The sequence below is a fragment of the Hyla sarda genome, chromosome 4 (assembly GCF_029499605.1).
Source record: "Hyla sarda isolate aHylSar1 chromosome 4, aHylSar1.hap1, whole genome shotgun sequence".
NCBI classification, from domain to species: Eukaryota; Metazoa; Chordata; class Amphibia; order Anura; family Hylidae; genus Hyla; species Hyla sarda.
Genome location: NC_079192.1, coordinates 18,272,604 through 18,554,705, shown reverse-complemented (window position 1 = coordinate 18,554,705; position 282,102 = coordinate 18,272,604). Strand labels below are relative to the sequence as shown.

At 44.6% G+C, this 282,102-nt stretch overlaps 4 protein-coding genes across 5 annotated transcripts; 2 read left to right on the top strand and 2 right to left on the bottom strand.

Moving 5' to 3' along the window:
- Positions 1 to 11,780: 11,780 nt before the first annotated feature.
- LOC130367592 (uncharacterized) lies at positions 11,781 to 73,163 on the bottom strand. Of its 2 annotated transcripts, XM_056570105.1 has the most exons (10): positions 73,113 to 73,163; positions 65,585 to 65,971; positions 61,399 to 61,737; positions 49,943 to 50,311; positions 48,830 to 48,937; positions 41,712 to 41,736; positions 21,059 to 21,096; positions 19,810 to 19,859; positions 16,394 to 16,474; positions 11,781 to 12,211 (listed from the first exon to the last, which is right to left on the bottom strand). In XM_056570105.1, exons 1-10 carry the CDS (start codon positions 73,147 to 73,149, stop codon positions 12,098 to 12,100), a joined length of 1,548 nt encoding a protein of 515 aa, XP_056426080.1. In that variant the 5' UTR covers positions 73,150 to 73,163; the 3' UTR covers positions 11,781 to 12,097. The 2 variants fall into 2 exon arrangements, with proteins under 2 accessions (XP_056426080.1, XP_056426081.1); XM_056570106.1 differs by lacking the exon at positions 61,399 to 61,737.
- Positions 73,164 to 113,266: 40,103 nt separating this feature from the next.
- On the top strand, positions 113,267 to 139,797 carry LOC130367590 (uncharacterized). Its single transcript, XM_056570100.1, has 5 exons — positions 113,267 to 113,309; positions 118,741 to 119,127; positions 122,998 to 123,336; positions 130,123 to 130,497; positions 139,431 to 139,797. Exons 1-5 carry the CDS (start codon positions 113,273 to 113,275, stop codon positions 139,550 to 139,552), a joined length of 1,260 nt encoding a protein of 419 aa, XP_056426075.1. The 5' UTR covers positions 113,267 to 113,272; the 3' UTR covers positions 139,553 to 139,797.
- A 6,359-nt stretch (positions 139,798 to 146,156) lies between these two features.
- On the bottom strand, positions 146,157 to 241,337 carry LOC130367587 (uncharacterized). The gene is made up of 11 exons (XM_056570097.1): positions 240,877 to 241,337; positions 233,866 to 234,056; positions 221,103 to 221,492; positions 184,217 to 184,561; positions 169,047 to 169,409; positions 165,369 to 165,458; positions 162,050 to 162,074; positions 159,022 to 159,059; positions 157,418 to 157,464; positions 155,855 to 155,941; positions 146,157 to 146,584 (listed from the first exon to the last, which is right to left on the bottom strand). The coding sequence occupies exons 2-11, from the start codon at positions 233,900 to 233,902 to the stop codon at positions 146,468 to 146,470; spliced, it is 1,539 nt and encodes a 512-aa protein (XP_056426072.1). The 5' UTR covers positions 233,903 to 234,056; positions 240,877 to 241,337; the 3' UTR covers positions 146,157 to 146,467.
- LOC130367312 (uncharacterized) lies at positions 241,281 to 255,300 on the top strand. The gene is made up of 5 exons (XM_056569720.1): positions 241,281 to 241,354; positions 244,469 to 244,508; positions 254,317 to 254,458; positions 254,547 to 254,649; positions 254,748 to 255,300. Exons 4-5 carry the CDS (start codon positions 254,579 to 254,581, stop codon positions 255,298 to 255,300), a joined length of 624 nt encoding a protein of 207 aa, XP_056425695.1. The 5' UTR covers positions 241,281 to 241,354; positions 244,469 to 244,508; positions 254,317 to 254,458; positions 254,547 to 254,578.
- Positions 255,301 to 282,102: the final 26,802 nt, after the last annotated feature.

Here is a 282,102-nt window from a genome sequence, read left to right as displayed (position 1 = left end):
GATTACCCCCAGGTTTACATTTTGCTGGTTTATGTGTCAATCAGCTCCCAGGTCAGGAGACAGCAAAGGGAGTAGGGACTTTTACACAGTTAAAGGCACGGCGTGCATCACTGCCAGCATTCTAGATAGACAAACAGTGTGTTAACAAGGAGCCAAAGATCCGTCAGAATCCCAAAAGCCTTCTTATATCACAATAACTTCCACAGCTGGCTGAGCACAAACCCTAGTCTATACAATTCCACAGCAAAGTGAGCACAGCCTTGATCAATCTACAAGTATCTATACAACTAAGCAAAGCTGTGGGCTGACCTGTATGACATACTGTAATACATATTAAAATATGGCAGCACAGCCATCTAAAGGGCCTTACATTTACAGGGTTTAAGCACACAAACAGTATATCTATCGGTTGTAAGTTATAAACGCAAATAAACATGCATTAGCCCTCTAAAAAAATGTAAGTTATCTGATAAGTGAAAAATCACCCCAAAAAGATAAAAAAAAAAAAAAAAAAATATATATATATATATATATATATATATATATATATATGCAAAAGAAGACCGCAGCACTCCAAGTAGTAGTGAAGAAACGTGAGTAGCGTTTATTCCATCAAGTTCAAAAGGGCAACGTTTCAGCTGCGTACATGCAGCCTTTTTCAAGCTTGAAAAAGGCTGCATGTACGCAGCTGAAACGTTGCCCTTTTGAACTTGATGGAATAAACGCTACTCATGTTTCTTCACTACTACTTAGAGTGCTGCGGTCTTCTTTTGCATCTATCTACCCCACATCCCGTGACTGGGGATCTGCACCGATAGCACCCACATCTTCAGGTGTGCTGCTCCTTTCTTCGCATATATATGGTAAAGGAATTGTTGGATAGGGTAGAGGACAGAAAACGTCTGCATGTCCTCTGCCAGTAAAAATGTAGGTGGCAGTACCAGCACCAGTACAGGTAGCAACATCATCCATGTGCCTGGTGGTAGTGATAGGGATGACCCTTATGTTTCTGATGACTGATCAATATATTAATACTAATATGCCAATATGCCATTGCTGATGCTCGAGAAAGATATTTGTTAAGCTACCCTTAACCCATAAACCAGCTTTCTATTTTCTTGCAACTAAGTAACCATGGAATGACGCCAAGAGGCCCAAGACATCAGAAGACACAATATTTGAAGCAGAAACGGATTGTAAGGAAGGACAAAGATACGGGTTTTTCCAGTCTCATAGGGAAAAGAGCCGCATGAGTGAACTTTGGCCAAGAAAGAAATAGATGCCTAAAATATGCTAATATATATATAGATAAAGCTCAAATAACCAATCAAAATGTAACATGCTGATTTTGACGTCATAACTACACCTCCTCTTTTGTCAAATGCAAAAACTAAATGTACTTCCTGAATTAAACAGAACTCCTTGGGCAGTTCTTTAGGCAGTATGTTGAGAAGGAGATTTATACCAACATTCTGTCTGGTATGAATTCCTTGTGCCGGCCCTCAGCCATATGCAGCAGCGGTTTATATGCACTCACATTTTAATGCCTCACCTCAGGCCATCCTTGACAGTAGTAGCAGCAGCCACTTCAGTGGTCCAGAGTTCTCACTGTCTGCCAGGAGTTGTGTGGTTTCACAGGATAATACAGCCCTTGTGGGCTTCTTCACTCATTTCAGGTTTTCTCAGGAGGAGGCAGAAGAGTCTGTCAATATGACGATGAGCCAGCTTTCAGTGGACTCCTCATCATCTACAATGACATGGTGTGGTGGAAATGTCCGTCTTAGATGCTCTGTTTCCTCATCTCTCTTTTTGCTTCCCCCTCCTATTGCTACCCAGAAGGATAATACTAGCGACTTGGAGAAGTTATGTGATGGTTAACCTCTGGAGCGTGCACTAGTATAGCACTATACTGGTGCACTATACTAGGGTATAGCATTAGTGGGAGTGGTGGTGGTAGGCATCGTGGGGATACTGTAAGGCATTATGGTGGATATGCTGAGGCGGAGCAAGGATGTCATGATTACACATCAGGCTCAGTTTGACGCGAACCAGCAATAAAATAAGCCCCCAACACATTTATAACACTGCCTAACAACTCTAAATACTTGTACAACACTGCTGGGAATGTATTCAATTAGTTTTATAGTGTTTTTAAGGCTAAGTTATGGCGACATGCGGTAACTCACAGTAGCTAACAGCTTCATGAATATTCTGGCGGATTTTTGAGGCTCATTTACACTATAATAAAGTGACATCAAGTATCCCTGTGTCAGGATCTGGACTGGTATGCAGAGAGGACACTGGAGGTGGATCCTCTGTGTCAGTGAGGTGATGGCGTGGGCCGTACCAGGGGAACGGAATCTAAGGGGTTACCGGTTTTCACCAGAGCCCGCCGCAAAGTGGGATGGACTTGCAGCGGCAGGTAACCCCCAGGTCGTTCCACCCGATAGCGACTCAACCCCACTGACAGCTGAGACAGGCGCGGTACACAGGGACAAGGCAAGAGCAAGGTCGGACGTAGCAGAAGGTCAGGGAAGGCAGCAATGGTTCGTAGTCAGGGGCAACAGCAGAAGATCTGGGTACACAGGCTTGGGAACACACTATAACGCTTTCACAGGGCACAAGGCAACAAGATCCGGCAAGGACAGGAAGGGGAAGTGGGTTTTTATAAGGAATGGGTGTGATACAACTGATGGGGCCGCGCGCGCCTGGACGTGACAGCCGGGGAACAGGACAGGTGAGACGATTGGGATGCGACCCGCGGGCGGGCGCGTCACGCTACGCGGATAGCATCCCCGCCGGCAATAACAGTGCAGCGCTCCTGGTCAGCAAGTCTGACCGGGGCACTGCAGACAGAAGAACACCGCGAGCGCTCCGGGGAGGAGCAGTGACCCGGAGCGCTCGGCGTAACAGTACCCCCCACTTAGGTCTCCCCCTCTTTTTGGAACCCAGGAATCTGCGGACAAGCTCCTTGTCAAAAATGTTGGCCTCAGGTTCCCAGGACCTCTCTTCAGGGTCACAATTCTCCCAATCAATTTAAAAAAAATCTTTTACCTTGGACGATCTTGGAGGCAAGGATCTCTTTGACAGCGAAGACATCAGAGGAGCCAGAAACAGGAGCGGGAACAGTAACCTTGGGAGAAAAGCGGTTAAGCACAAGAGGTTTGAGAAGAGACACATGGAAAGAGTTAGGAATGCGAAGAGAAGAAGGAAGATGAAGTTTGTAAGAGACAGAATTAATTTGATTCTTGATTTTAAAAGGACCGAGGTAGCGAGGACCCAACTTGTAGCTAGGGACACGAAAGCGTATGTATTTGGCAGAGAGCCACACTTTGTCCCCAGGGAGAAAGACAGGAGGAGTTCTTCTCTTGTTATCTGCATGCCTCTTCATTCGAGACGAGGCCAGTAGTAGCGACTTTTGAGTCTCCTTCCAGATAGCGGAGAAGTCCCGGGTTACTTCATCCACGGCAGGAACTCCAGAAGAAGTGGGAATGGGGAGGGGGGGCAGAGGGTGACGGCCGTACACCACAAAGAATGGGGATTTGGTGGAGGATTCAGAATCTTTGAAATTGTACAAGAATTCAGCCCAGGGCAGAAGGTCGACCCAATCATCTTGGCGGGAGGAGACAAAATGTTGCAAGTAGTCACCAAGAATCTGGTTCACTCTTTCCACTTGTCCGTTGGATTGGGGGTGATAGGAGGATGAGAAATGTAATTTGATCTTTAATTGATTACAGTGAGCTCTCCAAAATTTTGACACAAATTGAACACCTCTATCCGAGATGATATGCATGGAAAGACCGTGAAGACGAAAAATCTGCAGAAAAAATTGCTTCGCCAACTGTGGCACAGAAGGAAGGCCAGGAAGCGGAATGAAGTGAGCCATTTTGGAAAAACGATCAACAACCACCCAGATGACAGTGTTGCCATGGGATACGGGAAGATCTGTAATGAAATCCATGGCAATTTGGGACAATGGTTGCTCAGGGACAGGCAAAGGATGGAGGAGCCCAGCAGGCTTCTGGCGAGGAGTTTTATCCCGGGCACAAACAGTACAAGCCCGAACAAAATCAGTGACGTCACCCTCCAGTGTAGGCCACCAATACAGACGGGAGATTAGCTGAATGGACTTTTTAATGCCAGCATGACCAGCCAGGTGAGAAGAATTCCCCCATTTGAGGATCCTGAGGCAAAGGCATGGAGGAACAAAAGTCTTTCCAGGGGCGGTTTGCCCCAGTGAGGCTGGAGCAGAGGAGACCAGGCACTCAGGTGATATAATATGCTGCAGAGGGGCTTCAGACTCGGAGGCATCAGAGGAACGAGAAAGGGCGTCAGCTCTGACATTCTTGTCAGCGGGACGGAAGTGTGTCTCGAAATTGAAGCAGGCAAAAAACAACGACCATCTAGCCTGGCGAGGATTCAGACGCTGAGCGGACTGGAGGTAAGACAAATTCTTGTTGTCAGTGTAAATGACATTGGGGTGTTTGGAACCCTCCAAAAGATGTCTCCACTCCTCGAGTGCTAACTTGATGGCCAGGAGTTCACGATCTCACGTTCTTTTCTGCCGGAGGGAAAGTCTTTGAGAAAAAAACGCAAGTACTGTTACATCTGGTAGCATTTTTTTGCAGAAGTATGGCTCCGACTGAGGAAGCATCTAATTCCAGGAAGAATGGTTTCAACGGATCAGGTCTGGACAAAACTGGTGCAGAGGCGAAGGCCACTTTGAGACATTTGAAGGCCTCATCCGCTTGTGGAGGCCACGACTTTGGATTAGCATTTTTCCTAGTCAGAGCCACAATAGGGGCTACAATGGTGGAGAAGTGGGGAATAAACTGTCGATAATAGTTGGCGAATCCCAGGAAGAGTTGGATAGCACGGAGTCCAGAAGGGCGTGGCCAATCCAAAACCGCCGACAGTTTATCTGGATCCATTTGAAGCCCTTGGCCAGAGACTAGGTAACCTATGAAAGGAAGACTGTTGCATTCAAAGAGACATTTTTCAAATTTAGCGTACAGGTGGTTTTCACGGAGTCTTTGGAGCACTTGACGGACATGATGACGGTGTTCCTCTAAGTTAGAGGAAAAAATCAAGATGTCATCCAAGTAGACCACAACACAGGTATACAATAAGTCCCAAAAGATCTCATTAACAAAGTCCTGGAAGACTGCAGGGGCGTTGCAGAGCCCAAAGGGCATAACTAGATATTCAAAATGTCCATCTCTGGTATTGAAAGCGGTTTTCCACTCATCACCTTTATGGATGCGAATAAGATTATACTCGCCCCTTAAGTCCAGTTTGGTGAAGATACTTGCTCGGCGTAGATGGTCAAAGAGTTTGGAGATCAAAGGCAGGGGATAGCGTTTTTTGATGGTAATCTTGTTTAAACCGCGGTAGTCAATACATGGGCGTAAGGATCCATCCTTTTTAGAAACAAAGAAGAACCCCGCTCCAGCAGGGGATGAGGATTTCCGAATAAAACCTCTCTTTAGGTTCTCCTGGATATACTCTGTTATGGCTTGAGTCTCTGGGGCTGACAGAGGGTAAATCCTGCCACGGGGCGGAGTGGTACCAGGAAGAAGGTCAATGGGACAATCATAAGGTCTATGTGGAGCTAAGACCTCTGCTTTTTTTTTGCAGAATACATCTGAAAAGTCCTGGTAAGCCTTGGGAAGGCCTGGTAAAGAAGAAGCATCAGGGGTTTGACTAGTGGAAGCAGATGTGAGACATCGCTTGTGACAAGAAGGACCCCAACTTTTGATCTCCCCAGTGGTCCAGTCGAGGGTAGGAGCATGACGCTGGAGCCACGGCAAGCCGAGAAGAACTTCAGAGGTGCAGTTAGGCAGAATGAAAAATTCAATTTTTTCATGGTGAAGTCCAATGCTCATGGGCAGGGGTTCAGTGCGGTAGCGCACAGTGCAGTTCAATTTCTCTCCGTTTACTGAAGAGATAAAGAGCGGCTTGGCGAGACGGGTTACTGGAATACTGAACCTATTAACGAAAGAGGCCAAGATAAAGTTTCCTGCAGAACCTGAGTCCAAGAAGGCCACTGCTGAGAAGGAGGAGTTGGCGGAGCAGTCAGACGTGGAGAGGCAGAATTCACACCAAGTGTCGTTTCACCCTTGTGAACTAGGTGCGTGCGTTTCTCCTGACGCGGAGGGCGGACAGGACAGTCTTTTAGGAAATGTTCGGTACTAGCACAGTACAGGCACAAATTCTCGTTTTGGCGGCGAGTCCTCTCTTGTAGGGTCAGGCGAGACCGATCCACTTGCATAGCCTCCTCGGTGGAAGGCACAGGAACAGATTGCAAAGGACGTTGGAAGAGAGGAGCCTGGGAGAAAGACCGCCTGGTGCGAACAAGATCCTTTTCCTGACAAAGTTCCTGGCGTCTTTCCGAGAAACGCATGTCGATGCGGGTGGCCAAATGGATGAGTTCTGACAGATTAGCAGGAATTTCTTGTGCGGTGAGGACATCTTTGATGTTACTGGATAAGCCTTTCTTGAAGGTCGCGCAGAGGGCCTCATTATTCCAGGATAGCTCTGAGGTGAGGGTGCGGAACAGGATGGCGTATTCACCCACAGAAGAACTCCCTTGGACAAGGTTCAGCAAAGCCGTCTCGGCTGAGGAAGCCCGGGCTTGCTCCTCAAAAACACTACGTACTTCAGAGAAGAAGGACTGGATAGTAGCGGTGGCGGGATCGTTGCGGTCCCAAAGCGGTGTGGCCTATGACAAGGCCTTTCCAGACAGGAGACTGACCACGAAAGCCACCTTAGACCGTTCAGTAGGAAATTGGTCCGACATCATCTTCAGATGTAGGGAACACTGGGACAAGAATCCACGGCACAGTTTAGATTCCCCATCAAACTTGTCTGGAAGAGACAGGCGGAAACTAGGAGCAGCCACTCACTGCGGAGGAGATGCAGGAGCTGGCGGAGGAGATGGTTGCTGTAGTTGCGGCAGAAGCTGTTGCAGCATAACCGTCAGTTGAGTCAGCTGCTGTCCTTGTTGCGCGATCTGCTGTGATTGCTGGGCGACCACGGAGATTAGGTCAGCGACACTAGGCAGCGGGACCTCAGCGGGATCCATGGCCGGATCTACTGTCAGGATCTGGACTGGTATGCAGAGAGGACACTGGAGGTGGATCCTCTGTGTCAGTGAGGTGATGGCATGGGCCGTACCAGGGGAACGGAATCTAAGGGGTTACTGGTTTTCACCAGAGCCCGCCGCAAAGCGGGATGGACTTGCAGCGGCAGGTAACCCCCAGGTCATTCCACCTGATAGCGACTCAACCCCACTGACAGCTGAGACAGGCACTGTACACAGGGACAAGGCAAGAGCAAGGTCGGAAGAAGCAGAAGGCCAGGGCAGGCAGCAATGGTTCGTAGTCAGGGGCAACAGCAAAGGTCTGGGTACACAGGCTTGGGAACACACTATAACGCTTTCACAGGGCACAAGGAAACAAGATCCGGCAAGGACAGGAAGGGGAAGTGGGTTTTTATAAGGAATGGGAGTGATACAACTGATTGGGCCAGGCACCAATTAGTGGTGCACTGGCCCTTCAAATTTCAGAGAGCCGGACGTGACAGCCGGGGAACGGGACAGGTGAGACGATTGGGATGCGTCCCGCTACGCGGATCGCATCCCCGCCAGCAGTAACAGTGCAGCGCTCCCGGTCAGCGGGTCTGACCTTGGCGCTGCAGACAGAAGAAGGCCGCGAGCGCTCCGGGGAGGAGCAGGGACCCGGAGCGCTCGGTGTAACACCCTGGTTTTAGGTAGATTCCTGCCAGTGTTAAAATGCACACAGGGGTATTTTAAGCTGCAGTGGCTCTTTTCCAAGAGTAGCAACAGCTTTTTAGTCTGCTAAGGCAAAAAAGATGGCATGGATTTTTCCAGGCATTCCCAAAATTATCCCTTTTTGAGAGTAGCAATAGAATTGGGGGACTAGCATTATCCATCATACAGCAGGAGGTGGAGGACTGGCATTATCCAATATACAGCAGGAGACAACATGAGGTGGTGGACAGGCATTAGCAAGTATACAGCAGGAGATGGCGGACTGGCATTAGACAGTGTACAACAGGAGGTGGGAGACTGGCATTACCTATCGTACAGCAGGAGATTTCGGACTGATGTTTCTAATAGTAGGAAGTGTACAGCAGGGGTGGTAGAAGTAGTGTCTAATAAGTGGCATCTGGCACAAAGTCCTCACTGATCCATGCATGATTAGTTTTGTTGAATGCCAGTTTTTCCATGTTGCTGGCCTACCACCACCAGTCCCACACCAGTCCCACAAGTGCTGTGCTCGGCCACTTTATCCCCCTCCACCACCTCAGCAATATGGATCAAAGGCTGTCCATTGCAGAACTCCTCCTCATGGCTTCTACTCATCTGCATAACAGTGGGGGAGGGGGGGGCAAAGACATATATGAGGAAACAGAGCATCTAGGACCAGCAATTCCTTGACCAGACATATTTTGTTATGGTATTGTTAAAGTTTTATTTTTTTATAAAACCAAAAATATTTACTAATACTCTGTTTATAGAGCAGATGTGTGTCAATTGCAGGCAGTTTTTACTTTGCTGCTATGTTTTATTTGTGTTTAAAACAGCTGCCACTCGGTGCCTCCCTACTTGTCCAGAGCAAATTTCCCCCCATCTCTTGCACAGACTTTGGACTCCTGCTGGCCTGGCAGAAGTCAAAAATCAGGAAATGCTAAGGGCAGTGTGTGCAGCTTTATCCAATCACAGCTCATCTCACACACTGAACTGCTCTGGGCTGTGTGTAGCAGAGTGAGGGAGGAAGTTCCCCTGTATGGCTTCAAATGATGTAATGCCTGCTGGGGAACGCCCCTTCCCAGTCTGTGAATCTGACTGAGATTGAGCAAAAAATACAGAGCAATATCAAGGTAGAAAACTAAAAAATAATAAAAATAAAGGCAGGGAAGGGTTTATCATGATGGGGGCAGTGACCTGGGAGGATTATAAAATGTAACAAGATCCTGACAGGTATTATTTAACCAGGAAGATAAAGGTACAGTGTCCTCATCAGGCTGATGCCTTTTACTAGCACATACTTTTTAGTCTGCTTCTATGCAATCAGACAAGTCAGTCACAGCACAGCTTTTTTTCTATGAGCCTTGACAAAGGCTTGCTGTGCTTTGTAGTTAGTAATTAGGCTTGTGCACAGGAGGTCCCCCTATGATCAGCCCACACTGAGGCTGGGGATGATCACTTCTTTGCTGTGGATTCTTGTACAGCTCCTATAGGATTTCAGAACTGAGGATGTTAGGATCAGGCTTCTGGCTGAGGGATTGTGGCTTACGGATTGTGACTCCTGAACCCAAACTGTACATGTTCTAGCTCTATTTCACGCTCTTTCTTTCTTTCTTTCTTTCTCTGTCTGTGTAATGCGACATTCTCTCTCTCTCTGCTCACACTGAACGATCCAAATGGCTTTTTACGGCTATAGTGTAAAACTTCTCTCCCCCTTGCTGTCTCCTATTGGACTTTGAGCTGATTGACAGTAAAAACAGCAAATCATATGATAACCTGGGGTTATCATGTGATATGCTGGTCATCCTGACATCATGCCAATGCCCCCTGCTCCTCCCACTTCCTCTGGTCACCCTGACATCATGCCAATGCCCCCTGCTCCTCCCACTTCCTCTGGTCACCCTGACATCATGCCAATGCCCCCTGCTCCTCCCACTTCCTCTGGTCACCCTGACATCATGCCAATGCCCCCTGCTCCTCCCACTTCCTCTGGTCACCCTGACATCATGCCAATACCCCCTGCTCCTCCCACTTCCTCTGGTCACCCTAACATCATGCCAATGCCCCCTGCTCCTCCCACTTCCTCTGGTCACCCTGACATCATGCCAATGCCCCCTGCTCCTCCCACTTCCTCTGGTCACCCTGACATCATGCCAATGCCCCCTGCTCCTCCCACTTCCTCTGGGTGCCAAAATATCATGCTGTTTATGTGGTTTTGCGCTTTTAACAGTTTGTGCCAACAGAACCAGTAAAAGTTCTAAGGCAAAACCAAAAGTTGGGGTTTAATCCGGGTTCACCAAGCTCAGCTGGCTCAACATTAGTCTTGGCAATACCTTGGATTCTAAATTTGCCAGTAAAGATTTGTATTAATAATGAGAGAGACAGACTAAAGAAATATCCATTCTACTAATTGGCTTTTTTTTTATGCACCGTATTGTTTCAATAACATCCAACGATCAAAGATCAGGACAGACATCACTATATGTAAATGTTTATTACAAATGCTAAAATTAAATACACCTTAATAATTGTCATATTATACATACGTATTGTCACAAAATTTAGGAATTAAATTCTTATTAAATGTTTTATTTTTTCAAGTTTTATAAACTTACAATTATAAAAAAAATTCAAGAAAATATATACATTGACAATAACCCCCAAATCCCCCCCCCCCACCAAGATCGAAAAGGAAAGAAAAAAAACTTATAATATAACTATTTATATATAAACACATAAATGTATACATATTTATAAACACATATATATGCATGTATGGAAATACTCCTCCGCTAGACATCTTATCCCCTATCCAAAGGACATTTGTTGGTCTTCCATAGACATGCATGAAGGGGTGATGCGTGAAGTCATGACCACTCTGCAAATACTCCGCCACTAGACAACTTATTCCCTATCCAAAGGATAGGGAATGAGATGTCTGATCGTGGGGGCCCCAATCTCCACGATCAGACATCTTATACCCTATCCTTTGGATAGGGAATACGTTGTCTAGCGGCGGAGTATTTGCAGAGTGGTCATGACTTCAAGACTTTAAATTACTGTTCCGATCTCTTTCATTCAAGACTTTTACAAGCAAAGTTCGGGGGAGGGCTCAAGAACAGTTTTTTTTTTCATAGGAACCCGGTGGCCCTGTCTATTGCAAAAAATTATATTAAAAATTATATATATTAATAGTTTCCTGAAGCCAAATGTGGCAAAATGAAACTGGATCATATTTTTCTGTTCCATCGGGAAAGCAAATAATACCTGCATTCGACCGTCTTAGGCTGGGTTCACACTACGTTTTTCAACTACGGTTCCCGCATACGTTTTCTATCAAAAACCGTATGGGAAAAAAACGGATGGAACAGTATGGGAAAAAGTAAACCGTTTGCGTTTTTAAACAGTATACTGTTTTTATAAGTGCATACAGTTCCGTCAGTTTTTATAGAAAAAAAAAAACATACGTTTTTGAAAATTTTGTCCATTTTTAATGGGAGGGGTCTTGGGTGGGGACCTTAGGATTCAAATGCGCATGTGCAAAGTAAAAACGTATACGTTTTTCCCATATGGAACCGTATACATGTGCGTTTCCCATTGACGTCCATGTTAAAAAAAACGTATGCGGTTGCAGTACGTTTTTTAAACCGGAGACAAAATCGTGGTCAACCACAGTTTTGACTCCGGTTTAAAAACCGTACTGCAACCGCATACGTTTTTTTAAAACATGGACGTCAATGGGAAACGCACATGTATACGGTTCCATAGGGGAAAAACGTATACGTTTTTACTTTGCACATGCGCATTTGAATCCTAAAGTCCCCACCCAAGACCCCTCCCATTAAAAATGGACAAAATTTTCAAAAACTTATGTTTTTTTTTTCTATAAAAACTGACGGAACTGTATGCACTTATAAAAACAGTATACTGTTTAAAAACGCATACGGTTTACTTTTTCCCATACTGTTACATCCGTTTTTTTCCCATATAGTTTTTGATAGAAAACGTATGCGGGAACCGTAGTTGAAAAACGTAGTGTGAACCCAGCCTTCCTGTCCATCAGGTCAAAAAAAAAATTCTTATTAAACGTTTAGTTTTTTAAAAAAACTTTTTGTAGTATGAATTTATTCTGAATCCCTCGCTATAGAAATGCATTTATGCCAACAAAAGTTTAAAGTTCAAATTATATTAAGTCTCATGGATGGTAGATTTTTCTTTCGTAGCATCGTAGCACTTTATTCTGTGCTATTTGTGTCCCTTGTGATAAAAAATACATTTATACTAAAATTTCACATCCTATTTTGTGTATTCTGGTGATCTGCTGTATCACACATGTCTGACGGCGCTGTAGACAGTTTCTTCTTCTTCCGGTCTTTGGTTCGGAGATGGATTTCTATTATGCAGTTTGGTTTGGTTTATCTCAGAGTAGAGAACGTTCTCCTAGAAAGATAAATATAATGTCTATTCATGATAGAAAAGATATTAATAACAGAAATGTATTATTATACACACATACCGTATATACTCGAGTATAAGCCGAGTTTTTCAGCCCGATCTTTCGTGCTGAAAATGCCCCCCTCGGCTTATACTCGAGTGAACTCTCCGCCTGTCAATCCCTTCTCAGTGGTCTTCAACCTGCGGACCTCCAGATGTTTCAAAACTACAACTCCCAGTATGCCCGGACAGCCATCGGCTGTCCGGGGATGCTGGGAGTTGTAGTTTTGAAACACCTGGAGGGCCGCAGGTTGAAGACCACTGCGGCCTTCGTCATCATCCAGACCCCCGCTTTAGTTTTCTACTCACCTCCCCTCGGTGGGAAGGAAGGGTGAGCTGGTCCGGGCCATCTATGCTGCAGGGACCGTCCGGTGGGGAGGGTTAGTCGTTCCGGGCTGTCCATCTTCACCGGGAGGCCCTCTCGCATGAACGTCCCCGTGAGTTGTCATCAAGGCAACGTCACTAGTCCGGGGCCGGGCCTGGAGCGGAGAAGAGGGCCTCCAGGTGAAAATGGACAGCCCGGAGCAACTAACCCTCCCCACGGTCCCTGCAGCATAGATGGCCCCGACCAGCTCACCCTTCCTTCCCACCAAGAGGAGGTGAGTAGAAAACTTAAAGGGGGTTCTGGATGATGACGAAGGCTGCAGTGGTCTTCAACCTGCAGACCTCCAGGTGTTTCAAAACTACAACTCCCAGCATGCCTGGATAGCCGATTGCAACATCTGGAGGTCTGCAGGTTGAAGACCACTGATGAAGGGATTGACAGGCGGTGATTATGAAGGGGGGGGGGGGAGTGATTACAGTGGTCTGGATGATGACAAGGGGGGATGATGACAGGGGGTGATGATGACAAGCGGTGATGATGAAGGGGGGGATGATGAAGGGGGGGATGATGACAGGCGGTGATGATGACGGGGGTGTTAATGACGGGGGTCTGGATGATGACAGGGGGGGATGATGACATGGGGGATGATGTATTTCCCACCTTAGGCTTATAGTCAAGTCAATAACTTTTCCTGGGTTTTTGGGGTGAAATTAGGGGCCTCGGCTTATATTCGGGTCGGCTTATACTTAAGTATATACGGTATATGTATTTTGATCGTCTTTCAGGTTTAAAAAGGAAAAATATATTATTAAAAACAGGGGCATATAAAACAACGTGAATAGCAAGGAAGCAGCACTTCACACATCTAAATAAGGAAAAAAAAAATGCTTTTATTTACCCATCTGCAATTTAGATATTTAAATATTGAAAATAGGTATATATTTTGAATTTAGATATTAAAAATTATAATTATATATTTAATTTTGAAAATTTTTAACGTTAAAATACATAATTAAATTTAAATATTTAAAATAAAAATATATATCTAAATTCAATATTTAAATATGAAATTAAGTGAGATCCCTTTTTCAAGTTGGAGTTTTTGGCACCAGAATCAGAAACACATTTTGGACTGGTTGTGCTTCTTTTCTACATTTATATATTAAATAAAAAAAATAAAAAATAATAATAATAATAATTATATATATATATATATATATATATATATATATATATATATAAAACTCAACGTGTGTGTATGTATGTATGTATGTATGTGTGTATGTTCCAGCATCACGTCCAAACGGCTAAAGATATTAACATGAAACTTGGCCACATGTTACTTATATGTCAGCAACAAACATAGGATAGGTGATTTAACCCTTACTCACCCCCATTTGCCAGGGGCGGGGTTTGTGTTTAAAGTCCCATACAAGTCTTGGGGAAATATATGTTACTGCATAACTTCCAAACGGCTGGAGATATTTTGATCACATGTTACTTGGTCACATGTTACTTATATGTCCACTTAAAATATAGGATAGTTAATTTAACCCTTAACCACCCCCATTTGTGAGGGTCGGGGTTTTTGTTTAAAGTCCCATGCAAATCAATGGGAAATGTATGTTCCCACATAACTTCGGTACGGCTGGAGATATTTCAATAACTGGTACACATATTACGGGTCTGGATAGGAGGTCGACATAGGAGGTCTGCATAGGAGGACGGGATAGGAGGACGGGATAGGAGGTCGGGATAGGAGGACGGGATAGGAGGACGGGATAGGAGGACGGGATAGGAGGACGGGATAGGAGGACGGGATAGGAGGACGGGAAAGGAGGACGGGATAGGAGGATGGGAAAGGAGGACGGGAAAGGAGGACGGGATAGGAGGACAGGATAGATGGATGGGATAGGAGGACGGGATAGGAGGACTGGAAAGGAGGACGGGAAAGGAGGTCGAGATAGGAGGACGGGAAAGGAGGACGGGAAAGGATGATGGGATAGGAGGACAGGAAAGGAGGACGGGAAAGGAGGACGGGATAGGAGGATGGGAAAGGAGGACGGGAAAGGAGGACGGGATAGGAGGACAGGATAGATGGATGGGATAGGAGGACGGGAAAGGAGGTCGAGATAGGAGGACGGGAAAGGAGGTCGAGATAGGAGGATGGGAAAGGAAGTCGAGATAGGAGGACGGGAAAGGAGGTCGAGATATGAGGACGGGAAAGGAGGACGGGATAGGAGGACGTGATAGGAGGACGTGATAGGAGGACAGGATAGGAGGACGGGATAGGAGGACAGTATAGGAGGACAAGATAGGAGGTCAGGATAGGAGGTCGGGATAGGAGGCCGGGATATGATGACGGGATATGATGACGGGATATGACAACAATATATGAGGACGGGATATGAAGTCAAAAGCTTCCTCCTTTGTTTATTTTCCTCCCCAACAAGGATTAGGAAGGAAAAACTCAGCTAGTATTTATATATACTTTTTGTTATTGATAATTATTAGCTATACATGAAGAGAGGGTAGAAATAAATTAATTCACAAGTTTTAAATACAACAAAATGGGGCCAATTTTCTTTTACATTTCTTTTAACATTGAACATTTCAAATTCATCATAAACAATACAGACCTCATATTAATCGTCATCCTGGCCTAATTTATTGCCTTATTGTACTGTAACATTTTACTACATTTATTTTATTTTATATTTTTTTTTATTTTGCTTTGACAGAAAACATAAGATATTTTTTGCTAGGCATTACATTTCTTATCTGTTACATCTTGTAGTACAGACACTTCCCCAAAATATCAGAAACAAACATAGGTTGTGAAAATTCACATTCTGTTTTTAGAACTTTACATTCTGTTTTCGAAGAAAAATATCGCTCATCTAGATCCCTGTTCTCTTACATAGACCTGATCACTGGTACCTGCTGCCTTTGTGACTGGGAGATAAGAAAATAGTCACTTCTTAGATTTATTAAGGTCCCTAAACAGTATAATGCTATGTATGGAAAGAAAACAGAGGATAGGACCTGCAGGATGGAAAAAGAGGAGACAAACTGCAGGATGAAAAAAGTGGAGAGGATCTGCTGGATGGAAAGGAGAGGGCCTTCTGGATGAAAACAGAAGAGAAAACCTGCTGAATGCAGACAGAAGAGAGGAACTGCTGGATGGAAACAGAGAAGAGGACCTACTGCATGGAAACAGAAAAGAGGACCTGCTGGATGAAAACAAAGGAGAGGATCTGCTGGATGGAAAGAGAGAAGAGGACCTGCGGGATGGAAACAGAGGAAAGGACCTGCCAGATGGAAACAGAGAAGAGAACATGCCGGATGGAAATAGAAGAGAGGACCTGCTGGATGGAAACAGAGGAGAGGACCTGCCAGATGGAAACAGAGGAGAGAACATGCCGGATGGAAATAGAAGAGAGGACCTGCTGGATGGAAACAGAAGAGAGGACCTGCTGGATGGAAACAGAAGAGAGGACCTGCTGGATGGAAACAGAAGAGAGGACCTGCTGGATGGAAACAGAAGAGAGAACCTGCTGGATGGAAACAGAAGAGAGGACCTGCTGGATGGAAACAGAGGAGAGGACATGCTAGATGGAAATAGTGAAGAGGACCTGCAGGATGGAAACAGAGGAGATGACCTGCTATATGGAAATAGAGAAGAGGACCTGCTGGATAAAAAACCGAGGAGATGATCTGCTGGGTGGAAAAAGAGGAGAGGAGCAGCCGGATGGAAACAGAGGAGAGGACCTGCTGGATGGAGTAGATCTACTGTTACTTACATTTTCTTCATCTTTTTGACTCTTTATCCCCTTGTCTGTTGCTCCTTCCTTACTTGTTGCGCCTTCATCATGTTCTAAGCTCTGAAAGGTGATGATATCTAAATTACAATTTTCTCTATCATTATATATATATATATATATATATATATATATATATATATATATATATTTTGGTGATAAAAGGTCTGTTCCTAAACTGGTCTACAATTCATCATCTTCCAAAAAGTAATATAACTTATTTATTGGGGCTGACACAGTTTAAAGGGAACCTGTTACCTGTTCTGTGCTGCCCAAGCCAGAAAAATCAGGGTTAAAAAGCTAATAAAAAGGACACCAGGACACAAGTAGGAAGTTATTGGGGTGGTTCCTAGGGTCTTCTCCCCACCCCAGAAGGCCCTGAGTGACACTTCTCTCCATTACAGTGTTTAGAGCGAGACGTATCACTCAGTGCCAGTGATGTGGGAAGAAGCTACTAATCCAATTCCCGATGGCTTTCTAAAACTATAATTTACTCTGGAATACATGAGTATTCCTGAGTAAATAACAGTGTCAGCAGCCTGTTACCTGTATGTAACATAGTAACATAGTTCATAAGGTTGAAAAAAGACCAGAGTCCATCAAGTTCGACCTATAACCCTAATAAGTCCCTATTGAGTTGAGTTGATCCAGAGGAAGGCAAAAAACCCTCATACTAGAGGTAAAAATTCCTTCCCGACTCCAAATATGGCATCAGAATAAATCCCTTGATCAATGTTCTGTCCCTATAAATCTAGTATATATAACCTGTAATGTTATTACTCTCCAAAAATGCATCCAGCCCCTTTTTGAACTCTATTACAGAGTTCACCATGACCACCTCCTCCGGGAGAGAATTCCACAGTCTCACTGCTCTTACAGTAAAGAACCCCCATCTGTGCTGGTGTAGAAACCTTCTTTCCTCTAGACGCAGAGGATGCCCCTTTGTTATTGATACAGTCCTGGGTATAAATAGATCATGGGAAAGATCTCTGTGTTCTATGCTGTCCGTGGTTTAGGCAGCATGAAACAGTGGCAGGTTCTCTTTAACCCCTTAAGGACGCAGGATGTAAATGTACGTCCTGGTGAGGTGGTACTTAACGCACCAGGACGTACATTTACGTCCTAAGCATAACCGCGGGCATCGGAGCAATGCCCGTGTCATGCGCGGCTGATCCCGGCTGCTGATCGCAGCCAGGGACCCGCCGGCAATGGCCGACGCCCGCGATCTCGCGGGCGCCCGCCATTAACCCCTCAGGTGCCGGGATCAATACAGATCCCGGCATCTGCGGCAGTTCGCGATTTAAATGAACGATCGGATCGCCCGCAGCGCTGCTGCGGGGATCCGATCATTCAGAACGCCGGACGGAGGTCCCCTCTCCTTCCTCCGTGCGGCTCCCGGCATCTCCTGCTATACATAGAACAGATCAGTATTAGCAATCATGGTATTGCTATGAATAGTCCCCTATGGGGACTATTCAAGTGTAAAAAAAAATGTAAAAAAATGTAAAAGTAAAAGTAAAAAAAAAGTGAAAAATCCCCTCCCCCAATAAAAAAGTAAAACGTCTGTTTTTTCCTATTTTACCCGCAAAAAGCGTAAAAAACATTTTTTATAGACATATTTGGTATCGCCGCGTGCGTAAATGTCCGAACTATTAAAATAAAATGTTAATGATCCCGTACGGTGAACGGCGTGAACGAAAAAAAAAAAAAAGTCCGAAATTCCTACTTTTTTAATACATTTTATTAAAAAAAATTATAAATAATGTATTAAAAGTTTTTTATATGCAAATGTGGTATCAAAAAAAAGTACAGATCATGGCGCAAAAAATGAGCCCCCATACCACCACTTATACGGAAAAATAAAAAAGTTAGAGGTCATCAAAATAAAGGGATTATAAACGTACTACTTTGGTTAAAAAGTTTGTGATTTTTTTTTAAGCGCAACAATAATATAAAAGTATATAATAATGGGTATCATTTTAATCGTATTGACTCTCAGAATAAAGAACACATGTAATTTTTACCATAAATTGTACGGCGTGAAAACGAAACCTTCCAAAATTAGCAAAATTGCGTTTTTCGTTTTAATTTCCCCACAAAAATAGTGTTTTTTGGTTGCACCATACATTTTATGATATAATGAGTTATGTCATTACAAAGGACAACTGGTCGCGCAAAAAACAAGCCCTCATACTAGTCTGTGGATGAAAATATAAAAGAGTTATGATTTTTAGAAGGCGAGGAGGAAAAAATGAAAATGTAAAAATTAAATTGTCTGAGTCCTTAAGGCAAAAATGGGCTGAGTCCTTAAGGGGTTAAAAGGGGTATTCCAGGCAGAACCTTTTTTTTATATATATCAACTGGCTCTGGAAAGTTAAACAGGTTTGTAAATTATTATTATTTTTTTTAAATCTTAATCCTTCCAATAGTTATTAGCTTCTGAAGTTTTCTGTCAAAATGCTCAATGATGATGTCACGTCCCGGAAGCTGTGCATGATGGGAGAATATCCCCATAGGTACTGCACAGCTCCTGGGACGTGAGTCATCAGAGAGCAGTTAGACAGAAAACAACAACTCAACTTCAGAAGCTAATAACTATTGGAAGGATTACGATTTTTAATAGAAGTAATTTACAAATCTGTTTAACTTTCCAGAGCCAGTTGATATATAAAAAAAAGTTTTGGCCTGGAATACCCCTTTAAGGTCGAGTGTCCAGACACCTAATATTGAATGTTATTTTCCAGCACTTTTACCTGAACCTGAAGCCTGTTAGGCTCCTTTACTTAAATCTGGTCCTCAATCTTTTCCTTTCAACACGGTACAAAAAAAAAGCAGGGGGGACATGTATGACAAAATCGATCCTATTATTTCTTATGGGCTCAGTTTTTTGTCAGGTGGCATTCTGTGCATGGCTATTAGGTGCCAAAAACAAAAGCAAAAAAACAGCTGACTAGACATATCTGTCATTAATAAATCCTACATAGTCTCAAAGTACAAATACAAAATGGAGGCTTTTGGGCTAAAATTATTGATGGCCTATCCATAGTAGTGACGGTACTGGGTAATTGTAGTGCAGCTCCTATGAAAGTAAATGGCAGCTCAGTAACACGGTGTCACCACTAGAAACAATGTATAGAGCCGAGGCTTTTGGCTTCTGGTACCACGGCTCTGCTGATTCCCTATACTGGGTTGGTGCTGGGTTTCGACACCCAACTAATCAGATATTCATGGTGTATCCTTTGGAGAGGCTGTCAGTAATTTTTCCAGAAAAATACATTTAATTCTGGTAAATAATTTCTGAAATAATCTAGATACAAAGAATCATAAACACATACATTCTGTCTCTACAAATGCCCATTACAGTTTTATTACAGTTTTATGATATTCCATATTCTGACCTTTGTCGAGATCTCACAATATGGTTGTTTTTCTTCTGAGGTAAATGTTGCTGGAAAGCAAAGGTGAAATAAAGTTAAGATCAAATCACTTCAAGGTAAATGCAGGTATAAGAGGAAGCTTGAGGCTTTAACAGTAAAATAAGTCTAAGTTGCCACTCCATGCTACAGCAGTTCTCTATAGGCTGGTGAGATAATGGGAGGATCATGGGTAGTTGTACAGCCAATCAGAATGTAGTAAACTGTATTTATTTCTATTTGTAGGTTGTCAGTGGTCATGATAATTATTTATATTGGTCTGGGAAGTCCCTGACACAGACAGAGGGGTCAGCAGAGATCATTGTGGTCAGACTGGAAAGAACTACACAACTTCCTCTGGCGCATACAAAAGTTGATACGTACTAGAAGGATTAATATTTTTAATTAGACCCAATTTACAAATCTGTATAATTTTCTTCCTCTTGAGTACTCCTTTAAGACCTCAAAGCTGACAACATATATTAGACAAAGAAGCAAGCCATGAGAGGGAAAGAACTGCTGGTAAGGTTCAAAGAGAGGATTGTGTGGAGGCACCATGGCCTCCAGAATTCTTACATGGATGAAGTATGGAACAAACAGGGCCCTACCTAGAGCTGCTGCCCCACCAAACTAAGTAATCAGGGGAGAAGGTCCCTTTAAAAAAAGAAAAAAACAAGAACCCAATAGACATTATGGATGAGTTCAAAGGATCCTGTGTGCAGATGGGAGAAACCTCCAAATGGTCAACCATGTTTATGCCCACCTTTCATTTATTATAATCTTAGAGGTTATCATTGAATACACTGGATAGATCATCCATAAAATATAATAAATTATTCATAAATGAACCCATGGAAATTAGAACCCGGGGACAATTGTCTAGAATGGATAACAATCTAGGAAATTCACAGTTATGAACTTTAATAAACAAAGTATTGTAGAAGCCTCAGGAACTTGATGTGTTGACGTGTTTATTAGGATCATCCACTTAAATTCTCCTCAAACCAAAAGCTAGAAAGATACATTCCTATGGAAGAAAGCCTTTACCCCAGAACCGGAAGACAATAACAGCTCAAGGAAACATTTTTAACTATTATTTCCTTTCGTAAAAATGAAGAAACAGTATAAATTGTGAATAAAGTTTTTGATTTAAATAAATACATATTTCACCTTTTTCATGAAGAAAAGAAGTTTAATATCAAAAGACACCAGTGAATTTCACAGTTATATTTACCCGTGTCAGGGCTATCAGAGGTTTTCATTTCAGCAGAGCTATGAAAAAAAAAGTCATTAATACAGTAGGGACAAGTGTATGAAGAACAGTAAGTAAATGTTATAAGTAACATATAAATAGAGATATACATTAAAGATTGTGTGCATTAGTCACTAAATGATATTCAGTAAAATAAGAGTCAAAAGATGTCATGAAAGAGGGGCAAGAAACAGGGAAATAGTGAGCCCTAACTGTCCCTAAAACCACTGACCCTTCCTATTGCTCATCCGTCCTGAGCGAAAGATTGACAACCACAAAGACAGTCCCTATACTGCACTAAAGTGTATGGGCATCAAGTCAAACAAAACAAACATATCAGTATATGTCGGGGAACGAGTCAGAAACACATAAAGTTAACACAATAACCAACTAACAGGACTAAGGTCAAAATACATAACAGGAAAACTAGAAAGCAACAAACAGACACATACAAGGCAGTATACTAAAACAGGACAGGATAACAAACACATACTCCTGGATAGACGTGTGGTAGCCCTTGGGGGTGTATGGTAGTGGTGGTATGGTACTGGTATATGAGGGGTTAATGTTAACCCTAGAGTTCATGACGCCAGGCTGAGGGCTATGATGCTGAGGCTATGCTCCGGCCTATTGCCGCCCTTCCCAGAAACGACAGGTGCATGAAATAACTGAAGGTCCACAAGTGGGTTAAACTTGAACTTGAACTTCTTTTACTCAAAGTACTTGTTACACATCCAAGGCACAGTAACAGTCTCATATAACAGTCCTGAATATGCGTAGTGACTGACAGTTGTAGCGGACCCAGTTATAAATATAGTCTTTGTAGTATGAGGAAAAGATTTGCAGATTCGTCCAGATTTAGGGGAATTATTAGATCCGGTGGTGCTGCGGAGTGTTTGGGAATTGATACACTCTATGCTTTAAATGATCCGGCTGTTGCCGCAAGGCTCAGGCCTAACTCACTGCGACAGCTGCGATACAGATGCTTCTTCCTCAGAGGCGCAGGAACAAGAGAGCGAAAAGATGGCCATCGCTCCCTTATATGGGCAGGGAGCGGGGCGAATCTGATTGGTCCGAACATCTGCCATTCACCATTACAGCTTAACAGCTCTTCTTTCTGGTCTCTTAAACAAAATACAAGCACAATACTCACACCATTGTTGCTTTTAGTATTTTAATTATAGAAACAAAAGTTATATTTTAGGCACCTCTTTTCACTGGTGTTGGTCAGCTGGTGATTTATATTGCAGTCCAATTTAACACTAAAACTCGTAAGGTTATGACCCTACTCATTGTTGGAAGGCCACCTAAGACCATGCAGCCCATCACCACTGATGAATCATCACCCAGTAACCCCTTAAGGACTCAAAAAAATACTATTTGTATGGGGAAATCCGCAATTTTGCAAATTGTGTAAGGTTTTAATTTCATGCTGCACACTTTACGGTAAAATTGACATGTTTTCTTTATTCTGTGGGTCAATACGATTAAAATTGGACCCATACGTTTATACTTTTTTTCTGGTACCACATTTGCATTATTAAATTTTCACTACATTTTTTATCCATTTTTTTGAGGGAATAAAATGTTATTTAAAAAAAAAAGCAGCAATTTAGCACTTTTTTTTTTTTTTACGTTCATGCCTTTCAACGTACGGGATGATTAACATTTTATTTTAATAGTTTGGATATTTACGCATGCGGCAATACCAAATATATTTATTTTTATACTTTTTGGGGGTAAAATGGGGACAAAGGGACAATTTACCTTTTTACTGGTGAAGGGGAGTTTTCAAATTTTTTTTACTTTTATTTTTTACTTTTTTTACTCTTATTTTAACACTTTAATAGTCCCCATAGGGCACTATTTATAGCAATCATTTGATTGCTAATACTGTTCAGGGCTATGCATAGGGCATAGCACTGATCAGTGTTATCGGCTATCTTCTGCTCTGGTCTGCTCTATCTCAGACCAGAGCAGAAAATGCCGGGAGATGGACGGAGGCAGGTGAGGGGACCTCCATCCGCCATCATGGATGATCGGATCCCCCCGGCAGAGCTGCCGGCGATCCAATCATGCATTTTTCTGACCGCTCTACTGCAGATGCCATGATCTGTATTGATCACGGCATCTGAGGGGTTAATGGTGATTGCGGATGTCAGCCATTACCAGCGGGTCCCTGGCTGCTGTTAGCAGCCGGGAACTGCCGCACATGATCCGAGCATCACTCCGATGCTCGCGGTCATGTACAGGTGTAATGGACGTTTATATGTGTGAATAGATTTACACCGAAGAAAAAATAGAGGTACAAAACTCCAGATAAACAACAACACACCAATATAAAACTCTAGATTCTAGACCAAATGAGTACAATATGCTATCATGCATGAAATATAGTGCACAGGATTGGATGCAACACCAGCTAATGAGTATCAGAAAGTCATGTATCTGATGGATAACCCATATCCTATCTATTAGCCATAGACTGTCTCATATTATGCCTGTAACTGGTATGCACGCCTGTTTACACCCTCTCAGTAGTCTGGGGTCCTATATGCACTCACCCATAGTAACTGTCAGTATGTCGCGGAACCCCTACAGCCACTGTTTTGTTCCTTCTTCAGGGGGCTATGTGCGAATATATGTATGCAACATAAAATGGCCATTTTGGGACAAAAGTTTTCATTCTCCTTGTGCTACTCTGCTCCTCCCTGTTTCGCCCCCACCATAGAGTAGAGGAAGTCCTGAACAACGCCCGAAAAACTTTTGAGCCTGCCGAAAGTTAACAAAGGACTATATCTTATATGGTATGCATATGGTATGATAGGGCTAACAACACCCCCCTAGTGAGGGTGTGAACTTATGTTAAATGCCATGGTGATATAAGCTTGAACGTTTTGCAATAAATGTCAGAAGCTCAGAAGAAGCAGAATTTTGAAGCACTTAAAGGGGTACTACTGTGGAAAACTTTAAAAGAAAAAAAAAAAAATCAACTGGTGCCAGAAAGTTAAACAGATTTGTAAATTGCTTCTATTAAAAAATCTTAATCCTTCCAGTACTTTTTAGGGGCTGTATACTAAAGAGAAATCCAAAAAAGAAATGCATTTCCTCTGATGTCATGACCACAGTGCTCTCTGCTGACCTCTGCTGTTCATTTCGGGAACTGTGCTGAACAGGAGAAAATCCCCATAGCAAACATATGCTGCTCTGGACAGTTCCTAAAATGGACAGCAGAGGTGAGTAGAGAGCACTGTGGTCCTGACATCAGAGAAATCTTAAAAGATAAGCATTTACTCTGTAGTATATAGCCCCTAAAAAGTACTGGAAGGATTAAGATTTTCTTATAGAAGTAATTTGTAAATCTGTTTAACTTTCTGCCACCAGTTGATTTAAAAAAAAAGTTTCCACGGGATGGGCAATGTGTTAGATTTTTAATTGTCTCACACTTGTAGATTGTGGACTGCAGCCACAATCTATTTTTTCAATTCAATTAGATAGAATGCAGTGTCATGCCAATCAGTGAGGCCATTTTAATCTTGGCTCAATAAACGTTAAGTTTTATATTGGGTGGGAAATATAGGGTCTTAGTGATCGCTTAGCGGTCAAATGTAAATAATATTGGATTAACCCTCCACTCATAGGTCCTTTTTGTTGTATTACCCCTTTAAACATGGCTCCATTTGATTTACTTCTACCATGGTACACTTCGGTATATACATTCTGTATACGGATTTGGCCGGAAGTAAGATAGTTGTTACAGGGTAACTGATAAAATCCATATCAGTTTTGGCGCCCGAACAGGGACTTGGGTTTTCGTTCATAAACCAGTCGCACCGATCGGGCATAATTTTGAATCAAAAGAGATGGAACAGATGAACAGCGGGCAGAGGATCATCTCTGAAAGTACGGTAGGATACCTTTTTGTACCTAGCCACAGTGCCACTGTCTCCCCTTTTGGTTTATCTTGGTGCCTTAAATCGATTGGCCCGTGACAAACTAGAAACAGGTAATTCTTGCCCAGCGTCAGTTACCCTGTACCTGTCATAAAGTAACTATCTACTACCCGAGTGTGTATGAGATGTGAGTGAGTGAATACACAGGATTTTGGTGGGAGAGACTGGGTCATAATCGGGGAATTGAATTGCAAAGGAAATTGTCATACGTAGCCATCTAGGACAGAGATTGTAATAAATAAACATTGAGTGTCTAGGACAAGGTGTATACAGAGGTTGTCATAAGGAGCCCTTGTGTGTCTAGGACAGAGTGGTGCAGGACGCCGGTTATACTGTTATAAGTAGACATTGCGTGTCTAGGACAAGGTGTATACACGGTACTTTCTGCAATATTCCTGGGACCTGTCCCATTGTAACAGATTGTATATGTGGTATATGTGTCATGTCATGTCTTCATGTGTCCATGGATTAATGTTAAGCTAGTTAATTTAGATGAAGAGAGGGAGTAGATCTTCCCTTTCTAATACTAGACCTAGTTAAAAAGGAAGAACTGCATGTAAATGTGTGTATTAATTGAACTCTAATGGTTTAGAGAGATCTTCTTAGAAAAGGAGAGGTTGAGAAGGGATTCTCAGCAGCTGCAGGACCCACACATAGGTACCACCTTGTAGAGCAAGGGGGAGGGGGCTCTGGGCTAGATATAGACAGGGAGAGGCAGGGGATCATACAGCTATAGTTTTAGCTAGTAATGTCCGCACATTGGGTGGCCTCAGGATTCAACAATGCAGAAAGAAGGTTTGTACAGACGTCATTATTTACATCTGACATATGACCTAGGTAAATCAATAAAGGTACCTGACCAACACGCTCCAAAACAATCTTACCTGTTTCAGTGACTATGAGTAGACTTCATCTAACTGCCTAGGGTGGAATAATATAAGTATGTCCTTGTCACGATGCCGGCTGGCAGGAGGTGGATCCTCTGTGCCAGAGAGGGATTGGCGTGGACCGTGCTAGTGGACCGGTTCTAAGTCACTACTGGTTTTCACCAGAGCCCGCCGCAAAGCGGGATGGTCTTGCTGCGGCGGTAGTGACCAGGTCGTATCCACTAGCAACGGCTCAACCTCTCTGACTGCTGAAGATAGGCGCGGTACAAGGGAGTAGACAGAAGCAAGGTCGGACGTAGCAGAAGGTCGGGGCAGGCAGCAAGGATCGTAGTCAGGGGCAACGGCAGGAGGTCTGGAACACAGGCTAGGAACACACAAGGAAACGCTTTCACTGGCACAATGGCAACAAGATCCGGCGAGGGAGTGCAGGGGAAGTGAGGTATACATAGGGAGTGCACAGGTGAACACACTAATTAGAACCACTTGTGCCAATCAGCGGCGCAGTGGCCCTTTAAATCGCAGAGACCCGGCGCGCGCGCACCCTAGGGAGCGGGGCCGCGCGCGCCGGGACAGGACCGACGGAGAGCGAGTCAGGTACGGGAGCCGGGGTGCGCATCGCGAGCGGGCGCCACCCGCATCGCGAATCGCATCCCGGCTGGAGGCGGTATCGCAGCGCACCCGGTCAGTGGATCTGACCGGGGCGCTGCGGGAGCGAGAGTGTAGCGAGCGCTCCGGGGAGGAGCGGGGACCCGAAGCGCTCGGCGTAACAGTACCCCCCCCCCTTGGGTCTCCCCCTCTTCTTGGAGCCTGAGAACCTGAGGACCAGACTTTTATCTAGGATATTGTCCTCAGGTTCCCAGGATCTCTCTTCAGGACCACAGCCCTCCCAGTCAACCAAAAAGAAGGTTTTTCCTCTGACCTTTTTGGAGGCCAGTATCTCCTTTACAGGAAAGATGTCTGAAGAACCGGAGACAGGAGTGGGAGAGATAAGTTTAGGAGAGAAACGGTTGATGATGAGTGGTTTAAGAAGAGAAACGTGAAAGGCATTAGGAATACGAAGAGAAGGAGGGAGAAGAAGTTTATAAGAGACAGGATTAATCTGGCACAAAATTTTGAAAGGACCAAGATAGCGTGGTCCCAATTTGTAGCTGGGAACACGGAAGCGGACATATTTAGCGGAGAGCCATACCTTGTCTCCAGGAGAAAAAATGGGGGGAGCTCTTCTTTTCTTATCAGCAAACTTCTTCATGCGTGATGAAGCCTGTAAGAGAGAATATTGGGTCTCTTTCCATATGGTGGAAAGATCACGAGTAATTTCATCAACAGCGGGCAAACCAGAGGGCAAGGGAGTAGGGAGGGGGGGAAGAGGGTGACGGCCATACACCACGAAAAATGGGGATTTGGAAGAAGATTCAGAAACTCTGAAGTTATACGAGAATTTGGCCCATGGTAGAAGATCTGCCCAGTCATCCTGGCGGGAGGAAACAAAATGCCGTAAATAATCACCCAGGACCTGGTTAATTCTTTCTACTTGCCCATTGGATTGAGGATGATAAGCAGAAGAAAAGTTTAATTTAATCTTGAGTTGTTTACAGAGAGCCCTCCAGAATTTTGACACGAATTGAACGCCTCTATCCGAGACGATCTGCGTGGGCAACCCGTGAAGACGAAAAATGTGTACAAAAAATTGTTTTGCCAACTGAGGCGCAGAAGGAAGACCAGGAAGAGGGATGAAATGTGCCATCTTGGAGAATCGATCAACGACCACCCAAACAACAGTGTTGCCACGGGATGGGGGTAAGTCTGTAATAAAGTCCATACCAATCAGAGACCAAGGCTGTTCGGGAACAGGCAGAGGATGAAGAAGACCAGCGGGCTTCTGGCGAGGAGTCTTATCCCGGGCACAGACAGTGCAGGCCCGCACAAAATCAACAACATCCGTCTCCAGAGTCGGCCACCAATAGAAACGAGAGATGAGTTGCACGGATTTCTTGATGCCCGCATGGCCTGCGAGATGGGAGGAGTGACCCCATTTGAGGATTCCGAGGCGTTGGCGTGGAGTGACGAAGGTCTTCCCTGGAGGAGTTTGCCTGATGGAGGCTGGAGAAGTGGAGATCAGGCAGTCAGGAGGAATGATGTGTTGCGGAGAGAGCTCTACTTCCGAGGCATCCGAGGAACGAGAGAGAGCATCGGCCCTGATGTTCTTATCGGCAGGCCGAAAGTGAATTTCAAAATTAAATCGGGCAAAGAACAGAGACCACCTGGCCTGGCGAGGATTCAGCCGTTGGGCAGACTGGAGATAGGAGAGATTTTTGTGATCGGTGTAAATAATAACTGGAAATCTTGATCCCTCCAGCAGATGCCTCCATTCCTCAAGTGCTAATTTAATGGCTAGTAGCTCTCGATCCCCGATGGAGTAGTTCCTCTCCGCCGGAGAGAAGGTCCTAGAAAAAAAACCACAAGTAACAGCATGCCCGGAAGAATTTTTTTGTAGAAGGACCGCTCCCGCTCCTACTGAGGAGGCATCTACCTCCAATAGGAAGGGTTTAGATGGGTCAGGTCTGGAGAGCACGGGAGCAGAAGAAAAGGCAGACTTGAGCTGTTTAAAGGAGTCTTCCGCTTGAGGAGGCCATGACTTAGGATTGGCATTCTTTTTGGTTAAAGCCACGATAGGAGCCACAATGGTGGAAAAATGTGGAATAAATTGTCTGTAATAATTGGCGAACCCCAAAAAACGTTGGATAGCACGGAGTCCGGAGGGGCGTGGCCAATCTAAGACGGCAGAGAGTTTGTCTGGATCCATTTTTAGTCCCTGGCCAGAGACCAAGTATCCTAGGAAAGGAAGAGATTGACATTCAAACAGACATTTCTCCATCTTGGCATAAAGTTGATTGTCACGAAGTCTCTGAAGAACCATGCGGACATGCTGGCGGTGTTCTTCTAGGTTGGCAGAAAAAATCAGGATATCGTCCAGATACACAACAACACAGGAATATAAGAGATCACGAAAAATTTCATTAACAAAGTCTTGGAAGACGGCAGGGGCGTTGCACAGGCCAAAGGGCATGACCAGATACTCAAAGTGTCCATCTCTAGTGTTAAATGCCGTTTTCCATTCATCCCCCTCTCTGATGCGGATGAGATTATAAGCACCTCTTAAGTCCAGTTTGGTAAAGATGTGGGCACCTTGGAGGCGATCAAAGAGTTCAGAGATAAGAGGTAGAGGGTAGCGGTTCTTTACCGTGATTTTGTTAAGACCGCGGTAGTCAATGCAAGGACGTAGGGAGCCATCTTTTTTGGACACAAAGAAAAATCCGGCTCCGGCAGGAGTGGAGGATTTGCGGATAAAGCCCTTTTTTAAATTTTCCTGGATGTACTCAGACATAGCAAGAGTCTCTGGGGCGGACAGAGGATAAATTCTGCCCCGGGGTGGAGTAGTGCCCGGGAGGAGGTCAATAGGACAGTCATAAGGCCTGTGAGGAGGAAGAGTCTCAGCTTGTTTTTTGCAAAACACATCAGCAAAGTCCATATAGGCCTTAGGGAGACCGGTTACAGGGGGAACCACAGGGTCACGGCAGGGAGTACTGGTAACCGGTTTAAGGCAGTCCTTGAAACAAGAGGTACCCCAACTCTTGATCTCCCCTGTGGACCAATCCAGGGTTGGGGAATGGTGTTGAAGCCAGGGTAGTCCAAGGAGAATTTCGGAAGTGCAATTGGAGAGGACCAAAAACTCAATTTTTTCGTGATGAGGTCCGATGCACATTAGGAGGGGTTCCGTGCGGTAACGCACGGCACAGTCCAATCTTTCATTGTTAACGCAATTGATGTAGAGAGGTCTGGCGAGACTGGTCACTGGGATGTTGAACCTGTTGATGAGAGAGGCCAAAATAAAGTTTCCTGCAGATCCGGAATCCAAGAAGGCCTTAGTGGAGAAGGAGAAGGTAGAGGCAGATATTCGCACAGGCACAGTAAGACGTGGAGAAGCAGAGTTGACATCAAGGACTGTTTCACCTTTGTGCGGAGTCAGCGTACGTCTTTCCAGGCGGGGAGGACGGATAGGACAATCCTTCAGGAAGTGTTCGGTACCGGCACAGTACAGGCAGAGATTCTCCATGCGGCGTCGTGTCCTCTCTTGAGGTGTCAGGCGAGACCGGTCAACTTGCATAGCCTCCACGGCGGGAGGCACAGGAACGGATTGCAGAGGACCAGAGGAGAGAGGAGCCGGGGAGAAAAAACGCCTCGTGCGAACAAAGTCCATATCCTGGCGGAGCTCCTGACGCCTTTCGGAAAAACGCATGTCAATGCGAGTGGCTAGATCAATGAGCTCATGTAGGTTAGCAGGAATTTCTCGTGCGGCCAGAACATTTTTAATGTTGCTGGATAGGCCTTTTTTAAAGGTCGCGCAGAGGGCCTCATTATTCCAGGAAAGTTCTGAAGCAAGAGTACGGAATTGCACGGCGTACTCGCCAACGGAAGAATTACCCTGGACCAGGTTCAGCAGGGCAGTCTCAGCAGAAGAGGCTCGGGCAGGTTCCTCAAAGACACTTCGAATTTCCGAGAAGAAGGAGTGTACAGAGGCAGTGACGGGGTCATTGCGGTCCCAGAGCGGTGTGGCCCATGACAGAGCTTTTCCAGACAGAAGGCTGACTACGAAAGCCACCTTAGACCTTTCAGTAGGAAACTGGTCCGACATCATCTCCAAGTGCAGGGAACATTGTGAAAGAAAGCCACGGCAAAACTTAGAGTCCCCATCAAATTTATCCGGCAAGGATAGTCGTAGGCCTGAGGCGGCCACTCGCTGCGGAGGAGGTGCAGGAGCTGGCGGAGGAGATGATTGCTGAAGCTGAGGTAGTAGCTGCTGTAGCATCACGGTCAGTTGAGACAGCTGGTGGCCTTGTTGCGCTATCTGTTGTTACGCCTAGCGCTCCGGGTCCCCGCTCCTCCCCGGAGCGCTCACGGCGTCTCTCTCCCCGCAGCGCCCCGGTCAGTCCCGCTGACCGGGAGCGCTGCACTGTCATGGCCGTCGGGGATGCGATTCACACAGCGGGACGCGCCCGCTCGCGAATCGCATCCCAGGTCACTTACCCGTCCCCTGCTGTCATGTGCTGGCGCGCGCGGCTCCGCTCTCTAGGGCGCGCGCGTGCCAGCTCTCTGAGACTTAAAGGGCCAGTGCACCAATGATTGGTGCCTGGCCCAATTAGCTTAATTGGCTTCCACCTGCTCCCTGGCTATATCTGATCTCCTCCCCTGCACTCCCTTGCCGGATCTTGTTGTCTTGTGCCAGTGAAAGCGTTTAGTGTGTCCAAAGCCTGTGTACCTGAACTTCTGCTATCCATCCTGACTACGAACCTTGCCGCCTGCCCCCGACCTTCTGCTACGTCTGACCTTGCCTCTGCCTTGTCCTTCTGTCCCACGCCTTCTCAGCAGTCAGCGAGGTTGAGCCGTTGCTAGTGGATACGACCTGGTTGCTACTGCCGCAGCAAGACCATCCCGCTTTGCGGCGGGCTCTGGTGAAAACCAGTAGCCTCTTAGAACCGGTCCACTAGCACGGTCCACGCCAATCCCTCGCTGACACAGCGGATCCACAACCCGTAAGCCGAATCGTGACAGTAGATCCGGCCATGGATCCCGCTGAGGTGCCGCTGCCTAGTCTCGCTGACCTTACCACGGTGGTCGCTCAGCAATCGCAGCAAATTGCCCAACAAGGACAGCAGCTGTCGCAGTTGACCGCCACGTTACAGCAACTTCTGCCTCTGCTACAGCAACAACCATCTCCTCCGCCAGCTCCTGCACCTCCTCCGCAGCGAGTGGCCGCTCCTAGCCTCCGCTTGTCCCTGCCGGACAAATTTGATGGGGACTCCAGACTCTGCCGTGGATTTTTGTCTCAGTGTTCCCTGCATATGGAGATGTTGTCGGACTTGTTTCCTACAGAACGGTCTAAGGTGGCGTTCGTAGTAAGCCTTCTTTCAGGAAAGGCCTTGTCTTGGGCCACACCGCTCTGGGACCGCAATGATCCTGCCACAGCCACAGTCCAGTCCTTCTTTGCTGAAGTCCGAAGTGTCTTTGAGGAACCTGCCCGAGCTTCTTCTGCTGAGACTGCCTTGCTGAACCTGGTCCAGGGTAATTCTTCCGTTGGCGAGTACGCCATACAATTCCGTATTATTGCTTCTGAACTATCCTGGAATAACGAGGCTCTCTGCGCGACCTTTAAAAAAGGCCTATCCAGTCGCATCAAGGATGTGCTGGCCGCACGAGAGATTCCTGCCAACCTCCAAGAACTCATCCATTTGGCTACCCGCATTGACATGCGTTTTTCTGAGCGACACCAAGAGCTCCGCCAGGAAAAAGACTTAGATCTCTGGGCACCTCTCCCACAGCATCCTTTGCAGTCTACGCCTGGGCCTCCCGCCGAGGAGGCCATGCAAGTGGATCGGTCTCGCCTGACCCTGGAAGAGAGGAATCGCTGTAGAGAAGAAAATATCTGTCTGTACTGTGCCAGTACCGAGCATTTCTTGGTGGATTGCCCTATCCGTCCTCCACGCCTGGGAAACGCACGCACGCACCCAGCTCACGTGGGTGTGGCGTCTCTTGGTTCTAAGTCTGCTTCTCCACGTCTCACGGTGCCCGTGCGGATTTCTCCTTCAGCCAACTCCTCCCTCTCAGCCGTGGCCTGCTTGGACTCTGGTGCCTCTGGAAATTTTATATTGGAGTCCTTTGTGAATAAATTCAGCATCCCGGTGACCCGTCTCGTCAAGCCGCTCTACATTTCCGCGGTCAACGGAGCCAGATTGGACTGCACCGTGCGTTTCCGCACAGAACCCCTCCTGATGTCTATTGGACCCCACCTTGAGAGGATTGAGCTCTTCGTTCTCCCCGGCTGTACCTCTGAGGTCCTCCTCGGTCTGCCATGGCTCCGGCTTCATTCCCCCACCCTTGATTGGACCACCGGGGAGATCAAGAACTGGGACTCTGCCTGCCATGGGAAGTGCCTCTCCCCCCCTCCCAGTCCCGTCAGGCAAGCCTCTGTGCCTCCTCATGGCCCCCGTCCTGGTGTCACACTGCCCCGTGCCAGGCTTCGCCCTCTGCCCTCCCTCCCCATTCCCGCTCCTGCTGTGCTGCCTCCCGTTGAGGAAACCCTCCATTCTTTCCCGGTGTCCTCATCCCAGGGGAGGCAGTTACCGGACAAAGAAAAGGGGAGACCTAAGGGGGGGGGGTACTGTTACGCCTAGCGCTCCGGGTCCCCGCTCCTCCCCGGAGCGCTCACGGCGTCTCTCTCCCCGCAGCGCCCTGGTCAGTCGCGCTGACCGGGAGCGCTGCACTGTCATGGCCGTCGGGGATGCGATTCGCACAGCGGGACGCGCCCGCTCGCGAATCGCATCCCAGGTCACTTACCCGTCCCGGTCCCCTGCTGTCATGTGCTGGCGCGCGCGGCTCCGCTCTCTAGGGCGCGCGCGCGCCAGCTCTCTGAGACTTAAAGGGCCAGTGCACCAATGATTGGTGCCTGGCCCAATTAGCTTAATTGGCTTCCACCTGCTCCCTGGCTATATCTGATCTCCTCCCCTGCACTCCCTTGCCGGATCTTGTTGCCTTGTGCCAGTGAAAGCGTTTAGTGTGTCCAAAGCCTGTGTACCTGAACTTCTGCTATCCATCCTGACTACGAACCTTGCCGCCTGCCCCCGACCTTCTGCTACGTCTGACCTTGCCTCTGCCTTGTCCTTCTGTCCCACGCCTTCTCAGCAGTCAGCGAGGTTGAGCCGTTGCTAGTGGATACGACCTGGTTGCTACTGCCGCAGCAAGACCATCCCGCTTTGCGGCGGGCTCTGGTGAAAACCAGTAGCCTCTTAGAACCGGTCCACTAGCACGGTCCACGGCAATCCCTCGCTGACACAGCGGATCCACAACCCGTAAGCCGAATCGTGACATCTGTTGTGACTGCTGGGCGACCACCGTGGTGAGGTCGGCGACAACTGGCAGAGGAACTTCAGCGGGATCCATGGCCGGATCTACTGTCACGATGCCGGCTGGCAGGAGGTGGATCCTCTGTGCCAGAGAGGGATTGGCGTGGACCGAGCTAGTGGACCGGTTCTAAGTCACTACTGGTTTTCACCAGAGCCCGCCGCAAAGCGGGATGGTCTTGCTGCGGCGGTAGTGACCAGGTCGTATCCACTAGCAATGGCTCAACCTCTCTGACTGCTGAAGATAGGCGCGGTACAAGGGAGTAGACAGAAGCAAGGTCGGACGTAGCAGAAGGTCGGGGCAGGCAGCAAGGATCATAGTCAGGGGCAACGGCAGGAGGTCTGGAACACAGGCTAGGAACACACAAGGAAACGCTTTCACTGGCACAATGGCAACAAGATCCGGCGAGGGAGTGCAGGGGAAGTGAGGTATACATAGGGAGTGCACAGGTGAACACACTAATTAGAACCACTTGCGCCAATCAGCGGCCCAGTGGCCCTTTAAATCGCAGAGACCCGGCACGCGCGCGCCCTAGGGAGCGGGGCCGCGCGCGCCGGGACAGGACCGACGGAGAGCGAGTCAGGTACGGGAGCCGGGGTGCGCATCGCGAGCGGGCGCCACCCGCATCGCGAATCGCATCCCGGCTGGAGGCGGTATCGCAGCGCACCCGGTCAGTGGATCTGACCGGGGCGCTGCGGGAGCGAGAGTGTAGCGAGCGCTCCGGGGAGGAGCGGGGACCCGGAGCGCTCGGCGTAACAGTCCTTGTCTGATTGTACTGATTCCTTAACCATAGATACAGTAAATAATACAACTACAGAACCTTTTGTAGAGTTGTGCCTAGTTCAGATTCTGTAATTATTACCCAGTTCCTCAAACCTATGAGTGAGTGTCAAGAAATAAGTGAGAAAAGAGACGCTTACATATCATGATAAAGTATAGATGTATCTAAGATATATTCTCTGATAACTGTTAAATATATGTATGTACCTAACCATGGTTGTTCCAGAGGGAAAGATAATCACAACTGATTGTTAGGATGTGACATTGTATGAGGAGAATCAGTGGGTGAACATATACAAATAGCACGATGAAGTAAGCATTTTAGTGGTTGATAATGTTATAAAGAAAAGGTATACTTGGGGTAAGATTATAGAAAGGATAGGCCTAGCTAGTGGGATGAGTAAATGGTAACTACAGTAAGGTGTGGGATACATGGGGATGTGAAGCTTAAAATCCGATTAGAAGGGAATTGAATTGGAGAATACACATTAGCAAAGACCCTACTGCCCATACACATTCTCCCTACCGAACCAACAAAGGAACCCAAACCACACTTTAGAAGTAAACATGCAGCAGCTGCTGGGATCCTTGACCCCTATGTGTATATTGATGTTATTGGAGTCCCAAGGGGGGTCCCAGATGAGTTTAAAGCTATAGGTTAAGTAAAAGCCAGATTTGAGTCTGTAATACCCCAGATTTCCATAAACATCTAATATAACCAGCAAACATTCGTACATTTCTCAATAATCTGAAAGGTCAGGCCGAGCAACTAAGAGCCACATCCACTATGACATTCCAAAATGGTATGGCATTAGATATGGTGTATGATGTATCTCAGCCAATACAGGACCCAAATGGTAAACTAACCATACTTATAATTATGATAATCTTGCTTTGTTGTGTGTTGTGTTTTGCCTTGCCTAAAGAAGAAGTGTGAGACGACTATTGAGAATGCCACGCCAGTAAGGATGAAAGTGGACGAGATTACAGATGAAGCCTATACCCCTGGAGCTTAAACACCAGTGATCTATAGGGACAGCATCTGACTCCATATGTGTAAAGTCTGAGGCTAAGGGGGTCCATTGACAAGCCATGGGTCATCTAAAGTACAGTGAAATGTTTGAGAAAACACATTGGGGCAGAAGAGTTAGGATGATGGAAGTTAGGAAAAGGTAAAATAGTAATTTTAAGGGGGGATTGTAATGGACGTGTATAGGTATGAATATATGTATGCAACATAAAATGGCCTTTTTGGGACAAAAGCTTCCATTCTCCACGTGCTACTCTGCTCCTTCCTGTTTGCCCCCACCATTGAGTAGAGGAAGTACTGAACAACGCCCAAAAGACTTTTGAGCCCGCTGAAAGTTAACAAAGGACTATACCTTCTATGATATGCATATGGTATGATAGGGCTAAGAACACCCCCCTAGTGAGGGTGGGAACTTATGTTAATTGCAATGGTGATATAAGCTTGAATATTTTGCAATAAAGGCCAGTGGCTCAGAAGCAGCAGAAATTTGAAGTACTTAAACAGACATGGCTCCGTTTGATTTACTTCTACTTTGGTATACTTCGATATATACATCCTGTTTACGGATTTGATAAGTAAGATAGTTACAAGGTAACTGATAAAATCCATATCACAGGACGTAAATGTACGTTCTGTTGCGTTAAGTACCACCGCATCAGAACGTACATTTACGTCCTGTGTCATTAAGGGTTAAACCCCTTGGGGACGGAGCCCATTATGACCCTAAGGACGGGAGCATTTTTTGCAAAGCTGACCACTGTCACTTTAAGCATTAATAACTCTGGGATGCTTTTACTTATACATTTGATTACGAGATAGTTTTTTCGTGACATATTCTACTTTATGGTAGTGGTAAATTTTCGTCGATACTTGCATCATTTCTTGGTGAAAAATTCAAAAAATTTATGAAACTTTTTAACATTTTGCATTTTTCTAACTTTGAAGCTCTCTGCTTGTAAGGAAAATAGACATTCCAAATAATTGATATATTGATTCACATATAGAATATGTCTACTTTATATTTGCATTATAAAGTTGACATGTTTTTACTTTTGGAAGACATCAGAGGGCTTCAAAGTTCAGCAGCAATTTTCCAATTTTTTAAAAAAATTTCTAAATCGAAATTTTTCAGGGACCAGTTCAGTTTTGAAGTGGATTTGAAGGGCCTTCATATTAGAAATACCCCATAAATGACCCAATTATAAAAACTGCACCCCTCAAAGTATCCAAAATGACATTCAGTAAGTGTGTTAACCCTTTTGGTGTTTCACAGGAATAGCAGCAAAGTGAAGGAGAAAATTCAAAATCTTAATTTTTTACACTCGCATGTTCTTGTAGACTCAGTTTTTTAATTTTTACAAGGGGTAATAGGAGAAAAAGCCCCCCAAAATGTGTAACCCAATTTCTCTCGAGTAAGGAAATCCCTCATATGTGTATGTCAAGTGTTCGGCGGGCGCAGTAGAGGGCTCAGAAGGGAAGGAGCGACAATGGGATTTTGGAAAGTGAATTTTGCTGGAATGGTTTTTGGGGGGCATGTCACATTTAGGAAGCCCCTATGGTGCCAGAACAGCAGAAAACCCCACATGGCATACCATTTTGGAAACTACACCCCTCAAGGCACGTAACAAGGGGTCCATTTAGCCTTAACACCCCACAGGTGTCTGACGATTTTTCATTAAAATCGGATGTGAAAATGAAAAAAAAATTTTTTTCACTAAAGGGCAGTTTTTTCCCCAAATTTACAATTTTTACAAAGGGTAATGGGAGAAAATGCCCCCCAAAATTTTTAATCCCATCTCTTCTGAGTATGGAAATACCCCATGTTAGGACGCAAAATGCTCTGCGGGCGAACTACAATACTCAGAAGAGAAGGAGCGCCATTGAGCTTTTGGAAAGAGAATTTGTTTGGAATGGTAGTCAGAGGCCATGTGCATTTACAAAGCCCCTCGTGGTGCCAGAAGAGTGGACCCCCCCGCCACATGTGACCCCATTTTGGAAACTACACCCCTCACAGAATTTAATAAGGGGTGCAGTGAGTATTTACACCCTACTGGCGTTTGACAGATCTTTGGAACAGTGGGCTGTGCAAATGAAAAATAAAATTTTTCGTTTTCACGGACCACTATTCCAAAAATCTGTCAGACACCTGTGGGGCGTAAATGCTCACTGCACCCCTTATTACATTATGTGGTCACATGTGGGGGGTCTATTGTTCTGGCACTATGGGGGCTTTGTAAACACACGTGGCCTTCAATTCCGGACAAATTTTCTCTTCAAAATCCCAATGGCGCTCCTTCTCTTCTGAGCATTGTAGTGCGCCAGCAGAGCACTTTACATCCACATATGGGGTATGTTCTTACTCAGAAGATATGGGGTTACAAATTTTGGGGGGCTTATTTTCTATTTTCCCTTGTGAACATGAAAAATTTAGGGTAACACCAGCATTTTAGTGACATTTTTTTTTTCCATTTTCCCATCCAATTTTAATGAAAATTTGTCAAACACCTGTGGGGTGTTAAGGCTCACTATACCCCTTATCACGTTCCATGAGGGGTGTAGTTTCCAAAATGGGGTCACATGTGGGTATTTATTTTTTTGCATTTATGTCAGAACCGCTGTAAAATCAGCCACCCCTGTGCAAATCACCAATTTATGCCTCAAATATACAGGGTGTGCGCTCAATCCTGAGCCTTGTTGTGCATCCGCAGAGCATTTTACGCCCACATATGGGGTATTTCCGTACTCAGGAGAAATTGCGTTACCAATTTTGGGGTCTTTTTTCCTTTTACTGCTTGTGAAAATAAAAAGTATGGGGCAACACCAGCATGTTACTGTACATTTTTTTTATTTTTTTTACACTAACAGGCTGGTGTAACCCCCAACTTTTCCTTTTCATAAGGAGTAAAAGGAGAAAAAGCCCCCCAAAATGTGTAGTGCAATTTCTCCCAAGTACGGAAATACCCCATATGTGGCCCTAAACTGTTTCCTTGAAATACGACAGGGCTCCAAAATGAGAGAGCGCCATGCGCATTTGAGGATTAAATTAGGGATTGCATAGGGTGGACATAGGGGTATTCTATGCCAGTGATTCCCAAACAGGGTGCCTCCACCTGTTGCTAAACTCCCAACCCTGTACGTTCACATGGGGGGGCAAACCTCCAGCTGTTTCAAAACTACAACTCCCAGCATGTACTGACAGACCGTGCATGCTGGGAGTTGTACTTTTGCAACAGCTGGAGGCACACTGATTGGGAAACCTTCAGTCGGGTTCTGTTACCTAACTCAGTATTTTCCAACTATTGTGCCTCCAACTGTTGCTAAACTACAACACCCAGCATGTACTGACAGACCGTGCATGCTGGGAGTTGTACTTTTGCAACAGCTGGAGACACACTGGTTGGAAAACCTTCAGTTAGGTTCTGTTTCCTAACTCAGTATTTTCCAACCAGTGTGCCTCCAGCTGTTGCAAAACTACAACTCCCAGCATGTAATGATCGCCGAAGGGCATGCTGGGAGATGTAGTTATGCAACAGCTGGAGGTACTTAACTACAACTCCCAGCATGCCGAGACAGCTGTTTGCGGTTTGGGCATGCTGTGATTTGCAGTTTTGCAACATCTGGAGGGCTACAGTTTATAGACCACTGCTCCAAACTGTGACCAGATGTTGCAAAACTACAAATCCCAGCATGCCCAGACAGCAAACAGCTGTTTGGGCATGCTAGGAGTTGTAGTTTTGCAACCACTGTATAATGGTCTCAAACTGTAGCCCTCCAGCTGTTGCAAAACTACATATTCCAGCATGCCCAAACAGCTGTCTGGGCATGCTGGGAGTTGTAGTTTTGCAACATCTGGAGGGCTACAGGTTAGAGACCACTGTATAATGGTCTCAGACTGCAGCCCTCCAGATGTTGCTAGGCAACTTACGGGCTTCCGTAGGCTCCAGGGAGCCGTCCTCTTCTGCCGCACATCATCGCTGCACGCCGATCACCGTCGCCCGCTGCCTCCGGATCGGTAAGTGGATCTTTGGCGCCGGTCCCCGCCGGTTTCCCCGTCCTACCCCGCCTTTTGTGGGTGGACAGGACGGGGAAAACGAAAGTTACCCCCCCCCCACCCCCGATCTGCTATTGGTCGTCGCTTCTGACGATCAATAGCAGACCAGTAGCAGGGATAGAAGGGGTGGCACCCCTGCCACCTCACTCCTATCCCTTCAGGGGGATCGTGGGTGTCTTAGACAACCGCGATCCCCCTTATATTCCGGGTCACCATAGACCCGTATGACCCGGAATCGGCGCAAATCGCAAGTGTGAATTCACTTGCGATTTGCGCCGATCGCCGACATGGGGGGGTCTAATGACCCTCCCTAGGCATTTGCACGGGGTGCCTGCTGATTGATATCAGCAGTCACCCCAGTCCGGTCCCAGCCCGGCGGGGACCAAAATTCCCAGGGGCGTCTGGATATACCCTTCGTCCTTAAATACCAGGACGCAAGGGCGTATGCATACGCCATTCGTCCCCAACAGGTTAAGGGACAGCTTTAGGTTAGTCTACATGAGTGATATATTTGTGTTTTATATGTTAGTACATATGTGTCCAATCATAACCTGCCCACAAATAGTTTTAAGGAAATATTTGTCACAATGCAAATCTAATTTAAAATCAAGTAAGAGCGGGCACCATTTAAAAAGAAGAAAGGGAGAGTTAGTTCACATGAAACATATATATCCAACCAAACAAGACAACAAATAATCAAACAAAAAGAACACATATCCATGGATGAGTGTTTAAAATAACCATGTCAAAGTCTTCATGAAATAGCGCATGTGTAAAAACACAACTACCTATCTCCTCCAAGAAGGACAAAAAGTATCCAAGCAGACAGATAAATAAAATATTAATGCAACAAACAATATAAAAACATTTGAAAACCTCTAAACCATCAGCTCAGGTCCCAGGCGTGGGATCGAATCCCCATCCTATGGGCAATTGTCTTATAACAAAGTGCAGTACAATAAGGTGTAAAGCCAGCAAATGTTATTCAATAAAAATGAGTGAAGCGCCCAGTCTTATGCTTCACCCAATTATATCTACCAATTATATCTAAGCACTGAGTTTCAGAACCCGTAGGGTTAAATGGTTCTGACAGTTCTCTCTATATTGTTTTTGTTCTCGGGCTACGCCCAGATGCCAGGACTGGTCAGCTGCCCTTAATGAGAGCACATTGTCTGGCTACTATTTAAGAGCTAGCGTTTGTATTGTATCTTGAATTTCTAGCAAATTTGACCTATTGGCTCCGCTCTCTGACTCTTCTCCTGTTTCTGTCATTTGGCATTTCTGTAATCTCATGGTATTGACTCGGCTTGTGGACTGTGATTTATTGTGTGTGTATGTTTAGTTATTATTTCTGTTAGTGTGTGTGATTCTATACAGTGTCCCGACCTCCGTTTGTATTATAGTTTATTTTATTGACTTTTGACTCCCTGCACGTATTCAGGCAGGGACTGTAACCATGGTTGTGGACCTGTCACCTAGGGTGGGTACGCAAATAGGCAAGACAAGTCAGAGTGGGTGAGTTTAGGGCTTCACTCTTCCCTGCCCATACATGACACTAAGACCATGAAAGATCAACAATTTTACAATATCAAAAGTTTATTTAGATGGCAGTAATTCTTTAGGTCACATTCATATGGATTCTTTATGTCTGAAGGCATCTAGAGGTACAGTAGGACATCACAGAGGTATAATAAGGGGCATTACACTCATAGGTTATGTGTATGAGGCCTTCAACTAAAAGAAATAAAGAGTCCATAAACATTTTTTCTATATTATATTTTTCTATTTTCTATTGTATTTTCAATTTTTAGTACATTTTTTTGAAAATGTAATGAATTAGGCTATAAGTAATATGAGATTTATTTGTGTTTTTTGCAATTTAATCATGTATTGGACGTGTCTTTCACTAATGTTATTATACATATAGAAATAAAAATAAACTGCTAGGAATAGTTATTACAAGGAAAATGATACTTACATATTTTTCTTTTTACACATGACACCTAAGAAAATATAAGAGAAAATCACATTATAGGGGTTGTCCAGGACTTCTCAGTAGATTAGAATTGAAGGGACTTTTGAAGTGTTGTATGTTCTATATATACTCTTTTATATATACCGTATTTTTCGCCGTATAAGACGCACTTTTTCTTCCCCAAAACTGGGGGGGGGGGGGGGGGGAAGTTGGTGCGTCTTGTACGGCGAATACCTGCGGCCATCAACAGCCGGGACCCACGGCTAATACAGGACATCACCGATCGCGGTGATGCCCTGTATTAACCCTTCAGACGGCGATCAAAGCTGACTGCCGCGTCTGAAGCGAAAATAACACTAACCCGGCTGTTCAGTCGGGCTGTTTGGGACACCACGGGGACGCGGCAACATCGATGGAGCGACATCCAGGGCAGCGGTGACGGGTCCGGAGCGGCGGGGACAGGTGAGTACTACCTCCTATCCAGTGGTCTTCAACCTGCGGACCTCCAGATGTTGCAAAACTACAACTCCCAGCATTCCCGGACAGACAACGGCTGGCCGGGCATGCTGGGAGTTGTAGTTTGGCTGTCCGGGCATGCTGGGAGTTGTAGTTTTGCAACATCTGGAAGTCCGCAGGTTGAAGATCACTGTTTGGTGCAGAATCTTTTTTTTCTAGATTTTGCACCTCTAAAATAGGGTGCATCTTATTTGCCGGTGCTTCCTATAGGGTGAAAAATAAGGTACGTGTTTCTTTCCAGCGCTTCTTTCTTGTTGTCATGACCGGGGGTGGACAGGGAGAGTGAGCCCTTAGCTGCCCCTAGAAACACTCTCTCTGCCTAATTTCCCATCCGCCCTAAACAGTGGATCGACAACCACGGTGGCTGTACATAGTTGGGAACAGATCAAAAAACGTAACAGGAATAACCAACAACAAGATAAACCAGGCAGGAAATAAATTTACAAACAGGGCGGAATATAGTGTACTAATATACAGTTCAGAATCAGGAAAAAAGATAAATGGCACACATGAATAAATGAACAAGACTAGATATAGAATAAGTATAAAGCAGAAACCTTGAGATGCAGGGGGATAAACAGATAAACTGAATGTAAAACACTAAACAGGTAAGAAAACATAGAACACTGGACACTGAACAAAGAATCTAGACTCCCCACTCCAAACATGGAGGGACATCAATACAAACACCAAATAGACTTCTAACCAGCGGGCACACTCCACCATGTGATCAGGATACTGGCTTAGAGGGAAACAGAAATATAATACACAGAACACTAGACTGAGAACTAGATCTGTCTGAACTCCAAAACACTCCAAAAGCTAAACTCCAAAACATGGAGGAATACAGGTAAGGATACCAAACATGAATATTACAAAACCAAACTCCATAATACGGTTCAGAATACTAAATACATAGCATGGGTACAAGCAAGACTCACAGTGTGAACTCAGACTAAGATAACAAGGTTAAAGCAGAACGGACATACATAGTCCTAAAAACCGACAGATGTACTAAAAACCAAGCAGACTAAAATCTATTTCATTACAGGAATCAACCATGGCTGAAACTCAGAAAAACAAACATAGCAAAGGTAAAACTAATAACCAGCTCAGAGTTCCAACAAAGCTCGTGTTTTAAAGCCACACCCGAGCTGCAATAGGGTGAGACCATTAACTCTTCCAACCCTGGGAAGAATCAACACAGAAACTGCCCAGACACATAAACTAGTGTCTGAACAGACCCAAAAACAGAAAAGCACAAAAACAGACATTACACTTGTGTTCTCAGTTTTGGTCACACGATTTCACGGCCTGTGATTTCCATTTTCCTGTGATGTCACTTCCTGTTCCTTCAAGTGATGTAATGTCACAGGAGTCATCGGGAGGGTGGAGCAGGCATCTCTCCCATGTGCTGGTTAGGGTTTTACAAGTATATTAGCCCTGCCCCTAAAGACAGAGAAAATATAGGAGTCCAGTGAAAGCTGCAGCAATAAGGATGAAGTAGAGGAGACAAGGGGGGGAACTTCACATTGCGGGCAGCATGGTGGCTCAGTGATTAGCACTGTGGTCTTCCAGTGCTGGAGTCCTGGGAACAAACCCCGACCAAAGACAACATCTGCAAGGAGTTTGTATGTTCCTCTGTTTACGCCACCTCCCATAGGCTTGCATTGAGGGGCGGAGAATGACGTCACACGGGGGTGGATGCTTGACGTCACAAGCCGCCTGCCCCGTGGTCGCCGGTAATCAGACCCGGAGTGAACATGCTCTGGGGACTGATTTTAACTGGGGTGCTGCGTGCAAGATCACGGGCGTCCCCAGCGGCGGGGGCCTTTGGATAGGGGATAAGATGTCTAAGCACCTGAGTACCCCTTTAAGAACACTGCTTATTTTTACCTTAACGACAAATCCCAATTTTTCATTGGTAAGTGGTAATACCTCTGACATGCTTTTACTTAGCAACACACTTCTGAGATGGTTTTTTCATATTGTACTTTATATTAATGGTACATTTTTGTTGATTTATGCAGCATCATTTTGTGAGAAACTGCAAAATATTGTGAAAAAATTCTGGTGTTTTTATGGAATATTTTATGGAATTCAATGTATGGTAAAAATTATGTTATTTCTATTCTGTGGGTCAGTACAATTATCATGATACCCAAGTCATGTAGCTTTTTTATGTTCTTTTTCCCTTTTCTCAACAAAACCCTTTTTTTTCCCCTTTTGTTGTTTTGTCATGTTCTGACAGCCATAACTTTTTTTTTTTCGGCCAACATCATTGTGTGAGGGCTTATTTTTAGCGGGACAAGCTGTACTTTTTATTGGTACTTTTTTCTGCGATTCATGCTCATCCCCTGTCAACCCCATAGATCACGCCCCCTCCCGTAGGCTTGCATTGAGGGGCGGAGCGTGATGTCACACGGGGGCGGAGGCGTGAAGTCACACGCCGCCCGCCCTGTAGTCGCCGGTAATCAGACTACAGACTACAGATTACAGATTACAAATGGGGTGCCGCGTGCAAGATCACGGGGGTCCCCAGCGGCGGGACTCCTGCGATCAGGCATCTTATCCTCTATCCTTTGGATAGGGGATAAGATGTCTAAGCACCGGAGTACCCCTTTAATGCTGCCGAGACCGGCGCAATCCAGGTCTCGGCAGCTTAAGCAAAACTGCGGCTGGGATTGACAGCTGGGTCCCGTTAGCGATCTTCGGGAGCGCATCGTGCTGAGCAGGAGATCGGTAGGACGTATGCATACATCCAGTTGCGCTAGCTAACTAGCAACTTAGACGTATGCATATGCCCTGGAGCGTGAAGGGGTTAAGGACAGGGACCGATATGTGAGTGATGACAATCTCTGTATATTGCTGAAGAATAATAATTGGAAGAAAATGTGATATAAGTTTTTGATACAGTTTTCTGAGCCAAAGTCAAAATTGGATCCTGCAGGAAGAAGTAACAGTCCCTTCTTTATATTTCCGACTAAAGTTGAATCCACTTCTGACTTTTGCTTGAAAAGTAAAGGAAAACCTGTCACAAAAATGTCAGCCTTTTTTTTTTTTAGTAAATGCTGTGTGTGACACCAGTTCACACACTGTAAAACATATGGCTATATTTTTTTACAGTGAAATTCTCAGCCGATTGTGTTATGGACTTTTTTTTTCCAATTAGCTAAAAGAAAAACATCTGACAATATGAGTGTAAATAACACATGCCCATAAATAAAATACGACCATATTTTATATGGTATGTGAATATACGCTAAGACTGGAAAAAAAACACCCAAAAAAAGCCATAATTATAATATGGCATCTTTCGGAGGTTTTTTTCTCCCCTTAGTGATGTTTTTAGGCTCAGTGACATTTTTTTTAAATTGCAGAATGTTCTAGGCATGGCATTTCCTGCCCTAATAATTGTGTGCATGTGTGGCGTTTCCCCCCCCCCCCCAATTTCCCAATAGAAATCCTTGAGTCATATGACAAAAGTATCACATGACTTAAAATCACGTGACTTAAAAAAACGCAGGGGATGAAATGCTAAATAATAAAGAGCTATGTGCTACACATTATTCTCAAGAAAATAAAAATGCCACAAAATCTGCATCTTGGAGGAGAAAACGGAGGAAGCCATTTCACTTTCTTACTACGTTTTTTTTTAGGCCAAAAAAGGCCAATCAAAAGTTGTGTCTGTTAGTAACCTTACGGGTGAAACTTAACCCCTTCCCGACCCATGACATACATGTACGTCATTACCCGGACGGTTTTCCCGACCTATGACGTAGTGTATATGTACATCATGCAGATACTGGCCGCTACTCGCGGCATCCCGCCGCACCCAGTAAGGTGGTGGCTATCACTTATAGCCAGCCATCTTGCCTCGGGACCTAGGGGGGGTTTGTTGCCCCCCCACCGTGATCGCTCCTATCAGCTATTCAAATCTGACTGGCTGATGGCAGCTTTTCGCAGAGGAAAATCCTGAGCAGAGCGGTGTGTGTCCCGATCACAGGGATTGGGACACACTCACTGCTCTGCTAAGTGTCCCCAGTGTCCCTACCTGTCCTGAGCTCCGGCCTCTGTGCCCTATGGCATGCTTCACTTCCGGGGTGCAGATATGTGTGTGTGTGTGTGTGTGTGTTTGTGTGTGTGTGGTCCCTAAAAAAATTTAATTTTGAACTTTCGTAGAAAATTAAAAAAAAATGCTCATCATTTTATGTCTTCTAATGTCCTAAAAAAGTAAAATAAGTAGACATGTTGTGGATGTGAATCAATAACTACATTTATTTGGCATGTCTATTTCTCTTACAAGTAGAGAATTTCACATATAGAAAAATGCTAATTTTTCCAATTTTTCACATTATTTTTTTACAAAAATCACTGCATGCATCCTAAAAAATTTACCACTAATATAAAGTACAAGTTGTCTCGAAAAAAAACTATCTCTGAATCACCAGGTAAAAGCAGACCAAAGTTATTACTGTAAGAACTTGAAGGGTTAACCTTCCCTGAGCTTTGGCTTTGGCCTGGTTGATTGGCTACATCTTAGCCAATCTGGGCCGGAGTCTGCCCCTGTGGGCCTGGCTACTTTAGTTCAGCTCACTCTGTTCTTGTTTGCCAGTGAAAGAACTTAGTTTGAGTAACCAGCGTTTAGGGTTATCTGAATATTGATCTTGGTTCGGCTTTTGACTCCCTAATTTCTCTCTGTTATTGTACTCCATTACCTCTTTGTTTGGACGCGGCTTTTTTTGACTGTTTGTTTTTCTAGTTTATTTCTGTTAGTTTTGTGTGCCTCCAGCTCCACTTCTGAGAAGAAGTGGATAGAAGCGTGGATTCCCCGGCCGGGGTTTGTGGCTGTAGCGCTTCACCGATATATAGATGAAAAGTGTAAAGGTTTATATGTAATTCTTTATTGAAATAAAAGGTTTATAAAGATATATACAGAAGTGTAGTGGACAACGCGTTTCTAAGGACATCCCCTCCTTCATCAGGTCCAGCTGTTTTCCCAACACCTACCGTATTGTATTTTATTGTTTTGACTTTTACTGTCCCCTGCACTTATTATAGGAAGGGACCTGGTTGGGGACCCGTTATTTAGGATGGGTATGCAAGTAGGCTGGGACAGAGAGTGTGGGCAAGTTTAGGACTGCACTCTATCCCTGCCAAAGGTGACAATTACCATTTAAACATGTCAGATTTGAAAAAATGGCAAAAAACTTTATAAAGGCCAAAACTAGCTGGGTCATGAAGGGGTTAAAGGGATACTCTGGTAGAAAAAAAAATCAACCAAGAAAGTTAAACAGATTTGTTAATTATTTCTATTTAAAAATCTTAATCCTTACAGTACTTATCAGCTGCTGTATGCTCCAAGGAAGTTCTTTTCCTTTTGAATTTACTTTCTGTCTGACCACAGTGCTCTCTGCTGACAACGCTGTCCATTTTAGGAACTGTCCAGAGTAGGCGCAAATCCCCATAGCAAACCTCTTCTGCTCTGGACAGTTTCTGACATGGACAGAGGTGTCAGCAGTGAGCACTGTGGTCGGACAGAAAATAAATTCAAGAAGAAAAGACCCTCCTCTGTAGTATACTGCAGCTTTTTTTTTCCACCAGTGTACCCCTTAAACTCAGGGATCTTGAGATATTTTCATGAAATAATACATTTAACACATGTCCCAAAATCAATGTAACGGTCAACGCCCAGACCACTACTAATAAGAAACTTACAAAACAAGGCGTATGATGACCAGATAAAGATACAAAAATCAGTTTTATTGAACATATATGCGCAAAAATACAGACATTTAAAAACACCTAAAAAGGACAAGATATAACCGGTAGCAAAGTGCAGGAGGACCGACTAAGAGGAGGCTACACGCATAGCAAGGTACAGCTAAGTAGCTGAGGTAAGTAAAAATCAGGGTATTTCATAAAACATAAGACAGATGTAACATTAAAGTGCAAATAATACAGTACACACAAGGGGTCAATGGTTGCCATCCATGGTGCATGAGTAAAGTGCAAAATACAGAGGTAGAAATACAAGAGATACACTGAATAAATAGCAAAGTCCACCACCCGACGTTTCGCTGAGGAGCTTCTTCCGGGGTGTCTTCAGCGAAACGTCAGGTGGTGGAGGCACACGCTCAGACCTAGTCCCACTGTGGTAATTTATCTTTCATTTATTCAGTGTATCTCTTGTATTTCTACCTCTGTATTTTGCACTTTACTCATGCACCATGAATGGCAACCATTGACCCCTTGTGTGTACTGTATTATTTGCACTTTAATGTTACATCTATCTTATGTTTTATGAATTACCCTGAATTTTACTTACCTCAGCTACTTAGCTGTACCTTGCTATGCGTGTAGCCTCCTCTTAGTCGGTCCTCCTGCACTTTGCTACCGGTTATATCTTGTCCTTTTTAGGTGTTTTTACAAGTATGTATTTTTGCGCATATATGTTCAATAAAATAGAGTTTTGTATCTTTATCTGGTCGTCATATGCCTTGTTTTGTAAGTTTATTTCTGAAATAATACATTATGGATCTGACATGGATAAGTATGAACATATATAGAAGGTCTTCTTGTAATAAACAAAATAATTGTCCTACCTGTTGTCTTCAGGATAATGAAGATCACACAGAGGAGAACCAACAGGACCGCACCAGATATGGAACCAATCATCAAAATTCTTTGATTTTCAAAAACATCAGAAGGTTCTATAGATGGATAATTCACAAACACAATGGCTTTTAGGTGATTGAAGAAAGTCATATTCTACTTACTACCAAGTAGTCATTGGGGCCGACTCAAATCTCCAACATTTGCCTGTGATCCCACCTCAGCAGGTGTGAATGACAAGCAAGGGGCTTTCTATGTCACTACCTATAGCTAGTCAGCTTCAGGGCGTCACTGTGCCTGCGTGTGTTAGCCTCAAACACAGTGTGACCAAGAGGATCACCTTGGGGACACCTTCCAGGACTTTTATGCTGCTGTCCAGGTATACATAATGGGGGAATTTATCATTGGTTTTACCCTGGTTTTGTGGTGTACAATTGTCTCACAGTTTGTCTTAGTTGCTGTTTTGAGACTTTTCATTGCGACTTTTGCTTTAGAAGGTTTTTCAAAAGGAACCTACCAAGTCATGATTTCAGTTGATATCATGCAGTGGTAAAGAATTCATCATATGCGACTTTTCAGTTTGTCGCATCTTTTGTCGTAACTGCGCTAACTTAGGTACAAATCTATACCAGCCCTGACTTGACTTATAGAACTGACAGTGGACAGCATTTGTAAAAAGTCGCACATTTTGTCGCACGGAATAAAAAGTCTCACAAAAAGTCACAAAGGAATCACCATACAAAGTGGTGTACTGAAGTGAGAAATGTGATCAGCACCAGATTTATCACTTGCTCTGCACCATGCAATAAATCTGGTGCAGGAACACAGTTTCCACCACATGAATTAATGGGTAAAAAGACGTTCACCTACACCACACATTTCCCCCAATATCTATTCTGGCCAAAAGGGTGAAATGCTGCCCGGCCAGGGTGATGCCTGGCTCCTGGAAGGTGTCCCGATGTGATCTTTTTCACACTGTATTTGAGACTATCACACACAGGCGCAGTGATGTCCTAAAGCTGACTGCAGGCAGTGATGTAGAAAGCCAATTGTTTTGATTGTGTTATTTAGAAGCTATAAATGGTTTCCCATTGTTATTTTACCTGTCACAATGAGTCGGGTCCCTTCTCCATACTGGATTAGTTTCTGATATTTGCCATTCCCTGTACACAATCTGACCATCACGAAGCAGTAATACATGGAGTCATCTGACATCTTCACCCCCTGTATGTGGAGATCTGCTGCTCCTTGTGTTCCCGTTCTTCCTCTATAACCGGAATTAACCATCTCTTTGTAGGGGTGGTAGACATAAGGTCCGCTTAGGTTGCCCAATCTCCAGTAAATAGTGACCTTCAGGACATCACTCTCCATATATGATGTGTAGGAGCAGCTTAGTGTCACAGACTCTCCTCTATGTCCTGTGATGTTGTATGGCTGGGTAACACTGAAGGGCGAGGAGAAGGATGGGGGACCTGGAAAGGTACAAGAAATACATTTTATTTATCAAGGTGGTGTAGGTGAATGGTTTTTATTAACTTTTATTTGTTTGGTGGTAATGTGTATGTGCGCAAAATGTATTAAATGGTCACATGTAATTAATATGGGGCTAGTACACTTTTTTTTAATTACACTTCAGTGCAATACTGTGTATGGCTTCTCCTTTACAACTTTTTCTGCGTCTTTTTAACCTGTTGCGTCAAAATGTGCTACTTTTTACAAATGCCGTCCACAGCCAGTTTTGTAGGCCAGGCAGTGTGAGCAGGGGCCAGAGCAGAGCGATCCTGCACAATCCAAAAAAGCAAAAAAAATTAAATAAAAAAATAAAAAAAAGCTTTCTCATATCACAATAACCTCCACAGCTGACTAAGCACAAACTCCAGAAACAATTCCACAGCAAAGTGAGCACAGCCTTGATATGTAGGCTGATCACCTGTCCATTCCTGCAGAAGCCTCATTGTGCACTACAAATCCCAGCCGGCATTGTTCCCGACACATACAAATATCTATACAACTAAGAAATGCTGTCAGCTTTCCTGTATGATAGCAATGCATATTTATGTCACCATGAACAAAGCATAGCCATCTACTTACCTTACCTTACTTACCTTACTTACATTGACGGTACTTAATCAAGCACACAGTATATCTCCCAGTTGTAAGATAACAGCACAATATAAAGTGTGTACATTTATCATGCATCATCCTTCTAAAGTGATATATATATATATATATATATGTCTTAATTAGAGATGAGCGACTTTTCAAAAATTCGATTCAGCCGATTCGCCGAATTTTCCGAAAAAGTTTGTTTCGATCAGAATTTGTTCGCGGCGAATCGATATTAAAAAAGGCTATTTCTAGCCTACATACAGCCTCTACAGGGGTATAGAGCACTTTGTTGTGTCCTAAAACGCATACGGAGTGTGCTGGGGTAGTGAAATAATACTGTAAGGTTATTACAGTTACACTGGGATGAACCAGGTTTTCAGTATACGGTTCGCGTATACGGCTGGGGAGAGGGGGGCGGTGCTTAATCGCGGCGCCCGCACTGAGCCGTCTCTGGCTGACCGGAGTGAACCGCAGCCTCCGGTCGGCTGAGTTTTCGGCCGTATGCGGTTGGCCGACCTATAGACTTGCATTGAATGCGGTTCCCGTATACGGCTGAGTGCGGGCGCCACGATTAAGCCCCGCCCCCTCCCCCCAGTCGTATACGGGAACCGTATACTGAAAAACGTGGTTCACCGCAGTGTGAACCTAGATCAGTGTTTCCCAACCAGTGTGTCTCCAGCTGTTGTAAAACTACAGCACCCAGCATGCCTGGACAGCCTAAGGCTGTCCAGGCATGCTGGGAGTTGTAGTTTTGCAACATCTGGAGGCACACTGGTTGGGAAACACTGACCTAGATATTGCCTGAATGACACAACCTGGAGTTGGCTGATGCACGAGCACACAGCGTACTTACACCCGCCGGGTGCTACCTATGAGAAATCTTAGGTACTTTAATTTTCCAAAATAGTTTTTTTTTTGGAGGGGGGGGGGGGGATTGTGAAGCCCTGGAGGCACCTGCTATCCACAAATTTGAAATTCCCAGGCCCCACCTCTGCGGCATCAGTAACCCATATATTGCCTAAAGGACACAGACTGGAGTTGACTGATGCACGAGTACACACCCATCACCAGGGCTTCACAATCCATCCCCGCCCCAAAATCAACAAAATTGAATACATTTTTTTAAAGAATGTAAACCTTTGTGTAAAAACAAGCGCGTATACAAAAGTTCAGAAAACTCTTTAATTCAGGACAGTGGACCACCCAAAGACATTCTTCTCAAAAATAATAAACAACACAATTTGTTAATTTTTTTTTTTTAAATTTAAGTTCCAAGACCCAGGCCCCACCTCTGCTGCATCAGTAACCCATATATTGCCTAAAGGACACAGACTGGAGATGACTGATGCACGAGAACACACCCGTCACCCGGGCTTCACAATCCACCACCCCCCCCCCCCCCCCCCAAAATCAGCAAAATTGTATAATTTTTTTTTTTTTAAATGTATACCTTTGTGTAAAAAAAAGCGCATATCCAACAGTTCAGAAGACTCTATAATGCAGAACGGTGGACCATCCAAAGACTTTCTTCTCAAAAATAATAAACCACACAATGTTTGAAATAAAAAAAAATAAAAAATTATGACGTGTGTAAGCGCATCTGTCTCCAAAAGATCAGATCACTAAAGGAGTTTGTTTGCCAAAAATGATTAAGCAGAGTTAATCCCTCTCCGTATTTTTATTTTATTTTTTATTTTCATAAAAAAATCACACGCAACAAGCGTTCTGCACAATTCAATTTTATTACTGATAAAATTATCAGTAAATTTAATAACTAACACTACCCAAGAGTGTTTGATTACCCCATACATTGCACCAGGAGCAGTCAGGAGTAGACCTCAGCAGTACCCAAGAGGCTTTAATAACCCCTTACCCGATCAATTGTGAGATCGAGCAATACCAGGTGTGTTATGGCCTCAGATGTTTGGGCCGCACTAGCGCTCTACTGAATGGATTAGCGTCTCTCTATCTTTCACCGACAGGAGCGGGTAACCCACTACCTCTCTGAAAGGTAAGCTGCCTCGAAGCAGGTGGTCTCCTGAATTTCCACTACTGCCACACCACGCTGACTGCCAACCGTGCTACTGCCTTGCTGACTCAAGGGCAACCTGCAACTCTCTTCTCCTGATGATGATTAAGCCCCTTCTGCACCTGGCTCCCGTTGGCGATAGGGATCATTTTTGCCAGGAAAGAAGAATCACAACTAAGTGCGGGTCATAAGCTAGGGTTCATTAAGTCCCTGCCCCTTGTACACACTGCATGTCTCTACAAATAATTGGATGGTTTAGTGAGGTCCTCGGATCGGCCCTGGCGGGGTAGGAGAAGGCCCTGGCAGAGCGCCGAGAATTTAACGATCATTGTTGAAATTTGCATTAAGCATGTACTTAGCTACTGCTAAACTTCTAAAAATTATAGGCCCAAGGCCTGAGGCACCAGGGAGGCAAATAGTTCATGAAAGACACAGAATGATTCTGGAGCAGTCATTCGCAGTGCCCAAGAGGGTTTCATAACCCCTTACATTTAAAGATCAATGTTGACATTTGCATTAAGCATGTATTTAGCTACTGCTAAACTTCAAAAAATTATAGGCCCAAGGCCTGAGGCACCAGGGAGGCAAGTAGTTCCTGAAAGACACAGAATGATTCTGGAGCAGTCATTTGCAGTACAAAAGAGGGTTTCATAACCCCTTACATTTAAAGATCAATGTTGACATTTACATTAAGCATGTATTTAGCTACTGCTAAACTTCAAAAAATTATAGGCCCAAGGCCAGAAGCATCAGTTTCCCCCATATTAGGAGCATAGTTGTCCCCCAGATTAGGAGCATAGCTGTCCCCCAGATTAGGAGCATAGTTGTCCCCAGATTAGGAGCATGCTTGTCCCCCAGATTAGGCAGCATAGTTGTCCCCCAGATTAGGAGCATAGCTGTCCCCCAGATTAGGAGCATAGTTGTCCCCCAGATTAGGCAGCATAGATGTCCCCCAGATTAGGCAGCATAGATGTCCCCCAGATTAGGAGCAAATTTATCTCCCAGATTAGGCAACATAGATGTCCCCCAGATTAGGAGCATAGTTGTCCCCCAGATTAGGAGCATAGTTGTCCCCCAGATTAGGAGCATAGTTGTCCCCCAGATTAGGCAGCATAGATGTCCCCCAGATTAGGCAGCATAGTTGTCCCCTAGTCAGCGCGGGCCGGTCAACGGGCCGTATATGGCAAGCGGGCCAAACAATGCCCAGGTCTGCCCCAGAGGGTTTCATAACCAACCATAATTGAGAAAATTTTGTTGTAGGAGCATGGTCAATCTACTCCGAGCCATCTGGCATTGGTGGCTGGAAATCCTATCTGATCCATTCCTGATTCATCATGACAAACGTCAGTCTCTCCACATTTTTAGTGGACAGACGAGTTCGCCTTGGGGTGACTATGGCCCCGGCCGCACTAAACACCCGCTCTGATGGCACACTACTGGTCGGGCAGAACAGCTTTTCCAGGGCAAACTCTGCTAGTTGTGGCCATAAATCAAGTTTGGCTGCCCAGAAGTCCAGCAGATCTTCAATGGTTGTTGGCATGGCCATGTCAAGGTATGCCATCACCTGCTGGTTCAGGTCCTGCTCCATGTCTACCTGCTGCTGATGAGTTGCTTCACTATGAAGAAAGCTACTCATCAGCGACTGTAGACTTAGGCTGCTGCTAATTGAGCTGGTACTGCTCCTCCCACCCCTCACCAGCAGCCATGGCAGTGGAAGGTGAGCGCAGAGGGCCCCCCGAGTCAGAGTGGATGGTCCATGTGGCCGATAGGTATCAGCCAACTGACTCCGTAGAATGTCTCTGTAGTAGGTCAGTTTGTCCTCCCTCTCAGTGGGTGTAAAAAGGCCCCCATTTTGGGACGGTAGCGAGGGTCTAATAAGATGGAGATCCAGAAGTCATCCCGCTGACGAATTTTGACAATTCGGGGGTCACTACGCAAGCAACTGAGCATGCATTGTGACATTTGCACCAGTGACTCGGAGGGACTACCTGCTTCCATCTCCACTGCATACTGCCAAGGTGTGTCTGGGTCCTCTGTCTCGCCTTCCTCATAACCCTCCAGCTCCTCTGGCTGCTCCTGCTCCTCCTCTCCTGTCTGAAGACTAGAAACACCGGCCATCTCATCCAACCTAAACTGTGCTCCGCTCTGCCCCTCATCATCCTCCTCCTCCAGTTCAGCCCCCACAGGGCTCATGTAGCCTTGAGATGTAGGCGCAGTGTCTCCATTGCCCTGACCAGCCATGGTTTCAATCTTTTGTTGTAGGAAATGTAGGAGTGGAATTACGTCGTTCATGGCGTAATCCTGGCAACACACAAATAATGTGGCTTCCTCAAAGGGCCTCAGCAAACGGCAGGTGTCACGTATGAGCTGCCACTGGTTCACATTAAAATTACACAGGGGAGTACTCCTATCTGCTTGGATCATCAAGAAATCGGTGATGGCTTTTCTTTGTTTGTATAGTCTGTCCAACATATGGATAGTGGTTATATTGTGTATTACGGCCCTATCACAGTAGCCATGAGTGAATCATATGTCAAAAATCGGCTAAGTGCCGGCGCATATGCCTGTCGCGCAGCTCCCAGCAGTGCCTGTATATGACTAAGTATTCGCGCACGTTTTTCTGCGCATCCGTACTGCGCATGCGCCTATATCGGAGGTTCGGGAAGCTATTAGTTAGCGCAGGACCGATGGCGCACATACGTACACAGCTTCCGGCACCAATGAGGAGTTTAGAAGCTTGTTTGTTCTCAGCTGGTTGGTCAAGGATGCTGTCAATCAAACGAATACAGCAAGATGCATCCTGGTCTAAAATTCATTGGCCAGGAAGCGGTCAATCACTAGTCTGCATATGATTGTAACCAATGAGATGTCATGTTAATACAGGAAGTGACATGTTCTAATGACGTTAGAGACAGGAGGTTATTTAAACCCCTGCAAGGCTTGTTTGCACGCCATTTGCCTCTTAGCCCTTGATAAAGCCACAGCCTGTGGCGAAACGTCGGGCGGGCGGGCAATGTGTTAGATTTTTAATTGTCTCACACTATAGACTGCGGACTGCAGCCACAGTCTATTTTTTCAATTCACTTCTATAGCATGCAGTGTCATGCCAATCAATGCACCATGGATCAATATGTGTGAGGTTATTTTAATCTCGGCTCATTAAACGTTAAGTTTTATATTGGGTGGGAAATTTAGGGTCTTAGTGACCGCTTAGCGGTCAAATGTTAATAATATTGGATTTACCCTCCACTCATAGGTCCCTCCTATTGCCTTGAGATGTAGGCGCAGTGTCTCCATTGCCGTGACCAGCCATGGTTTCAATCTTTTGTTGTAGGAAATGTAGGAGTGGAATTACGTCGTTCATGGCGTAATCCTGGCAACACACAAATAATGTGGCTTCCTCAAAGGGCCTCAGCAAACGGCAGGTGTCACGTATGAGCTGCCACTGGTTCACATTAAAATTACACAGGGGAGTACTCCTATCTGCTTGGATCATCAAGAAATCGGTGATGGCTTTTCTTTGTTTGTATAGTCTGTCCAACATATGGATGGTGGAATTCCAACGTGTGGCAACGTCACAAATAAGACTATGTTGTGGGATACCATTCTGACGCTGCAGCTCAAGAAAGGTGTGATTGGCGGTGTACGAGTGGCTGAAGTGCATGCACAGTTTTCTTGCCATTTTCAGGATGTTTTGCAAATGGGGTGAAGACTTGAGGAAATGCTTGACAACCAGATTCAACACGTGTGCCATGCAGGGCACATGTTTCACACTTCCTTGTCGTAGCGCGGACACGATGTTCTTCCCGTTGTCGGTCACCATGGTTCCCATTTCCAGATTTCGTGGAGTAAGCCATACTCGGATTTCTTTACGAATTAACTTTAGCAGTTCCTCCCCTGTGTGACTCCGTTCGCCAAGGCAAACCATGTGAAGAACAGTTTGACACCGCCGTGCCCTACACACATGGTACGATGAAGGGCCACCGAGATTTGGACCTGCAATGGAGGCCGAGGACACAGTGGTGGATGAGGAGGCGGCGTCGCACACTGTAACAGGACCAACTGCCTGGGAGCGAGAGCGTGGAGGAGGAAGCAGTGTGACCTGTCCAAGTTGCTGTTGTGCCTGTGCAGGAAACACATTTACCCAGCGAGCCGTAAAAGACAAGTATTGTGCCTGCCCGTAGTTACAGCTCCACACGTCGGCGCTGGCGTGCACTTTTGAACACACCAACAGGCTCAAGGACTGGCCCACCTTCTCTTGTACAAACTTATGCAGGGCTGGTACTGCCTTCTTCGCAAAGAAATGACGGCTTGGGACTCTCCACCTCGGCTCGGCACAAGCCATCAATTCTCTGAAAGGTGCAGAGTCCACCACTTGAAAAGGGAGGGACTGCAACACCAGCAACTTGGACAGGAGCACATTAAACTTCTGCGCCGTTGGATGAGTGGGCGCATACTGTTGTCTCTTGGACATGGCTCCGCCGATGGATTGTTGGCGGAATGGCTGACTAGAAGCAGGAGAAGCAGGAGCGACAGAAGGAGGGTTTGACACACAGCTCCCTTCGGCTGAGGTGGTGGAGCCTTGGCTGAATGAAGGAGGGAGCAGATGGCCACTGGGTGATGCAGCAGGCTGGACCACTACATCGGAGCCACGGTTCTCCCAGGCCGCTTTATGGTGGCGAAGCATGTATTGACGCAGGGCCGTGGTGCAGACATTGGGACCCTGGCCACGCTTCACCTTCTGCCAACAGATCTTGCATGTGGCTACGTGAACCTCCTCCGGATGCCTTATGAAAAATTTCCACACCGCCGAGTAGCTGATTTTCCCACCCGCAGTCCGCACTAATTGACTGCTACTGGCGCCGTCTCCAGGAACCCCTGTTCCACTACCTCCCGGAAAGGTAGGCTGCCGCGAATCAGGTGGTCTCCCCCCGGCACATTTGGCTCCTGAATTTCCACTACTGCCACCGCGCTGACTGCCAACCATGCTACCGCCTTGCTGCCTCAAGGGCAACCTGCAACTCTCTTCTCCTGATGATGATGAAGCCCCTTCTGCACCGGCTCCCAATTGCGATCGGCTTCATCATCATCAACAGTTGTGTGCACGTCACTGATGTCCTCCTCAGGTTCCCCAACAGTGTCTGCTTCAGGACCCTGAACACTTGCAACACCACCTCGCTGACTGCTGAGAAGGCCTAGGCAGAGGCAAGGTCAGACGTAGCAGAAGGTCGGGGCAGGCGGCAAGGTTCGTAGTTAATGTGGATAGCAGAAGATCTGGAACACAGACTTTGGACAACACTAAACGCTTTCACTGGCACAAGGCAACAAGATCCGGCAAGGGAGTGCAGGGGAAGTGAGGTATAAGTAGGGAAGTGCACAGGTGAAGGTAATTAGGCTAATTGGGCCAGGCACCAATCATTGGTGCACTGGCCCTTTAAATCTTAGAGAGCTGGTGCGCGCGCGCCCTAAGGAGCGGAGCCGCGCGCGCCAGGACATGACAGCCGGGGGCCGGGACCGGTAAGTGACTTGGGATGTGATTCGCGAGCGGGCGCGTCCCGCTATGCGAATCGCATCCCCGCCGGCAATGTCAGTGCAGCGCTCCTGGTCAGCGGGTCTGACCGGGGCGCTGCAGAGAGAGGAACACCGCGAGCGCTCCGGGGAGGAGCAGGGACCCGGAGCGCTCGGCGTAACATTTATATTTCTGGCAATTAATCGGATCACATATTTTTGGAGACCATAAGGTCATCATGACTTCATGAGTGACAAACACCAGAAAAGGTAGCAGCAGCCAGGTGCTTGGTAGAAGTAGTAGCAGACTCATCAGTCTACAGTTCTCACTGTTTGCCAGGAGCTATATGGTTTTATAGGATAGTATGTCACTTCTAGACTGGTAGACTCATGGGAGGTCTTCTCAAAAGGAGAAAGAAGAGTCTGACAATGTGATGGTGAGTCAGCTGTCAGTGGACTCCTTATCGTCTACAGTTACATGGCACAGTAGAAATGTTGATCCTGGATGGTCTGTTAAGTAATCTTTGTCTTTGTTCTCCCCTTACTGCTTAGGAGAAAGGTAGCACTAGCCAGGAGAAGAAGTTGTGTCACAGACAGCCTTTACAACACATTGCTGAGTTGGTGGAGGTAGATGCAGTGGCCGAGCATAGCACTAGTGGGAATGGTGGTAATAGGTGTGGTGGGAATACTGTAGGGCATTGTGGTGGATACGCTGAGAGGGAACGAGGAGACCACAGTCAGATATCAAAGGTTCTTAGTTAGTGATGAGCGGAAGGGGCCATATTCGAATTTACAATATTTTGCCAACACATGGACGAATATTCGTCCTATGTTCGTGAAATTCGCATATTTGCTATGAAATTCAAGATGAAATTCGCATAGTGCGCATGCGCAATTATATCTCACCTAAAATAAGGGAGGGATCAGTGTCCAGTCTTGAAGTGCCGATATTCGCATAAATATTTGCATAAATTCGCATAAAAAAACGAACATTCGTCATTACGAATATATATCCCTATTTCTAATATTTGCAAAATCGTAAAGTGACGAGATTTGCGGTAAAAATTTGCATTTCGAATATTCGAGCTCAACACTAGTTCTTAGAAGAGTGTAGGGATAATGAAAAGGAGTTTGAGGAGGAGGATGTCAGCAGGTCTGTTGGTCTAAGCAGCTCTGGAACAAGTGACAGTGACACTGGTGCTGTACCTGAAGGCTTTGGGGGGAAAAAAAAAAAAAACTTCTAGAAGAGGACCATAGTTGTGTGGTACCTAGCTATTTACAGTATCCTGCCTAAATTCTCTGATATGTTACCAGATACAGGAAAGCAGGCACAGTGCCGTATCTGCAGAAAGAAAGTAAGGCACAGACAGGGTACAAATTTAGGAATAAGGCCTCTACATCAGTACATGGAGAGGTATCAAAAAGCCTGGCTAGAAGTATACCTAGTCCACCAATGCTTGCTGTCTGGTGGCTACAGCTAACACTATCTCACCACTGCCTGCTGTCTGCTGGCTACAGTTACCATTAGTCCCTGCTGTGCATAATCATGTAGCAAAGAGGGTAGACCACTCCATGCAGTTGTTAGGAGTGCATCACAGTGCAAACAGTGCAAATATTAAAAATCCTTAATTTTTTTAACCTCCTGCTGTGCACTAGCTCATACTTGTCTAGCTCCTCCTGCTGTTTTCTGGAAACTACAAGTCCCTCAAGTCCACCATTACCCTTGCTGCCACTACCTTTAGTCAGGCCTTAATGAATAAAAAAATAAATAAAATAAAAACAATCAGTTTTTAAACCTCCTGTTGTACTCTGGCTTCTACAATTCCTGCCAGTCTGACACCTCCTGCTATATGCAGACTTGTTGAGTAACTTTAGGGGATAACTAATTACTGCAAAAGAGAACGGAGTCAATTATATTTTATTGATATACATTAAAATCGCATGAGAAGCATACAAAAGGGAGAAATTCCTCTAGATGAGAAAATCAGAGTCGCTCCGGCTAATGTATGTAAACAATATATCACTGTAAACATTATAACATGTTCCCATATTGTGCCAATGTCTGGGTTGAGACTCTCATACCCCTCAGTATACTGTGCAACAAATAAAGAACATATACATATCAAACACCAAAGTATAGTACGGATTAAGATACACAGCCAGAGTGATGCCACCCCAACGCACGTTTCGGGTTGTCCTTCCTCCTGGGGGTGGCATCATCCCAGCAGGGAGCTAGCCGTGACATCACTAAGGGGGCGGAGCCGCGATTTCACAGTGCTCCGGCCCCTGCATCGCCCGACATTACACACAGAGTGAGTTTGCTCTGTGCAGTGATGACAGCCGGGTGCTGCAGCCAAGATCGCAGGGTCCCCAGCAGCGGGACCCCCGCGATCAGACATCTTATTCCCTATCCTTTGGATAGAGGATAAGATGTCTAGGGGCGGAGTGCCCCTTTAAGGTGTAAGTACATATCAGAGAAAGAGGGGCTCAAATCTACAACACTTCCACAAAATTAGAATAACATTTATTCATCTATATGTACACTGATCTCCTCTTGGGATGACTGATGACTGCTAAAATGTTTCTTTGTGTAAAAAAGGAATAAGATTAAGATTTTTTTTATACATATATTTATATTAGAATGTATAATTCTATTATTTTGTATAATTCTATTATTTAAAAAATTGAAAGTCTAAGTCTAACTTTATAGTTATGGACTATATCTAAATCTTCAGCATTAGATATATTTGTAGATTTGTGGTCATTGCTGCTCCTGGCATAGATTATAGGTTACACTATCCTCATATAATGGTCTCATATTCTTCATGTTTCTGATGATCTCATTTATCACAACAGATAAAAAAAGCAAAAAATGATCTTAATATTATTTTACATCAGTTAATATTCCTTTACCTGTGATGGTCAGTTCTGTGCTGGATCTGCTTTGTGTTGTTCCATTACTGGTGGTCACATGACAACAATAATGGCGGTATTCATCCCCCTGTACCCTGTGTATACGCAGAGAGACGTCTTCAGGGGGGTTCACCAGTGAATATGGATATACATCTCCTGGGTGTGTGGGGTCCCAGCTGTAAAACCTATTGTTATTAGGGTCACATTGTTTATCATTTCCACTATACCATGTGACTTTTTTGGCTTCCCCCAGGGTCTCCTGTGAGTAGTGACAGGGGATGACCATCTCTTCTCCCGGGACGGCCATCAACTCCTCCACCTGAGACACCAATCTACCATCTAGAAACAGAAGACATGGGATAGAGATGTATAACACACAGATAATAAAATCTTGAAAGCTCTGATAGATAACCACCTTCCTGGATGAACACAAGTGAAGGCTCGATCAGTCAATCACTGGCTGGTGATTGGCCAAGTGCACCGTCACTTGTATTCGCCCAGGAAGGTGAAGGCCTCTCTTCTCCAAGGATGTGTAAGTAGCTGGACCCCCCTACAGGCAATCTGGGGTCACAGCAGTCGGACCCCCCCCCCCCCTCCAATTATACACTTATCCCCTATCCTGTGAATAGGAAAGAAGTAACTAAAAAGTTCAGTTGTTTGAGACAACCTTTATAAGTAGCTGTAATAGAAAACTGTGGGGCCATATACAAATTCTAGAACTATATATGCAATTTTCATGGAGGTTTTTTTTATTTATTTATACTAGTTCCTGTTGGATTCACTTCTGGTGGCTTTGGCTCACAAACTACACAAAAAACTACAAGTTTGTTTCCAGCCTTAACCTGTTATGGACCAAGGACGTACCGGTAAGTCCTGAGTCCTTTCCCTTTCTATAACGCGGGGCCGCGTCATAGCAGGTCGGGCCTGGCCTCTAACAATGGCCGGGACCCGTGGCTAATAGCGAGCGGCAGTGATCGCAGTGCCGCACACTATTAACCCATTAGATGCGGCGTTCGAAGTTGAACGCCGCGTCTAAAGTGAAAGTGAAACCATGCCAGTTAGCTCAGGGAGCTGTTCGGGATCGCTGTAGGACACGAGGAGGGTCTCCTACCTTGCCTCCTGTACCTTGCCTCCTGGTGTCCGATGGCCGAATGACTGCTCAGTGCCTGAGATCCAGGCATGAGCAGTCAAGCGGCAAAATCATCGATCACTGGTTTCCTATGAGAAACCAGTGATCAATGATAAAGATCAGTGTGTGCAGTGTTTTAGGTCCCTATGGGATAACAATGATCAGTATAAGAGATCAGTGTGTGCAGTGTTATAGGTCCCTATGGGACCTATAACACTGCAAAAAAAAAAGTGAAAAAAAGTGAATAAAGATCATTTAACACCTCCCCTCATAAAAGTTTGAATCACCCCCCTTTTCCCATTTAAAAAAAAAAAACGATGTAAATAAAAATAAACATGTGGTATGCGGAAATGTCGGAATTATAAAAATATATCGTTAATTAAACCGCAAGGTCAATGGCGTACGGGCAAAAAAGTCCAAAATAGTGTATTTTTGGTCACTTTTTATATCATGAAAAAATGACTAAAAAGTGATCAACAAGTCCGATCAATACAAAAAGGGTACCTCTAAAAACTTCAGATCACGGCGCAAAAAATGAGCCCTCATACCGCCCCACACACGGAAAAATAAAAAAGTTATAGGGATCAGAATATGACAATTTTAAACATATAAATTTTCCTGCATGAAGTTATGATTTTTTTCAGAAGTCCGACAAAATCAAACCGATATAAGTAGGGGATCATTTTAATCGTATGGACCTACATTATAATGAAGGGGGCGGGGCTGATGGGGGAACATGGAGGAGACATGGGAGCTCGGCAAGCTGACTCCTCGCTTCCAATGAGCGCTGGGGTGCATTAGAAATAAAACTATTTACAAACATAACGCAGCACCTAACCAACGGATTTCAGTGAGTAACCCCTCATTTTACAGCTCTTCTCCTGCATTGTAACACAATATACTTGGTTATACTATGTACACAATAGACTTGTATTGAGGGGGTGGGCCGTGACGTCACGAGGGGGTGGAGCCATGACGTCATGATGTTCCGGCCCCTGTATCGTCCGTCATTGCGCACAGAGCGAGTATGCTCTGTGAAGTGATGACAGCAGGGGGACACAGTCGAGATCCCGGGGGGTCCCAAGCGACGGGACCCCCGCGATCAGACATCTTATCCCCTAGCTTTTGGATAGGGGATAAGATGTCTAGGGGTGGAGTATCACTTTAACCCCTTAACGACGAAGGACGTACATTTACGTCCTCCGCCGACTCCCGTAATATGCAGCGGGGTCAAGCAGTGACGGGTCGGTCCCGGAGGCCATACATGGCCGGGACCCGCGGCTAATACCGATCGCGGTGATGCCCTGTATTAACCCTTCAGACGCGGCGATCAAAGCTGACCGCCGCGTCTGAAGCGAAAGTGAAAGTATCCCGGCTCAGTCGGGCTGTTCGGGACAGCCGTGGTGAAATTGCGGCGTCCCGAACAGCTTACAGGACACCGGGAGGGCCCTTACCTGCATCCTCGGTGTCCGATCGGCGAATGACTGCTCCGTGCCTGAGATCCAGGCAGGAGCAGTCAAGCGTGGATAACACTGATCACAGGCGTGTTAATACACGCCAGTGATCAGCATAGGAGATCAGTGTGTGCAGTGTTATAGGTCCCTATGGGACCTATAACACTGCAAAAAAAAGTTAAAAAAAAAGAGTTAATTAAGGCCATTTAACCCCTTCCCAAATAAAAGTTTGAATCACCCCCCTTTTTCCATAAAAAAATTAAACAGTGTAAATAAAAATAAACATATGTGGTATCGTTGCATACATAAATGTCCGAACTATTAAAATATATCATTAATTAAACCGCACGGTCAAAAAAAATTCCAAAGTCCAAAAAAGCGTATTTTTGGTCACTTTTTATACCATTAAAAAATGAGTAAAAAGTGATCAATAAGTCTGATCAAAACAATCATGGTACCGATAAAAACTTCAGATCACGGTGCAAAAAAATGAGCCCTCATACCGCCCTGTATGTTCATAAAAAGTTATAGGGGTCAGAAGATGACATTTTTAAACGTATACATTTTCCTGCATGTAGTTATGATTTTTTCCAGAAGTGCGACAAAATGAAACCTATATAAGTAGGGTATCATTTTAACCATATGGACCTACAGAATAATGATAAGGTGTCATTTTTACCAAAAAATGCACTGCGTAGAAACGGAAACGCCCCCCAAAATTACAAAATGGCGTTCTTTCTTCGATTTTGTCGCACAACGATTTTTTTTCCCATTTCGCCGTGGATTTTTGGGTAAAACGACTAATGTGACTGCAAAGTAGAATTGGTGACGCAAAATCTAAGCCAAAATATGGATTTTTTGGTGGAAAATTGAAAGGGTTATGATTTTTAAAAGGTAAGGAGGAAAATCGAAAATGCAAAAACTGAAAAACCCTGCGTCCTTAAGGGGTTAAAAAGAAAATAGCCATCACAATACACTCTCAGTTGAGGGAGGGAGGGAGGGTGGGGGTGGGGGGGGGGCATAATTACTGTTTTTCTTTTTACCCAATCCTCAATGAAAACATCATCATAATGACCAGTGAATGGCGCCATAAAAAATATGTGTTAAAAATTGGGTTTGAATTGTGTCATGTATAACGATTGTTTCTGATTTCAGAAAGCAGAAGGATTACAGTGTTATAAGTTCCATACATATATATATATATATATATATATATATATATATATATATATATATATATATATATGCAGGTAATGCTGACATGAGATATAAAATCACACTGCTTTTTGGAGTGCTGCGCCTGTTTTTGGTTTCTGTCTATGGAGGACTTTGATCGAGTCTTTTTTTTTTGGACGCTGGCACCACCATTGTTTGCTGGACTGGATAAGTAGTGCTGCATTAATTTGGGACTATATATATATATATATATATATATATATATATATATATATATATATTTTTTTTTTTTTTTTTTTTTTTAATTCTTTTTATTCACCCAAAAATATCTTATTGATCATAAAAAAAATCCATAAACTCTCAGCTTTTGTCTTAACTTTTCATTTTACATTCTCTTCATTTAGCACTGTACAGTATATATCTTTACCTTCAAAAGTGAGAAATGTCCCATAGTCAGACCATTGGTATGAATCATCTCTAGTTGTATGTATAGTCGCTCTACAGCAGAACGTGTCTCCATCTGTATATTTCAGTCCTCGGATTATGAGAGACTCTGTCTGGTGATCAGGATGGGTTACTCTAGAGATCCGCTCTTTATACTCATCTACAACATTCCCAGAATTATCTGTGATGTATTTTCTGATTTTAGAGCAGTAAGGTCCATCACTCTCTCCCCAATGTATAATAATCCGTGAATTCCCTCTGTTGTACTCAGGATAGGTGTATGTACACGGGATGGTGACTGAATCTCCTTCCTTCACATGGACGGTTCTTGGTTGGTGAAGACAGAAATAATCTGATGTCCAACAGGTTCCTATAATAAATCACATAGAGAAATGAGAGAAAAGAAAACTAAACTGTAAATAAATAATTTAAGAAGAATAACAATGATTTTTGACTCTGTGACAAGTCATGAAGTATAATAGAGATCTTCTCAGTTACATTATATTGTATTATATTGATGTGAAACCCAAAAACCCTACAATGTGTACAGCCGAGGATGAACTGTCCCCCAAAAAAGTACAGAGGTTCCTCTGATGGTCCTAGGGTTGGACATAAGAAAGGATCCCTTCAGGGTTCAAGTCCTGCAGGAACTCATGGGATATCTGCCCCTAGATATATTATCCTCTATCCAAAGCATAGGGGATAAGATGTCAGGTCACGGGGGTCCCGCTGCTGGGGATCCCCGCGATCTCAGCTGCGGCACCCCAGACATCTGGTGCCAGATGCCGGATGACTGGTGATACGGGGAAGAGGCTCGCGACATCACAGTAATGCCCCCTCAATGCAAGTCTATGGGAGGGGGCGTGACGGCCGTCACGCCCCCTCCCATAGACTTGTATTGAGGGGCCGTGACAGTGACATCACGAGCCTCCGGCGCTGCACCCAAAACTCTAAACAAACACCCAGTGCTGCACGGAGAACGCAGGGGGTCCTTTGGATAGGGTATAAGATGTCTAGTACCCCTTTAAAGGGGTTCTCCCTTGTTTATACTGTTTTTTGTTATTATGTTTGTGTGTTATGTGTGTATAAGTATGTGTTTTTTTATGTGTGTTGTGATTATGTATATATGTGTTTTCTTACCTTTTGTGAAGATCCGGAAGCTGGCCCCTTTTTCTTCCAGTGGCTCGCTGTGTAACCTCGGCCTCCGCCATGTTGTGTTCGGTAAGTGTGATGTCGGGGTGTGTGTTCTTGCTTCTGTCCTTACTATCTTCTGACGTCCGAGGCGAATGTTTTCTTCCTGTTTCTTCCGTGGCTCAGCGATGAATCTGCGGCCTCTTCCGGCGCATGCGCAGGTAGTTGTTTTTTTTTTTACCAATAAAGTATTTTTTGTCTAATTGACAAACTGTCTGCGCTTGCGCGAAACTACGCTATTAGCATAGACCTAACGTATGCTACGCTGTTAGCATAGCACTTGCGTACTCGCGCATGTGCAGACAGTTTGTCAATTAGATAAATAAAAACCTTTATTGGTTAAAAAAAAAAAAAAAAAACTGCGCATGCGCCGGAAGAGGCCACAGATTCGTCGCTGAGCCACGGGAGAAACAGGAAGAAAAGATTTGCCTTGGACGTCAGAAGATAGGAAGGACAGAGGCAAGAACACATCCCCCGACATCCCACTTACCGAACACAACATGGCGGAGGCTGAGGTTACACAGCGAGCCGCTGGAAGAAAAAGGGGCCAGCTTCCGGATCTTCACAAAAGGTAAGAAAATACATATATACATAATTACAACACACATAAAAAAAACACATACTTATACACACATAACACACAAACATAATAACAAAAAACAGTATAAACAAGGGAGAACCCCTTTAAGTGGAAATCTTGGGTGAGTTCCCACACTTTTTTTCCCCAGGACTTGACCCCTGGATTCCTTTTACAACAAGCCTCCAGGGATCAAGACAACCAGGGGTAAAGTCCTGGGGGGAAAAAGTGTGAGAACTCAAGTTTTTCTAGTCAAGGGATGGTCCTGCAGGACTCCTGCTAATGGGAATGGTGTTCCTTCTGTGGAAAGAACTCAGTTCCCATGAGTTCCTGCAGGACCTGAGCCCAGTAGACAACACCATATGGAGGTGACCTTGGAGACAATGACTTATTTTTAGGGTCTCTTCTTACAAGTGACCTATAATATCTTATTGATGACTGATCGGTCCTGTGTGTACGATGATGTCAACAAACTTCACATCAGTGGTCACAAAGAGGGGGAGGAGTCTGACTCTGGATCTCCACCCCCTGCAGATACTCTGAAGATATTATTATCATGGCCACTATTCACAGTTTAGTATAGACGTATTTGCTCTTGTTGCAGAAAGAAAGTTCAAATTGACCAGAAAGTCCAGTCTGAATAAGCTGCATCACACCGGACCCCTGACAGCCAAAGAACAGGACTCTCCGGGCGGAGATGGGGCAAACTCAGCTCAGGTCTTTTAAACAGGGCACCAGGGCATTAAAGGAGTACTCCACCGGAAAAGATATATATATTTTTTAAATCAACTGGTGCCAGAAAGTTAAAAATTTCTGTTAAAATATTAATCCTTCCAGTACTTATCAGCTGCTAAATGCTCCACAGGAAGTTCTTTTTTTTTTAAATTTCCTTTCTTCCTGATCACAGTGCTCTCTGCTGACACCTCTGTACATTTTAGGAACTGTCTAGAGTAGAAGCAAATCCACATATAAAACCTATCCTGCTCCGGACAGTTCCAAAAATGGACAGAGATGTCAGCAGAGAGCACTGTGGTCAGGCAAAAGGAAATTCAAAAAGAAAAGAACTTCCTGTGCATCATAACAGCAGCTGATAAGTACTGGAAGGATTGATATTTTTTAATAGAAGTAATTTACAAATCTGTTTAACTTTCTGGCACCAGTTGATTTAAAAAAAAATGTTTTTCAGTGGAGTACCCCTTTAATTGAGGACAGAAAAGAGTGATTCCACTGTTCCCTCTACACATGTATTGAGTTGAAAGTGTGGCCAGTGGAGACAGTAGAGCAGGAGGAAAGACATCACAAGGGGGCGCCATCAGAGGAAGTGATTATCACAATGAGCGACATGAAGGAATCCGGTGACTGTGGAAGTGAGGCAGATTATGACCGGTGAATGCCGGCGGCCAGAAATATATGTAACATGTAACTCTATATCTACGTGGGGGGGGGGGGGGAATACATTTTAATCTTTATAAGGACAATATGACATTAGTCAACATATAATATTGATCTTTGAAACAAAAAAGTACAGTGGTCCCTCAAGTTACAATATTAATCGATTCCAGGACGACCATTGTATGTTGAATCCATTGTATGTTGAGAGCATATCTCTATAGAAACCTGGTAATTGGTTCTGAAGCCACCAAAATGTCATCCAAAAATAGGAAAAAGTGAGGATTAAAGAAAAATAAGTAGATAACTAATATAGATAAAGCAAATCCTTATATATAAAAGTAATAAAGATCTGCTGGGAGCTGTAATCACTTTCTATGTAGAGGATCGGAGCTTCTTCTAGGGTAATGTACAGTACACAATGGGGAGATTAATCAAAACTTGTCTAAAGGAAACATTGCTGAGTTGCCCATAGCAACCAATCAGATTGCTTCTTTCATTTTTCAGAAGCCTTTTCAGATCTGATTGGTTGCTATGGGCAATTCAGTACCTTTTCCTCTAGACAGGTTTTGAGAAATCTCCCCCAATGTCCTAAAAAAATGTCCTAAAGTAGTGGTGTCCAAAGGAGCAGCTAACCCTGGCACAGGTAAAGAGTACAGAACATGTAATACCTCCCTGTACTGTAGGGGGCGCTACCAGACACAAGTCAGTGCATACACTTCAGTAATACAGGTAAAGTGTACAGAACATGTAATACCACCCTGTACTGTAGGGGGCGCTACCAGACACCAGTCCGTGCATACACTTCAGTAATACAGGTAAAGAGTACAGAACATGTAATACCTCCCTGTACTGTAGGGGGCGCTACCAGACATCAGTCAGTGCATACACTTCAGTAATACAGGTAAAGAGTACAGAACATGTAATACCTCCCTGTACTGTAGGGGGCACTACCAGACACCAGTCAGTGCATACACTTCAGTAATACAGGTAAAGAGTACAGAACATATAATACCTCCCTGTACTGTAGGGGGCGCTACCAGACATCAGTCAGTGCATACACTTCAGTAATACAGGTAAAGAGTACAGATCATGTAATACCTCCCTGTACTGTAGGGGGCGCTACCAAACAGAAATTCAGTGCATACACTTCAGTAATACAGGAGTTTTACCAGTTAATGGCCATTCTGATTGGTCGGTTCTTTCAGCCATTGACATGTTTCACGTATATGGACTGTCCGTACATTGTATGTTGAGTCTGGTTTCAAGTTACAATGGTCCAGAAAAGACCAGGAAAGACCATTGTATGGTGAAACTATTGTATGTTGAAACCATTGTAAACTGAGGGATCACTGTATTAAAGGGTAAAATAGTCACATGAAGGAAATGATAATAGTCTCACATCTTTATACTGTGGTGTCTATAATCTTCTACAACACACAACCAATAATATAATAATAGTAACATAATCCTCATCGTAATAAAGTGAGACAAGTAGGAAATATATTGTGATGGATTATCAGATTCTCTAAATTACTGGATATTATAGATAATAATATGAACAATAATAATAATAATTCTATCACAATTCTTCTCACTGTAAACTCTTCACCATCACTATCTATTGTACATATATATATATATATATATATATATATATATATATATATATATATACACACCATATCTACACCAGATTTGCCATCAGTTTCCTCTGTTATTCAGGTTCTCTTTCTTGTCATCATCATGAAATAATATATGAACAACGAACAATACAAATCTCATTACAAGGGATTCTAATGTATCTAACACAACGTCTACAGGATCCCGGCAGTGGACGTATAGGAGATAAAGTCATCATCTAGGGGACAAAGATTCTTCTGGAATGGAGAAAAGTCTATAGACAGACGTCATCTCTTATAACCCCATATAAAGACTATAGACAGACGTCATCTCTTATAACCCCATATAAAGACTATAGACAGACGTCATCTCTTATAACCCCATATAAAGTCTATAGACAGACGTCATCTTTTATAACCCCATATAAAGACTATAGACAGACGTCATCTCTTATAACCCCATATAAAGACTATAGACAGACGTCATCTCTTATAACCCCATATAAAGTCTATAGACAGACGTCATCTCTTATAGCCCATATAAAGACTATAGACAGACGTCATCTCTTATAACCCATATAAAGACTATAGACAGACGTCATCTCTTATACCTCATATAAAGACTATAGACAGACGTCATCTCTTATAACCCATATAAAGACTATAGACAGACGTCATCACTTATAACCCATATAAAGACTATAGACAGACGTCATCTCTTATAACCCATATAAAGACTATAGACAGACGTCATCTCTTATAACCCCATATAAAGACCATAGACAGACGTCATCTTTATAACCCCATATAAAGACTATAGACAGACGTCATCTCTTATAACCCCATATAAAGACTATAGACAGACGTCATCTCTTATAACCCCATATAAAGACTATAGACAGACGTCATCTCTTATACCCCATATAAAGACTATAGACAGACGTCATCTCTTACAACCCCATATAAAGACTATAGACAGACGTCATCTCTTATAACCCCATATAAAGACTATAGACAGACGTCATCTCTTATAACCCCATATAAAGACTATAGACAGACGTCATCTCTTATACCCCCATATAAAGACTATAGACAGATGTCATCTCTTATAACCCCATATAAAGACTATAGACAGACGTCATCTCTTATAACCCCATATAAAGACTATAGACAGACGTCATCACTTATAACCCATATAAAGACTATAGACAGACGTCATCACTTATAACCCCATATAAAGACTATAGACAGACGTCATCTCTTATAACCCCATATAAAGACCATAGACAGACGTCATCTTTATAACCCCATATAAAGACTATAGACAGACGTCATCTCTTATAACCCCATATAAAGACTATAGACAGACGTCATCTCTTATAACCCCATATAAAGACTATAGACAGACGTCATCTCTTATACCCCATATAAAGACTATAGACAGACGTCATCTCTTACAACCCCATATAAAGACTATAGACAGACGTCATCTCTTATAACCCATATAAAGACTATAGACAGACGTCATCTCTTATAATCCCATATAAAGACTATAGACAGACGTCATCTCTTATAACCCCATATAAAGACTATAGACAGACGTCATCTCTTATAACCCCATATAAAGACTATAGACAGACGTCATCTCTTATAACCCCATATAAAGACTATAGACAGATGTCATCTCTTATAACCCCATATAAAGACTATAGACAGACATCATCTCTTATAACCCCATATAAAGACTATAGGCAGACGTCATCTCTTATAACCCCATATAAAGACTATAGACAGACGTCATCTTTATAACCCCATATAAAGACTATAGACAGACGTCATCTCTTATAACCCCATATAAAGACTATAGACAGACGTCATCTCTTATAACCCCATATAAAGACTATAGACAGACGTCATCTCTTATAACCCATATAAAGACTATAGACAGACGTCATCTCTTATAACCCCATATAAAGACTATAGACAGACGTCATCCCTTACAACCCATATAAAGTCTATAGACAGACGTCATCTCTTATAACCCATATAAAGACTATAGGCAGACGTCATCTCTTATAACCCCATATAAAGACTATAGACAGACGTCATCTCTTATAACCCCATATAAAGACTATAGACAGACGTCATCTCTTATAATCCCATATAAAGACTATAGACAGACGTCATCTCTTATAACCCCATATAAAGACTATAGACAGACATCATCTCTTATAACCCCATATAAAATCTATAGACAGACGTCATCTCTTATAACCCCATATAAAGTCTATAGACAGACGTCATCTCTTATAACCCCATATAAAATCTATAGACAGACGTCATCTCTTATAACCCCATATAAAGACTATAGACAGACGTCATCTCTTATAACCCATATAAAGACTATAGACAGACGTCATCTCTTATAACTCCATATTAAGTCTATAGACAGACGTCATCTTTTATAACCCCATATAAAGTCTATAGACAGACGTCATCTTTTATAACCCCATATAAAGACCATAGACAGACGTCATCTCTTATAACCCCATATAAAGACTATAGACAGACATTATCTCTTATAACCCCATATAAAGACTATAGACAGACGTCATCTCTTATAACTCCATATAAAGACTATAGACAGACGTCATCTCTTACAACCCCATATAAAGTCCAGGTCACTATCCCCCTGATGTATATAATAGGATATTCCCCGCTGCTCATCTTACCATGGAAGAGAAAGAAGATCAGGATGGAAAGTCTCATTGTAGATGCTGGAGGACGATTGCCGATATATGAGACTGATCAGAATCTGCAGGAAGCTTCTTCTTTGTGTGTTAGAATTTCTATTTTTTTACTTACATGATGCAAGAGGAAGAGACTAAAAGGGGAAGTCACATATCTGGCTTAGGAGGTTACTGTACTGACACTTAAAGGGGTATTCCCACCCTAGACATCTTATCCCCTATCCAAAGGATAGGGGATAAGATGTCTGATCGCGGGGGTCCCGCCGCTGGGGACCCCTGCAATATTGCACGCGGCGCCCACCTCTTATTACGCCGGAACCGCTGGAGGCTCTGAGTCGCGAGTCTGGGACGGAAGTAAAGTCACATGGGGGCGGAGTCCTGACGTCACAGACTTCCGTCCCGGACTCGCGACTTAGAGCCCCCAGCGGTTCCGGCGTAATATTCTTTGGATAGGGGATAAGATGTTTAGGGTGGGAGTACCCCTTTAAAGTGTACCAAAGTATAACAAACTTTTGATATGTCATAGAGAGTTATCCAATGTGTTTATCGGTCAGGGTCAGTGAGTGTTCAGACCCCAACCAATAACTAAAATGAGCCAGAAGAAGTGCATTTTATATTGGCTCTGTCGTGTGATATGGATTATCACCATACATATTACCATCATACTGTTACTGACCAAATCCTGTATAGTGAGACCAATATTACCAACAATAGCAGTATACAAGGAGAGCTATCACTATACATTTTACTATCTTACTGTTACTGACCGAATCCTGTACACTGAGATCAATATTACCAATAAAACCAGTGTATAAGGAGGAATATTATCACTATACATATTACCATCATACTGTTACTGACTGAATCCTGTATACTATGATCAATATTACCAATAATACCAGTGTATACGGAGGAATATTATCACTATACATATTACCATCATATTGTTACTGACCAAATCCTTTATAATGACCAATATTACCAATAATACCAGTATACAGGGAGGAATATTATCACCATACATATTACCATCATACTGTTACTGTAAGTATTAGCCCTCCTGTAGGTAATAGCACCCTGTAAGTATAAGCCCTCCTGTAGGTAATAGCACCCTGTAAGTATTAGCCCTCCTGTAGGTAATAGCACCCTGTAAGTATTAGCCCTCCTGTAGGTAATAGCACCCTGTAAGTATTAGCCCTCCTGTAGGTAACAGCACCCTGTAAGTATTAGCCCTCCTGTAGGTAATAGCACCCTGTAAGTATTAGCCCTCCTGTAGGTAATATCACCCTGTAAGTATTAGGCTTCCTGTAGGTAATAGCACCCTGTAAGTATTAGCCCTCCTGTAGGTAATATCACCCTGTAAGTATTAGGCTTCCTGTAGGTAATACACCCTGTAAGTATTAGCCCTCCTGTAGGTAATAGCACCCTGTAAGTATTAGCCCTCCTGTAGGTAATAGCACCCTGTAAGTATTAGCCCTCCTGTAGGTAATAGCACCCTGTAAGTATTAGCCCTCCTGTAGGTAATATCACCCTGTAAGTATTAGGCTTCCTGTAGGTAATACCCCCTGTAAGTAATAGCCCTCCTGTAGGTAATAGCACCCTGTAAGTATTAGCCCTCCTGTAGGTAATACCCCTGTAAGTAATAGCCCTCCTGTAGGTAATAGCACCCTGTAAGTATTAGCCCTCCTGTAGGTAATAGCACCCTGTAAGTAATAGCCCTCCTGTAGGTAATAGCACCCTGTAAGTATTAGCCCTCCTGTAGGTAATAGCACCCTGTAAGTATTAGCCCTCCTGTAGGTAATAGCACCCTGTAAGTATTAGCCCTCCTAGTGCTACCAGCAACCAGCAAGTATAATGTGCGCTGCATATATTGTGTGTTTGTCACTATTAGGCTTTTTCTGCCATTGTTTTTCTTTTCATCCCTTTTGTCATTCTTGAAGGGGTACTCCATCCCTAGACATCTTATCACCTATCCAAAGTATAGGGGATAAGATGTCTGATCGCGTCCCGGCATCCCGTAATCCACATGCACGGATTATCCGTGCCGAATTACGAGTGGCGACAGCCATCAGGCACTCCTCCATAGACATTAATTGAGGGGCCGTGTCAACCACTGCTGCCCGCAGACAAGCAGCAGGGCCGCAGATCTCAGGGTGTCCCAGCGGTTGGACCACCTTCGACCAGACATCTTATCCTCTATCCTTTGGATAGGGGATAAGATGTCTAGATGCAGAGTGCTACTTTAAAGGTGAAAATTTCAATCCTCCAGACTACGCCATAGGTTTATCCCTAAGCCAATTCTAATAGTGACATAGTGGGTCCCACTTTGAGCCAGAGCCTCGATCAGGCTGATTTCTCTAAGTGGCTGGTCGACACCATCTAGCACCCAAGAGTCTACACCTAAGCCTTCTCCATTGTAAGAAGTGTTCTCCATAATGACGACTAGATTACTGGGTCAGGTGTATTCCTAATGATTATTACTACAACCCATCTGACGCAAACATTTTAGCACTAAAGGCAAAGTGAATATTTTCTAGGACAGACCCAGCTCCAGTTGTTTAAGCACCATGAGGTGACAGAATCTGAGTGCACCCTTATCTACTCTTATCTATGGTTGGCTTGACATGTACAGAACATGGCTGCCAGGATTGCCCAACTCACCCCCACCCCTTCCCACAACCAGTAGGCTCCGGCATCTGACAAAATTCCCCAGGTTTTTACACTGCTCCTGTATGATATAGAGAAATAAATATTGCACCCAAAAATCCATATGATGGCTTATTTTTTGCACCACCAATTCTACTTTGTAATGACATTTTACCCAAAAATCTACGGCGAAACAAAAAAAATAAAAATTGTGCGACAAAATTGAAGAAAAAAAGCAATTTTGTATACAGGACATTTTTCAGTAAAAATGACACCTTCTCTTTATTCTGTAGGTCCATACTGTTAAAATGATCTCCTACTTATATAGGTTGGATTTTGTCGTACTTCTGGAAAAAATCATAACTACATGCAGGAAAATTAATACGTTTAAAATTGTCCTCTTCTGTCCCCTATAACTTTTTTATTGTGCCGCATATGGGGCGGTATGAGGGCTAATTTTTTGCGTTGTGATCTGAAGTTTTTATTGGTACCATTTTTGTTTTGATTGGCCTTTTTGATCGCTTTTTATTAATTTTTTTTTTCATAATAGAAATTTTATTACAATTTTGACATACAAAGAAATATAACCGTAAGAAAATATACTTCTCCTTCCACAACTTGTAACAGTAATATGGGAATGGTGTGTTAGGCCTGGAAAAACCCTGGCTGGGGCGGTAGAACGTAATCACGCTAACAACTTGCTACATCACACATGAGAGCCCCTCAAAATCCTGCCATTCGGGCTGAAGACAAAGTATCGTAGATCACAAGAAAGTCAGCCTTGCGGGGGCGCAGTGGTGAGCAGAGAAGGGGGCACGAGTAAGGCTACGCTAATCCACATATACATTCCCTAGGACTACGTTCAAGAAAATACTTTCTAATCGGCTAGGCAGAATAATGTTGAGGAAGGAGTGCAAGTGAAGTAGACAGGCGGAAAGAGTGACCGCAAGGAGAAAAGGCAAAGTAGGAAAGCAGGAGTGAAAGTGAGGGTGGGGAAGAAAATGGATCATGCCTAGAGGAGAGAGAAGGGCTTACCTCGCGAGCTGAGCTGGTCCCGGCCCCCCACGACAATCAGACGGTCCACGGCAGGGGTAGTATGCAGGGACTTACAAGTAAACATGTAAAGCTATGCGTGAGCCTAATAGATAAGGACGAAGAGGTAAGTGCAACCATGGAGGTGATTCATCCTGATAGGTGAAGTGTGGAGAACTCCTGAGAGGACAAAAACTCTGACCACGGATGCCAAGTGGCCATATATTTCGATAATTGGTTATGTGAGTCTGCAGTGAGCTCTTCCATTCTATGAATGTGGGAGACTTCCTGGAGCCAGTGCGAAATCGTGGGGGCCGTTGTGGATTTCCACAGCCTTGGTATGACTGTCCTAGCGGCCAACGGTAAAAAGGCAATTAATTTGGAGGAGCATTTCGGGGTGTCGGAGGGAAGTATCAACAACAGCACAATTTCTGGGGTAAGGGTTAGACGAGTCGAGGTGATAAGGGCTATGGTGTCGGCCACTTCCGTCCAAAAACCAGTGAGCGAGGGACACGTTAACCAGATGTGTATCATGTCACCTTTTCCCGAGGCACAGCGCCAGCACACATCCGGAGTTCCCGGGTAAAAGGAGGCCAGAAGGGTGGGGACCCTGTACCAACGGGTGAGAATTTTAAAATTAGTCTCTTGCGCCTTACAAGATATTGACATTTTGTGGCAGTTGACAATGGCTCTACTCCACTCTCCCTCCGGAATAACATGACCCAGCTCCCTCTCCCAACCCAGTTTATATGGGAGAGGCGAGGTAGATGAGGCCTCTAGCAAGTATGAGTAGAGCAGGCTGACCGCATGTTCCACAGGTCTGGGTGACACACATAGCATTTCAAATTTGGTAAGGGGGCGGTGCAGGTGTAATTTGTCCTTCATGTGATGGTAGTAATGTGTCAGCTGAGAGTATTGAAATACATGGGGGGTCGTGGGAGTCGTGTCCGGGAGCAAGTCCGTGAGATGTTTAAGGTTGGAGTTGGACATGATATCGTAAAACGTGATTCCTTGGAATAGGGGGGTCAGGGGGCCCTCAAATGAGAAAAGGCCAAGTTTGGCTAGGTTTAATTTCCTGGACCGGGTTATTGATCGGAGTACTGGGGGGAGGGAGGCGACGGGCGATTGAGGCTGCCCCAGTTTCGGTTGCCATAGAAATGCCTTCAGGTTGCAGGCAATGAGCGAGCTCTCCATTCTCACCCATAGTTTGTCCCTCCCATGATGACAACAGTCCAGTACTCTGGTCAAAATGAAAGAGAGACAGTAGGACGAGTAATCTGGATGAGCCAGGCCCCCAGCACATTTTCTACGGATCAGTGCCTGTCTGGCTAATCTGGGTGTTTGTTGGCCCAGACAAAAGAAGATTGTAACAATGAGATTTCCCTGAAGAAGGTTCAAGGGAGATGAATAGGTATGTCACGATGCCGGCTGGCAGGTAGTGGACCCTCTGTGCCAGAGAGGGATTGGCGTGGACCGTGCTAGTGGACCGGTTCTAAGCCACTACTGGTTTTCACCAGAGCCCGCCGCAAAGCGGGATGGTCTTGCTGCGGCGGTAGTGACCAGGTCGTATCCACTAGCAACGGCTCACCTCTCTGGCTGCTGAAGATAGGCGCGGTACAAGGGAGTAGGCAGAAGCAAGGTCGGACGTAGCAGAAGGTCGGGGCAGGCAGCAAGGATCGTAGTCAGGGGCAACGGCAGAAGGTCTGGAAACACTGGCAAGGGACACACAAGGAACGCTTTCACTGGCACTAAGGCAACAAGATCCGGCAAGGGAGTGCAAGGGAAGTGAGGTAATATAGGGAGTGCACAGGTGATAACCCTAATTGGAACCACTGCGCCAATCAGCGGCGCAGTGGCCCTTTAAATCGCAGAGACCCGGCGCGCGCGCGCCCTAGGGAGCGGGGCCGCGCGCGCCGGGACAGAACAGACGGGGAGCGGGTCAGGTAGGGGAGCCGGGGTGCGCATCGCGAGCGGGCGCTACCCGCATCGCGAATCGCATCCCGGCTGGCAGCAGGATCGCAGCGCCCCGGGTCAGAGGACGTGACCGGAGCGCTGCAGCGAAGGGGGTGAAGCGAGCGCTCCGGGGAGGAGCGGGGACCCGGAGCGCTCGGCGTAACAGTACCCCCCCCCTTGGGTCTCCCCCTCTTCTTGGAGCCTGAGAACCTGAGGAGCAGACTTTTGTCAAGGATGTTGTCCTCAGGTTCCCAGGATCTCTCTTCAGGACCACAACCCTCCCAGTCCACTAAAAAAAAATTCTTTCCTCTGACCTTTTTGGCAGCCAAAATTTCCTTGACCGAGAAGACGTCCGAGGAGCCGGAAACAGGAGTGGGAGGAACAGATTTGGGAGAAAAACGGTTGAGGATGAGTGGTTTGAGAAGAGAGACGTGAAAGGCATTAGGGATACGAAGAGAAGGAGGAAGAAGAAGTTTATAAGAGACAGGATTAATTTGACACAAAATTTTGAAAGGACCAAGATAGCGTGGTCCCAACTTGTAGCTAGGGACACGGAAGCGGACATATTTAGCGGAGAGCCATACCTTGTCTCCAGGGGAAAAAACGGGAGGAGCTCTTCTTTTCTTATCTGCGAACCTCTTCATGCGTGAAGAAGCCTGTAAGAGAGAATTTTGGGTCTCTCTCCATATAATGGAAAGGTCACGAGAAATTTCATCCACAGCGGGCAGACCAGAGGGCAAGGGGGTAGGGAGGGGGGGAAGAGGGTGACGGCCGTACACCACGAAAAATGGGGATTTGGAGGAAGATTCAGAGACCCTGAAGTTATACGAAAATTCGGCCCATGGAAGGAGATCTGCCCAGTCATCCTGGCGGGAGGAAACAAAATGTCGCAAATAATCACCCAGGATCTGGTTAATTCTTTCTACTTGTCCATTGGACTGGGGATGATATGCAGAGGAAAAATTTAATTTAATCTGGAGTTGTTTACAGAGAGCCCTCCAGAATTTAGACACGAATTGGACCCCTCTATCCGAGACAATCTGCGTAGGCAACCCGTGAAGACGAAAAATGTGTAGAAAAAATTGTTTAGCCAACTGAGGCGCAGAAGGAAGACCAGGAAGAGGGATGAAATGTGCCATTTTGGAGAATCGATCAACGACCACCCAAATAACGGTGTTGCCACGGGAAGGGGGTAAATCAGTAATAAAATCCATACCAATCAGGGACCAAGGCTGTTCGGGGACAGGCAGAGGATGAAGAAAACCAGCGGGCTTCTGGCGAGGAGTCTTATCCCGGGCACAGATAGTGCAGGCTCGCACAAAGTCCCCAACATCCGTCTCCAGAGTCGGCCACCAATAGAAGCGGGAGATGAGTTGCACAGATTTCTTGATGCCGGCATGACCTGCGAGATGGGAGGAGTGACCCCATTTGAGGATTCCGAGGCGTTGGCGTGGAGAAACAAAGGTCTTTCCTGGAGGAGTCTGCCTGATGGAGGCAGGAGAAGTGGAGATCAGGCAGTCAGGTGGAATGATGTGTTGCGGAGGGAGATCAACTTCTGAGGCATCCGAGGAACGAGAGAGAGCATCGGCCCTAATGTTCTTATCGGCAGGACGAAAGTGAATCTCAAAATTAAATCGGGCAAAGAACAGAGACCACCGGGCCTGGCGAGGATTCAGCCGTTGGGCCGACTGGAGGTAGGAGAGGTTCTTGTGGTCGGTGTAGATAATAACAGGAAATCTTGATCCCTCCAGCAGATGCCTCCATTCCTCAAGTGCTAATTTAATGGCTAGAAGCTCTCGATCCCCGATGGAGTAGTTCCTCTCCGCTGGAGAGAAGGTCCTAGAGAAAAAACCACAAGTGACAGCATGCCCGGAAGGATTTTTTTGTAGAAGGACAGCTCCAGCTCCTACTGAGGAGGCATCAACCTCCAATAGGAAGGGTTTGGAAGGGTCAGGTCTGGAGAGCACGGGAGCCGAAGAAAAGGCAGACTTGAGTCGTTTAAAGGAGTCTTCTGCTTGAGGAGGCCAGGACTTGGGATCAGCATTTTTCTTGGTTAAAGCCACGATAGGAGCCACAATGGTAGAAAAATGTGGAATAAATTGCCTGTAATAATTGGCGAACCCCAAAAAGCGTTGGATAGCACGGAGTCCGGAGGGGCGTGGCCAATTTAAGACGGCAGAGAGTTTGTCTGGATCCATCTGTAGTCCCTGGCCAGAGACCAAATATCCTAGAAAAGGAAGAGATTGGCATTCAAACAGACATTTCTCAATTTTGGCATAGAGTTGGTTGTCACGAAGTCTCTGAAGAACCATACGGACATGCTGGCGGTGTTCTTCTAGATTGGCAGAAAAAATTAGGATATCGTCCAGATATACCACAACACAGGAGTATAATAGATCACGAAAAATTTCATTGACAAAGTCTTGGAAGACGGCAGGGGCATTACACAGTCCAAAGGGCATGACCAGATACTCAAAGTGTCCATCTCTGGTGTTAAATGCCGTTTTCCACTCGTCCCCCTCTCTGATGCGGATGAGGTTATAGGCGCCTCTTAAGTCCAATTTAGTGAAGATGTGGGCACCTTGGAGGCGATCAAAGAGTTCAGAGATGAGGGGTAAGGGGTAGCGGTTCTTAACCGTGATTTTATTAAGACCGCGGTAGTCAATGCAAGGACGTAGGGAGCCATCTTTTTTGGACACAAAGAAAAATCCGGCTCCGGCAGGAGAGGAGGATTTACGGATAAAGCCCTTTTTTAGATTCTCCTGGACGTATTCGGACATGGCAAGAGTCTCTGGGGCAGAGAGAGGATAAATTCTGCCCCGGGGTGGAGTAGTACCCGGGAGGAGGTCGATAGGGCAATCATAAGGCCTGTGAGGAGGTAGAGTCTCAGCTTGTTTTTTGCAGAAGACATCCGCGAAGTCCATATAGGCCTTAGGGAGACCGGTTACTGGAGGAACCACAGAGTTACGGCAAGGGTTACTGGGAACCGGTTTTTGACAGTTCTTGGAACAAGAGGACCCCCAACTCTTGATCTCCCCAGTGGACCAATCCAGGGTTGGGGAATGAAGTTGAAGCCAGGGAAGTCCAAGGAGAATCTCCGAGGTGCAATTGGGGAGGACCAAAAGTTCAATCCTCTCATGATGAGATCCGATGCTCATAAGAAGGGGCTCCGTGCGGAAACGTATGGTACAGTCCAATCTTTCATTATTTACACAATTGATGTAGAGGGGTCTGGCGAGACCGGTCACTGGGATGTTGAACCTGTTGACGAGAGAGGCCAAAATAAAATTTCCTGCAGATCCAGAGTCCAAGAAAGCCACTGTAGAGAAGGAGAAGGCAGAGGCAGACAACCGCACAGGCACAGTAAGACGTGGAGAAGCAGAGTAGACGTCAAGGACTGTCTCACCTTTGTGCGGAGTCAGCGTACGTCTTTCCAGGCGGGGAGGACGGATAGGACAATCCCTCAGGAAGTGTTCGGTACTAGCACAGTACAGGCAGAGGTTCTCCATACGGCGTCGTGTCCTCTCTTGGGGTGTCAGGCGAGACCGGTCGACCTGCATAGCCTCCACGGCGGGGGGCACAGGAACAGATTGCAGGGGACCAGAGGAGAGAGGAGCCGAGGAGACGAAACGCCTTGTGCGAACAGAGTCCATATCTTGGCGGAGTTCCTGACGCCTTTCAGAAAAACGCATGTCAATGCGAGTGGCTAGGTGAATAAGTTCATGTAGATTAGCAGGAATTTCTCGTGCGGCCAGAACATCTTTGATGTTGCTGGATAGGCCTTTTTTGAAGGTCGCGCAGAGGGCCTCATTATTCCAGGACAATTCTGAAGCAAGTGTACGGAATTGTACGGCATACTCGCCAACGGAAGAATTACCCTGGACCAGGTTCAACAGGGCAGTCTCAGCAGAAGAGGCTCGGGCAGGTTCCTCAAAGACACTTCGGATTTCCGAGAAGAAGGAGTGTACAGAGGCAGTGACGGGGTCATTGCGGTCCCAGAGCGGTGTGGCCCATGACAGGGCTTTTCCGGACAGAAGACTGACTACGAAAGCCACCTTAGACCTTTCAGTGGGAAACAGGTCCGACATCATCTCCAGATGCAGGGAACATTGGGAGAGAAAGCCACGGCAAAACTTAGAGTCCCCATCAAATTTATCTGGCAAGGATAAGCGTATCCCAGGAGCGGCCACTCGCTGCGGAGGAGGTGCAGGAGCTGGCGGAGGAGATGACTGCTGAAGCTGTGGTAGCAACTGTTGTAGCATAACGGTCAGTTGAGACAGCTGTTGGCCTTGTTGCGCTATCTGTTGTGACTGCTGGGCGACCACCGTGGTGAGGTCAGCGACAACTGGCAGAGGAACTTCAGCGGGATCCATGGCCGGATCTACTGTCACGATGCCGGCTGGCAGGTAGTGGACCCTCTGTGCCAGAGAGGGATTGGCGTGGACCGTGCTAGTGGACCGGTTCTAAGCCACTACTGGTTTTCACCAGAGCCCGCCGCAAAGCGGGATGGTCTTGCTGCGGCGGTAGTGACCAGGTCGTATCCACTAGCAACGGCTCACCTCTCTGGCTGCTGAAGATAGGCGCGGTACAAGGGAGTAGGCAGAAGCAAGGTCGGACGTAGCAGAAGGTCGGGGCAGGCAGCAAGGATCGTAGTCAGGGGCAACGGCAGAAGGTCTGGAAACACTGGCAAGGGACACACAAGGAACGCTTTCACTGGCACTAAGGCAACAAGATCCGGCAAGGGAGTGCAAGGGAAGTGAGGTAATATAGGGAGTGCACAGGTGATAACCCTAATTGGAACCACTGCGCCAATCAGCGGCGCAGTGGCCCTTTAAATCGCAGAGACCCGGCGCGCGCGCGCCCTAGGGAGCGGGGCCGCGCGCGCCGGGACAGAACAGACGGGGAGCGGGTCAGGTAGGGGAGCCGGGGTGCGCATCGCGAGCGGGCGCTACCCGCATCGCGAATCGCATCCCGGCTGGCAGCAGGATCGCAGCGCCCCGGGTCAGAGGACGTGACCGGAGCGCTGCAGCGAAGGGGGTGAAGCGAGCGCTCCGGGGAGGAGCGGGGACCCGGAGCGCTCGGCGTAACAAGGTATACATGAGAACAGATACAGAAGCCTGGGAAGGATGTTCATTTTCATGACATTCACCCTGCCCAGCCAGGAAAAGTACTTCTTTTCCCATCTCGTCAGGTCCCTCCCCAGGGAGCTCAAAAGTGGAGTGAAGTTGAGTTTGTATGTGTTCGACAGGTCAGATGGAACTTGAATGCCCAAGTAGGTGAGAGAGTATGGTTGCCATTTAAAGGGGTAGGTTGAGCGCAGGTGTTGAACCAGCGACCCGGGAAGAGTGAGGTTTGTAATTTGTAATTGCTAAAGTATGAGAAGAGTTTTATGGTAGCCAAAAGCGAAGGGAGGGAGATTTGTGGGGATGAGAGGTATATCAACAGATCGTCCGCATATGCCGAGCAACTGTAGTGATCATGGGCCAATTTGAGTCCATTAATATCAGGGTTTTGTCTAAAGTCTATTAGGAGGTGTTCCATACACAGCACATATAAGAGAGGGGACAGGGGGCATCCTTGGCGTGTACCGTTGTGTATGTCGAAGGGATGAGACAGCCGACCGTTTATCCTAATTTGGGCCTGGGGGTGAGAATAGAGGGCCATTATACGAGATAACATATGTTCGCCAATACCGATTTGTGACAACGTGGCAGACATGAAGTCCCAGTCCACCCGGTCAAACGCTTTCTCTGCGTCAAGGGACAAGAGGAAAAGGGGGAGATTGGAGCGCCTTGCGTAGTGGATCGCAGAAAACGCCCTCAAGGTGTTGTCCCTCGCCTCTCGTCCCCTGATAAAACCAACCTGATCCGGGTGGACCAGGGAGCCCATGTGCGCAGACAATCGATTGGCTATCAGTCTGGCGAACAATTTAGTGTCAGTATTGATGAGTGATATCGGGCGGTAGCTTGGACATAGCGTCGGGTCTTTGCCTTCCTTGGGCAATACTGTGATAAACGCCCGCAGAAAAGAGGGAGGGGGAGGGGAATTCACGGATTTGTCATTGAAAGCCGCCAGCATGGTAGAGGACAGAGACGGATGCAGCAATTTGTAAAATTTTGCCATATAGCTATCTGGCCCAGGACTCTTTCCTGACGGTAGAGAGAATATGGCAGCTTCCAATTCCATAGGCGTGAAGGGCATTTCCAATTCCTGTATATCTAATGGATTAAGGGTAGGGAGTGCCGTTTTAGTAATGTATTGGGATAAGGAGAGGGGATCGGGAGCTGTCGCACTAGAGTGGGAAGGCGGTGGTAGATTGTATGGGGAGGTGTAGTACTGGCGAAATGCCTCAAGGATGTCTGGGGTCAGTGAGCATGTCGAACCTGAGGCATTCTTGATCGCCGAAACAAATAGGGAAGATTTTTTCTCCTTCAGGGCGTTGGCTAGTGTTCTGCCGGCTTTATTACCCCATTCGTAATATAGGCGGCCTGTCAGTTGCTTGTACTGAGCATGTTTGGATGTGAGAGCTTTAAGCAGTGCACTTCTAACTTGGATGAGTTCTCTCAGGACATTATCCTGCTGAGATTGCTTGTGCTGTGTTTCTAAAGAATGTAGGGTGGAGTGCAGGTTAGATAAGTTCGCTGCCGCCTCCCTCTTCAGCCGGGAGCCGTGCTCTATCAGTATGCCCCTAAGGATGCATTTTAGAGTTTCCCACTTGATTATGGGTGAAGAGTCGTCCGCCACATGGTCGGAGAGAAAATTTGTAACTGAGTCTTTCAGGTCACTTAGGCATACCGAATCACGCAGCAACGACTCATTCAGTCTCCATGAGGATTGTGGTTTTGACAGAGAAGGAAGCGTCAGCGAGCAGTGTACAGGGGCATGGTCAGATAGCAACCGTAGGCCGATATGGGTCCTAGTTACAGAAGAGAGTAAAAAATGTGGACAAACAATATAGTCAATGCGGCTGTATGAGTTTCTGGGTGAGGAATAATGGATGTAATCTTTGTCCTGTGGATGGAATATCCTCCACGTGTCACTTAATTGCATCGAGTGCAATCGTTTTCTAAGAGCTCTTAATTTGCTGTGAGAGATACTTGAGGTGCCATGGGACGTGTAGGCATGTGGGAACAAGGGCAAGTTAAAGTCTCCACTTAGGAGAAAGGGACCAGTGGCAAAGTCCCTTAACGTTGTGAGGGCCTTCAATATGAATCTCACCTGGTCTCTATTTGGGGCATAGATTGAGACTATAGTGAACGGTTGATTGGCAATTTCACAATTGACAAATAAATATCTGGCCTGAGGGTCCGGGAGGGAGGACAGAATTTTAAGTGGAAGCGATTTATGGAAGGCGATTGACACACCCTTAGATTTAGACTCCGGGTTGGTACTATGGAGCCAGGTCGAATAGTATTTTGTGGACAGTGCCGGTATATGATTGGACTTAAAGTGTGTTTCCTGCAGTGTTAGTATATGCGTCCTCTGTTTGTGAAATGTGTATAGCAACTGAGCACGCTTTTCAGGTGTATGAAACCCCTGAACATTCAGGGAGGTGAGTGTGATGTCAGCTGCCATAATAGGGCTTATGCCATGGAGTCCACTCACCAGTTATGCCGTGGGGGGTCAGGCCGATCAGTCCGCGAGGTGTAAAGATGTTGCACTATGCGATCCTAAGGCAAAAAGAGAAGATAGAGGAGATAGTTAGTGAGAAGGCAAAAGGAAGGAACAGAAAGAGGAGCAACCCTAGAGAGCGGGGTGCACGGGTTCTAAAGAGACTAGCCATAAGGGCTAATGCTGGGATAGGTACCAGCACCATCATGTCACTAGTGGGGGTGCCCGTGGAAGGCGCACTTCGCGTAAGGCACAACACTATATAGGTAAATATCAGTAGAACAAAGTAAACCGTAGCAATACAGGGCAGTAAACGGTAGAAAAAACAGATGAGGCTCCCTTTGCACAATCATGACAATAGAGACAGGCAGAAAGGGAGCACCATGTATGTGAGGCATATAATGAAATCTGAGCTGCAGGATGTCGAGCACCCTGAAGAATAGAGACAAGAGAGAGGCATTATGAACTCATAACAGTAAGAGAAAACTTCTGGACGGGGGAATCAACTCCAGTCACATCGCCAGGTATATAAAAAGTCCGACAAGTTCCAATTCACAGTAGACATATGAAGATAGACATGAGGTATCACTCCGGAACCCTGCAGGAAACAAAGGGCAGGGACTCAGGTGTTGAGGTTCTGCTGCAGGATATGCTGAGCCTTCTTTAGGTAATCCGATCTATCTTGTTGTTGCTGGAGACGATCCGGAGGTTTAACTCTCGGCCACATCATGGGCTGAAACATTCCCTCCCAGTCAGGCAAAGCAATTGGAGGCAGTTTAAAGGTATCCATAAAGGCGGGTAAGTCCTCTGGTTTGCGCAGCGTCACAGAAACACGTCCATGTCTTGCTGTCATGGAGAAGGGGAAACCCCATTTATAAGTGATTTGGGCATTAGTTAAAACTTGAAGTAGTGGCTTTAGGGTAGCCCTCAACTTGAGAGTGCGCAATGATAAGTCCGGGTACAGGGAGATTCTGGATCTGTTATATGAGATTTGTTTCAGATCCCTTGCCTTGCGCATTATATCTTCTTTCAGCACATAGTGATGAACCCTGCATATAACATCTCGAGGTCTTGAGGGATCTGGGCTTTTCGCTTTAAGTGCGCGATGGACTCTATCCAATTCCAGGGGCGTTTCCAAAGGTCTTTTTAGTATTTCATTAAAGATTTTCTGCACCGTTTTATCAAGATCCTGTGGGAGTACAGCTTCAGTGAGTCCCCTTAATACGGATATTGTTCCGTCTATTCCTGTTGTCCATATTATCTATTTGATCTGTCATCATGGACTGCCTCATGGTAACGGATTTCACTGTATCACTCAGGGAGTGGAGGAAATAGACGAACGGAAGTCTTCCAGTTTTTTTACTTTAGTGGTAAGCTTTGACACATCATCTTTCACTGGTTTCAAGTCCCTGCGCCAGGCCGTTTTTAGGTCATTAGCAAGGGTATGCATATCATTTTTGGTAGGTAGTAGCGCCAGGAGAGCTTGGAGTTCAGGGAAGCGTTTAAGAGTGTGCACAGCCGCTTCAGGAGTAGGTAGCGTATTCTGCACAGGAGAGATGTCTCGTGGCTGAGCGCGGTCTGGGGTAAAATGGCGTCTCAGGGGGCGCCTGCGGTCTATCACAGTATCATCAGATGAGGAGTTTCCTGACGTAACAGGACCTGGATAGGTTTTTTTGACTGGCGTTTTGAATAGCGTTTTTTTGGCAGGGGGGCTCGCACCCCAATATTCTGGCGTATCGCTATCACTTGCAGAGTCCTGAGAATCAGCAATACCATCAGACTCCATATCATCTGCCCAGTCAGTGACATCTTGTGCAGGAGGGCCAGGGGTTTTCTGAAGGGTATCAGAGGTAGCAATAGGATCTGATGTAGATAATGGAGATTTGTCAGTAGCAGTTGTGTGGGTGTTGTGGGGATCAGGGTCTCTTCTCCTCTTCTCAGGTTGGGTAGCTGCTGCTTCTACATATGTGGGTGAACTAGGAGAATGAGCAGAGTGCCCTGTTAATGAGTTGTGAGGAGCGGATACCTTCGGTGTAGCTGGGGAGGCATGCTGGGGTGGAAGTAGTAATGAAGTGTCTGCCTTATCAGCTCTGGGTGGCAGGCTGCAGTCCAGTGTGGCAGTGGTCATTGGTGGTGGATGTGGCGTAGTCAGGGACAGAGGGGAGTCCATATCTTTCATAGCCGAGTCAGAGGGACCTCTACCCTCATGCTGGGCACAGAGTGGAGGGGAGGTAACGCTCTGTACAGCGGCACCATGTACTTGTGCTGCAGCGTTGTGTGAAGTCGTTGGCAGGGGTGAGCTGCGCCGAGTCCTCTGCTGTGGAACACCCCCGGGCATATCAGGTACGTAAGGTGGTTGTTCCCCGCGGCGCTCCGAGTACTGAGGAGGACGCCCGGTCATGTTTGTGAATCTTTTCCCTGTCTTCTCCATGACCGGAATTGAAGGCGCAGGTAATGGGGGCCGCGGTTGTGAGGCTGCAGGCCGTGCCGCTCCGTCTGACTTGCGCTGCGCCGCAAAGTAGTCTGTGATGGAGCCGGGTCGATCCTTGAGTGTCAGGGTGCGTTTCTGGCCCTTTCTCCCCCTATGCATGCCTCTCATGACCAGGGAAAATGCCTTTGAGCTGGTCGCCCTGCAGGAGCTCTCACATGTTGCATCTCATCACTGGTGCGGCAAGCCACGCCCCCTTTTCATTTTTTATGGTATGAAAAGTGACCAAAAATACGCAATTTTGTACTTTGGAATTTTTTTTGTGCATACACCATTGACCGTGCAGTTTAATTAATTATATATTTTAATAGTTTGGACATTTACGCATGTGGCGATACCATACATGTTTATTTTTATTTACACAGTTTTTTTTTTTATTGGAAAAGGGGGGTGATTCAAACTTTTATTAGGGAAGGGGTTAAAGGACAACTGCAGCGGAAAACACTTATCCCCTATACACAGGATAGGGGATAAGTGTTTGATTGTGGGGCCCACGGTGATCTCCTAAATGGGGCCCCGGCATAATGCACGTAGAGTCAACCTGAGAGGTCGACGATTACACCCCTCCTCGCCCCGTCCCCATACAGTTCTATGGGAGAGGCGGGGAGGCACGAACGCTGCCTCCTCACCTCTCCCATAGTTACATGGAGGAGGCGTTTTGACCACAATGTCATACTGCGGCCGGCACCCCACCTGCACAGGAGAGCTGCAGCAGAGCCGTGGCCCCGTGAAGGAGATTGCAGGGGGTCCCAGTGTTTGGACCCCCCGCAAATAAACACTTATTCCCTATCCTGTGGATAGGGGATAAGTGCCTCCACTGCAGATGTCCTTTAAATCATCTTTATTAACTATGTTTTTCACTTATTTTTTTTTGCAATGTTATAGCCCTATAGGGGACTATAACATGCAGTACATTAATTCAATACACTGATCAATGCCATTGCATTGCAATGCAGAGCAATAAAATGGAGGAAAAAAGCAGAGGTAGCGCCGGGTGCAGTGTAGGTCTTTATCCGGTATAGGTCGGTACCCAGGTGGGGGTAGCGTGTTCCTTGCCGGTGATGGTAGCTTGGTGTGCAGGCCAGCAGCGGGAGGATGGAGCCCAGAGGAGAGTCTGTAGAGTAATGCAGAAGTATTGGAGGAAAAAAGCTGCATTTTGCTGTAAGAATAAATTATTTTACATCAATACCCACGACTTGGGTTACTTCCTTGGGAGCGCCAATGCAGCTTTTTTCCTCCAATACTTCTGCATTGCATTGCAATGGCAGGGATCAGTGTTATCGGAGGTCGAACATTATACTAGCCTAGGAGGAAACAAAATCCAATATACAAGCAAATACGGGCACAGACACAATACTCACACACTCCTAGATAGACGGATTAGCACAAGGGTCAGAACAGGATTTTATACTAGGAAATCCAGGATTAAACAAGGTAAAAATAGGACTGACAAACGCACAGTGTGAACACGGACTTAGGCAACACAAAGCAGAACTAGCAATACAAGAATTCTAAAACCTGACAAAGGTACTAAAATAAGGAAAGCTAAAATCTATATATCTAACAGGACAGATAACCATGGTCTAAACTCAGGATATGTTCTCAGACAGACATAGTGAACATAATGCAAACATGGTCAGAGTAACAGATGTAATTACCAGCCCAGAACAGCACCTGAAGCGGCCTTATTTATCCTGCCAGTGCTGGAGGCTGGAAGCATTAACTCTTCTTAAACCAGGGAGAATAAACACAGAAACATGACCCAAAGCAGAAAAATGCAAAATACAAATAAATTGACATCATATTTTTACTGTTGATGTCTATTTAACTCAATAATAAAAAGGCTGTTTGTGTATACTGTGGCATTGAGGCAGGTTTGAGGGCAATGAAAGGGTGCTTTTTCAAGACCTTTTTCCTTGGTGAGCTAGCAGAGACTCTCATCAGGTGCATAATTAATGAGGCCAGCAGAAGTGTGGGAAGTCTGTATATAAGGGAAACAGAATAGTCTGGGCTCTCCCCAGAAGACAGCAAGGAGGCTGTGGGGGGAGGTAGGGTCCTTGTGAGGAGCACACAGCCAGGCGCTGTGAGTGACCCCCAACAGTGAAGTGGAGAGACAAGGAGTCTTAGCACACACAGCAAGAGGCTGCAAACACTGTGTGTGAACAGTGAGTAAAGGTTGTTTGCCTGCTGAATGAAGTAGAAATGTGTCCTGTTGCTGTGTCAAGGATGATCCCAGAGCTAACCCCAGAGTGAAATCCCTATAATTGGTGGAGGATGCGGGCAACACGTTGCTAGAAGCAACCAGCGGTTGAGTTGCAGTGAAGTTGCCGAGAGCAACCAACCCTGCTTGTTGCAAGTGGGACAAGCACAGCTGTGGAGTACAAGAGCAGGACTGAGCCTTTGGTCAAGGCGTTGCTAGGTGCAACGGATCACAACAAGAGAGTGAGCGCTCTTTCAGGTGAGGGACCATCCACCTGTGCAGTTCAACAGCAGTAAGCCTTGTAGGATTAGTGGGATTTTTTTTTTTGCAAATGTAGTGTCCCGGCACCGGATTGCCTCCGTTGCCTTGTGGTGAGGTCCCCAAAGTCAGAGTCCCTAGGTGTAGGTGGGGTCCTCATCCTTAGTTAGCCCCTTGTCACCCCTTTTTGTAATTAAAATGATTAAAATTTAATGTATATATTTATATAGTAAGTGTACTTATCTAGTTAGCGTCGTAGGACCTGCGGGTCACGTGATGCGTTCCAAATACTCTATGATTTGTAGTTCAAGGACCTTTGGGAGGAAATCAAGTGTTTACCCATCAGGCTATGTAACGGTGAGTGACAGCTGACTTGGACCAATCCCCATATAAGGGCACAGTGGCCAATACTCACTCTCTTGTTCCTGGGCTGTTGACAGGGAAGGATCTGCGCTGCTGTCATCAGTGAGTTTAGGCCCAAGCCTTGTGGCGACGGCTGATTTTTACTAAACTTTGAGTGTAATCAATCCATAAGCACTCAGCAAGATCACCTGACCATATCTAACCCATAAATCCGGACAGATCTTCGCAAATTACCCGAAATTCAGAGACTTATATCAAAAGTCAAGGTTCGCAACAACTGTCAGTCACTGAAGTGTATGGAGACTGTATTAATGAGACTGTTACTGTTCATTGGATGTACCGCAAGTCTTTAAGTAAAGTTTATCCAAGTTCAAGTTCAACTACCTTCTGGACCTTCAGTCATTTTATGCATGCACCTATCGTTACTGGGGAGCGGCGATAGGCCGGAGAATTTCCTCAGCATACTAGCCCTCAGACTGGTGTCACGAAAAATAGGGTTAACCTTAACCCCTGATATACTGAAGCAAGACCCTGACTACACTACCCCTACCCCAGAGGCCTACCACAAAGCCTTTTTGGCATTGCACGAACAGGATTCGGGTGTGTGCCTACTACAGTCGCCACTATTGAAAGTGTACTCCCCCCCAGAAAACGAACTTTATTTATGTACTGTGACTAATACTCCAGAGTAAGGGGTTGCGCGCACGGTGCTGTGTGGAGGAAGTGCACATGTAAAGTAAGGGGGGAGGCAAATAGCACAGCGCAGTTACAAGCTGTGGAAGGAAGAACTGAAGTTAGCGCGGGGCCTTCCTGCGCACATGATCCAGAGACCCCGCCCACCGAAGCTCTCGGTGCCGCGGTGGCCATTTTGTTGGAGTCTAGTGCTGAAAACCAAAAAAGAGAGAGAGTTCAGCACAGGAAAAGGCACAGAGTTTGACAGCGGGTTGGAAGCTGTAAGGAGCCGGAACAGTACGGGACTCTGAGACACCAGAATGTCGAATTGAAATCCTATATAGAGTCACTCCAGCTGCCGATCAATGCACTCAAATTTCAATTAAAAGCTATTGAGTTTCAAGTCACTGCTCTCAAATTTGAAATCTACGCTCTCAAGTTCCAGATTAGAGAACAACTGCGTATCTCCTCGGGACCTAGCAATTCAAGATCTATGTAAAGGGCCAGCATACCAAACACAAAGATGTCGGAACCTGAAGCGCCACAGTCCCGATCTGAATAGCAAGGGGGCGATGCTCCAGTGACCCCATCAATGGGGTCTCCACCCCAAGTCAGAAGGGTGTTGCCACCTTCACCAACACTTTCTACCACACAAAGACGTGCTCTACCTGTGGTTCCAGCAAGACCTCCATCACAGGAGGAGCAGGACCCAGCAAGTCCACCTCCAGTCTCTCCCTATGTGTTGGGAGCCCCTGTTGCTGCACCTGTCTTCTTGGGGAATCCTGTGCTTCCCACCTACAATGGTTACCCTTTTACATTGAGAGACTTTTGTCAGGATCCGGGTTGGCGGAGGGTGAGGACACTGGAAGTGGATCCTCTGTACCAGAGAGGTGATGGCGTGGGCCGTACCAGGGGAACGGAGTCTAAGGGGTTACTGGTATTCACCAGAGCCCGCCGCAAAGCGGGATAGACTTGCTGCGGCAGGTAACCCCCAGGTTGTTCCTCCCAGTAGCGACTCAACCTCTCTGGCGGCTGAGATGGCGCGGTACAAAAGGACAAGGCAAGGCAAGGTCAGACGTAGCAGAAAGGTCAGGGCAGGCGGCAAGGTTCGTAGTCAGGGCAACAGCAGAGATTCTGGAAACACAGGCAAGGACACACTGGAACGCTTTCACTAGGCACTAGGCAACAAGATTCGGCAAGGACAGGAAGGGGAAGTGATGTTTTATAGAGGAAACAGTGATTGGACTAGATTGGGCCAGGCACCAATTAGTGGTGCACTGGCCCTTTAAATTTCAAAGAGCCGGCGCGCGCGCGCCCTAGAGAGCGGGGCCGCGCGTGACTGGCAGGGACAGAGGAAGGACGGAGCGGGTGAGAAGGGACATGGGATGCGATCCGTGAACGGGCACGTCCCGTCCCGCGGATCGCATCCCCTCCGGTGACAGGGTAGCAGCGCCCTCGGTCAGCAGCGCCGACCGGAGCGCTGCAAGCAGAGTAACGCCGCGAGCGCTCCGGGGAAGCAGCGGGACCCGGAGCGCTCGGCGTTACAGTACCCCCCCCCCTTGGTTCTCCCCCTCTTTTTGGAACCCAGAAATCTACGAATGAGTTCCTTGTCAAGGATATTGACTTCGGGTTCCCAGGACCTCTCTTCGGGGCCACAATTCTCCCAATCAACAAGAAAAAATCTTTTACCTCGGACAACCCTGGAGGCGAGGATCTCTTTCACAGAGAAGATATCAGAGGATCCAGAGACAGGAGCAGGAAGAATGACTTTGGGAGAATAGCGGTTAAGAACAACAGGTTTGAGTAGAGAGACATGGAAGGAGTTAGGAATATGGAGAGAGGGGGGCAGATGAAGTTGGTAAGAGACAGGGTTGATTTGTTTTTGGACTTTGAAAGGCCCTAAAAATCGGGGGCCGACCTTGTAACTGGGTACACGGAAACGAATATACTTAGCAGAAAGCCATACCTTGTCACCAGGGGAAAATACCGGAGGAACCCTTCTCTTTATATCAGCATACGCCTTCATTCTAGATGAGGCCAGTAGAAGCGACTTTTGATTCTCACGCCAAATGGAAGAAAAATCTTGCGTCAATTCATCAACGGCAGGAACCCCAGAGGAAGTGGGGATAGGGAGGGGGGGAAGCGGGTGACGGCCGTACACCACAAAAAATGGGGATTTGGAAGAAGACTCAGAGTTTTTAAAATTGTACGAAAATTCAGCCCAGGGCAAGAGGTCCACCCAATCGTCTTGGCAAGAGGAGACAAAATGTCGCAGGTAGTCACCAAGTATCTGATTTACTCTTTCAACTTGACCGTTGGATTGAGGGTGGTAAGCAGAAGAGAAATTTAGTTTGATTGACTGCAGAGTGCCCTCCAAAATTTAGAAACAAACTGGACGCCTCTGTCTGAGACGATGTGCGTGGGAAGCCCGTGGAAGCGAAAAATATGAAGAAAAAATTGTTTCGCCAATTGAGGAGAAGAAGGAAGACCCGGCAGAGGAACAAAATGAGCCATTTTCGAAAAACGATCAACGACCACCCAGATGACTGTATTATTGCGGGAGGGTGGCAGATCGGTGATGAAGTCCATACCAATATGGGACCATGGCTGTTCAGGTACAGGTAAAGGAAGGAGGAGACGCTTCTGGCGTGGAGTCTTGTCACAGGCACAGGTAGTACAAGCCCGAACAAAATCAGTCAAATCCTTCTGCAAGGTGGGCCACCAATAGTGTCTGGAAATCAACTGCTCCGAATTCTTGACACCAGCATGTCCGGCCAAAAGAGAAGAGTGACCCCATTTAAGAATCTTGAGGCGAAGGCGTAGAGGTACAAAAGTCTTCCCTGGAGGAACTTGCACAAGAGTGGTAGGAGTGGAGGAGATGAGACACTCAGGAGGTATGAAGTGCTGTGGAGGGGCTTCAGATTTGGAAACATCGGTGGAACGTGATAGTGCGTCAGCTCTAACGTTCTTGTCAGCTGGACGAAAATGAATTTCAAAATTGAAGCGGGCAAAAAACAATGTCCATCTAGCTTGGCGAGGATTTAATCGCTGGGCAGTCTGGAGATAAGATAAATTTTTATGGTCCGTGTAAATGATGGTGGGATGCAGGGACCCTTCTAAAAGATGTCTCCACTCCTCGAGTGCCAATTTAATAGCTAAAAGCTCACGATCTCCAATCGAATAATTTTTTTCTGCAGGAGAGAAGGTCTTGGAGAAAAAGCCACACGTGCGATTTTTCCCAGTAGTGGTCTTTTGAGTTAAAACTGCACGGGCACCAACAGAAGAAGCATCTACTTCAAGAATAAAAGGCTTTGAGGGGTCAGGCCTGGACAGGACAGGTGCAGAAGCGAAGGCAGCCTTGAGCAGATTAAAGGACTCCTCCGCCATAGATGGCCAGGACCTCGGGTTTGCGTCTTTTTTGGTCAATGCTACAATAGGTGATACGATGGTGGAGAAGTGGGGAATAAATTGACGATAGTAATTAGCGAACCCGAGGAAGCGTTGGATAGCTCGCAATCCAGAGGGGCATGGCCAATCCAGAACCGCAGAGAGTTTGACAGGATCCATTTGAAGGCCTTGGCTGGACACAATGTAACCCAAGAAAGGTAGACTACTGCGATCAAAGAGACACTTTTCAATCTTAGCGTAAAGGTGATTTTTGCGTAGGCGCTGTAACACCTGACGGACATGGAGGCGATGTTCCTCAGGGTTAGAAGAAAAAATAAGAATGTCATCCAGGTAGACCACTACACAAGTATATAGCATGTCACGAAAAATCTCATTTACAAAGTCCTGGAAAACTGCTGGGGCGGTGCAAAGGCCGAAAGGCATGACAAGATACTCAAAATGTCCGTCACGGGTGTTGAATGCAGTTTTCCACTCGTCTCCTTCACGTATACGGATAAGATTATAAGCCCCTCTTAGATCGAGTTTGGTAAAAATGTTCGTTCCCCGCAGACGGTCAAACAGTTCAGAGATAAGGGGGAGTGGGTAACGGTTCTTAACGGTAATTTTATTTAAACCGCGGTAATCGATGCATGGGCGTAGGGTTCCATCTTTCTTAGCAACGAAGAAGAATCCTGCTCCAGCAGGAGACGAAGATTTTCTGATAAATCCTTTTTTTAGATTTTCTTGAATATACTCGGACATGGCTTGGGTCTCTGGGGCAGAGAGCGGATAAATCCTGCCACGCGGTGGAGAAGTACCAGGAAGCAAGTCAATAGGGCAGTCATAGGGTCTGTGTGGAGGTAAGATCTCTGCTTGCTTTTTACAAAAAACATCAGAAAAGTCCTGGTAGGCCTTAGGCAGGCCTGGCAGAGAAGAAGCAATGGTTACTTGACTGATGGGTAAGGTCTTAAGGCATTGCTGGTGACAGGTAGGACCCCAACTTCTAATGTCCCCAGAAGACCAGTCGAGAGTAGGAGAGTGGAGCTGGATCCACGGCAAGCCTAGTAGAACTTGAGAAGTACAGTTGGGAAGCACAAAAAATTCAATCTCCTCATGATGGAGGACACCTACGTTCATGCGCAAGGGCACTGTGCGATAGCACACGGTACAGTCCAGATTCTGTCCGCTGACAGAAGAAATGAAGAGAGGCTTGTCGAGACGGATCACAGGGATGTTGAATCTGTTGACTAATGAGGTCTCAATGAAGTTACCTGTTGAACCTGAGTCCAGAAAGGCCACGGCAGAAAAGGCAAATTTAGCAGGCAAAGAAATCCGTACAGGAATAGTTAAGCGTGGAGAGGTAGAATCCACACCCATTAACGCCTCTCCCACGTTTACTAGGTGCGTGCGTCTTCCCAGACGCGGAGGACGAATAGGACAGTCCTTCAGGAAATGCTCGGAGCTTGCACAGTAAAGGCAAAGGTTCTCATTCCTGCGGCGAGTCCTCTCAAATTGGGTCAGGCGAGACCGATCACATGCATAGCCTCCTCGGCGAAAGGCACAATCACAGGTTGCAGCGGATGCTGGAAGAGAGGTGTTGGGCGGGGAAACCGCCTGGTGTAAACGAGATCCTTTTCTTGGCGTAGCTCCTGTCGCCTTTCAGAAAAACGCATATCAATGCGGGTGGCCAAATGGATTAGTTCAGACAGGGTTGAGGGTATCTCTCGTGCGGCCAGAACATCTTTGATGTGGCTGGATAAACCCTTCTTGAAGGTCGCGCAGAGAGCCTCATTATTCCAGGCTAATTCTGAGGCAAGAGTCCGGAACTGAATTTCTGAGAAGAAGGTTTGGATTGAAGCGGTGGCAGGATCGTTGCGGTCCCAAAGCGGAGTGGCCCAAGACAACGCCTTTCCAGAGAATAAGCTGACCACGAATGCCACCTTAGACCGTTCCATGGGAAACTGGTCAGCCAATAGCTCCAAGTGCAGAGAATATTGGGTCAGGAAGCCACGGCACAACTTAGAGTCCCCATCAAACTTATCCGGAAGAGAAAGATGGACTCTGGTGCTGGAAGCGGCAGCTTGCAGTTGAGGAACTGGCGGAGAAGATGGCTGTGGAGGCAGAAGTTGCTGAGCCATTGCAGTCAGTTGTGACAACTGATGTCCTTGTTGGACTACTTGTTGAGACTGTTGGGCCATAACGGAGGAAAGGTCTCCAAGGCTAGGTAGCGGCACCTCAGCGGAATCCATGGCCGGATCTACTGTCAGGATCCGGGTTGGCGGAGGGTGAGGACACTGGAAGTGGATCCTCTGTACCAGAGAGGTGATGGTGTGGGCCATACCAGGGGAACGGAGTCTAAGGTGTTACTGATATTCACCAGAGCCCGCCGCAAAGCGGGATAGACTTGCTGCGGCAGGTAACCCCCAGGTCGTTCCTCCCAGTAGCGACTCAACCTCTCTGGCGGCTGAGATGGCGCGGTACAAAAGGACAAAGCAAGGCAAGGTCAGACGAAGCAGAAAGGTCAGGGCAGGCGGCAAAGTTCGTAGTCAGGGGCAACAGCAGAGATTCTGGAAACACAGACACTGGAACGCTTTCAATAGGCACTAGGCAACAAGGACAGGAAGGGGAAGTGATGTTTTATAGGGGAAACAGTGATTGGACTAGATTGGGCCAGGCACCAATTAGTGGTGCACTGGTCCCTTAAATTTCAAAGAGCCGGCGCGCGCGCGCCCTAGAGAGCGGGGCCGCGCGCGCCGGGCAGAGACAGAGGAAGGACGGAGCGGGTGAGAAGGGACATGGGATGCGATCCGTGAACGGGCACGTCCCGTCCCGCGGATCACATCCCCTCCGGTGACAGGGTAGCAGCGCTCTCGGTCAGCAGCGCCGACCGGAGCGCTGCAAGCAGAGTAACTCCGCGAGCGCTCCGGGGAAGCAGCGGGACCCGGAGCGCTCGGCGTTACAACTTTAAATAAAAATTTTACAGCCTCTTTGGATTTTATGCCCCCTCACCAACAGATACAGCTGCTTCTGGGACAGCTCCAGGGACCCGCCTTGGAGGAACTTTGCACCTGGCCGGCGGCTGATAAAGCCACAGTGGGACAGATTTTTTAAGGACTTTCTCAAGTGTTTGAATCTCATTCTCCCTCGGAGGTGCGCCTCAGACTATATGAATGACGTCAGAAGCCGGGTGAGACTATCAGAGCATATGCAGTAGCTTTACAGAGCGCATTAGAGGCGGTACAGAAGTTGGACGGCATCACGCCCGATCAGAGCAACCAAGTACTGATGGACTGTTTTATAGAAGGGGCACTGAACAAATGGGACAAACAAACTAAGGATGCTGGCTGTGCAAAATACCGACATGGCTTTCCCAACTTTTAAGAGACTAGCGGTTAAAGTGAATCAGGACCTCAGACAGAGGAGGCTAGTGTTCGCGCTACAGAATCTCCAGGGCCCTCGCCCCAGCCGCCTGTCCCTTCTCAGTCTGCCCCGCCAACACCTTCTTCTAGCCCTTGGACAGCTGACTTACAAGACCTTAAACAGGACATTGAGCAGTTAGCCAAGGCCTTTAAAGATATTGCGGTAAGGCCAAACCCTTCTAGATCTGCAACCCCGCCACCTAAGAAACCTGACCCTCGCCCTGCTGGTCCACCTAATACCCCTCCTGTGAGACCACCTGGAATTCAGAGACCTGTCTGTAGTTATTGTAACAAGAATGGACACTGGAAGAGCCAATGTTGGGCTTTAAATGGGTGTCCTCTGGGGTCGAGGACCGCACCCCAGGAGTAGCGGCTGAAGGTCCAGAATCAACCAGTGACAAGAAGGGACTGTCTATGTATGTAGCTTCTTGTCTTTATGTACAGGTGATGATTAAAGGTATCCGGTTACAAGCTCTGATTGATATGGGGTCTCAGGTGTCCACTATTCCGCAGGGGGTTTTCTATAAGTATTGGGGCCCAGAAAGGTTGTGTGAACCTCAGGAAGCGGAGTTTAGAGTAATTGCAGGGAACGTGAAACCAGTACCCAGGCATGGCTACTGGGAGCCCACGGTGCAGGTGGGAAAGCATGTCTTAAAAAGGCAGGGTGTGATTGTCACTAATGTTAGGGATGAAGGAGCAGCTGATTTAATCTTAGGCATGAATATTATGAGGCACTGTTTTGATGATATTGTCTGTGCACTGCATGCATCTCTCCCTCACTTGTCACCCCCAGGCCGGCGAGTTGCCCAACACCACCTCAAAATCCTCCAAGCAGAACAGAAGTTCATGAATCATCAAGGAGAAATCTGTCGAGTAAGGATTCAAGATATACGAGCCGTTAGTCTACAGCCACAGACGGAGACAGTTATTTGGTGTTGTGCCCGACCCGGGGTGAAGAAATAAAATTATCAAGCGCTCTTGGATCCCATACTACTGGAAGATTGCCCCTTGGTGCGAGCCGCTAGAAGTCTGGTAACAGTACGTAATTGGAAAGTTCCGGTGAGACTTATTAACCTCTCTCAAGTTGCCGTCCGACTACCCAAGTATACCCCGATGGCTACCCTGCACCATTTAGACGTCAGAGATGTGGTCTCGAAGTCACAAGTGGCTCAACGAGGAACCTTGGTGGAACCAGCTACAAATAGGAGGCGAAGATACCCCCAAGGAAGAGGTGGAAGGAGTCATCCAGGTAGCTAAGAAATATCAAGAAGCTTTCAGCAAGTTCCCCACAGACTTTGGCAGGACCAACATGATCAAACATAGGATTCTCACAGGGGACAGTCCACCTATTAAGGAGAGACATCGCCCTGTGGCTCCTGGGATGTATCGGACAATAAAGAAGATGCTCGTGGAGATGAAAGAGGCTGATGTCATCCAGGAGAGCCAGAGTCCTTGGGCTGCACTTTTGGTCCTGGTGAAGAAAAAAGATGGGACTTTCCGCTTTTGTGTAGATTACCGGAAGTTGAACGGCATAACTCATAAGGATGCCTATCCTCTTCCTCGTATTGAAGAATCCTTGACTGCATTGGGGTCTGCCGCCTACTTTTCCACACTGGATTTGACGAGCGGTTACTGGCAGGTGCCAATGGCGGAAGAGGATAGAGAGAAGACCGCATTTGTGACCCCTATGGGACTCTTCGAGTTCAAAAGTATGTCCTTTGGACTGTGCAATGCACCGGCCACTTTCCAACGCTTAATGGAACGATGTGTTCTGTTGTATTTAGGTGACGTCATCGTCTATTCCCGGACGTATCAGGAACACCTGGACCACCTGAAAGAAGTTTTCTAAGTCCTTATCCAACATGGGCTCCAGGTTAAACCTTCCAAATGTCACTTGCTAAAGCAACAAGTCCACTATCTGGGACATGTCGTCAGTGCTCAAGGAGTCCAGCCTGATCCGGACAAAGTGAGTGCTGTGAAAGAGTGGCCTACACCCAGGACGGTGCGAGACGTCCAAAGTTTCCTGGGATTTGCTGTTTATTACCGACGCTTCATTAGCCATTTTGCTCAAATTGCTGGGCCCTTAACCGAGTTACTGAGAGGGACTGCCCTGGAGAATTATAATGGGAGGCTACCCATACAGTGGGCTGAAGAACAAGAAGATGCCTTTCGAACCCTGAAGTACCTCCTCACGGAACCCCCCATTTTGGCGTATCCTGACTACAGCCTGCCGTTCCGTTTATACACAGACGCTAGCTTCGAAGGTCTGGGGGCAGTCTTATCTCAGGTGCAAGATGGCAAAGAGAGGGTGATTGCCTATGCCAGCCGACATCTCCGAGGTGCTGAGAAGAATGACACCAACTATAGCTCCTTCAAACTGGAGCTCCTGGCCCTGGTCTGGGCCATGACTGAGAAGTTTAAGGACTATCTGGCTGCTACTCCCTTCACGGTCTACACTGATAACAGCCCCTTGGCCCATTTGAACACTGCTAAGTTGGGAGCTCTTGAACAGCGCTGGGCTTCTCGTTTGGCCAACTATGATTTCAACATTAAGTACCGCAGCGGAAAAACCAATGTTAATGCGGTTGCACTTTCTCGCATGGCCCTGGGAGAAGCATCTCCTGCTGAATATGTGTGGGAAGATGTGGAAATGCCTCCCTTCTACCGAAGGTTTGTGAGCCAGAGTGCTCTAACTGCCCAGGCGGGTGACGGACCTGAATCTCCCAAAGTCCCTGAAGATTTGTCTACATGGAAGATGCTTCAGGATGAAAGCCGGGTCATCGGGGACCTCTTAGACTATTGCCTCCGCAAGAAAGTGCCCACTTGGGTACACAAGACACAGGGGGACTTTGAATTGAAGTGGCTGTGGCAGCAGAGGAATCGCCTGTTCCTGCACAAGGGGTTGGTCTACCGAAATTCCCTGGACCCAGTCTCCGGAGACCCCATACATCAGATTGGGGTTCTCAGAAGAGATGCAGCCATGGTCCTGAATGCCTATCATGATCAATCCGGACACTTCGGGGTCCATAAGACAGAGGCCACCGTCAGAAGGAGATTTTACTGGATTGGCATGCGTGGAGACATCGAGAAATGGTGTGCTGAATGCTCCGTGTGCAATGTGATCAAGAATCCTCAAAGAGCCCCTTTACATCTCATCTGTACGGAGAGGCCGAACCAGATTGTTGCCTTGAATCATGTGAAGCTGGCCCCCACTCGATCTGGCTACTGTCATGCTCTAACCATGGTGGATCATTATTCCAAGTGGGAGGTCGTAGTCCCCATCAAGAATCTTACCGCCAAGACTGCTGCTCAGCTCTTCTATCGTCATTGTATCCAACCTCTGGGGTGTCCCAAATCGGTCCTCACGGATCGGGGAACCGCCTTTGAAGCCCAGTTGTTCCAAGATCTTTGCCGGTTGCATGACTGCAAGAAGCTCCGGACGACGGCCTACCATCCCCAAGGGAATGGGCTCTGTGAGAGGATCAATCAAGTGTTCATCCAAATGCTCAGAGCTGCCTCTGTCTCAAAGCACGAGGAGTGGCCTCAGCTGTTGCCTGAACTCCTAGAAATTTACAACAACACTGTCCACTGCTCTACGGGGTATACGCCTTTTTTTCCTGATGATAGGCCAACACGGCCAATTGCCAAAGGATCGGACCTTCGGGCTGCAGGCACCTTTCAACAATTCCCCTCAAGTTTCCCAAGGTTCGGTGTCAGAACATCAACGAAGAATTGAGGAAGCCAAAAACATTGTTGAGAAGAAAATGGGTGATGTTCATGAGCGCCCCCAAAAAGATTATAATTAGAGATGAGCGAATCGAAGTTGACAAACCCGAATTTGTTACGAATTTCATGAAAAATTCGATTTGCAACGAATACGAATATCGCCACTATTCTATCGCGCAAATCGCTTCATTAAACTCCATTTTACAGCGTTCCAGGCTATTGGAGGCCTAAGATCGCGGATCCACATGTGAGTACATGGGGCAGGGGATTATGGGAGGGCGGGAAACAGCGGCGAGAATGAAGGTAGGCGGGCTGACCCTGAATCACATGTGAGATGCAGCCTATCAGTGTTCACTGACCCCTGTGATGTCACAGCCCCTATATAATCGGCGGCCATCTTGCCACTCTTCATTTCATCTATGCACTCAGATGGAGAGGACGGGACTGTGTGTGTGTGAATAGCTCAGCGTTACACTGCAACTGCTAGTCACATCAGCATTAGGGAAAGGCAGGGGTGCAGAGTGCTGTGCTGTTACTCTGAGAAGGATCATTGATTGCTAAACCTCCTATTCACGTTATTGAGCATTGCAGCAGAGAGGGGTAATAGCTGTCAGCTGCCTCATACAGATCTCCAAGCTGCCTGAACTTTCTGAAGCATCTCATCTCCTCATTTTACAGCTCTATTGAGTTTATTTTTATTTGCTCTACAAATCTTCTGCTGCTCAGAATTGTGTGACAGAGTGCAATTTAGGGTTTAATCCCTGGATTTTTTTTTTGTGGGTCCTGCTGCTGTTCAGAAATAAGTCATATTAGTGTCGACTTTAGTGCCTTTTTTCCATTTTTCACCAGTTACTCTGTCTCTGTGCTAAATTCAGTGTTATACCACACGTTATACACCTGCCGTATAGTTTTTACAGAGTACAAATACGCTTTTTCAGTGGCATTATCATTGCAAAGGGCCTACATACAAGCAAATAGCGTACCATATACCACCTTTTTTTCTGTCTCTGTGCTAAATTCAGTGTTATACCACATGTTATACACCTGCCGGTGTATTAAAGAAAAAAAAAGTTTTTCCTGCGTACAAATACGCTTAACAGTGCGCTCATCATTGCAAAGGGCATACATACAACCAAGTAGTGTACTATTTAGTACCTGTATTTCTGTCTCGGTGCTAAATTCAGTGCTATTCCACACATTAGTATACATCGGCTGGTGTATACAACAATCAAAAAGAGTTTTTTTTTGCTGCGTATAAATACGCTAAATAGTGCGCTCATCATTGCAAAGGACATACATAGAACCAAGTAGTGTACTATTTACTACCTGTTATTCTGTCTCTGTGCTAAATTCAGTGCTATTCCACACATTAGTATACACCTGCTGGTGTATTTAAAAAAATAAAAAGTAATTTTTCTGCGTAGAAATACGCATAACAGTGCGCTCATAATTGCAAAGGGCATATATACAAAAAAGGAGTGTACTATTTAGTAACTGTTATTCTGTCTAGGGCCTATATACTTTGAAAGGACAGCCGTAAGTAATCGCCTGCAGCTGTTCTATACGCTCATAAACGCACTAAGTATGTCAGGCAGGGAAGTGCCAGGACATGCACAGAGAAGGGGCAGAGTGGCAGCAGGAGTCGCAGCAATAGGCCTGAGCTCCCGTTAACACCCAGCGGTCATGCCGTCGACCCATCTCCCCTCGCCAATTGGTTTGCACACTCATCCCCATCATCACAAGCAACATCTCACAACCCCAGTCAAGAGTCAGTGGGTTCCTTTGTTGGCATGGCCCGGGAGAAGTCCCCGTAATCCCATTGCCTTTGTCCTCTGCTGTTCCCTCTCCCAAAGAAGTATCTCATGCTTTGGGTTCAGCTCCACTATTTACTGAGGACGATCCAATAGAGGACAGTCAGCAGCTAATGGGCAGCCAAGAATGTGAGGAGACATGCGTCGCTTGCTCCGCAAGGCGGGCAAGTAGTGATGCGGAGAGTGACGTGGGAGGTGGTGTTTCAATTGTTCAGGGTCCTGAGGCAGACACTGTTGGGAAACACGAGGAGGACATCAGTGACGTGCACAAATCTTTTGATGATGATGAAGCCGATCGCAATTGGGAGCCGGGTGCAGAAGCCGTGGCTTCATCATCATCAGGAAAAGAGATTTGCTCTTTGTCTATGAGGCAGCAAGGCGGTAGCACTGTTGGCAATCAGCGTGGTGGTGGCAGTAGTGGAAATTCAGGAGCCAAATGTGCCAGGGGGAGACCACCTGCTTCGCGGCAAGCTACCATTCAGGGAGGTAGTGGAACAGGGGTTCCTGGAGACAGTGCCAATAGCAGTGAAATAGTGCGAACTACCAGTGGGAAAATCAGCTACTCTGCGGTGTGGTTGTTCTTCATAAAGAATCCGGAGGACCTTAGCGTAGTCACATGCAAAATCTGTCGGCAGAAAGTGAAGCGTGGCCAGGGTCCCAATCTCGGCACCACGGCCCTGCGTCAACACATGGTTCACCACCATAAAGCGGCCTGGGATAACCGTGGCTCCGTTGTAGTGGTCCAGCCTGCCGCATCACCCAGTGGCCATCCGCTCCCTCCGTCATCCAGCCAAGGCTCCACCACCTCAGCCGAAGGGAGCATTGTGTCAAACCCTCCTTCTTGCGCTTCTGCTTCTTCCGGTCGTAGTCAGCCATTCCGCCAACAATCGATCTGCGAAGCCATGTCCAGGAGACAACAGTATGCGCCCACTCATCCAACGGCGCAGAAGTTGAATGTGCTCCTGTCCAAGTTGCTGGTGTTGCAGTCATTCCCTTTCCAACTGGTGGACTTTGCAGCTTTCAGGGAATTGATGGCTTGAGCCGAGCCGAGGTGGAGAGTCCCAAGCCGTCATTTCTTTGCGAAGAAGGCAGTACCAGCCCTGCATAAGTTTGTACAAGAGAAGGTGGGCCAGCCCATGAGCCTGTCGGTGTGTTCAAAAGTGCACGGCAGCGCCGACGTGTGGAGCTGTAACTACGGGCAGGGACAATACATGTCTTTTACGGCCCACTGGGTAAATGTTGTTCCTGCACAGCCACAACAGCAACTTGGACAGGTCACACCGCTTCCTCCTCAATGCTCTCGCTCCCAGGCAGTTGGTCCGTTTACAGTGTGCGTCTCCTCCTCCTCCCCCGTGTCCTCGGCCTCAACTGCACGTCCAAATCTCGGTGGCCCTTCATCGTACCCCGTGTGTAGGGCACGGCGGTGTCAAGCTGTCCTTCACATGGTTTGCCTTGGCGAACGGAGTCACACAGGGGAGGAACTGCTAAAGTTCATTAGGGAAGAAATCCGAGCATGGCTTACTCAACGAAATCTGGAGATGGGAACCATGGTGACCGACAATGGGAAGAACATTGTGGCCGCGCTGCGACAAGGAAGTGTGAACCATTCGCCCTGCATGGCACACGTGTTGAATCTGGTTGTCAAGAAGTTCATCAAGTCTTCACCCCATTTGCAAGACGTCCTGACAATGGCAAGGAAACTGTGCATGCACTTCAGCCACTCGTACACCGGCAACCCAACGGTCTCCCACAATATAGTCTCATTTGTGACGTTGCCACACGTTTGAATTCCACCCTCCATATGTTGGACAGACTATACGAACAAAGAAAAGCCATCACAGATTTTTTGATGATACAAGCAGATAGGAGTACTCCCCTGTGTAACTTCAATGTGAACGAGTGGCAGCTCATACGTGACACCTGCCGTTTGCTGAGGCCCTTTGAGGAAGCTACATTTTTTGTTAGTCGCTCGAATTAAGCCATGAACAACGTAATTCAACTCCTACATTTACTCCAAAAAATGATTGAAAACATGGCTGGTCACGGCAGCAGAGTTTGCCCTGGAAAAGCTGTCCTGCCCGGCCAGTAGTGTGCCATCAATGCGGGTGTTTAGTGCGGCCGGGGCCATAGTCACCACAAGGCGAACTTGTCTGTCCACTATAAATGTGGAGAGACTGACGTTTGTCAAGATGGATCAGCCAGGATTTCCAGCCACCAATGACAGATGGGTCTGAGTAGATTGACCATGCTCCTACAACAACATTTTCTCTATTGTGGTTGGTTATAAAACCCTCTGGGGCGGACCTGGGCATTGTACGGCCCGCTTGCCACATACGGCCCTTTGATTGGCTCTGCCCGGCCCGCGCTGATTGGGGCACAACTATTCTGCCTAATCTGGGGGACAACTATGCTGCCTAATCTGGGGGACATCTATGCTGCCTAATCTGGGGGACAACTATGCCCCTTATCTGGGGGACAACTATGCTCCTACTCTGGGGGACAACTATGCTCCTAACCTGGGGGACAAGTATGCTCCTAATCTGGGGGACATCTATGCTGCCTAATCTGGGGGACAAGTATGCTCCTAATCTGGTGGACATCTATGCTGCCTAATCTGGGGGACAACTATGCTCCTTATCTGGGGGACAACTATGCTCCTAATCTGGTGGACATCTATGCTGCCTAATCTGGGGGACAAGTATGCTCCTAATCTGGCGGACATCTATGCTGCCTACTCTGGGGGGACAAATATGCTTCTAATCTGGGGGACATCTATGCTGCCTAATCTGGGTGACATCTATGCTGCCTAATCTGGGGGACAACTATGCTCCTAATCTGGGGGACATCTATGCTGCCTAATCTGGGGGACATCTATGCTGCCTAATCTGAGGGACATCTATGCTGCCTAATCTGGGGGACAAGTATGCTCCTAATCTGGGGGACATATATGCGGCCTACTCTGGGGTACAAGTATGCTCCTAAATTGGGGGACATCTATGCTGCCTAATCTGGGGGACAAATATGCTCCTTATCTGGGGGAAAACTATGCTCCTAATCTGGGGGACATGTATGCTGCCTAATCTGGGTGACATCTATGCTTCCTAATCTGGGGGGCAACTATGCTCCTAATATGGGGAAAACTGATGCTTCTGGCCTTGGGCCTATAATTTTTTGAAGTTTAGCAGTAGCTAAATACATGCTTAATGCAAATGTCAACATTGATCTTTAAATGTAAGGGGTTATGAAACCCTCTTGGGTACTGCGAATGACTGCTCCAGACTCATTCTGTGTCTTTCACAAACGACTTGCCTCCCTGGTGCCTCAGGCCTTGGGCCTATAATTTTTTGAAGTTTAGCAGTAGCTAAATACATGCTTAATGCAAATGTAAACATTGATCTTCAAATGTAAGGGGTTATGAAAACCACTTGGGTACTGCAAATGCATGATCCAGACTCATTCTGGGTCTTTCAGGAGCTACTTGCCTCCCTGGTGCCTCTGGCCTTGGATGTTTAGCAGTAGCTAAATACATGCTTAATGCAAATTTCAACAATGATCGTTAAATTCTCGGCGCTTTGCCAGGCCTTCTCCTACCCCACCTGGGCCGATCCGAGGACCTCACTAACCAACTCACTAACTAATCCAATCGCTAATAGCGACGGGCGGTGTATACAAAGGGCAGGGACTTAGTCAACACCAGCTTATGACCCTCACTTACTGGTAATTCCTTGTTTTAAGGTTAAATAATTGCAATCCCAGATCCCAATCACGAACTGGTTTCAGCGTGCAACACGCACCTGTCCTTGAAAGATAGAGACACGCTAATCCGTTCAGTGGAGCGCTAGTGCGGCCCAGGACATCTGAGGCCATAACACACCTGTTATTGCTCAATCTCGCAATTGATCGGGCAAGGTAAGGGGTTATTAAAGCCTCTTGGGTACTGCTGAGGCCTACTCCTGACTGCTCCTGGTGCAATGTATGGGGTAATTAAACACTCTTGGGTAGTGTTATTGTTAAATTTACTTAATTTTATCAGTAATAAAAGTAAAGTTTTGCAGAATGCTAACCGTTACACAACGGAGCGCTTGTTGCGTGTGATTTTTTAATGAAAATATATATATACATATATATATATATGGAGATGGATTAACTCTGCTTAATCATATTTGGTGAATAGAATCCTTTTGTGATCTGATCTTTTGGAGACACATGTAATAATTACACACATTACACACATGTAATAATTTTTTAAACCAAATTTCAAACATTGTGTGGTTTATTATTTTTGAGAAGAATGTCTTTTGGTGGTCCACCATCCTGCATTATAGAGTCTTCTGAACTGCTGTATATGCGCTTGTTTTTAAAAAACAGGTATTTTGTCAGACAATTTCAATTCAATTTTGCGTTTTTTTGGGGTGGATTGTGAAGCCCGGGTGTGTATTCGTGCATCAGCCAACTCCAGGCTTTGTCTGAGGGCATAACACACCTGTTATTGCTCGATCTCAGGAGAAGGGGGGTTCATCATCGGGAGAAGAGAGTTGCAGGTTGCCCTTGAGTCAGCAAGGTGGTAGCACGGTTGGCAGTCAGCGTGGTGTGGCAGTAGTGGAAATTCTGGAGCCAAACGTGCCCGGGGGAGACCACCTGCTTTGCGGCAGCTCACCTTTCCGGGAGTTAGCGGGTTACCAGCATTGGTCGATGAAAGATAGAGACACGCTAATCCGTTCAGTGGAGCGCGCCTGCGGCCCCGGAAATCTGAGGGCATAACACACCTGGTATTGCTCGATCTTGCAATTGATCGTGCAAAGGTAGGGGGCTATTAAAGCCTCTTGGGTACTGCTGAGGCCTACTCCTGACTGCTCCTGGTGTAATGTATGGGGTAAATAAACACTCTTGGGTAGTGTTTTTTTTTTTATTTACTGATAATTTTATCGGTAATAAAATTGAATTTTCCAGAATGCTAATCGTTACACAACGGAACGGTTGTTGCGTGTGATTTTTTAATGAAAAAAATATATATACTACGGACAGGGATTAACTCTGCTTCATCATTTTGGACGAAAAAAGTCCTTTGGTGATCTGATCTTTTGGAGACAGATGCGCTTACACACATATTGAATTAGTTTTCGTAAAAATGTTTTAAACATTGTGTGGTTTATTATTTTAGAGAAGAATGTCTTTGGGTGGTCCACCGTCCTGCATTATAGTCTTGTGAACTGTTGAATATGCGCTTGTTCTTACACAAAGGTATTTCTTTAAAAAATTTCTAAAATGTTGTTGTTTTTTTGGAGGGGATTGTGAAGCCCTGGTGTGTACTGGTGCATCAGCCAACTCCAGGCTGTGTCCTTCAGGCAATATATGAGTTCCTGATGCCGCAGAGTTGGGGCCTGGGTCTGGAAATTTCTAATTTTTAGATAGCGGGTGCTACCTATGAGAAATCTTTGTCAAAAATTTAATATATTGTGTTGTTTTTTGGGGTGGGGATTGTGAAGCCCTGGTGTGTATGTACTAGTGCATCAGCCAACTCCACGCTGTGTCATTCAGCCACTTTATGGTGTCCTCATGCTTCCAACACCTCCACGCTATGTCATTCAGTCACTATATGGTCTCCTGACACTGATGCCACCACCAGGCTCTGTCATTGTGCTGCTGTGCGGCAGTGATTCTAAGAGCGATACCGGTAATCTGCATGCTATTCTGAATAACAGTATTATTTCACTACCCCAGAACACTCCATATGCGTTTTTGGACACAGCAAAGTGTTCTATACCCCTATAGAGGCTGTATGTAGGCTAGAAATAGCCTTTTTTAATATCAGTGAATCGGCGAATTCGGTGAATCGGCCGAATCGAATTTTTGAAAAATTCGCTCATCTCTAATCATAATGGGGGAGATTTATCAAAACCTGTGTAGAGGAAAAGTTGCCCAGTTGCCCATAGCAACCAATCAGATCACTTCTTTCATTTTGCAGAGGCCTTGTTAAAAATGAAAGAAGCGAGCTGATTGGTTGCTATGGGCAACTGGGCAACTTTTCCTCTGCACAGGTTTTGATAAATCTCCCCCAATGTCTATACAGGCAGATATTTGAGGTTATAAATGTGTTAATGTCTGTATTTCTAGTCCCTATGGTACCATGGTTGCAATAGAGCCCTCCTTGGAGTAAGAGGTAGTACTGGGGACAGGTTTTCCATTTTTTCTATAGTTATGGTTAGACTGTCAGGTGACTAGAGTGGGTATACCATGTAGGCTCACAACACCTGACTTGCACCACACATTACTAGAGTTACTCAGCAGAGGCTGGGGACAGGGAGTGTCAGCAGTCACTACATATATGTCAGATAGTGGTCTGCCAGACTGCTGGGGGAGCTGAAGAACAAACCGTGAGTCAAGTGACAAGTGTGCCTCTGACTTAAACAGAGTCTTTAGGAAAACCAGAAACAGAGCAGGTGTGCCAGAACATGGGTTCCATCTGCCAGTTAAAGATGAGCCTAAGGGGGGGGGGGGGGGCTGAAATTGTGCGGTAATCTGAAAGAGGTGATGTTGAAAGGAAAAGAAGCTACAGTGATGGCTGTGGATAATGCAGAAGTACAAAAGAGAGTACATGTGAAGCCGGGTGTTGCGCATACTGTCATAGACAGAGTCCTGAGTGAAGGAGATGTGGCGCAAGGGATGGATCGTGACAAGGAAGGTTGGACCACTAAACCAGATGTTGTGGCAGACTTCAGAGCTCTAGACGTCTCTGCCAGGCAGCGGAGAGACGGTGGTGAAGTGAAAGAGAAGTCTGCGAGTGAGCAGAGAGACAGCAAGAAACTGTCCGGGAACTACCCTGAGGTGACAAAGGTGACAATGTGATGGTGAAAAGGTGATGGTGAAAATGGCAGAGAAGTTCTCTGAGGCAGAAGCTAAATCAGAGATAACTGCACATCTGAAGGTGCGGGTGAAGAGAGGTCTGAAGGAGCCAAGAATTCTCAGCCTGCAGATGAGCCTGTGAAGGTTGGTGTCCCTAAAGAAAAGGCTAATGAGAAAGCAGAGTCCTTAAAAAGAGGTCACTGTGATAAAAGATGGGGTCATGGTAGAAACCCTGAGAGGCGCTGGATTCGTTCCAGAAAACACCGGAAGAAAGTCTGCAGAAGTAGAATTTGGAGAAGAGCCCATCTCAAGGAGAAAATGGACAGGTGCATTAAAGGGAAACCTCCTGAAATTGTGGAATATGTCTTAAAAGTCCTGCAAATGGGTGATACAGGCTCGGTTGGCGACCAGCAAAGTTCAGGCGGCAGTCATACCGTTGACAGAAGAAGACAAAGGCCTGGAGGATCTGCCTTGTCCACACCTAGTGTCCAGAGCACTGCACAGACCAAGATGAAGAACCTGGCATTGGAAAGGCATGACATGAATGGAACCTTCTACAAGGGATTTTTTAAAGGCGACCAAAAGTCTTGTGCTCAGTGGCTGGTGAAAGTGTTAATGAAAGAAGGGTGTGCCATTGAAGTTGTGCATATAGAAAACCTGTTGGATGAAGTTGGTCATGTAAAAGGAAATGCAGTTGTACACTGTCTTTTGAAGTCAAGTGCTCCTTTCCGGTGGTCTGAGCAGACATGGGGGGGGGGGGGATATGTGGCATTGAGGCAGGTTGGAGGGCAATGACAGGGTGTTTTTAAAGACCTTTATCCTAGGTGAGCTAGCAGAGATGCTCATGAGGTGCCTAATTAATGAATCCAGCAAGAATGTGGGAAGTCTGTATATAAGGGAAGGAGACAGAATAGTCTGGGCTCTCCCCAGAAGACAGCAAGGTGGCTGTGGGGGGAGGCAGGGTCCTTGTGAGGAGAACAGTGAAGTAGACAGACAAGGAGTCTTAGCACACACAGCCAGAGGCTGCAAACGCTGTGTGTGAACAGTGAGTGAAGGTTGCAAGAAACCTTAGCTTACCAGTGGCTAGAGAGGAAAGTAATTAATATTTAGTATAGTTAGTGGCTGGACGGCCCTAGGATTTTGTATTGTTCCTGTGTTATATTTTTGTTTATCCTGCACCCTATCTAATAAAGCTGGCGAGGAGCCAGACTTTCATAATGAAGAATTGTTGTTTGCCTACTGAATGAAGTAAAATCGAGTCCTGTGGCAGTGTCAAGGATGATCCCAGAGCTGACCCCAGAGTGAAATCCCTACAACACATATAGTAAGTCTAGGCTATATCCACACACAGTATTTAAGTCACAATTTCTTACCAAAACCAGCAGTGGAAATAATATAATGATACAATTATAATACAGTGTAATAACAAAGTGATGTCTTGGAGTTCTTGTACATATCTGACAACTCAAAATTGGTGTGAAACCATATATCGGGACACAGCCCCCGTACACCGCCTTACAGTGTCTATGTATAGCGCTCCGTGTCTTTTCCTTTACCACAATGTTTGTCCTGTCTCTGATTTCATCAGTTATTACTGAGTGTTGTGCTCATATTATACAATTTCCTCAAAATTCCATTTAACTTCCTCTTTTAACTTCTTCTTCTTGTTTTTTTACATATCATAAGCTTTGACTAAATTTTGTCATTGTCCTTATCGTCCTCTACCATCTACAATGAGACTTTCCATCCTGACCTTCATTTGCTTACAAGGTAAGAGGAGCAACTGGGAATGTCTTATTATATATCACTCTGACATAGAGGGACACGACTCGCACACAGCAAGTAGGACGCCCAGAGAGTTCTGTGCATGAGTCGTGTTAGTTATAACTAATGCACAGAACTCTATAGGTGTCCCCGGTAAAGCTTTACAAATTGATGGAGTGACCTGTAAAATCAGCCATTTAATTATCTGTAGAACAAAATATATGTAGATAGACAGAAGAGGCTGTTACAGGCTGAAGCCTGCCGGTTTCTTAAACTGCAAGTGCAAGGTAATGCTGGTGGAAATGAAAGTATGGGTTTAAGCAGGTTCATCTGAAACCACTGGATGCTGTTTTGAATATTTTGCTTGATATTTATTTAATAAAAATTTTGGTTACCACCCCGCCCACGTCACTATATGGGAGGATATTTAACCTCAGTAGTACGGACAGTGCCGATAGACTGACAAAGCATGCTTATGCACGTGAAACAGCTGTTACCAGTTCTTTTGTGGCGTTGAAGTGCAATATCCAGCACTTTTTTTTACTTTGATGGCTCAAATAAAGCATCAAGATTGCCTCGGGTATTTGTATGGTGCATCTTGCCTCTCCTTACTATAGACTAGGGAAATTAATTGGGTTTGAGATCCTATGAGTCCTGTTGGACCCATTGAAATACTTGTGGGTGTGGACGGGATTACATTTGTTGTGTGCAGGAGTGGGCGGTCACACACTATATCCACGGGTCGTGCCAATCAGACAACTACTCCACTACAGAGCAGTCCCCCCTGTACAGCAGCAGCCTGGCTGTGATGATTCTCCCAGTGGTGTAGCGTATGGCAGAGCTCTGGAAAGTATTGATCATCACGATCACATCCTATCACTTCCCACTAGCGCTAAGTGTTGCAGCCTCGCATGAGGAGAGAAAGATGTCTAAGCTGAGCCTAGGTAGAGCTCAAGCAGGAGTGATGAAACAGCACAAGGAGAGCAATGAAATGGCATATGTTTGCAGAGCAGGTGTAATTGGAAACACATGTTAAGGGAAAGGGATAGAGTTGGACACACAAGTTATGGGAGCGGGTAGAATTGGACACACACTTTGTGGGAGCTCGCAGGAGTGGTAAACACATTTTGTAGATTGGGGCAATCATGGTAAGAAATTCAGCGAGAAGGGGTGTAGTGGAATTAAAGCACAAATGTCACCAAGAATATGCTTGTGAAGCTGCACACAGTGCACTAGGGCTTCACAAGCATATTCTTGGCATACCTTTCTCAATAAATTCGGCTGATTTATACTTACAAAAACACAGTTTTATAATTGCTCTGGCAGTCAGGCAACAGTCGGAGAGGCGGAGCCTGGAGTCCGCTCTGCTCCGGGCCGCACCACCTCTCTCTGCTTACATCGCCGAGCTGATTGACGGCGCACGCAGGAGAGTTAAACAGGGCCGCCACAGGCGGGTGAGCCTTGTGTGCTACATAAGCAGAGATAGGTGGTGCGGCCTGTAGCAAAGTAGACTCCAGTATCCGCCTCTCCGACTGTTGCCTGACTGCCTGAGCAATTATAAAACTGTGTGTTTTTGTAAGTATAAATCAGCCGAATTTATTGAGAAAGGTATGCCAAGAATATTCCTATGAAGTCCTAGTGTGCTGTGTGTGCAGCTTCACAAGCATATTCTTGAAAACTGCTATACCTAAGTATGGTGGCATTCCTGTGGATTTTGCATTGCATGTTATGGCTCTGATACACAGTATTCAATAGGTTTATTTCAGGAGAGGCTACATTAAGTTTTGAACTCGACCCGGGTTCTTTGTCAGGGCATAGAATGATTCAAAAAATATACGCGCCAGAATTGAAATACCCGCCGACAAAAAAACTGCCGGGTCATTTGGTCACACACTGTGCAGCGGAAAACATTTAATATATGAAACCATATTTAAAAGCATTAATTCATAATGGTAAACACACTAATAATAATCATTAAAGGAGTCATGTAGTTTCAAAAAACGAATCCCCCATCCGCAGATTGTGGGGGATCCAAACGCTGGGACCCCCTGTGATCTGACACTTATCCCCTATCCTGCCAATAGGGTATACATTTTAAATACTGGAGTACTCCTTTAACACAATTTTTATGGGGGCTCATATTTTTTGTATTATTCTAAGCCCTGATGAAGAACCGGGTCAGGTTCGCAACCTAATGTTGCATTTCACAGAAAAAACCTATTGAGTACCTCATGTTCATCATCTATTTGGGGAAGGTGCCTGGGTTCAATGTCCACTATTGGGATATTTCACATCCTGCATCTCTTTCCTATATCTCTAACCGGTGTTGCCAACAACATCGGCAGGTCGCCAAGGCAGCCACTCTGCACCAGTAGAGACACTCCAGCGAATCTATGGGTATACTAAGGTGCTGTGGCCTCAGCACAAAGAGAAAGTCATCTCACTACCTAGATATGTTCACTGTAAACCATCCTGCCTGATATGTATGTCTCCTGTGGCTCTTGTTGTCTTCTCTGGCTTCTTGATATTCTTTGCCATCCTTCCCTACCTTTACCTACATCTCCCAGCAATTATTACAGCTCTGCAAGCCGGTTAACTCTCTGAGAAAAGCCCTAATCCTCCTGCTTTAAGCAAAGAGAGATTCAGTGTCTGATTGGCTAAGACCACACACACCTTCCAGTTCTCAGCTTTAAAGAGAGAATGATTCATCAGTGAAGGGCAGAAACCACATGGTCTGTGTAGCTCAGGAGGGTGGGGGCTGCTTTCAGAGAGGGATTTGGACAGAGACAGAGTAGATGACTGGGTGATGTCATTCTCCACTTCATGCATGTAAGTGATGACCAAAGGGGAAACTGCTCTATATAGCTAATGAATGATATTTAGACAATTAAATAGGTTGATGAGAGGGAAAGGAGCTTGCTGTCATTCCTGCCAGTCAAAAAGAGTGTTGATTAGTTACACATATCTAGCCTGTAGTGTTAATACAGGTCTGTTGCATTTCATCTTGTTCCGCAAACACCTTCAGTACTCATTGTGCTGTCATCTTTGGCACACAAAAGCGTGTTCCTCTGACATGTATCTGGCCTGTTAACACAGTTTTGTTGAATTTCATATTTTTCTGCAAACACACAATACACTAAATGCCTGTGCATTCCAAACACATTATGCTTCAAAACCGACTGTATTTTTAAAATTTTGGTTTTATTAAACTGGCCTTATATGTACCTTGTTGTAAAATAAACGCAGTTCACAGCATTGCAACTTAAAGTTGACAAGTAAGTTGATGAAAAATCCCACCCAAAAAATAAAGTGATCCTTAAAAAAATATGTCTAGTAAAGGAGTTGTCCATTGTAGAGGGTCTGTTTCCTGATCTCTGTCTTCATCCCCCCCCCCCCCCTCACTGGACAGCACTAGCCACGAGGAGGAGTTGGGTCATGGTAAGCCTTTGAAGCATGCTGCTGAGATGGAGGAAGGGGCTGCAGTGGCCGAGCATAGCACTAGTGGGACTGGTGGTGGTCGCGGTGAGGATTCTGGAAGGCATCATGTTGGATGTGGTGCAGGAGAGCGAGGAGACCATGATGACACATCAGAAGTTCTAACTGAGAGGAGAGGTGGAGATGATGAAGAGGGGTTTAAAGAGGAGGATGTCAACGGGCCTTCTGATCTGAGCAGCTCAGGAGCAAGTGATGGTGACACTGGTGCTGGATCTGAAGGCTTGAGAACAGGGGCACAGTCGGGTGTTGATGTACCTAGCTATTTACGGTATCCTGCCGTGTGGAAATTCTTTACTATGTTACAAGATGCAGGAAAGCAGGCACAGTGCAGTATCTGTATAGAGAAAGTGAGGCTCAGGCAGGGTCAAAATTTAGGAATTAGACCTCTATGCCAGCGCCTCATGTATCACAAAGCCTTGGCAGAAGTATTCCTAGTCCATCAATGCCTGCTCTCTGCTGACTATATACAACTCTACCTCACCACAGTCTGCTGTACGCTGGCTACTACTAGGAACACCAATCCACCATCACCCTACTTCCAGCCAGGCCTACACGCACACATCCCATCATCCACAATAAAATGGATATTTTTTGGCAAGCTTGGAAAAATCCATGCTGTCCTCTTAACTTGCTAGACTAATAACCTCTTGCTACTCCCCAAAAAGGGATAATTTTTGACATGCTGGGATAAAATTTTAACAAGTTTGCTCAACTCTGCTCCCAACTAACAGCCAGGCCTCTTTCGTAGGCAGCACATTTTCGGGATTTGCCTCATCTGTTTTGTGCCCTCCTCCTCCCCGATTCTGTCAGTTATCCATTGGGGAAACCATGTCCTCCAGACAACAGTTTTCTCCCAGTAACCCTGTTGTAGTGTGCTTCAATTCCTACCGGGCCAAGTTGTTAGTGGCACAGTCCCTCCCATACCATCTTGTGAACTCCACAGCCTTCAGACATCTAATGGGGTCTGCACAGCCAAGGTGGCGCGTACCTATTATTTTGCTTTGACAGACATACCATGCATGTTATGGTTGATACGGCAAGTAGTACCTACGGCCATGGGCAATACGTAAACAAAAAAAAAAACCTTTGCTTCATTTCTGTTGTGGGATTTCCCAGCCAGGCCTATGCTTGCCATGCTGGGGCAAAATTTTAATTTGTTGAGTTTTCTTTTGCAACCACCCTGCGGCCAGCCATGGCTGCTGACCAAATTAACATTTTGTGCATTTGCTTTTGCAACCACCCTGCAGCCAGCCAGGGCTGTTGGCCAAAAGGATTACCTAGCCGCCATAGTTTTGCTGAGACAGCCGTACCCTGCATGCCACGGTTGATATGTGGAGTTGCACTTACACCCAGGGGCAATAAATGTCCCAAAAACAGTTTTTCTCCATTCATTGCTGCTACTTCCAACCAGGCCTGGGCCGTCTGGCTGGGGTGAAATTCAACAAATTTATAGCGGTTGCTTTTGCAACCACCCTGAGGCCAGCCAGGGCTGCTGGTCAAAATGAAATTGACTTTTGGCAAGCCTGCTACTTCCAGACCCCATGGACTTCTGGCTCACCAGATTAGACCAATGGTTTAGGAGAGAGTGTTCAGTGCAGCCACGGCGAGCTGTAATAGTTACCATGGGTTACCGCATGTCGCCATAACTGAGCCTTAAAAACCCTTTAAAACTACTTGAATACATTCCTAACATTGTTAGACAGAGGTTTAGAACTGTTAGACAGTGTTGTAAACGTGTTTAGGGTCTTATTTTATTTTCTGGTTTGAGTTGAACCATGCCAAACCGAACTTGCGATTACCAAACTTTTCAAAAATTCACTCAACCCTAATTATAAGTCCTGACCTGTTATGAAATCTTTGCCATTAATCATGTTATTCAATATTAAAAGGAATAATTTACAGTAAAAAATATTCTCTCATTTCTCTGTGTGGTTTATTCCAGGGACTTGTTGGACATCAGAATATTCTTGTGTTAACCAACCAAGAACTGTCCATGTGAAGGAAGGAGATTCAGTCACCATCCCATGTTCATATACCTATCCTGAGAGCTACAGAGGGAAGTCACAGATTACTACACATTGGGGAGAGAGTGATGGACCATTCTGCTATAATATCAGAAAATACATCACAGATAATTCTGGGAATGTTGTAGATGAGTATAAAGAGCGGATCTCTAGAGTAACCCATCCTGATAACCAGACAGAGTCTCTCATAATCCGAGGACTGAAATATACAGATGGAGACACTTTCTGCTGTAGAGCGACTATACATAGAACTGGATCTGTAACATACACCTGGTCTAACTATGGGACGTTTCTTAATTTTGCAGGTAAAAATATATTTTATATAACAGATTATTATATTTTAGAAAATATGGATTATTAATATTAGATTAAAACATGACAAAATAAAAGGAATTTCCGAGAGATAAATATTTTTTTCTATTTTCTATTTATTGATGGACAAAAAAGACTACACTGGTAAACTCCAGTTTATGTATGCTGTGTGATTCTATCTGTGCCCATTGTTTCCTCCATTGGAATAATCTTTTGACCATCACATAAAAAGAATCAGAATTTCCAAAATGTTTGCTCCTCCCTGCCCCAAAAATAAAAGTTGCCAGATGACGCCCAAATGTTCCTTTTGTATGGTCTACCTAAAATTATGGACATGATATGAAAGTTGTAAAAGAAGAAACATCCCGTACCCCCACCACCACCGATGAAGAGAATGAGCAGGTAGAAGCGTGTGGTGGTGCAGTTCACTTCCTAGCTTGTCCCAATTTTTGTCTTGCTGCATTATAAGTCTATGGAACAGCGTCACACGAGTTAGGAAGTGAACAGCTGTGCAGCATACTTGTTCCCTGCTCATTCTCCTGATCATGAGGATCTCAGCACTAAGACACCCACCAATCAAAACTTTGACAGGGCCCATGTAAACAATGAAAGAAAATGAACAAAAATAGGCGCGCCCTCGTGAAGAGGTATGGATCTAGAGCGAGAGTGAGTAAATGTCTCTTACCGAGTGATGTTGCACTGAGAGTGCCTATAGATTCCCAAGAGGGAATCCAGCGGCCTTCTGGTCACCCCGGGTCCAAAGATAGGTCCGGTAAGTCTAAAAGTTTGAAACACACCTTCAATACGGATTAGAAACGAGATCGGTGCAGGGCACTTCTTTCTGTTCAATAACTGTATCCAGACGGTTTAAGGAACGTCAAAAACATTTTATTGAACATAATGTGACGCATTTCGAATTAGGAACAAATTCTTCATCAGGAATGGAAGGAAGCACCCTGCACTGTTCTTGTTTCTAATCCACATTGGAGGTGTTTTTCAAATTTTCTTGTAACAACTTATCTACCTATATACACATTGCTGCATTAGGCACTCAGACTGAATTAGTACCCTCAAAGTTACCTCTTGTTATAACATGGTACCTGAACTTTCAATATTCCTCCAAAAGACAAAGCATGGACAATGGGCAGTCCTGTATTCTAGACAACAATACAGCACCAAAAGGCTTTCCCGCAATGTTTCTTCTTTCTGGGTGGTACATGTAAACTTTTTATGGGGGCAAAGAATATGTTAACTTATAACTGGACATTAAAGGGGTTGTTTACTTAAAGAAAAATGGTCATTCTGTTCACCCACACTAAACCCAATATACCTGGTTATAGTGCGGGTGAACAGGAGACCGATGCGAGGTCTCTGACTAATATACATAGCTTCAGTCTGGTGCCCGGTCCCTCTGAAGATCGGTTTCTATCTGCACTGAATTGCACGCTGGAAGCGGGCCCGCTGGCTAGATTTGAATATTCATGTACGCTGGTCACATGAGCGCTTGTGCCTACTGAGCGCCCACGTGACCAGTAACCATGAATGTTCAAATCCAGCTGGCGGGCCCGCCCCCAGCACGCAATTCAGTGCAGATAGAAGCTGATCTTCACAGGGACTTGGTGCCAGATGGAAGGTAGGTATCCTAGTCAGAGACCCCACATCGGTCTCCTGTTCACCCACACTATAACACGGTGGATTAGGTTTAGTGTGGGTGAACATTAAGAAAAAAAGTACTGTTATTTGTGCTTAATATTTCTGTCAAGTATCAATTTTTATTGGATAATACACTGTTCTCCGACTTCTTGTTCAAAGCCTTCATTGAAGCAAACCTCATAAATGATGCAAAAAAAAAAAAAGTGATGCATCTCACAAATTTTCTCAAGAAAATGGTCAACACCATGCCAGAAACCAGCAAATCCCATCAAATCCAATTATATTATAAGACAATAAGGCCCATCAGGTTTGGGTGGCATCCATCATAAAAATGTAGACAAAAAGTAACATATTCTAATAGTTTAGATTTTACTAGTTTTAACAGCAAAATCACTTATCTTGATTTTTATTTAATTTTTTCATTTGGATTGTTTTATATATATACAGTTTATTGAGCCAAAACCAGAAGTGGATCCAGCAAGAATACAAAGTAATAATCTTTCCTTTTTAAAGAATTTTATCCTACACTAAAACCTAATTTCAACTATATAATAAATTAACAAATATTGGCAAATGAGTAATTTTTCTGAAAATTTTCATACTTTTTTTCTGCTACTGATACAAACTTTTGTTTTTCTTTTTTTTTTTTTGTTTTACTGTTATCTTCATTAGATCAACCTGTCTGGTCAGGACACTTTAGCTGGGAATTCAGCTAACTCTCTCCCACTAGTCCTTATTGACTAGACACTCATAGAAATCAGACAACAACGTCAATATTTCCAATTTCCTTCACACCCAGCACTGGCTTTGCTCAATTGAAAACTTCCACAAAATAGTGGAATAGTGGAAATCTCTTAGCAAACTTTTCAAATGTTCGGTTCTGCCAGTTCGCCAAATTCTGGCAAAACATTCTGGTTCTAACCAAACTACTTCTGTCTGAACCTGTTGTTCACCAATAGCCCAAAAACATGTATAGAACACTAAGAGCCCTAAAAGCCCTGTAAAACACTTTTAGGTCACCTAGGAGTGTGTCTATGGACTTCTGAGCTGTTTTTAAAGGGGTGCTCCGTTGCTTAGACATCTTATCCCCTATCCAAAGGATAGGGGATAAGATGCCTGATCGCGGGGGTCCCGCAGCTATCACGCCCCCTCCCATAGGCTTGCATTGAGGGGTGGAGCGTGATGTCACATGGGGGCGGGGACGTCCCTGTGGTCGCCGGTAATCAGACCCGGAAAAAACACGCTCCGGGGACTGATTTTTAACTGGGGTGCGACGTGCAAGATCCCGGGGGTCCCCAGCGGCGATAAGGGGATAAGATGTCTAAGTGCCGGTGTACCCCTTTAAGGCAAAGTTCATTTAAAGGTTTCATATCCACATTTGTCACTTTTCTGGGCACTAATGGTGTAATCATGGAATATTACATGACATTAGTTTGTTATCAGCAGAATTTTCAGAGATTTACAATATGGGGCCTAATTGGGACAATTGTGGCACAGAAACAAAAAGTAAAGTGGCACAAAAAAACTAAACAAACATAATTGGAGCGAAAAAAGAAAAGCAGGACAAGGGACCTTTTGTAAGTGTTAGGAGAAAAAACATATGGATTGATATTGTGATAACACAAATTACAGACATTTTTGTTTATGTCCCCCAATGTCTTGTTCTAAATGGTCGAAAAATGATTTCTTCTTTGGAGTAGCAACAGGTTTTGTGCCTGGAAAGTGACGAAGCAATGGATTTTATAAGCTATGATTAGTGATTCTCTTTTTGGGGCATAGCAACAAGATTGGCATCCTAGAAAGTGCTCAAAAGTGACACAAAACCCTCTATGCGGCTTTTTCCCAATTAGTGCAAAAAAACTGACACTTAACTTTTAATGAAAATAAATTTTGCACTGACAGAACAAATGCAGAACATGCTGTAGCTTTACTACAATTATTATATATGTGGCTTCTACTCCTTTCTGTGTTGTCACTGCTCACTGTCCCTCACAGAGATCTTCACCCAACACAAGCCAGTTTATCATAAAAGTTTTTTTAATTAAAAAGTAAAAAATTTCATCAGATGCCTTTCAGTAAATTGTTATTCATTTCTTTTGTCAGTTACAAGTTATTTCAGAGAGCATTGTGGGCTTTTCTGTCTTTATCTCTTTAACCGAAGGGTACCAACTATTTTATCCATATTTATATACTGTGGCTTCTGATTCCAGATGGAAATAGAATATCTCAGGTAGATTTGTTGATGGCTGTTCCAGGAGAAGAAATGGTCATCCCCTGTCACTATGCACTGAACACCATTGGTGAAGCGGAACAAGTCACATGGTATAGTGGAGATAATACACGATGTATGGGAAATAAGAATAAGATTTACAGCTGGGACCCCACACACCCAGGAGGTGTATATCCCTATTCACTTGTGAAACCCCCTGAAGATGTCTCTCTGCGTATACACAGTGTTCAGAGAAAGGAATCCTTCCAATATTGTTGCCATGTGACCACCAGTAAGGGACCAATACAAAGCAGATTTGGCACAGAACTGATCATCACAGGTAAATGAATGTTCTGTGTTGTATAACTGAACTAGAGGTTGTAACACCTGGAATACAGAGCACAGTATTAAAGCAAAGATATGGTGTATTGGGCAACAATATCAGGTGCAGAAGGAAAACAAACCCTCAACTGGCCACTAAACATTGGGAGCAGGATTATCTTTATAAGCAATGGCCTCATAACACACAAAGCCCCAAGTCAGGTTGCTTGTGTTTGCACTGTTACGCCGAGCGCTCCGGGTTCCCGCTCCTCCCCGGAGCGCTCGCTTCACTCCCTCCGCTGCAGCGCTCCGGTCACGTCCTCTGACCCGGGGCGCTGCGATCCTGCTGCCAGCCGGGATGCGATTCGCGATGCGGGTAGCGCCCGCTCGCGATGCGCACCCCGGCTCCCCTACCTGACTCGCTCCCCGTCTGTTCTGTCCCGGCGCGCGCGGCCCCGCTCCCTAGGGCGCGCGCGCGCCGGGTCTCTGCGATTTAAAGGGCCACTGCGCCGCTGATTGGCGCAGTGGTTCCAATTAGGGTTTTCACCTGTGCACTTCCCTATATTACCTCACTTCCCTTGCACTCCCTTGCCGGATCTTGTTGCCTTAGTGCCAGTGAAAGCGTTCCTTGTGTGTTCCTTGCCTGTGTTTCCAGACCTTCTGCCGTTGCCCCTGACTACGATCCTTGCTGCCTGCCCCGACCTTCTGCTACGTCCGACCTTGCTTCTGCCTACTCCCTTGTACCGCGCCTATCTTCAGCAGCCAGAGAGGTGAGCCGTTGCTAGTGGATACGACCTGGTCACTACCGCCGCAGCAAGACCATCCCGCTTTGCGGCGGGCTCTGGTGAAAACCAGTAGTGGCTTAGAACCGGTCCACTAGCACGGTCCACGCCAATCCCTCTCTGGCACAGAGGGTCCACTACCTGCCAGCCGGCATCGTGACAGTAGATCCGGCCATGGATCCCGCTGAAGTTCCTCTGCCAGTTGTCGCTGACCTCACCACGGTGGTCGCCCAGCAGTCACAACAGATAGCGCAACAAGGCCAACAGCTGTCTCAACTGACCGTTATGCTACAACAGTTGCTACCACAGCTTCAGCAGTCATCTCCTCCGCCAGCTCCTGCACCTCCTCCGCAGCGAGTGGCCGCTCCTGGGATACGCTTATCCTTGCCGGATAAATTTGATGGGGACTCTAAGTTTTGCCGTGGCTTTCTTTCCCAATGTTCCCTGCATCTGGAGATGATGTCGGACCTGTTTCCCACTGAAAGGTCTAAGGTGGCTTTCGTAGTCAGTCTTCTGTCCGGAAAAGCCCTGTCATGGGCCACACCGCTCTGGGACCGCAATGACCCCGTCACTGCCTCTGTACACTCCTTCTTCTCGGAAATCCGAAGTGTCTTTGAGGAACCTGCCCGAGCCTCTTCTGCTGAGACTGCCCTGTTGAACCTGGTCCAGGGTAATTCTTCCGTTGGCGAGTATGCCGTACAATTCCGTACACTTGCTTCAGAATTGTCCTGGAATAATGAGGCCCTCTGCGCGACCTTCAAAAAAGGCCTATCCAGCAACATTAAAGATGTTCTGGCCGCACGAGAAATTCCTGCTAATCTACATGAACTTATTCACCTAGCCACTCGCATTGACATGCGTTTTTCTGAAAGGCGTCAGGAACTCCGCCAAGATATGGACTCTGTTCGCACGAGGCGTTTCGTCTCCTCGGCTCCTCTCTCCTCTGGTCCCCTGCAATCTGTTCCTGTGCCTCCCGCCGTGGAGGCTATGCAGGTCGACCGGTCTCGCCTGACACCTCAAGAGAGGACACGACGCCGTATGGAGAACCTCTGCCTGTACTGTGCTAGTACCGAACACTTCCTGAGGGATTGTCCTATCCGTCCTCCCCGCCTGGAAAGACGTACGCTGACTCCGCACAAAGGTGAGACAGTCCTTGATGTCTACTCTGCTTCTCCACGTCTTACTGTGCCTGTGCGGATGTCTGCCTCTGCCTTCTCCTTCTCTACAGTGGCCTTCTTGGACTCTGGATCTGCAGGAAATTTTATTTTGGCCTCTCTCGTCAACAGGTTCAACATCCCAGTGACCAGTCTCGCCAGACCCCTCTACATCAATTGTGTAAATAATGAAAGATTGGACTGTACCATACGTTTCCGCACGGAGCCCCTTCTTATGAGCATCGGATCTCATCATGAGAGGATTGAACTTTTGGTCCTCCCCAATTGCACCTCGGAGATTCTCCTTGGACTTCCCTGGCTTCAACTTCATTCCCCAACCCTGGATTGGTCCACTGGGGAGATCAAGAGTTGGGGGTCCTCTTGTTCCAAGAACTGTCTAAAACCGGTTCCCAGTAACCCTTGCCGTAACTCTGTGGTTCCTCCAGTAACCGGTCTCCCTAAGGCCTATATGGACTTCGCGGATGTTTTCTGCAAAAAACAAGCTGAGACTCTACCTCCTCACAGGCCTTATGATTGCCCTATCGACCTCCTCCCGGGTACTACTCCACCCCGGGGCAGAATTTATCCTCTCTCTGCCCCAGAGACTCTTGCCATGTCCGAATACGTCCAGGAGAATCTAAAAAAGGGCTTTATCCGTAAATCCTCCTCTCCTGCCGGAGCCGGATTTTTCTTTGTGTCCAAAAAAGATGGCTCCCTACGTCCTTGCATTGACTACCGCGGTCTTAATAAAATCACGGTTAAGAACCGCTACCCCTTACCCCTCATCTCTGAACTCTTTGATCGCCTCCAAGGTGCCCACATCTTCACTAAATTGGACTTAAGAGGCGCCTATAACCTCATCCGCATCAGAGAGGGGGACGAGTGGAAAACGGCATTTAACACCAGAGATGGACACTTTGAGTATCTGGTCATGCCCTTTGGACTGTGCAATGCCCCTGCCGTCTTCCAAGACTTTGTCAATGAAATTTTTCGTGATCTGTTATACTCCTGTGTTGTGGTATATCTGGACGATATCCTAATTTTTTCTGCCAATCTAGAAGAACACCGCCAGCATGTCCGTATGGTTCTTCAGAGACTTCGTGACAACCAACTCTATGCCAAAATTGAGAAATGTCTGTTTGAATGCCAATCTCTTCCTTTTCTAGGATATTTGGTCTCTGGCCAGGGACTACAGATGGATCCAGACAAACTCTCTGCCGTCTTAAATTGGCCACGCCCCTCCGGACTCCGTGCTATCCAACGCTTTTTGGGGTTCGCCAATTATTACAGGCAATTTATTCCACATTTTTCTACCATTGTGGCTCCTATCGTGGCTTTAACCAAGAAAAATGCTGATCCCAAGTCCTGGCCTCCTCAAGCAGAAGACTCCTTTAAACGACTCAAGTCTGCCTTTTCTTCGGCTCCCGTGCTCTCCAGACCTGACCCTTCCAAACCCTTCCTATTGGAGGTTGATGCCTCCTCAGTAGGAGCTGGAGCTGTTCTTCTACAAAAAAATCCTTCCGGGCATGCTGTCACTTGTGGTTTTTTCTCTAGGACCTTCTCTCCAGCGGAGAGGAACTACTCCATCGGGGATCGAGAGCTTCTAGCCATTAAATTAGCACTTGAGGAATGGAGGCATCTGCTGGAGGGATCAAGATTTCCTGTTATTATCTACACCGACCACAAGAACCTCTCCTACCTCCAGTCGGCCCAACGGCTGAATCCTCGCCAGGCCCGGTGGTCTCTGTTCTTTGCCCGATTTAATTTTGAGATTCACTTTCGTCCTGCCGATAAGAACATTAGGGCCGATGCTCTCTCTCGTTCCTCGGATGCCTCAGAAGTTGATCTCCCTCCGCAACACATCATTCCACCTGACTGCCTGATCTCCACTTCTCCTGCCTCCATCAGGCAGACTCCTCCAGGAAAGACCTTTGTTTCTCCACGCCAACGCCTCGGAATCCTCAAATGGGGTCACTCCTCCCATCTCGCAGGTCATGCGGGCATCAAGAAATCTGTGCAACTCATCTCCCGCTTCTATTGGTGGCCGACTCTGGAGACGGATGTTGGGGACTTTGTGCGAGCCTGCACTATCTGTGCCCGGGATAAGACTCCTCGCCAGAAGCCCGCTGGTTTTCTTCATCCTCTGCCTGTCCCCGAACAGCCTTGGTCTCTGATTGGTATGGATTTTATTACTGATTTACCCCCTTCCCGTGGCAACACCGTTATTTGGGTGGTCGTTGATCGATTCTCCAAAATGGCACATTTCATCCCTCTTCCTGGTCTTCCTTCTGCGCCTCAGTTGGCTAAACAATTTTTTGTACACATTTTTCGTCTTCACGGGTTGCCTACGCAGATTGTCTCGGATAGAGGGGTCCAATTCGTGTCTAAATTCTGGAGGGCTCTCTGTAAACAACTCAAGATTAAATTAAATTTTTCCTCTGCATATCATCCCCAGTCCAATGGACAAGTAGAAAGAATTAACCAGATCCTGGGTGATTATTTGCGACATTTTGTTTCCTCCCGCCAGGATGACTGGGCAGATCTCCTTCCATGGGCCGAATTTTCGTATAACTTCAGGGTCTCTGAATCTTCCTCCAAATCCCCATTTTTCGTGGTGTACGGCCGTCACCCTCTTCCCCCCCTCCCTACCCCCTTGCCCTCTGGTCTGCCCGCTGTGGATGAAATTTCTCGTGACCTTTCCATTATATGGAGAGAGACCCAAAATTCTCTCTTACAGGCTTCTTCACGCATGAAGAGGTTCGCGGATAAGAAAAGAAGAGCTCCCCCCGTTTTTTCCCCTGGAGACAAGGTATGGCTCTCCGCTAAATATGTCCGCTTCCGTGTCCCTAGCTACAAGTTGGGACCACGCTATCTTGGTCCTTTCAAAATTTTGTGTCAAATTAATCCTGTCTCTTATAAACTTCTTCTTCCTCCTTCTCTTCGTATCCCTAATGCCTTTCACGTCTCTCTTCTCAAACCACTCATCCTCAACCGTTTTTCTCCCAAATCTGTTCCTCCCACTCCTGTTTCCGGCTCCTCGGACGTCTTCTCGGTCAAGGAAATTTTGGCTGCCAAAAAGGTCAGAGGGAAAAATTTTTTTTTAGTAGACTGGGAGGGTTGTGGTCCTGAAGAGAGATCCTGGGAACCTGAGGACAACATCCTTGACAAAAGTCTGCTCCTCAGGTTCTCAGGCTCCAAGAAGAGGGGGAGACCCAAGGGGGGGGGTACTGTTACGCCGAGCGCTCCGGGTTCCCGCTCCTCCCCGGAGCGCTCGCTTCACTCCCTCCGCTGCAGCGCTCCGGTCACGTCCTCTGACCCGGGGCGCTGCGATCCTGCTGCCAGCCGGGATGCGATTCGCGATGCGGGTAGCGCCCGCTCGCGATGCGCACCCCGGCTCCCCTACCTGACTCGCTCCCCGTCTGTTCTGTCCCGGCGCGCGCGGCCCCGCTCCCTAGGGCGCGCGCGCGCCGGGTCTCTGCGATTTAAAGGGCCACTGCGCCGCTGATTGGCGCAGTGGTTCCAATTAGGGTTTTCACCTGTGCACTTCCCTATATTACCTCACTTCCCTTGCACTCCCTTGCCGGATCTTGTTGCCTTAGTGCCAGTGAAAGCGTTCCTTGTGTGTTCCTTGCCTGTGTTTCCAGACCTTCTGCCGTTGCCCCTGACTACGATCCTTGCTGCCTGCCCCGACCTTCTGCTACGTCCGACCTTGCTTCTGCCTACTCCCTTGTACCGCGCCTATCTTCAGCAGCCAGAGAGGTGAGCCGTTGCTAGTGGATACGACCTGGTCACTACCGCCGCAGCAAGACCATCCCGCTTTGCGGCGGGCTCTGGTGAAAACCAGTAGTGGCTTAGAACCGGTCCACTAGCACGGTCCACGCCAATCCCTCTCTGGCACAGAGGGTCCACTACCTGCCAGCCGGCATCGTGACATGCACTTTACTGGCGGTGGTTTCCAAGTGGTGGTAGCTTTACCTCCTGACCTTTAACAATGCTCCTTTAGGGTACGTTCACACGCGCAGATTTTTTAGCGGGCTTTTCGCTGCGTATTTGAAGGTGGGCGGGCTCTTCTCGGCTGTCCGCAGCAGATTTTCCGCGATGGAATGTCCACTGCGGAAAACCCGCCGCAAGCCCCATTGAAGTCAGTAGGGACTGTGGCAGATTTTCCGCAGCGTAAATTCCGCCGCAGAAAATCTGCTACGGAAAGCCGAGAAGAGCCCGCCCACTTTCAAATACGCATTGGAAAACCCGCTAAAAAAATCTGTGCATGTGAACGTACCCTTAGTATTTAGTAGATTTAGTGAAGATGCTCAGTTTCCTTGTTACAGCCTAGAGCAGGCCCGGCTCCCTTGGGACCCCCCGCATGGTGAGACAGACTAGATCTCCCTGGTGAGTTAGCACACTGCCCAAAGTACTTACTAGAGTGAACTTTGCATTTGGGACTGAGCTTTGTTATAAGACAAGAGGCTAAAATAATAAGGCTTGTCATAAACAGTATGGATACTTCAGCCTAGAGCATCCATAACTATCATTATAGTAATTTTTAGCTCTTATTGTCACCCCAAAGATATGGCCCCTGGAGGGGCTGGTATGACCTCAATATAGGGCTGATATTACTTCTATATGGGGCTGAATGTACTTCTGTAGGGGATTATTTCATTTTTCCCTGGAGTTACACAGCCACCTACCTACTCTATAGAATTCTTGTGGCCCCTCTTTTATGGTTGGCCTGATTTAGAGGTGGACATGATAAAGTAATAGTTTTGTTCTATAAAAAAATATAATATGTGCAGAACATGTAATGATTTGTCTTTTAATCGTTTTATTAAATGTATTTCAAATGAGAACATTTTTATTGTATCTTCCTAGGTCCTCCATTCTCCTCCTCACCCTTCAATGTTACCCAGCCACATACCATCACAGGACATAGAGGAGAGTCTGTGGCACTAAACTGCTCCTACACATCCTATATGGAGAGGGATGTCCTGGGGGTCACTATTTACTGGAGATTGGGCAACCTAAGCGGACCTTATGTCTACCACCCCTACAAAGAGATGGTTCATCCCGATTATAGAGGAAGAACGGGAATACGAGGAGCAGCAGATCTCCACATACAGGGGGTGAAGATGTCAGATGACTCCATGTATTACTGCTTTGTGATCATCAGATTGTGTAATGGTAACTTTCCAATTGACCATCAAAAACTAATCCAGTATGGAGAAGGGACCCGGATCATTGTGACAGGTAACCAAAGGAAACTTTGAAGAATACATACAGTAAGTCATTGGAACATACAGTACAATGGGGAAGATTTATGAAAACCTGTGCAGAGGAAAAATGGTGCAGTTGCCCATAGCAACCAATTGGTTAACTTGTTTTATATTTTAAAAGGCCTCTGAAAAATGAAAGAAGCAAACTGAATGGTTGCTATGGGCAACTGCATCACTTTTCCTCTGCACAGGAATTGATAAATCCCCCAGAATGACTTAGGGATGAACATATCTATAAAGGGCAAGGACTTCATAGATAGATGTACCACTAACTTGGATAACTGTTTATTCAACGAATCTTCATCTCTTAACACAGCCCCCCCCCCCCCCCCAACATCTTCACCATCTGGCTTCTAGAAATCCCCACCATCATCATGAGCAACATTAGCATCCCCATCAACACATCCCAGACAGCCACTTCCAAACTTCTATGGCTAACCTCCTCCATTCTTATGGTATGTCCATACTTGTTACATTAATATTGTGTGCCTACCCTAGTCTACTGGGTTCTGTATATAATCCAGTGATTACATACATGACAGACCAAGTGATCATCGGGTTGCCATAAGGCTATTATCTTTTAAAAAATAATATACATAACTACACAGCGCTTTTCAATGTAGTAGATGCCCTATTTGCTGCCATGAGAAAAATAAATGGTTCCCTATTTACCATATAAAAGGTTGAAATGTGTATAAATAATGTATTCAAAGCACAAAAAATAGGGACTTTGAGAAGTTATGTATAGAATACAACGTACTATGAAGATGTGATGTTCCGACTAGTGTTCAGAGTTTCAAACTTGAGAATCTCATCCAATAAGGCTCTGTACCGATATGCCCCTTTTCATACTGATCTCCAGATGATGTGGATGTAGCGATGCCCTTGCAGATAATGCTTGATAGTCCGAGTTTGGGAGACAGCCCCGGGCCGGCAGTGTCTTGACCTAAACCTTTTCCACTGAAGTCCGTGTGTTTGCTTTGAGTGACGTCACTACTGTGAACCTGAAGGATCAGAAAGGTTTCCAACACGTTTCAATTGCCTCCTTCATCAGGGATATCGCTATCTGTTCCTCCTATCCTTTTAAAGGCTTCAGATGGGATCTTTTTTTATCATGCTACCTGCATTAGTGAGAACACGCTAGCTTGTTTATTTATGTATATTTTCTGTATATTCACTGGTTGGATGTTGCTATCTATTCTTTTAGGATAAACAAGAATGTTTCTATTGTTGAAATAAGTTTTCACTGAAAAAAAGCAAAAACCTCAAAGTCAATGTTAAAGAGGTACCCCGGTGGAAAACATTTGTTTTTGTTTTTTATCAATTGGTGCCAGAAAGTTAAATAGATTTGTTAATAACTTCTATAAAAAATAATCTTTATCCTTCCAGTACTTTTTAGCAGCTATATTGTCACGACTCGGCTGGCTGGAGGTGGATCCTCTGTGCCAGAGAGGGATTGGCGTGGACCGTGCTGGTGGACCGGTTCTAAGTTGCTACTGATATTCACCAGAGCCCGCCGCAAAGCGGGATGGTCTTGCAGCGGCGGTAGCAACCAGGTCGTATCCACCAGCAACGGCTCAACCTCTCTGACTGCTGAAGATAGGCGCGGTACAAGGGAGAAGACAAGAGCAAGGTCGGACGTAGCAGAAGGTCAGGGCAGGCAGCAAGGATCGTAGTCAGGGGCAACGGCAGGAGGTCTGGAACACAGGCTAGGAACAAACAAGGGAACGCTTTCACTGGCACAATGGCAACAAGATCCGGCGAGGGAGTGCAGGGGAAGTGAGGTATAAGTAGGGAGTGCACAGGTGAGAATACTGATTAGGCCTGCTGCGCCAATCAGTGGCGCAGCGGCCCTTTAAATGGCAGAGACCCGGCGCGCGCGTGCCCTAAGGAGCGGGGCCGCGCGCGCCGGGACAACACAGACGGGGAACGGGTCAGGTACGGGAGCCGGGATGCGCATCGCGAGCGGGCGCGTCCCGCATCGCGAATCGCATCCCGGCTGGGAGTAATATCGCAGCGCACCCGGTCAGCAGGTCTGACCGGGGCGCTGCGAATGAGAGAACGCTGCGAGCGCTCCGGGGAGGAGCGGGGACCCGGAGCGCTCGGCGTAACAGTACCCCCCCCCCTGGGTCTCCCCCTCTTTTTGGAGCCTGAGAACCTGAGGATAAGACTTTTGTCCAGGATGTTGTCCTCAGGTTCCCAGGATCTCTCCTCAGGGCCGCAATTCTCCCAGTCGACCAAGAAGAATCTTTTACCTCTGACCGTTTTGGATGCTAGAATTTCCTTCACAGAAAAGACGTCAGAAGATCCGGAAACTGGAGTGGGAGAAACAACTTTGGGAGAGAAGCGGTTAAGGATGAGTGGTTTAAGGAGAGAGACATGGAAGGCATTGGGAATACGGAGAGAAGGAGGAAGAAGGAGTTTGTAAGAGACAGGGTTGATCTGGCACTTGATTTTGAAAGGACCAAGATAGCGTGGTCCCAGTTTGTAACTGGGGACACGAAAGCGGACATATTTAGCGGAGAGCCATACCTTGTCTCCGGGAGCAAAAATGGGGGGAGTTCTTCTTTTTTTATCAGCAAATCTTTTCATCCGGGATGAAGCCTGTAAAAGAGAATTTTGGGTCTCTTTCCATATGGTGGAAAGATCACGAGTCACTTCATCCACAGCGGGCAAACCAGAGGGCAAGGGAGTAGGGAGGGGGGGAAGAGGGTGACGGCCGTGCACCACGAAAAATGGGGACTTGGCAGAAGATTCGGAGACTCTGAAGTTGTATGAGAATTCGGCCCATGGTAGAAGATCTGCCCAGTCATCCTGGCGGGAGGAAACAAAATGCCGTAAATAGTCACCCAGGACCTGATTAACTCTTTCTACTTGCCCATTGGTTTGGGGATGATAAGAAGAAGAGGAGTTTAATTTGATCTTGAGCTGTTTACAGAGGGCCCTCCAGAATTTAGACACGAATTGGACGCCTCTATCTGAGACGATATGCGTGGGCAAACCGTGAAGGCGAAAAATGTGTACAAAAAATTGCTTTGCCAACTGAGGCGCTGAAGGAAGACCAGGAAGAGGAATAAAATGTGCCATCTTGGAAAATCGATCAACGACCACCCAAACAACTGTGTTGCCACGGGATGAGGGCAAGTCCGTAATAAAGTCCATACCCATCTGTGACCAAGGCTGTTCAGGAACAGGCAGAGGATGAAGGAGACCAGCAGGCTTCTGGCGAGGAGTCTTATCCCGGGCACAGACAGTACAGGCCCGCACGAAATCAATAACATCAGTCTCCAGAGTCGGCCACCAATAAAATCGAGAGATGAGTTGCAAGGATTTTTTGATGCCCACATGGCCTGCGAGGTGGGAGGAGTGTCCCCATTTGAGAATCCCGAGACGCTGGCGTGGAGAAACGAAGGTCTTCCCTGGAGGAGTTTGCCTGATGGAAGCTGGAGAAGTGGAGATCAGACAGTCCGGAGGAATGATGTGTTGCGGAGAGACCTCTACTTCAGAGGCATCAGAAGAACGAGAGAGGGCATCGGCCCTAATGTTCTTGTCAGCAGGGCGAAAATGGATTTGAAAGTTAAAACGGGCAAAGAACAACGACCACCTAGCCTGGCGAGGGTTCAGTCGTTGGGCAGACTGGAGGTAGGAGAGATTCTTGTGATCAGTGTATATGATAACTGGAAATTTTGATCCCTCCAGCAGGTGCCTCCATTCCTCAAGCGCCAATTTAATGGCCAGTAGTTCTCGATCCCCGATGGAATAGTTTCTCTCCGCCGGGGAGAAGGTCCTAGAAAAAAAAACACAAGTCACAGCATGCCCGGAAGAATTTTTTTGTAGAAGGACAGCTCCAGCTCCCACTGAGGAGGCATCTACCTCCAATAGGAAGGGTTTAGATGGGTCAGGTCTGGAGAGCACGGGAGCGGAAGAAAAGGCAGACTTGAGATGTTTAAATGCGTCTTCCGCTTGGGGGGACCAGGACTTGGGATTGGCATTTTTCTTGGTTAAAGCCACGATATGAGCCACAATAGTGGAAAAGTGTGGAATAAACTGTCTGTAATAATTGGCGAACCCCAAAAAACGTTGGATAGCACGGAGTCCGGAGGGGCGTGGCCAATCTAAGATGGCAGAGAGTTTATCTGGGTCCATTTGTAGTAACTGGCCAGAGACCAAGTATCCTAGGAAAGGAAGAGATTGACATTCAAAGAGACATTTCTCCATTTTGGCATAAAGTTGATTGTCACGAAGTCTCTGAAGAACCATGCGGACATGCTGGCGGTGTTCTTCTAAGTTGGCAGAAAAAATCAGAATATCGTCCAGATAAACCAGAACACAGGAATATAGGAGATCACGAAAAATTTCATTAACAAAGTCTTGGAAGACGGCAGGGGCGTTGCATAGGCCAAAGGGCATGACCAGATACTCAAAGTGTCCATCTCTGGTGTTAAATGCGGTCTTCCATTCGTCCCCCTCCCTGATGCGGATGAGATTATAAGCACCTCTGAAGTCCAGTTTGGTAAAGATGTGGGCACCTTGTAAGCGATCAAAGAGTTCCGAGATAAGAGGTAAGGGGTAGCGTTTTTTTACCGTGATTTTATTAAGTCCGCGGTAATCAATACAAGGACGTAGGGAGCCATCTTTTTTGGACACAAAAAAAACTCCAGCTCCGGCAGGAGACGAGGACTTGCGGATAAACCCCTTTTTTAAATTCTCCTGGATGTACTCCGACATGGCAAGAGTCTCTGGAGCAGACAGAGGATAGATTCTGCCCCGGGGTGGGGTAGTACCCGGGAGGAGGTCAATAGGACAGTCATAAGGCCTGTGAGGAGGCAAGGTCTCAGCTTGCTTTTTGCAAAAAACGTCAGAATAGTCCATATAAGCCTTAGGAAGACCGGATACAGGGGGAACCACAGGGTCACGGCAAGGAGTACTGGGCACCGATTTAAGACAGTCCTTGTGACAAGAAGTACCCCAGTTCTTGATTTCTCCTGTGGACCAATCAAGGGTTGGGGAATGGCGTTGAAGCCACGGTAATCCAAGAAGAATTTCAGAAGTGCAGTTGGAGAGGACCAAAAATTCAATTTTTTCGTGATGAGGTCCGATGCACATTAGGATAGGTTCCGTGCGGTAACGCACGGCACAGTCCAATCTTTCATTGTTAACAGAATTGATGTAGAGGGGTCTGGTGAGACTGGTCACCGGGATGTTGAACCTGTTGATGAGAGAGGCCAAAATAAAATTTCCTGCAGATCCGGAATCCAAGAAGGCCGTAGCTGAGAAGGAGAAGGTAGAGGAAGATATCCGCACAGGCACAGTAAGGCGTGGAGAAGCAGAGTAGACATCAAGAACTGTCTCATCTTTGTGCGGAGTCAGCATACGTCTTTCCAGGCGGGGAGGACGGATAGGACAATCTTTCAAGAAGTGTTCGGTACCGGCACAGTACAGGCATAGGTTCTCCATGCGGCGTCGTGTCCTCACTTGAGGTGTCAAGCGAGACCGGTCAACTTGCATAGCCTCCACGGCGGGAGGCACAGGAACGGATTGCAGAGGACCAGAGGAGAGAGGAGCCGGGGAGAGAAACCGCCTCGTGCGAACAAAGTCCATATCCTGGCGGAGCTCCTGACGCCTTTCGGAAAAACGCATGTCAATGCGGGTGGCAAGATTAATAAGTTCATGCAGGTTAGCAGGAATTTCTCGTGCGGCCAGCACATCTTTAATGTTGCTGGATAGGCCTTTTTTAAATGTCGCGCAGAGGGCCTCATTATTCCAGGATAATTCGGAGGCAAGAGTACGGAATTGGATGGCGTACTCGCCAACAGAAGAATTACCCTGGACCAGGTTCAGCAGGGCAGTCTCAGCAGAAGAGGCTCGGGCAGGTTCCTCAAAGACACTTCGGATCTCCGTGAAGAAGGAGTGTACAGAGGCAGTGACGGGGTCATTGCGGTCCCAGAGCGGTGTGGCCCATGACAGAGCTTTCCCAGACAGAAGGCTGACTACGAAAGCCACCTTAGACCTTTCAGTTGGAAACTGGTCCGACATCATCTCCAAGTGCAGGGAACATTGCGAAAGAAAGCCACGGCAAAACTTAGAGTCCCCATCAAATTTATCCGGCAAGGATAATCGTAAGCCGGAAGCGGCCACTCGCTGCGGAGGAGGTGCAGGAGCTGGCGGAGGAGATTGTTGCTGGAGCTGTGGTAATAGCTGCTGTAGCATCACGGTCAGTTGAGACAGCTGGTGACCTTGTTGCGCTATCTGTTGCGACTGCTGGGCGACCACCGTGGTGAGGTCGGCGACAACTGGCAGTGGGACTTCAGCGGGATCCATGGCCGGATCTACTGTCACGACTCGGCTGGCTGGAGGTGGATCCTCTGTGACAGAGAGGGATTGGCGTGGACCATGCTGGTGGACCGGTTCTAAGTTGCTACTGGTATTCACCAGAGCCCGCCGCAAAGCGGGATGGTCTTGCAGCGGCGGTAGCAACCAGGTCGTATCCACCAGCAACGGCTCAACCTCTCTGACTGCTGAAGATAGGCGCGGTACAAGGGAGAAGACAAGAGCAAGGTCGGACGTAGCAGAAGGTCAGGGCAGGCAGCAAGGATCGTAGTCAGGGGCAACGGCAGGAGGTCTGGAACACAGGCTAGGAACACACAAGGGAACGCTTTCACTGGCACAATGGCAACAAGATCCGGCGAGGGAGTGCAGGGGAAGTGAGGTATAAGTAGGGAGTGCACAGGTGAGAATACTGATTAGGCCTGCTGCGCCAATCAGTGGCGCAGCGGCCCTTTAAATGGCAGAGACCTGGCGCGCGTGCGCCCTAAGGAGCGGGGCCGCGCGCTTCGGGACAACACAGACGGGGAACGGGTCAGGTACGGGAGCCGGGATGCGCATCGCGAGCGGGCGCGTCCCGCATCGCGAATCGCATCCCGGCTGGGAGTAATATCGCAGCGCACCCAGTCAGCAGGTCTGACCGGGGCGCTGCGAATGAGAGAACGCTGCGAGCGCTCCGGGGAGGAGCGGGGACCCGGAGCGCTCGGCGTAACATATATGCTACAGAGGAAATTCTTTTCTTTTTGAATTTCTTTTTTGTCTTGTCCACAGTGCTCTCTGCTGACACCTGATGCCCGTATCAGGAACTGTCCAGAGCCGGAGAAAATCCTCATAGCAAACTTATGCTGCTCTGGACAGTTCCTGACACAGACAGAGGTGTCAGCAGAGAGCACTGTGGACAAGACAAAAAAGAAATTAAAAAAGTAAAGCATTTCCTCTGTAGCATACAGCTGCTAATAAGTACTGGAAGGATAAAGTATTTTTTAAAAGAAGTAATTTACAAATCTGTCTTTCTGTCACCAGTTCATAAAAAAAAAAAGTTTTCCACCGGAGTACCCCTTTAAATCCATGTTGAGCAAGGGAATTTAGTTGGAATATCGATTTTCCTTCCACCTTTGACATTTGGTCAATGTAGTTTCCTCCCCTCCAGTGGGGAATAACTTTTTCTATTCCAAATTTTTTTTTATAGATATTAATAAAAATTACTAATAATTAATTATTAGTTTATTTTCAAAAAATGCCCCAACATCGTTAATAAGATAGCACCTACTGTAAAAAATCCAAACGTAAAAGAGAAAAAGAAAGATAGTAAAAATCAATATCTAACCACTCAAATTCGAGGGACATCCCCTATCAAAGCATTGTAAAGAAAAACATCAGTCATCAGCCTCAGGATTAACATTTTTTGAAATAAAAAAAGTCATTCCCCACTAGAGGGGAAGAAGCTACATTAACCAAAGGTTGAAGGTGGAAGAAAAATGGATATTCCAACTAAATTCCTTTGCTCCACATGGATTGAACATTGACTTTGAGCTTTTTGCATTTTTCAGTGAAAACTCATTTCAACAATAGAAACATTCTTGTTTATCCTAAAAGAATAGATAGCAACATCCGACCAGTGAATATACAGAAAATATACATAAATAAACAAACTAGCGTGTTCTCACTAATGCAGGTAGCATGAGAAAAAACATCCCATCTGGAGCCTTTAAAAGCATAGGAGGAACAGATAGCGATATCCCTGATGAAGGAGGCCGTATTTGTCTTTGAAACGCGTTGGAGGCCTTTCTGACCCTTCAGGTTCACAGTAGTGATGTCACTCGAAACAAACACACGGAATTCAGCGGGAAAGGTTTAGGTTGAGACGCCGCCGGCCAGGGTTGTCTCCCAAACCTCCCCAGACTCGGACTATCAAGCATTACCTGCAAGGACATCACTATATCCACATCATCTGGAGGACAGTATGAAAAGGGGCATATCGGTGCAGAGCCTTATTGGGGGGGAGATTCTCAAGAATGAAATTCTGAATACAACACAGAACATCACATCTTCTACATTGTGTTATATACATCACTTCTCAAAGTCCCTATTTTTGCTCTTTGAATACAATATTTACACTATTATCTATTTAACTCATAACTATCTATCTTTCTATATATCTCATATCTATCTATCCATCTCTCTATCTATCTCATATCTATCTATCCATCTCTCTATCTATCTCATATTTATCTCATATCTATCTATCCATCTCTCTATCTATCTATCTATCTATCTATCTATCTATCTATCTATCTATCTCATATCTATCTATCTATCTCATATCTATCTATCTATCTCATATTTATCTTATATCTATCTATCTATCTATCTATCTATCTCATATCTATCTATCTATCTATCTCATATCTATCTATCTATCTATCTCATATCTATCTATCCATCTCATATCTATCTCATATCTATCTATCTATCCATCTCATATCTATATCATATCTATATATCTCATATCTATCTATATATCTATGTAGGTTTTTCTCTCAATCCCTTAATTTTTGTCTCTTGTCTTTCTATATCTTACAGATCTCGTCCAGACAGGATCTCATCTTCGTACTACAGTCATTTTTGCCTCTTACGTTGGATGTAAATTCTTCATCTCACTTGTACTTTTCTCTTTAGCTTTTCTCTGTTATAGAGATGTATGATACAAAACCTGAACATACTGAACCCCATATATGTCAGATTATGTGTTATATACAGTAATATCTATTAGACATGCTTCTTTCATGGTAGCCGCATGGTCAGACACGGCATCACATGAAACATATAAACCAAATCGTACAGTACAAAAAAAAGTACTAATACCCACTGGGAAAATTCCATACAAGAAGTAACGCTTCCCTATATAATATCAAACAATGATAACGTGTGAGTATAGGTGAGGGAGTCCAGCACTCACTATTAGTGTTGAGCGGCATAGGCCATATTCGAATTCGCGAATATTCGCGAATATATGGATGAATATTCGTCATATTCGCGAATATTCGCATATTCGTAATGTTCTCGTTTTATTTTCGCATATGTTAATTTTCGCATGTGCGAAAATTAACATATGCGAAAATTTACGCATACAAAAATTAACACGAACTAAAATTCGCATATGCGAATATTATCATATGCAAATTTTCGCATATGCGAATATTTGCACGCCAGTCTCACACAGTAGTATTACAGCTTTCTTACACCACATAAGCTGGAAGCAGAGAGGGATGATCACTGTGATGTGTACTGTGAAAAAAAAAAAATAAAAATAAAAATAAAATACGAATATTCGTCATTACGAATATATAGCGCTATATTCGCGAATATTCGCGAATTCGCGAATATGCGATATTCGCGAATAAAATTCGAATTGCGAATATTCGCGAGCAACACTACTCACTATGGGGATCAGTTTTCAGTCAGGATTACACAAACCTCTGCAGGTGGTAGGAGCCCAACACGTATCACTGCTCCTCAGGCAGCTTCATCAGGGGTGAAGCCTTATTTAGCTGTTTCCATAGACATTTATTAACAGCTGTCAGAAAATAGGAATTCTTGTTAAACTCTGTGCGCATATACTTTATGGATTAAATCTAAATAATCTAAAAGCCATAAAATCTAGAAATAAACCAGTTGATAATTAGTGTTGCTCGCGAATATTCGCAATTCGAATTTTATTCACGAATATCGCATATTCGCGAATTCGCGAATATTCGCGAATATAGCGCTATATATTCGTAATTACGAATATTCGTTTTTATTTATTTTTTTCACAGTACACATCACAGTGATCTCCCCTATCTGCTTCCAGCTTATGTGGTGTAAGAAGGCTCTAATACTACTGTGTGAGACTGGTGTGCGAATTTTCGCATATGCGGAAAGTTGCATATGCGAATTTTCGCTTACATTAATTTTTGTATATGCAAATTTTCGCATATGTTAATTTTCGCATACGCGAATATTCGCAGGTGCGAAAATAAAACGAAAATATTACGAATATGCGAATATTTGCGAATATGACGAATATTCGTCCATATATTCGCGAATATTCGCAAATTCGAATATGGCCTATGCCGCTCAACACTATTGATAATATAGCGGCTGTAAAAATATCAGGATCAGAAAAAAGGGAAAAATGAAGGAGACATTAGAGGCCAGAATAAGAAAGGTGGAAGGTGGAAGGGGTTTCCTCAGTCTAGAAGAAAACACATTACTTTTTTATGAAAGTAAGGGAAACATTTTAATATGAATTTGTTCTGTTTTTGCTTTTGTTTTGTATCTGTATTTGTTCCATATTTTATTATACTTTGTAATTTTTTCATCTGTAGTTGTTGTTTTTTTGTTGTTTTTTTGTTACAGAAAGAATAAAAAAATGTGAAGGCAAACAATGCAGAAAATGTGAACAAAACCATTTAAAACACAATGTCACCATTTTTTTTTTTATTAATAAAAATGAAAATAATGAGAATCCAAACACAAGGTGTCTATATCCTCACTTTGCTGAAGGAAATATTTTATGTCTGAAAATTGTTAACATTAATTCTAGTGATCAGATACATACATTTGTGGCAGGAGAAAAATACATATCTTTATAGAAGGCAGGTTTGTTATCCTTTTGCTGTATGATATTGCAAAAATCCTGTACAATAAATGTTTTTATTTACTGTAATTTAATTACTTCAACTAAAGTCTAAAGTTTGAATGCTACTCTAGTGGCGTAAATCCTATTGTATCCTTCATTAATAGATGTAAGTCCTCTGTGTTTGTCTACATATGGAGAATGGTGGAAAAGGGAGAGACTTCCTTCATACATGCCCGATATAAATGTATGTAATCCTAGAGACCATGTACGTGTATACAATCCTAGAGACCATGTATGTGTATACAATCCTAGAGACCATGTATGTGTATACAATCCTAGAGACCATGTATGTGTATACAATCCTAGAGACCATGTATGTGTATACAATCCTAGAGACCATGTATGTGTATACAATCCTAGAGATCATGTATGTGTACACAATCCTAGAGACCATGTATGTGTATACAATCCTAGAGACCATGTATGTGTATACAATCCTAGAGACCATGTATGTGTATACAATCCTAGAGATCATGTATGTGTATACAATCCTAGAGACCATGTATGTGTATACAATCCTAGAGACCATGTATGTGTATACAATACTAGAGACCATGTATGTGTATACAATCCTAGAGACCATGTATGTGTATACAATCCTAGAGACCATGTATGTGTATACAATCCTAGAGACCATGTATGTGTATACAATCCTAGAGATCATGTATGTGTATACAATCCTAGAGACCATGTATGTGTATACAATCCTAGAGATCATGTATGTGTACACAATCCTAGAGACCATGTATGTGTATACAATCCTAGAGACCATGTACGTGTATACAATCCTAGAGATCATGTATGTGTATACAATCCTAGAGACCATGTATGTGTATACAATCCTAGAGATCATGTATGTGTACACAATCCTACAGACCATGTATGTGTATACAATCCTAGAGACCATGTATGTGTATACAATCCTAGAGATCATGTATGTGTATACAATCCTAGAGACCATGTATGTGTATACAATACTAGAGACCATGTATGTGTATACAATCCTAGAGACCATGTATGTGTATACAATCCTAGAGACCATGTATGTGTATACAATCCTAGAGACCATGTATGTGTATACAATCCTAGAGATCATGTATGTGTATACAATCCTAGAGACCATGTATGTGTATACAATCCTAGAGATCATGTATGTGTACACAATCCTAGAGACCATGTATGTGTATACAATCCTAGAGACCATGTATGTGTATACAATCCTAGAGATCATGTATGTGTATACAATCCTAGAGACCATGTATGTGTATACAATACTAGAGACCATGTATGTGTATACAATCCTAGAGACCATGTATGTGTATACAATCCTAGAGACCATGTATGTGTATACAATCCTAGAGACCATGTATGTGTATACAATCCTAGAGACCATGTATGTGTATACAATCCTAGAGACCATGTACGTGTATACAATCCTAGAGACCATGTATGTGTATACAATCCTAGAGACCATGTACGTGTATACAATCTTAGAGACCATGTATGTGTATACAATCCTAGAGATCATGTATGTGTATACAATCCTAGAGACCATGTATGTGTATACAATCCTAGAGATCATGTATGTGTACACAATCCTAGAGACCATGTATGTGTATACAATCCTAGAGACCATGTATGTGTATACAATCCTAGAGACCATGTATGTGTATACAATCCTAGAGACCATGTATGTGTATACAATCCTAGAGACCATGTATGTGTATACAATCCTAGAGACCATGTATGTGTATACAATCCTAGAGACCATGTACGTGTATACAATCCTAGAGATCATGTATGTGTATACAATCCTAGAGACCATGTACGTGCATACAATCCTAGAGACCATGTATGTATATACAATCCTAGAGACCATGTATGTGTATACAATCCTAGAGACCATGTACGTGTATACAATCCTAGAGACCATGTATGTATATGCAATCCTAGAGACCATGTATGTATATGCAATCCTAGAGACCATGTATGTGTATACAATCCTAGAGATCATGTATGTGTATACAATCCTAGAGACCATGTACGTGTATACAATCCTAGAGATCATGTATGTGTATACAATCCTAGAGACCATGTATGTGTATACAATCCTAGAGACCATGTACGTGCATACAATCCTAGAGACCATGTATGTATATACAATCCTAGAGACCATGTATGTGTATACAATCCTAGAGACCATGTACGTGTATACAATCCTAGAGACCATGTATGTATATGCAATCCTAGAGACCATGTACGTATATACAATCCTAGAGACCATGTACGTGTATACAATACTAGAGACCATGTATGTGTATACAATACTAGAGACCATGTATGTGTATACAATCCTAGAGACCATGTATGTATATACAATCCTAGAGACCATGTACGTGTATACAATCCTAGAGATCATGTATGTGTATACAATCCTAGAGATCATGTATGTGTATACAATCCTAGAGATCATGTATGTGTATACAATCCTAGAGATCATGTATGTGTATACAATCCTAGAGATCATGTATGTGCATACAATCCTAGAGATCATGTATGTGTATACAATCCTAGCGACCATGTACGTGTATACAATCCTAGAGACCATGTATGTGTATACAATCCTAGAGACCATGTATGTCTATACAATCCTAGAGACCATGTATGTCTATACAATCCTAGAGACCATGTATGTGTATACAATCCTAGAGATCATGTATGTGTATACAATCCTAGAGACCATGTATGTATATACAATCCTAGAGACCATGTATGTGTATACAATTCTAGAGACCATGTACGTGTATACAATCCTAGAGACCATGTATGTATATGCAATCCTAGAGACCATGTATGTATATGCAATCCTAGAGACCATGTATGTGTATACAATCCTAGAGATCATGTATGTGTATACAATCCTAGAGACCATGTACGTGTATACAATCCTAGAGATCATGTATGTGTATACAATCCTAGAGACCATGTATGTGTATACAATCCTAGAGACCATGTACGTGCATACAATCCTAGAGACCATGTATGTATATACAATCCTAGAGACCATGTATGTGTATACAATCCTAGAGACCATGTACGTGTATACAATCCTAGAGACCATGTATGTATATGCAATCCTAGAGACCATGTACGTATATACAATCCTAGAGACCATGTACGTGTATACAATACTAGAGACCATGTATGTGTATACAATACTAGAGACCATGTATGTGTATACAATCCTAGAGACCATGTATGTGTATACAATCCTAGAGACCATGTACGTGTATACAATCCTAGAGATCATGTATGTGTATACAATCCTAGAGATCATGTATGTGTATACAATCCTAGAGATCATGTATGTGTATACAATCCTAGAGATCATGTATGTGTATACAATCCTAGAGATCATGTATGTGCATACAATCCTAGAGATCATGTATGTGTATACAATCCTAGCGACCATGTACGTGTATACAATCCTAGAGACCATGTATGTGTATACAATCCTAGAGACCATGTATGTCTATACAATCCTAGAGACCATGTATGTCTATACAATCCTAGAGACCATGTATGTGTATACAATCCTAGAGATCATGTATGTGTATACAATCCTAGAGACCATGTATGTCTATACAATCCTAGAGACCATGTATGTGTATACAATCCTTGGGACCATGTATGTGTATACAATCCTTGGGACCATGTATGTGTATACAATCCTTGGGATCATGTATGTGTATACAATCCTTGGGATCATGTACATGTATACAATCCTAGAGACCATGTATGTGTATACAATACTTGGAACCATGTACATGTATACAATCCTAGAGACCATGTAGGTGTATACAATCCTTGGAGCCATGTATGTATATGCAATCCTAGAGACCATGTACGTGTATACAATCCTAGAGACCATGTACGTGTATACAATACTTGGAACCATGTACGTGTATACAATCCTAGAGACCATGTATGTGTATACAATCCTAGAGACCATGAATGTCTATACAATCCTAGAGACCATGTATGTGTATACAATCCTAGAGACCATGTATGTGTATACAATACTAGAGACCATGTATGTGTATACAATCCTAGAGACCATGTATGTGTATACAATCCTAGAGACCATGTATGTGTATACAATCCTAGAGACCGTGTATGTGTATACAATCCTAGAGACCATGTATGTGTATACAATCCTAGAGACCATGTATGTGTATACAATCCTAGAGACCATGTATGTGTATACAATCCTAGAGACCATGTATGTGTACAGAATCCTAGAGACCATGTATGTGTATACAATCCTAGAGACCATGTATGTGTATACAATCCTAGAGACCATGGATGTGTATACAATCCTAGAGACCATGTATGTGTATACAATCCTTGGAGCCATGTATGTGCATATACAATCCCAGAGACCATGTATGTATATACAATCCTTGGGGCCATATATGTGTATACAATCCTAGAGACCATGTATGTGTATACAATCCTAGAGACCATGTATGTGTATACAATCCTAGAGACCATGTATGTGTATACAATCCTAGAGATCATATATGTGTATACAATCCTAGAGATCATGTATGTGTATACAATCCTAGAGACCATGTACATGTATACAATCCTTGGGACCATGTATGTGTATACAATCCTTGGGATCATGTACATGTATACAATCCTTGGAGCCATGCACGTGTATACAGTCCTTGGGACCTAGGGGGTCATGAATTGAAATATTAATTCAGAATGTTGTGTGCACTTTCTCTATGCACATCTAAAATTAACATACAGTCATGAGTAAGTATGAGACATCCGAAACACGTTGGCCTTAACTTATAAAAATAATGGAATAGAGATGCGGTTATACAGAGTTGGAGAGTTCCTTATTTTAGAAGTACTATCCGCTGTATCACACATTTCTACCTCTGACAGTGGTATAGACAGTGTCTTCTTCCGGTCTTTGGTACGGAGATGGGCTTCTTTGTTGCAGTTTGGTTTTGTTTAGTTCTGAATAGAGAATGTTCTCCTGGGTAGATAAATAAAATATGTATTAATGATAGTAAATACATTTAAATGGATACTCCACTGCTCAGTGTTTGGAACAAACTGTTCCGAACGATGGAGCCGGCGCGGGGAGCTTGTGATGTCATAGCCCTGCCCCCTCATTAAGTCACGTCGCACCCCCTCAATGTAAGTCTATGGGAGGGGATGTGAAGGCTGTCACGCCCCCTCCCATAGACTTGCATTGAGGGGGCGTGACACTACAATGGGGCGGGGTTATGGCATCACGAGCTCCTGGTAGTGACTCCAGCATTCGGAAGTTCGGAACAGTTTGTTCCAAACGCTGAGCAGCGGAGTACCCATTTAGAATTTTGAAACAACAAACTTTTGTATCTTTTTATCTAGTCAAAAGCATTTCTGACAACTAACCGAGTTTATTTTTATTTTTTTTACTTCTGTCTAAATAATAAAAACATCATCTATGTAGCAGTAGTATCTGTAGAGTTTGTGAAGTTGTATATCTAAAAATTGTTGTTCTAGGTAAACCATGAATAGATTGGCATATGGTGGTGCCATCCTGTTCCCCATAGCAGTGCCCATTGTATGTAGGTATTTGTTACCTGTGCCCATTGTATGTAGGCATGTGTTACCATGGAAACTGCAGTGGTTTTGTGTAAGGATGAAGGCTATGAGTTTGATAAGGATTTGAGTGCTATATTTAGTTGCCGGTTTGGGATAAGAGGAACAAGAAGCAGGCATCAATTCCATCTTTGTTTGGGATTATACCGTACAGAAATTCTACATCCATTGTAACCAGTATGGAGTCGACAGGCAAATTTGTAATCTGAGTTTGTAGAAAAAGTCGGTGGTGTCCTGTATGAAACCATTAGTGTTTATGACGAAAAGCTTTAACACATTTTCTACTAAGTCAAAGATCTGTTAAAGCGCAACTGTCATGAAATCTGTACTGTGTGCAGGTGGAGTGTATAGCAATGTTTTTACCTGATATTTGTAGGCTTTCATGACACCAAAAATTCAAAGCCACTGACAATGGGGTAGGCGTGGTGCGAGGTACGCGATGCCCCGCCGCCACCATGCCCACCCCCACGCCTACCCCGACACACAGGTCCCAGCGCATGCGCCCTTCAGCTAATCTAATGTGCGCGCCACTGTGTGTCATCCAGCAAGCGCTCGCTCCCTCCGCCGTCTTCCTCCTCAGTGCGCCTGCGTTAGATTAGCTGAAGGGCGCATGCGTTGGGACCTGTGTGTCAATCACACAGCGGTCCCAGCACTGACATACCGGGTAGGCATGGGGGTGGGCGTGATGGTGGTGGGGCATCGCGTACCTCGCGCCATGCCTATACGACCATCAGTGGCTTTGAGTGACCATATATTTTACAAAAAACCTTTGAGTAACCATATATTTTACAAAAAAAAAGTTGAAAAAAGGCCATTTATTAACAGGTTGTTGACATGTCAAAAGTTTTTTCTAAATGGCAAGAACACTTTAAGCTGAATTTGTGACCCAGTTCTAATACATTCTATGAAATACTATAAAGGACAAAGTGTGTTTCCAGCTACAAGTTTTAATAGGGCCTTCTGTGGCAGATTTTCATCAGTAGAATTTCCGCTGCTGTAAATCTGCTACAGGTGTAAAAAGCACATTTTAATTTTGTCTCTTGAAAAAGAAAGCCGAGCTGTGATTGGTTGCTTTGGGCTGCGCTGTGACTGATTGTCATGGGCTGTAATGTACTTGGTTGCTATGGGCTGTGCTTTGGTTACTATAGGCTGGGCTGTGATAAGTTGCTATGGACAATTAAGCCAGTTTTGCTTCGCTTTTTAGCCACTGGCCATTTTCCACTGATGTTACTTTAACCACATAACTTTACTTTCGCTCAGTCCTCTCTATTAGGGGCATTTACTAATCTTTTACTATGTAGTCTGGTTTTTACCCTGTTTTTTTCTACTTCGACAAATTTACTAAATTGTTGCACGGCATTAATAAATTTGGCACACATAGGCAAAAGTGGGAAATTTACTTCATGTAGTAGAAAAAATAGTCTGTTCCTTTTTCCTGCTGTCTGAATAGGTTTGGCTGCTAGGTTTCTGTTACGCCTAGCGCTCCGGGCCCCCGCTCCTCCCCGGAGCGCTCACGGCGTCTTTCTCCCTGCAGCTCCCCGGTCAGTCCCGCTGACCGGGAGCGCTGCTCTGTCATGGCCGTTGGGGATGCGATTCGCACAGCGGGACGCGCCCGCTCGCGAATCGCATCCCAGGTCACTTACCCGTTCCCGTCCCCTGCTGTCATGTGCTGGCGCGCGCGGCTTCGCTCTCTAGGGCGCGCGCGCGCCAGCTCCCTGAGACTTAAAGGGCCAGTGCACCAATGATTGGTGCCTGGCCCAATTAGCTTAATTGGCTCCCACCTGCTCCCTGGCTATATCTGGTCTCCTCCCTTGCACTCCCTTGCCGGATCTTGTTGCCCTTGTGCCTAGTGAAAGCGTTTTGTGTGTTTAAAGCCTGTGTACCAGAACTTCTGCTATCTCCCCTGACTACGAACCTTGCCGCCTGCCCCCGACCTTCTGCTACGTCCGACTTTGCTTCTGCCTACTCCCTTGTACCTCGCCTATCTTCAGCAGTCAGAGAGGTGAGCCGTTGCTAGTGGATACGACCTGGTCACTACCGCCGCAGCAAGACCATCCCGCTTTGCGGCGGGCTCTGGTGAAAACCTGTAGTGGCTTAGAACCGGTCCACTAGCGCGGTCCTCGCCATCCCTCTCTGGCACAGAGGATCCACTACCTGCCAGCCGGCATCGTGACAGTAGATCCGGCCATGGATCCCGCTGAAGTTCCTCTGCCAGTTGTCGCTGACCTCCCTACGCTGGTCGCCCAGCAAGCTCGTCAGATCGCCCAACAAGATCACCAGCTGTCGTACTTGACCACCATGACACAGCAACTCCAGTCACAACTACAGCAAGTACAGTCACAGCTACAGCAGCAACAACCATCTCCTCCGCCAGCTCCTGCACCCCTTCCGCAGCGAGTGGCCACTCCTAGCCTCCGCCTGTCCTTGCCGGACAAATTTAATGGGGACTCTAAGTTTTGCCGTGGCTTTCTTTCGCAATGTTCCCTGCACTTGGAGATGATGTCGGACCAGTTTCCTACTGAAAGGTCTAAGGTGGCTTTCGTAGTCAGCCTTCTGTCTGGAAAAGCCCTGTCATGGGCCACACCGCTCTGGGACCGCAATGACCCCGTCACTGCCTCTGTACACTCCTTCTTCTCGGAAATTCGAAGTGTCTTTGAGGAACCTGCCCGAGCCTCTTCTGCTGAGACTGCCCTGCTGAACCTGGTCCAGGGTAATTCCTCCGTTGGCGAGTACGCCATACAATTCCGTACTCTTGCTTCTGAACTATCCTGGAATAATGAGGCTCTCTGCGCGACCTTTAAAAAAGGCCTATCCAGCAACATTAAAGATGTTCTGGCCGCACGAGAGACTCCTGCTAACCTGCATGAACTCATTCATCTAGCCACTCGCATTGACATGCGTTTTTCTGAGAGGCATCAAGAGCTCCGCCAGGAAAAAGACTTAGATCTCTGGACACCTCTCCCACAGTCTCCACTGCAATCTGCGCCTAGGCCTCCCGCCGAGGAGGCCATGCAAGTGGATCGGTCTCGCCTGACCCTGGAAGAGAGGAATCGCCGTAAGGAAGAGAATCTTTGTCTGTACTGTGCCAGTACTGAACATTTTTTGGTGGATTGCCCAATCCGTCCTCCACGTCTGGGAAACGCACGCTCGCACCCAGCTCTCGTGGGTGTGGCGTCTCTTGATGCTAAGTCGGCTTCTCCACGTCTCACGGTGCCTGTTCGGATTTCTACTTCAGCCAGCTCTCCCCTCTCAGCCGTGGCCTGCCTGGACTCTGGAGCTTCTGGGAATTTTATTCGGGAGTCCTTAGTGAATAAATTCCGCATTCCGGTGACCCGTCTTGTCAAGCCACTCCACATTTCCGCGGTCAACGGAGCCAGGTTGGATTGCACCGTGCGTTACCGCACGGAGCCCCTCCTAATGTGCATCGGACCTCATCACAAGGAAATTGTATTTTTTGTCCTTCCTAATTGCACTTCTGAAGTTCTCCTTGGACTACCCTGGCTTCAACACCATTCCCCAACCCTGGATTGGTCCACTGGGGAGATCAAGAGTTGGGGTCCCTCTTGTTCCAAGGACTGCCTTCAACCGGTTCCCAGTACTCCCTGCCGTGACCCTGTGGTTCCCCCTGTATCCGGTCCCCCTAAGGTCATTAAGGACTCTGCCTGCCACAGGAAATGCCTCTCCCCCCCTCCCAGTCCCATCAGGCAAGCCTCTGTGTCCCCTCATGGCCCTCGTCCTGGTGTCACACTGCCCCGTGCCAGGTCTCGCCCTCTGCCCTCTCTCCCCATTCCTACTCCTGCTGTTCTGCCTGCCGTTGAGGAATCCCTCCATCCTTTCCCGGTGTCCTCATCCCAGGGGAGGCAGTTACCGGACAAAGAGAAGGGGAGACCTAAGGGGGGGGGGTACTGTTACGCCTAGCGCTCCGGGCCCCCGCTCCTCCCCGGAGCGCTCACGGCGTCTTTCTCCCTGCAGCTCCCCGGTCAGTCCCGCTGACCGGGAGCGCTGCTCTGTCATGGCCGTTGGGGATGCGATTCGCACAGCGGGACGCGCCCGCTCGCGAATCGCATCCCAGGTCACTTACCCGTTCCCGTCCCCTGCTGTCATGTGCTGGCGCGCGCGGCTCCGCTCTCTAGGGCGCGCGCGCGCCAGCTCCCTGAGACTTAAAGGGCCAGTGCACCAATGATTGGTGCCTGGCCCAATTAGCTTAATTGGCTCCCACCTGCTCCCTGGCTATATCTGGTCTCCTCCCTTGCACTCCCTTGCCGGATCTTGTTGCCCTTGTGCCTAGTGAAAGCGTTTTGTGTGTTTAAAGCCTGTGTACCAGAACTTCTGCTATCTCCCCTGACTACGAACCTTGCCGCCTGCCCCCGACCTTCTGCTACGTCCGACTTTGCTTCTGCCTACTCCCTTGTACCTCGCCTATCTTCAGCAGTCAGAGAGGTGAGCCGTTGCTAGTGGATACGACCTGGTCACTACCGCCGCAGCAAGACCATCCCGCTTTGCGGCGGGCTCTGGTGAAAACCTGTAGTGGCTTAGAACCGGTCCACTAGCGCGGTCCTCGCCATCCCTCTCTGGCACAGAGGATCCACTACCTGCCAGCCGGCATCGTGACAGTTTCCTTCTGGATCTTTTGTTTTTGAGTTTTTTAGCTTTTTCACCACATCTAAATAATTCAATAACTAAATTGTAGTCATGGCTCAGAATAGTGGTAAACGGCATTTAGTGTGTGTGTGTGTGTGTGTTTATTACATTTTTTAACACTGTTTTTTCTCCCTAAATGTACTTACACTTTGTTTTTTTATTGTTTTTTTGTTACTTCTTCTACAGATCCGTGTATCCTGTGGACTCCTTCGGATTCGGTGGACTACTTGAATGACCAGCGTTTTTCTTTGCTTGATGTTAATAAAATGGTTAACGAAGGCTTGTGGGGGAGTGTTTTTTTGTAATAAATTTTTTTTTAAACCTGTTGTGTTTTTTTTTTTTTTTTTTACTTTACTGGACAGGCTTAGTAGTGGAAGCTGTCTTACAGACATAGTCCATTACTAAGCCGGGCTTAGCGTTAGCCACAAAAACAGCTAGCGCTAACCCCCAATTATTACCCCGGTACCCAACGCCACAGGGGTGCCGGAAGAGCCATTACCAACAGGCCCGGAGCGTCAAAAATTGCGCTGCTGGGCCTAGGCGGTAACAGGCTATCGTTATTTAGGCTTGGGAGGGCCAGTAACAATGGTCCTCGCCCACCCTGGTTACGTCAGGCTGTTACTGTTTGGTTGGTATTTGGCTGAGAATAAAAATAGGGGGAACCCTATGTGTTTTTTTTTTTTTTTTATATTTAATTATTTATTTAAAGAAAACCGCATAGGGTCCCCCCTATTTTTATTCTCAGCCAAATACCAACCAAACAGCAACAGCCTGATGTTACCAGGGTGGGCAAGGACCATTGTTACTGGCCCTCCCCAGCCTAAATAACGCCAGCCTGTTACCGCCTAGGCCCAGGTGCGCCATTTTTGACTCTCCGGGCCTGTTGGTACCGGCTCTTCCCGGCACCCCTGTGGCGTTGGGTACCGGGGTAATAATTGGGGGTTAGCGCTAGCTGTTTTTGTGGCTAACGCTAAGCCCAGCTTAGTAATGGACTCCATCTATAAGACAGATTCCACTACTAAACTAAACCTTACTAAAGTAAGGAAAAAACACAACAGGTTTTAAAAAAATGTTATTACAAAAAACACTCCCCCACAAGCCCTCGTTAACCATTTTATAAAAATCAAACAAAGAAAAACGCTGGTCATCGAAGTAGTCCACCGAATCCAAAGGAGTCCACAGGATACACGGATCTGAAACAAGAAGAAAAAAAAATGGGTTAGTACATTTATTATCACCTGCTCATACATCTCCCGCCCGCACGACTGCAACTGCCAGCATGCCCTTACAGTAAGGACATGCTGGGAGTTGTAGTTGTGTGGTGCAGGAGATGTGTGGGCAAGTGACAAGCTTGTCCCCTGCCCCCAGCTGCAGGACTACAAGTCCCAGCATGCCATTACAGTAAGGTGGGGCGGAGGCCGGGCACAGTGTTTCCCAACCTGGGAGTTGTAGTTTTGCAACATCTGGAGGCACCCTGGTTGGGAAACACTGTTTTAGGCCAGTGCTTTCCCAACCAGGGTGCCTCCAGATGTTGCAAAACTGCAAATTCCAGCATTCCTGGACAGCCAAAGGCTGTCCAGGCATGCTGGGAGTTGTAGTCTTGCAACATCTGGAGGCACCCTGGTTGGGAAACACTGTTTTAGGCCAATGTTTCCAAACCAGGGTGCCTCCAGATGTTGCAAAACTACAACTCCCAGCATGCCTGGACAGCCAGAGGCACCCTGGTTGGGAAAAACTGTTTTAGGGCTTGGGCAACTTACCGGCTTCCGTAGGATTCAGCGCCGCACGACACTGCCACGCGACAGTGCGCGATCGTCGCTGGAGCCTCGGAATGGTAAGTGAACGTCTTCGCCAGTCCCCTTCAGCTTTTTAGTTTTGCAACAGCTGGAGGACTACAGTTTACAGACCACAAACCAGTGGTCTGCAAACTGTGGCCCTCCAGCTGTTACAAAACTACAACACCCAGCGTGCCCTGACAGCCAAAGCCTTTGGCTGTCAGGGCAGGAGCCCGGGCTGACATTACAGTGCAGCCGCCCGGGCTCCTCATACTGCCTCCCCGCTACCCTCACTTATGGGGACACTGATATACATCTCCCCTTGTCTCCCGCCCGCGTCACTCAGCTCCCGCTGCTACAAGACAACAACTCCCAACGTGTCCTCACTGTAAGGGCATGCTGGGACTTGTAGTCTTGCAACAGTTAACAGACAGATGGGAGTTGTGTGGCGCTGGCAGGTGAGAGGGGGAATGTAAATCACTGCAGTGTCCCGGTAGCGCAGTGAGGGTAGCGGGGAGAAAGTATGTCGGAGCCTGGGCGGCAGTAGCTTTTCCTGCTCCATGTTGGAGCTGGAGTAAATTTAGTCAATTTTTACGGCCGTTGCGACAGTTTATTGCGCAACTGCGACTGTCTCAGTTAATAAATACCTGACCATTGCAAGTCAAAAATGAAAACTAGCGTAAATTAAGCGGGAAAAAAAAATTGACTTTCTAGCTCTTGCTAGAGAAAGTCGCACGAAAAATAGGGCAGGCGCAATCGCGACAATTTAGCGCCAAATATAGTCAGAAAAAAATGACTAAACCCCTTAGTAAATGCCCCTCTATATCCTCAGTATAAGTTATGAAATCACGTCTGCTTTTAGAAAGTTAAATCCTAAATAAAAAGAAGAACAAGCCTCGCCCTTATGGGTCTCATTCTTTTAGACAGATTTTATCTCAGGCACACGTCTGCCTTTGTGACTCTACAGAGAACTTGAAGCCATGTTCACACAATGTATTTCTACCCATTTTTTTGGCTGTAACATTTTTTGGGTTATATTGAATTAGGCTGTAAGAGCCTGTAAAGTGCACATTTTACTACAAAAATTTTTAAAAAACAGCAAAAACTGTCTATTTTCTTTTTGATAATAAGTTTTATTGTGCTTAAAAGTATCATAGCCATTAGTGGACAAACATATTTTATTGGCCATGTTTCTTTTGACAATAACATTTATTGACAAATGGGATTAAAATTACTTTAAATCACAGAAAAGAGTCCATACTGGCTCACAACCTATTAGTGACGCCTATACTATTCAATCAGATGGTCTGCCCAACATCTTATTTGTGCACCCCACAAAGCACTGACACCCCAGGCTCCATTAGCATCACAAGGCCAGACTACATCATTTAGTATTGATGTCCCTCCATGTTTGGAGTGGGGAGTCTAGAGAGTTCATGATTTCAGATCTTTAGTGAGTTAGTACATGCACTGATCATAGTGTAGAAGATGACTTATCTAGAGTGTCCTCTGTGCATTACCATTGGTCTATAGTGTCCTCTGTCCTTTCTCACTGATCTGTGTCCTCTGGACTTTATCTGTTTGTATTGAGTGTTCTGTGTTCAGTGTGAACAGTGTCCTATGTTTCCTGACCTGTTTAGTGTTTGACAGTCAGTTCATCTGTTCATCCCCTACATCTCCTGGTTTCTGCTGTATTCTTTTTCCATATCTAGTCTTGTTCATTTATTCATATCTGCCATTTATCTTGATTCCGGTTTCTGAACTGTATATTAGTACGCTATATCCTGCCCTGTTTGTATATTTATATCCTGTCTGGTTTAACTGGTTGTTTGGTTGTTTTCCCAGTATGTTTCTGACCTGTAGCCGACTTTTTTTAGTATTATTTGTGTACCCTTGTGTAAAGCCATTGCACTTTAGCACAGGAAGGGACCGGCATCATGGTTGGCCATCCGCCGTTTAGGCCGATTACAAACCAAAAAACTGCCATTTTTTAACCAACATTTCCAGCCAAAAATCAGCAAAAAAGTGGGCAATTTTTTTCCACCATTTTTTTTTCATAAAAATCAGCTGAATATTTTATGGCCGAATATACTACCAAAAACATTGTGTGAACATGGACTGACTGGGAGATAAGAAAATCTGCAGACTGTTGTCCTCCAAGCACAAGGTTCCCTAATAAAGTTGTATACAGAAATCAGAGGAAAAGACCTGCCGTCAGGAGTAGATCTGCTGGTACTTACCCTCTCTTCATCATCTTTTTCACTCTTCATCCTCTTCTTATCTATTTTTCCTTCCTTACTCTCTGCTTCTTCATCATGTTCTGTGTTCTACAAGGTGATAATATCCAGATTACAGTCTTCTTTATCATCACCATATATTATATTCCTAAATTGGGCTAAAACTGATAATATCTCAAACTGTAACATAATTGACAAACAGAAAATGTAGGTAAAGACAAGATGAACTTGAATAATATAAATTATACTGGGTTTCATGTCCAGAAACCTAATGTTATATCTTATTTTACAGCACAATTTGAAGCCTATTAGGGTTTCATTACTTACATTTGGCCCAAGCTTTTCTTTTCAACATACTACAGAAAAAGAGTAGAACCCATAACATAACCAAGTCTGTATTTCCTATGGGCTAGTATTGCTAGTCTTGGTCATTGATTGATTGATTAACTGGACAGAAGTAACCCAACCTCTGTCTTAAAAATCGAAAATTAGTTAATTTTGTGTGTAAAGTCTGTGTTTACTTACACACATATAGACACCCTGTCTACCAATGCCATATAGACTCCCAAAATGAGAGCAGTAATACAATGTTAAAGAAGCAACCCAATGTTAAAGAGTAACTGTGACCAACCTTTTTATATATTGTTCCTTATGTAATTATAGGACACTTTGCTATTTACTTGCTGTTAAAATTCTCAACCATTATATATTTTTAATGTGATTGAAAAAACGGCCACTAGGTGGCTCTGTTCTGTTCCCTGCCACAAGTCAAACAGTTAGTTTGGTCTCCTCCCAGCCTGGTAGGAGACCAAACTCAGGAAGTGTGTGCAAGGCATAGCAAGGCACAGCTCTTGCAGGCTTTAGTGACATCCCGCCTGCTGGGGAACGCCCACTTTCTCCTGCCGGGAGCTCACACAATGTGAGCAAAGGGAAAGGTATGATACACCGCTTTATAAAGCTCTGAAAAAATGTGTAAGGGCATGTTAGGAGTAGTTAGGGAATATAACCTGAGTTAGTTTAGAAAATATCGTTTGATGACAGCTACTCTTTAAAGAGGTTATCCAACAACGTTTGATAAAATAAAAATAAAAATCCTGTACTTACCTCCCTCACTCCCCTCTGATATCATGGTACTTTGCTTCCGGTGAACTTTTTTTTACTGAAGCTGCTGTAAATTGATCACATTCCCGCTCAACCAATCACCACCTAAGACAGGACACCACTGTGGCCAGGGATTGGCTGAGCAGCAATGTGACATATTGACTGCAGCTTTAAGAAGAGAAGTTCATAGTAAATTGGACATTGTGATACCAGAGGTAGCAAGGGGAGTGAAGGAGGTATGTACAGGATTATTTTATGTTAGCACACAGCCGACGCCCCTTATTGAAAAAAATGGAGCTGGATAAACCCTTTCAGAAACAGGTAACTATAATATGTGGGCTGTACACTATATTTATATTAGGCTACAGAATTAAAGGGGCTGTACATGATTATCTCAAATTAGTTTTTGTGCCAATGCACAAAAAATTATCAGTTTTCCTGTTTTCGGATATTCCATATTCTGACCTTTGTTGAGATCTCACAATAAGGTTTTTCTTCTAAAGTAAATGTCACTGAAAAATCAAAGAAGAAATAAAGTAAAAAAAAATGTCATAGAAAATGCGCATATAAATTAGAGGTTTGCAGCTTATAAGAGTAAAATATGCCTAAGATTCATCTCCATGAATTAGCAGGTTTGGTGCAACACTGAGAGGATCATGGGTTCTGATCATTGCCCAGCTAATCAGAGCGTACTTAAATCGTATTTAAATCTACCCCCGGTTGTAATAGGATGTTGTTACTCACTATTAATTTTATTATTTTGTACAGTGTCATTAGTTCCAGAGCACTGTATATATGGAATAGAAAAATGGGGGATGGATTATGCACTTTACCAAGTCAATGGTCGCTCTGTCCTTAAAGGGGTACTCTGCCCCCCCCCAAGACCTCTTATCCCCTATCCAAAGGATAAGGGATAAGATGTCTGATCGTGGGGGTCCCGCCGCTGGGGGCCCCAACAATCTAGCATGCAGCACCCACCTGTGAGCACTGCAGAAAGCTCTAGAGGCTCTCAGTCTTATGCTTCCCGACCATGGGGACGGAGTATCGTGATGTCACGACTCTGACCCGTGTGACATCATGCCCCGCCCCCTCAATGCAAGTCTATGGGAGGGGGGCATGACGGCCCCCAGAGCTTCCTGCAGTGGTCACAGGTGGGTACCGCATGCTAGATTGCGGGGGTCCTGCCACTGGGTAGGGGATAAGATGTCTTGGGCCAGAGTACCCCTTTAAAGGCCTGACCACGGTCAAATTGCAATAGACAAAAAATGTGGAAGACGGCACTCCAAAATTGTTTTCAAAACAAATAGAAGGTTTATTCACCCATGCAGTATAAGGGATGTAACATTTTGACCGCTAATGAGGTCTTGATGCTTGAAAAAGGCCTTAGTAGAGGTCGAAACGTCGCATCACTTGTATTGCATGGGTAAATAAACTTACTATTTGTTTTGAAAACTATTTTGAAGTGCCGTCTTCCACATTTTTCGTACATATGGAATAGATATTCCTATTTTCAAATTTTGGCTTCCCGGCTGGAGGTGGTCAGGAAGTCAGAAGAAGCCGAAGAGAGGAATTTATATATTATGTGTAACTCTTATCAACGTTAATGGAAGTTGCGCCAGTTGTCAGTTCAAGGGAACATTCCTAAAACGGTCTTTCCTTTGTATAAATGTGTGAATGGTATTACATGGGAATTAGAACTTGACTGCAATAAATGTCAATTTCATTCAACAGGAAAAGAAATGGATCCGGGCACTCACCAGATGATGCAATAAATCCAGTTTTATTTGTAGAAATACATCTTTAAGTACAGGACGCGTTTCGGCAATATATGCCTTCCTCTGCTGTCTAGACAGCAGAGGAAGGCACATATTGCCGAAACGCGTCCTGTACTTAAATATGTATTTCTACAAATAAAACTGGATTTATTGCATCATCTGGTGAGTGCCGGGATCCATTTCTTTTCCTATTGACTATCTTACCCACGAGCACCACCTCTAGGACGAAGTGCCGACAAACCATTTATACCACATTTCATTCAAGACACCAGTGACCATCACAGATATATTTACCCTTTAGTTGACTATCAGAAGTTTCCATTACATCAGGCCTATCAAGAAAAACAATATAAAAGGTAAGTAAATAAATGGTTTTAACTTGTGTGCTGTGAATTTCCTTCCATCTACATGCTGATGTCACCAGAAGGACGGTATTTAGTCAATGGATGTAGGTGGAAAGGGATGGTCCGTTGAATTAGTAATTAGCACGAAACAGCTGTAACCACTTGGTAAACACGCTGGCGTCCTGGTCAGAAGCGGCATGCAGCCAAATTCTCGCACAAGGAATTTAATAAAGAATGAAGAGTAACAGTAATGCTGAGTGCCACTGGACTTTCTATTTTTCTCATATGATGGATTGGTGGACAACTCATTCCACACAATAGAGAATCACTACTGCATACATATCATTGTGCGCTAGGTTGGCATTAAGGAGCAACATGTTTAAAATATATATTGAGGATATATGACAGCTTTACATTTCCACTCTGCACAGGGGCCATATTCAAATTTGCGATATTTCGCGGATATATGGACGAATATTCGTCCTATGTTCGTGAAATTCGCATATTCGCTATGTTTGTTCTCTTTTTTTTTTCCATGCAAAAATTCGTAATGAAATATGCATAGTGCGCATGCACAATTATATCTTTTACCTAAAAAAGGGAGGGATCAGTGTCCAGTCTGGAAGTGCTGATATTCGCATAAATTTGCATAAAAAATATGTGTCAATACAAAGTGTCGCGAAGTAGCGATATTTGTGGTAAAAATGTATATTTCGAATATTTGCGATGAAAACACTAATATATATATATATATATATATATATATATATATATATATATACCACCTAGGTTTGTGCTCATCCTTACTAAGGGGTAGCAAAGTTACACTGGTTAAGACCCTCAGGTTGTGGCACTCAGAGCTGTCAACTAGAGGACATCTTGTAGTGGTTGCTACAGAACTGGCTGCTATGAAAAATTTAGGTCAGGAACCCAAATTTGGTGTACAAAATATCAGAATACAATGTTGGAGCAAAAAGATTTTCAGGACTAAATGGGAGGTGACCAGTTGCCACCCATTTAAAACTAGTTTTAGTATGGTATATACAGTGGTCTCTCAAATTACAATATTAAAGGGGTACTCTGCTGCTAGACATGTTATATCCTATCCAAAGGATAGAGGATAACATGCCTGATTGTCCTCTGGGACCCCCCACGATCTCCGGGCCGGCGCTGCAGCATTATGGTGATGGACGCATGGGGCTTCCGTGATAGTGAAGTAACTCCACTCCCCTCCATTCATGTCTATGGGAGGAGGCATGACGTTTAGTACACATGAATAGAGGGGGCATGGCGGCTGTGATCGCGTGGAGAAGAGTTCGCTCCGCTCACCAGATGACTGGGGTGTCACAACGGAGATAGCAGGGGTCCCCAGTGGCTGGACCCTGTAATCAGACAAATTATCCTCTATGATTAAGGCCTGGTAGGGCGGAAACGCGTCAGAGGGGGAGGTCTCGGCCTCGTACATGCTGGTTTGCACCTTTTTGTACTGAATGGACTTTTAATGGATTTCTAATAAATGTATATTTTTACCGATGCTGTGACTACACTTCGATTTTTTTCTATATTATCCTTTATCCTTTGGATAGGAGATAACATGTCCAGCAGCAGTATCCCTTTAATTGGTTCCAGGACAACCATTGTACATTAAAACAATAACTCAATATAAAAGTAATAATTGGTTTCAAAGTCTCCAAAATGTCAACTCAAAATAAGAAAAACCTAAACTGCAAATGTCACCTCCGTACAAGGTATGGAGGTGAGGACATCAATAGTTAGGGCATAATGAGATGTAACGGACAATACCTTTACTTACCGTATATACTCGAGTATAAGCCGAGTTTTTCAGCACGATTTTTCGTGCTGAAAATGCCCCCCTCGGCTTATACTCGAGTGAACTCTCCGCCTGTCAATCCCTTCATCAGTGGTCTTCAACCTGCGGACCTCCAGATGTTGCAAAACTACAACTCCCAGCATGCCCGGGACCGTCCGGCGGGGAGGGTTGGTAGTTCCAGGCTGCCTTGATGACGACGCACAGGGACGTTCATTCGCAGCCTGCGCATGAACGTCCCTGTGCGTCGTCATCAAGGCAACGTCACTAGTCCGGGGCGGGGCCCGGAGCGTGCAGAAGAGGGCCCCCCCCCCCCCCGGTCAAATTGGACAGCCCGGAACGACTAACCCTCCCCACCGGACGGTCCCTGCAGCATAGATGTCTGGATGATGATGAAGGCCGCAGTGGTCTTCAACCTGCGGACCTCCAGAGGTTTCAAAACTACAACTCCCAGCATGCCCGGACAGCCGGTCCGCAGGTTGAAGACCACTGATGAAGGGATTGACAGGCGGTGATGATGAAGGGGGGGGGGATGATGACGGGGGTCTGGATGATGACAAGGGGGGATGATGTATTTCCCACCCTAGGCTTATAGTCGAGTTAATAACTTTTCCTGGGTTTTTGGGGTGAAATTAGGGGCCTCGGTTTATATTTAGGTCGGCTTATACTCAAGTATATACGGTACTTTGCCCTCAGTTTGTAAACTTATATCCAGGATGTTTGGCAATTCCACCAAATAGTTGCAGAGGACGGCCAAGCTGCAGTGGCTCGCCTCCTCCCTTACAGTATTCTGCTGTAACTTGGCCCGGCGTCTCCAACTCTTTGATGGAACTTTTAAACAGACGGAGTTTAAGTTTAAAAACACGCCGGCAAAGTAAGACCCCATAGAAGTACAGCAAGGCGAGGTATTTCACAACTCCTTACAACTCCAAAGGTCATGTGAAGCCTTAATATCATAATACAGTCATATGCATGAGGCCTTAAACCAGGAGAAACTTAGGTTTCATAAAATATTAATATTTCTTTCTTTAAAATAAAAGGGGGTTATCTGGCATTTTGAAGAAACAAATTTAATAAAATTTGAAATAAACACATACTGTAGTTATACATTTATTTATTAGAACAATAGCTATAGGATAAAAATACTTACACAGTTTTCTTTTTACAAATTACGCCTAGAAAATAGAAGCAGAAATAACTTTAAGAATATACCGTATTTATCGGCGTATAACCCGCATTTTTTAGGCTAAAATTTTTAGCCTAAAGTCTATCTGCATGTTATACGCCGATAAGCCACTGCAGTTCATTGATTTAAAGCGGGTGCTTTAAATCAATGAACTGCAGCGGCTTTTGCAGGTCCAGAGACCTGCCGTCGCTGCCCGATTCTCTGCCCCATTGCCTCCCCCATCCCCGGTATTTCTTACCCTACAGAAGCTCCCAGGAAAGGCAGGGGGAGAGAGGCCATCGCTGCCCGCTTCTCTCCCCCTGTCTTTTCTGGGGTCTAGGGCTCTGCTGCCCGCTTCTCTCCCCCTGGCTATCGGCACCGCTGCCCCATTGCCTCCCCCATCCCCGGTTTTATAATTACCTGTTGCCGGAGTCGGGTCCGCGCTGCTTCTGGTTCCGGTGTGGCATCCCCTGCGTTGTTGCTATGCACTGCGCAATGACGAGTGCTGTCACGTTGAAGACGTCACTCGTCATTGCGCCTCGCATCGCATAGCAATGATGCAGGGGACGCCACACCGGAGCCAGAAGCAGCGCGGACCCGACTCCGGCAACAGGTAATTATAAAACCGGGGATGGGGGAGGCAATGGGGCAGCGTCGCAGGCAATGGGGCAGCGGCGCCGAAAGCCAGGGGGAGAGTAGTGGCTGCAGCAGGGCTCTAGACCCCAGGTAAGGCAGGGGGAGAGAAGCGGGCAGTGACGGCCATTGAGGTCACGGAGTTGACCAGCAGCTCGACAAGGGAGATTAGATTAATTCTAATGCATCTAGAGCTTTGATCCTGGGCTTTAAAGGGGTACATTTTGTTTTGAACGCTTGGAGCAGATGGCGGGGGCCACTGCCACGCCCCTTGTGACATCACATCATGCCCCTTCAATGCAAGTCTATGGGAGGGGGCATGGCAGCTGCCACTCCCCCTCCCATAAACTTACATTGAGGGGGTGTGGCGTGACATCAGGGTGTGGCGAGACAGTGACTTTACGACCACCGCTGCCCACTCCAAGGGTTCTAAACGAATGTCGGGTACTGCAGAGAGATCACGGGGGTCCCAGAGGCAGGACCCCCGTGAGCAGGCATCTTATCCCCTATCCTTTGGATGTCTAGGGACGGAGTACCCCTTTAATATTGTACCAAGATAAAACCTCCTATACGAGAAAAGAATTTGGAGCTCAAGGTCTAAAAAAATATATGGATAAAGAGGAGTTAAAAATCTATTGATTTATTGTATTAAATAAAAGAAAGAGTCAAATGCATATACACAGTCCCCCCACAGGGCCCATGTGAGTGTTTATGGTAGAGTAAATGTACAAATGATGCATAGAAAAATATATAGAAATAAATAAATAATAAAGATAGCAGCATTATATATATATATATATATATATATATATATATATATTTATATATATATATATATATATATATATATATATATATATATATATATATATATAAGCAAAAAGAAAAATAGCCAGCACAACTACCTAATACGCAGGTGCACACTGCTGTGGCAAATACAGAATATACAAAAAAAGAGGATTGCAGCAGCACACATTGGTCAAAAAATGTAGGCTCTTAGTGCACTTTTTGATCAAAACATGTGTCCCCCCATCCACCACGTGGAGGTGGCCTCATTTAGGATGGGACCCTAAGACAAATTCTGAGCCTAACACTCATAACCACTCACCTCTGCTGGGCATATAGCCTCTGACTGGGTGACATGTTGGATCCATTAACAATTTGAAACACCACCTGTGAGAAAGGGGGAGGGGTGCACAGCTAAAGAGGGTGTCATTCCCCCTAAGTTGTACAAACAAGCAAAAAGAAAAATAGCCAGCACAACTACCGCTAAGTGTAGTGCGCAAAGAGCCTCCATTTTTTGACCAATGTGTGCTGCTGCAATCCTCTTTTTTGTATATTCTGTATCTGCCACAGCAGTGTGCACCCGTGTATTAGGTTGTTGTGCTGGCTATTTTTCTTTTTGCTTGTTTGTAGAACTTAGGGGGAATGACACCCTCTTTAGCTGTGCACCCCTCCCCCTTTTTCACAGGTGGTGTTTTAAATTGTATATGGATCCAGCATGTCACCCAGTCAGAGGCTATATGCCCAGCAGAGGTGAGTGGTTATGAGTGTTAGGCTCAGAATTTGTGCTAGGGTCCCATCCTAAATGAGGCCACCTCCACGTGGTGGATGGGGGGACATGTTTTGATCAAAAAGTGCACTAAGAGCCTCCATTTTTTGACCAATGTGTGCTGCTGCAATCTTCTTTTTTTGTATAATGTATATATATATATATATATATATATATATATATATATATATATATAAAAAACCTTAAAATGCTGAATTTAAGGCTTTTTTATATATATATATATATATATATATATATATATATACTGTATATATATATATATATATATATATATATATATATATATTTTTATGCTGCTATCTTCTTTATTATTTATTTATTTATATATATTTTTTTCTCTGCATCATTTGAACATTTACTCTACCATAAACACTCCTGTGGGTGGACTGTGTATATGAATTTGACTATTTATTTTATTTAATACAATAAATCAATAGATTTTTAACTCATCTTTATCCATATATTTTTTTAGACCTTGAGCTCCAAATTCTTTTCTCGTATTTCTGTTTATCCTATTGTACCTAGGGTATTGGTGAAACATTTGGCCAGCTCGGTCTATCGCAAATCTTGGTCTTGATCTGTGAGCTATCCCATAAATGTATTTTTTATTTTCTTTTGTAAAATAAAAAAGAATAATACTCATCCGCCCCAATTCCCTGCTGCTGCCATCCCGATGGTTCCCTCTTTCCTGCTCTTCTTGACTGCTTTCTGGTTCCTGGGTTACTCGGTTGTCCTCCCAGGTAGATCCTGCTCAGCCCATCACAAGCTGAGGATAGTGATTGGCTGAGCAGGAAGGAGGAGACAACCTGTGACAGGAAACCGGAAGGAGTTGAAAGCAGCAGAGACTGGGAGCAGTTGAGAAGGCCGCAACAGGGAATTGAGGCAGGTGAGTATGTTTTTTTTTTTTTATTTTTCAATAAAATTCTTCAATAAAAACATGAAATAACTGCAATGCCCATTTAAATCAAACCAAACCGCCAACTAAAAATATAATAGATAAAACTTAACACAATGGTCTTGAGGTTTTTATAAAAAATTATTTTAAGTAAATGGATTGATTTAGAAGTTTGTCTTATAGTAGGAAAATAGTCATCCTACCTGTTGTCTTAAGGATCAATATGATCACACACAGGAGAAGCAACAGGACTGCACCAGAGATGGAACCAATTAACACAAGGCTCTGTTTATCTGTAGGAGAACAAATCACAAAAATTGATGAATCATAAGAGATTACCATCTCAATATATCTACAAAATATAAAAATACTCTGCAAAAGTTTTAGGTAGGTGTAACCCCCTAGGATTTTTGTTGGTGATGTCCTGCAATAACATGAAGTGTCCAATAGATTGCAGAATGCAAGAACAAATGGACTGAGCAGTGACTAAAGCTGGGGAAGGAGGAGTTTAGCAGACATGTGCTGGTGGCAATCTTGGATTTTTCAGTATTTGCAGAGCCAGGAAAAAAGAGGACACAGGGGAAGCAGCTTACTAAGATCTGGCCCCATGAGTGCAGCTGAGCAGCTGAGAGGAATATGCTAGCAAGTTGGAGACATCCAGAGCTGGTATCCCCATTCCCATATCCTGTTATATAAGCAAAATGCCAAAAGGGAACGAACAGAAGAAAACCCCAAATCAAATTTGCCTTTAACCCCTTAAGGACAATAGACATAAATGTACGTCCTGATGCGGTGGTACTTAACGCACATGGATGTACATTTATATCCTGTACATGATGCGAACACGGAATGGGCATTTAAATGGATGATTGGGACACCGGCTGCGCTGCCGTGAGGATCCGATCATCCAACATGTCAGCCAGGGGGTCCCCTTACCTGCTTGGAACTTCATCCCGGGGTCTTCTCCTCTGGTCTGAGATTGAGCAGACCAGAGCAGAAGATCGCTGATAATACTGATCAGTGCTATGCCTGTGCATAGTACTGTTCAGTATATGCAATATAATAATTGCTATAAATAGTCCCCTGTGGGAAGTGTTAAAAAAAAAAAAGTAAAAAAATATTGAAAAAAAACCTCCACTATAAAAATCCATATGGCCCCTTTTCCGATTTTATCCCCCAAAAAAGCATGAAAAAAACATAATAAACATATTGGTATCGTCGCATGCGTAAATGTCTGAAAATTGCTGCTTTTTGTGATTAAAAAGCTAAATATAGGCAAAAGTGGTACCGATAAAAACTAAAGATCATTGCACAAAAAATGAGCACTCATACTGCCCTGTATACAGAATAATGAGAAAGTTATAGGCGATCAAAATAGGGCAATTTTAAACATACTAATTTTGTAAAAGTTAGAATTTTTTTTTAAAGCCGTACAATAATGACCATGGGTATCATTTTAATCGTATTGACCCACAGAATAAATAAAACATCTAATTTTTACTGAAAATCGTACAGCGTGAAAACGAAACTTGCTAAATTGCAGTTTACTTTTCACTTCCCACACATAAATAATATTCTTTTGGTTGTGCTGTACATTTTATGGGGAAATGAGTGATGACATTTCAAAGTACAATTGGTGGTGCAAAAATATGGGTCTCATATGGGTCTGTGCATGGAAATATAAAAAAGTTATGATTTTTAGAAGGTGAGGAGGAAAAACGAAAATGCAAAAATAAAATTGGCCTGACAGCTGTCACGCCCCCTCCCATAGACTTGCATTGAGGGGGCGGGGTGTGACTGCCAGAACTTGACTGAATCACTGGGCTAGAAATATCCAATGTCAAAGTTAGGGCCTCCTACTGTTGAAAAAGAGGTGGAGAGCACCTCGAAACACGTTCAGTGTCCCGCTTCCCCACTGTGGAATCATCACGCCATCAGCATCTTGCTGGATCATTGATATACATCGACTGCTAACTTTTGCTGATTTGCTTATGCAAGCTATTGGTAAGGACCGCATTGCTCCACCAGACTGCTGGATACCTGCCACTTGCTGATTACTACAGCCGAATGACTACAGGGCACAGCAGACCAACAGAACCAGGAATCTGTATGCGCAGACTACAGGACACTAGGATTACAGCATTTACCACTGCCACGCTCTGAGGAAGTTTCCTCTCACTTTGGGATACCGGGACACCAGGGCCTGCATGTGAGTATTGCCAGAATTACAGATAGTATCTGATGACCAGTACTGCTGCCCGGAATTAAAGGGGTACTCCGGCCCTGAAACATCTTATCCCCTCGGGGGTCCCGTTGCTGGGGACCCCTGCAATCTTGTGTTCGCCACCCACCTGTTTGAGCTGCACGCCGCAGTGCCAGCTCACAAACAGCCGGGTGGCGACCACAGGGACAGAGTATGGAGACGTCACGACTCCGCCCCCGTGTGACGTCACCCCCTGCCCCCGCTATGCAAGTCTATGGGAGGGGGCGTGACGGCAAAATTGAAAGGGTTATGATTTTTAAAAGGTAACGAGGAAAAAACACAATTTTGTAAATTTTGGGGGCTTCCGTTTCTACGTAGTACATTTTTCGGTACAAATGACACCTTCTCTTTATTCCGTAGGTCCATACGGTTAAAATGATCCCCTACTTATATAGGTTTGATTTTGTCGGACTTCTGGAAAAAATCATAACTACATGCAGGAAAATTTATACGTTTAAAATTATCATCTTTTGACCCCTATAACTTTTTTATTTTTCTGTGTACGGGCCGGTATGAGGGCTAATTTTTTTGTGCCGTGATCTGAAGTTTTTATTGGTACCATTTGTTTTGATCAGACTTTTTGATCGCTTTTTATTCATTTTTTTTATGGTATAAAAAGCGACCAAAAATACACTAATTTGGACTTTGGAATTTTTTTGCGTGTACGCCATTAACCATGCGGTGTAATTAACTATATTTGTTTTTTACACAATTTTTTTTTTTTTTTTTATGGAAAAGGGGGGGGGGGGATTCTGATTTATTTTTTTTAGAGAAGGGGTTAAATCACATTTATTAACTCTTTTTTTTACCCTTTTTTTTTTTTGCAGTGTTATAGCTACCATAGGGGGCTATAACATGCATTACACTGATTGCACGCCCTGTTCAATGCATTGCCATAGCATTGCATTGATCAGTGTTATCTGCACTTGATTGCTCAAGCCTGGATCTTCGGCTTGGAGCAATCAAAGGCTGATCAGACAGCGTGGATCCAGGAAGGGAGCCTCCCGCTGTTCTCTGTGGTGGACCTGAACAGCTCCGCTGAGCTAACCGGCAGCATATTCTCCTGTTTTAGATGCTGCAATCAACTTTGATCGCAGCGTCCAAAGGGTTAATACTGGACATCAGCCCGATCGGCGATGTCCGGTATTAGCCGTGGTTCCCGGTTGCTGATAGCCGTCACGCCCCCTCCCATAGACTTGCATTGAGGGGGCAGGACGTCATAAGAGGGTGGGGATATGACATCACAAGCTCCCGGCACCAGCGTACGGAACAGTTTGTTCCAAATGCTGAACAGCGGAGAACCCCTTTATTCTTCTCTGAGTTAAATTGTGATATCAGATTCCATATCTACTGGGAAGAGCAATAAGATACGAAAAACAGGGTGGGGTGTTCCTAGTGTAACATAGGTGGTATAGGGAAGGTCATACAAAACTGTTCTGTTTATAAACTGATGTTGTGCTCAGGACACAACACCTGATGAGTCCAGCCGCCGGGACCCCTTGCGATTTCCAGTTCAGCACCATGGAGTTCTGAACACAGAAGCTTGGAGCTTCCATGTTTGTGATGTCATGCCATATATGGGAGCGGGCATGATGGCTAGTTTCTCATGGTATTTTACCTGTCACAATGAATCGGGTCCCTCCTCCATACTGGATTTCTTTTTCATATTTCTTAAATCCAGTACACAATCTGATGATCACAAAGCAGTAATACATGGAGTCATCTGACATCTTCACCCCCTGTATGTGGAGATCTGCTGCTCCTTGTATTCCCGTTCTTCCTCTATAACCGGGATGAACCATCTCTTTGTAGTGGTGGTAGACATAAGGTCCGCTTAGGTTGCCCAATCTCCAGTAAATAGTGACCCCCAGGACATCCCTCTCCATAAATGATGTGTAGGAGCAGCTTAGTGCCACAGACTCTCCTCTATGTCCTGTGATGGTATATGGCTGGGTAACATTGAATGCTGAGGATTGGTAGTCTAGAAAAAAAAATACATTTTTATCATTTTAATTAAAAAAATATAAATTTAAAGCAAATTTAGGAACCATGTTGTATATATCCAAACTTTACGGTAGTTTTTGTGAGAATTCTTGAGAAAAAATAGCATCATCCATCAGTGTTTGTGTATTACATTGAGGGCAGAATACTACGGCACATAGAGGTGTGAAAAGACACTTCTAAAAGCCATAGGGCATCAATATGGAAATATTTACTTCAGAATATACAATATTGGTGTATGTTCACATATCAGACATTGAATGGTACAAAACTATGGCACTTCCAGCAAACTCACAAAAAAACTATAAATCTGAATATTGTAAATACTGTAGACTGTCATTAAACTCTGTAGCTGTTTGGAAGCTGGATCTTAAAAAATATCTTATTAAATAATTTGAAAATAGTTAAGGATGCTGGGTGTACATATACGCCCTGCGCCAACTCCTTATTTGACGGACTTTCAGGTAAGCGTGTATCATGGCAGGATGTCTAGCTAGCCACCGGGACCCATGGCTAATGTCAGATATCACCAATTGCAGTGTTGCCCGGCATTAACCCTTTAGATGCTGCAATAAAAGTTGATTGTGGCATCTAAAATGATTAAAAAGTAATCCCGGCTGCTCAACCAAGAGGACAGTGGGAGGGCCTTTACCTGCCTTCTCATCCTCCGAACGGTGCTCCAATGCTCCAGTCAGCCATGGCATGCTGAAGCAATGGAGCACCAATAACAATGATCAATGCTGCTTTATAGAAAAGCTCATGTAATAATTTCCTATTAGGACAAAAAAATATATATATAGTAAAAAAAAAAAAAAAAAAAAGTGTAACATTTTTTAATAAATGTGAATTAACTCCTTCCCTAATAAAAGTTTGAATCACGGGGGGTGATTCAAACTTTACCCATACAAATAAAAAATTTTAAACAAAAATAAACAAACATATATGGTATTGCCATGTGTGCAAATGTCCGAACTATAAAAAATATATTGTTAATTAAACCACACGAACAACGGCGTATACGTAAAAAAGAATACCAAAGTCCACAATTGCCTATTTTTGGTCACTTCATATACCATAAAAAACGTATAAAAAGCAATCAAAAGGTCCCATCAAAACAAAAATATTACCAATAAATGCTGAAGGTCATGGTGCAAAATGTGACCTCACATATATAAAGTTATAGGGGTCAGAAGAGGAGAATTTTATACATACTAATTTTCGTACAAAGTAATTTTTTTAAAAGTAAAACAAAAACAAAACCTATTTGGGTATCATTGTAATTGTATGAAATAAAGAATAAAGATAAGGTGTAATTTTTTACCCGAAAGTGCACCGCATAGAGGCCGTAGCCCCCAAAATTTACAAACTGTTTTGTTTTTTTTGCCCCACAAATAATTTTTGGGGGTTTTGCCATAGATTTTGTGGAGAAAGTAAAGTTGGTAGCAAAAAAACAACCACTCATATTGGTCTGTAGGTGCAAAACTGAAAGAGTTATGATTTTTAGAAGGTGAGGGGGAAAAAACTAAAGTGCTAATATGAAATTCCCTGAATCCTTAAGGGGTACTACCATGGAAAACTTTTTTTTCTTTTTTAATCAACTTGTGCCAGAAAGTTAAACAGATTTGTAAATCACTTTTATTAAAAAATCTTAATCCTTTCAGTACTTTTTAGGGGCTGTAGACTAAAGGGAAATCCAAAAAAGAAATACATTTCCTGTGATGTCCTGACCACAGTGCTCTCTGTTGACCTCTGCTGTCCATTTTAGGAACTGGAGAAAATCCCCTTAGCAAACATATGCTTCTATGGGCAGTTCCTAAAATGGACAGCAGAGGTCAGCAGAGAGCACTGTGGTCAGGACATAACAGGAAATGCATTTCTTTTTGGATTTCTCTCTATTATACAGCCCCTAAAAAGTACTGGAAGGATTAAGATTTTTTAACCCCTTAAGGACCAGGCCATTTTACACCTTAGGACCAGAGCGTTTTTTGCACATCTTGCCACTGTCCCTTTAAACATTAATAACTCTGGAATGCTTTTAGTTATCATTCTGATTCCAAGATAGTTTTTTTCGTGACATATTGTACTTTAACATAGTGGTAAAATTTTGTGTCAACTTGCATCCTTTCATGGTGAAAAATCCCAAAATTTTATGAAAAAAATGAAAATTTTGCATTTTTTTTGGATCACTTATACAATATGTCCACTTTACGTTTGCATCATAAAATTTACGTGTTTTTACTTTTGGAAGACACCAGAGGGCTTCAAAATTCAGCAGCAATTTTCAAATTTTTCACAAAATTTTCAAACTCACTATTTTTCAGTGACCAGTTCAGTTTTGAAGTGGATTTGAAGGGTCTTCATATTCGAAATACCCCACAAATGACCCCATTATAAAAACTGCACCCCTCAAAGTATTCAAAATGACATTCAGTATGTGTTTTAACCCTTTAGGTGTTTCACAGGAATAGCAGCAAAGTTAAGGAGAAAATTCCAAATCTTAATTTTTTACACTCGCATGTTCTTGTAGACCCAATTTTTGAATTTTTGCAAGGGGTAAAAGGAGAAAATTTTTACTGGTATTTGTAGCCCAATTTCTCTTGAGTAAGCAAATACCTCATATGTCTATGTAAAGTGTTCGACGGGCGCAGTAGAGGTGTCACGATTCGGCTGGCAGGAGGTGGATCCGCTGTGCCAGAGAGGGATTGGCGTGGACCGTGCTAGTGGACCGGTTCTAAGCTGCTACTGGTTTTCACCAGAGCCCGCCGCAAAGCGGGATGGTCTTGCAGCGGCGGTAGCAACAAGGTCGTATCCACTAGCAACGGCTCAACCTCTCTGACTGCTGAAGATAGGCGCGGTACAAGGGAGTAGACAAGAGCAAGGTCGGACGTAGCAGAAGGTCGGGGCAGGCAGCAAGGATCGTAGTCAGGGGCAACGGCAGGAGGTCTGGAACACAGGCTAGGAACACACTGGGAAACGCTTTCACTGGCACGATGGCAACAAGATCCGGCAAGGAAGGGAAGGGGAAGTGAGGTTAAATAGGGAAGTGCACAGGTGAATTGTCTGATTAAGCCAACTGCGCCAATCAGCGGCGCAGTGGCCCTTTAAATCGTAGAGACCCGGCGCGCGCGCGCCCTAAGGAGCGGGGCCGCGCGCGCCGGGACAGGACCGACGGAGAGCGAGTCAGGTACGGGAGCCGGGGTGCGCATCGCGAGCGGGCGCCACCCGCATCGCGAATCGCATCCCGGCTGGGAGAGGTATCGCAGCGCACCCGGTCAGCAGGTCTGACCGGGGCGCTGCGATTGCGAGGATGTTGCGAGCGCTCCGGGGAGGAGCGGGGACCCGGAGCGCTCGGCGTAACAGTACCCCCCCCCCTTGGGTCTCCCCCTCTTCTTGGAGCCTGAGAACCTGAGGACCAGACTTTTGTCTAGGATGTTGTCCTCAGGTTCCCAGGATCTCTCTTCAGGACCACAGCCCTCCCAATCTACCAGAAAAAATCTTTTTCCTCTGACCGTCTTGGAGGCCAGTATCTCCTTTACGGAGAAGATGTCAGAAGAACCGGAAACAGGAGTGGGAGAAACAAGTTTGGGAGAGAAACGGTTGATGATGAGTGGTTTAAGGAGAGAGACATGGAAGGCATTGGGAATACGAAGAGAAGGGGGAATAAGGAGTTTGTAAGAGACAGGATTAATCTGGCACAAGACTTTGAAAGGACCAAGATAGCGTGGTCCCAGTTTGTAACTGGGGACACGAAAGCGGACATATTTAGCGGAGAGCCATACCTTGTCTCCGGGAGCAAAGATGGGGGGAGCTCTTCTTTTCTTATCGGCAAACTTTTTCATGCGAGATGAAGCCTGTAAAAGAGAATTTTGGGTCTCTTTCCATATGGTGGAAAGATCACGAGTCACTTCATCTACAGCGGGCAAACCAGAGGACAAGGGAATAGGGAGGGGGGGAAGAGGGTGACGGCCGTACACCACGAAAAATGGGGATTTAGCAGAAGATTCAGAGACTCTAAAGTTGTACGAGAATTCGGCCCAAGGTAGAAGATCTGCCCAGTCATCCTGGCGGGAGGAAACAAAATGCCGTAAATAGTCACCCAGGACCTGGTTAATTCTTTCTACTTGCCCATTGGATTGAGGATGATAAGCAGAAGAGAAGTTTAATTTAATCTTGAGTTGTTTACAGAGAGCCCTCCAGAATTTTGACACGAATTGGACACCTCTATCCGAGACAATCTGCGTGGGCAAACCGTGAAGACGAAAAATGTGTACAAAAAATTGTTTTGCCAACTGAGGCGCTGAAGGAAGACCAGGAAGAGGAATAAAATGTGCCATCTTGGAAAATCGATCAACGACCACCCAAACAACAGTGTTGCCACGGGATGGGGGTAGGTCTGTAATAAAGTCCATACCAATCAGAGACCAAGGCTGTTCGGGGACAGGCTGAGGGTGAAGGAGACCAGCAGGCTTCTGGCGAGGAGTCTTATCCCGGGCACAGACAGTACAGGCCCGCACAAAATCAACAACATCTGTTTCCAGAGTCGGCCACCAATAGAAACGAGAGATGAGTTGCAAGGACTTTTTGATGCCCGCATGGCCTGCGAGGTGGGAGGAGTGACCCCATTTGAGAATCCCGAGACGCTGGCGTGGAGAAACGAAGGTCTTCCCTGGAGGAGTTTGCCTGATGGAGGCTGGAGAAGAGGAGATCAGACAGTCAGGAGGAATGATGTGTTGCGGAGAGACCTCTACTTCCGAGGCATCCGAGGAACGAGAGAGAGCATCGGCCCTAATGTTCTTGTCGGCAGGGAGTACTGGGAACGGATTGCAGAGGACCAGAGGAGAGAGGAGCCGGGGAGAAAAAACGCGTCGTGCGAACAAAGTCCATATCCTGGCGGAGCTCCTGACGCCTTTCGGAAAAACGCATGTCAATGCGAGTGGCAAGATGAATGAGTTCATGCAGGTTAGCAGGAATTTCTCGTGCGGCCAGAACATCTTTAATGTTGCTGGATAGGCCTTTTTTAAAGGTCGCGCAGAGGGCCTCATTATTCCAGGATAATTCGGAAGCAAGAGTACGGAATTGGATGGTGTACTCGCCAACGGAAGAATTACCCTGGACCAGGTTCAGCAGGGCAGTCTCAGCAGAAGAGGCTCGGGCAGGTTCCTCAAAGACACTTCGAATTTCCGAGAAGAAGGAGTGTACAGAGGCAGTGACGGGGTCATTGCGGTCCCAGAGCGGTGTGGCCCATGACAGAGCTTTCCCAGACAGAAGGCTGACTACGAAAGCCACCTTAGACCTTTCAGTAGGAAACTGGTCCGACATCATCTCCAAGTGCAGGGAACATTGTGAAAGAAAGCCACGGCAAAACTTAGAGTCCCCATCAAATTTATCCGGCAAGGAAAGTCGTAGGCCGGAAGCGGCCACTCGCTGCAGAGGAGGTGCAGGAGCTGGCGGAGGAGATGATTGCTGAAGCTGTGGTAGTAGCTGCTGTAGCATCACGGTCAGTTGAGACAGCTGGTGGCCTTGTTGCGCTATCTGTTGCGACTGCTGGGCGACCACCGTGGTGAGGTCGGCGACAACTGGCAGTGGAAATTCAGCGGGATCCATGGCCGGATCTACTGACACGATTCGGCTGGCAGGAGGTGGATCCGCTGTGCCAGAGAGGGATTGGCGTGGACCGTGCTAGTGGACCGGTTCTAAGCTGCTACTGGTTTTCACCAGAGCCCGCCGCAAAGCGGAATGGTCTTGCAGCGGCGGTAGCAACCAGGTCGTATCCACTAGCAACGGCTCAACCTCTCTGACTGCTGAAGATAGGCGCGGTACAAGGGAGTAGACAAGAGCAAGGTCGGACGTAGCAGAAGGTCGGGGCAGGCAGCAAGGATCGTAGTCAGGGGCAACGGCAGGAGGTCTGGAACACAGGCTAGGAACACACTGGGAAACGCTGGCGCACTACAGATCTCAGAAAAGGAGTAGTCACATTTGGTTTTTGGAAGCAAATTTTGCTCTGGGGGCATGCCGCATTTAGGAAGCCCCTATGGTGCCAAGACAGCAAAACCCCCCACATGGCATTATATTTTGGAAACTAGACCCCTTGGGGAACATAACAAGGGGTAAAGTGAACCTTAATACCCCACAGGGATTTCACGACTTTTGCATATGTAAAAAAAATATATTTTTTTTCACTAAAATGTGGGTTTCCCCACAAATTTCACATTTTTGCATGGGGTTAATAGTAGTAAATACCCCCCAAAATTTGAAACCCCATCTCTTCTGAGTATGTAGGTACCCCATAAGTGGACGTCAAGTGCACTGCAGGAGCGCCACAATACTCAGAAGAGAAGGAGTCACATTTTTAAACTTTGCTGAAATGGGGGGACATGTCGCATTTAGGAAGCCCCTATGGTGCCAGGACAGCAAAATACCCCCCACCATTTTGGAAACTAGACCCCTTGAGGAATGTAACAAGGGGTAAAGTAAGCCTTAATACCCCACAGGGGTTTCACAACTTCTGCATATGTAAAAAAAAAAAAAATCACTAAAATGTGTGTTTCCCCCCCAAATTTTACATTTTTACAAGGGTTAATAGCAGAAAAGACACCCCACAATTTGTAAATACATTTCTTTGGAGTAAGGACATACCTTATTTTTTGATGATTTAGACTTGGCGGGTGCACAGCAGGTCTTGCTTGAGTGGGAGCGCAGTCAGCTTCATATGGAGGCAGGATGTGGGACCAAGGAGCATTAATGGGGGGAGCACTGAGCTCTAAAATAGGGGAACACTATGGGGGACAACGGGCTGTAACTGGGGTAGACAGGTGGGGTACAGAGGCCCGTAATATGGGGTACAGTGGGCCAGAAAATTATAAAACATAATAAAATAGGATATGAACCCAGAATGATGACCCAGAGCATAGCCAAAACTAAAAAAAATATGCCCGCCCCAAACCCTATGCTCTGAATCATCATTCTGGGAATGTGATGTGTGTGGCCGTCCCTAACCTGTTGCCTCAAATGCGCACCCGCTCCGGTGGAGAGAGAGTGCTGAGCATTTGAGGCAACATAAAAAAATCCCCGATGATAGTGACTCAGTGACCTATGACCCATTTTTGAAAAAACACCCCCAGAGGTCTTATCAGGTTTTTTTTTTTAAAGGTTTTTTTGGGCAATTTATTGATTTATGGGGGTTATATTTTGGAATGTACTCTGGACTTGGTACATTGGGGTCAAATTATGGAAAATTCAAATAAAAAGGGAAAATTTAGGGCTCCATGGAAGTGTGATACTCCCTGAAGCAGCCTATGCAGAGGCCCGGATTATCTGGGCAAGTGTCACATTGGTACCTGGTGTCCCTCCGAATCCCCCTCCTGTAACACACTCTGGATCTTTTCTGGGATCGTCCCTTCTTTCCAGTGGGGGGGATCTCACCTGGAAAGTGTTGGCCTGGGACGATCCTGGCGCCTATAACTCCAGACCCTTGGGAAGTCCGGCCTGATCTTTCACGGTCAGCAAACATCAGGAACCTTAGGACTTCTTCTTGGTACTGGAGGAATGTCCCTGTGTTGCCAGCGTACTGGGATAGTACAAAGGTGTTGTACATGGCAACCTGTCCCAAGTAGACCGCAACTTTTTTGTACCATGCCCGTGTTTTCCGCATGACGTTATATGGCTTGAGGACTTGATCTGAGAGATCAACTCCCCCATATACCGATTGTAGTCCAGAATACAATCGGGCTTGAGGACCGGTCCCACGGTACCTCACACAGGTACAGGGGTGCTGCCGTTCCCATGAATAGTGGTGAGCATAAGGACATCCCTCTTATCCTTATACTTCACCAACATCAGGTTATCATGGATCAGGGCACGGGACTCACCCTTGGGAATAGGCATCTGGACCAAATATAGAGGGAGGCCTCTCTGGTTCTTTCGCACGGTCCCACAAGCGGACATGGATCTGGCGGAAAGGGATTTGAACAGAGGGATGCTGGTATAAAAGTTATCCACATACACGTGAAACCCTTATCCAGCAATGGGTGCATAAGGTCCCAAACGAGTTTCCCGCTAACACCCAGAGTGGGGGGACATTCTGGGGGTTCAATACAGGAATCTCGTCCCTCATATACTCTAAACTTGTAAGTGTACCTGGAGGTACTCTCACAAAGTTTGTAGAGTTTCACGCCATATTGTGCCCGCTTCGAGGGAATATACTGGCGGAAGCTGAGTTTCCCCTTAAAACTGATGAGAGACTCATCTACCGAGAAGTCCCTGAGCGGTACGTAGGCCTCCAAAAATTTGGCTCCAAAGTGATCGATGACCGGCCTCACTTTGTAAAGCCGGTCATGGGCGGGATCCCCTCGGGGCGGACATGCCGCATTATCTGCATAATGCAGGCATTTCCGAATGGCCTTGAACCGCCTCTGTGACATCGCCATACTGTAAAGCGGGGTCTGGTAGAGGACGTCCCTGCTCCAGTAATGACGAGCACTTGGTTTTTTGACCAGGCCCATATGCAGCGAGAGGCCCCAAAATGTCCTCATTTCCGCTGCATCAATGGCGCGCCATTCATTGGGCCTGGCCAAAAGCGAATCTGGGTGGTGGGCAATGAACTGCTGGGCATACAAGTTCGTTTGCTCCACCATGTGATTGACCAGGCTGTCACTGAAAAAAAACTTTAAAAAGTCCAGATCAGTGAAGCCAGCATGGTCAATCCGGATTCCTAAGTCGCCAACAAACTCAGGAATTTGTGACTGAAAACCCTCTGGGGGGCTCCAGACAGGATAACCGGAAGGGGGCTCCGATGCACTTGTCTGGGGGGCCAGATTCCTATTACGAGCGGCATTGCCACTCGTACTAGTGTCAGCCACTGGGTCACTCTCATGGGGGGTGCGTGGCCTCGCCTGGCGGCGTCTCCGCCGCCCTACAGGGGACTCATCATCACTACTAGATGATGAGGAGGGCGATGAAGAACACAAAAATGTTGGATCTTCATCGTCCTCACTGACAGATTCGGAGTCGGAGGCTAAAAAAGCGTAAGCCTCCACTGCCGAAAATGCCCGGCGGGCCATCGCCTTTTTTCTACAGTGGCGGGGGGAGGGGCGGTGGCGGGGGGAGGGGGTGTGTGCAGGGGGGCGGGGAAGTATGTACTGTGTGGTACTTGGTGTAAATGTGTAGAACAGTAATAGAAAAGAAAAAAAAAAAAAGCTGCGGCCAAAAAAAAAAGGTGTGGCAAACGCAGCTCCCTGAACCCCTAATAGGACCCGGGGTCAGGGATCAGACCCTAATAGGACCCTGGGGGACCTATTAGGGGGTCAGGGGGGGAGGGGGGTACTTTTTTTTTTTACTTTTTTTTTACTTTAATTTCACTTTTTAACTTATTTAACTCCTACCTGTCCCTGCAATCCACTTACCCTATTCTAAGGCTCCTGAGGGGGCTCCGGAGCTCCGAGGGGGGATCATCGTCTTCTTCTCACTGCTGCACCCGCCGACTGAACGAAAACAGCGGGTCCAGCAGTGGGAAGGAGTCGGTAACCCCTTCTCTGCCACTCTGCTATTGGCCGGACGATCGCCGGCCAATAGCAGCGTTGCTGGGGCGGTGACAGTATTGTCACCGCTCCCCAGCAACGGCAGGTGATTGGCGGTGAATTGTACACCGCCGATCACCGTTTATTACCGGGTCATCGGGTCACAAGTGACCCGAATGACCCGAATCGCCGAAGATCGCTTGCGTGATTTCGCAAGCGATCTCTGGCGATCGCCGACATGCGGGGGTCCCCTAGGCATTTGCACGGCATGCCTGCTGAACGATTTCAGCAGGCATGCCGTTCCGATCTCTGCCCCGCGCGCGGCAGGGACCGGAAAACGCCATGACGTCCTGGGACGTCATTGGTCCTTAAGGCCTAGGGTGCCATGACGTCCCAGGACGTCATTGGTCCTTAAGTGGTTAATAGAAGTGATTTACAAATCTGTTTAACTTTCTGGCACCAGTTGATTTTAAAAAAAAAGTTTTCCATGGTAGTACCCCTTTAACCTGTTAAGGACGCAGGGCGTATCCATACACCCTGCATTCCGAGTCCTTAAGGACGCAGGGCGTATGGATACGCCCGTGGGAAATCTGGTCCCTGCTGCTAGCCGGTTGGGGACCCGACCGGAATGCCTGCTGAAATCATTCAGCAGGCACCCCGGCACATCGCCCAGGGGGGTCCTGAGACCCCCCCCATGTCGGCGATCGCAGAAAATCGCATGTCAATTCAGACATGCGATTTTCTGCTATTCCGTGCTGATCGGGTCTCTGGTGACCCAATCACCCGGAAAATAGCGATGATCGGAGCTGTCAGGGACAACCCCGATCATCTTGAGAGCTAGGAGTGAGGTCGCAGAGCTGCGATCTCCTCCTATCCCCTGCCATAGGTCAGAACTGATTCTGACCAATGGAAGAGCAGGACAGTTCTGCCCACCCCTGGATGTCGAGGGGATCGTGGGAAGAAGATGGAAGCCGGTACGTGTAGGAGAAGATGCCTGCGGACCCCAGATCTTCGCTGGAGACTGCTGTACATTGAATCAGGTAGGGAAGCGACGCTGGGGGGGGAGGGGGGGATTGAAAGTGAAAGTAAAACGTTCTTTACTGTGGCAACCACTAGGAGGGCCAAACTGCAACTCCCAGCATGCCCATACAGCCAAAGGCTGTCTGGGCATGCTGGGAGTTGTAGTTCTGTAACATCTGTCCCTTCAGATTTAGCAATTTTCATGAAATTTTTGAAAATTGCTGCTCTACTTTGAAGCCCTCTAATTTTTTCAAAAGCAAAAATATGTCCATTTTATGATGCCAACATAAAGTGGACATATTGGACATATTGTATTTGTGAATAAAAATAAAATGTATTGGGAATATCCATTTTCCTTACAAGTAGAGAGCTTCAAAGTTAGAAAAATGCTAAATTTTCAAAATTTTCATGAAATTTGGGGATTTTTCACCAAAAAAGGATGCAAGTAACGCCGAAAATTTACCACCAAAATAAAGTAGACTATGTCACGAAAAAACAATCTCAGAATCAGAATATTCAGTAAAAGGGTTTTTGCGTTATTAATTCGTAAAGCGACGGTGGTCAGAATTGCGAAAAAGGGCTCAGTCCTTAAGATGAAAAAGGGCTGCGTCATTAAGGGGTTAAGGGGTTAAAAAAAAGTAGTATCCGGAACTGTCTAGAGCAGGATATGTTTGCTATGGGTATTTGTTCATATTCTGCACAGTTCCTGACATGGACAGAGGTGGCAGCAGAGAGAACTGTGGTCAGACTGAAAAGAACTACACAACTTCCTCTAGAGCATACAGCAGCTGATAAATTCTGGAAGGGTTAAGATTTTTTTTATAGAAGTTGTTTACAAATCAGTATAACTTTTTGGCATTAGTTGATTTAAAAAAAAAATACATATATATATATATATATATATATATATATATATATATATATATATATACCCCTTAACGACCACGAGCGTATTTTTTCAGGAGCTGACTGTGCTTCATACCCAGCAGGTCCCGGTTGCTATCAGCTGGACATCGCCAATCCGGCTGATGTCCAGTATTAACCCTTTAGACGCCGTGATCAAAGTTGATTGCGGCATCTAAATTGGGAGAAAACAGTTGCCGATTAGCTCAATGGGCTGTTCGGGACCGCCGCGGTAAAATCCAAGGATTGCATGTAATAGTCTCCTATGGGGACTAAAAAAAAAGTGTAAAAAAAAAAAAAAAGTTAAAAATAAATTAATAAATGTGATTTAACCCCTTCAGTAATAAAAGTTTGAATCACCCCCCTTTTCCCATAAAAAATAAATAAATATGTAAACAAAAATAAAAAAAATAAACATATGTGGTATTGCCGCATGCGTAAATGTTTGAACTATAAAAATATAATGTTAATTAACCCCTTAAGGACCCGGGGTTTTCCGTTTTTCCACTTTCGTTTTTTCCTCCTTACCTTTAAAAAATCATAACTCTTTCAATTTGGCACCTAAAAATTCATATGATGGCTTATGTTTTGCGCCACCAATTCTGACATCAGTCATTTTACCCAAAAATCTACAGCAAAATCATTGTCAAAATAAAAAAAACAACACCATTTTGTAAATTTTGGGGCTTCCGTTCCTATGCAGTACATTTTTCGGTAACAATGACACCTTATCTTTATTCTGTAGGTCCATACGATTAACCCTACTTATATAGGTTTCATTTTGTCGTACTTCTGGAAAAAATCATAACTACATGCAGGAAAATGTATACATTTAATATACGGTATGAGGGCTAATTTTTTGCGCTGTGATCTGAAGTTTTAGATACCATTTTTGTTTTAGATACCATTTTTGTATTGATCAGACTTTTTGATGACTTTTTATTCATGATATAAAATTGACCAAAAATACGCTATTTTGGACTTTGGAATTTTTTTGTGCATATGCCATTGACCGTGCAGTTTAATAAATTATATATTTTTTATAATTCAGACATTTCCACATGCGGCGATACCACATATGTTTATTTTTATTTACACTTTTTTTTTTTTTAAATGGGAAAGGGGGGTGATTCAAACTTTTATTAGGGAAGGGGATAAATGATCTTTATTCACTTTCTTTTTTCACTTTTTTTTGCAATGTTATAGCTCCCATAGGGGGCTATAACACTGCACACACTGATCTTTTACATTGATCAATGGTTTCTCATAGGAAACCATTGATCAATGATTCTGCCACTTGACTGCTCATGCCTGGATTTAAGGCACTGAGCAGTCATTCAGTGATCAGACACCAGGAGGCAGGTAAGGGGACCCTCCTCATGTCCTACAGCTGTTCGGGATGCCGCAATTTCACCGCTGCGATCCCGAACAGCCCACTGAGCTAACCGAGGGTAGTTTAGTTTCACTTTAGATGCGGCGATCAACTTTGAATGCTGCGTCTAAAGGGTTAATAGCACACGGCAGCGGGATCAGTGCCGCGCTATTAGCCACGGGTCCTGGACGCTATTAGCCGTGGCCCCGCGTTATAGAATGGGAGCGGACTCTGGTCGTACAGGTACGCCCTTGGTCCTTAAGAGGTTAAACCGCATGGTCAATAGCGTACATGTAAAATTGCATATTTTTGGTCACTTTGTATACTCTAAAAAATGTCAGATCACAGCGCAAAAAATATACCTGTATATGGAAAAATAAAAAAGTTATATGGGTCAGAAGATGACAGTTTTATGGTGCATGTGGTTATAAAATAAAAATCGATATAAATTAGGTATCCTTGTAACCGTATGGACCTACAGAATAAAAATAGGGTGTAATTTTTATGAAAAGTGCACTGCATAGAATCAAAAGCACCCAAAAGTTACAAAATAGCATTTTTTTATTTTTATTTTTTATAAAATTTTGCCTCACAAATATTTTCTTTCTGGTTTTCCAACTTTTGTGGTGAAATTATCGATGTCATTACAAAGTACAATTGGTGGCACAAAAAATAAGCCCTCATATGAGTTGTAGGTGCAAAATTGAAAGTGTTATGATTTTTAGAAGGTCATGAGGAAAAAAGGAAAGTGCAAAAATGGAAAATCCCTGAATCATTAAGGGGTTAAAGTCTTTCTGTGGTTTTACATTTATGAATCATATCTACAGGTTCTCTATGTAACTCCTTAAGGACGTAGAGCGTACCTGTACGCCCTATGCCCAGTCCCGATGTTTAAAACGGGGTCACACCATGACCCCGCATCACACTTGGTCGGTTCCGGCGGCTAATGATAGCCGGGACCCTGGGCTAATAGTGTGCGGCACGGATTGTTGTTGATCAAAGTTGATCGCCGCGTCTAAAATGAAAGTAAACGCTTCCCGGCAGCTCAGGAGGGCTGATTGGGACTATCGCGATAAAATCGCTATGTCCCGATCAGCTAGGATGTGAGCGGAGGTCCCCTTACCTTACTCCGTCGCATCCGATCGGCGTTTGATTGCTCCAAGCCTGAGTTACAGGCTTGAGCAATCGAGCCCCTAGAACGCTGATCCATGCAAAGCTATGGCTTTGCTGGGATCAGTGTAAAAGATCAGTGTGTGCAATGTTATAGGTCCCTATGGGAGCTATAACACTACAAAAAAAAGTGAAAAAAAAAGTTTACAAAGATCATTGTTAATTAAACTGTACGGTAAATGGCGTACACGTAAAAAAGTTCCAAAGTCGAACATAGCATATTTTTGGTCACTTTTTATATCATGAAAAAATGAATAAAAAATTATCAAAAAGTCTGATCAATACAAAAATGGTACGAAGTACGATAAAATCAAACCTATATAAGTAGGGTATCATTTTAACCATATGGACCTACAGAAAAAGATAAGGTGTCACTTTTACCAAAAATGCACTGCGTAGAAACGGAAGCCCCCAAAAGTTACAAAATGAAATTTTTTTCCTCAATTTTGTCGCACAATGATTTTTTTTCCGTTTCGCCGTGGATTTTTGGGTAAAATGACTAATGTCACTGCAAATTAGAGTTGGTGGCGCAAAAAATAAGCCATCATATGGATTTTTAGGTGAAAGTGTTTTGATTTTTAGAAGGTGATGAGGAGAAAGGGAAAATGCAAAAACGGAAAAACCCTTCATCCTTAAGGGGTTAATGGATAGATGGATTAGGGCTTATTTATGAGACTTTCTTCCAGTTGTGACCTAAAGGCCGGTTACACTATACTCCTGTACTGGCCCATATATGTACTTGGTGCATTCATTCATTTCAAGAGGAAACAGTCCTATTATTCTCTTTTTACAATAATATTTCCTTACCTGTAATGATCAGCTCTGTCCCATATCCTCTTTCTATTACTCCTTTACGGGTGATCACACGACAACAATAATGGCGATATTCATTACCCTGTACCCTGTGTATACGCAGAGAGATGTCTAGAGGGGGGTTCACCAGTGAATATGGATATACAGCTCCTGGGTGTGTGGAGTCCCAGTTGTAAATTGTTGTATCTTTCTCGTTATCAGCACATAGTTCATGATCTCCTCTATACCATGTGACTTGTGTGGCTTCCCCCAGGGTCTCCTGTGAGTAGTTACAGGGAATGACCATCTCTTCTCCTGGGACGGCCATCAACTCCTCCACCTGATATAACTTGTCCCCATCTACAAATGAAAGGCATTGAACACATAGTTAATAAAATATAACATTACAGTAATGGTGTGTAATATGTATTCGTGTTTTAGGAATAATTTGTATATGTGGTATCCTGCAGTGGAGTCACCTTTTGCTACTCTGAACACTGTTCGGGTGGCTGTATCCTCAGTAAGTCTCCAGCTCTGTCTCTGGTCTGTCTCTGTTAGGTTTATTCCTGTGTATATAGCTTTATGCGTCTCTAAATATTGTCTGCATGCACTGAGCCTAAATGTAGTGTAGAGGGTTAATATTTCCTAATCAAAAGTCTATTCTGTGAGTAAAGTTCTGGTAATGTATCACATGTCCAACCCTTCAGTCAGTGAGGGCTAAGGGCTATCCTGTCTCCACCCTTAGTCTCAGGGAGAGGGGAAGGATGCAAAAGCACATGATCAGTCTAGTTCTGCCCGAGCCAGAGAATCCCATCCTGCAGTTCTCATATATTCAGTGGGAGTTTGTCCAAATTTACAACAGCACAAGGCAACAAAGCAGCAATCCTGTCTAGAGTGTGCCGAAACATTGGAAATACCATCACAAGCGGTAGCATAAAAGGCAAAGGTAGAACCAACAGATTGTTTCGTAAATTAAGGACAAAGGTACGGATATGTTTTGGGTCAGCCTTGTAAAGTGACGGACTAATGTCTGGGGATCGCCTTCTGGATGCCCTCAATGATAGTGGTGTCTCAGAGCAACCCAATGAAATGTATGTGAGGGAGGGGATTTTTGCATATTGTGCCACGACACAAACCCCTGTGTTGACCCCTGAAGGGTGCACACAATTAGTGGACAATAGCTAGAGCAGAAGTACAGTATACCTCCAATCTCAGATCTTCAGTCACAAGTCAAGTATCATCCTGAAAGCACAGTGGGGAACAAGCCAGGTCAGGAATTTTATACACCTCTGAGTCTTATACGAACCACAAAAGGATAGAGAACCAGTCTACATCTTAGGAGGACTACAAATCACATAGTAACCAAGAGAGACATTTATGAATATTTTACTAGTATATGTGCTATTATAGATGTGAAAAGTCACCTAAGAATACACCTTCCTGCACCAAATTCACCAAAAATCACATGCCTTTTCATGATTTTGGTGCACGGGAACATCGTGCGGCACTGGAAATAAACTAAGCAGCCAAGCGTCCAGCAATAGAAACAGGCTGGGTGTCAGTCTCTCTGAATCATCCTCCCTGGGTGTCAGTCTCTCTGAATCATCCTCCCCCTGCGGCCTGTTATCCTAAATTATCCTGTGGGCACAATTAAGGGTGGGGGGGGGGAATCAGAGGACCAACACCTCGTCAGTTAATCAGAGGGATGTGTTCCACCTGTCCCCCACGGTACTGACATCCATTCTCCTCATTTTGACTGCTTTCCAGGGCTGAAGTGCCATGGTGTGAGCTTGTGTGTAAATCATGGCGCTGCGACTTTTTGGAGACTTTCAGTGAAAAGTCGCACATAATGAATCAGTGCCCACTGCATAAAACTAGTCTAAAGCACTGCAGATGGTGGTTCACTTTCAAATATGATCAAAAGCAAAAGTCTTACAAAAGTCGCATTGGAAGTGACTGAGACTTTTGGTGAGACAATTTTAGACTGAAAAAAAAGTTTCTAAACAGCTTGATGTCTCAAATTTCTAAATCACTCCAGGACTCTGACAGTGTCAATTACCAGAAGTTGTTTTCTATAAATCCTTGCTTTTGAGGTATTTATTTCCTGGGGTCCTTATATGTATAGCTGCTTCATTTAATAATTAGTAGAAAAAATTATCACAGTACAGAGTTGCACCACTCCTGCCACATGACAACTTCAACCCTCATCATCCATCATCATCAACTACACAACCCTATTTCTGGAATCACAAACGTGACAACTTTGCCAGATAGGTATCCACCACATCAATATCTCATGTAAATTGTAAAATTTGAATGTAATAAGGAGATGAAGAAAAATAAAATACAATATAGAAAAGGAGCATATAAAGCACACGTTGCATGCCACAAGGCTTTGCGGTTTTCTCAATGCCTTAAAACAATTAATAATGAATAAACAAACTATAGATTTCTCATTCTCACTTCTCATTTATGAAGGTGGGTCTAAAAAGTACTGATCAAACCCTATGCACATTGTTCCTGCCACCATCTTGGAGAAATAAACTAAGCACAGAACAACTCACTATTAAACTACAGAGTCCAGCTATAGAAAGATTTCACACTATGACACAAAGCAAAGCATTGTGGAGTGGACTGAACTGCAGTGCTGTGTCCAGTGATTCTGCACTACAGGTCCTATCAGTGTGACTGCTCTAGTAAGAACAGCCATAAAAAGATTCCAAATTACAAAGTAAAGCATTGTAGCATTTCAATTGTGTGGTGGGATGAGCTCCACTGTTTTTGTAAAACCCTTTTCTGGGTTTCACAAAAACAGTGCATTTCTTGCTGTGACTTGACTGGTTTCTCCGCCACTTGGTTAGTTGGTGACAAATAACCCCAAAAATCATAAAATCACCTCAAAATCTTTTTCAATAATATCTTATTGAAAAAGATTTTGAGGTGATTTTTATTATATATATATATATATATATATATATATATATATATATATATATATCTGGTAAAGGAATGATTAGAATAGGAGAGGGTAGAGAAAAAGAGTACCCCTGCATTGTCCTCTGCCAATAAGAATGTTGGTGGTGGGACCAGCACCAGTACAAGTAACAGCAGCAGCCAAGTGCCTGGTGGTAGTAGTAGCAGCTGCATCAGCAAGCAAAAGTGTCTTCCATGTTTTCCAGGAGTTGTGTGGTTTCGGAAGATAATGGGGCCCTTGTGGACTGGTTGGCTCATTCTTGGTCATCTCAGGAAGAGGAAGACTCTAAAGATATGACAGTGAGCCAAGTATCAGTGGATTCTTCATCATCTATAGGAACTTGGAGCAGTGCAAATGGCCTTCCGAGACAATCTGTTCCATCATCTGTGTTTTTGCTTCCCCCCTAGTGCTAAGCAGAAGGATAGCATTAGCCATGAGGAGGAGTTGTGTGAGGACAGTCAGCCTTTGGAGTGTGTTGCAGAGGTGGTAGAGGTGGAAGCAGTGGGCGAGCACTAATAGGCCTGGTAGTGGTAGGCATGGTGGTGATATTGTAAGCCATAATGGGGGAGCATGAAGCCAATGATCAGACATCAGAAGGTCATACTGAGAGGCGTGGCTGGGACGGTGAGGAGGAGTTTGATGATGATGATGATGATGATGTAGTTTTGGACAGGAAGTGGGAACCAGTCGAGGAGGAGGTGGCATACTAAGAGCAGGATGGAATAGGATTTTCAGCGACAAAGAGTGGAGCTGAGGTAGGACCAGAACATCAGTCAAATATACCAGACTCACTACAGCTATCACTAGTCCACCAATGACTGCTCTTCAATGGATACAGCTACCACTAGTCCACCAATTCCTGCTGTACAGTGGCTACTACAGCTAACACCAGACCACCACTGCCTGCTGGGTACAGGTATCACTGGTCCACCATTGCCTGCTGTCCACTGGATACAGCTATCACTAGTCCACCAATGCCTGCTGTATCCTGGCTACAGCTACCATTAGTCCACCACTGTTTGCTGTCTGCTGGCTACAGCTACCACTAGTCCACCACAGCCTGTTGTCCGCTGGCTACTACAACTACCACCAGTCCACCACCCTTAGCATACACATACACAATCCATAATCCAAAAATAAAAGGAGAATATTTCTGAACGTTTGGAAAAATCCATTGCGTCTCCACTTGCCAGACACAAAACCTGTTGCAACTCCCAAAAAGGAAGAATTTTGATAGCTTTTGAAAGTTAAAAAGTAAAATAAATATCAATATAAATATATATATATATATATATATATATATATATATATATATATATTTCTTCACTGTTTACTGTTTCTTCAATATTTTGAGACACCGAAACAAATCCTTTTGCTACTCCCAAAAAGGAGAATTGGGACACTTGAAAAAAGCCATTGCATCTTCTGATACCTCTGTGTGCATTTTAACACCATCAAGAATCTTCCAATAAATAGGGATACTTTATGGAGCTTTGTTTTAGTGTTTAAAAGCATACACAATTTATTTTCCATCTTTTAACCCCTTAAGGACCTAGCCAATTTTCAGTGTAGGACCCGGCCATTTTTTGCACGTGACCACTGTCACTTTAAGCATTAATAACTCTGGGATGCTTTTTACCTTCCATTCTGATTCCGAGATTGTTTTTTGTGACATATTCTACTTTATGTTAGTGGTAACATTTTTGTCGATACTTGCATCATTTCTTGGTGAAAAATTCCAAAATTTGAAAAAATTTGAAAATTTTAACTTTGAAGCTCTCTGCTTATAAGGAAAATTAATATTCAAAACATTTTTATATTTACATTTTGATTCACATATAAAATATGTCTACTTTATGTTTGCATCATAAAGTTAACATGTTTTTACTTTTGGAAGACATCAGAGGGCTTCAAAGTATAGCAGATATTTTCTAATTTTTCACAACATTTTCAAAATCAAACTTTTTCAAGGACCAGTTAAGGTTTGAAGTGGATTTGAAGGGGCTTCTTATTAGAAATACCCCATAAATTACCCCATTATAAAAACCTCAACTCTCAAAGTATTCAAAATGACATTCAAAGGGTTTGTTCACCCTTTAGGTGTTTTATAGGAATAGCAGCAAATTGAAGGAGAAAATTCAAAATCTTAATTTTTTACACTTACATGTTCTTGTAGACCCAGTTATTGAATTTTTACAAGGGGTAAAAGGAGAGAAACCTTCCTAAAATGTGTAACCAAGGAATTACCTCATATGTGTATTTCAAGTGCTCTGTGGGTGCACTAGAGGGCTCAGAAAGGAAGGAGCGAGTTTTTTTTTTGAGAGTGAGGTTTTCTGAAATGGTTTTTGGGGTCATGTCACATTTAAGAAGCCCCTATGGTGCCAGAACAGCAAAAAAAAACACATGGCATATTATTTTGGAAACTACACCTCTTAAGGCACGTAACAAGGGGTGCAGTGAGCCTTAACACCCCACAGGTGTTTGACGACTTTTCGTTTGCGTTGGATGTGAAAATGATTTTTTTTTCACTAAAATGCTAGTTTCCCCCCAAATTTTACATTTTTACAAGGTGTAATAGGAAAAAGTGCCCCCCAAAATTTGTAACCCCATCTCTTCTGAATATGTAAATATACCATGTATGGACGTCAAGTGTATTGCGGGTGATCTACAATGCTCAGAAGAGAAGGAGTAACATTTGGCTTTTGGAAAGCAAATTTTGCAGAAATGTTTTTTTTTTTTTTTTTGGGGGGGGGGGGGGGGCATGTCCCATTAAGGAAGCTCCTATAGTGCCAGGACAGCAAAAAACTTTGGATGTGTCAATTTTATTAATTTTTTCACTAAAATGCAGTTTTTTCCTCAAATTTTACATTTTTACAAGAGGTAATAGGAGAAATGCCCAAAATATGTAACCCCATCTTTTCTGAGTTAGGAAATACCCCATGTGTGAACGTCAAGTGCACTGCGGGCACACTACAATGTTCAGAAGAGAAGGCGTCACATTTGGCTTTTGGAAAGAAACATTTAGCTGAAATGGTTTTTGGGGGGCATGTCCCATTTAGGAAGCACCTATGGTGCCAGGACAGAAAAAAAACCCACATGGCATACTATTTTGGAAACTACACCCCTCAAGTAACGTAACAAGGGGTACAGTGAGCCTTAACACCCCACAGGTGTTTGACGACTTTTTGTTAAATTTGGATGTGTAAATGATTTTATTTTCACTAAAATGTTGGTTTCCCCCAAATTTTAAATTTTTACAAGGGATAAGAGGACAAAATGCCCCCCAAAATTTGTAACCCCACCTCTGCTGAGTATGGAAATACCCCATGTGTGGACATTGTGCACTGCGGGCGCACTACAATGCTCAGAAGAAAAGGTGTCCCATTTGCAAATTTTGCTGAAATGGGGGGGGGGGGGGGGCATATCACATTTTGGAAGCCCCTATGGTGCCAGAACATAAAAAAAATACCACATGGCATACTATTTTGGAAACTACACCCCTCAGCAAACGTAACAAGGAGTACAGTGAGCCTTAACACCACACAAGTGTTTGATAAATGTTCATTAAGTGGGATGTGAAAAGGAAAAATTTCATTTTTTTACACTAAAATTCTGGGGTTACCCCAAATTTTTCATTTTCACAAGTGGTAACAGGAGAAAATGTCACTGTAAATTTGTAAATACATTTCTTTGGAGTAAGGACATACCTCATAACTGGACGTTAGCAGCTCTGCGGGTGCACACCGGTCTCGGAGGAGCAGGAGCGCAGTCAGGGGCCTTGAGCTTTTACATAGCTGCCTATGGAGCCAGAACAGAGGGACCCCCCTCAAGGAGTGTTACATGGGGTAATTACTAAAAGTTACATGGGACAATTACTAAAATGGGGTACACTAAGTAACTAAAGTGGGGTAAAGTGGGACATAAAATCATAAAAAAGGTTATGTTCCCAGAATGATGACCCAGAGCATAGCCAGAACGAAAAAAAATATGCCCACCCCAAACCCTATGCTCTTAATCATCATTCTGGGAATGTGATGTGTGTGGCCGTCCCTAACCTGTTGCCTCAAACGCGCACCCCGCTCAGGTGGAGAGAGAGTACTGTGCATTTGAGGCAACATAAAAAAAAGTCCCCGGTGATAGTGACTCTGTGACCCATGACCCATTTTTGGGTAAAATACCCCCAGAGGTCTTATCAGGGTTTTTTTTTTTTCTAAAAGAGTTTTTGGGCAATTTAGTGGTTTTATGGAGTTAAAATTTGGAATGTACTCTGGACTTGGTACATTGGGGTCAAATTATGAAAAATTTAAATTAAAAATCTTGTAACACACTCTGCATCTTTTTTAGGTTCGTCCCTTCTTTCCAGTGTGGGGGACTTCACCTGGAAAGTGTTGGCCTGGGACGATCCTGGCACCTATAACTTCAGCATCTTGGGAAGTCTGGCCTGCTCTTTCCTGGTCACCAAAGATCAGAACCTTTAGGACTTCTTCTTGGAACTGAAGGTATGTTCCTGTGTTGCCAGCGTGCTGGGACAGTACAAAAGAGTTGTACATGGCAGCCTGTACCATGTAGACCACAACTTTTTTGTACCATACCCGTTTTTTGCGCATGGCCATTTATGGCTTGAGGACTTGATCAGAGAGATCAACTCTCCCCACATACCGATTGTAGTCCAGAATACAATTGGGCTTGAGGACCAGTGTTGTAGTACCTCGGACAGGGACAGGGGAGCTGCCGTTACCATGAATTGTGGTCAGCATAAATACATCCCTCTTATCCTTATACCTGACCAGGTTTTCATGGGTAAGGGCACAGGACTCACCCTTGGGCATAGGTGTCTGGATCAAATTTAGAGGGAGGCCTCTCTGGTTTTTCCGCACAGTCCCACAAGCAGACGTGGATCTGGCGGCAAGGGATGTGAACAGAGGAATACTGGTATAAAAGTTGTCCACATACACGTGGTAACCCTTATCCAGCAATGGGTGCACAAAGTCCCAAACAATTTTCCCGCTAACACCCAGAGTGGGGGAACATTCTAGGGGTTCAATACGGGAATCTCATCCCTCATATACTCTAAACTTGTAAGTGTACCCAGAGGTACTCTCACAAAGTTTGTAGAGCTTCACGCCATACCGCGCCTGCTTTGAGGGAATATACTGGCGGAAGATGAGTCTCCCCTTAAAACTGATAAGAGACTCATCTACCGAGAGCTCCCTGAGCGGTACGTAGGCCTCCAAAAATTTGGCCCCAAAGTGATCAATGACCGGCCTCCCTTTGTAAAGCTGGTCGTAGGCGGGATCACTTCGGGGTGGACATGCCGCATTATCTGCATAATTCAGGCATTTCCGAATGGCCTCGAACCGCTTCCGTGTCATGACCATACTGTAACGAGGGGTCTTGTATAGGATGTCCCTGCTCCAGTACTGTCATACACTGTGTATGTGGTGTGTGTGGGGGGTAGGGGAGTATGCAGTGTTGTGTGCACACTGTTATATGGGAGGAAAAAAAGCTGCGGCCAAAATAAAAAAAATGGGGGGGGGGGTTGGGCAAACCAAATGCAGCGCCCTAAACCCCTAATAGGGCCGCTTTTTTTTTTTTTTTACATTCCTACCTGTCTGTTTAGTGTATTCTTTCCCTGCTCTAACAAGGGGTCTTCTTGGCTCCTTCTTGCAGCTCTGCCCGCTTACTGAACTCAGTCAGCAGAGCAGCAAGAAGAGGTCATTAACCCCGTCTGGCCAATAGCAGCGATCCTGGGGGGGGGATGACGAAATCGCCACCTACCTCACCGGAATCGCCGCAATCCTCCGACATGGGGGGGGGGGGTCTGATGACCCCCCTGGGCATTTGCGCGGGGTGCCTGCTGATCGATATCAGCAGTCACCCCGGTCCGGTCCCCACCTGTCACACGGCGGGGACTGAAATTCCCACGGGCATACAGGTACGTCCTGGGTCCTTAAGTACCAGGGTGGGTCCTTAACAGGTTAAAGTGGAAAACTTTTTTTTTTCTTTTATCAACTGGATCCAGAAAGTTAAACAGATTTGTAAATTACTTCTATAAAAAAATCTCAAGGTCTGTCGAGAGCACTGTCGTCGTGACAGAAGAGAAATCCAAAAAGAAAAGCATTTCCTCGGTAGTATACAGCCCCTAAAAAGTACTGGAAGGATTAAGACTTTTTAATAGAAGTAATTTACAAATCTGTTTAACTATCTGGCACCAGTTGATAAAAAAATAAAAATAAAAGTATTTCACCGGAGTACTGCTTTAAGGACATTTTCATTTTTTTCTCCTCACCTTCTAAAAATCCTAACTCTTTTATATTTCCATTGGCAGACCCATATGAAGGCTTTTTTTGTGTGCAACCAATTGTACTTTGTAATGACATCACTCATTTTATCATAAAATGTACAGCGAAACAAAAAAAAAATATTATTTGTGTGGGGAAATTGAAAATAAAATAAAATGTTGCTTATTTTGGAAGGGTACATTTTCATGCTGTACACTTTACTTAAAAAATATATGTTTTCTTCATTCTGTGAGTTTATACAATTAAAATAATAAACATGTGTAGATGCTTTTCTATCATTGTGCTACTTAAAAAAAAAAACTTACTTTTATTCAATATATAAGTATGTTTAAGATTGCCCCATTTTGACCACCTACAAGATTCTCATCTTTCCGTATACAGGGATTTATGAGGGCTTATTTTTTGTGCCGTGATCTGTAGTTTTTATCGGTAACTTTTCTTTTGCTTATACGTGACTTTGATTGTTTTACATTGTTATACATGATTGGAATACATTTTTTTTGTAAAGTAATGTGACAGAAAAAAGCAGCAATATCAAACATGTTTATAAATTTTTTTACGCTTTTTAAGATAAAAAGGGAAAAAGGGACAATTTAAATTTTAATTGGGGGAGGGTTTTTTCAAATTTTTATAAACTTTTTAAAACTATTTTTCTTACACTTTTTACGTCCCAATAGTGGACTATTTATAGCAATGCATAGGTATAGCATTGATCAGTAGGCAGACCAGAAAAGGCAGACCAGAGAAGAAGACCCGGGGAGAGCATTGGAGGCAAATGAACGGGACCTTCATCTGCCATCTTGAATGATAATATCCCAGCGGCAGTGCTTCGGGTGATCTGATCATCCATTACAAGTTCCCCATTGCCGCAGATGCTGTGATCTCTATTAGGCTAATGGCACGATCGCTGATGTCTTCCATTACCGGCTGGTCCCTGGCCACTGATAGCAGCCTGGACCTGTCATGCATGATGCGAGCACCACTCCATTGCTCATGTCATGCACAGGACATAAGAGTACATCCTGGTTCATTAAGTCCCAGTGCATCAGGATGTACATCTATGTTCAATGTCGTTAAGGGATTAAACAAGCTGTTATTTACCATGGGTTTACGCATGTCGCCGTAACTGAGCCCTAAAACCACTTTAACCCCTTCCCGACCTATGACATACCTGTACGTCATGGGTGGCAAGGTGTTCCCGACCCATGACATACAGGTACGTCATGAACATTACTGCCGCTACTCGCGGCATCCCGCAGCGCCCGGAAAGATGGTGGCTATCACTGATAGCCAGCCATCTTACCGTGCGACCACGGGGGGGGTTCATCCCCCACCACCCCCAGCGATCGCTGCTATCAGCTGGTCAAATCTGACTAGCTGATAGCAGCGTTTCGCTATGAAAATACTTAGCAGCGCGGTGTGTGAGTTCCGATCACGGGGATCGGGACACACACCGCTCTGCTAAGTGTCCCTGACCCATTCCCTGGCGTCACTTACCCGTCCGTGCGGTGTCCCGAGCGGTCGCGGCGGTCCCGGCGTCCTCCATGCGGTCCCGGCTGCGCTGCGTCCCGGAGGTGAGTTTGCAGCAGCAGTGCGGCATCTTCATTGGCAGCAGTAAGATCGCCGTAAAGCGATCTCACTGCTGCCTCTGAGAGTTTCAAAACTGCAACTCCCAGCATGCCCAGACAGCCTTTGGCTTTCTGGGCATGCTGGGAGTTGTAGTTTTGCAATATCTGGAGGCCCACAGTTTGGAGACCACTGTATAATGGTCTCCAATCTGTGCTCTTCCAGATGTTTCAAAACTACAAATCTCAGCATGCTCAGTCTGTCCAGGCATGCTGGGAGTTGTAGTTCTCTAACATCAGGAAGAGCACAGATTATACAGTGGTCTCCAAACTGTGGACCTCCAGATGTTGCAAAACTACAACTCCCAGCATGCCCAGACTGCCCAAGCATGCTGGAAGTTGTAGTTCGGCAACATCTGATCCTTCAGATATTGCCGAACTACAACTTCCAGCATGCCTGGGCAGTCTGGGCATGCTGGGATTTGTAGTTTTGCAACAACTGGAGGCACACTAGTTGGGAAACATTGTCCGTTTCCTACCTCAGTGCCTCCAGCTGTTGCAATTGTTGCAAAAATATAACTCCCAGCATGCACTGACAGACCATGCATGCTGGGAGTTGTAGTTTTGCAACAGCTGGAGGCACACTGGTTTGGAAACACTAAGTTTGGTTGCAAAACATTTGAAAGTTTATTACTTAACTTAGTGTTTCCAAACCAGTGTTCCTCCAGCTGTTGCAAAACTACAACTCCCAGCATGCACGGACAGCCAAAGGGCATGCTTGAAGTTTGCAACAGCTGGATGTTTGCCCCCTCCCCCCAATGTGAATGTACAGGGTACACTCACGTGGGCGGAGGTTTACAGTGAGTGCTGCAAGTTTGAGATGGCGCAAATTTTGCGCTGCAGCTCAAACTTCCAGCTGCAAACTTGCTGTGAACCTCTGCCCATGTGACTGTACCCTAAAAACACTACACTACACTAACACTAACCTAAAATAAAAAATAAAAAACACTACATATACACATACCCCTACACAGCCCCCCTCCCCCCAAAAAATGAAAAACGTCTGGTACGCTACTGTTTCCAAAACGGAGCCTCCAGCTGTTGCAAAATAATAACTCCCAGTATTGCCGGACAGCCATTGACTGTCCAGGCATGCTGGGAGTTTTGCAACAGCTGGAGGCACCCTGTTTGGGAATCATTGGCATAGAATACCCCTATGTCCACCCCTATGCAAATCCCTAATTCAGGCCTCAAATGCGCATGGCGCTCTCTCACTTTGGAGCCCTGTCGTATTTCAGGGCAACAGTTTTGGGACACATATGGGGTATCGCCGTACTCGGGAGAAATTGCCTTACAAATTTTGGGGGGCTTTTTCTTCTTTAACCCCTTATGAAAAGGTGAAGTTGGGGTCTACACCAGCATGTTAGTGTAAAAAAATAAAAATTTTTCACTGACATGCTGGTGTTGCCCTATACTTTTCATTTTCACAAGAGGTAAAAGGGAAAAAAGACCCTCTAAATTTGTAACGCAATTTCTCCCGAGTACGGAGATACCCCATATGTGGGCGCAAAGTGCTCTGGGGGCGCACAACAAGGCCCAGAAGGGAGAGTGCGCCATGTACATTTGAGGCGATTTGCACAGGGGTGGCTGATTGTTACAGCAGTTCTGACAAACGCAAAACAATAAATATCCATATGTGACCCCATTTTGGAAACTACACCCCTCACGGAATGTAATAAGGGGTGAAGTGAGCATTTACACCCCACTGGTGTATGACAGATTTTTGGAACAGTGGTCTGTGAAAATGAAAAATAAAATTTTTGATTTGCACAGTCCACTGTTTCAAATATCTGTCAAACGCCAGTGGGGTGTAAATGCTCACTGCACCCCTTATTAAATTCCATGAGGGGTATAGTTTCCAAAATGGGGTCACATGTGTGGGGGGGGGGTCCACTGTTCTGGCACCATAGGGGCTTCCTATATGGGACATGCCCCCCAAAAACCATTTCAGAAAAACTCACTCTCCAAAATCCCATTGTCGCTCCTTCCCTTCTGAGCCCTCTACTGCGCCCGCCGAACACTTTACATACGCATATGAGGTATTTCCTTACTCGAGAGAAATTGGGTTACAAATTTTAGGGTGATTTCTCTCCTTTTACCCCTTGTAAAAATTCAAAAATTGGGTCTACAAGAAACTGCGAGTGTAAAAAATGAAGATTTAGAATTTTCTCCTTCACTTTGCTGCTATTCCTGTGAAACACCTAAAGGGTTAAAACACTTACTGAATGTCATTTTGAATACTTTTTGGGGTGCAGTTTTTATAATGGGGTCATTTATGGGGTATTTCTAATATGAAGACCCTTAAAATCCACTTCCAACCTGAACTGGGCCCTGAAAAATTACGATTTTGAAAATCTTGAGAAAAATTGGAAAATTGCTGCGGAACTTTGAAGCCCTCTGGTGCCTTCCAAAAGTAAAAACATGTCAATTTTTTTATGCAAACACAAAGTAGACATATTGTATATGTGAATCAATATGTAATTTATTTGAAATATCCATTTTCCTTTCAAGCAGAGACTTTCAAAGTTAGAAAAATGCTAAATTTTCAAAATTTTCATGACATTTTTAGATTTTTTACCAAGAAAGGATACAAATATCAGTGAAATTTTACCAATAACATAAAGTAGAATATGTCACGAAAAAACAATCTCGGAATCAGAATGATAAGTAAAAGCATTCCAAAGTTATTAATGTTTAAAGTGACAGTGGTCAGATTTTCAAAAAATGCCCAGGTCATGAAGGTAAAAATGGGCTGGGTCATGCTGGGTTAAAATTGTGTGAACACATTCCTAGGTGACTAGAGATGAGCAAACTTTTGAAAAGTTCGGCTCCCTGGCTTTGCCAAACTTTTTAAAATTTCCGGCTCCATTTGACTTGGTTCGACGTGAACCATCAATTAAATATGCCCCAAACACGATTATAACACTGCCTAAAAACGCTTAAGCCCTGTATAACACTGCTAGGAATGTATTCAAGTAGTTTTAAAGTGGTTTTAAGGCTCAGTCATGGCGACATGCGGTAACCCATGGTAACTATGACAAATTGCTGATTTTTTTTAAGGCTTAACCACACCAAAATAAAGTTTTCTTCACCCCTCTTTTTCATTTATTTGTGCCAAAAACGGGTTGGGTTGTATTGGTTTCTTCACACCAAAATAAAGCGGCATAATGTATCATTGGTTGTTGGTACATGCCTGCTGGTGTTAAAATGCACATGGAGGTATCGGAATGCACAGTGGCTTTTTCTAAGCATGCCAAAAATGTTCCCTTTAATTGGGAGTAGCAACAGAATTGATGTTCTAAAATAGTGAAGAAGAAGGAGATTTTGTATGAAAAGCCGAAAAAGTTATCCCATTTTTGGGGGATCATGGGTTGTGTACGTGTAGCCCTGTCTGGAAGTAGGGTGATGGTGGATTGGTGTGACTACTAGTATCCAGCATAGAGCAGGTGGTGGCTGACTGATGTTAATAGCTAGAGATGAGCAAACTTTTCAAAAATTTGATTCGGCCGATTCGCCTTATTTTCCGAAAAAGTTAATTTTGATCTGAATTTTTTCGCGGCAAATCTATATTAAAAAAGGCTATTTCTAGCCTACATACAGCCTCTATAGGGGTATAGAACACTTTGCTGTGTTATAAAACGCATAAGGAGTGTGCTGGGGTAGTGAAATAATACTGTTATTCAGAATAACATGCAGATTACCGGCATCACTTTTAGAATCACTGCCGCACAGCAGCACAATGACAGAGCTTGGTGGTGGCATCAGTGTCAGGAGACCATATAGTGACTGAATGACATAGCGAGGAGGTGTTGGCAGCATGAGGAGACCATATTGTGGCTGAATGGCACAGCGTGGAGGTGTTGGCAGCATGAGGACACCATATAGTGGCTGAATGACACAGCTTGGATGAGGCTGAAGCATGAGGACACCATATAGTGGCTGAATGACACAGCGTGGAGGTGTTGGCAGCATGAGGAGACCATATAGTGGCTGAATGGCACAGCGTGGAGGTGTTGGCAGCATGAGGACACCATATAGTGGATGAATGGCACAGCCCAGAGTTGCCAGCAGCATGAGTAGGCACTAGGCCTTCACAATCCCTAAGATTAAAAGATGAATTAAGAAATTTAAACCGAAGATTTTGGATAGCGGGTGCTACCTATGAGAAAATTAGAATTTCCCAGACCCAGGCCCAGCAGCGGCATCACTAAACCATATATTGCCTGAATGACACAGGCTGGAGTTGGCTGATGCATGAGTACACAACAGGGCTTCACAATACCCCCCAAAAAACACAACAATTTTAGAAATTTTTGAAGAAGATTTTGGATAGCGGGTGCTACCTATGAGAACATTTAAAATTCCCAGACCCAGGCCCAGCAGCGGTATCAGTAAACCATATATTGCCTGAATGACACAGCCTGGAGTTGGCTGATGCAGGAGTACACAGCAGGGCTTCACAATCCCCTCCCCCCAAAAAAAAAAATAAAATAAAATAAAAAACACCACAATCTTAGAAATTTTTGATAAACGATTTTGGATAGCGGGTGCTACCTTTGAGAAAATTTGAAATTCCCTGACCCAGGCCCCACAGCAGCATCAGTAACCCATATATTGCCTGAATGACACAGCCTGGAGTTGGCTGATGCACGAGTACACAGCAGGGCTTCACAATCCCCTCCAAAAAACACCACAATTTTAGAAATTTTGGAAAAAGATTTTGGACAGCGGGTGCTACCTATGAGAAAATTTGAAATTCCCAGACCCTGGCCCAGCAGCGCCATCATTTTTTTATTTGAAATTTAAAACAAACTTTGAGTGTCCCGGACCCCATCGTGTGGGTACGAAGGACCAAATCCAACAAGCCCCCACAGCAACATCAGTAAACCATATATTGCCTGAATGACACAGCCTGGAGTTGGCTGATGCATGAGTACACACCAAAGCTTCACAATTTTTGATGAAAAATTTGGACAAAATTTTAGGACAGCGGGTGCTCTCTATATATTACCTGAATGACACAGCCTGGAGTTGGCTGCAGCATGAGGAGATCATTGAAATGTCTGATTTTCTTATTTGAAATTTAAATCAAAATGTGTGTCCCCGACCCCGCCGTGTGGGTACAAAGGACCTAATCTCACAAGCACCCACAGGGCTCATGTGGCCGTAAGATGTAGGCGCAACGTCTCCATGGCCCTGAGTGGCCATTTTTGGTTTTTGTAACTTTGTTTAAGAACAAGCGCATATCCATGAGTCCAGAAGATCCTTTAATGCAGGAAGGTGGACCACTAAAAGACATTCTTCTCTAAAATATATTTTTTATGAAATAAAGAAGCAGAGGTCATCCTTCTCCGTATTTTTTGGAAAATTTTAATAAAAAAATCACGCGCAACAAGCGTTCAATGGTCTAATGGTTATTATTCTGGAATATTCAAGTTTATTACTTTGATAATTATCAGAAAATTTGAAAAAAAAAAAAACACTGCCCAAGAGTGTTTAATAACCCCATACATTGCACCATAGATATTGACATTTAAATTAAGCATGTATGTATGTATTTCAAAAAATCTAAAATTAAAGGCCCAAGCCCAGAAGCATCATGAAGTCAAGTAGTTCCTGAAAGACACAGGAGCAGTCAGGAGTAGGCATCGGCAGTACCCAAGAGGCTTTCATAAACCCTTACATTGCATGATCAATCGCAAGATCGAGCAATAACAGGTGTGTTATGCCCTCAGATGTCCGGGGCTGCACGCGAGCTACACTGAACGGACCAGCATGTGTCTATCTTACACCGACAGGTGCTGGTAACCCACTGAACCCCGTTCGTGATAGGGAACAGGGATTGCAATTATTGGCCAGGAAAGAAGAATCCCAACTAAGTGCGGGTCATAAGCTCGGGTTCCTTAAGTCCCTGACCTTTGTACACACCGCATGTCTCTACTACTACCGATTGGATGGTTTAGTGAGGTCCTCGGATCGGCCCCGGCGGGGTAGGAGAAAGCCCTGGCAGAGCGCCGAGAATTAAAAGATCATTGTTGAAATTTGAATTAAGCATGTATTAGCTACTGCTAAACTTCCAAAAATTAAAGGCCCAAGGCCAGAAGCATCAGTAAGGCAAGAAGTTCCTGAAAGACACAGGATGAGTCAGAAGCAGGCATTCGCTGTACCCAAGAAGGTTTCATAACCCCTTACATTTAAAGATCAATGTTGAAATTTGCATTAAGCATATATTTAGAATCTGCTAAACATCCAAAAATTAAAGGCCCAAGGCCCGAGGCATCAGGAAGGCAAGTAGTTCCTGAAAGACACAGAATGAGTCAGGAGCAGTTATTTGCACTACCCAAGAGGGTTATATAACCCCTTACATTTAAAGATCATTGTTGAAATTTGCATTAAGCATGTATTTAACTACTGCTAAACATCCAAAAAATTAAAGGCCCAAGGACTGAGGCATCAGGGAGGCAAGTAGTTCCTGAAAGAAACAGGATAAGTTAGGGGCAGTCATTCGCAGCACCCAAGAGGGTTTCATAACCCCTTACATTTAAAGATCAATGTTGACATTTGCATTAAGCATATATTTAGCTACTGCTAAACATCCAAAAATTAAAGGCCCAAGGCCAGAAGCGTCAGTGAGGCAAGTAGTTCCTGAAAGACACAGGATGAGTCAGGAGCAGGCATTCGCAGTAGCCAAGAGGGTTTCATAGCCCCTTACATTTAAATATCAATGTTGACATTTGCATTAAGCATGTATTTAGCTACTGCTAAACTTCCAAAAATCAAAGGCCCAAGGCAAGAAGCATCAGTGAGGCAAGTAGTTCCTGAAAGACACAGGATGAGCCAGGAGCAGGCAATCTCAGTACCAAAGAGGGTTTCATAACCCTAATTGATAACCCAAGAGGGTTTCATAACCAACCATAATTGGGACATGTTGGTGTAACAGCATGGTCAATCTACTCTGAGGCATCTGGCATTGGTGGCTGGAAATCCTGGCTTATCCATCCCTGATTCATCTGGACAAATGTCAGTCTCTCCACATTTTTAGTGGACAGATGAGTTCACCTTGGGGTGACTATGGCCCCGGCCACACTAAACACCCTCTCTGATGGCACACTACTGGCCGGGCAGGACAGCTTTTCTAGGGCAAACTCTGCTAGTTGCGGCCATAAATCAAGTTTGGCTGCCCAGAAGTCCAGCAGATCTTCAATGGTTGTTGGCATGGCCATGTCAAGATTTGCCACCACCTGCTGGTTCAGGTCCTGCTCCATGTCTACCTGCTGATGATGAGTTGCTTCACTATGCGGGTGAAGAAAGCTACTCATCAGCGACTGTAGACTCAGGCTGCTGCTGATCGAGCTGGTACTGTTCCTGCCACCCCTCCCCTCCCCAGCAGCCATGGCAGGGGAAGGTGAGCGCAGAGGGCCCCCCGAGTTAGACCTGCGAGTGGATGGACCATGTGGCCGATGGGCCCCCATTCTGGGACGGAAGCGCGGGTCTAATAAGGTGGAGATCCAGAAGTCATCCCGCTGAGGAATTTTGACAATTCGGGGGTCACTACGCAAGCAACTGAGCATGCATCGTGCCATTTGTGCCAGTGACTCGGAGGGACTACCTGCCTCCATCTCCACTGCATACTGCCACGGTGTGTCTGGGTCCTCTGTCTCGCCTTCCTCATAACCCTCCAGCTCCTCTGGCTGCTCCTCCTCTCCTGTCCGATGACTAGAAACACCAGCCATCTCATCCAACCTAAACTGTGCTCCGCTCTGCCCCTCATCATCCTCCTCCTCCAGTTCAGCCACCACAGGGCCATGTAGCCTTGAGATGTAGGCGCAACGTCTCCATTGCCGTGACCAGCCATGGTTTCAATCATTTGTTGTAGGAAATGTAGGAGTGGAATTACGTTGTTCATGGCGTAATCCAGGCGACTTACAAATAATGTGGCTTCCTCAAAGGGCCTCAACCAATGGCAGGTGTCATGTATGAGCTGCCACTGGTTCACATTGAAGTTACACAGGGGAGTACTCCTATCTGCTTGGATCATCAAGAAATCGGTGATGGCTTTTCTTTGTTCATATAGTCTGTCCAACATATGGAGGGTGGAATTCCAACGTGTGGCAACGTCAGAAATAAGACTATGTTGTGAGATACTGTTCTGACGCTGCAGCTCAAGGAAGGGGTGCTTTGCGGTGTACGTGTGGCTGAAGTGCATGCACAGTTTCCGTGCCATTTTCAGGATGTCTTGCAAATGGGGTGAAGACTTGAGGAAGTGCTTGACAACCAGATTCAACACGTGTGCCATGCAGGGTGCATGTTTCACACTTCCTTGTCGCAGCGCGGACACGATGTTCTTCCCGTTGTCGGTCACCATGGTTCCAATCTCCAGATTTTGTGGAGTAAACCATACTCGGATTTCTTTACGAATGAACTTTAGCAGTTCCTCCCCTGTGTGACTCCGTTCGCCAAGGCAAACCATGTGAAGAACAGCTTGACACCGCCGTGCTCTACACACATGGTACGATGAAGGGCCACCGAGATTTGGACGTACAGTGGAGGCCGAGGACACGGTGGAGGATGAGGAGGCGGCGGCGCAAACTGTAACAGGACCAACTGCCTGAGAGTGAGAGTGTGGAGGAGGAAGCGGTGTGACCTGTCCAAGTTGCTGTTGTGTCTGTGCAGGAACCACATTTACCCAGTGGGCCGTAAAAGACAAGTATTGTCCCTGCCATAGTTACAGCTCCACACGTCGGCACTGCCATGCACTTTTGAACACACCGACAGGCTCAAGGACTGGCCAACCTTCTTTTGTACAAACTTATGCAGGGCTGGTACTGCCTTCTTCACAATGAAATGACGGCTTGGGACTCTCCACCTCGGCTCGGCACAAGCCATCAATTCTCTGAAAGGTGCAGAGTCCACCACTTGAAAAGGGAGGGACTGCAACACCAGCAACTTGGACAGGAGCACATTCAACTTCTGTGCCGTTAGATGAGTGGGCGCATACTGTTGTCTCTTGGACATGGCTTCGCCGATGGATTGTTGGCGGGAGAAGCAGGAGCGACAGAAGGAGGGTTTGACACACAGCTCCCTTAGGCTGAGGTGGTGGAGCCTTGGCTGGATGAAGGAGGGAGCGGATGACCACTGGGTGATGCAGCAGGCTGGACCACTACATCAGAGCCATGGTTCTCCCAGGCCGCTTTTTGGTGGCGAAGCATGTGTTGATGCAGGGCAGTGGTGCCGACAATGGGACCCTGGCCACGCTTCACCTTCTGCCGACAGATCTTGCATGTGGCTACGTGAACCTCCTCCGGATGCCTTATGAAAAATTTCCACACCACCGAGTAGCTGATTTTCCCACCTGCAGTCCTCACTAATTGACTGCTACTGGCGCCGTCTCCAGGAACCCCTGTTCCACTACCTCCCAGAAAGGTAGGCTGCCGCGAAGCAGGTTGTCTCCCCCAGGCACGTTTGGCTCCTGAATTTCAACTCCTGCCACCACGCTGACTGCCAACCGTGCTACAGCCTTGCTGCCTCAAGGGCAACCTGCAACTCTCTTATCCTGATGATGATGAAGCCCCTTCTGCACCCGGCTCCCAATTGCGATCGGCTTCATCATCATCAACAGGTGTGTGCACGTCACTGATGTCCTCCTCAGGTTCCCCAAGAGTGTCTGCTTCAGGACCCTGAAACCTTGCAACACCGCCTCCCACGTCACTCTCTGCATCACTACTTGGCCGCCTAGCGGAGCAAGTGGCGCATGTCTCCTCCCCTTCTTGGCTGTCCAGTAGATGCTGACTGTCCTCTATTAGATTGTCCTCAGTAAATAGTGGAGCTGAACCCACAGCATAAGATACTTCTTTAGGAGAGGAAACAGCATAGGACAAAGGCAATGGGAGGACAGGGACTGCTCCCGGGCCATGCCAACTGAGGGTTGTGTCTGAGGAACCCACCGACTGTTGACTGGGGGTGTCAGATGTAACTTGTGATGATGTGGATGAGCGTGTTAACCAATCAACGACAGCAGATGGGTTGCTGGTCGAGACACGGCCGCTGGCTGATAACGGGAGCTCAGGCCTCTTGCTGCGACTCCTTATGCAACTCGCCCCAAGTCTGCTGCCAACTCTGCCTGAAGTATTTAGGCCATTGACACTCCTCTGTGCACGTCATGGCACTTCTCTGCCTGACATACTTAGTGCGTTTATGAAGGTATTACAATACTCTACACTACTCTTTAAACAGTATTTGTCTAGAACAGCAGCAGGTGATTACTTAAGGCTGTCCTTTCACAGTATGTAGGCCCTTTACAGATTAACAGGTACAAGATGGTACAATACTTGGATGTACGTATGCGGTATGCACTGATGAGGGCAGTAATATTCACAACTATACGAAGAAAAAACAGTTTTTTTGTAAAACACCAGCCGGTGAATACTATTGTTTGGACTTTGACAGTATGGAGCACCTTGACAGATTAACAGGTACTAAATGTTACACTACTTGGATGTACCTATTTGGTATGCACTGATGAGGGCAATAATATGTGTAACTATACGCAGAAAAAATAAGTATTTTTAAAAAAACACCAGCAGTTGATTACTTTTGCCAGGAGTTAGGACTTTCCCTGTATCTAGACTTGTTACAGATACAGAATAGTAGACTGCTTTGATGTAGGCATGTGTTATGCACGTATGAGGGCAGACAAATGCACTACAGTCTGCTGAAAAATAATGCATTTGTGAACAGCAGCAGGACCCAACAGTGCAGCACCACAATAAAAAAATATACAGGGATTAAACCCTAAATTGCACTCTGTCACACAATTCTGAGAAGCAGAAGATTTGTGAAGCAAAAAAAAAAAAACTCAATTGGGCTGAAAAATGAGGAGATAAGATGCTTCAGAAAGTTCAGGCAGCTTGGAGATCTGTATGAGGCAGCTGACAGCTATCTGCCCCTCTCTGCTGCAATGCTCAATAACGTGAATAGGAGGTTTAGCAATCAATGATCCTTCTCAGAGTAACAGCACAGCACTCTGCACTCCTGCCTTTCCCTAATGCTGATGTGACTAGCAGTTGCAGTGTAACGCTTTGGTATAAGCTAGTCAGACATACGCAATCCCGTTCTCTCTATCTCTGAGTGCATAAATGAAATGAAGAGAGGAAAGATGGCCGCCGATTATATAGGGCTTTGACATCACAGGGGTCAATGAATGCTGATAAGCTGCATCTCACATGTGATTCAGGGTCATCCCGCTTACCTTCATTCCCGCCGCTGTTTCCCACCCTCCCACAATCCCCTGCCGCATGTACTCACACGTGGATCTGCCATTTTAGGCCTCCAATAGCCGGGAATGCTGTAAAATGAAGTTTAATTAAGCGATTCGCGCAATCGAATCGCGGCGATATTCGCATTCGTTGCAAATCAAATTTTTCTGGAAATTCGTAACGAATTCAGGTTCCTCAACTTCTATTCACTCATCTCTATTAATGGCATACAGCATGAGACAACAGACATGATGTTACTAGTAGACGATAGTGTACAGCAGAATTGGTAATAGTGCTGTGTAATCAGTGTCATTTGGTAAAGATCTTTTTCGAATTTTGCCATCCAGGTGACACAGACCTGGCTGGAAGTAACAGGAGGTGGTGTGGAGGCTGACCATATTGGAACTGTAGGTCAAGGAGGAAGGCATGTTTAAAAACATACAAATGTCTAAACCAATCACACTCTTTCCTGAAAATAGCCAGCACATCACTGAATCCGTCACAAGTTCTCAATAAACCTTTAAAGACAAGATTAAGCATCAAACAGGGATAAAATAATTTTTTCTCTAATTTTGCCCGCACCAGGCAACCCAGGCCTGGCTGAATTTTGCCCCAGCCAGACAGCCCAGGCCTGGCAGCAGGTTGCACCATCGAGGGTGATGGTGGTGGCATAGTGGTTGACTAATGTGAATTGTAGTAGACTGCATACAGCAGGGTTTTAAAGAAGATACATGTTTCAAATTTTGCACCAGCCAGTTGGAGGTTGCTCCAGCAACCATCATGGCATAGTGGTTTACTGGAGGGAGTTGTGGTGTCCCGGTACCGCATCCTATACTGTACCTGTGTATAGGTCCCCATAGCCAGAGTCCCTAGGACGTCGGGGTCCTTCTTGTCTAGTCTGCCCCTTGCCACCTCTCATCTAGATAGTCATTAAGCTAACAGTTTATTCAGGATATATATAAATATAATGGTAATAATGTATATAATTAGTTAATTACCTGTACGGAGCGTAGCAGGACCTGTGGGTCACGTGATCAGGTAAACTCTATGGTTTTTGCTTAAGGACCTTTGGAGGTCCCTGTGACGTATTGCACCCATCATTCTTTGTAACGGTGAGTGACAGTTGACTTGGACCAATCAAAACGGCCCCGCCCCTGCCCATATAAGGGCGCGGCGGCCATTGCTCGTGCTCTTGTTCCTGGGTTGTCAAGCAAGCAACATTTCTGCGCAGCTGTCTTCAGTGAGTTTAGGCCTGAGCCTTGCGGCGACGGCTGATCTCTTCTTAAAGGGAACCAATCATCAGATTTTACCCTATATAATTCTTGGAAAAGCGTTATATAGGGTAAAATCTTTATCCTCACCATCCCCGGGGAACGCTCCTGCCTGCGGGGATGGCGTGGATATGAACTTATAAACTAGTCCCCGCCGGCCCCGTAAGTAGTCCCCTGGGCGGGGAGCTCCTCTTACCATCTCCCGTTACTTCGGTCCACAGTGACGCCCCCCCCGGCTTGATTGATGGGCCGCATCATCATTCTGCTTACTGAACAGACGGAGCAGAGCAATGACGCGACCCGTCAATCAAGCCTAGGGGGCGTCACTGCTGGCCGAAGTAACTGGACTAGATAAAAGGAGCTCCCCGCCCAGGGGACTACTTACGGGGCCGGTGGGGACTAGTTTATAAGTTCATATCTTCACCATCCCTGGGGGCAGGAGTGTCCCCCGGGGATGGTGAGGATAAAGATTTTACCGTATATAACGCTTTGCCAAGCGTTATATAGGGTAAAATCTGATTATTGGTTCCCTTTAACTGTGAGTGTATCAATCCCTAAGCACTCTGCAAGATTACCGGACCTTATCTATCCCCTAAATCTGGACAGATCTTCAAAATTAACCCTAAATTCAGAGACTTATAACAGAAGTCAAGGTCCGCAACAACTGTCAGTCACTGAAGTGTATAGAGACTGTTTGAATGAGACTGTTACTGTTCATTGGATGTACCGCAAGCCTTTGTTTATCCAAGTTCAAGTTCAACTACCTTGTGGACCTTCAGTCATTATTCCCATGCACCTGTCGTTTCTGGGAAGGGCGGCGATAGGCCGGAGAATTATCTCAGCATACTAGCCCTCAGCCTGGCGTCACAAACTATAGGGTTAACCTTAACCCCTGATATACTGAAGCAATACCCCGATTACTCCTACCTCAGAGGCCTACCACAAAGCCATAGTAGCATACAGCAGGCCTGGTTGGAAGTAGCATCAGCAACGGTGATGGTGAACAACAGAGGCTCATTGTAGACAGCGGACAGCAGGAGTTTAAAGAATTGAGATTTGTCAAGTTTTTCACTGCTTGTATTGTGCTGCACACAAACAACTACATGGAGTGGCCTACCCTCTGTGCCACATGATTGGGCTGATGTAGAGGCCTAATTCCTAAATTTTGACATTAGCTGTGCTTTACTTTGTCTTTGCAGATATGGCACTGTGCCTGCTTTCCTGTCACTGGTGACATAGTAAAGAATTTCCACACGGCAGGATACCGTAAATAACTAGATACATCACCACCCGACTGTGCCCCTTTCCTAGAATATTTTTCTCTCAAGCCTTCAGATTCAGCACCTTTGTCAACATCTCTTGCTTCTGAGCTGCTCAGACTAAAAGACCTACTGACATCCTTCTCTTTAAACTTCTCTTTATCATCCCCACCAGTCCTCTCAGTTGGCTATATGTCATCATGGTCTCCTTGGCAAATGAGGTTCAATGTAAAGTTATGCATTTGGGTACTAATAACCGGCATGCATTGTATGTCTTAGGGGAGTAAAAATGCAGGTTTTTTTTCTGTCCTTGCACCATATAGTTTCACATGACTGCATTAGAGTTATATAGAGCATGCATTTAGGCAGAAAGTGTACAAGTGTAAAAATGTTTGTGCAGACCTCATGTATATAATAATACAAGCATTCTAATGTCTTAAAAATGCAAAAAAAAAATGTTTAACAAATGATGCCAGCATAAAGTAGAAATGTTGTGGATGTGAACTAATAACTACATTTATTTGGCATGACTATTTTTTCTTACAAGTAGAGAGTTTCAAACATAGAGAAATGAAATATTTTCAAATTTTAGAGTTTTTCACCAAAATCGCTTCATGTATCAACAAAAATTTAATGGAAAGTACAGTATGTCTCGAAAAAACAGTCTCTGAATCACTTTGCCAGGTAAAAGCAGTTAAAAGTTATTACCACTTAAAGAAACACATATCAGCATTGAAAAAATGGACTGGGTCATGAATGCCAAAACTAGCTGGGTCATGAAGAGGTTAGAGGATAAGTCCCATGCATAAAATCATGCTGTAGCACAGGAGCGCGTCACTACCCCTGCCCAAATCGGAGGCCGCCATGCCCCCTTCATATAGTTCTATGGGAGAGTCGTTTGGCAACCTCTGGCTCTTCCATAGAGCTTAATGGAGGGTGCGTGGCAGCCTCCGCTTTGGATGGGGTACGAGAGATCGCGGGGGGCCCCAGCACTCGGACCCCCTGCGATCTAAAACTTAGCCCCTATCCAAAGTTTTTATGCATGAGACTTATCCTTTAAAGTTACCTTTGGGTAGGCTCTGCTGTATCCAATTGTTGCGATTCCTCAGGAGATGGCCCAGACCAATTTTTCTCTCAGATTAAACCCCAGGTAGACCAATCGTGACAGGTAGGGGCTCCTTAAAAGGATACCTCCGGGATATACAAATTATAACCTATCCTTAGGATAGGGGATAAGTGTTAGATAGCGGGGGGCACAAAGGCCCCGAACGGAGCCCCAGCTCCCTGCATTAAACGAGCATTTTCGACCATAGCACGAAGCTACGGCCGACACTACCCCTCCAAGCAGTTCTATAGCAGAGCCGAAGATTGCCGAAGGTAGTGTTCCAGCTCTGCCAAAGAACTGTATTGAGGGGGCGTGTCAGCCAGCGGTGGTCAAAAATGCCCGTTCCATGCAGGGAGCCGGGGCTCCGTTCAGGAGATCACGGAGGGCCTCAGCAGTCGCCCCCTCCCACGATCTAACACTTATTCCCTATGCTTAGGATAGGGCATAATTTGTACATCCCGGAGGTATCATTTAACTGAGCCCCTGCCCCGATACTTTGATTGGTTTCTGCGCCCATTGTTGAAATCTGTCCCGCCCTATTTAGCTCACACAAAGGCATTGCTACAAACAGTGAAGAGGCTGGCGACTATAAATATCGTCAGCTTGTGCACCCAGAAACGTCACCAAGACGGTATAAATGCAGTCAGGTCATTTTTGTTACGATCCGGGAAGGATCTGGGATGTATTGAATTCACATGAGAGGCTTTGGCTTTCATTCTTGAGCATAACTCTTTTTCAATTTGGTGACAGCTGGGTTGCCCAGCGGACAGGGACCGCGATGGGTACTCCAGTGGCACCAACTTATTCTATTGTTTATCTACACCCCTAATAATCCATTTAGAAACAACATAATTCATTGGTCCAGGTACATTGAGGACAGCTTGATCATCTGGTCGGCGTCAAAGGAAGAGTTTGATGTATTTGTTACATACATTAATGTAAACAATTTGAACATGCAATTTACTTCACATTTCTCAGATGTAGACGTCCAATTTCTAGACGTTACTCTACAGTCCTCTGAGTCAGGCCTCATTATAAAAGGATTTTGAAAACCAACTGCCACTAACTCGTTATTACAATACAAAAGTTTCCACCCTAGTCATGTGACAAGGTCACTAACATATGGCTAATTTCTCCATCTGTGACAGAATAATTCTGACTATGGATCGTTGATTGAGCAATCTTGTGAGTTAATGCTGAGCCTAAGGCACCGTGGATGTGAGGAACAAGTGATTTGGAAGGCAATCTCTTGGGCAAGGGAAAAGGAGAGAAATGACTTAGTGTCCAAGAGTGGAGACGGTACGAAATTGAAAATGACCCAGGCTATTTTCTCCTTTGAACATAGCCCTATGACAGATATTATCAGACAGACTATTCGTAAGAACTATAGGAAAAAGAGTCGGCACTTCTGTGGTGGGTGGTGCACGTGGAGAAAATAGGCATATAGAACAAAAAGTCCCGGCACTCACCAAGTTGCAAGCCAATTCGTATTTATTGTATTCGTAAGAACTGGCATATCATTCAGGCTAATGCTGAATTACACAGTATTACAGAAGAACCTCCCGTGATGTAATTCCTTAGACAGTCACTCCCAAGGAATCACAACAATTGCAACAATGGTAACTTTAAGTGGAAACATTTATGGACATTTATCAACAGGTTTAGTCAGGTTTTCTTTACTATAATTGTCACAAAATTGTCGCAACTGCGACTACGCGATTTTTCGTGCGACATTTTGACTGGAAAGCGAGAAAAGCAAGTTTTCCAAAAATTAACTACGTAGTAATAATTTTAAAATGGACTACGGGTAGTCAGATATTTATTAACTGCGACAGTCGCAACTGCGCAAAAAAAAATCGCAACAGGGTTGAAAATTGACTAAATTTACTCCAGCTCAAACATGGAGCAGAAAAAGCTACTACCAAAGTAAAAAAGGAAAAATTGCTTACGTGAAAGAAAATTATCAACAGGCTGAAACCAGTTGATAAATAAGTTACACATAAGCAAAAAAAAAGTAAGGAAAAAATTACTAAAAAAAGAATACATAAGCAAACATTGATAAATGTCCCTCATTGTTCCTTTTGTTAACAGTTGGAGGACTCTGTATGTATCCAATTGGGCGGCATTAATGACACAATAACGGATATTATAACCTGACGATCTGATTTTGTTGTGTATGCTGTGCTATGTCCCTGCCAATTGTTCTATATTGGTAAAACAATCTGTTCTCTTTTCCATAGATTCCTTGAACATGTTAACTTGATCAGAACTGGAAAAGGCTGCCCTCACTTTATTACACATGTGAAAGAGGTGCACAAAAGAAACAGCAATGCGTTACAATTTTTAGGTTTACAGAGAATTATGCAGGCAGATGGGGGTCTGGATCGTCCTACCAGACTCTTACAGGCACCGGCAAAGTTGATCATTTGGACAAAGACAAAAGGTGCTCTCAGCCTGAATGATCGTAATGATTTATCATACTTTTTGTAATTTCATATGTAACTGTTTTATCTTTGTTTTATACAAACTTTGTATGCTGTGTACGTTTTGTATTAATTATTTTGCCTAGCTATGATTGGCTAGAGCAGTTTTTCTCAAGTTGAGTCCTCAGGACCCCCTAACAGGTCGTGTTTTCAGAATTTCCTTAGTCAGTCTTTCACAGGTGATATAATTGTGGTGATGACTGATTCACTGACCATAATTATATCACCTGTGAAAGACTTAGGAAATCCTGAAAACATGACCTGTTAGGGGGTCCTGAGGACTGAACTTGAGAAACACTGGGCTAGAGGGAGGATATGAACGGGGCTCCATCTCCTCCCTGTATGTCTTGACAAAGCGTCACATGACGCGAAACTAGTGTTTGTCGGTGCCTTGTTCCACCTCTCATTATGTCCTGCTATACCTAAATAAAGGAAGATTTTACTTGCAAGAGATGACCTGGTGTCGTTGACTTCTTTTATTTTACTAACATTCAAATATTTTTCAATAAATAATATGTCTGGAGAAGGAATTATTAGACATGGTAGGGGACAGAGAACCCCTACCATGTTCTCTGCCAGTAAGAATGCGGTGGCAGTAACAAAAAAACAGTACATGTAGCAGCAGCAGCAGAGTTCCTGGTGGCAGTAGTAGCAGCCACATCAGCAAGCAAAAGTTCTTACTGTCTTCCAGAGGTTGTGTCGTTTAGGAGGATAGTATCTTGCAGAGTGGAAATTCTTTACTATCTTACCAGATAAAGCAAACCATACACAATGCCATCTCTGCAAAAAGAAAGTAAGGCATAGCCAGGGTACATAGGCCATTTCATAAGCACATGGAACTGCATTACAAAGCATGGCTACAAGTATTATTAGTCCATTAATCCCTGCTGTCCGCTGGCTACACTACTAAGTCCAACAGTCTGCTAACACTGACAGTCATTTTCCTCCCCCCTCCTCCCCCTCCCTCACTCTGCTCTGACTCACAGAGGGCCTGGAGTAAGCACATCATCTTTGGACCTGCCTGCAGCACTGTCAATCACTCATGGTGTCCATGACATGTTGAAGACCACTGGACACTGCAGGACTGGTATGTGTCCCAGGAGGCAGGGGGACTCCTAGTGGCCAGTTTTTGACTGGCTTTTTCAGTATGAAATGCTGAAATTTTTTCTGATGAAAGCAATTGCAAAACATATTGGAAAAGAGTTATCAAACTGTGTGAGAGAAAAAAATTGAGTGATTTTCCCACAGCAGCCAATCACAGCTTAGCTTTCACTTTACCAGAGCTTGTTAGCTTAGCTGTGATTGGTTGTTGATGGAAAATCTCTCCACTTTTTCTCCCACACAGTTTGATATATATGGGCCATTATTTTTGCATGCTTTATAACATATCAAATATTATTGTATCTGACAGTGCCCATTTATGGACCGAGGGTGTATCTGTATGCCCTGGTCTCAGTTGCTATGGGCAACCAGGACCCATGGCTAATGCCGGGCACCGCCAATCAGGCCAATGCCCGGCATTAACTCTTTAGACGCTGCGATTGTGATGTCTAAAATGCAAGGATAACATTGCCGGTAGATGAATGGAGCTGATCGGGACATCGGTGGTGACATTGCGGGTCCTGATCTGCTTAGTGGATGACAGGAGGGCCCTTACCTGCCTCCTCACGTCCAATTGGTCTATGTAGGCTAGAGCAGCAGAGAAAAGATAACACTGATCTATGCTATGGTATGGCATAGCAATGAATAGTGTATGCAATCAGAAGAATGCATGGTATAGCCCCCTATGGGGGCTAAAAAAAAATAGTGTAAAAGAAAAAAGGGAATAAAAGTGAATTAAAGAAGATATCCCATGCAGCAAAGAAAAAAAAAATACTTAGCCATTCCATAGTATATTCACCTACCACCTCTCTGACATGTTTGTGATTTTTTTTCCGCCCCCCATTCACCGGCTATTCAGCTCATAAATTCCAGTTACTTCCTGGTTATGGTGGCTATGCCTGTGATCTCAAAGACTACATTTCCCTGCATGCACTGCTCACATTTCCTGCTCTCAGCTGCCTGAGCAGAGAACTTGTTACCACCCCTATCTTATGTTAGTCACTCCCACAGCTCTGCTAGCTCACTCCCACATAACACTGAGCTCCAATCATAGCCCTATACAGCAGGGTGGTCACATAACACTGAGCTCCAATCATAGCCCAGACAGCAGGGTGGCCACGAGGAAACAAAATGTAATCTCAGTGCTCAGAGAGAGGGACCCTGGAGTGGAAGCTGCAGTTTTACACTGTAAAATCACTCCCTCCCCCTCCTCCTCTCAATGAAATAGCTTTACAGTGGCACAATCACCTCCCCCCTTCTCTGCCCTGCACTTCTCTCTCCCCAGTGCTCAGTGTGACAGCTCCCTCCCCTCCCCCCTCTCCTCCGTTCTCAGTGTAAAAACATTAGCAAGGAGAGGGGAGAGAACTATGATCTGAATCAGCCGGCATATAGGCAGTGCTGCTCAGCCAATCACTGCAGAACAGAGGGAGGACAGTGTGAATATTCATCAGATGGGAGGGGCTAAGCCCGAGCTCAGGCAGTTCTCTGCAGCACAGGGGTTTTCTGGGTAATTGTCACGTCACGGCCCCCGGGATGCTGCTGATAACAGCCTGAATAGGGGGTCGAAAGTCATGAAAACCTGGAACAGCTGATTTTCCTGTCAGACAGAAGAATGCAGATAAAGCTTGTTTCTAAGCAGTATTGGTAATGGAAGTGATTTACAAACCTGTATAACTTTACCTTCTGCACTGAAAGCTGAACAATTGTTTACTGTGAGACTTGTCCTTTAACCCTTCCCTATTAAAAGTTTGAATCACCTCCCTTTTTCCATTTTTTAAATAAAATAATGTTATTAAAAATAATCAGATATAATACCGCCGCATGTGTAAATGTCTGAACAATTAAAATATTAGGTTAGCTAAACCACACGGTCGATGGCTTACACGTAAAAAAATACCAAAAAAAGTCCAAAAGTGTGCTTTTTTGCTGACTTCATATACCATAAAAAAATTTGAAAAAAGCTATTAAAAAGATCCCATCAAAACAAAAATGGTACCAATAAAAACTACAGAACTACAGCAAAATAAATTAGCTCTCATATAGCCCGTTTGCGGAAAAATTAAAAAGTTTATAGGGGTCAGAAGAGGACAATTTTTAGCATACTTATTTTGGTGCATGCAGTTATAATTTTTTTAAGTAGTAAAATAAAAGATTCATAAATTGGGTATCCTTGTTGGGTATGGACCTACAGAATAAAGATAAGGTTTTTTTCAATTTCACCCCACAAATATATATTTTTTGGTTTGGTAGATTTTGTTATTAAATGATTGATGTCATTACAAAGTGCAATTGATGGCGCAAAAAAAAAGCCATTATATTGCTCTGTAGGGGCAAAATTGAAAGTGTTATGATTTTTATAAGGGGAGGAGGAAAAAACAAAAGTGCCTGGTCCTTAAGTTCAAAATGGGCTTTGTCCTTAAGGGGTTAAACAAGCTATTAGCCACAACATTAAAACTACTTAAATACATACCTAGGTGACCTATTCAGAGATATAGGCTCTAAAGTAGTGTTATATATGTATTGAGGCTTATTTCATTACCGTATTGCGTAGAACTTGTTCATCGTGAACCAAACATTGTCCGAAAGTTCGGCGTGTTCTGCAAAGCAAACTTTTGAAAAGTTCTTTTATCTCTAGTCCTTAACCCCTGAAGGACTGAGCCCTTTTTCACCTTAAAGGGGTACTCCGCCCCTAGACATCTAATCCCCTATCCAAAGGATAGGGGATAAGATGTTAGATTGCCGCGGTCCCGCTGCTGGGGACCCCCGGGATTGCCATTGCAGCACCCCGCTGTCATTACTGAACAGAGCGAGTTCGCTCTGAGCGTAATGACGGGTGATACAGGGGACGGAGCAGCGTGACGTCATGGCTCAGCCCCTCATGACATCACGGCCCGTCCCCTTAATACAAGTCTATGGCAGGGGCGTGACGACCACCATGCCCCCTCCCATAGACTCATATTGAGGGGGGTTGGACCATGACGTCATGAGGGGCGGAGCCGTGACTTAACGATACTCCGGCCCCTGTACTGCCCATCATTACGTGCAGAGCGAACTCGCTCTGTGCAGTAATGACAGCGGGGTGCTGCATTGGCAATCCCGGGGGGCCCCAGCAGCGGGACCCGGTGATATGACATTTTATCCCCTATCCTTTGGATAGGGGATAAGATGTCTAGGGGCGGAGTACCCCTTTAAGGACTGAGCCCTTTTTTTCAATTCTGTCCACTTTCACTTTAAGCATTAATAACTCTGGGATGCTTTTACCGATTGTTTTGGGTCGAGATTGTTTTTTCATGACATATTCTACTTTAACACAGTGCTAAATTTCCATTGTTACTTGCATCCTTTCTTGGTGAAAAATCCCCAAGTTTCATGAAAATTTAAAAAATTTAGCATTTTTCTAATTTTGAAACTCTCTGCTTGTAAAGAAAATTAAATTAAATTATATATTGATTCACAAATAAAATATGTCTACTTTATGTTGGCATCATAAAGTTGGCATGTTTTTACTTTTGGAAGACATCAGAGGGCTTCAAAGTTCAGCAGCAAATTTCCAATTTTTCACAAAATTTTCAAAATCGGAATTTTTCAGGGACCAGTTCAGTTTCGAAGTGGATTTGAGGGGTCTTCATATTAAAAAAAAAAACCACAAATGACCCCATTATAAAAAATGCACCCCTCCAAGTATTCAAAACGATATTCAGTAAGTGTGTTAACCCTTTAGGTGTTTCACAGGAATAGCAGCAAGGTAAAGGAGAAAATTCTAAATCTTCATTTTTTACACCCGCATGTTCTTGTAGACCCAGTTTTTCAAATTTTACAAGGGGTAAAAGGATAAAAAGCCCCCCAAAATTTGTAACCCAATTTCTCTTGAATAAGGAAATACCTCATATGTGTATGTCAACTGTTCGGCGGGCGCTGTAGAGGGCTCAGAAGGGAAGGAGCAACAATGGGACTTTGGAGAGTGAATTTTTCTGAAATAGCTTTTTAGGGGCATGTCACATTTAGGAAGCCCCTATGGTGCCGGAACAGCAGAAAACCCCACATGGCATACCATTTTGGAAACTACACCCCTCAAGGCACGTAACAAGGGGTCCAGTGAGCCTTAAAACCCCACAGGTGTTTGATGACTTTTCGTTAAAGTTGGATGTGTAAATAAATTTTAATTTTTTTTCACTAAAATGCTGGTTTTCCCCCAACTTTTACATTTTTACAAGGGGTTATAGGAGAAAATGCCCCCCAAAATTTGTAACCCCATTTCTTCTGAGTATGGAAATACCCCATGTGTTGACGTCAAGTGCTCTGCTAGCGAACTACAATGCTCAGAAGAGAAGGAGCGCCATTGAGCTTATGGCGAGATAATTTGTTTGGAATGGAAGTCAGCGGACATGTGTGTTTACAAAGCCCCTCGTGGTGTCAGAACAGTGGACCCCCCCACATGTGACCCTATTTTGGAAACTAAACCCCTCACAGAATTTAATAAGGGGTGCAGTGAAAATTTACACCCCACTGGCGTTTGACAGATCATTGAAACAGTGGGCTGTGCAAATGAAAAGTAAAATTTTTCATTTTCACGGACCACTGTTCCAAAAATCTGTCAGACACCTGTGAGGTGTAAATGCTCACTGCACCCCTTATTAAATTCTGTGAGGGGTGTAGTTTCCAAAATGAGGTCACATGTGGGGGGGGGGTCCACTGCTCTAGCATTATGGGGGATTTTTAAGCACACATGGCCTTCAATTTCAGACACCTCTCTCCAGAAGCCCAATGTCGCTCCTTCTCTTCTGAGCATTGTAGTTCGCCCGCAGATGACTTTACATCCACATATGGGGTATGTTCTTACTCAGAAGAAATGGGGCTACACATTTTGGGGGGCTTTTTTCCTATTATCCCTTGTGAAAATGAAAAATGTAGGGTAACACCAGCATTTTAGTGAAAAAAATTGTTTTTTTCATTTTCGCATCCAACTTTAACGGAAATTTGTCAAACACCTGTGGGGTGTTAGGGCTCACTATACCCCTTGTTACAATCCGTGAGAGGTGTAGTTTCCAAAATGGGGTCACATCTGGGTATTTATTGTTTTGTGTTTATGTCAGAACCGCTGTAAAATCAGCCACCCCTGTGCAAATCACCAAATTAGACCTCAAATGTACATGGCACTCTCTCACTCCTGAGCCATGTTGTGCGCTCGCAGAGCACTTAACGCCCACATATGGGGTATTTCCGTACTCAGGATTAATTGCGTTACAAATTTTGGGGGTCTTTTTTTCCTTTTACCGCTTGTGAAAATTAAAAGTATGGGGCAACACCAGCATGTTAGTGTAAAAGAAAAATGTTTACACTAACATGCTGGTGTAGACCCCAACTTTTCATTTTCATAAGGGGTAAAAGGAGAAAAAGCCCCCAAAATTCGTAACACAATTTCTCCCGAGTATGGAGAAACCCCATATGTGGCCCTAAACTCTTTCCTTGAAATACGACAGGGCTCTGAAGTGAGAGAGCGCCATGCACATTTGAGGACTAAATAGGGTATTTGAATCCGCCACAAAAATTCCCTATGGCAGTGTTTCTCAAACAGGGTGTCTCCAGCTGTTGCAAAACTCCCAGCATACCTTGACAGTCAGTGGCTGTCAGCAATACTGTGAGTTGTTGTTTTTCAACAGCTGGAGGCTCTGTTTTGGAAACACTGCCGTACAATACGTTTTTTTTTTTTTTTATTGGAGTGGGGGGGGACTAGGGGTATGTGTATATGTACTGTTTTGCCCTTTATTATGCGTTAGTGTAGTGTTTTTAGGATACATTCACACGGGCGCAGGTTTACAATGAGTTTCTCGCTGGGAGTTAGAGCTGCGGCGGAAAATTTGCCACATCTCAAACTTGCAGCAGAACTTGCTGTAAACCCGCCCATGTGAATGTACCCTGTACATTCACATGGGGGGGGCAAACCTCCAGCTGTTGCAAAACTACAACTCCCAGCATGCACTGACAGACCATACATGCTGGGAGTTGTAGTTATGCAACAGATGGAGGAACATTGGTTGCAAAACACAGAGTTTGTTACTTAACTCAGTGTTTCGCAACCAGTGTGCCTCCATCTGTTGCAAAACTTGAACTCCCAGCATGTACAGTATCTCAGTGCATGCTTGGAGTTGTATTTTTGCAACAGCTGGAGGCACACTGGTTGCAAAACACTGAGTTAGCTAACAAACTCAGTTTCACAACCAATGTGTGTGCAGCTGTTGCAAAACTGCAACAATCAGCATGTATTGACAGCCGAAGGGCATGCTGAGAGTTGTAGTTTTGCAACAGCTGGAGGCACACTGCTACAACTCCCAGCATGCCCTTTGGTAGTCTCTGCATGCTGGGAGTTGTAGTTTTGCAACAGCTGGCTGCACAATTTTTCATAGAAAATAAGTGCCTCCAGCTGTTGCAAAACTACAACCCCCAGCATGCACAGACTATCAAAGGGCATGCTCAGAGTTGTATTTGGAACTCCAGCTGTTGCAAAACTACAACTCCCAGCATGCCCTTTGCCTGTGCATGCTGCGATTTGTTGCTGAGCAACAGCAAGAAGTGACCAGGCCTCACCTCCTGCTGGTTCCTTCCGCTGGGGCTGCCACCGCTGCTGCCGCCGATCCTGCTGCACCTGTCGCCGCCACTGATCCCGAGGGGACCCCACCGGACCAGGGCAAGGTAGGAGACCTCCGCCGATTCCGATCTCTGCCATCTTCGTCGTCCCGATCGCCGCCCAGCAGGGTCGTGATTGATCGGTCGTTCCGACCGATCAATCATGTGATCGTGAGGCGGCACCTGTGCCACCTCACTCCTGCTGGGTAAGGGTGAATGGGGCTGTCTCGGACAGCCCCATTCAGCCTTTTTTTCCGGGTCACGGGGTCACCAGAGACCTGATTGACCCGGAAAAGCCTCAAATCGTTGGTCTGAATTGACCGACGATTTGCGGCGATCGCTGACATGAGGGGGTCTCGGGACCCCCCCAGGGGTTTGCACGGGGTGCCTGCTGATAGATATCAGCAGTAACCCCGGTCCGGTCCCCGCCCGATGAACGGAATTCCCACGGGCGTATCCATACGCCCTCAGTCCTTAAGGACTTTAAAACGGGGGCGTATGGATACGCCCGGCATCCTTAAGGGGTTAAACTGACCTAACTGCTGGAGTGTCAAACAAAATCACAGACCAGGTCAGTGTCAGGACAGGCAATGGGTCATGCCTACATAATGGCGTAGAAAAAATCATCAGACTGGAGAATGGTCAAAGCACAGTCAAAGGTCAGGAAACAGGAGGTCACCTCAGGAAAGTGTGAACACCAGCACTGAGTTGATTGGTCCGGAGCTCTCACCTCCTGATAAACAGCCTTGCAATGTGCAGGGCTGTTGTGAAGACGATGAGGGAAGCTGCCAAGTGCACCAAGAGGAGGATGGACACAGATGGATTCATACAAGATGCGCGTGCAACACTAATAATTTAAATGACAAGGTTTTTCGTTCATACAATATAAAATGTATTTTTACCTTCAAAAATGAGAGAGGTCCCAAAAAAGTCAGACCAGATGTATGGATCACCTACAGTCCTATACATAGTCGCTGTACAGCAGAACCTGTCTCCATCTGTATATTTCAGTCCTCGGATTATGAGAGACTCTGTCCGGTGATCAGGATGGGTTACTCTAGAGATCCGCTCTTTATACTCATCTACAACATTCCCAGAATTATCTGTGATATTTTTCTTCATATAAGAACAGTAAGATCCATTACTCTCTCCCCAATATATAATAATCTGTGACTCCCCTCCGTAGCGCTCAGGATAGGTGTATGTACATGGGATGGTGACTGAATCTCCTTCCTTCACATGGACGGTTTTTGGTTGGTAAATACAATAATGATTTGATGTCCAACAAGTCCCTGGAATAAACCACATGGAAAAATGACAGAGAAATGAAATTGTAAATTAATAATACATTTTAATATTGAAGAGTTTTAGAACAAAACTCTGCAAGATGAATTAATTAAATGTAAAACCAAAAACGAATTTGCTGTGAATTTCCCAAAGAAATAACATTTTTCCAAATCCATATTTACTGAGGTTCATTTAGGGCAAATTACTACAAGAGCAGGGACTCCTGTCCCAGAGAAGAGAGCACCTACGCCCATTGTAAGGACAATGTGGAAGGAGACAAAATACCTTCAGTGAGTACACATGTGGAGACCGGGAATAGTATGATGAGGGTAGTAGTCACAGTTGTAATAACTTGTGTAGAATGGTATCATCCTGATTCCCCGTGAAGGGGTCTTGTTTAGTTGTCATGGCAGTTAGAGGCCCCCTGAGCGTCACCTTGGCTGCAATGAAAAATTTGCTAATACCACAGACAGGCTGTACTAATGAAGCACCAATTTCACAGCTCAATGCAATGCAATCAATGTAATACTCTACCCTATTAAAAACCTGAATCACCCTCCTTTTTAAATTTTTCGAATAAAAAAAAATCTAAGCTCCAATTTTTTTTTTTTACATATTTCTTATCCCCAACTGTTAAGATATATCATTATTGACCCTGTACAGCATTGGTCTCCAAATTGTAGACATCCCGCTGTTGCAAAACTACAATTCTTAGATTGCCCTTACAGCCAACGACAAGAGACAGAGGTCTACAGTTTGGAGACCACGGCTGTACAATAAATTACATTAAAAAACTAAAAATAAAACATAGGAAAAAATAAAACAAAAACAAAAGACAGAATCGATTAAATCCACATACATCTTACACATAGTGGAATAAAAAGGGATCAAAAAGTTTAATCTACCTCTAAATGGTATTGATAAAAACAACAGGCCACTGCGCAAAAAACTCTGACACTGCTCCGTATACATAAAAGTAAAAATTATAGGGGTCAGAACATGGCAATGCAAAGCATTTTATTAATTTTTTTTTAAAGTAATAAAACATATCAAAAATTACATAAATTTGGAATAGTCGTAATCATAATGGCCAATAAAATTAGAGATGAGTGAATCGAATCTGACGAATCTGAATTCGTTACGAATTTCAGGGTAAATTCAATTTGCAACGAATGCGAATATTGCCACGATTCTATTGTGCATATCGCTTCATTAAAGGGGTACTCTCGTGGAAAACTTTTTTTTTAATCAACTGGTGGCAAAAAGTTAAACAGATTTGTAAATTTTTTCTATTAAAAAATCTTAAATCTTCCAGTACTTATTAGCTGCTGAATACTACAGTGGAAATTATTTTCTTTTTGGAACACAGAGCTCTCTGCTGACATCATGACCACAGTGCTCTCTGCTGACACATCTGTCCATTTTAAGAACTGTCCAGAGTGGGAGAAAATCCCCATAGCAAAGATATGCTGCACTGGACAGTTCCTAAAATGGACAGAGAGGTCAGCAGAGAGAACTGTGGTCATAATGTTAGCAGAGAGCACTGTGTTGCAAAAAGAAAATAATTTCCTCTGTGGTATTCCACAGCTAATAAGTACTTGAAGGATTAAGATTTTTTAATAGCAGCAATTTACAAATCTGTTTAACTTTCTGGCACCAGTTGATTAAAACAAAAAAAACAAACAAAAAAAAAAAAGTTTTCCACTGCAGTACCCCTTTAAACTCCATTTAGTGTGGTCCAGGCTCAAGGGCATCTAAAATGGTGGATCCACATGTCAGGACATGGGGCAAGAAATCCTGGGAAGGCAGGAACAAGGGTAGGTGGGATTTCCCTGAATCACATGCAGGATGTAGCCTATCACCAGCCAGTCACTCCCGTGATGTCACAGCCCTATATAATCAGCAGCCATATTGCTGCTAGTCACTTCATTCATTACACTGCAGAGAGATGGACAGGGACAGACAGCCCTGTGTGTTGCACAGAAAAACTGTTTCCAGCAGCGATTCACCTCCTAGTCAAGTCAGCGTTCTGTTGCACAGAGAGAGGGACAGAGAGCAGTTTGTGTTTCACAGAAAAACACTCTTACTGCAGCGATTTACCTCCCAGTCACTGTCTACAGCATTCTATTACAGAGAAGGACAGAGAGCAGTGTGTTGCACAGAAGAACAGCAGTGATTCACCTCAAGCACAAATCCTGCCTTGAAGCACTGACAGGGAACGGAGTGAGATTAAGAGAGAAAGTGCAATTTTGGGTGTAGTACACAGTTACTGTGTGCAGCAGCACTGGTGTGTACTGCTGGTGTTGTGCACAAATACTTTTTTTAAGCGTACTGTAGCACATTTTTCTGCCCACATTAGTGCATACCACATTCCTATATCTAAGTGGTGTACTATTTTGAACCTGTTAAACTCTCAAGGGCCTAGATACTGTGAAAGGCCAGGCAAAAGTACGCACTGGCTGGTTGTTGTACTAAAATACTTTTTTAAGCGTACTGTAGCGCATTTTTCTCCCCTCATAAGTGCATACCACATACGTACATTTACGTGGTGTACCATTTTGTTCCTGATAAAATCCTAAAGGCCAGCCAAAAGTACACACCTGCTGATGTTCTAGACAAATACTGTCTTAGGCGTAGTGAAGTGTCTTGTACTCTCTTCATATACGCACTAAGTATGTCAGGCAGAGAAGAAGGCAGTACCAGCCCTGCACAATTTTGTGGATTAGAATGTGGGCCAGTCCTTGAGCCTATCGGTGTGAACCAAAGTGCACGGCAGCGCCGACATCTGGAGCTGTAACTATGGTCAAGAACAATACATGTCCGTTACGGCCCACTGTATGAATATGGTTCCTGCACAGCCACAACAGCAACTTGGACAGGTCACGCCACTTCCTCCTCCATGCTCTCAGGCCATTGGTCCTGTGACATTGTGCGACTCAGCCTCCTCATCCTCCACCGTGTTCTCAGCCTCCACTGCCCAGATAAGTCTCAGTGCCCCTCCAGCATACCATGTGTGTCACGCTGTTCTTCACATGGTTTGCCTTGGCAAACGTAGTCACACAGGGGAGGAACTGCTAAAAGTCATTCATAAAGACATCGGAGCATGGCTTACTCCACAAAAACTGGAAATGGGAACCATGGTGACTGACAACGGGAAGAACATCTTTCATGCGCTGCGACGGTTGAGCCATGCGCTCTGCATGGCAAACGTGTTCAATCTGGTTGTCACTTGCACAAATGGCACGATGCATGCTCACTTGCTTGCGTAGTGACCACCAAATTGTCACCATTCGGCAGCAGGATGACTTCTGGCTCTCCACCTTATTGGACCCTCGCTTCTGGCACAAAATGGGGTGCCTTTTTTACACCCACTGAGAGGGAGGACAAACTGACCTACTACAGAGACATCCTATGTAGTCTGTTAGCCGATGTCTATAGGCGCCATCATCCGTCCTCTCGCAAGTCTGACTTGGGGGGCCCTGTGCGCTGACCTTCCACTGCCATGGCTGTGGGGAGGGGTGGGGTGGCAGGAGCAGTACCAACTTCATCAGCAGCAGCCTGTCTACAGTAACTGATGAGTACCTTTCTTCACCCGCATAGTGAAGCAAATTATCAGCAGCAGGTAGACATGGAGCAGGACCTGAACCAGCAGGTGGTAGCATACCTTGGCATGCCCATGCCAACACACCTTGAAGATCTGCTGGACTTCTGGGCCACCAAACTTGATTTGTGGCCACAACTAGCAGAGTTTGCCATGGAAAAGCTGTCCTGCCTGGCCAAAGTGTGTCATCAGAGCAGGTGTTTAGTGCGACGGGGGCCATAGTAACCCAAGGAGAACTCGTCTGTCCACGAAAAATGGGGGGAGACTGACCTTTTTTTGAAGATGAATCAGGCATTTATCAGCCAGGATTTCAACCCACTAATGCCTGATGCATCAGAGTAGATTGACCATGGTGCCACACCAACACTTCACAAATATGTATAGTGCAAAACAGATTTAAGGTGCTGCTCCACAGTTACAAACATTCCTCGGCATCAAACCTTTTTTTTACCCACCTTCGTCACTGGGTACTGGTATTGCCACCCACCGCACGACTTTCAGGACTCCTGATGCTGCTGCTTCCACCTCCAGGCTGTCTCATTCAGCCACCCTATGTTCTCCTCATGCTGCTGCCACCTCCAGGCTGTGTCATTCAGCCACAATATGTTCTCCTCAAGCTGCCGCCAACTCCAGGCTGTGCCATTCAGCCTCAATATGGTTTTCTCATCCTGCCGCCACCACAACGCTGTCATTCAGCCACTATATGTCCTCCTCATGCTGCTGCCAACTACAGGCTGTGCCATTCAGCCACTATATGGTCTCCTCATGCTGCCGCCACCTCCACGCTGTGTCATTCAGCCACTGTACTGTCTCCTCCTGCTGCTGCAAACTCCATGCTGTGTCATTTAGCCACTATATGGTCTCCTCATGCTGCCGCAAACTCCAGGCTGTGTCATTCAGATACTATATGGTCTCCTTATGCTGCCGCCAACTACAGGCTGTGTCATTCAGCCACTATGTGGTCCCCGCATGCTGCTTATACATTATTTAAAAAAATGTTATCTTAGTGATTTTGAGGCCATTTTTATCTTAGGGATTTTGAGGCCATTTGGTCTCCTCATGCTGCCGCCAATTCCAGGCTGTGTCCTTCTGCCAGATTATGATCTACTCATGCTACTGCCACCTCTAGACTCTGTCATTGTGCCACCATGTGACATGTAACTCCTTGTTGGATTTGGTCTTTTGTAACCACACATTTTATTATTAAATCTTTAATTTAAATTTCAAAAAATCGAGTGATAACAATGAACCATAACTGATTAAATGATACATTTGCACTTTCACAGTCAGGATGCGCTGAGAGGCAGGGGCAAGAACAGGTGGTATCTCACCTGGCGGAGGACCGCCAGCTCAATTTTAAGATACAAATACGAGCTGTTTCACTGCAGCCACTTCTAGCTTTATGCGCCCACTTATCCAATGGCACAGAAACTGAATGTGCTCCTGTCTAAGTTTCTGGTACTGCAGTCTCTCCCTTTTCAAGTGGACACTCAGAGTAGGGGGGGGGTGCACTGAGAGGCAGGGGCTGGAACACGTGGTAGCTCGCCTCACGGCGGACCGCCAGCTCGATGCTCACCAGAATGGGTAACCAAAAAATTAAAATAATTTCAAATAAAATTAAATAAAAATGACATTCAAACAATCTGCCACATCCAGATGCTCTGCGGCAGTGATTCTAATAGCGATGCCTGTAATCTGCATGTCATACTGAATGACAATATGATTTCACTAACACAGCACACACCCTATGCGTGTTAGAACAAGGCAAAGTGTTCCACACCCCTATTGAGCCTCTCTGTAGGCCAGAAATAGCCGTATTAATAGTGATTCACCTCGAATAAATTCGGACCAAACCAAATTTTTTCAGAAAATTTGACGAATCGGCCGAATTGAAGTTGAAATGTAATTTTTAATGTTTGGTGAACCCAGAAAAAGGAAAAAAGGATTGCCTCACAAATTTGCAATTATGTTTTCTTTGTTTGTTTACATGATGTAGGGACATGATATATGTGATAGGGATGTTGGAAAATATGTGCTGGGAGCAAGGATTGTCATGGGTCATGTGTGATGTTGTTTGTCTGTACCCCATCATTCATTTCCCATCATCTTAAGCACTTTGGCAGATACCCCCTGAATTGAAAGAACTTCTCATTTTAGCCACTGAATTTTTTTATAATATTTTTTTTTTTTTGTTTGATGGTGAGTTCTTTCTTCTGTCCAGGGGAGCTTCTATGGAAGTGAAATATTTGCACTTCTTTGCCAAAGTTTTCAGGAATTTCTGGGAAATCTGTATTATTGTTGCCTTGTCTAATCCTTTTCTAACATATCCAGAGGGTGGGCCATTTTATAGAAACCTATCCTGCTCTGGACAGTTCCTGACATGGACAGAGGTGTCAGCAGAGAGCACAGTGGTCAAGACAGAAAATAAATTCAAAAAGAAAATAATTTCCTCTGTAGCAAACAGCTGATAATAAGTACTGGAAGGATTTAGATTTTTAAATGGAAGTCATTTACAAATCTGTTTAACTTTCTGGCACCAGTTCATTGAAAAAATAAAATAGTACCCCTTTAAATTGGAGGTTTTACCATTTCAGTAAAGACTATATTAATTTCTTTGTCATTAAGGGGTAACAAAATTATCATTGCTCCCTACAGGAAGGAGACTGACAGTAATTCCATTATGCGTGCCTCTCCGTGTCACCCCCGACATGCTGTTCAAAATATTACCTTTGGGCAATAGTGCAGCCTCAGACATAATTTGTTTAGACAAAGCCATTCTTCAGAGGGAATATGAATAGCTACGAATATGTTTAAAAAATAGGGGGTACTCTTATTGGAACTTGCAAGCACCATGTGACAGAGCCAGTAAGAAGAAAAGATGGAGATTCATTGGTTTTAGTGGCAGGTATAACAATAGGGGACGAAATAGTTTGATACATAAAACCACTTTTTTCACACACTTACTTTACAATACAGGAATATGGGTGCACTACTGTGGTAGATGTATACAATGACATTGGCTATCCCTCAACACTGATGTTAAAATTGAGACATTCGCCAGTGTATCCTTATATGAAGGACACACCGGAGCCCGCACACCAACGCCAAGGTTTCTCAAAATGGCACGGGACCTACGTTAGTCCTACCTGTGCGTGATAAGCAAAACAGGGGCCAGTGGGCAATTACGGCAGCATTCGGTCGACTCACAACCTCTTCCCAGGTACCCTCCAGCGTGGCTAAGTACACATACAGTGGGAGGGGGGGAGGCAAGCTGCGAGCCCCACCTGAGTTGGCTAGGTGCCTGGCCTCACAGGTGCTACCCTATTGCTGCCTGGAAAATATTCAAGGGGCATTACATATGGAGTTTGCACACCTCCAAGTATAAATTTAGACAAACAACAAAAAACGTGGTCTCAAATGGCTGGAGGTGCCAAATGCGGTTGTGCATTTATACTGGGGGAGCAGATCCTGCCCTTGTAGTCCATTGCTAGGGGCGATCCCCAGCATAAAAACACACTTACTTTAGTCAATCCATGGGTACCACAAACCCATCAAGACAGGGATTAGGAGACGTGTCAGATATGAGTTGTTCTAAGGTTGTTATCTCTGCATTTTCAAGGCACTAGGGATAAATATGCTGGAGATACAAGCTCCTTGAGGGATACTCACATAGAAAGGGTTAAGAGACATGACAGAGGCAGGCATTTAAGGAGACACCTTTTAAACCGCTAAACATATTGGATGTTCATATTGAACACCCATAAACCATAGGGTCTTAATCTGCGGGAAGATCAGATCATGACCTATTAACATTATAGGCCTTTGTTCATACAGTCCTTCTCAACAGTGTATGGGTGTTGTTAGTTAGCACCAGTTTCGTTATGTTTATTTTTTCCCCCCTTGAATAGATGGTGGTTTATGGTCCCAGGTCATGTCACAGTATTTTGAGCCAAATATGCTAGGTAGCTAGTTTCAGCAATGGTATAGTACATACCAAGTTTTTTCTCTGTCTTTTTTATTTAACCAGCTGAGGTAACAGACAGGTTACCAAGCTGGAAAGTATTTTAATGATTTTTTTATATTGTAAGATCACACTATGACAAAAGCACATTTAATTTGAAACACATCAGGTGTTCTTTGCTACTGTACTTGTTCTTCGTTTTTAATTGAATTCCTAATAAAGCAAAACAATCTATATTCACTATCATTTGCTGGACAATCCTCTTTCCTGGTGTTTATTCCTGTGAAGTCATAGATGGTGATGGCGAGTCCATGGCACAGGTGGATAGAATTGGAAGAAGTGAGCTGTCACACAAGGTGTAAGATTGGGAAAGGGGTTAACCCATTAAGGACGCAGGGTTTTTCAGTTTTAGCATTTTCGTTTTTTCCTCCTTACCTTTTAAAAATCATAACCCTTTCAATTTTCCACCTAAAAATCAATATTATGGCTTATTTTTTGTGTCACCAATTCTACTTTGCAGTGACATTAGTCATTTTACCCAAAAATCCACGGAGAAACGGAAAAAAAAAATCATTGCGCGACAAAATCGAAGAAAAAACCCAATTTTGCAGATTTTGGGGGCTTCCGTTTCTACGCAGTGCATATTTCGGTAAAAATTACACCTTATCATTATTCTGTAGGTCCATACGGTTAAAATGATACCCTACTTATATAGGTTTGATTTTGTCGTACTTCTGGAAAAAAATCATAACTACATGCAGGAAAATGTATACGTTTAAAAATGTCATCTTCTGACCCCTATAACTTTTTTATTTTTGGACGTACAGGACAGTATGAGGACTCATTTTTTGCGCCTTGATCTGAAGTTTTTGTTTTGATCTGACTTTTTGATCACTTTTTATTCATTTTTTAATGGTATAAAAAGTGACCAAAAATAAGCTTTTTTGGACTTTGGAATTTTTTTACGCGTACGCCATTGACCGTGCGGTTTAATTAATGATATATTTTTATAGTTCGGACATTTACGCACACGGCGATACCACATATATTTATTTTTATTTTTATTTACACTATTTTATTTTTTTTTATGGGAAAAGGGGGGTGATTCCAACTTTCATTAGGGAAGGGGTTAAATGACCTTTATTAACACTTTTTTTTTAACTTTTTTTTTTGCAGTGTTATAGCTCCCACAGGGACCTATAACACTGCACACACTGATCTCTTATACTGATCATTATTATCCCATAGAAAGGAAGGAAGGCGCCTCATGTGCGGGATCAGTAGATCTTGCAGGTGGGGGTAGGGGAAGGTGATTCCCAAGCCGCTTACCGAAGTTGGTTGTGCGCCCACACACAACAAGGTTAGGAGCAGAAGAGATATGAAGGCAGGTCCACTGCAGCCCTCCTGGATAGGTGTAGAATCAAAGGCGAATGACCAGGGAGTCAGGAGTTTGTCTGGCGCAGAGAGGAACCATCAGACAGCCAAGTAAAATCAATGGATTAATAAATCCATTGATTTTACTTGGCTGTCTGATGGTTCCTCTCTGCGCCAGACAAACTCCTGACTCCCTGGTCATTCGCCTTTGATTCTATTATTATCCCATAGGGACCTATAACACTGCACACACTGATCATTGTTATCCCATAGGTACCTATAACAGTGCACAAACTGATCATTGTTACCCCATAGGGACCTATAACACTGCACACACTGATCTCTCATGCTGATCACTGGCGTGTATTAACACGCCTGTGATCAGTGTTATCGGCGCTTGACTGCTCCTGCCTGGATCTCAGGCACGGAGCAGTCATTCGTCGATCGGACACTGAGGAGGCAGGTAAGGGATACTTTCACTTTCGCTTCAGACGCGGCGGTCAGCTTTGATCGCCGCGTCTGAAGGGTTAATACAGGGCATCACCGCGATCGATGATGTCCTGTATTAGCCGCATGTCCCGGCCGTTGATGGCAGCCGGAACTGACCGCGTGACCCCGCGGCATATCGCGGGAGCCAGCGGAGGACGTAAATATACGTCCTTCATCGTTATGGAGGGGTACTCTGCTGCTCAACATTTGGAACAAAATGTTCCAAATGCTTAGAACCAGCGCTGGGAGCTCGTTGTGATGTAATAGCCCCGGGGCGTGATGTCATGAGGGGGCGGGGCTATGATGTCACAAGCTCCCGGCGTCGGCTCTAAGCGTTCGGAACATTTTGTTCCAAATGCTGAGCAGTGGAGTACCCCTTTAAATTTGATGTTTACATACCATATCGGTAAAGACTCTATTGATTTCTTTGTCATCAAGGGGTAACTCATGTAGCCCCATATACAGACAATAAAAGTGTTATTAGGGTCAGAAGAGGAAAACTTTAAGCCTACTAATATTCTTACAAAAAGTTATACTTTTGTAAAAGCAGCACAATAAAACAAAACCTATATAAATTGGGTATTGTTGTAATCATGTGGACCTACAGAATAAAGTTAAAGTGTCATTTTTACCATAAAGTGCACTGCATAGAAATGACAATTTGCAGAATTAATTTTTTTTTCATATTTGACCCGCAAAATTTGGGGGGGGGGGGGGGGGGGGGGGTTGCTGTAGATTTTGTGGTAAAATTAGCAATGTCATTACAAAGCACAGTTAGTTGCACATTAAACAAACCCTCGTATGGGTCTATAGAGAAAAACTGAAAGAGCTGTGGCTAAAAGCAAGAAGGAAAATATTAAAATGCAAAAAATGAAAAATTGCTGCATCCTTAAAGGGGTACTCTGGTGAAAACCTTTTTTCTTTTAAATCAACTGGTGGCAGAAAGTTAAACATATTTGTAAATTACTTCTATTAAAAAATCTTAATCCTTCCTGTACTTATTAGCTGCTGAATACTACAGAGGAAATTCTTTTCTTTTTGGAATGCTCCCTGATGACATCACGAGCACAGTTCTCTCTGCTGACGTTATAATAATAATAATAATAATAATGCTTTATTTATTGTTGTCCTTAGTGGGATTTGAACCCAAATCCCCAGCACTGCAAGGCAGCAGTGCTAACCACTAAGCCACCATGCTGCCCTTAGCATACATCTGCTATGCATGGTTGCTAAAATGGACAGAGATGTCAGCAGAGAGCACTGTGCTCGTGATGTCATCAGTGTTCCAAAAAGAAAGGAATCTCCTCTGTAGCATTCAGCAGCTAATAAGTACTGGAAGGATTAAGATTTTTTAATAGAAGTCATTTACAAATATGTTTAACTTTCTGCCACCAGTTGATTTAAAAGAAAAAAGGTTTTCACCGGAGTACCCCTTTAACCCCTTAAGGACACATGACGTACTGGAACGTCATGTGTCCACTCCCGATCTATAACGCGGGGCCACGGCGTGGCCCCGCGTCATAGCGGGTCGGGCCCGGCCTCTAACAACGGCCGGGACCCGTGGCTAATAGCGCGCGGCATTGATCGCTGTGCCGCACGCTATTAACCCTTTAGACGCGGCGTTCAAAGTTGAACGCCGCGTCTAAAGTGAAACCGAAAGCATGCCGGCTAGCTCAGTGGGCTGTTCGGGATAGCCGCGGTGAAATCGCGGCATCCCGAACAGCTGACAGGACAGCGGGAGGGCCCCTACCTGCCTCCTCGCTGTCCGATCGCCGAATGACAGCTCAGTGCCTGAGATCCAGGCATGAGCAGTCATGCGGCAGAATCATCGATCACTGGTTTCTTATGAGAAACCAGTGATCAATGTAAAAGATCAGTGTGTGCAGTGTTATAGGTCCCTATGGGACCTATAACACTGCAAAAAAAAAGTGCAAAAAAAAAGTGAATAAACATCATTTAACCCCTTCCCTATTAAAAGTTTGAATCACCCCCCTTTTCCCATAAAAGAAAAAACACAGTGTAAATAAAAATAAAAATAAACATAAATGGTATCGCCGCGTGCGGAAATGTCCGAATTATAAAAATATATCGTTAATTAAACCGCACGGTCAATGGCGTGCGCGCAAAAAAATTCCAAAGTCCAAAATAGTGCATTTTTGGTCACTTTTTATATCATGAAAAAATGAATAAAAAGCGATCAATAAGTCCTATCAATGCAAAAATGGTACCATTAAAAACTTCAGATCACGGCTCAAAAAATGAGCCCTCATACTGCCCCATACACGGAAAAATAAAAAAGTTATAGGGGTCAGAAGATGACAATTTTAAACGTATTAATTTTCCTGCATGTAGTTATGATTTTTTCCAGAAGTCCGACAAAATCAAACCTATATAAGTAGGGTATCATTTTAATCGTATGGACCTACAGAATACATATCAGGTGTCATTTTTACCGAAAAATGTACTACGTAGAAACGGAAGCCCCCAAAAGTTACAAAACAGCGTTTTTTTTTAAATTTTGTCGCACAATGATTTTTTTTCCCGCTTCACCATAGATTTTTGGGCAAAATGACTGACGTCATTACAAAGTAGAATTGGTGGCGCAAAAAATAAGCCATTATATGGATTTCTAGGTGTAAATTTGAAAGAGTTATGATTTTTTAAAGGCAAGGAGCAAAAAACGAAAATGCAAAAACGGAAAAACCTCCGGTCCTTAAGGGGTTAAGGGATTAAAGCACAATTTAAAATGCAAATCTCTGGAGAAAGGACATACGTCTGCAATTTCTCAGCACTGGATATATTGTATAAGAAATAAAGAAGTCATCTTGGGATTGGTATCTGGAATGGAGATAAGACATTAGACAGTCTTATTATCTCCTTCAACCTCCCTACGAAGATGAAGTCACTATCCCCCCTGATGTATATAATAGGATGTCCCGGCCGCTTCTCTTACCATGGAAGAGACAGAAGATCAGGATGGAAAGTCTCATTGTAGATGGTGGAGGACGACGGACGATGTATGAGACTGAGCAGAATCTGCAGGAAGCTTCTTCTTCGTGTTCTTCAAGTATCAATATTTCTGTTTCTTATGAAGCAAGAGGAAGAGACTAGAAGAGGAAGTCACGCTCACATCTTAGAAGGTCACTGTATTATTACAATGGGGAAAGGAACGTTATATTTACAAAAAGTTGAAAAGAAATTGAGAATCTGTTTTCAATCTCTTACAGGTTATGGAAAACATAACTTTTTTTTTAAATCAAATGGTGCCAGAAAGTTAAACAGATTTGTAAATTAGACAGTCAGTGGTTTGGCTTCTTCTCCAGGCCTAGATATGCTACGAGTGTGTTGGGCTGTATTGGGTGGGTGTATGTATTTCTGAGTATGTCAATGTGTATGTATATAAATGTGTGAATGAGTGAGAAGAGAAGGAATGAGAGTGACAATATAGTTAATCTGCTTGTGGTTTAGAGGATGGTGGTTGGAAATGTATTGTGGGTTAGTTGGAATGTGACTATGTAGAGGTGTGAAACTATGGAGGTGAAAGATGTGGTGTGACTCTGTATCAAATAAATCAATGTCTATGTCCAAGATAAGAAAAATAATTTTATTGAGCTACAGTATAAAATTACATAAAATGGGAGTGCAGGATCCTTGCACTCACTAAGGCAATTACACTAATCAGATACAGTAAGTTGCCTAAGTTAGAATTAATAAAACATATGCGGCAAGTGTGATAAAATGTCCAGATAATAATTAGTACCAGTGGAGTGTGGTAAGAGCGCCTGCAGTGCACATGCAGGCGCCTGAGACCCCCTGTTTGGAGCCCACTGTTCGTGCAAAGAGCAACTCAGTTCAATAGACAAGTATAGTCAATAGGTTTAGCTGAATCCACCGGCCCTCTGGGTCACGACAGCGCGGCGGCTGTATGATAGAGAAAAGGTGAATATAGGCAGCACGGCGGCTGTCAATGACAAATCACAGCACAGCGGCTGTCAGGAGATGAAGTCCGGCCGGTACACAGTACCGCTTACCCTTAGGTGGAGGATGTGGCGGTCCTCAGTGTTGGAGTCGGGTACAGCGGTGCAGGGTCAGGTTCCAGTGGTCCTGGAGCCGGGCAGTAGTGGAGTCGGAGGATATGGCAGTCCTCAAAGATGGTGTCGGGCGCAACGGTGCAGAGTCCGGTTGCAGCGCTGCTGGAGTCAGAGGATATGGCAGTCCTCGGTGGTGATGTCGAGCCCAGCGGCGCAGGGTCCGGGTGCAGGGGAGCATGGTCCGGAGTCCAGATGCAGGTCTTAAGTGGGAACGCCCGCTCCTAGGCCTGGTGCCTATGTGGAGGAGCGGTGCGGGCGGTGGGAATACAGCTGGGATGCCGGTCTGGGTCCCGGTGCAGTAAGGTGAGTTGCAGGGTGCTTCGCTGATGGTGCTAATATTATCTGTACATGGATCAGACGCGTTTCGGTCCGCCTAGCACCTTCCTCAGTGAACATGAAGTATGCAATGAGTGTAGGTGCTTATATATGAGCAAATTTGGCGGTAACAGGTAGTTTGAGCCAAAACCCGGTTAGGACCATTTGGACATAGACAGGTGTGTGGATGGAAGATCAGGAATGGAGTTGTCTGGATGGGTATGATTAGCAAATGAATGGTGATCAGAGTCATAATTTACTATATGAATCGGTGAGTATATATAAGTGTGGGGTGAGTCTATGTGGATATATAGGGGGAATGAGGTGTTGTATTTGGAGGCGACTGTGTAGGTGTACGGATGAGTATAAATGAATGGATATATCATGGTGAATAATCTAGTCTGGTCGTATGGTCACCATGTGTTATAAGGATAGGAATCACTAAAGATAGGAATACTAAAATAATATGGAGTAAGATAAAAAAAAAAAATATATATATATATATATATATATATATATATATATACCGTATTTATCGGCGTATAACACGCACTTTTTAGGCTAAAATTTTTAGCCTAAAGTCTATGTGCATGTTATACGCCGATACCGCCCCAGGAAAGGCAGGGGGAGAGAGGCCGTCGCTGATGGCTGCTCTCCCCCTGCCTTCCCTGGGGTCTAGAGCCCTGCTGCCGGCCCTTCTCACCCCCTGGCTATCGGCGCCGCTGCCCGTTCTGTCCCCCTGACTATCGGTACCGGCGCCGACAGCCAGGGGGAGAGCAGGGGCATCGACACCCATTGCCGGGCCGCTGCCCCGTTGCCTCCCCCCATCCCAAGTGGCATAATTACCTGAGTCGGTTCCGCGCTGCTGCAGGCCTCCGGCGTGCGTCCCCTGCGTCGTTGCTATGCGCTGCACGGCGCATGACGTCGGTGCGCCGCGCCGTGCATAGCAACGACGCAGGGGACGCACGCCGGAGGCCTGCAGCAGCGCGGACCCGACTCAGGTAATTATGCCACCGGGGATGGGGGGAAGCAACGGGGCAGCGGCGCCGGCAATGGGTGTCGATGCCCCTTCTCTCCCCCTGGCTGTCGGCGCCGCTTCTCTCCCCCTGGCAGGAGTCAGGGGGACAGAACGGGCAGCGGCGCCGATAACCAGGGGGTGAGAAGGGCCGGCAGCAGGGCTCTAGACCCCAGGAAAGGCAGGGGGAGAGAAGCGGGCAGCGACGGCCTCTCTCCCCCTGCCTTTCCTGGGGGTGTATCGGGGTATACACGCGCACACACGCACCCTCATTTTACCATGGATATTTGGGTAAAAAACTTTTTTTTACCCAAATATCCTTGGTAAAATGAGGGTGCGTGTTATAGGCCGGTGCGTGGTATACCCCGATAAATACGGTATATATATATATATATATATATATATATATATATATATATATATATAAATAAAATAAAATGGAAATAAATATAAAAAATAAAATAAAAAATAAATAATAAAAAATAAAAAATAAATAAGCCAAACCACTGATTGTCTATTTCTATTATTTTCTGGAGTGCTGAGAAGTAATCACTCCTTGGCTAAATTCTCGGTCAGATTTTTGTGTGGTAGATAGAGTACCTCCATGCTTTAGTGTTTCCCAGATTTGTAAATTACTTCTATTAAAAAATCTTTACCCTTCCAGTACTTTTTTAGCAGCTGTATACTACAGAGGAAATTATTTTCTTTTTGAATTTATTTTTTGTCTTGTCCACATTGCTCTCTGCTGACACCAGATGCCCGCATCAGGAACTGTCCAGAGCAGGAGAAAACCAATGCTGCTTTGGACAGTTCCTGACATGGACAGAGGTGTAAGCAGAGAGCACTGTGGACAAAAAAGAAATTCAAAAAGAAAAGCATTTCCTCTGTAGCGTACAGCTGTTAAAAAGTACTGGAAGGGTAAATATTTTTTAATAGAAGTAATTTACAAATCTGTTTAACTTTCTGGGACCAGTTAATTTACAAAAAGAATGTTTTCCACTGGAGTACCCCTTTCATTTTGGTGAAGGATGACACACAATGCTTTCTATGAAGAGGCATATGCTGTAAAATTGTAGATTGGATCTGCCAGGTGGGGATTCAGATTGCCATGGGCCCTTGCCTGTATGACGGTTGTAGGCCCTTCCATCACTCTAAAGTTTTAGGGTATCTCCACTTATGGGCCTGCCGGTAGAATGTGCTTAAGATTCCCAAAAACTTCTAAGCCTGTGACTTGCCCTGAGACTATCATAGAGACTGAGTTTCTGGAGTTCCCATAGGCTTGCATGGGACTTCTGGCAAGTACATCTCCAGATCGCTATAGTGTAAGGCTGAAAAATTGCCAGGAATTATTTTACACATATCCTGTGACCAGGACAATCGGGGGAAGTACGCTTTAAAGGGGTACTCCACTGCTCAATGTTTGGAACAAACTGTTCCGAACGCTGGAGCTGGGAGCTTGTGACGTCATAGCCCCGTCCCCTCATGATGTCACGCCCCGCCCCCTCAATGCAAGTCTATGGGAGGGGGCGTGACAACCGTCACGCCCCCTCCCATAGACTTGCATTGAGGGGACGGGCGTGACATCATGAGAGACGGGGCTATGACATCACAAACTCACAGCGCCGGCACCAGCGTTCGGAACAGTTTGTTACAAATGCCGAGCAGCCGAGTACCCCTTTAAGGTGGCCCTTCACCTTTATCGCTCCTACTCACCCCATACACATGAACATTCAGCTTGGCCAAGAGATATTGGGTTCTGAATGGGCAGATGAGAAGTAACCATTGCCAGACACCTCAGTTAGAAGTTCATCTCCTTCCCCATAAAAATGATTGGGCAGTTAAAATATGACATGATTGTTCCTTCTCCAAAAAAATGGCTGACAACATATACAACAGCTTTTCCCTGATGAACCCCTTCACTACAGAACATAGTTTATTAGTGACCATGACTGGTCCATTTTCTGCTACGAAAGTACCAACTAAACATAGTACCTAGTAAACTATGGGGGACATAGATCATGCTGAATTATAATAAAATTCTCCTTGTTGCCCAATCACAGCTCAGCTTTCATTTCTCATATTGCTCTTGTGAAATGACAGCTGCATATAGATGTATATAGACTGGAGATCCTACTTCAGCACCATCATAATCTGTACGGTATTCCCTGGATCAGTCCTCTTACATAGGAGCTGTAAACACTAAATAATAGAAGATTTTTACTTAAAATAATTTGTAAAGTTTTTTTTGTATTTTTTTTTGTTTTCCTTTATCTAAACTGCATTAGCTTCAAAATGTCATAGTCATCGCAGATATATCCTGTTAGAACAGATACACTGGTTTTAGTTTCTTAACTTTCCAGTAACTTCCTTAGTTCATCTGAAAAGCAGAACATCTTCTGTAAGTTATTAAAGACACCCTTTCTTAAGGTCATGGCACCTTGGTCCTCTTGAAGAACATTTTTTTTTCTTCATATCTACTGGCTCCAGAAAGTTAAACAGATTTGTAAATTACTTTTATTAAAAAATCTTAACTTGTTCAGGACGCCGGGCATATGCATACACCCTGCATCCCGGGTCCTTAAGGACGTAGGGCGTATGGATACGCCCGTGGGAAATTCCGGTCCCCATGGCTAGCCGGTTGGGGACCGGACGGGAATGCCTGCTGAAATCATTCAGCAGGCATCCCGGCACATCGCCGAGGGGGTTCCTGAGACCCTCCCCCTCCCCCCCCCCCCCCCCCCCATTGTCGGCGATCACAGGAAATCGCATGTCAATTCAGACATGCGATTTTCTACTATTCCGGGCTGATTGGGTCTCTGGTGACCCGATCGCCCGGAAAATAGGGATGATCGGAGCTGCCAGTGACAGTCCCGATCATCCTGAGGGATGGGAGTAAGGTTGCAGTGCTGCAACTTCCTCCTATCCCCTGCCATTAGTCAGCACTGAGTGCTGACCAATGGCAGTTGAAGAAGGGGGGTTACCGTGCGAACCCCCCGCTCTGCCCACCCCTGGATGTACCTGTGGAGAAGATGATCGTCGGTGACATCAGCGGAGACCAGCGGCGCAGGTAGGGAAGCCAAAGGCTGTCTGGGCATGCTGGGAGTTGTAGTTTTGAAACATCTGGAGGGTCACAGTTTGGAGACCACTGTTACAGTGGTGCCCAAATGGTAGCCCTCCAGATGTTGTCAAACTACAACTCTCAGCATACCTAGACTGCCCAGGCATGCTGGGAGTTGTAGTTCTGTAACATCTGTCTCTTCAGATTTTGCAATTTTCATGAAAATTTTGAAAATTGCTGTGCTACTTTGAAGCCCTCTAATTTTTTCTAAAAGTAAAAATATGTCCATTTTATGATGCCAACATAAAGGGGACATATTGTATTTGTGCATCAATATAAAAGTTATTTGGAATATCCATTTTCCTTACAAGCAGAGAGCTTCAAAGTTAGAAAAATGCAAAATTTCTAAATTTTCATGAAATTTGGGGATTTCTCACCAAGAAAGGATGCAAGTAACGCAGACAATTTACCACTAAAATAGAGTAGAATATGTCACGAAAAAACAGTCTCAGAATCAGAATAATCGGTAAAAGCGTCCCAGAGTTAATTATGCTTAAAGTGACAGTGGTCAGAATTGCAAAAAATGGCTTCGTCCTTTAGGTGAAAATGAGCTGCGTCCTTAAGGGGTTAATCCTTCCAGTACTTATCAGCTGCAGTATGCTCCAGAAGAAGTTGAGTTGTTCTTTTCTGTATGACCTCAGTGCTCACTGCCGACACCTCTGTCCATGTCAGGAATTATCCAGAGCAGGAGAGGTTTTCTGACATGGACAGAGATGCCAACAGAGAGCACTGTGGTCAGACAGAAAAGAAATTCAAAAAGAAAAGAACTTCTTCTGTAGTTTACAGCAGTAGTGATGAGCCCATATTCAAATTTGCGATATTTCACAAATATATAGACGAATATTCGTCCTATATTCGCAAATTCCGTGTATACATTATATTCGCATATTCGTGTATTCAAGGAAGAAAACAGTGAGGGGGTGGGCAACTTTACTATTGGTTGCTAGGGATGTTGTTGATAACTTCTGACAAGTGTATTTGCATCATTCTAATTGGCCCACAAGTGAAAAGAAGAAATATGCGGAAAAAAGCGAATATTCGCAATTTCAAATATATAGCGGATATATTCGCAATATTCGCGAATTAGCGATATTCACGATAAAAATACGAAATGCGAATATTCGCACCGGTGATAAGTACTGGAAGGATTAAGATTTTTTTCATTAGAAGTTATTTCAAAATCTGTTTAACTTTCTGGTACTAGTTGATTTGAAGAAAAACCAGAGTACCCCTTAAAGGCAATGTTCACTTGATCAAATACCTTACTACATTTTGAGAACAAAAAAAATAGCAGAGAACCACATAGGGTAATAAAGTAACCACAAGTTGATATGACATTAAAGGAAAACTGTCACATGTTTTGTCCCGCACTATCCACAGGTACCTGTGGATAGTGCGGGAGACGCTGAACAATTTGAGTCCTACCTTGCCCGGATCCGCTGCGCCGTTTGCCCGTTACAGGTCTTTTTCTGTGTATTAAAATTAGCACTTAACTGGCAAAGGCGGGGTTACTGCCTTCAACTGCCACTGTGTTGTAACCGCCGCCCTGCCCGCAGCACCGCCCGGCTAATGAATATTCATATATTGCCTTACTATGTTGTCTCATATCGGCCGAGTCCCGGACGCTACTGCACATGTGCGGGATTTCTCACTACACCCGGAAGCGCTCTTCAGCGCTGCTTCATTCGTACAGAGCAGCGCTGAAGTAAGGGTGTAGGCAGTTTGAGACAACATAGTTAGGCAATATATGAATATTCATTAGCCAGGCAGTGCTGCGGGCAGGGCGGCGGTTACAACACAGTGGCAGTTGAAGGCAGTAACCCCGCCTTTGCCAGTTAAGTGCTAATTTTAAGACACAGAAAAAGACCTGTAACGGGCAAACGGCGCAGCGGATCCGGGCAAGGTAGGACTCAAATTGTTCAGTGTCTCCCGCACTATCCACAGGTACCTGTGGATAGTGCGGGACAAAACATGTGACAGTTTTCCTTTAAATGTTCAGACCAGGCTCAACCTGCTTGGGTTGTGGAGCATGCCACAACACCGATAGTAGTGAATCAGTCCCACTTTGTGGGGGGACCAGCACTTTATACATAGGTGCAATGATAGGATATTCAGCAGAGAAAAAGAAAAATAGGGGCCCAAAACAGTGCATCTGACTGAAGACTACTGATACTAGCAAGTCTATGATAGCAGACAAAAAAGTTTTTTGTGTCCATTATGAAAGCGTTTTCGGAAAACTACAGAATTTTTTGCTGTATAAGACGCAATTTTTCTTCCCCAAAACGGGGGGGGGGGGGGGGGAAGTCTGTGCGTCTTATACGGCGAATACACACCTATCACCGCGGTCCCTGCGGCCATCATCGGCCGGGACCCGTGGCTAATACAGGACATCACCGATCGCGGTGATGACCTGTATGAACCCTTCAGACATGGCAATCAAAGCTGACCGCCGCGTCTGAAGCGAAAATAACACTAACCCGGCTGTTCAGTCGGGCTGTTTGGGACCGCCGCGGTGAAACAGCTTACAGGACACCGGGAGGGACCTTACCTGCCTCCTTGGTGTCTGCTCCGTGACGGGATCCCCTGCATGGCCGGCGCACTCCTTCGACATCATCACATCATCGCGCACGCTGTCCCGTCATCCAATAGGAGCGGCGTGCGTAGCGACGTGATGACAGCGACGGAGAGCGTGGATCCCGGGGAAGAAGACATCCGGAGCGACGGGGAAACCCCGGGGACGCGGCGACAGCGATGGAGCAACATCCAGGGCAGCGGTGAGGAGCGGTGACGTTCCGGAGCGGCGGGGACACGTGAGTATTACCTCCTATCCAGTGGTCTTCAACCTGCGGACCTCCAGATGTTGCAGAACTACAACTCCCAGCTGGGAGTTGTAGTTTTGCAACATCTGGAGGTCCACAGGTTGAAGATCACTGTTGGGTTCAGAATCTTTTTTTTCTAGGTTTTGTACCATTAAAATTGGGCGTCTTATATACCGGTGAGTCCTATAGGGCGAAAAATACGGTAAGTCTCCTTCCTCAGATAAAAAAGGACAAAAAAGTTACTACATTTTTTTAACTTGCAAGGAACCTCTACCTTGGTTCACTGTTACCTGCAGACACCCATTATTGTTCCGCTCTCCACAACATTGATGAACAAACTTCCATCTGTTACAGCTAAATATTTCAGAGCACCCACTGCCACCCCAGATCCTATGTTTTTATGCATAATTGAGTTGCCGGCCTTGTTTGCCTTTGCGAGTCCCACTGGTTTCTGCCAGTTCTGAGCTCATGGACCTGCTGGACATCTTTTGATTTAAAGGGAAATAAGCATGGTAGGTGAGATTTATCAAAATCTGTGCAGAGGCAAAGTTGACCAGTTGCCCGTAGCAACCAATCAGTTTGCTTCTTTTATTTTGAAAAAGGCCTTTGAGAAATAAAAGAAGCAATCTGATTGGTTTCTTTGGGCAACTGGTCAACTTTTCCTCTGCAAAGGTTTTGATAAATCTTTCCCAATGTCTCTTTCATTTGCTACACTAAATCTCCTCAGACAGCCATTGCATATAAAGTCTTCAAATTGCCTGTTTCTCTGTGCTTCTTCTAAAGAGCTTAACCAAATCATGAAACCCCAGTCTGCTTTGAAATCTTTGCTTTGGAGAGTCCTTGCTGATGCAGTATAATTACCTTGTGTCATGCTGCTGTACATAGTCTAGCCACGGTGTATAACCTGTGACACTGAATCCACAACCTCACCTTTGTGGCAGAGTTTGGCTGTTCCTCGCCCAGTTTTAAGCTACAGTCATGGCCGTAAATGTTGGCACCCCTTAAATTTTTCGAGAAAATGAAGTATTTCTCACAGAAAGGATTGCAGTAACACATGATTTGCTATACCCATGTTTATTCCCTTTTTGTGCATTGGAACTAAACCAAAAAAAAGGAAAAAAAGCTAATTGGACATAATGTCACACAGAACTCTAAAAATGGGCTGGACAAAATTATTGGCACCCTTAACTTAATATTTAGCTGCACACCCTTTGGAAAAATAACTGAAATCAGTCACTTCCTATAACCATCAAGCTTCTTACACTTGCCAGCCGGAATGTTGGACCACTCTTCCTTTGCAAACTGCTTCAGGTCTCTCTTATTGTAAGGCGCCTTTTCCCAACAGCAATTTTAGAATCTCTCTGCAGGTGTTCAATGGGATTTAGATCTGGACTCATTGCTGCCACTTCAGAACTCTCCAGCACTTCGTTGCCATCCATTTCTGTTTTTTTTTTTTTACGTATGTTTGGGGTCATTGTCCTGCTGGAAGACCCAAGATCTCGGATGCAAACCCAGATTTTTCAGACTGGGCTATACAGTGCAACCCAAAATCCATTGGTAATCCTCAGATTTCATGATGCCTTGCACACATTCAAGGCACCCAGTGCCAGAGGCAGCAAAACAACCCCAAAACATCATTGAACCTCCACCATATTTCACTGTAGGTACTGTGATCTTTTGGTAAACAGTAGAATGATGTGCTTTACTAAAGAGCTCTATATTGGTCTCATCTGTCCACAAGACACTTTCCCAGAAGGATTTTGGCTTACTCAAGTTAATTTCTCCTGGGTCTCCTGCCATAGCGTTTCATTTAATTTAAATGTTCGCGCTGACACTGATGCTCCCTGAGCCTGCAGGACAGCTTGAATATCTTTGGAACTTGTTTGGGGCTGCTTACCCACTGTCCAGACTATCCTGCGTTGACACTTTTCATCAATTTTTCTCTTTTGTCCTCGCCCAGGGAGATTAGCTACAGTGCCATGGGTTGCAAACTTCTTGATGATGCTGCGCACTGTCGTCAAAGGCAAATCTAGATCTCTGGAGATGGACTTGTAACCTTGAAATTGTTGATATTTTTCCACAATTTTGGTTCTCTAGTCCTTAGACAGTTCTCTTCTCCTCTTTCTGTTGTAAATGCTTATTGTAACACACACAATGCAAAGACTAAGTGAGCTTCTCTCCTTTTTATCTGCTTTCAGGTTTGATTTTACTATTGCCCACACCTGTTACTTGCCCCAGGTGAGTTTAAAGGAGCATCACATGCTTGAAACAATCTTATATTTCCACAATTTTGAAACAGTGCCAATCGTTTTGTCCAGACCATTTTTGGAGTTTGGTGTGACAATATGTCCAATTTGCTTTTTTTCCTCCCTTTTTTGACTTAGTTCCAATACACACAAAAGGAATAAACATTTGTATAGCAAAACATGTGTTACTGCAATCCTTTTCTGTAAGAAATACTTCATTTTCTCGAAAAATGTTAAGGGTACCAACATTTACGGCCATGACTGTACCTACACACCTCTGTTCTGTTTCAGTTAATGATTGTGTTTCAACATACTGTAAGAACCCAAAGGGTTAATCTGCACTGAGGTCTTTTGTTATTCTGGTTACTTTGGAAATGCCGAGTTCTTTGCATGGTCAGCTGACCTTGTTGGCTTTTCACCTGCTTAGCTCCCTATTTAAACCTTCAGTATTCATCCACACTTTGCCTGCAAAAGAGCTCATGCTCTTAGCTAGCGTTTGTACTGTATCTTGCATTTCCGGCATATTTGACCTATTGGCTCCGCTTTCTGACTCCCCTCCTGTTTCTACGATTTAGCTTATCTGTTATCTCTTGGTATTGACTCGGCTTGTGGACTGTGGCTTATTGTGTGTGCATGTTTAGTTATTATTTCTGTTAGTGTTTGTTATTCCATACATTGTCCCGACCTCCGTCTGTATTGGAAGTTTATTTTGTTTTACTTCCAGCACTTATTCAGGCAGGTCACCGTGGTTGTGGACCCGTTGCCTAGAGCACGTGGGAGCAGGTGAGTTCAGGGCTTCACTCTTCCCTGCCCACACGTGACACCTACACATGAAAATAATGATCATTATCACCTGTTTGGTATATTTGGTTAACCATACACCTGACTATAATGCTACAAAATCTCTCACTTTGTGCAGGTGTACGTAGAATAATTTATGCTGTTTTGAAGCCAAAGAACAGTCAGACAAAATATTGATTGCTTTTCTATTCATTCACGTTGCATTCTGTTCATTGATAAAAATAAATTATTACTTCTTCTATTTTGTCCACTTGTGTTAAAAACTTTTGCACTGTGCTAATTGTCTACAGATCTACATATTATTGAAATTATAGACCTGTACTTGGAGTTCATGGTGCCTTAGGCACTTTAGGTGCTGATGTTCACCCCCTCCCCATGTAGCAAATTAGACCACATAGTGTACTGACGGATGTACAATAAACAGAGGTGCATAAGCATCATTTTATTGTATAGAAGCTGAGCCTTTTTTTTTTTTTTTTTTTAATAATGTATGGCATTTCCCGCTCAAGAGAAGAAGATAAAATAGACAGATTTGGCAGACATCTTACCCCTAAGCTGGGTCCATGGCTGAGTAGGAGGCATCTCTGCTTAGTGTCTGGCCCCAAAAGAGTTAAGTGGCGATGCTACTACTTCCTGGCGGACTGAGCAGAAGGAATAAAATGTAATAAACACCCTTGAACCCAGTTATGGAATAGATATAGTTATCAGATCCACTGGCTTTCACTTCATACGTAACTTTGGATTGTGATTGCATAAGGGTACTCAACTTTCGCACAAATTTTTACCCTAAGCTATTGCACTAATCTACAAAGAAGATCTACAAAAAGCTGCCACCACTTGTAACTAAGGCAGCTGCCTCAGTTCAAAATGCACAAATACAGGCACATACTGTGCTCTCTAGCATAAAACAATAAATTGTTTCCTCATTTTTTCTTTGACACTGTAGGCCTTAAGGACCAAGCCAGTTTTCGTTTTTGCAATTTCATTTTTTCCTCAATTTTCCACCTACAGACCCATGCGAGGGCTTGTTTTTTGCATCACCAATTTTTCTTTGTAATGACATCAATAATGTCATGAAAAAATCTATGGCGAAACAAAAAATATATATATTTCTGGGGTGGAATTGAAAAAAAAAGCCCAATTTTGTAAATTTTGGGGGTTGTGTTTCTACTCAGCGCACTTTTTGGTAAAAATGACACCTTATCTTTATTCTATAGGTCCATGCGGTTGCAAGGATACCCAATGTCATCTTCCGACCCCTATAACCTTTTTATTTTTCCGCATACTGATTCACGGGACTTTTTGATCGCTTTTTATTAACCTGTTAAGGACGGAGAGCGTACCTGTATGCCCTACGCCCGCTCCCAGTGACCCTGCATCACACCGGGTCGGTCCCGACTGCTATTCATAGCCAGGACCCTGGGCTAACAGTGCCGCACACTATTAACCGTTCAGAAGCAGCGATCAAAGTTGACCGCCACGTCTGAAAGTGAAAGTAAACGCTTGACGGCAGCTCAGTCGGGCTGATCGGGAAATCGCGATAAAATTGCGATGTCCCAATCAGCTAGGACGCGAGCGGAGGTCCCCTCACCTTGCTCTGTCGCGTCCAATCTGGGTTTGATTGCTCCAAGCCTGAGCTACAGGCTTGAGCAATCGAGCCCCTATCTCGCTGATCCATGCAAAGCTATGGCTTTGCAGGGATCAGCATAAGAGATCAGTGTGCACAGTGCTATAGCTCCCTATGGGAGCTATAGCACTGCAAAAAAAAGTGAAAAAAAAAGGTTAACAAAGGTCATTTAACCCCTTCCCTAATTAAAGTTTGAATCAACCCCCCTTTTCCCATAAAAAAAAACTGTGTAAATAAAAATAAAAATAAACATATGTGGTATTGCCGCGTGCAGAAATGTCCGAACTATAAAAATATATCTTTAATTAAATCGCATGGGAAATGGCGTACGCGCAAAAAAATTCCAAAAATCCAAAATAGTGTATTTTTGGTCACTTTTTATATCATGAAAAAATTTATAAAAAGTAATCTAAAAATCTGATCAATACAAAAATGGTACTGATAAAAACTTCAGAACATGGCGCAAAAAATGAGTAGGGTATCATTTTAACCATATGGACCTACAGAATAAAGATGAGGTGTTGTTTTTACCGAAAAATGCACTGCGTAGAAACGGAAGCCCCCAAAAGTTACAAAATGAAATTTTTTCTTCAATTTTGTCGCACAATGAATTTTTTTTCCGTTTTGCCGGGGATTTTTGGGTGAAATGACTAAGGAGTTAAGCTCCCATTAACTCCCGCAAAGTTGATTGTGGCATCTAAAGGGTTACTGTCGGGCATCGGCCCGACCGGACGATCATAGAAATAGATGTCACACAACACAAATAATTTATTTTTCTTATGCAACTTTTAGTGTTTTTTCTTCATCATAGACAGCATAGTCCAAATACATCTAAAAGTATAAAACATTACGTTCATCCAGGGTGCACCAGCTAGGGGCGCTAGACACTCCTTGTTAGCCGGATCATTTTTGCCCACTCCCAGGCATCCTTGAGAAAGGAGGCGTGACCTCTGAAACGTCGTCTGTGTTCAACGCGATCTCGGCAGCTGTCTCCTTCATGAGAGGAAGGATCCTCAGCCGCAGGATGCCCAGGAGTGGGTAAAAATGATCTAGAGCATCTAGTCGGTGCACCCTGGGTGAACGTAAAAAGTTTTATACTTTTTGATATATTTGGCCTATGCTGTCTTTGATGAAGAAAAAACACTAAAAGTTGCATAAGAAAAAGAAACTACATGTGTTGTGTGAAATCTACACGTACTTGTGTTGTGTGATATCTACACGTATATGTTATGTGGAAAGGGAGCCTCCATATTATTCACACTATGTTACCCGGGTGCCAGTAGGTTATTTCTATATATTTCCGACCCGATCGACGATACCTTGCATTAACTGTGGGTCCTAGCGGCTGATAGCAACCGGGACCCACCGAGTATGAAGTGTGCTCAGCTCGTGAGCACACTTCAAACCCTGGAAATGAGTCCCGAAGACCCAGGACTCAAGGGCATGCCTGTAAGCCCTTGGTCCTTAAGAAGATAGAAGCAAGGGCAATTTTTTTTATTTACAATTTAATATACAACAGTATCAGGTCTAAAAAACAAAAAAGATGTAGTAACAGGACACAAACAGAAGCCAAACATCTATGTTTTCAAGAACTCATGTCTATACACAGAATATGGTTGGTTCTATTCTTTTTAAAGATCATTTCCTGAACAAGTTTTTAGGTTGCCATCTGCAAATGACACAAAAAGCCTAGGTATATATGGAGAATTTATGATTGCTTTTACACAGCTTTTTTTGTGTATGTGTGGTAAAAAGGCGCAAAAGAAAAGTTGCAATCTGGGATAAGCGAATCGAATCTGACGAATCCAAATTTGTTATGATTTTCACGAAAAAATTAATTGTGCAAATCGCTTCATTAAGCTCCATTTAGTGCGGTCCAGGCTTCAGGGCATCTAAAATGGCAGATCCACATGTGAGGACATGAGGTAAGGAATCCTGGTAAGGCGGGAAAAAGGGTAGGCGGGATGACCCCAAATCACACGCAGGATGCAGCCTATCAGTAGCCAGTCAACCCTGTGATGTCACAGCCTTATATAATCAGCCAGTCACTTCAGCCTTTCACTGCAGAGAGATAGATAGGGACAGATAGCGCAGTGTGTTGCACAGAAAAGCTTTTTTCCAGCAGCGATTCACCTCCTAGTCACGTCAGCGTTCTGTTGCACAGAGAGAGGGACAGAGAGCAGTGTGTTTCACAGTGTGTTGCACAAAACAGCAGTGATTCAGCTCAAGCACAAATCCTGCCTAGAAGCACTGATAGGTAAGGGAGTGAGATTGAGAGAGAAAGTGCAATTTTAGGTGTAGTACACAGCCACTGTGTGCTGCAGCACTGGTGTATACTGCTGTTATTGTACATAAATACTGTTTTAAGCGTACTGTAGCGTATTTTCCTCCCCTCACAAGTGCATACCACATACGTACATCTAAGTGGTGCACTATTTTGTTCCTGTTAAAGTCTCAAGAGCCTAGATACTGTGAAAGACCAGGCAAAAGTACACACCAGCTGGTGTTGTACACAAATATTGTTTTATGCGTAGTGGAGTGTATTGTACTCCCCTCATATACACACTAAGTATGTCAGGCAGAGAAGTGCCTGGACATGCACAGACAAGTGGCAGAGGTCATCAGGCAGAGGTCGCAGCAGAATAGGGGCGAGTGGCAGCAGGAGTCTCAGCAAGAGGCCTGAGCTCCCGGTATCAGCTAACGGTCGTGTCCCGACCAGCAACCCATCTGCCGTCATCGATTGGTTAACACGGTCATCCACTTCATCACAAGTGACATCTGACACCCCTAGTCAACAGTCGGTGGGTTCCTCAGACACAACCCTCAGTGTGCATGGCACGCGAGCAGTCCCTTTCCTCCCATTGCCTCCATCCTATGCTGTTCCCTCCCCCACAGAAGTATGTTATGATGTGGTTTCAGCTCCACTATTTAGTGAGGACGATCTAGAGGACAGTCAGCAGCTTCTGCCCATTCAAGAATTGGAGGAGACATCAGATGCTTTCTACGCCAGGAGGGCAAGAAGTGATGAGGAGAGTGGTGTGGGAGGTGGTGTTTCGAGCATTCAGGCTCCTGAAGCAGACACTGTTGGGGGACCTGAGGAGGACATCAGTGACGTGCAGACACAACTCGATGATAATGATGATGAAGCCGATCACACTTTGGAGCCAAGTGCAGAAGGGGCTTCATCATCATCAGGAGAAGAGAGTTGCAGGTTTCCCGTGAGGCAGCAGCTGAGCCAACAAGGTGGTAGCATGTTTGGCAGTCAGCATGGTGGCAGAAGTGGAAAGTCTGGAGCCATACGTGCCCGGAGTGGACCACCTGCTTCACGACAGCCTACCTTCGCGGGAGGTAGTGAAACTCAGCTACTCCTAATAGGGAAAATTAGCTACTCGGCAGTGTGGCAGTTTTTCATCAAGCATCTGGAGGAGGTTAACATGGCCACATGCAAGATGTGTCGGCAGAAGGTGAAGCGTGGCCAGGGTCCCAATGTTGGCACCATGGCCCTGGGTCAAGATATGCAGCATCACCATAAAGCATCCTGGGGGAACCATGGCTCCGATGTGGTGGTCCAGCCTACTGCATCTTCCAGTGGCAAGCCGCTCCCTGTTTCAGCCAGCCCAGGCTGCACCACCTCAGCCGGAGGGAGCTATGTGTCATACCCATCTTCTGTCACTTCAGATGCTCCTGCTCCTCCTACATCGAGTCAGTCATTCCGCCAGCAAACCATCGGCAAAGCCATGTCCAAGAGACAACAGTATGCGCCCACTCATCCAACGGCTCAGAAGCTGAATGTGCTCCTGTCCAAGTTGCTGGTGCTGCAGTCCCTCCCTTTTCAAGTGGTGGATTCTGCACCTTTAAGAGAAATGATAGCTTGTGCCAATCCGAGGTGGAGAGTGCTAAGCTGTCATTTCTTTGCGAAGAAGGCAGTACCAGCCCTGCACAATTTTGGGTAATAGAAGGTGGGCCAGTCCTTGAGCCTGTCAGTGTGTACCAAAGTGCATGGCAGCACCAACTTGCAAGACAAAGTGTTCTACACCCCTATTGAGGATCTCTGTAGGCCACAAATAGCTTTTTTTAATAGTGATTCGCCACAAATAAATTCGGAACTAAACTATTTTTTTGAGGGAAAATTCGTTGAATCAGTCGAGTCAAATTTTTCAAAAATGTGCTCATCTCTACCTCTAGCATTTAAGGGTTATCATAGATAAGTTGTTCTTTTTTTCCCTTTGACACTGTGGGTATCAATAGAAGTACAGACAAACTTTTTAATATTTAATTTAATATATAACGGTACTGGGTCTACAAAACAAGAAAAGATTTAGTAACAGGAACTGGGTAACTGGTAGTGTTGCTCGCGAATATTCGCAATTCGAATTTTATTCGCGAATATCGCATATTCGCGAATTCGCGAATATTCGCGAATATAGCGCTATATATTCGTAATTACGAATATTCGTTTTTTTTTTTTTCACAGTACACATCACAGTGATCCTCCCTCTCTGCTTCCAGCTTATGTGGTGTAAGAAGGCTCTAATACTACTGTGTGAGACCGGTGTGCGAATTTTCGCATATGCGAAAGTTGCATATGCTAATCTTCGCATATGCGAATTTTTACTTATGCTAATTTTTGAATATGCGAATTTCGCATGTGTTAATTTTCGCACTCGCGAATATTCGCATATGCGAAAATAAAATGAGGATGTTACGAATATGCGAATATTCGCGAATATGACGAATATTCGTCCATATATTCGCGAATATTCGCGAATTCGAATATGGCCTATGCCGCTCAACACTAGTAACTGGGTTACAAAACAAGAAAAGATGTAGTAACAGGACAAAAACATAAGCCAAACATATCTGCTTTCCATTGAAGATGCCAATACACAGAATATAGTTCATGCTTTTCTTCTTTTTAAAGTCACAAAAAAAATTTGCAATGCATTAACACTCTTTCACTCTTGCACCATGGTCAGCTTTATGCAGTGGTCAGGGATTAAGCAATTGCGACTTTTTAAAAATTGTCACAAATATTTGTGCTAACACTTGTTGCAAATACACATCAGCCCAGACATGGCTTAGCTTTTTTGTGCATTTAGAAAAGTCCCAACATTTCGTGCAATGAGTAAACCATTGATAGTGGTGTACAGAAGGTAAATTTTAGGAAATGTGTACCTGCACAACATGTATTAATTCCCAATGTTTATTTAATAAATTTGGTGCACCTACTCATTAGCAACACACAAAATGAAAGTGCACAAAAATGTACACCAACAATAAAAAATTTCCCCCATAATCCATATGGTAGAAATTGCTGCACTCACCATCACTCTAATAGTTCTTCCCCAGTTGCTGGTATACAAACCATTACAAGGGCAGGCATGTAGAGTCTAGCACAAGGAGAAGGTCAATTCCCTTTCAGGAGCACTCCCTCATCATGAAGCATACCGGAATGTGACAATGCTGTCCCATTTATCCGGGACTTTACATTCCTGCACTTAATTCTTTGTATACCAGCAATAGTTGGGTGAAGAACTCTTAAATCTTTCTACTAATTTATTTTTACCATGTGGATTATTTGGGGGAGGGGTAATTTATCAAGGGTTTAAAAATAGTGTTTTGGGTAAATTTAACACCATTTTTTTTGTCCAATGGCATAATTGCACATAAATGTTTGACTCTTTATGTGATGTCCCGGAGCGGGGACACCTTTTGCTACCATAACACCTGTTTGGGTGGCCTGGGATTGGCATCTGACAAATATGGAACATCTCTCAAATAGAAGCTACTAATGTAAGGTAAAATGCCAACATAGCATCTCAAGTTAGTACTAAGATTCTACATAGCAGCATAACAACAATACAGTGCTGTACCCAGGCTCAGTGCATAAGATATAAGCATAAAGTGCTAAAGTAAAGTACAAGTGCAGGATCAGAGCAGCAAAATACCTACATGTGCAAGCAAAAAGTGCAACAGAGAGACGTCTACCCCTACGTCCGTTTCGGACTTGCGTCCTTCTTCCGGGAGTGGTCTAATCATAATGGTGGTACATATTTATATTAACTCGTGCCCAATCACACCTACGGTATCATATTAGCAGATACAGAACAGCTGTATTACCTGGGGAGTGGCGTGGCGCAGTGTGCTCATCATTGGAATGGGTCCGGATGCGCAGACGCGCGATCCTCGGCGTGTGACGTCGTGACCGCGATACCCGGAACCAGCCGACGAAAGAACACACTGCGTCCATAAACAGGGCTTCCGGTAAGCGCTACGTATGGGAGCGAGGCCATGTGACCAGCCGTCGCCAAGCAACAGCGGCCACATGACCAGGAATCCCATGACCTGCGCACAGCAGCATAGCAAGAACTTAACATACAGTGCCATCTATTGGGCTAATGCACAATGACATGTTAACAGTAAAGGTACAGCGCTCTCTATTGGTAACAATAAGGTATACATATATGAGGCTTGTGAAGCAAATGGAAAAGTGAGGGAAGGGAAAGTGAGGATGTGCAAGAAGTGTGATATAGACCAGTGTAAAACACAATAGATTAAGACATTGTAAATTAATCATATATATAGATAATTCATGAAACATTCATGAAACAAGTAAAAAAATAAAAAATTCTGAAATTATATTATTGTATTGCATCTAATAAAATGGGAACTTGTGACCCGTGCAGATGATGATGTATATGAAATTTACAAAACATGTATATTGTGTATATAATATCTGCTACTGAATTAACTAAGCATTAAAAGGTGAGAGTGTGTGAAGGATGATCAGAATGTGTGGCAATTGATGTATAGATGTGAACAAGTGAGTGCAGAAATGTGTGTAAAACGGTGTGCTGTGTGAATGTGTGCGTGATGCATAAGCAACTGTGGTATGTGAATGCTGTGGGCATGTGAATGAAATGCGTGAGGTGAAAAAGAAGAAGGGGAAAAAAGGGGAGAAAAAGGGAAAAAAAAGAAAAAATGTGGTGTGAAAAAATGAAAAAAATGTGATCACAGCAAACTGAATGAAAATCCTGATGTGAGTGCTTTGATTTGCCAACTATTGTACTTTACCCTCACCCACAATTTCTTTTTGTTCAAGGGGTCCCTGTTCCTACAGCTCCAGGGGACAGCCATGGGGGTGGCCTGTGCGCCTTCCTATGCTAACCTGTTCCTGGGGCTCTGGGAACGGAACCTCCTCCTGTCAGATCATGGGGACGTCTCGATGGATCGCGTCATTTTTTGGGCGCGGTACATCGATGACGTCTTCATGATCTGGCAGGGGACGGTGGAGGATCTTGATAGATTTATGGCAATGGTTAACAGCAACTCTAAAAACATAAAGGTGACGTATTCTTCCAATTATCATCAGGTCGACTTCCTCGATATTACACTGAAGCGAGATTGTGACGGATGGATTCAGACAGATGTGTTCCGCAAAAGCACTGCAGTGAACAGTTACCTTCATGCATCATCATCACACCCTACCTCAACGATTAATGCTATACTGACAGGTCAGTTTCTACGTATGAGACGCATTTGTTCACAGGATGAGGATTTTGAAAAGAGAGCATTGGAATTAAAACATTGTTTCCACAACAGGGGCTACAGTAATAAAAGTATTAAAAAGGCATATGTGCGAGCAAAAAGTGCAGATCGACGTCAACTCTTACAACCAAGGAACCGTAGTACAGATAACAACCAGGTACGTCTGATCACTGGTTACCATTCAAGATGTGAAGAGATGTGTAAATGCATCTCTAAATTTTGGCCAATATTAACATCCGATCCTATACTCAACAGATACATTTCATCTACCCCGAGCATCACAGCTAGAAGATCCCAGAATCTTAAGGACTTGCTGGTCCAAAGCGAGTATGGAGAAGAACCAGCATGTAAGAAATTTGGTTCCAAAGGACCGAAATGGGGATGCATACCCTGTGGCCGGTGTATTGCATGTCCGAACATAGTACGTACAGACAACTTCACCGACAGCTCAGGAAAAACAACTTTTAAGATCACACAGCACATCACCTGTTCTACCAGAGCAGTCGTATATTACGCGACATGCCCATGTCAGAAGATTTATGTCGGACTAACAACTCGCGAACTGAAGGTAAGGGTAAGAGAGCACATGAGGGATATTAGGTTAGCCAGAGTGACAGACAGTGGACACGATTTCAAACCGGTTGCAAGGCACTTTCTAAAATACCACGATGCAGATCCAGCTCTTTTAAAAGTTTGCGGTATTGACAGAATACAGCTTGTGTACAGAATACAGATGTGGCAAAAAGATTGGCTCAGTGTGAATCTCGGTGGATTTATAGACTCCAAACCATGGTACCCCACGGTCTAAATGAAACTCTTCCTTTTGCGCCATTTTTATGATATAGTGAAGTTCTCTGATAGATGGATCATTCCTTTTCCTATTCCCATCATGTGGTGTTCTAATTCTTTTAATGATGGTGTCTTTTGATGTGCCTCACCCTATATTCTTTTTTTTTTTTTTTATATTTTTCACATACTTGTCCATCTGTCTATGATCTATGATCTAGAGACGGGATATTGTGTGCGGAGATGGCGGTTATCGGCTGAGGATTTTTCCACACATGCATGAACTGCTCTTTTTAGTCAATTTTTTTAGTCATTACTTTTCAGATCAATTTATTTTATTCTTTCTTCTTCCATTTCCATTTTTACACAAACATCTACATGTCTCTTAGTTTCCCCACACTTTTTTATTCAGCATAGTCCTTCAATTCTCAATCACATTTAGCACGGTTCTTTAATTCACATACCATTATCATTCATTATATACATCAGATAGGTTCACACATTCATATTCGGTTCCAACTTGCCACTATACTTATGCATTTTATCTTTTCTTTTCTCCACTATCTGTTTTTCATTCAGTTTGCTGTGATTCAGTTTCATTTTTTCACACCACAATTTTTCTTTTTTTCCCCTTTTTCCCCCTTTTTTCCCCTTCTTCTTCTTTTTCACCTTACGCATTTCATTTACATACCCACAGCATTCACATACCACAGTTGCTTATGCATCACGCACACATTCACACAGCACACCGTTTTACAAACATTTCTGCACTCACTTTTTCACATCTATACATCAATTGCCACACATTCTGATCATCCTTCACACACTCTCAGTTAATTAGTTAATTCAGTAGCAGATATTATATACACAAAGTACAAGCCCTCCACGTCTCCAGAACACTCTTACATCTCCAGATCTGTACTCCTCTGGATAGGTGAAGTTACATGGAATAGTCACTGATCCCTTCTCCTCTACAATGATGGATCCTCGCTGTGCTGTACAGAATGTTTCTCCATCACCACTTCTTCCTCCTATAGAAATAAACAACTTATTATAGTTATATAGTTAGTACGGTCGAAAAAAGACATATGTCCATCAAGTTCAACCAGAGAATTAAGGGGTAGGGGTGTGGTTTAGAAAACCCAACATCTTCCTTTAAACAATTCAAGCTCCAAAAACATCGTAGTGATCTTCGTACGGAATATTCCAAAAGTAGAGGCAAAAAGTCCACTAAGTGTTGTATTATTTACCCATCAGCAGGGACTTGCACACAAAGACATAAAAAAGGACCTGAGCCTCTGCCCTTTGTCTGCACCTGCCCATTGTATGTTGAATGTTATATCAGTATTGTCTGCAGCCTTCTTGTTCAGCCTGCATGGGAAGTTTGGGCATCCTGAGGCTCGAAGGAGGATAAGATATCTCTGGCCACCATTTTCACTCATTGAAACACAATCCCAACCAGCCCAGGCCCCTCTCAGGTAGGTGAGCATAGTGGGGTTTTTTTTCTTTTCCTTTTTCATATTGCCACATATGGTGACAAGGAGATGGCTCTTAATACTATATTGGGCAGCATGAGGGCCCGTAGCACTAGATGAGGCAGTATGAGGGCCCTTAGCACTAGATGAGGCAGTATGAGGGCCCTTAGCACTAGATGAGGCAGTATGAGGGCCCTTTACACTAGATGAGGCAGCATGAGGGCCCTTAGCACTAGATGAGGCAGTGTGAGGGCCCTTGACACTAGATGAGGCAGTATGAGGGCCCTTAGCACTAGATGAGGCAGTATGAGGGCCCTAAGCACTAGAGGAGGCAGTATGAGGGCCCTTAGCACTAGATGAGGCAGTATGAGGGCCCTTGACACTAGATGAGGCAGTATGAGGGCCCTAAGCACTAGATGAGGCAGTATGAGGGCCCTTAGCACTAGATGAGGCAGTATGAGGGCCCTTTACACTAGATGAGGCAGCATGAGGGCCCATAGCACTAGATGAGACAGTATGAGGGTCCTTGACACTAGATGAGGCAGTATGAGGGCCCTTAGCACTAGATGAGGCAGTATGAGGGCCCTAAGCACTAGATAAGGCAGTATGAGGGCCCTTATCACTAGATGAGGCAGTATGAGGGCCCTTAGCACTAGATGAGGCAGTATGAGGGCCCTTGACACTAGATGAGGCAGTATGAGGGCCCTTAGCACTAGATGAGGCAGTATGAGGGCCCTAAGCACTAGATGAGGCAGTATGAGGGCCCTTAGCACAAGATGAGGCAGTATGAGGGCCCTTAGCACTAGATGAGGCAGTATGAGGGCCCTAAGCACTAGATGAGGCAGTATGAGGGCCCTTAGAACTAGATGAGGCAGTATGAGGGCCCTAAGCACTAGATGAGGCAGTATGAGGGTCCTTAGCACTAGATGAGGCAGTATGAGGGCCCTTAGCACTAGATGAGGAAGTATGAGGGCCCTAAGCACTAGATGAGGCAGTATGAGGGCCCTTAGCACTAGATGAGGCAGTTTGAGGGCCCTTAGCACTAGATGAGGAAGTATGAGGGCCCTCAGCACTAGATGAGGAAGTATGAGGGCCCTTAGCACTAGATGAGGAAGTATGAGGGCCATGAGCACTAGATGAGGAAGTATGAGGGCCCTTAGCACTAGATGAGGAAGTATGAGGGCCCTTAGAACTATGGGGATAAGGGGAGGGCCCTTACTACTATATGGATGCCACATGAGGCCTTGAGTCCAGGCCCTAATGGGTGAGAACTGGAGTGTTATTGCAGACACCAGGGGGACTAACAAAGTGTTAGGTACTAAGTAATTTTGATGTTCTTGCTGATCAGCAATTAGAAAAAAAAATGATTCCTCATCTAAAAAAAATAAAAATTAAAACAGATACAAATGTACAAAAGCACAAAGTATAATACAAAAAGGGATGGATTTAAAATTGGTCACAGAGAAAGGAGAACTATGGGAAAGACACAGGTGGAGGCTCTTTCTCAGGGACAGGAGACAGTCGGTTGAGCCAGCTAAGGAACATAAAGGGGTACTCCGGTAGAAAACATTTTTTTTTTTTTTTTTTTTAATAAACTGATGCCAGAAATTAAACAGATTTGTAAATTATTACAATCAAAAAATCTTAATCCTTCCACTTATGGGAGATACTGTATATAAAGTGTGAGGATGTGACTCACTTATGGGATATACTGTATATAATGTGAGGGGTGGACTCACTTATGGGATATACTGTATATATAATGTGAGGGGTGGACTCACTTATGGGAGATACTGTATATATAATGTGAGGGGTGGACTCACTTATGGAAGATACTGTATATATAATGTGAGGGGTGGACTCACTTATGGGAGATACTGTATACATATTGTGAGGGGTGGAGTCACTTATGGGATATCTGTATATAATGTAAGGGGTGGACTCACTTATGGGAGATACTGTATATATAATGTGAGGGGTGGACTCACTTATGGGAGATACTGTATATATAATGTGAGGGGTGGACTCACTTATGGGATATACTGTATATATAATGTGAGGGGTGGTCTCACTTATGGGAGATACTGTATATAATGTGAGGGGTGGACTCACTTATGGGAGATACTGTATATATAATGTGAGGGGTGGACTCACTTATGGGAGATACTGTATACATATTGTGAGGGGTGGACTCACTTTTGGGAGATACTGTATATATAATGTGAGGGGTGGACTCACTTATGGGAGATACTGTATACATATTGGGAGGGGTGGACTCACTTATGGGATATACTGTTTATATAATGTGAGGGGTGGACTCACTTATGGGAGATACTGTATATAATGTGAGGGGTGGACTCACTTATGGGAGATACTGTATATAATGTGAGGGGTGGACTCACTTATGGGATATACTGTATATATAATGTGAGGGGTGGACTCTCTTATGGGATATACTGTATATATAATGTGAGGGGTGGACTCACTTATGGGAGATACTGTATATAATGTGAGGGGTGGACTCACTTATGGGATATACTGTATATATAATGTGAGGGGTGGACTCTCTTATGGGATATACTGTATATATAATGTGAGGGGTGGACTCACTTATGGGATATACTGTATATATAATGTGAGGGGTGGACTCACTTATGGGAGATACTGTATATATAATGTGAGGGGTGGACTCACTTATGGGAGATACTGTATATAATGTGAGGGGTGGACCCACTTATGGGAGATACTGTATATATAATGTGAGGGGTGGACTGACTTATGGGAGATACTGTATATATAATGTGAGTGGTGGACTCACTTATGGGAGATACTGTATATATAATGTGAGGGGTGGACTCACTTATGGGAGATACTGTATACATATTGTGAGGGGTGGACTCACTTATGGGAGATACTGTATATATAATGTGAGGGGTGGACTCACTTATGGGATATACTGTATATAATGTGAGGGGTGGACTCACTTATGGGATATACTGTATATAATGTGAGGGGTGGACTCACTTATGGGAGATACTGTATATATAATGTGAGGGGTGGACTCACTTATTGGAGATACTGTATATATAATGTGAGGGGTGGACTCACTTATGGGAGATACTGTATATATAATGTGAGGGGTGGACTCACTTATGGGAGATACTGTATATATAATGTGAGGGGTGGACTCACTTATGGGAGATACTGTATATATAATGTGAGGGGTGGAGTCACTTATGGGATATACTGTATACATATTGTGAGGGGTGGACTCACTTATGGGAGATACTGTATATATAATGTGAGGGGTGGACTCACTTATGGGATATACTGTATATAATGTGAGGGGTGGACTCACTTATGGGATATACTGTATATAATGTGAGGGGTGGAGTCACTTATGGGAGATACTGTATATATAATGTGAGGGGTGGACTCACTTATGGGAGATACTGTATACATATTGTGAGGGGTGGACTCACTTATGGGAGATACTGTATATATCATGTGAGGGGTGGAGTCACTTATGGGAGATACTGTATATGTAATGTGAGGGGTGGACTCACTTATGGGAGATACTGTATATAATGTGAGGGGTGGAGTCACTTATGGGAGATACTGTATATAATGTGAGGGGTGGACTCACTTATGGGAGATACTGTATATATAATGTGAGGGGTGGAGTCACTCATGGGAGATACTGTATATATAATGTGAGGGGTGGAGTCACTTATGGGATATACTGTATATATAATGTGAGGGGTGGACTCACTTATGGGAGATACTGTATATAATGTGAGAGGTGGACTCACTTATGGGAGATACTGTATATATAATGTGAGGGGTGGAGTCACTTATGGGATATACTGTATATATAATGTGAGGGGTGGACTCACTTATGGGAGATACTGTATATAATGTTAGGGGGGACTCTCTTATGGGAGATACTGTATATATAATGTGAGGAGTGGACTCACTAATGGGAGATACTGTATATATAATTTGAGGGGTGGACGCACTTATGGTAGATTCTGTATATATAATCTGAGGGGTGGAGTCACTTATGGGAGATACTGTATATATAATATGAGGAGGTGACTCACTTATGGGATATACTGTATATAATGTGAAGGGTGGAGTCACTTATGGGATATACTGTATATATAATGTGAGGGGTGGACTCACTTATGGGAGATACTGTATATATAATGTGAGGGATGGACTCACTAATGGGAGATACTGTATATATAATGTGAGGGGTGGACTCACTTATGGGAGATACTGTATATATAATGTGAGGGGTGGAGTCACTTATGGGAGACACTGTATATAATGTGAGGGGTGGACTCACTTATGGGAGATACTGTATATATAATGTGAGGGGTGGAGTCACTTATGGGATATACTGTATATATAATGTGAGGGGTGGACTCACTTATGGGAGATACTGTATATATAATGTGAGGGGTGGAGTCACTTATGGGATATACTGTATATATAATGTGAGGGGTGGAATCACTTATGGGATATACTGTATATATAATGTGAGGGGTGGAATCACTTATGGGATATACTGTATATATAATGTGAGGGGTGGAATCACTAATGGGAGATACTGTATATATAATGTGAGGGGTGGAATCACTTATGGGATATACTGTATATATAATGTGAGGGGTGGAGTCACTTATGGGATATACTGTATATATAATGTGAGGGATGGACTCACTAATGGGAGATACTGTATATATAATGTGAGGGGTGGACTCACTTATGGGAGATACTGTATATAATGTGAGGGGTGGACTCATTTATGGAAGATACTGTATATATAATGTGAGGGGTGGACTCACTTATGGGAGATACTGTATATATAATGTGAGGGGTGGAGTCACTTATGGGAGATACTGTATATGTAATGTGAGGGGTGGACTCACTTATGGGAGATACTGTATATAATGTGAGGGGTGGAGTCACTTATGGGATATACTGTATATATAATGTGAGGGGTGGACTCACTTATGGGATATACTGTATATATAATGTGAGGGGTGGACTCACTTATGGGATATACTGTATATATAATGTGAGAGGTGGACTCACTTATGGGAGATACTGTATATAATGTGAGGGGTGGAGTCACTTATGGGATATACTGTATATATAATGTGAGGGGTGGACTCACTTATGGGATATACTGTATATATAATGTGAGGGGTGGACTCACTTATGGGATATACTGTATATATAATGTGAGGGGTGGAGTCACTTATGGAAGATACTGTATATATAATGTGAGGGGTGGATTCACTTATGTGAGATACTGTATAGATAATGTGAGGGGTGGACTCACTTATGGGAGATACTGTATATAATGTGAGGGGTGGACTCATTTATGGAAGATACTGTATATATAATGTGAGGGGTGGATTCACTTATGTGAGATACTGTATAGATAATGTGAGGGGTGGACTCACTTATGGGAGATACTGTATATCTAATGTGAGGGGTGGAGTCACTTATGGGATATACTGTATATATAATGTGAGGGGTGGACTCACTTATGGGAGATACTGTATATCTAATGTGAGGGGTGGAGTCACTTATGGGATATACTGTATATAATGTGAGGGGTGGAATCACTTATGGGAGATACTGTATATATAATGTGAGGGGTGGACTCACTTATGGGAGATACTGTATATATAATGTGAGGGGTGGACTCACTTATGGAAGATACTGTGTATATATAATGTGAGGGGTGGACTCACTTATGGGAGATACTGTATATATAATGTGAGGGGTGGACTCACTTATGGGATATACTGTATATATAATGTGAGGGGTGGACTCACTTATGGGAGTTACTGTATATATAATGTGAGGGGTGGAGTCACTTATGGGAGATACTGTATATATAATGGGAGAGGTGGACTCACTTATGGGAGATACTGTATATATAATGTGAGGGGTGGACTCACTTATGGGATATACTGTATATATAATGTGAGGGGTGGACTCACTTATGGGAGATACTGTATATATAATGTGAGGGGTGGACTCACTTATGGGATATACTGTATATATAATGGGAGAGGTGGACTCACTTATGGGAGATACTGTATATAATGTGAGGGGTGGACTCACTTATGGGATATACTGTATATATAATGTGAGGGGTGGACTCACTTATGGGAGATACTGTATATAATGTGAGGGGTGGACTCACTTATGGAAGATACTGTATATATAATGTGAGGAGTGGACTCACTTATGGGATATACTGTATATAATGTGAGGGGTGGACTCACTTATAGGAGATACTGTATATATAATGTGAGGTGTGGACTCACTTATGGGAGATACTGTATACATATTGTGAGGGGTGGACTCACTTTTGGGAGATACTGTATATATAATGTGAGGGGTGGACTCACTTATGGGAGATACTGTATATATAATGTGAGGGGTGGAGTCACTTATGGGATATACTGTATATATAATGTGAGGGGTGGAGTCACTTATGGGATATACTGTATATATAATGTGAGAGGTGGAGTCACTTATGGGATATACTGTATATATATTGTGAGGGGTGGACTCACTTATGGGAGATACTGTATACATATTGTGAGGGGTGTACTCACTTATGGGATATACTGTATATATAATGTGAGGGGTGGTCTCACTAATGGGAGATACTGTATATATAATGTGAGGGGTGGACTCACTTATGGGAGATACTGTATATATAATGTGAGGGGTGGAGTCACTTATGGGAGACACTGTATATAATGTGAGGGGTGGACTCACTTATGGGAGATACTGTATATATAATGTGAGGGGTGGACTCACTTATGGGATATACTGTATATATAATGTGAGGGGTGGACTCACTTATGTGAGATACTGTATATATAATGTGAGGGGTGGACTCACTTATGGGATATACTGTATATAATGTGAGGGGTGGAGTCACTTATGGGAGATACTGTATATCTAATGTGAGGGGTGGAGTCACTTATGGGAGATACTGTATATATAATGTGATGGGTGGAGTCACTTATGGGATATACTGTATATAATGTGAGGGGTGGAGTCACTTATGGGATATACTGTATATAATGTGAGGAGTGGACTCACTTATGTAAGATACTGTATATATAATGTGAGGGGTGGACTCACTTATGGGAGATACTGTATATAATGTGATGGGTGGACTCACTTATGGGAGATACTGTATATATAATGTGAGGGGTGGACTCACTTATGGAAGATACTGTATATATAATGTGAGGGGTGAAGTCACTAATGTGATATACTGTATATATAATGTGAGGGGTGGAGTGACTTATGGGATATACTGTATATAATGTGAGGGGTGGACTCACTTATGTGATATACTGTATATATAATGTGAGGGGAGGACTCACTTATGGAAGATACTGTATATATAATGTGAGGGGTGGACTCACTTATGGGAAATACTGTATATAATGTGATGGGTGAACTCACTTATGGGAGATACTGTATATATAATGTGAGGGGTGGACTCACTTATGGGAGATACTGTATATATAATGTGAGGGGTGGAGTCACTTATGGGAGATACTGTATATATAATGTGAGGGGTGGACTCACTTATGGGAGATACTGTATATAATGTGAGGGGTGGAGTCACTTATGGGAGATACTGTATATATAATGTGATGGGTGGACTCACTTATGGGAGATACTGTATATATAATGTGAGGGGTGGAGTCACTTATGGGAGATACTGTATATAATGTGATGGGTGGACTCACTTATGGGAGATACTGTATATATAATGTGATGGGTGGACTCACTTATGGGAGATACTGTATATATAATGTGAGGGGTGGACTCACTTATGGGATATACTGTATATAATGTGATGGGTGTACTCACTTATGGGAGACACTGTATATATAATGTGAGGGGTGGAGTCACTAATGGGAAATACTGTATATAATGTGATGGGTGGACTCACTTATGGGATATACTGTATATATAATGTGAGGGGTGGACTCACTTATGGAAGATACTGTATATATAATGTGAGGGGTGGACTCACTTATGGGAGATACTGTATATATAATGTGATGGGTGGACTCACTTATGGAAGATACTGTATATATAATGTGAGGGGTGGACTCACTTATGGAAGATACTGTATATATAATGTGAGGGGTGGACTCACTTATAGGATATACTGTTATACTACACTGCTGTGTATACTATTATCCCTCATCCTTTCTGCGCCTATTGAAGTCCCTTGGGAGTATTTGGAGGTTGCTGTTACCATTACACCTTTGTGGTGGCGGGACTGGCTGCATTTTGGAAACTCTCAACAGTGTTGTGCCTGGTACACTAGCACAACTTACCGGGTAAGCGCTTCCAGTAAACGACTGTGAAATTCCACTTGCCCGGTTAATGCACTATGGAGCGCTTCTTTTTCTTTTGTAAGAATCTGAAAGAAAGAGGGGGTCAAGTACAATTAACCAGGGGTTCTATAGAGGTAGAAACAGAGGGTGACCTAGGGGAAGAAGATCATACTATAGGCAACTATCGGAAGGTTTTTTTTAGGGATACATCCCAGCAATTAGTATCCCTTGGGCAACCGCAAACAGGATTAGACACAAAGGGAGAATCTGAGTTACAGGTCATTAATCTAACATCTAGAACTCTTACACTCATAGAGATGAATTTACTGGTTCAGGATTTGTCATTTGCCCCCACTGTGAAATACAACTCGTTTTTATGGGTAAAAGACATTAATTTATATGCACGGAAGTTAAAATGGAGAAAGTACTTTGCATTAACAAACATAAGGACCGCTACAGCTCAGAGTCTCGAAGTCCAAGATGCCCCATTGTTCCAAGACATGGTTGCCCCCACAAGGGAATCACATCAAGTGAAAGGTCTGGGACCATTCACGTCATTAAAATGTAAAAACACTAAGGCACCCCCGATTGGGAATTATGATCGAATAGACACCTTTGTGGATGTGGTGACCAAGGCCTTGCGCAATCAGGAGACTAAAACAGTATCTCAACAAAATCTGACTTATGCAGAGAGGGGGGCTCTTCGGTCTCTGGAATCTGAGGAGTATTGATCAATGTGCCTGGAGATCCAAAATCATAAGGAATGCTATGAGGTGATTAAACAAGACCCTACAAAAACCTTCAGTGCTGAATTATTAAAAATACTACAGAAAGCTAAGCAGTATCAACTGATGACACAGAGATGCAATACATGAAACTTGATTATCCAAAAATAGCATCATTTTACAGTATTCCAAAAATCCACAAGGGAACATCTTCCCTAAGAGGACGCCCCATTGTTTCGGGGATTTACAGTTTGACCCAAAACCCTAGTCAATATGTTGACCTGATTTTATGCCCATTTGTATATGGTTTGCCCTCCTATGTGAGGGACACCACTGATGTGTTGAAGCGACTGAAGGGTCTCCATGTCGAGCAAGACACCTATCTGGTGTCCCTCGACGTGGAGGCCCTCTACTCCTAAATACCCCACGAACAAGGATGTGCAGCAGTTGAATTATTTCAAAACACACGGGGCACACAGTACAGCATGCACAATGATTTTATACAAGACCTACTAGGATTTATTTTGACTAAGAATTATTTCATGTTCGAGGGGACCACCTATCTTCAAAAAAGAGGTGTGGCTATGGGGAGCCCATGCGCCGCTAGCTATGCAAATCTGTATCTAGTTTATTGGGAGGACCAGATAGTTTTTTCGGAGGAGATGTCGTCATGGACCGGATCCATATACTTGTGCATCCGGTACATAGACGACATCTTCCTCATCTGGTCATCATCGGAACAGATGTTTAAAGATTTTGTGGGAGTTCTAAATCAAAATAATTTGGGAATTAAATTTACATATACTATCCATAAGCAACAACTTACTTTCTTGGATCTGACCATCTATGTGACACAAGACAGGCAAATTGCCACTACATTATTTCGAAAAGATACAGCAACCAATTCTTTGTTGCAATGGGAGAGCTGTCATCTTACTCCTTTGACATTTGGGATCCCGATTAGTCAGTATATCCGGGTGAGGAGAAACTGCTCTACCTTGGAGGAATTCAAGAGAAAAGCAGGAGAATTACGGATTAGGCTAAAAAACGGGGTTACCCTAATCGAGCTTTAAAGAAAGCATATCATAGGGCTCTCCTAAGCAATCGTACCAAATTACTAACCCCGAAAAACGAGAAAATAAAAAAGAGTGTCTTAGAATTGTAGGTACATTTGACCATAAAACAGTGGAGGTAAAACAAATAATCTCAGATTTTTGGGAAATTCTTAGATCAGATAAAACAATATCTGACCTTATACCCGAATCTCCATCTATAACATACAGGAGGGGGAAAAACCTCAAAAACCATCTTACAAATAGTTATCTAGCTCCAACTGCCCCACATGAAACCTGGCTATCAAATAGAACCATCAGTACATACCCCTGTGGTCACCGCACTGTCTGTGCATATGTTGTGGCGAGCAAATCATTTAAAAGTGAAAGCACAGGTACTGAATACTCCATGAGACATTTCGCCAACTGTAACACACTAGGGGTAGTATATCTACTGAGATGTCCATGTCCAAAACATTATGTAGGAAAAACTTTTCGTCCTTTTAAAAAAAGAATAGAAGAACATATAAGTGATATAATACATGAGAGAAATACCCCTGTAGCGAATCACTTTCGACAATGCCACCACAGCAGGTGCACAGATCTCAGGGTACAGGTAGCGGAAGTAGTAAAACCCCCACAAAGAGGGGGCAAATGGGATCGCCTTCTCTTACAACGAGAGGCTGTGTGGACTAATCGTCTACAATCTGTACGACCACAGGGGTTAAATGACTTTACATCTTATGCATGTTTCCTTTAAGGGAAATCCTGGGATAACTTTGTATATAAATATATATATATATATATAGAGAGAGAGAGAGAGAGAGAGAGAGAGAGAGAGAGAGAGAGAGAGAGAGAGAGAGAGAGAGCATGCAGCACAACCACGTATTCTGGCAAAATCTTGGGGTGCAAGCAAGGATAGCAGTCCCAATCGCAGACGGCTCAAATAATCCAAGATGCATATATATAAGATGCAGAAAAGTACAGCAGCACACCCAGTAGTAAAGTGCAAAAAATTGGGATTTATTGACCCATATCAGATGCGACGTTTCGACAGCATCCCGCCATGCTTGAAAAAGATGGCGGGATGCCGTCGAAACGTTGCATCTGATATGGGTCAATAAATCCCAATTTTTGGCACTTTACTACTGGGTGTGCTGCTGTACTTTTCTGCATCTTATATATATATATATATATATATATATATATATATATATATATATGTATATATATATATTTTTTTTTTGTAACATATTTTCATATCACAATTTGTTGTTTTGTTAGGTTAACATTACTGTTTTCATTGTGCATGCTGTACCGGGCCCGCGTTCCTTTACATTACATATATAATATATACAGCGTTTTCCGTATACTAGTATGTCCCATTCTATTTCCATAACTAAACATTTCCTTCAATACATCTCCCTACAAATTTCGCTAATTATTTTGTGGATAGAGCAGCAAATCCGCATATACATTAATATTAGCCGGAAATTTGGTTTAAAATACTGACTCCCCAACTTGGTTACTAGTGGCAACGACAAGCGCAATACTTGCTTAGAGTCTGGCAATGTTCACAAACTGAGTCTTGACGTATATAATCCCACCCCCTGACGCCCGTAGATTACCTTCACAGGTGTGAGTTCTGACGGGTAGGAAAATGACGAAAAAAAAAAGGTGGAACATAATTACGCTAAAGTCCAAACCGCCACACAACTTAATCATACAGCCGCCATCGGTGCTGTATCGGCACCACGCTAAAAAATGGGAGCCTAAAGAAACATATCTAGGAATATCTTGTTATGTATCTACATGATTCCTGATGATCGCCTACAGCGAGAAACGTGTTGAATCTGTCTGAATCTGCCTGCCTATGGACTTTAGCCATACGGCTGGGGAGACTACAAAAAAGCCAGAGGGTCTACAGCCAAAGACGCAGCACCTGCATTATTTACGGAACCAGGAGGAGCGGTCTTCATTACCTGACTGCAAACCGGCATGTTGAAGCAAGTTCTGGATATCAGGTTCACTTGCTCTTGTTCTGCTGTGTGTTATTGGAACTGTATATATTGTGCACGGGACTAACATCCCAATACAATGCACAGGGAATAACTGCATGACATCTGCTTACTACACATTATACAGTGACCCCCCCGACCTACGATGGCCCCGACCTACGATCATTTCAACATGCGATGGCCTCTCAGAGACCATCGCATTTTGAAGGCAGCATCATCATACGATGCTTTAGTATGTCGGGGCCATCGCATAAACGGCTATTCGGCAGCGCAGACTGCTTCAGCTGCCACCGGATAGCCGTTTACGGTGCCCCGTGTGGTCCGCTGACGATCACTTACCTGTCCTCGGGGCTCCGGAGCGTCCTCTTCGGGATCCCCTGCATCGTTGGCGCTCTCCATCGTCGCCATCACGTCGCTGCGCACGCCGTCCCGTCATCCAATAGGAGCAGCGTGCGTAGCGACGTGATGGCGGTGATGGAGAGTGAGGATGCCGGGGAAACATAGGCGTCAGAGACACCCCGGGAACGCGGCGACAGCGATGGAAGGCGACATCCAGGGCAGCTGTGACGGTCTGGAACGGCGGGGACACGTGAGTATAACCTCCAATACCAGTGGTCTTCAACCTGCGGACCTCCAGATGTTGCAAAACTACAACTCCCAGCATGCCCGGACAGCCGTTGGCTGTCCGGGCATACTGGGTGTTGTAGTTTTGCAACATCTGGAGGTCCGCAGGTTGTAGACCACTGTCCTATACTTGCACGGATCTCTCAACATACGATAGTTTCAACAAACGATGGTCCTTTTGGAACGGATTACCATCGTATGTTGAGGGACCACTGTAATGCCGAGACTGTTCATGCTGATATAAAAGAATATACGGCTAGGACTTGAATACAGGCTGAATTTGAATGTGACATCACTAATATTGCCAGATTGATGCCTCTCCTCAACATTAGTAGGAACTATACGGTGTTCATATTAAGTTATGATATGGATGCGTCAGCAGGACTGCAGAGATAATATCTGAATAGTAACAGTCATATCCCTCTATTGGCATCACACTAAACGAGATTATATTGCTCCCCAGTCACAATATTGAGAATATTTATTGTGTGGAAACACAAATCATTGCAAGATAGATAGATATATCCTTCACACAAGCAAGTACAGTCTAAAGAACATTCGGGTTGAAAAGGATCAAAAATAAAAGTTACACAAAATATGCCAGAAAGTTGCTTGAAAGCTATACAATAATAAGTAACGCTAAAAGTCAATGCACAACGCATAGGAGAAAACACTCATACAACTAACCTTGTACGATGAAGAACAGCAGAAAAAGATGTGTAGACTTCATGACTGAATTTTTCTATTTGTCGACTTCCTCATTCTCTTTACTTTAAAATGAGGAAATATAAGTGATTTTCTAGATAAATTCTGTGGTTAAAAGTTAATCGCAATAGTTTTTCTCTTTAAAAAGTCTCTAAATAGATGTTGTATCTTGCAAAAAAAATGTATTTTTAGCTTTTTACTTGTATTTCAGTTCAAACTTAGTGATATTTTTAATCTTTTATGGAAGTTATGGGTCCTGTTCAGACATTAGGTTTGTGTCTGAACAGTTTCTGTTTTAATTCTTCTTGGGATGGGAAGAGTTAACCTTCCTGATTTCAGCACTGGGAAGAAACAGTATATGAACCCTCTTCAGGTGCTGTTCTTTGCCGGTCATTATACCTGTTACACTGACCATGTTTGTATTATGTTCACTATGTCCGTCTGAGCACATGTCCTGTGTTTTAACCATTGTTATCTGTCCTATTTGATGTATAGATTTTAGCTTGCCTTATTTGAGTACTGTCAGGTGTTTAGTGTCCTTCCATTGTTCGTTCTGCTTTGTGTTCCCTGAGTCCGTATTCACAGTGCGCGTTTTGTCAGTCCTGATTTTAACCTTGTTTGATCCTTGATCTCCAAGGATAGAATCCTGTTCTGATCCTTGTGCTATTCCATCTATCTAGGAGTGAGTGAGTCTTGTGTCTGTACCCATGTTTGCTTGTAATTAAGATTTCTGTTTCCTCCTATACTAGTATCTATCACTTGGTGGAGAGTGACTGCTGGCTATGAGTCTATTTGGCTTAGGCATTGAACCTTGTTCTGTGTCCAGTGTGAATAGTGGTCTTGATTTCTGATCTGTTAATATTCTATATCCTGCCTTGTTTGTATTTATACATTTGTTTGTTGGTTATTGTATTGCCATTATGTTTCTGACTTGTTCCCCTACTTTATACATTTCCGTTTGTTTTGTTGACTTTGACACCCATGCACTTTAGTGCATGGGTTGATCCTCCAGTGCAGATGTGAACACCTTCTTGGCTGTGTACAGACTTAGAGGTTGGCTCCATGTTGGCTTCATATTGAGCTAAGATTGATTTTGCAGGAAACTTCTGAGGGATGGATAATGAATTAGCATTTTTTTTCCTCTTTTCATCAGTAGCTTACATGGGAGCAGTTTAAAGAACTGTTGTGTATTGGTTCCCCAAATGCAACATTTCTGCTAGATAATTGTCTTTATCAAGCATATGTGATAACATGCATAAATGCTAATACCTAACCGAATGATTGCATTTAGGGAACCAATAAAAAGCTATTTTCATGCAAAACTGAGTTTTCCATTACTGGTACTGTGGCCTTGGATTTCTTTGGTATATGGATGTGGACTGGCTCTCGGGTTGACCGCAAACCAGTGTAGAGGAAGAGTGGCGCAGTTGCCCATAGCAACAAATCAGATTGCTTCTTTCATTTTTAACAAGGGCTTTGAAAAATGAAAGAAGCTATCTAATTGGTTGCTATGGGCAACTGGGCAACCTTTACTCTGCACGGGTATTGATAAATATCCCATTATATTCCTTAACCTCCCATTCATTCATTCATACCCAGCCTTACACATTACATCCAGTTTTAATTAACCCCAATACCCATATTTGGTACCCCATTAACCTAGTTCCCACGGTTCAAACACTCAGTTAATTGCCAATTGACCTAGTTCCCATGGTTCAAAGGCTTCCTTAATTACCAATTGACCTACATTTGTCAATCACGAGTAAAAAAGTTAAACCACAACACTGTAACACTCTGACCACCCACGGGTTCCCATCCACTGTACTGCCGAGACCCTCCTGCTTATCTTACAGTTTTACATATCGTGATATCCCCATAGACCACAATGGGACTATTCTTTTCAAAGGGCAAAAAAATCACAGAGTTAATGCACTAGTGCAGTGGTCTCCAACCTGCGGACCTCCAGATGTTGCAAAACTACAACTCCCAGTATGCCCAGACAGCCAACAGCTGTCCGGGCATGCTGGGAGTTGTAGCTTTGCAACATCTGGAGGTCCGCAAGTTGGAGACCACTGCACTAGCCCATTAGTTCCCTATACCATTAAAGAAGGGAGGGCTCAATATTCGCGAATATGCGCATATGCGAAGAGCAGAGAGGGATGATCAGTGCTCACTGTGATGTGTTCTGTGAACAAAAAAAAGTGAATATTCGTAATTGCGAATATATAAAGCTATATTCACAATATTGGCGAATTCGCAAATATGCGATATTCATGATTAAAATTCGAATTGCGAATATTCGCGAGCAACACTAATGAAGACACCACTAACAACCCCGTATGAACTGAAATATGGGACAAATACTACTTAAGTGTGAACCTGGATGTGGGACACAGACAACTAACACCGAGCAACGCCTTATAGCCAAGAAAAAAAAAACTTCCTACCCTCACAATGACGGAGCGTATTGAATGGAGATGCTCTGTTGGGTGATGCAAGATGTCTGTGGAGGAGCACCCGCATGAGGAGAAGGATAGGTGAATGGTGTTAGTTGGCCGTAAAAGACATGTATTGACCCTGACTGTAGTTACTTCTCTACTGTGGCATGCACTGTTCTGCACACAGACAACTACATTGACTGGCCCACCCTCTTCGCAACATTGTGCAAAGCAAAAATGGTTTTCTTGGTAAAATAATGGTGACTTGGCTGGGCACACCCTATTAGTTGCCTGAAGGCTGTGTAATAAACAAGATGGGATGGAGGGCCTGCGCCAACAACTTGGCCAGGTGTGAATTGAGGTGCACTACAACAGGGTGACTTGGTGAATACTGTTGTCTTAGATTTCATAATAGATAACTTATGGGATTGAAGAGTAGTGTTGAGCGGCATAGGCCATATTCGAATTTGCGAATATTCGCGAATTTACGGACGAATATTCATCATATATTTGCTAAATTCGTAATATTCTTGTTTTATTTTCGCATATGCGAAAATTCGCGTATGCGAAAATTAACATATGCGAAAATTAGTATATACATCAATTTGCATAAATGAAAATTTGCATATGCGAAAATTAACATATGCATATTTTCGCATATGCGAAAATTCGCACGCCAGTCTCACACAGTAGTATTAGAGCCTTCTTTACACCACACAAGCTGGAAACAGAGAAGGGTGATCACTGTGATGTGTACTGTGGAAAAAAAAAATGAATATTCGGAATGACGAATATATAGTGCTATATTTGCGAATATTCGCAAATTCGCGAATATGTGATATTCGCGAATAAAATTAGCATTGCGAATATTCGCGAGCAACACTATTGTAGAGGAGGAGGAAAAGATACTGATGAGGACAAGAAAGATAATGTGCTTCCTGCGGACAAGGTCTGGCTGCTAGAAAGTTGGGAGGGAGGGGGAGGAGCATTAGTAGTAACAGCAAGGTTTTGCTCACATTGTTGGGCATCTCAACTGTCCCACACGGCCTTGTGGTGATGACGTAGTAGTTCCTATACTCAGACTCTGGCCACTGCTTAGTTTCCACTTGCACAGTCGGCATAGTGCCTTGCTGTCTGCATATGGTAAGGTAGAATAGAATTTCCCCACAGCAGAATACCGGACAGGGACTGCACCACCTAAATGTGCTCCTCCTCTGGAAGTTTTTTAAATTTTTTTATTGAGCCTACAGATGCAACATCATAGCGGTCATCTGAGCTCATCAGACCAGCAGCCCTATGCCTGTTACGTTTCACAGGCCTTCCTCCTCTACCCTGGCTACGCTCTTCTTCGCTGCCACTGCCACTACCTTCCTGCTCTAAACAGGTCAGCTCCTCCTTAACTGTTTCCCACGTTCCGGCAAACATCACATCATCAACAAGAACATCAAACTACTCATCATCCATGCCACTTGTCAGGATCCGGGCTGGCGGAGGGTGAGGACACTGGAAGTGGATCCTCTGTGCCAGAGAGGTGATGGCATGGGCCGTACCAGGGGAACAGAGTCTAAGAGGTTACTGGTATTCACCAGAGCCCACCGCAAAGCGGGATGGACTTGCTGCGGCAGGTAACCCCCAGGTTGTTCCACCCGGTAGCGACTCATCCTCTCTGGTGGCTGAGATGGCGCGGTACAAAAGGACAAGGCAAGGTGAGGTCAGACGTAGCAGAAAGGTCAGGGCAGGCGGCAAGGTTCGTAGCCAGGGGCAAGAGCAAAGATTCTGGAAACACAGGCAAAGGACACACTGGAACGCTTTCACTAGGCACTATGCAACAAGATCCGGCAGGGACAGGAAGGTGAAGTGATGTTTTATAGGGAAAACAGTGATTGGACTTGATTGGGCCAGGCACCAATTAGTGGTGCACTGGCCCTTTAAATTTCAGAGAGCCGGCGCGCCCGCGTCCTAGAGAGCGGGGCCGCGCGCGCCGGGACAGGACAGAGGAAGGATGGGGCAGGTGAGAAGAGACATGGGATGCGATCCGTGAGCGGGCCCGTCCCGTCCCGCGGATCGTATCCCCTCCAGTGACAGTGCAGCAGCGCTCTCGGTCAGCAGCGCCGACCGGAGCGCTGCAAGCAGAGTAACGCCGCGAGCGCTCCGGGGAAGCAGCAGGACAATTTACGAATGAGTTCCTTGTCAAGGATATTGACCTCGGGTTCCCAAAACCTCTCTTCGGGGCCACAATTCTCCCAATCGACAAGAAAAAATCTTATACCTCGGACAACCCTGGAGGCGAGGATCTCTTTCACAGAGAAGATATCAGAGGATCCAGAGACAGGAGCAGAAAGAATGACTTTGGGAGAATAGCTGTTAAGAACAACTGATTTGAGTAGAGAGACATGGAAAGAGTTAGGGATACGGAGAGGGGAGGGCAGATGAAGTTGGTAAGAGACTGGGTTGATTTGTTTTTTGACTTTGAAAGGGCCTAAAAATCGGGGGCCCAACTTGTAACTGGGTACATGGAATCGAATGCACTTAACAGAAAGCCATACCTTGTCACCAGGGGAAAATATCGGAGGAACCCTTCTCTTTTTATCAGCATGCGCCTTCATTCGAGATGAGGCCAGTAGAAGCAACTTTTGAGTCTCATGCCAAATGGAAGAAAAATCTTGCGTCAATTCATCTACGGCAGGAACCCCAGAGGAAGTGGGGATAGGGAGGGGGGGAAAGCGGGTGACGGACGTACACCACAAAAAATGGGGACTTGGAAGAAGACTAAGAGTTTTTTAAATTGTACGAAAATTCAGCCCAGGGCAGGAGGTCCATCCAATCAACTTGGCGAGAGGAGACAAAATGTCGCAGGTAGTCGCCAAGTATCTAATTTACTCTCTCCAATTGACCGTTGGATTGAGGGTGGTAAGCAGAAGAAAAATGTAGTTTGATTTTTAATTGACTGCAGAGTGCCCTCCAAAATTTTGAAACAAACTGGATGCCTCTGTCTGAGACGATGTGTGTGGGAAGCCTGTGGAAGTGAAAAATATGAAGAAAAAATTGTTTCGCCAATTGTGGCGCAGAAGGAAGACCCGGCAGAGGAACAAAATGAGCCATTTTAGAAAAACGATCAATGACCACCCAGATGACTGTATTATTGCGGGATGGTGGCAGATCGGTGATAAAGTCCATAGCAATATGGGACCATGGCCATTCAGGTACAGGTAAAGGAAGGAGGAGACCTGCCGGCTTCTGGCGTGGAGTCTTGTCACGGGCACAGGTAGTACAAGCCCGAACAAAATCAGTCACATCCCTCTCCAAGGAGGGCCATCAATAGTGTCTGGAAATCAACTGCACCGACTTCTTGACACCAGCATGTCCGGCCAAAAGAGAAGAGTGACCCCATTTAAGAATCTTGAGGCGAAGGCGTAGAGGTACAAAAGTCTTCCCTGGAGGAACTTGCACAAGAGTGGTAGGAGCGGAGGAGATGAGACACTCAGGAGGTATGATGTGCTGTGGAGGGCTTCAGATTCAGAAACATCGGTGGAGCGTGATAGTGCGTCAGCTCTGACGTTCTTGTCGGCTGGACGAAAATGAGTTTCAATATTGAAGCGGGCAAAAAACAATGTCCATCTAGCTTGGCGAGGATTTAATCGTTGGGCAGTCTGGAGATACGATACATTTTTATGGTCCGTGTAAATGATGATGGGATGCAGGGACCCCTCTAAAAGATGTCTCCACTCCTCGAGTGCCAATTTAATAGCCAAAAGCTCACAATCTTTAATTGAATAATTTTTTTCTGCAGAAGAGAAGGTCTTGGAGAAAAAACCACACGTGCGATTTTTCCCAGTAGTGGTTTTTTGAGTTAAAATTGCACGGGCACCGACAGAAGAAGCATCTACTTCGAGGATAAAAGGCTTCTAGGGGTCAGGCCTGGACAGAACAGGTGCAGAAGCGAAGGCAGCCTTGAGGAGATTAAAGGCCTCCTCCGCCATTGGTGGCCAGGACCTTGGGTTTGCGTCTTTTTTGGTCAATGCTACAACAGGTGCAACGATGGTGGAGAAGTGGGGAATAAATTGACGATAGTAATTAGCGAACCAGAGGAAGCGTTGGAGAGCTCGCAATCCCGAGGGGCGTGGCCAATCCAGAACCGCAGAAAGTTTGTCAGGATCCATTTGAAGGCCTTGGCTGGACACAATGTAACCCAAGAAAGGTAGACTGCTGCGTTCAAAGAGACATTTTTCAATCTTAGCATTAAGGTGATTTTTGCGTAGGGCTGTAACACCTGGCGGACATGGAGGCGATGTTCCTCAGGATTAGAAGAAAAAAATAAGAATGTCATCCAGGTAGACTACTACCCAGGTATATAGCATGTCACGAAAAATTTCATTGACAAAGTCCTGGAAAACTGCTGGGGCATTGCAAAGGCCGAAAGGCATAACAAGATACTCAAAATGTCCATCATGATTGTTGAATGCAGTCTTCCACTCGTCTCCTTCACGTATACGGATAAGATTATAAGCCCCTCTTAGATCGAGTTTGGTAAAAATGTTCGCTCACCGCAGACGGTCAAACAGTTCAGAGATAAGGGGGAGTGGATAACGGTTCTTAACAGTAATTTTAAACCGCGGTAATCGATGCATGGACGTAGGGTTCCATCTTTCTTAGCAACAAAGAAGAACCCTGCTCCAGCAGGAGACAAAGATTTTCTGATAAATCCTTTTTTTAGATTTTCTTGAACATACTCGGACATGGCTTGGGTCTCTGGGGCAGAAAGAGGATAAATCCTGCCACGAGGTGGAGAAGTACCAGTCAATAGGGCAGTCAAAGGGTCTTTGTGGTGGTAAGATCTCGGCTTGCTTTTTACAAAAATCATCGGAAAAGTCCTGGTAGGCCTTAGGCAGGCCTGGCAGAGAAGAAGCGATGGTTACTTGACTGATGGGTAAGGTCTTAAAGCATCGCTGGTGACAGGTAGGACCCCAACTTCTAATGTCCCCAGAAGACCAGTCGAGCGTAGGAGAGTGGAGCTGGATCCAAGGCAAGCCAAGTAGAACTTTAGAAGCACAGTTGGGAAGCACAAAAAATTTAATCTCCTCATGATGGAGGACACCTACGTTCATGCGCAAGGGCACTGTGCGATAGCACACGGTACAGTTCAGATTCTGTCCGCTCACAGAGGAAATGAAGAGAGGCTTGTCGAGACGGGTCACAGGGAAGTTGAATCTGTTGACTAATGAGGCCTCAATGAAGTTACCTGTTGAACCAGTGTCCAGAAAGGCCACGGCAGAAAAGGTAGATTTAGCAGGCAAATAAATCCGTACAGAAATAGTCAGGCGTGGAGAGGTAGAATCCACACCCAGTAACGCCTCTCCCACGTTTACTAGTTGCGTGCGTCTTCCCAGACGTGGAGGACGAATAGGACAGTTCTTCAGGAAATGCTCGGAGCTCGCACAGTAAAGGCAAAGGTTCTCATTCCTGCGGCGAGTCCTCTCAAGTTGGGTCAGGCGAGACCGATCCACTTGCATAGCCTCCTCGGCGGAAGGCACAGTCACAGGTTGCAGCGGATGCTGGAAGAGAGGTGTTAGGAGGGGAAACCGCCTGGTGTGAACAAGATCCTTTTCTTGGCGTAGCTCCTGTCGCCTTTCTGAAAAACGCATATCAATGCGGTTGGCCAAATGGATTAGTTCAGACAGGGTTAAGGGTATCTCTCGTGCGTCCAGAACATCTTTGATGTGGCTGGATAAACCTTTCTTGAAGGTCACGCAGAGAGCCTCATTATTCCACGCTAATTCTGAGGCAAGAGTCCGGAACTGAATGGCGTAATCGCCCACTGTAGAGTTTCCTTGAACAAGATTCAACAAAGCTGTCTCGGCTGAAGAAACTCGGGCTGGTTCCTCAAAGACAGAGCGTATTTCTGAGCAGATGGTCTGAACTGAAGCAGTCGCAGGATCGTTGCGGTCCCAAAGCGGAGTGGCCCAAGACAATGTCTTTCCAGAGAATAAGCTGACCACAAATGCCACCTTTGACCGTTCAGTGGGAAATTGTTCAGCCAACAGCTCCAAGTGCAGAGAACACTGGGTCAGGAAGCCACCGCACAACTTAGAGTCCCCATCAAACTTGTCCGGAAGAGAAAGATGGACTCTGGTGCTGGAAGCAGCAGCTTGCAATTGAGGAACTGGCGGAGAAGATGGCTGTAGAGGCAGAAGTTGCTGAACCATTGCAGTCAGTTGTGACAACTGATGTCCTTGTTGGACTACCTGTTGAGACTGTTGGGCCACAACGGAGGTAAGGTCTCCAAGGCTTGGTAGAGGCACCTCAGCAGAATCCATGGCCGGATCAACTGTCAGGATCCGGGCTGGCGGAAGGTGAGGACACTGGAAGTTGATCCTCTGTGCCAGAGAGGTGATGGCGTGGGCTGTACCAGGGGAACGGAGTCTAAGGGGTTACTGGTCACCAGAGCCCGCCGCAAAGCGGAATGTACTTGCTGCAGCAGGTAACCCCCAGGTCGTTCCACCCGGTAGTGACTCAACCTCTCTGGCAGCTGAGATGGCGTGGTACAAAAGGACAAGGCAAGGCAAGGTCAGACGTAGCAGAAAGGTCAGGGCAGGCGGCAAGGTTCGTAGTCAGGGGCAACAGCAAAGATTCTGGAAACACAGGCACAGGACACACTGGAACGCTTTCACTAGGCACTAGGCAACAAGATCCATCAGGGACAGGAAGGGGAAGTGATGTTTTATGGGGAAAACAGTGATTGGACTTGATTGGGCCAGGCACCAATTAGTGGTGCACTGGCCATTTAAATTTCAGAGAGCCGGCGCGCGCCCTAGAGAGCGGGGCCGCGCGCGCCGGGACGGGACAGAGGAAGGACGGGCAGGTGAGAAGAGACATGGGATGCGATCCGTGAGCGGGAACGTCCCGTCCCGCAGATTGCATCCCTTCCGGTGACAGGGTAGCAGCGCTCTCGGTCAGCAGCGCCGACCGGAGCGTTGCAAGCAGAGTAATGCCGCAAGCTCTCCGGGGAAGCAGCGGAACCCGGAGCGCTCGGCGTTACACCACTCTTCTCTAAATGAACTTCATGGGCTTATTGCTTCCCCTTAGCATAACCATTTTGATGCCTTACAGTATCCTCACCACGCTTAGCACCACCAGTCCCGCTAATGCTACGCACAGCCACTGACTCCACCTCCACCACCTCGGCAACACACTCCAAAGCTTGATTTTCCTCACACAACTCCTCCTTGTAGCAAGATTGTCCTTCTGCTTAGCAGTAAGAGGGAGGCAAACACAGAGATTAGGAAAAACAGCAAATTGACTGTAAATGCAGAGGAATCCACTGACAAGTGGCTCACCATCACATTGTTAGAGTCCTCTGCCTCCTCTGCCTCCTCCCCAGAATGCTTATGACCCATCCAGTCCAGGAAAGCTGGATTATCTGATGAAACAACATACAGTCAGGCAATGAGAACTTGGGAAGGCTGATGCAGCTGCTACTACTACCACTAGGCACCTGGCTACTGTTGCTGCTACTTGTACTGGTGCTGATACTGGCACCAACATTCTTACTGGCAGAGGAAAAAGCAGGGGTCTTCTATTCCCTACCCCATCCAACAATTTCTTTACCAAAAATATTTTGAGGTTATTTTGATCTTTTTGATTTTTCACTCACCTAGTAGTCAACTTTAACTATCAAGGCTTTGAACTGTGTTATCTTACAACTAGTGTTGAGCATGAATATTCGTAATGCAAATTTTAATCAAGAATATCTGCGATTTCATGAAATTTAGAATATAGTGCTATATATTTAAAATGACGAATATTAGTTTTTTTTTTTTTTTTTTCTTCACATACGACTTTTTATGCCAATTTTTATGCAAATTCTTGAATGGTAAAAAAGTGAACGACCATTGCAAATATGCTAATTTTGTGAACATAGGACGAATAATCATCAATATTTTTGCAAAATATCGCAAATTCTAATATGGCCCCTGCCGTTCATCACTACAACTAGGTAGGAATTAGGCATAATAAGAATAAGGAATAAGTTTGATTAACCTAAAAATAAAAAGGTACAGTTGCTTTAAAAGGCTAATGTGTGTTGAATGCACACACTTTTTAGTGCTCTGCTACGTCTCAAACAGGAAGATATTATGCGTGTTTGCTTAACCCCTTAAGGACCAATACAAATAAACCTGTACGCTCCTGAAAGACCAGGCCTGTTTTTTCAAATCGGGGATGTCTGCCTTTATTAGATAATAACTCTGGTAACGTTTTGCCAATCACAATAATTCTGACATAGTTTTTTTGTCACAAGTTGTCCTTCATGTACATAGTAAAAGTAAGCCGATATCATTTGTAGTATTTTTTTTACAATGCAAAAAATCATGAAATTAAAAAAAAAATTCGATTTTTTGCTATTTTAACACTAATAGGTTGCATATGTTTATACTTACTGACCAAATAGTTTATAAAATGTATACTTTCAGATGTTTAATTTATTTTGACAGCATTTTTTTTGTTTTTAATTAACATTTTAAATTAGTTAGAAGCCTAACAATTTAACTGGAAAATTTAGAAAATTTGAAAAGTACATCATTTTTTATGTGCTATGCAATTTGAAGGTGGTAGAACATAGGAACACCCCCTCCTAATGACCCCATTTTAAAAACTAGACCCCTCAAGGTATTTGTTAGGGGGTACAGTGAGTATTTCAACACCATAGTTTTTTGGCAGGAATTATTACAATTCAGTGTTTAAAATTCGAAATTTGCATTTTTTCACAAATGCATCATTTGTGGGGCATATTTTTTGTACATCACTTCTGATATTGCAAGGAATGCACCCTATGTTTTATTAAGCTGCTCGGCCAGTGTTTGGAAATACCCTCGCTTAGGCCATATTTGGTTCCTTGGGCGCGTGGTAGGACCCAGAAGGTGAGGAGCGCCATTTGGGTTTCAGGGCATCATTTTAGGCCAAATGGATTATAGGCCGCACTTCATGCCTGCAAAGGGTTTTAGCTGCCGGAACCATACAGAACCCCCACAAGTGACCCCATTTTGGAAACTAAACCCCCTAAAGTTTTCATCTAGACCAAAAGTGAGTACTTTGAGTCCTTTTTGTGTGGCTGGAATGGATACAAAGTCAGTGAATTTTTTTTTACAATTGCATAATTTGTGGGACATATTTTTTGTACCACCTATCGGCCGCAGTGCCCCTTCTTCATCCCATTCACTTGCTTCCATTGGCCGCCGTGCCGGCCGAATTTTGTCAAAGCCGCTGCGCTACTTGGTTTCCCACGGTTACCTCTGTAATTAATTTGACTCAATACACTGCTGTGTTTAGCAAATTTCCATCTGGAGGAGCAAACTGAAAATGTGTATTTGTAGAGCAGATTCTACCC

Excerpts from the sequence above, each read along its gene's own strand:
- LOC130367592 (XM_056570105.1), bottom strand. The coding sequence starts at position 73,149 with ATGAGACTTTCCATCCTGATCTTCTTTCTCTTCCATG. Across the intron at positions 48,938-49,942 it reads GACCCGACTCATTGTGACAG|AACCTTCTGATGTTTTTGAA; the intron begins GTAAAATAACAA and ends ATCCATCTATAG. Across the intron at positions 19,860-21,058 it reads CTCTGATAGCCCTGACACGG|CAACATTTACCTCAGAAGAA; the intron begins GTAAATATAACT and ends TTTGCTTTCCAG.
- LOC130367590 (XM_056570100.1), top strand. The coding sequence starts at position 113,273 with ATGAGACTTTCCATCCTGACCTTCATTTGCTTACAAG. Across the intron at positions 113,310-118,740 it reads GACCTTCATTTGCTTACAAG|GGACTTGTTGGACATCAGAA; the intron begins GTAAGAGGAGCA and ends GGTTTATTCCAG. Across the intron at positions 123,337-130,122 it reads CACAGAACTGATCATCACAG|GTCCTCCATTCTCCTCCTCA; the intron begins GTAAATGAATGT and ends GTATCTTCCTAG.
- LOC130367587 (XM_056570097.1), bottom strand. The coding sequence starts at position 233,902 with ATGAGACTTTCCATCCTGATCTTCTGTCTCTTCCATG. Across the intron at positions 184,562-221,102 it reads GACCTCTCTCATTTTTGAAG|ATGGGGACAAGTTATATCAG; the intron begins GTAAAAATACAT and ends TTTCATTTGTAG. Across the intron at positions 157,465-159,021 it reads TTCTGATAGTCAACTAAAGG|TGACATTTACTTTAGAAGAA; the intron begins GTAAATATATCT and ends TTGATTTTTCAG.
- LOC130367312 (XM_056569720.1), top strand. The coding sequence starts at position 254,579 with ATGTGCGAGCAAAAAGTGCAGATCGACGTCAACTCTTACAACCAAGGA. Across the intron at positions 254,650-254,747 it reads GTAGTACAGATAACAACCAG|ATACATTTCATCTACCCCGA; the intron begins GTACGTCTGATC and ends TATACTCAACAG.